We start from the raw sequence: 288,358 nt of genomic DNA on the forward strand, positions 1-288,358 counted from the left end.
AGTTTTACTAGTGACTACCGTGTGTTTGTTTAGTTAAGTTGTTAAGTTAAGTTTAAAGCAGGTAGCACAGATAATTTATTATTATTATTATTTATTTTGGGTTATTCCTCCCCTAGAGGCAACTTCACGTACGTCCACATGACGCACGGTGGGACACAGGTTTACGTCAGGGCGTCATAGCGCGACACCTCCCCCTCCTCCCCCCACAGTCTAGCTGGGAAGAAAAAAAAAAACTTTTTTGTATCGGAGGAATCAACAGCCGCCATCTTGACGCGGCTCAGAATCGGGATTTCGGGGGGAGCATTAATTTTAAAAACCGAACGGAGCTGCCTAGACGGGTCTCAAACGGCTTTTTTCGTGCAGAAAATCGAAGTCTTAGTTCTTCCGACGAGAATTAATGCAAACATGTGAGGGTTACATGGGTTTTTATCGTCTCGAAAGCCCACTGTATATTTGATTTCCCTTTAGAGAGCGCCGCTTCTCGCCGTATCTCCGTCCCGAGACGCTGTATTTACCGGGAGACAGCGACGAGAAAAATAATCCACTTCATAGAAAATATTTTTCGATTTTTGCTCTTTTTATTTAAGCCCAAGATAGATTTTATGGCTGCTCGTTTCGACTGCGAAAAAAATGATTCTGTGCAGACGTGAAACCGGCGATCTGCGGAGAAAGGGATTTGCTGACGCCTTTTGTAATATTTTATGATTGATTTTTATTTATTTTTGAAATAATTTTTGGACGTAATTATTGAGGATAATTATGTGGGTGTTGGGTGTTGGATTATCATGGGGTGATCTTCGGCGGCGAAGCGTGGCGCTGTTGCCTTTCTTTTGAAACCTTTTTCTCCAGGCAGCATTTCGCCAGTCTGCCAGTCAGTCCAGAAAAAAAAAAAAAACTGTTAAATTGCTCCTATACTCGTAACGTTAGGAAAAGTTACCAGTTATTACGAGCCAGAGGCCGACAAGTTGGACTCATCCTGCTGTTAATTTCTTGCATCATCCATTCATAAAATTTGCCGACCAGGATGGCTGACAATCTGCTGGACGTCGGACCCCCCACTGCAAAGCGACCTAAGCTGAATTCACCTCTCTCAGTATCAGATGGCCCAGGTAAGAACAGGGCATGTTTTTTCACATGTAACTTACTGACAGAGAGGATGTGCTAACTTCAATAATATTCATGTCTGTTAACCCCGCACACTGCACAGTCTGGTTCGCTTTTGAGGCAGCATGCATCCACGTTAAAGGAAAAGATACAGCGAAGTAAACCCATCGACCACTTCAGTGATGCTGTGCAAATACACAGGAAAACTGTACATCAAGTGTGTGTTGGATTGTTGGATTCAATCAGCATTTAGTGTTTAAAAAGTGCAAACTCACTGCCTCTTCATCACATGAGAATTAGTCAACAGGGCCAGAACGGTCCCAACTTTTCAGCTTTATAGGGTTAAAAGTTAAGTTTAATAACATGATAGTGCTTTGCTATCAGAACATCTCTGAGATATAAAGGTGAATGACATGTTTTATCTGCAGGGGTCTTATAGTGCTGCTTCCTTTTCCCCCATGACACCTTTTTGGACTGGTGCTGCCTTGAATTTCCTCTTGGCACCTGCACATTCACAGGTCTGACATGATAAAATATTGTGATCTCTTTGGAGGAACTCTTATGCTTGTTGCCCACAGCACACATGAACACGCTGACTCTGTATCCCTGAAGTTGGACTGGGTTTTAATGTCTTGCTCATTGACCCTTCATCTTGCAAGCTCTTGACAGCACTAGCACTTGAACCTGTGTTGTCTGATAGAAAGATAATCTGTCTCACCACTAAGTCAGCCTGCCACTGAAGGTTCAGCCCCCCTTTCATTCAGCAAAATACTTGAATGGTCTGGGTTACCACAAGATTATGTGTGTTTTATACCTACATCCGACTTTTGTGCTGCTACTTTATTTAACATAGACCTAGACTACTAGCTGAGAAAAACTGCTGCTATGACAAGACTCAGTATTAGAAACTAGCCTGAGGGTCTGTGTTATCACAAGTCCAACCTGCAGAGCAACTTTTACTTGGAAGAGTTTTAAAATAAATTACTTTTTGTATTTAAAAAAAAAAAAAAAAAGCTTACACATATTTTGTGGCCAGCACATTGTCTAATTGCTTAAATTGGCTGCTGATAACATGCCACCCTTGTACATTATCAGTTGTGATTATGGTTAGTGGTTGATGAAGAAACAGGCATTCAGAAGTTTGTTTGTTTGATGTGATTAGTGTGAATTTATAAAAGATTTTTTCATTACAAAAAAAGGATACATACGCTTAAAGTTTAGAGTGCCCATTATTTACTCTTGTCATCATCTATTTTGATGGACTAAAGGCTGAATTTTTGCACACTTAAGCCGTAGAATAAACTGTTACCGTTCAACATTTGGTGACATTTCAGAAAATTGCTGTGTTCTGTTTTGAGATGAAACTGTAAAATTTAATATCATAACTACAGTGACCAGTATTATAATGGGCTTGTTCTAAAAATGTTCAAAAAGTACTTAAACACACCCTGCAATCATTTCACCAGGGTTTGTATTGAAATCCTCTCAATGATTTGAAATTGCGTCATGTCCTTTGCATAGTCAGTGTTTTCATTGACACTAAATAAACCCACATTGCTGCGGCGCCTGCTTCTCCGTGACTGTTGCTGAATCTGGTTATTGGTTATCACAATAAGAAAATGTGAAATGATAATACTAAGTCATTGATTCTGTTGTGAAATATCGTTTTCTCTCCTTTGTGGTTATTGGTGAAAGAAAAATGAATCAATATCATAACACTCCCATTCACTAGATTTAAGTGGACAATTAAAAGTTTGATTGTTTAAACTGAGGATATTATGTTTTCAAAAATGTTTGACAGTCACTAAGAAATGGGAGCTGCTCTGAGTGAAGGATAAGATTAACTTAATACAGAATAAACTCAGCACCAGTTTCTCCAAAACTAACAAGCCACTTCTTCAAACTTTTATTACACGGAACTTTTATTAAAGGGATAGTTCACCCAAAATTGAAAATTCAGTCATTGTCTACTCATCTTCATGCCGATTGAGGGTCAGGGTTATGTTGTTAGTCCGCAAAACATGTGGGACTTCAACAGGGCAACAGTGCTGCAGAACCTATAAAGTAATGTAAGTGAATGGTGGTTTTCAAACAGTTTGCAAACAAAAACAAAACATCTCTATACTGCTTGTCTGGCATGATCCAAATCTTCTAAAGATGACATGCCATTTGCACACCATCACAACACACACAACCAGTTCAGACAGTGTGCACATGCACATGGCTCCAATGTAACAATCTACAGTGAAGATTTGGGCTAAAAACATGGTGTAAATCACAATTTTTTTAGTCAACTTGGCATGTTGGGGCTCTAGGAGACTTAAAGTACACCAGACGAGCAGTATGGAGGCATTTTCTGTTTTTATTTAGTTGTTTTTTTAATGTTTGCAAAATGGTCACCATTCATGTTTGGGAGATTCTGCAGCACTGTTTTTTCTGTGAAACTCCAGCAGTATTTTGTGAACTAAAAAACTAAACCAGACCTTCAATCCAGACCTTCAATCGGCATGAGGGTGAGTAGATAATGACTGAATTTTCAGTGAACTGTGCCTTTAATAAGACGGATGACACATTGGCCCAGGCATATCTGTGCCTTAATATAAAACAACACAAATGAATCCACAAAGTTTTAAATGAAACACATAGTAAGTAAGTGGAATTGGCAAACACTATGGAACCACATAAATGAACTTCTTACAAAGGAATTGAATAAATCAATGAAAAAACAAAGCCTTCCACATTGTAGCATAAAGTAAGATAAACTGCTTAAGTCAACAGGCTATTCAGAATGATGCAGAAAGAAAATTAGTTATGGGACTAATGATTATTTTTTATTGTTGATTAATCTTGTCAATTTTCACGACTAATCCAGTAGATGTTTGGTTTGTAAAAATGTCAGAAAATGGTGAAAATGTCAATCGGTGTTTTCCAAAGTCCAAGATGACGTTCTCAAATGTCTTGTTTTGCCTATAACCCAGAATATTCAGTTTACTGTTATAAAGGAGTAAAGAAACTAGAAAATATTTTACATTCAAGAAGCTAATCAGAGAATTTGACTACATTTTTCTTAAAAATGACTCAAACCAATTAATAGATGGCAAGTAATTTAATAATCGATTAATCATCGTTGTTTTACAGAGATTGAAAACTAAATGGGCAGTTGCTGACGGTGCTGTACATGTTCCACATGTTCACCCTCTCTGGTTTAAGATGGGATCTTGAGAAGATGATTATGTTCCACACTGTGATGAACGCCCTCTTAGATGCACGGGTTGTCGCACACGCAAAAATATTTTTTGGCTTCCTTTACCAGCAGGGGAAGCCTCATTTGATTCTGACTCTGCCTGCTTTTTCTTTGTTCCAAACTTGCTTATGTTTTTTTATTTTTTTGGAGCTGCGGCTGGGGCTCAGCGGCAGCTCCCTTTTCCTCTTCATCTCCTCCTCCTCTCACTGGGTTCCGCTCAAAGATGACCACCTCTTCCTTTATCATCATCTTGGCCTGTTCAAATTCGAGTCGTAGTCACCCAGGGTCCATGAATGTTGCCTTGGGCATAAGATCTTGGCTTGCTTCTGGCAGAGGATCATGTTTCTTGTCCAAAATCAATTCAGTGCCAGCTTTCAGGTTGGCTGTCAGTTGCCTGTCTTCATGAATGGGACTAATCATATGTCCTCTTTAAGTTACAGTAGTAAGTGATGTGGCGACATAGTTTGCACCAGACAAAATGTTGGTAAACTCACTCGCTAGCTTCAGCACTTTGTTCACTGAATGCATCACATCAGCCTCATCAGGCTCACATTGGTCAAATGCAAGAACATGATTGATTGCCTGCCTCTGGTCCACCATGCTATCGTCATCTTCTGCTTGGAGTCCCAGCGAGTTGCACAATCCTATTTGGCGAAAATTAATTGACAATTTTACCAACCTCAGTTATTAAAAGAAAAGGGTGTGGCACAGTCAGGGTTCAGCGTTTGTTTTATTTTCTACTTGCTTTAAGTAAATTTTAATTTTCCCCTGTACAAATTGTTTTATTTATTAGCACTTATCAAATAACAATAAACACTTGTTAGTTTTGTTTTTAATCTAGGGCTGCAATGTCTATAAAATGTCCATCTCAGTTTGGTAATGTCTTGAAATGTCTTATTTTGTCTTTCTAAAATCCAAGGATATTCAGTTCAATATCAGTGTTTCTCTTATAGTTTATTTGGGAGGACGCCCCCCCCCCCCCACAAAAAAAAACAAAAGTTGTAAATGGAGGTTCCCCAACCATTCGCCCGGCCAAACAAAAATAACGGCGTTTTTTAAACGAACCGTACGTGGCGAGGCGGGAAGCACAGGTAGCTCTGCGGCCAGTGCTAGCCAAAATGAGAGCATCTCTCCCAGCCCTGACCACAGTGCTTGCCAATCTCCTGCCCCTGTTAACGTCGCCACGACTAGGGCCAAACACACCTGTTCAGCCCTTTCACCAAAGCACGCAGTAAAAAGCTGCAGACGGGTCACCACCGTCAGTCTGGCTTTGATCCAGCATGGCTGTCAGACTGTAGATACTCCGCATGGCTGTACATGAGCAAACTTGGTGAGTGAATTGTTTAATGAAGATGGATGGATGGATGGATGGATGGATGGCAGGCACAGCGCCAGGATTTTAATTTTGGGTGGGTCATTGTAACTTCGGTTGGGTCTTTTAATTACAAAAGTTAACACTGTTTCCAACTGGTAATCTCACTTTAACAAAAATCACTGGTATCATACTGTGGATGGCGACTAGCACTTCCAGTTGATTATGACGCTTTTAAAATCTTTTTAACAGTTTCAATCTGCAGGACAGGGAGAAATGAAGTGATCAGAATAATGGGTGAGCTACAATGACTTTTAACAGGAGAGAGAGCGTGGTGCGATGCGCTGTTCATTCATAAACTTATCTATCTGTGCTGTGAAGATAATCTGAAGACAGTCAAGTCAGGCAGCAACATTCAGCTCTACCTCCTGTATTGTCTACATTTTATAGACGTTCTAGTTTTGATGAAAAATGCATTTGCGAGTGTAAAATAAGACGATGATATGCTTTCCTCAGTACACCGGTCATCACTTCTGCTGAACAACCGCTATAGTGTGCCATGCATGCGCACGAATATATCTGGTGCGACGAATTATGGCCCATTGTGATTGGTCCAGCCCTCACGCGATAATAGCTGAATAAATGTTGTCTTTTTGTCAAATGGAAACTTTTTTGTCTTAAGCGTGTATTAAAATGCTGATTTTTAATAATCAAAAATAAAAGTTAAGAAAATATATGTTCTCCCAGTCATCTAAGGTGGGCCAGTTGTATAAGTGGGTGGGCCCAGGCCCATTAGGCCCACCCATAACGCTGCGCCTGATGGATGGATGGATAGATGCATAAATAAATAAAGTAATGAATAAATGACTAAAAACAGTGTTCCATTGCTAAAATAACAAAATGTGAACACACATCAGTGTTTATTCACGTCCAAATGCTTTCTAATCATGGTAATGGGGTCCTTTGACGAGAGGATCTGAGAGGCGATGCTGAATATATGGATTTTTCTTATTGTAAACTAAAAACCCATCTATTTAGTCTGGCTTTTATGTAGTGTTTTATAATTTGGTGGTTTTGCTATATAACCTAATTATTTTTAATTATCTATTTTTTATTAACATTTTACAGTTTTGTCCACAAAACTCTAGGCTGGTCCCTAATAATAAACTTAATGCCACCAGTGAGTGGTCTGGAAAGCAAGGCTCGACCTGGGCTTTCTGCAGCTCCTGTGTCTTTCTCCAGCAGTGAGAGAACATGCCGTTGATTGCGTGACAAACTGCCAGGGCACGGTCTGTGCACGCTTTCTCCCACTTATCGATGCTAAAGGAAACGGTGCGGGTCAGGCTGTGCCCAAAGCAGCTCACTCAGGGCCAGCCTAAACAGTGCACTCGCTGTCGGGCAAAACTGAGACTGGACACTTCACCATCGCCTAATCCCCATTCTTGCAGAGCCTCTTGCAAAGCATTGGCTACAATGGTGACAAAGGCTGAAAGATTATGAATCTAATTGCAGTTATTTTGACTGATATTGCATATTACATGTTATAGATTTGCAATTTTTGAGGTAATGATGATTTTTACATTATTCTTATTTTGATTGAAAAACGTTAAAATGGTGGGATTTTTGGAGTGGGGAGTTTTGTTTTTTTTTTACGTTGCTGCTGGGCACCACTTTCACTGTGTTTAAAATTTAGTAGTAAAATACTGTTTGTGTCAGCTGTTGAGTCAAGGGTCTATTCAACAACATTACCCTTCTAGACACATCGTAGTATTGTACGTATATACTTATTGTGCACTGAACGTAGCATTGTTGGCTTTCTTTGTGCAGGCTTTAGCATCAAACATTGAAAACACCACCACTGCAGAGACTTATTAACTCTCATCTTCTACAGAATATATAAGCACTGGTGCAGTTGCTCAATTTAAATTGCAGTGAAGATTGGAAACATCTGTCTGTCATGTACAGTATGACATGTGAAGTTCCTTTGTTTGGTCTGTCTTATCTTCAGGGGTGGCTGCATTATCTAGCCGGCTGACAGTCCTCAGTCTCCAGCTCATCTTCTCAGAGGGGTGACAGGAGCTTTTGCTTGGCAATAAAGCAGCCTGACACTGCTTCCCCACTGCTGCCCTTTCTGTTTCACTTGAAACACACACACACACACACACACACACACACACACACACACACACACACACACACACACACACACACACACACACACACACACACACGTATTCAGTAAGACATGGCACAGTGTCTTTTGTAGACCTGCTCTCTTTGAAGTCTTGGATGCAGCTCAGGGTCTTAAGTACACTGAGAAGATTTTAAGTGCCTGGCTGCAGATGAGAAGATAGGCACAGTTTTTTTTTTTTTTTTTTTTTTTTTCGCTTCAGTTGAAAAACCTTCAGTTCTGAGAAAATTTGGGGGAAGATCCGTGAGGAACCTGTAGCTTGCAGCCTTGCTCCATGATAGTACCCTTTTCATATGCACACTTAAATTTACTTGGTTTCTTTGAATTTAAATTATTTTCATTGGCTACTCTGTAGAACATACGTGAATGCGTTTTTTTTAAATTTATTTATTAAAATTTCAAAATTAGGTACTGGCTTCAGTTGCTTCACAGATTTCATTCATTATGGCAATTATTTGCTTCTATATATGTGTTACAAAGGAATACTACCACAGTATAGCCTTATGGGTTTGGCTTACTGAGTCACGTTTATTAGTTAAGCTGTTCCATTATTGGTAGTCTGATAGATAGCAAAGGCGTCTCACTTTGCCACAGATACAGCCGCCGTACACTGAGCTGTCACTAGCAGCCACAGATTAGCAGCCTGTGTTTGATGTTTATGTTAATGTGTGACAGTTTTTATAGTGCTCTGGTCTTGTGTCAGTATGTGTTTGTGCCTCTGGCCACAGGCCAGTGTCAGGCTTGTTTTCATTTGCATGGCTGAGTGGGCGTGTCAGTACTAAAGGTGAGAAAAGGGCAGACTCTCTCCGATCCTGGTGCTCACCTAGCGGGGTTTCCTCCACTGTCTGGCCTGTGTACATGATCACCCAACCCCTGGGTGAACATTATTCAGCTATTTTAGCATTAGCACGAATTTAAATACAGTCATGTGTTAAAATGTTGCCTTTGACCAGCAGAGCAGTGGCAGGTGATACTCTGGATCTGCTGGCTAATGTCTCAGCTGAGGTGGAGCTGATTGAGTTGAGGAGAACAGTGGGCAGCACTGGATGCCAACCAATCAGCCACTTCAAAAAGTCCTGCCCTGCAGCCCTGTTTAAGTCTACCGTTTTCCTCTCTCTGCCGTTAACCTCCGTATCTCACACATTCACAAGATGCTCACATCCTCTGGAACCAGACTGTGAGCTGTTTCATTCATTCAAAATCTCAGTGCCTGTTTGCAAGAGCTAAATAAAACTACTTTTTCGCCCTCTCAGATCGTGTAGTGTTGCCAATTTTTTTTCTTGTCATTTTCTCTAAATGGATGTGGTTTTCCTAAACACTGTGCAGCAAATGACTGCAGCCCCAGCTTTACAAGTGTAGTGTGCCACTAATTTTGCACATCTTGAAGTCATCACAGCTCTTATAAAGGACCATATTAAAGGTTTTACAAATGGACTGCCAATCAAATGTGTGGAAAACACTCCAGTGCTGTACTTGCTCAGTTTTTAGATGTGACATTAAACTTTCTTCATTGTTTTGCAACATCTGCCAATCTGAAGGAATGTATCCAGAATTGACCTGTTCCTAAATACTGAGATGTCACAGTTACACATGATTTTTTAAAAATCTCTTGCAAAGTTTTTTTTTTTTTAAGGTTGTGCAAGTTGAATGGTGGCAAAGCAGTGAACAATGAGGATATGGCTATGCTAAGGTATAAATATAAATACCAACAACATCAAAATGAAATCAACACTGGGTTTTCAGAAAGCCCACTATCCACACTCACAACGCAAAAAAATGAAAAACAGCAAAATGTCATCTTCTTCCATCTTCTGGTTCATGCAACCAAACTTTGCTTAACAGTCATCATCTAGTAAGGAGAGTGAGGACACAGTCCCAGTCTCATCCAGTTACACTAATGACCCCCCCCAAATATACAGGTATAATTAAGTTCTACTCATTGACCTATATGTACTGTGCAAATCCTGTATTCCTGCACTGGGACAGTTAAGTAATCTAGGGATGTTAATGTTTAATTATTATTAATTGCCATGAAGAATTTAACAGATTAATAATGTATTAATGCATTTTACCATTTCTCTGGAGCTCACAGGTTTTCTTACGGTTTTGTTTGGTCCGCCTTGTTAGTCAAAAAATGACAGTAATTGCACCCCATTTGACATTATTAGTTTGGCTAAGACCTTTAATTTTATAATGATAGGTGGACATAAGTAGACATTTAGAATGAGAGCCTTAATATTTAATTATTCTGTTTGCTTAAAGTGTTTGTGCATCATGAATAAATGTTTCACATAACTAATGTTCTGCTAGAATTGCTTAAATAAAACAAAGATGTGTATTTTGTGTCTTGTTGATAACATGTTGAGCTATTTCTCAAGGAAATATGTTACGTTACATTTGTGTTTCCAGACTATTGCCCCTATAATCTTTTCTAAAAAGCGGGTTAAAATTCAGAATTTCCAAAGAAAAGAAAATCATACAAGCTGAGCACTTTTCATGGTGTTTTGGAGCAGGATCAGGTTTTTGAGCAGCGTGTTTTCCATCAAATGAAGGAATTATCATTTTTTACATCTCGTTTTACTGCAGAACCTGTCATATGAGGAAAATTTAGTCTATGCCTCAGCCCCACACTACAACTTTACAGTTTAAAATGTCCAAGAAGAATTTTTTGGCTACCCCCACTGGCTGGCTGGCTACTTCATATCACTGTGGAGTTATGAGTTATACAGTGATGTAGTTATCAGAAAATCCATGGACATGAATTTTACAAGGCTGCACAGATGCTGTGAAAATTACTTTTTCAACTCAATTTATGTATTAAAAATGCTAAAAGATATTAAAGAAGATCAGGAAAATGAGTATAGGTATCACTGATTATTTTACTTCCTTTTTGGGCAGAGATGTCTGGAAGAGGAATGTTGTCAAACTTTTTGTGTAGGATGCAATGGCCACGATGGGTAAATGCAAGTTTTGTCGAAGCCTGGCTTAACAGTGCTCACTGTAAAGCCTGGTTGGGAGGATTCCAAATGGGAATGGGAAGTTAGGTGTCAAATTTGGTCTGAAAAATCTAACAAGAAATCTGCAAATTTTGAATTTTGAAATGGAAAGTTTGTAGGAACCCTGTTACAGGGGCTCTATTCATCTTGGCCTAATAATTTATACATTTTATTTATTATTAATTGTTGTTGTTGTTGAAGATAATTGCAGGTGGCTTTATAGTCGGATTGATTTGAATACCTGTATCACTACCTTATTTGTGTTTCCATTTTGGTGGCTGAACCAACCCTCCACAGTCTACCTTACCTCTCCAGCATATAGACTGCTACTGTGTGTTAAAGGCTGCACAGTAACTACTTTCCCTTCCATATGAATTTAATATGTCCCTTTAGAACTGCCATGATTGTGTAGTGACTCTGCTCCTTCTCTCTTGGGAGAGGTAAGGTGGGGATCTTGCTCTTCAAATCTCCATCCCATTTCTTTCTGACTCTGGTAAGGCAGCAACAGCCTGCCGCACAGCGTGTTATTATCTCCCAGACTGAAGAGTCTAATTGAAGATTTTCATGTGGCTGTTGAAAAGCTTTGGGTGAATTACAGCCGGCAGCAGCAATGTCCTCTTCAGGTGAGAATAGTGTGACTCAAGTGTTGGGATTCTCTGGTTAGTGGATGTGTCCGTTGTCACTACTTGGCATGTGATATCTTGCTGCTGGATATGCTCATCATATCCTTGTTGTATAATGAGCAAATTCAAATCGCACTCTCTGCCTTTTGAAAAGGCTCGCCATGCTGAAGGCGTTTTTTCTCCTTCAGCTAGCTTTTTGCCTTTGCTGTATCCTCTCCCTCTTAAGTTTGTGTGGTCTCGATCTTGTCGCTAAATAGGCCCCAAGCAAGGGACAGGTGCTTGCTCTCAAGTATGCGCTATCCATGTCTCTTGCTGTAACTCTGACACTTGTTGTTTTAATCTTGTGCAATTACAGCTCAGGAATTCCATTTAAAGTCTGTGGCTGTAATATTTAAGCTCCCATTAATTGCCATCATATCTCATGGATAAAACAGGTTGAATTTCTCTCTAGTCTCAGACACGGAGCTGGTGTATGTGTGGGTGTGGCTGTTGTGCTGGTAAAATCTTTATTGGCTGACATAAATGGCGCTCTCACACCCTCACGTGAAGGACCTTGGCATAGACGTGTGATTTGGACTGTAACCTTCATTAATGTTCTGTTTATTTTGTGTGTGTTGAGTGTTCTTGTTTACTTTTTCTGCACAGCCACAACAATTATTGCAGTAACAGCTAAAACTTTTCTTCTTGTCACCAAGAACTGTAAAGTTACAACAGACAAAAGTTGTCATGATAGCAGAATTTTAAACTTAGATACAATACTAGTGTTAAAAAAAACAATACTCCATACCTCTTTTGATATCATGGGGAAAAAAGAGTTCTGGTCACACAAAATAGGATCTTGCTGGTACAGAAAAAGTCACTGACCTCCATCTGGTTTTGTAGGACATGCAGGACAATAAAGACTGAACGAAACTGAGGTCTTGACTGAGCACTTAGATATTTTTTCATAGCTTTGGTGCTTTTGATACACTTGACTGATATTGTATTGTTTAAACATGGGGTATAGAAAAAGTATTGATACCTTTGATAAGCTTACAACAGACTGAGCTGCTTTAGCAAACATGCACGTACCCATGAATGCTCATTCAGGGTTCAGTGTCTTTTTTCAGTGTCTTTTTCTTTTACTTGCCCCTGTACAAATTGTGTTATTGTGTTATTAGCAGTTATCAAATAACAACAAAGACTAAAGATGGGGATACAAGCTCTGTAAACAGTGAAAAATAGACATCCCAGTTTCTCAGAGTCCCAAGTGATGTCTTTAAATGTTTTGTCTTGTCAGTCCAAAACCTGAAGATATTCAGTTTGACATGAAAATGCACAGAGAAAAGCAGGAAATCTCTGTGTTTGAAAGGCTGAAAATATAATTTCTGATATTTCTTCATGAAACATTACTCGATAGTGTTTAATTGATTATAATATAATTTAATTGACCAGATTTTTGTTTTGTAGAAACAGGTCATTTGTTCATTACATTATGGCATGTTTATCTCTCTAAATGCAAACATATGCTTACTTGGTATTGATATAATTAAAAGAGACATGTTGCATCCTTCTACTCAATGGATTTTGGCAGCCACTCGAGAAAATCTTCAAATTTTGAGCTTGGCAATAAAAAGACAAAGGATTCCACCCATTACTCTGTTATTCCTGGTTCTTTTCTCTCTGTAGCCCCAAGTTAATGAACAGGAAACCAAATATGTCATTCAGTGCTCTCAGCATGATGTCCCTCAGTGTGGCAACAACAATTGGTCTTTTGCTTAAAGCCTAGTGCTAGCTCAGGTCTGAGTAATTGGTCCTTTGTCAGATTACTTTGATAACTGATTATTCAGATCATTAAGAAAATCAAATAACATCACACTAAAACTTTTGTTTCTCTGTTTGGTAGATAGCAGCTTGCTCTGTTGTTATTGATTGTAAGAGGTGATGATGGCTAATTCTTATTTCCCATTTCTCCCTTTTTTTTAGATCTTGTGTCTCTGTTTGACCTGGAAAACGACCTTCCAGATGAGCTCATCCCCAATGGAGACTTGGGAATGGGAATGTCCTCCAACGGCGGTCCAAGTGGAGGAGGTCCTGGTCTCAACTCCATCGTCCCTGATGCAGCTGCTAAACACAAGCAGTTGTCTGAGCTCCTGCGACCAGGAAGCTCCTCCATCTTAGGAGGTGGCCCCCAACAGGGAGGCATGGTGGGAAGCCAGCTAGGTGCTGTGCTTGGTAAAAGTCCATTGGGGCAGGGCTCTACTAATCACCAGTCTCCCCAGGCCCAGAAAGGAGGCGGAGCTGCTGGACAAGGCAATGGAAGCACAGGCATGGGCTTCAATCAGGCCATGTTGAACAGTGGGCAGGGTCATGGGGTCATGGGCCAGGCAGGACAAGTGATGAATGGGGCTCTGGGACCGGCAGGCCGGGGTAGACCTGGCATGCAGTACCAGGGCCAAGGCATGCAGGGGGCACAAGGACCTGGTGTTGGAGGCAGTGTGCTGGCAGAGACACTCACACAAGGAGGGCCACAGTTGGGTGCACACAATGCGATGAATGCTCAGCAAGCTGGAAATATGAACAAGGTGAGGTTCAAAATTCAGCTTTAATTGACTTCAGTATAAATGTTCAACTTGCTTTATTGGATGGCATAAAATACATCCACACTAGCCTGTCTGTAGGACATTTAGAGACCAAAGTACTGCCACACCATTAACATCTTTTTACCTTATTTATCCACAGCAAACCTAAAGTTGTTGTCCTTGTCACTATATTTGCCAACACTTGAAGGTTCCTCTGTAGGAGCGCTTGTTATCTCTGTCTGAGCTTATTTACAAAATAATGGCAGTTTAGCAAATGTAACCAACCCTCTTGTGCATTTTCTTTAGGATATGCGCTGTCCTTTACTAAGGAACTGCCATATGAGTGGTTAGAAATGGCTTTGATCCAGCACTGTAATGGGCTGTTCTTGTCAAGCAGTGTACCTTATGTTAAGTTTTTCAGACTTATTTTTTCATCTAATCTTTTTATCCTGAAATGAAACGTACTATTTTTACTGCCTAACCTGATTGCTGGCTTGTTATCAGTTATCTCTCTCACCGTGTGTTGATTTGTTCTTCTTATCGGGTCTCAAGTAGGAAGCAGACAACCAGTTGAGGGGGTTTTCAAGTGCATCAATTTCCAAAACTGAAACAAATGCCATGCAGGACAATAAAGACTGAACGAAACTGCGGTCTCTGCCATCAGAAAAACGTGCTGCCGAAATGTGGAGAGTGACTTGTTGGCTGGTATGGTCAGACCAGGACAAATGTAGCTGGCTTAATATGACTTTGAAAGAAAGATCATACAGTTGATCTGTGTGTTGATGCATATGATACAACACATTAATTTGACTTCAGTTTGACTCCTCCTCACTCCTCAACCTATGCAGTCAGTGAAGGCAATGAGTATTTGTCAATCATAGGCAGTGTAAAGCAGGTCATGACTTTGCCCTCCTAGGGGAAAAAAAAAAATAAATAGCCATAGTTCAGTGGCTAATAAATGCCCTTTTTCAGGATAAAACTACACATTTTATGGTGGCTTTTGTGTGGCCTAGTCTAAGGTACACCTACCAATAATCATGCTCTTTAATCATCATCTCTATATGCCACGCCTGTCAGGTGGATGGATTATTTTGGCAAAGGTGAAAAGCTCACAGGTTTTAAATAATTTGTGAACAAAATTTTAGAGAAATAAAACTCTTTGTGTACACAGTTGAAATTCACAAGAAATGGAGCAAAAACAAAAGTGTTGGGTTTATACTTTTGAGTATAAATGTGCTGCATTTATAAGAGAAATGAAGGACTGTTGGACCAGATTGGACCAAATAAAAGAGATTTGCCCCTTTGGCAGGTTACCACAGGTACCAGAATGATTAATTTCTTGTTCTTCCATGTTTTGTCTTTGCTCATGTTGGCCAAGGTATGTGCTAGGGGTGTGCAAGGGATGTAAGGGTGTAAAGTTTTGGACTTCTAGCCTGAGGAAGTAAGATGTCTTCAGAGTTGGATGATTGTCACTGTTTTGTTTAGGAAGATTTATTGTACATTTAACTACTCATCATGCTTATCATGCAGTATAATCAGTACAAATGAGAATGAGATGATCACTGCAGATATATTTTGTGTTCACACAGAAAGTTAAGCAAATTTTCTGCATGACGCAATTGACATGAATTACATGACACAATATGCAAGTTGAAAATATTCAAGATCAGCGTAAAATTTGCGTGTATTGCGGGACTTTGCCAAATACTGTGTAGGCAGGCAACTGCTCGCCGAAAGATAGCTTCTGAGCACTGGGGAACTCTGGAGGAGAGAGCTGGGGGCCGAGCTGTGGATCCTGGAGGAATTATCACCGGATTCTGCTCTCATCTCAAGCTGTGTACTGGTGGGAGGAGAGTTTTATTTTTAAACTTTTGGGATTAAAAAGTAGATTTATCTTCACTGTTGCTACTCAACCTGTCTGCAGCAGTGATCTGTGATATTGCCAACCTTCACTGTCAGGAAAAGATTCTCCTCTTGATCTTGGCAAGTTAAACCACTGGTCCATCTCCTTCTGCTCTCATGAACATTTTGGCTATATTCAGATGCACAGCAGTGCTGTGTTAGTACACAGTGGCATAGTAGGGTAGTCAACACAGAGGACATCACAAACAGAGAAGTTACCTTCAGTTGCTTTTTGATCCATCAACGTCAGGTTCTCCTGTCACTGTGAGAGAGAATTCACCAGGCTTCTGAATAGAGAACCAGAGCAGGCTTTAGACTGTTGTGAGACAGGTTAGTTTTACCCTGCTGGTGATGTGTTAGTGCAGCCTTGCTCAGTGTTTGCCACAATATAGTGCCATTTAGATGCTATAAACTCTTTGACTGTGCAAATAAGAATTAATTTAGTTATTAAGGGCATCATGATGATCCTACATATGATGGAAATGATGCACAGGTAAATAAGAACCTGATTATTTTCTGGTTTCAGGTGTTTTTGTTTCTCTTGGCGTTCATTTAATGCTGTATTTGCTAGTATTCACTTTTTCCCCCGTCTTTTTCTTCTGTCTCTTTCTCTGGCATATGCCGTCTCTCTCTGGGCCTTTGGCCTTTGATAATGGAGCTGTAAATCATGTTTAGAGGGGCCGGTTTGTGTGTTGTTGTTGGGGTGGGGGAGGCAGTGTAGAGATGGAGGAACAGAAGAGGGCATGCCAAGAGAAGGGAAAACACTGGAGACTTCCTGTGCGACAGTGCTGTCCTCTAGCCTCCTCTGACACTCCTCCGTAATGAGTACAGATCATCAAGCAAGAGAACTTGTGTGGGAGAGGAGGAAGAGGTCGTGCTCATGTGTGAACGGGAGGGAAGCAGCAGGCAAGCATCTGTGTTTCTGTGCAGCGGAGGGGGAGGGGCAGGCAGCAGCAGCGCAGTGCTCTGCTCAGCTGTTGAGCAAGCTGGTCTTTCTCTCTATGTGTCTCCTCCCCTTTCTCTCCACTGGGCTGGGCTTGCTCTGTCTGCCTGAGCACTACCGGCAGTGGGGAAACCTCTGCGAAGCAAAGCAGGCTGCTGCTTTGGCCACTGTGGAGCAAGGCAGGCAAAGGCAGCATACAGATGCCTGCCAATGGCCATCGGAGAGTAAATGGGGATAAATGACTTCTGAAGACTGAACAGGAAAGCTAACTATTCCCTCTCTGTGGCCAATTATGAACTAAAAGTGCAGCATTTCTACACATTTTGGTAGTGACTTCACATTTAATTTTACTTATACTAATCCTGTCAGGCTCAAGATTGAAGAGACATTGGAGCAAACATTAAGTAGTTTAAAGCTCTTTTTGACTGCAGTCCCTAAATATGTTGCCTATGTGTGAACTTGAGGAACCAAATCACCTCAAGGCAGAAGTAATGAATGAAAACGTTTGGGGTAGAAAGCATTGTGTATAGGAATAGAGTTGTGCAACATGTCTGATTTTGAAACATACTGATCCCCACCCAGCTATGTATGCGTTCTCAAAGTTTGAAGCTGTTCTAGGACTGTAACAGTCTGTCTGTGTGTGCTGCACTGTCATGATACGGGTACACGGTCTGATGTACGCTGACTGTGGTTGGGTGATGTCTATAGTGAAATATTGTGATGGACAATGATATCATTGCTGGGTCTAAAGGGGTCTGTTTAGGCACCACTTGTCTGGGACTTAGTTGTATTTAATATGATATATGTTTGGGAACCATTCGGGTTTCAGGTCATTACAACAGTAACACAGAGAGAGTAATAATCATATTCTTATGCAATTGTTCTTTCCCTTGCTAAACTGAACTCTTACTCCTAAACCATTCACACAAAGATCCTCGAAGGTTTCCCCTGGAAAAGTTGTTTGCCTCTCTGTAGTGCATTAATGTTTTAAACAACAGATGTCGCTGGTAAGCTCTCCATCCGAACCGCCCCACTGTAACTTCTTAAAAATACAATAAATAATAAGAAAATGAAATTCCCACATGTTGGCAGTGTATTGGTGGAAATCCTGACTCTCAGTGCAGAGGTAAAAGATTTTTCTATCGTGACGGTATGCTGTGTGATATGCAAATTTTTTGACCACCCTCTCCCCTCGTTGTCCACTATAGATGGGGATGTCAGGAGCTCCATTTGGACAGCAGTACGGTCAGGGTGGGGTGCAGCAGATGGGGCCAGCGGGGGTCAATGCCCAACAACTCCAGAACAAGACAGCCCTTTCTAACAACCTGCCCCAATTCCCTGCTGAGCTGAAGGGAGCTGGGAGTGTGCCAAACATGGTGAGACACACTGTTTACTTATTTATTTTTTTAAAGGTGGATATCTGTCCCACACCCTTTTTAATTGACATTAGAGGAAAACATTAATTAACATTGATCTGTATTCACAATATTATTGTGTTACACCTGGCAGTGAAGAGAAAATAAAAGGGGCACAGGGGCATTAGTACTGCAATAATGTAATACATACTCACAGTGTGCGTGTTCTCCTTTCAACAATATCTGTGCAGTTTTTCCTTAGAAATGGATATGCTTCTTTAGTCTTGCTTAATGCCTCATCTGTTGCTTCACAGTCTCCTCCACAGACATGAGCACACTGTCTGCAACCATTCAAGTATGCATACTAACTTAGCTATTGGCCTTGCACTTTCAGAAGGAGGGAAGTCTTAAAGAAACATTGACATGCTGCCATAAAGGACCCTTTGTCTCCTTTTGTACTGTGTTAAGTGTTGGAAATAAAGCAAACATATCACACATACAGTAGTTTAAACAGACAGCCACATGGTCTTGGTGTAAATACAGTAACAGTTTACACTTTAATTTGCCTTGTGTCATCCTTAGGTACTTAAGGTTTACTATGGTTCCTGCCCAAACTTTGTCTGCACCACCCACACAGTGAAAGCCATTGCAGATCTCCGTCAGTGTCTAGACTGGACCTGTTCAGTCACAGTTCTGCTGTGTGCTCAGAAGTGCAGTACACTTTGTAGTTATGGATATAATTCAGAAAAAAAGAGACTTCAAGTGCATGTAAAGAGTGTGGTTGATGTACACAGCTGTACTGAAAAAAACAACAACTCAATTGTACTGAGCCTAAATCTTTTAATGTAGTAATTTTCACACTGACAGAGATTAAAGTAAATTACCATCCAAGGTAAAATAAGGTGCATAACCAAATAACCTGAAAAGAAGAACCATATTAAGCGTCCCTGTTAAAACACAACATACAGCATTACAGGGATGTTACAGGGCTTGGTAGGGCTGTGACTATCAAAATACTACTACTGCTACAGCTTTTAAACAGCATGTCACCACATTAATGTATTATTATAGGGCTGCAGCTATCGATTATTTTAGTAATCAAGTATTCTACCGACTATTCCGTCAATGGAGTAATCGGATGAAAAATATATTTGTTTTATTAAAGCGCAATAGTAAATATACTAAAGAGAAGACAAGACTCTTATCGTGAATATCTAACTGGTTTCCTTGACTCTAATGCAGCAGCACCATGCAGCAGCAGTTGAATTTAGTCAGTGGTGCTGAACTCTGGGGGATGAGTTACTCGAGGAATCGTTTCAGCCTTTATAGAATACGGCTTATAATCAACATAAGGAAATAACTATGACTAAGATGTTCATATGTATTGCTTATAGGTCATTGTGTTTTAGTAATTTGACTTGCATTATTGTGTGCATGTGAACATAGCACACAAACATTATCTGCATACAGACAATAACATATTGCTACAATATACAGTATTTTGTTAAACAACAAAATGAAAATTGCATTCATCGACTCTGATATTATTGAATTACAGGCTGAGATTCTTTCAAGGCATAAAGTAAACAGAGCACTGTACAATGCAAATCTGTTTGAGGAACAGGAAATACACTTCATTGAGACAGGAAATGTCAGTCCCTCAATTTTTTTTTCTTTTTTTGAAAGTTAATAATGTGTTGTTTTTTTTTAAGATTTTCCTTGTTTACCAGTTCCCTATCATTCTTGGTGGTCTCATTCACATTTCATCATTTTCTTTTTCATTTTCTTCTCCCACATCTCTAAGCCCCTGCATTATATTTATTGTTTTCTTTTTTGTTTTTACTTAAAACTTGAAAGCGTAAAACAAAGAAAGCCTGATATTCTGATCTGTGCCTAACCTGTGTGTGTATTGGCACTCTTGCAGGCCCAGATGCAGCAGCAGGTAGCCTCGGTGGGCATGGTCCCCGGGGCTGGTGGTGTGTCAGCGGGCCCGACGGCCGACCCCGAGAAGCGCAAACTCATTCAGCAGCAGCTGGTCCTGTTGCTCCATGCACACAAGTGCCAGCGGCGGGAGCAGGCCAACGGGGAGGTGAGGGCCTGCACTCTGCCCCACTGCCGCACCATGAAGAACGTCCTCAACCACATGACCCACTGCCAGGCTGGCAAGTCCTGCCAGGGTGAGTGACAGTGATGTCTTTTCAGAGCACTGGATAAAAAATTTGTCTTGAATGCAGTCTGACTGACTTCCTGTTTGAGGACGCACAACTATGCATGTGACCTCAAGGTGTTAAATGGATATGTTGATGTGCTAACTGAAAATTAGCTGCAGCTTTTATGTGACTCTGATGTTACAGGTGAATTGTTTGTCTATTAATCACTATAACCCTTTGTCCAGCAGCAAATAAACAGCCAAACTTTCTGATCAATCTGCAATTTCTTTTCAATATGTGTCAATATGCCTGACCTGTGTTTCCATCAACATGATGTATATGATTGTGGCATAAGCACAGCACTATGTGTGAGTGAGAAAAAAAAAATGAGTGTGAAAAAGAATATGCCGTTGCCTGCACTCAGAGCAGACATGTTGGTGATCAGATCAGGGGCAAGTGTAGCAGTAAGTTTTCTGTTGGCAGTAAATGTACAGTTTGCCCACAGAAACAGAAAGTTCCCATGTGTTGTCTCCCAGCTGCTGCTCAGAGAGCAGACTGAGCTGCTCTCTGATTCTGCACACTCTACACCCCAGTAAAGTTACAAACTGGATAAAATACATTTTCAGTGCCTTTTTAGTGGGCAGCCTTGCATTTACACGCCTATTTGTCAAAAAATAACTCGAATAAGAAATCTAAATAAATCCCTCTGCTTGCGTTTATGCCTCCGGACACAAGTTGCAAGAAGCTGGTGCAGACAGTTGAATAGAATAAAATGAGCATTTCTGTTACATGAGACGTGTGAGTGAAAAATGCGAGACACTTTTATCTGAGACAAGAGGTAAGAATTGAACAAGAATCTCAGCAGGGCCTGTGACATGGGCACACTGCCATTAGCTTTACATATCGTAGGAACAACGCTGTAAAAGATTCTGTTGACTTGTTGTAGTTTCAAGTTCACCCAAACTGCCAAAAGTGCACATAAACCCACTCGCCAATAGTGTCCTTTGCAAAATTGCTTATTGATCTGTGTCTGATGACCAGTTTAGGGAATTTCATAAAATTTGCATCTTTATGTAAAGTTAATCAACCAGATTGCTTTGTTGTTGACCTGCAAGACAGTCAGTGCAAGAGTTATCATTCAACAGCACTCATAACCACAATAAAGACCACAGTAAGATACTGATTTGCTGTGTGTTTTAATCACTTATGTTCCTTTGTCTGTCCACAATGTTAAATAATAAGTTATTTTTTTAATGCTTGAATAGAGCCACTTTACTCCCCTTGACCCACTAATCCCCGGATGCCCCAGTGACTGACAACATTGGCAAACATGAATTTAATCTTTCTTAAAACTGATGTCCTCATGGTTTTACTCCATTTCGTCATCTACCCTGGTGGAAAGTTGTTTCCCTCTTACAGCTGCGAGTAGTAAGGTCACCACAGGTTAATGAACTTTGAACTCTGATATTTATACTGTTAATAGGCTTAAAGTAAATGCAAGGATGCGTTTATGGTTTTACAACATGTTTAATTGCTTTTGCATAGCTATTTGCACATTGTACTGCAGCAGTCAAGAACCTTTTTTGACTGAAACGAAACAATAATTTTGGTGTCTGAGTTCAATGTATTTTCATAGCTTTCTTTAAAATAAAAGCCTTAAATTTCAAATGTCACATGCTGCTGAATTACCTGTCACCATGCCTCAATCTATGCCTCTGTTTCCCTTTTATGTTTCCCCAGTGGCTCACTGTGCATCATCCAGACAGATCATCTCGCACTGGAAGAACTGTACGCGGCACGACTGTCCAGTCTGCTTGCCTTTGAAGAATGCTAGTGACAAAAGGAACCAGCAACGTGAGTAACTTCAGCAGCTCCCCTTCTTTGTCATTCATATAAAAAATATACATGGGCTCAATTAGAAGTTAATACAGAGCAAATAATTCCTGATGGATTTAGAAATATTTATGGTTGTGGTCATTTTGGGGGGAAAAAAAATCTTGTAAGATACCTTGTAAGCTGTTCAGGGAGGTAGTTGACACTCAGCAGCGAGCCTCCAGTTAGTGTGTCTGGTATGAAGTGGTGCCACCTGCAGGTTGTGTGTCCCTGCCACAGCTCTGTGCTGGCTCGCTGACTGAGAGCTCCGACAGTGAGAGGATTCCTCTAGAAAGGCTGGGCCTGTAATGTGACACCCAGGGGAGGGGCTCTGTGGCTCTGCTATGTGTGGGGGCAGGGTCTTGGGACACCGTGCTCTCTGATTGGTTAGAAGGCCCTCTGACAGATTTAAATCCCCCACAGAGGCAGCGTGCTCCCTGTCAGCAGTCAACACAGCAGGGAGCAGTGCAGGGATTTTAGATGGAAGCCTTCTCAAGAACTTGGTATTCATACTGAAAAGTATATCAATGTTTATTATTTGTTTCAAGATTTCAGAATCAGAAATACTTTGTTGATTGTTGCTACAGATACTCCTGTTGAAGAATAGGAAAATATATAAGAAATTGAGAAAATATAAGTATGTAAAAATATGTACATTCTTCTGCAATGTACAACAAAAATAATATAACAGAAATGTCTACATATAAATATGCAAAAAAAAATATCTGCCTTGTTCTTAACACTTTAGCAGCACACACAGTTGTGTAAAGTTGAATTATTATTGAATTCATATATGTTTTGATTTTAGAAAGCATACAGAAACACTAGAAGAAGCAGTGTAATTAGGATGTGGTTCTAACAAAATGCGTCATTTAAAGATACTACAAAGAATTTTAACAGGTCTGAAACAGACTTAATTTATTACTGATGCCAGAACAAATGAAAGAGCCTGTGTTTACATTTACAGGAAAAGTTACTATGGATAGTGTGTTTGTCTGTTAAAAAAGAGGAGATTTTTATTTAGATAGAAATGCCTACTGCTTTTGTCCAGAGGGGCCTCCAAAATCAACAAAATACGAATGTTCCTTGTTGTAGTTTTAATATTGCCAAACCACTTATATATTTCCTTGTCTTCCCCCTCCAGCCATGCTAGGTTCCCCTGGGGCTGGCCTGCAGAACGCCATCAGTACGGTGGGGCCTGGCCAGCCCAGTGCTACAGCCATTAATAGTGCGGCCACGCACATCGACCCCAGCTCCATGCAGAGGGCCTACGCTGCCCTTGGCCTGCCATATGGAAACCAGTCCCCTGCTCAAGTCCAGGGGCAGGGTCCCGCTCAGCAGAACAGCCAGGGCTCCCAGCACCAGCAGCTGCGAAATATGAACCCGCTAGGTACAGAATAGACTTCACTGTCTTTTTTAGAGGATTATATATAAGTGAATACTGTAAATCTGTTGCTAAATCTTTTTCTTGTAACCCATTGTTAATGACGATGTGTGATTTTCAGGCACGAATCAGATGAACCAGATGGCAGGAGGCATGGGGGTCCCTTCTTCAGACCAGACTGGCATGCACTCAGACTCTTCCCTACCATCCACACTCAACAAGTGAGCATTCTCACCATTAGTTGGTAACACAAAACGCGACACCCACTATTTTTAATGCCCTTCACAAGAAATGTATGCTTTTACAATCAGTGCCATCTAAACAATGAGATGATCTTGTGTGATTTAGCTGCTGTTTAATTCATATACTGGAGGACAGTTAGGTTAATGAGTCATGTGGTTTCTTATTTGGTCTTGTTAACCAAATCACTGTCCAGTGGATTTTCTGTAGTCAAATAAGCATCCATGATCTCAGTCTGTCCTTTTTTAGATATTATTGCCCATATTTCCTTATTTTTTCATTATTTTGCTGTGCTTGGGGACACTTCACCAACCCAAAAACATTGTTATTTGACATCCTGGGAATGAGATTTAACAGTCAACTATGTTTCTGGTGCATTGCGAACAGCTCAGACAAATCCTACTGATTCTGCCTTTAAGTAATAGTTTCTTTGCTTCTCTCTTTTACAGTCAGCTGATGCCAGATGGGTCAGTAGCAGGAGGTATGGGAAACCTGCCCACTGCCACCCCTCTCTCTGCTACCGGAGTAAGGAAGGCCTGGCATGAACACGTCACTCAGGACCTGCGCACCCACCTGGTGCACAAACTGTAAGTCCAACAATGAAACGGATGCATTATAAATACTTGAGTTCTGTCATGAAATGAAAGTAGAATAGAACTTGGTGCACCAGGTCATTGCTGAGATTTTGTATTTTTCTGCTGTTTCTCTTCAGTGTACAAGCCATATTCCCCACCCCAGACCCTGCAGCACTGAAGGACCGGCGAATGGAGAACCTGGTGGCATATGCACGCAAGGTTGAGGGTGACATGTACGAGTCCGCTAACAGCAGGGTAACTAATGTGATACACTTCTTCTTTTTTAATAATCACACCAGTATGACCTGTCATCTTAGGTTTTTTGGGTTTAAACTGTCTCTTGTCAGTATGAGAGTAGAGGGAACATATTCATTATTCTTTTTAAAAAGTGTCTTGTCTGGCTTTTGTTTCTTCTCGCTCTCTTATTAGGATGAGTATTACCATTTCCTGGCAGAGAAAATCTACAAAATCCAGAAGGAACTGGAGGAGAAGAGGCGCTCACGGCTCCAGAAACAGCCTAGCATGGTGGGCACAGCTGGCCCTCAGCAACCTGGTATGCCTCAGCCCAATGCCATGGGCCCGGGACAGGCTGTCCGACCTCCCAGTTAGTAACCAAACTTTCTACACTCGGGGTCACAAATTACTAAAGGGGAAAGACAATTTAAGAGTTTGAGTATTGACATCCAGTAACTATTGTATAGTTTGCAGTTGATACAAGTACAAAGCATTTCTGTAACCGATAGCAATTTATAACTGAATGCTGCTATACCCTGTCTTCTCTCAGATGGACCTGTGCCTATGCCCAACATGCCAAATCAGATTATGAACCGTATGCAGGTGCCCCAAGGTACGCATTCACTCTTTGCTTTCTTAGCAGTCATACTACAAAGGAGAGCATTCCATGTGTCCTCTTCAGGCTTACCTTCCTTGTTCTTAAGTTTGCCATTGGATTGATATTTAAATTTTATACAGAAAATTGGCATTTCAGCATTGTTTAACCACTTAAAGTTGAATGCATTTGTCAGAGCTGTGATGTTTAAGTAAGCTGCTTCAGTCAGCCATCCCAGTAGGACATTGAATATTAAATTACAAGTCCCAAATATAATAAACTGATAAACAATTGTGTGTGTGTGTACCTGTTCCCACAGGAATCAATCAGTTTAACCCAATGGCAATGCAGAATGCGCAGATGTCTCAACCACCCATGGGACCTCGAGCTCCCTCCCCCATGAACCATCCACAACAGATCAACATGAGCTCCGTCCCACCGGTTAGATCTTTCTCCTCTGTCTCTTTGATTTTTTTTATCTTTCTTTTGAACAGGTGTTTCTCTGAGCCTGTTTGTTTTTCTTTCTTTTTCTCTCTTAAAGCTCTAGTATGTAACATATCAACATTAAAATGTCTAAAAGCACTAGACATATGTTGTTTTGTTTAGGTCTGTATTATCCCAAATGTTTCCAGCAATGTTTAAACACAGAGAACAGAGATAACTCCCAAGATTCTTTGCTCCTTCACAAGAGAGAGAGAGAGAGAGATTCCTTTTGACTCATTCAATGTTCATTCATCTGATCAATTTATGAATATGAAGTCCTTAGTGTTCCTCCCTGTCTTGAGATCAGTTGCCATGTCATGTTTTTATTTCAGTGCTCAGTTTAGTACACCACAGGCCCTGTAGAAGACTATTGTTCAGTAGCATGCATGTATGCATTCCATTCACTTTGTTTATTTTACTTGGCAGGTATTGAATGCTAGAGGCCTGCTGCCATAATGATTTTTTTTGTTCCATCTCTCTTCTCTTTAACAGATGGGCATGTCCCCGTCAAGGATGCCTCAGACTCAAGGAATGATGGGTAATCATGCTAATAACATGGTAGCTCAGCCAGCCAACCAGGGCCAGTTCCTGCCACAAGGCCAGTTCACTGCACCTGCAGGTGGAGCAATGAATGTGAATGTAGGCTTGGGCCAGCCCATAACACAGGCTGCTGTCACACAGGTGAGGAGACTTATGTTGTACGGAGAGAAAACCTGACATTTTGTATGTTCCTTGTGTTGTCTGTGCTCCTTGTGTTTTTCCTGTCTGAGCATGGGCTTATGGGTGTCATCATCTGGCTTATGAATATGTATTGGTATGCTAACTATGCATCCCTCTTTGTTCCAGCAGCCTCAGAGCTCTAACCTCCCTCTGAATGCGATGGGATCCCTTGGCTCCCAGCTGCCCTGTGGCCCTGCAGCTCAGCCTACCCTGCGTGACACCCCTCCACCCAATGCCTCTGCTAACCTGCAGCCCCAGCAGCAGCAGCAGCAGCAGCAGCAGCAGCAACAGCAGCAGCAGCAGCAGCTGCAGCAGCAGCACCATGCTTCTGCACAGGCCCAGGTGCCACAGCAGCCCTCCACCCCAGCCTCTGCGGGTGGGCCCTCCTCCACCCCAACACACATACCCAGTAGCCTTCCTGGCCCCCCCTCAGCTATGGGGACACCCCCTGACCCGTCCCTGCCACTCACACCCCTGCAGCCCCAGACAGAACCCCCCAGCCAGATGCAGCAGCCCACCTCAGTGCAGGCACAGCACCCCAGCACACCGGTGAGAAATTAGTGCTTACTGAAAAGTTGCTATAGCTCCTGTATTGCTTATGCCTTTGCCAGGCAGCTCTTTGCAAAACTTTTGACCAAACAGTTTTTAAAGAAAGCGATTGAAATGTTTTTTCAAGATCCATAACTTGCTTCTAATATATTATCAGCAAGTCTATTATATATGATGGGAATGTCTCTTCCTCCTCTCTTTTTGAAGTTGTCCCAGGCAGCAGCAAGTATAGACAACAGAGTGCCAACCCCAGCCTCTGTGGCTGAGCAGAGCTCCCAGCAGGCCCTGCCAGACATGAGTGGCACTGAAGCCAAACCTGAAGTAAAAGACGAAGAAGAAGACAGTTCTGCTGGGAAGAAGCAGGCAGATGTAAAAATGGAGGTATGTTCACAATTCACAAGATAGTTATCAGAATGTGAGAAAGGCGTAGTTGAGGCAAGAAATAGAAAGAAGCACCCTTCTGTCCATGGCTGATGCAGGTTGATCCCCTAGATACTATAACAAACACCATCCACCACCAAGAAGTTCTGCTTGTATTTCACATCTAAAAAAATTGACTTGTGGCTTTTCACTCTGCAAAAGAAAAGTGTTATGCTTCCCATTGAATGCATTAAATACTTGGTGGTTTTCTGACTCAGCAACGTAGGATAGCTGTTTGACCATGGTTGTGTCATGTGGCAGGATGATGAAACCAAACCCCCACTGGTGAAAAAGGAGGAGCCAGATGCAGTAGAGCCAAAGCAGGAACCAATGGAAACTGAGGAGAAGAAGCCAGAGATGAAGTCGGAACCCAAAGAAGAGGAGGAAAGTGGGGCCAACAGCACATCAGCAACCTCCACCACTCAGAACCGCAAGAAAAGTAAGAACACAGATCTCGTTAAGTGTTTAACAATATATTGTGGTATAATATTTTTTAAGGTTTGTGAAAAACATGATTCTCTTATATTTTGTGATTCCCGTTTTATGATTCCTGAATTGATTTTCTTAATATCTGAATAGATTTTATATATACATTAATAACAAGCACTTACTCTGTTAGCTAGATGCTAACACACGACAGAAATGCCATTAATGTGCTAATGTAAATTAGCATTGTAATTGCAGTGACAGTATCTTAACAAACAGCCATTTTACTTCACATGCTTGATATAAAAGTCTGTGAGCTCATACTTTCAGGCTAATAGTAGAATACCTCAGTTTACATTTGAAAAAGTAATTTATATGCATTATAATAATGGTGCTGCTGAAATAAAACTCAGACCGATTGACTGACGTGTGATGTGCATTGTTGTTTGGAAATATTTGTCATGATATGCAGTCTCTAGAAGTGTATAATTCAACATTTTCCCATGGTGTAGTGTTAAAAAAAGCAAACAAAAATTGCAATAAATCTGATTATTGAATTGCAGTAAATTCATTTGCAAACACTGGTGTGCTGTTTGCTTTTGATTTCTTATAACATAATTACTGTCTGTCCAGTTTTCAAGCCAGAGGAGCTGAGACAAGCCCTAATGCCGACACTTGAGGCCCTCTACAGGCAAGACCCAGAGTCACTGCCCTTCAGACAACCTGTAGACCCCATGTTACTGGGCATCCCTGTAAGTATCTACAAACATACACATGCATACCTTTCTTCTGATATGACAAAACCCATAGGAAAAAACTTAAAACATGATTTGCTCATTCATGCAAATGTCTCTCTCAGGACTACTTTGACATTGTGAAGAATCCCATTGACTTGTCCACCATCAAGCGCAAGCTGGATACGGGTCAGTACCAGGAGCCATGGCAGTACGTAGACGATGTGTGGCTCATGTTCAACAACGCCTGGTTGTACAACCGTAAAACATCCCGTGTCTACAAGTACTGCACTAAACTGGCAGAAGTGTTCGAGGCAGAAATTGATCCCGTCATGCAGGGCTTGGGCTACTGCTGCGGCAGGAAGGTGAGACATTTCTACCTGTATGTGGCTGTTTGGTTGAATACAACTTTCAAATATCTTTCAAAATGTTTATTCTCCTTTAGCTGAACATCTAACATTACTGCCGTATTAATATATAGGCTATATGTAAATGCTGAAATTCACATATCCCATGCTGTTAACAAATCACATACTGCTTTTGTTTTGTCTGTTTATTGTGGCTGGCAAATAGAAATGAGTACATTCTGTGTAAATCTGCAAATTAATATAAATAAATACATTGTCTTTTACAAAAAATGGAAGGTACTTAAATGATGTAGTCACAAACATCACAATAAAGTAGTTTAAGATCACTGAATTCAACACTTGCAATCAACAATGTTTTTCTGATGTTTCCACAGTATGAGTTCTCACCCCAGACGCTGTGTTGCTACGGCAAACAGTTGTGTACCATTTCCAGGGATGGCACCTACTACAGCTACCAGAACAGGTAAAAATACATGTGAAGGTTAGGAATGAATAAAAAAAAGGTGAAGGAGGGGTGCGTCCTCAAATATGAAACCTGGCCAAAGAGACAACCTCACATGTGGGGCAACAAAACTTCACATGATGCTGATCTTTCATTTATAGGGGTGTCATAGCTGCGAGTTGTGTATTGTGGCCAAGCAGAATGTGCATGATGGGGCCCTGTGTTGTCCTCATGACTCTGTTGTGCCTCAGATCTAGCACCAAAGCTCCCCCTGCTGTATAGAATCTGCTACTGCACCTCAGTGTCACTCCAATGCAACACCATCAAATTATTGCAGATGCTGGTTACTAAATGCTATGAGGGTTAAACAACTTGGGAGGCAAAACGTCCATCAAAAAAGTCAATATTTGTGAAAATTTATGGACTCTTTGAATTGTCCAAGAAGTCCTCAGAGGGTTTTATCATTTGACCAAGTCTTTTGTCTAAATGATTTAAGTATTAGGACTGAATCACCCTTGACTTCAAGAAAACGAATTAAATGATGTAAACAAACAGCTTTCCTACCTGCACATTTGTATTTGCATTATCATTCATTCTGTCTCTCCTGGCATGACCATGTAATTCTTCATCAGCTCATAATGCATGTTACCTTTTTTTTTTAGAAATGATTGTAGTGAAACAGTTTTAATATATCAGCATGCAGTTAGATAGTGGTGCGTCGACATGCAGTAGTTTCTGTTTGAATATTGACTTGTTGTTGACTTTCATTAACATAGCATTTTAGCATGTTTCCCATTTCTGTCCCAGTTTGAGTGAGAATGGCTGGTTCATGACCATTTCAACTGTAACTAACCTGTACCTCTACCTGTGTGTGTATGTATGTGTCCTTCCATCTGTCCACTGCCCGTGCTCTACCCTGTGTTTCCGTGTGCCCCGTTTACTCTGCATTCTGCCACCTGTGCGCCGGTTTGCCTGTGCTGCTACTGTGTGTGCTGGCTGCAGTTCACCCAAATATGGCCTTGTTGCCGACAGGTATCACTTCTGTGAGAAGTGCTTCAACGAGATCCAGGGCAACAGTGTGACCCTGGGGGACGATCCGGCTCAGCCACAGACGTAAGTTACCAAGTCTGGGTGGCCTCCCACCACCCGATGATCATCTAGCGAAATTATCGGGCTGTTTTCTCTCTCTCTTCATTCTGTGGACAGGAGTTTAAATCACAGGAGCCAACGTGAACTTGGTTGTCTTGTTTTTTTTCCATGCAGCATGATATCAAAAGAGCAGTTTGAAAAGAAGAAAAATGACATGTTGGATTCTGAACCGTAAGTACTGTCTGGATGTAACTTTGATTTGATTCTTATTCATGTGACGGTTGTGGAACTTCCTTACTATTCTTTGCAAAGAAATCACACAAAAAGTGAATCTTTGTCATTGCAGGTTTGTTGAATGTAAAGACTGTGGAAGAAAGATGCATCAGATCTGTGTGCTGCACTATGATGTCATTTGGCCATCAGGGTAAGTCTCACTATCAGTGCTTAAAATAAGGATGCCCTGTTGTCCCAGGGACAATAAAAATAGCACCTGGAACACAAGTTGTAGGGTTTGGGACAGTTCTGGGACAATAGAGAAGCTTATTATTACAAAGGAAATTATTATGTTTATGCAACATGGCATACGTATAATTTTATTTGTTAGGTGCTCAAATTTGAAAAATGTGAGTTGGCATACCTTACACATGTGCGTACACACTCATGGTATTTAAAATACGTATTCACCATGAGACATGTTCAAAGTGTGTGTATGCAATTTTCCACCTCTGTATACCAGTCAGAAACAGGTTTGCATTTTCACTACAGTTTGCAGTGATGAATTTATTAATCAAACTGTTAGACTTAAACAAGAAATGGTAACTCAACAATGACTTAGATAATAATGTGGGCCAGAGTGAGTCAAGTTAGTGAAACAAAGTTATTAAACTATATATATAATATAAAAATTTAAAAAAGAACTTCACTTTGGGACATTGGCTTTTAGGTCTGGGATAGTTTAAAGTAGAATTTGGGACAGTTGCAGGACACTAAGGGGAAAAAAAGTTTATTTTGAGCCCTGCTCACCATGGCGGTTAGACAACTATCCAGCTTAGGGAGTCGCAGTGATATCACCGTGTCATTGATACTGGCTGATAAAGGCTTTTAAATGAAATACTGTATTGGTTGGAAACAAACATTTTTCCAGTAAGGGGCCAATATGAGGATGCTTTAATTATGTGCACGCAATGCAAGTATGTCTGCGGTGTGAAGATTTTTTTGATATGTTAGAAAAGTTCAGCGTCAGTCATGTCAAGAACGGACAAATCACTCTACATTCAACAGTATAAGTAAAATAAGTAAAAGTAAAAAATTTTAAGAGCTGTCATCACTCTCATTATGATGAATTTGTGAAGAACACAGAGAAACCGATATCAGAGAAGAAGAAGCTGGTACACTGTAGTTTGTTTTTGCCCAGTGAATGTGTACATTGTGAAAGTTGTTGTATTTAATTTCTGCATCTACCAGTGGGCCATTCCAAAAAGAGTAGGCATACTACTATGTTAATTTCACTAAAGGAGAAAACTGATGTTCTCTGAAAGTAGGTGGAAAAAATACTGTGTGTCCAGGTATCGGCCTCTGCAATCCGGCAAAATGAAGTGGAAAATATCAGCATTTAGGATACTGAAAAAAATAGTGTTGTGCATTGCTCATTCAGCACTTAAAACATAAACATGTTCATGTTTGACCCTAACAGAATTCATTAAACAGGAATTTACTGTATATTGACACTAAACTTAAGCTCGGTCTTTCTTCTTCTAGCTTTATCTGTGACAACTGTCTGAAGAAGTCTGGCAAAACAAGAAAGGAGAACAAGTTTTCAGCCAGAAGTAAGTTACTTGTAGTAGTAAAACAACTTGAACATTTGCTGCTACTAGCGCCTCTGGAGAAAGATAGTTGATTATTGAGTCCCATTCCCTGGTTATCTAATACAGACGCTTTGGGTTGGTGGCTCGACCCTAACCACCGATCCAAAGCATCAGTATATGACGCCCTGGGAGTGAGACTCAACAATGGACTTATCTTTCTCCACAGTTGCTTGTAGCAGTTTTAAATAAACAAAAATCCTTTATTTTATAATGTGAAGGTCTGTTTAAAACTTGAATTAATATGAATTGTTTGTGTTTTGTGAAGGGTTGCAGTCTACAAGGTTGGGGACGTATATTGAGGACAGAGTGAATAAGTACTTGAAAAGGCAGAACCACCCAGAGGCCGGTGAGGTGTTTGTGCGAGTGGTGGCCAGCTCTGACAAAACTGTGGAGATCAAGCCTGGCATGAAGTCTAGGTAAGGTTCTCACCTGCTGATAACGTGTCTCTCTCCTGATTTGCAGTAACATTAGTTAAGTCTTAAATAATATAAATAATCATACAACTATAAATGTGTAAGTAAGCAAACATGCATGAAAAACCAAAGAAAGACCATGTAATGAAAATTACCCAGGAGCAAGTTTTGTTCTAAAAAACAGTACTTCTGTTGCTCCACAGGTTTGTGGACTCAGGCGAGATGGTGGACAGCTTCCCTTACAGAACCAAAGCACTTTTTGCATTTGAGGAAATAGACGGAGTAGACGTTTGTTTCTTCGGCATGCACGTCCAGGAGTACGGCTCAGAGTGCCCTTTTCCAAATACCAGGTAAAACTACAGCAAAAATATAATAATGACATTTGCAGGTTCTCTGTTTATTATGGTAGTTTTTGTATATTGCACCTTGAATAACCCAATATTTCCTTTGCAGACGGGTTTACATATCATACCTCGACAGTATTCACTTCTTCAAACCACGTTTGCTAAGGACTGCAGTGTACCATGAGATCTTAATAGGCTACCTGGAGTATGTGAAGAAACTGGGGTGAGTTAAGACTATTTTTACACGCTGTAGTGCTTTACACCCTTTCAGCTAATTTGTTTGCATCATTCCCGCAAGTGTTAAGTGGTTGACAAGTCTTGTCGTCCTCAGGTATGTGACAGGTCACATCTGGGCCTGCCCACCCAGTGAAGGAGATGACTACATTTTCCACTGCCACCCTCCGGACCAAAAGATCCCCAAGCCCAAGAGGCTCCAAGAATGGTACAGAAAGATGCTGGACAAGGCTTTCGCTGAGAGGATCATACATGATTACAAGGTCAGAAAATGATACGTCTCAACATTTTCTCAGTTATAGTTAGCGATTTTGCCACAAGTTATAACTGTGCAGTGGGAATGTCTGGGTGTCAGTTGTGACTAGGGGTCCGTTTGATGCCGTCCCGTATTGCTGTATTGAAGGATGACACGGAAATCAACGGATTGAGGCCATTAAAACACAAAAAAAGCATAATAGGATGAATGTGTAAATTTAAACCTTTGTTTAAAGTTTTAACTGCTTTACAAAATATACTGATTGTGTTTGTGTTAAGTATTAATTAATTAATTAATTAATTTATAAAATTAAAAGTTACAGGGACAGTGCACATTAACAAATATTTCTGTAAATGTGCCAGTTTGGCTAAATTTGAACTGTAGTCCCTGGACAAGTGTAGTGACAGCTGCAAAAACACAAAATACATTAAAACAGGAGCAACAATATTATATATACAGCAGCAGAGCACAAAAGAAACCAGATTATTAATATGCTTAAAATAATCCTCTCTCTTGCTGACCAGTCAAGTAGTGTTTATCAATCAATGTGTCCACTCCAGAAGGGCAGTGTGGGGGGGCTCCTGACAACAAAAACTACAACTCTAACAATTATTATGCAATATATAGTTAAATCATTTGGGTTCATCTCTTCAGTATGCTCCAGTAGGCCATTTTCCCCATTTTTTAATGTTCATTTCAGTGACAACAAGATCTCTCATTTAAATTTGTCATCTTAAATTTAACTGGGTGAAATGTACATCCATTCCTGTTATGAGCTATGTGACTGTCTTGCCTGATGGAAGTCTTGTGTGTCTGTGTTCAGGACATTTTCAAGCAGGCAACAGAAGACAGGCTGACCAGTGCCTACGAGCTGCCGTACTTTGAGGGCGACTTTTGGCCTAATGTACTGGAGGAGAGCATCAAGGAACTTGAGCAGGAGGAGGAGGAGAGGAAGAAGGAGGAGAACACGGCCTCCTCGGAGACAACAGAGGTGAGTTAAACGGATAGGTGAATTTACCATTTTGAAATGGGTTTTCTGAAAGGGATGCTCCTGTTATGCCAAAATCAACAGCCTGTGTCTCACCCCGGATTTTATCATCCTCAAGTCCTCATTATTTAAAAGCTTCCAGTGGTCACTCAGGCATTGTTTAACCACTCAGCTTAATTGCATAACCTCAACTTGCCTGTTGTGCAATCTCTGCCTCTCTGAATGTTTGTGTCCGTCTATTTCAAGGGAGCCCTCGCTGACAGCAAGAATGCCAAAAAGAAGAATAACAAGAAAACCAACAAAAACAAGAGCAGCGTCAGCAGAGCCAATAAGAAAAAGCCTGGGATGCCGAATGTAGCCAATGATCTGTCCCAGAAGCTCTATGCCACAATGGAGAAGCATAAGGAGGTGGGAAATCCTACCAGCCATAACAGATTTGTCGCAGTGTATTCCTCATAATTAAAAATGCCATTCCATACTAAATTTTCTACATGTGATGGACTGAGAATTTGTAATAGCACACATTGGGTGTCCTTAAAATAACTGATGTGTTTCCCCTCTTTTCTACTATCAGGTGTTTTTTGTCATCCACCTCCATGCCGGCCCAGTCATTAACACCCTGCCACCTATCATGGACCCCGACCCTCTGCTGACCTGTGACCTGATGGACGGCCGTGATGCCTTTCTGACTTTGGCCAGGGACAAGCACTGGGAGTTCAGCTCGCTGAGAAGGTGCAAGTGGAGCACGATGTGCATGTTGGTAGAGCTGCACAACCAGGGACAGGACCGCTTTGTGTACACCTGCAATGAGTGCAAGCACCACGTAGAGACTCGCTGGCACTGCACGGTCTGCGAGGTAGGAAATAGTGGCACTTTTATATGTTTTGAAATCTGGATCAATTTTGAATGCAATTCAAATCTTAACCTTAATCTGGTCTTCCTTATCTGTCTGCAGGACTACGACCTATGCATTAACTGCTACAACGCTAAGGGCCATGAGCACCAGATGGTGAAGTGGGGCCTGGGTATAGACGACGACAGCAACGGTCAGGGTGGAGAGGCTTCCAAGAGCCCTCAGGAGAGCCGACGCCTCAGCATCCAGCGCTGCATCCAGTCCCTGGTCCATGCCTGCCAATGCCGCAATGCCAACTGCTCTTTGCCTTCATGCCAGAAGATGAAGAGGGTGGTTCAACACACCAAGGGCTGCAAGCGCAAGACCAACGGTGGCTGCCCTGTGTGCAAGCAGCTCATCGCTTTATGTTGTTACCACGCCAAGCACTGTCAGGAGAACAAGTGTCCTGTTCCCTTCTGTCTCAACATCAAGCACAAACTCCGTCAGCAGCAGCTGCAGCACAGGCTCCAGCAGGCTCAAATGATGCGCCGCAGAATGGCAACCATGGCTGGCAGGGGTATGCCCATGCCATCTCCACCTACCTCAGCTGCCCCTGACACCCCCAACTCTGTGCAGCAGCCTAATACTCCACAGACCCCCCAGCCCATACCCAACCAGCCCCAACAACAACAACAACAACAGCAGCCACCAAACCCTGCCAGTATGCCCCAAGGGTTCCCCAACAATGGCCGCAGCAGCCAGCCCCCAACACCAGTGCCGCAGGGCAAACCAGGGCCTCAGTCATCCCCTCTCCATCAGCAGCAGTCGCCTCTGCCTAACATGCCACATCAACAGCAGCCTCCGCCTCAGCCACCACAGCAGCAGCAGCAACAGCAACAGCAGCAGCCGCCACTGCTGGCAGCCCTGAAGGTGGCCAGACAGATTGAGATGGTAGCCAAGGCGAAGCAACAACAACAACAACAACAACAACAACAGCAGCAGCAGCAGCAGAATTATGGCATGAATGGGATGCCCATGAACCACCCACGAATGATGGGGCCCATGCAAGGCCAGATGCAGATGATACAGGGGCCACGGGGCCCCCAGGTGATGCCGGCTATGCAGCAGGGCCAGTGGGGTCCAGGAATGCAGAATCCCATGCAGAATCTCCAGGGTCATCAGCCGCAGGTTCCTACTCAACAAGGCCCCATGGCCCCCCAGCAGGCTCAGGGAACCCCCATGCCCCAACAAGGCCAGCTCATGCAGAGGCCAATGATGCCCCAGCAACAAGGTCTCCAAATGCCTGGGGTCATGCCTCCCCAGGGGACCTCGCAGCAGGGCATGACACCACAGCAGCATAACATGCCGCGGGGGATGCCTGGTAACATTCCTCCAAGTGCTCTGCAGGAATTACTGCGCACCCTCAAATCTCCCAGCTCTCCCCAGCAGCAACAGCAGGTCCTCAACATCCTTAAGTCTAACCCCCATCTCATGGCCGCCTTCATCAAACAGAGGACAGCCAAGTACCAGGCCAACCAGCCACAGCAGCAGAACCCGCAGCAGAACCCGCAGGCCATGCTGGGCTCCCAGCAGGGCATGCAGGCCATTGCAGCTATAGCAAACCAGGTTCAGAGGCCAGGGATGGCTCCTCAACAGCAGCCTCCTCAGCAGGCAGGCGCCCAGGGCATGGCAACCATGGGCCCTCAAGGCCAGATGATGAATGCTGCTCAAAACGGCAATCCCCAACTGTACCGCAGACAGCAGATGCTCAGGATGCAGCAGATGCAGCAGCAGCAGCAGGTGCAGCAGCAGCAGGGAGGCATGCCTCAGGGCCACGGTCAGTTCCCCCAGCAGCAGCCAGGGCCGGCAAGCTACTCCCAGCTCCGTATGCAGCAGCAAATGGCTATGCAAGGAGGTGCGGGGCCCATGGGACAGCTCCCTCCCACATCCCAAATGGGCCAACCTGGCATTGGCATGGATGGACCCCAGAACCTCCTCCAGCAGCGCATGCTTCAGCAGCAACAGCAGCAGCAGATGTTAAAGCAGCAGATGGGCTCTCCTGCGCAGGCTAACTCGATGAGTCCACAACCCCACATGCTCCAAGGCCAAGCCCAGGGAGGAGCTCACTTACCTGGCCAGACAATGGCAAACACCCTGGGAAACCAAGTACGCTCCCCAGCTCCAGTGCAATCGCCCCGTCCACCTTCTCAGCAGCCCCCGCATTCCAGTCCCTCCCCACGGATACAACCTCAGCCCTCACCTCAGCACGGCGCCCTCCACTCCAGCTCTCCCCACCCCAGCCTTGGAGGCCCCATGTCAGGCTCCATGGAGCAGGGACACATGGGGACACCAGAGCAGAGTGCCATGCTCCCGCAACTGAACACACCAAACAGAGGGGGGTTGAGTAATGACATGGGTATGGTTGGTGACACGACGGGAGACACGCTGGAGAAATTTGTTGAAGGATTGTAGCATTTTGTGACAGAAGAAAGGCCTTGTTCTGTTTTCAGCTGAGAAATTTTTGTATTTGCTGGTGTAAAAAGCTAAAAGAAATACAAATGAGTCATATGAGGCCTACAGACTGTGAACTTTCCTTAAACCAAGGGACTGCTTTTTCTTCCAAGACACAGAGTGATTTAATAATTGCTGTTGAAAAGAAGACAACAAAGACACAAAGAATATATTTTTGGTTCAGACCAGTCATGCAAGACTTTGCCCTGGTCTTTGTGTTGTTTTAATTTGTTTTTCATTTGTTATGCTCTGGTATTGACTTTTTTAACAAAACTTCTCAAAACAAAAAATATGTCATTTTATTATTCAATTTTTTTTATTTTGTACCTTTGCAAATTAATATCGTATTTGTGTTGAGAAGACTGTAAAATTATTTGTCTGGGAATTTTTTGCCAGGTTTCACCTCTTGCTCAGTTTCTCTGTTCCTGGCTAATTTATTCTAATATGCCATTTTTCAAAAGGACTGCCTTTGGGAAAGCCTTAATTTCTTTCCTGTTTGCAGAGTTTATGGGAGATTAATGTATTTGTATAGATCTAGGAACTATTGCACACACCCAAACACAAAAGGCAGGTGTAAGAGAAACCTGCATTGAAGCTTGTTCATGTTCACAGGTGCCGGAATGTTCTTTTTACTGGCTTGGGCCCAGAAATTGTCTTGCAAATGTTTAAAAATTGCTTTCTCTCCCCCAGTCTAAAGAAATTCTCATTAAATCCTGAACCTCTTTTGCCTGTGGTGGGAAATTAACTTGTTTGACTGCTGATTTGTGTTCAGAGAGAGTTTTCTGCATCATTTTCTCTCTTGCATTAAACTTGAATTGATGATGAACTGTTCTCTAATGTAAATCATGCAGCTAGACAGTACTGTAAATATGCAGAAAATAAGAATGAAATCACTGTACAAACTGGTTCAAATGGCTCATTTCGTACTTATATACCATATTGTTAAATAAACCTGTGTGTCACAGACTCTGCTTCTGCTTCTTTTTTTTTTTGTTTTTTTTTTTTGTCTGTATTAGAAAACATTTATTGTGGTCAGCTTTGGGATTGCAAGTATTATTTTCATTGTTTACTTGCAGATTATGTCCTCAATTATTTGATTAATTGTTTAGTGTTTAAAACACTAGAAAAAAAAGTAAAAATGGTTCATCTCAACTTCTATAGCCCAAGATGTTGTCCTCTTTTGTGCTTTTTTTCCAACAGTCTAAAACAGTAGGTGTTTCTGTGCTCCACAATGCAGGACAAGAAAAAGCTCAAACCTCATGTTAGAAAAGCTTCAATTATCAATCGTTTCTAATTTTTGCTTGAAAAGTGACTCCTACAATTCAATCACAGACTTTATTTGAATGCCACTTTTCATCAATCAAAAAATCAAAATCAATTTTTTAAAAAAAGAAACTCCAAACAGTAGATGAAAAGTAAAAGGTTATGAGCACAAGATAAAAATCTAAGCGTAGATATGTAAATAATAAAACACTAAAACAGGTTATGTTTTGAAATAAAAGGATATACTTATTAGTTAAAATGAGCGAGATAGATCTCGAGTTTGCTTTTAATTTTTTTTTAATATGTCAAAATAGACAATAAATCTGCTTAATTAAATAATCGTGCTTAATTAAATAAACCTGCTCAGCATTAACATGACAAAATCTAAACTGTTTGATTTTATATCGTATTAGATTACTACCGTACAAATTAATGCTTGTTATTGATGTATGATTTAATTCAAAACGTAAAAATAAAAGCTCAAATCGCAAAAAAGAGGGGAAAAAAAATCGACTTCTTATCAGGCAGTTTGATGGACCTCCTGCTGACGTCATTACAAGGCGCACTCGCGGGGTCCTGCCTGTGCCACCGTCGTTCAGCGTGTGTCTCACGGTCAGTCGACCTGACTCTTGTCCTCTGTCATCATGTCCCGCTGCCTGGCTCTGGCTCGGTTCGCTCTCGGTTGCTCTCAGAGGACCAACTCCCGGCTCCTGTCCTCCGCAGCAGGGCTGAGCAGCCGGACTGTCTCCCGCTCCGTCTCCGGAGGTAAGCTGTGTCTGTTAGCGGAATTAGCCTAGCTGCCGGGAGGCTAACTGACAACCATAAGAACACAATCAAGTCATGTAAACTCTGCTGCCAGCCTGCTGGTTTTGGTCACAAACCAGGCCTGTTAGTGTGATAGTTAAACTACATAACTACATAAACCGCTGGTGACTGTAATTTGATGGGTTACTTACAAGACTCACTTATTACATCATTCATTACATCAGACTGAGCCATAGTGGAGTGAACAGGTCAGTGTCAAGTGATTTTATTTTTCATCACATCATGTATTATTTTTGATGCCATTGAATCAAAATAACGGTATAACAATTCCTGTAATAAAGGCCTGTCTTTACATGACGGAGTAATGAAGTTAAACTGTGATGCCACCTGCATGTTGAAGACCAGTCAGTGATTCCCAACTTCCAACATATTCCAACAGAGGCGTGACAAAAATCACAAGGGTTGTCAAAATTAGATTTTTACTAAATACCTCTATTGATATTTGATGATATTGCAACAACTCTGCAGAGATGAATATCTCACAAAATAAATATAACAGTATCAATAATATTGATATATTGCCCAGCCCTTGAAAAAAAGGTTGGGAACCACTGTTGAAGACCACCATCTACTCAAAGATATCAAGCAGGATGTTGAAGAAATTCTACATCACATTATAAACAAGGTGGCCCATATGAGCCTGTCTTTAAACACTTACGACTTCTCATGTATGTTGCCAGAGTTTTTTGTTTCTGTAAAAAATTTTAGTTCCTAACGGGCTGTGAAGAGATTGCTTTTCATTATATGACGCCAATGTCTTGCTCTGTGCAAAAAAGTAATCTTAAGTGCAGCAGTAGCTAATTAACAGTTTTAGCAGTCTGAAACAGACAAATCAAACAGTTATTTTCCAACATTACAGTCTTGTAATGTTCCAGCGTTGTAATAATGTCCCCTCACCTCTGTCAGCTAGGAAACACTGTCTGTATGTATTATTATTCTCTTTAAGCAGAGAACTTTTGCAGTATTGTAATCAGACTTTGATGAATGGAGGATGAATGGAGGTTTCTGGTTAGTATAGCTAACAAAAATGGCAATGTCACCTGTCCTCAGGTTTGCAGGCTGGACAGCAGCAGAGGTGGAGCAGTCGGCCCAGAGTGTGGAGCTCCCAGCGGTCGTGCCTCGGCTTCAGCCAGCAGTCTTACTACAGCACCCAGGAGGCAGAAAAAGAGCCTGAAGAGGAGCCTCTGCACACCATCATCAGTGATACAGAATCCGTACAAGGTGCCGTAACAGCTGCAGACATAATTCTTCTGGAATGATCGACACATATCTCATCATTTGGGAGTTTTAAGATAATCTGAATGTTGTTCCACCCCTGATCCATGCAGGTAGCTTCTCCAAACATGAATTTCAGGCTGAGACGAAAAAACTGCTGGACATTGTTGCCAGGTCCTTGTACTCAGAGAAGGAGGTAAGAGGGAGTGTGTGTGAGTGAGAGAAAGAAGCTACTGTCCAATCCCAGTGTCCAACCTCACAGACACTGAGGCATCATCCTGGTAAGTCCACAAGGGCTTAGGGCTGTCCCACTGGACACTGGACTTCTTGTGCTCTTTATGCACATTTTCTGTCAGCAGACTTTGCCTAAGGGAATTACCAACAGTTCATAGTGTTGTAATGTTACACAGGGGATACACAGATAAGATATACTGATAACAAAATGTGTGCTAGAATGAATCATTTTAAGATATGTTTTCAGATGTGCGTCATTGATATGTCACAAAGTGTTGTCCCAATTCGTTTATATCATTTGGAGCCTTTGCAGCGTCTTGCACTTACAGGTTACCAGGTGACATGAGCTAAGGTCTGTGAGGATTCAGGGTTTAAGGCTTTAGGGAGGACATAGGGATTGGGCATACAACGTAGCTACACCAACATTTCAGTTCATCAACTCAAATTGCTCATCTTCAGCTGATTTGCTGGCTCTTCCACATCCGAACAGGTGTTTATCAGGGAGCTGATCTCCAACGGCAGCGACGCTCTGGAGAAACTGCGCCACAAACTGATGACAGCAGGTGGTGAAACAGCTCAGATGGAGATCCACCTGCAGACTGATAGTGCCAAGGGCACCTTCACCATTCAGGTATACCCAAGTCTGTGTAAGAATATTGTTTCTGACACTTTTGGATGTTGTTTCATGTTGACTTTTGGTCAAACATAGGACATTTTAGCCCTTTTCCTCTGCAGGAACCAAGTCTGATGTGTGATTCTGCTGCTCTTTGCCTCTAGTGCAAAATTAAATTAATTACGGCACTGTTCAGGATGTGATACTAAATGTAAGTTTCAAGTGATTTCAGGGGTTGCAGGCAGTACTGTGATTGGTAACAAAAATGTCACCACATCACTATCAGTGCAACCACAACCACAGTAATCAACGTTTTATTATTGCCTCTGTATCAACCAACTGCTCCTTTAAAAAAGAAGAAGAAGGCAGAATGCTTGTTGGATAAACAAAGATGCTAGAAGTTATAAATGAAAAGGTGGCCTTCTGCCTCTGGCAGAAGTTGGTATATGGGGCACCGAGCGTGTGCCCCATATACAGAGATTGAGTCCTCAGCAGTGTCTGTGGGTTCGTTTCCAGCATGCAACCCTTTGCTGCATGTCGTCCCTCCACTCTCTGTCTCCCTTTCCTGAAGAAATTGGGATAACAGAATGAGGCGTTCAGCACTCTTTATTCTTTATTTGGATCCCTATTGGCTTCCACAGTGTGGTTACTAGGGAGTCAACACAAAATACATACTATCAACAAGACAATAAAATGCAATATAAGCCAAAAAGTAAGTGAAGTGACTACACAACAGCCTATAATAGAAACCGAAACAAAATTGTGCTGTTGAGCTGTTTTGGGGTACTTGTGTCAGTCCCTGCAGTGTCCAGGATTCATTGTAAACATGAAAGAAAACCATAAACCAATATCAGAATTTTCTTTCCACTGATTGTCTCAAAATGACTTCCATCCCTCCCAAACCACACGTCCTTTTTAATCAGCAAACATCCTAGTTTGTAAAATACAGTGGAAATGCGACAAATAACCAGGTAACTGCACTGAGAAAGGGCCTCTGGTGGTCCATTTTAGAAAAACTGCCACAAGCTATGATTTTTTTTAATTCGCTGTACTCTAACAGGATACAGGAATCGGGATGAACCAAGAGGAGCTTGTGGCCAACCTGGGAACCATCGCCCGCTCCGGTTCGAAGGTGACTGTCATATATTTTCATCTGCAGACTCAAGTATTGTGTCCATACGCATTAAACAAGCCAAGTAATTCTCACTTACATTTGTAATGTCTGAGATAATAATCATTGCTTCCTCATGCTGTAGGCATTTTTAGATGCCCTGCAGAACCAAGCGGAGGCCAGCAGCACCATCATTGGTCAGTTCGGTGTGGGATTCTACTCTGCCTTCATGGTGGCTGACCGTGTTGACGTCTATTCCCAGTCCGCCGAGCCTGGAGTGCCGGGATACAAGTGGTCCTCAGACGGGTGAGAGGAAGGAAACAAAGTGAAGAGCAGGAGAAGACAAATTCATTATTCTGCTCCAGAGCAGAACATGTGTCTGTGACATGACGATAACCAAACGTGATCTCTGCCGTTGTCTTCCTCAGCTCTGGAGTGTTTGAGATCGCCGAAGCCGGCGGTGTACAACAGGGAACAAAGATTGTGCTGCACCTCAAGGATGAGTGCAAGGAGTTTTCCTCCGAGGACAGAGTCAAAGGTTCAGTGACTGTACCTATAATGGCAGTAATAAAACACATGAGTGCATCGCTGCATGTGATTACAAGCTGTTGTATCTCTTTCAGAGGTTGTAACAAAATACAGCAACTTTGTCAGCTTCCCCATCTTCCTGAATGGACGGAGGCTCAACACTCTGCAGGTGAGCCTCTCTGATTCTGCTGGTCACTTGTTCTGTATCCAAAAACTCTTGGTGACTGTTTATATGCACAAAACATTCAGTTTTCTGCCTTTATTCCAAAACAGAATTTTTTCGTTGTCTTTATTAATTGCTGTTTAACCTCTATCTCCCATCAGGCTTTGTGGATGATGGAGCCTAAGGAGATCAGTGACTGGCAGCATGAGGAGTTCTACCGTTACGTCGCCCAGTCCTACGACAAGCCCCGCTACACGCTGCACTACCGCGCTGACGCCCCGCTCAACATCCGGAGCATCTTCTATGTCCCTGACGCGGTGAGGAGCTCAGGACTGAGTGTTTTTGGTTTGGGTGTGATGTGTTTTTGTTAGCACACAGCCAGTGTTGACGCTGCAAACATTATTTTAACTGGATTTTCACTGCTGAGCCAATTCATAGGGAAGGTTTAGCCTTTTACATTTCTACTTGCCACTTGTATTAGACAACCTCTTAAATAATCAGCTAATCTGTGCTAAAGATCATGTTCTTTAATTTTGTCCCCTAACAGCATATTTTTTTCAGAGTTAATGAGTAAAACTGAAGTTGTGTTTTACTAAGACTTTATTCATCAACAGAAGCCGAGCATGTTTGACGTGAGCAGGGAGATGGGCTCCAGTGTGGCTCTGTACAGCCGGAAGGTCCTGATCCAGACCAAAGCCACTGATATTCTGCCAAAGTGGCTGCGCTTCCTCCGAGGTCTGCATCCACCTGAGTGCCTCCACCTGCTGCTTGCTTTTACATGCAGTTTTGTATGAAGAAAAAAGTAGCGCTGATTTTTTTTTTCCATTTCTGTCGTGTGTGTGCAGGTGTGGTGGACAGTGAGGACATCCCGCTGAATCTGAGCAGAGAGCTGCTGCAGGAGAGCGCCCTCATCAGGTACAGAACTGCCAAAATCTACATTTTAAGGAATATTTAACATGCATTTACTCATAAACTTCATTTCCTCAGTTGTTTACTTGTTCTCTAAACTGATTAACTTTTGCACCATCACCTCTGGCTGCAGGAAGCTTCGTGACGTTCTGCAGCAGAGGGTAATCCGCTTCCTGCTGGACCAGAGCAAGAAGGAGCATGAGAAGTACAACAAGTTCTTTGAGGACTACGGCCTCTTCATGAGGGAGGGAATCGTCACCACCCAGGAACAAGACGTCAAGGTGACTTGGGGAGGAAAGCTATACAAATGCAAATAATTTTCTGCAGTTTGTTAAAAAACATGTCCTGAACTTTTGGTTTGCATAAGGAACGCTGAGAAATATGGTGTCTTGCTGCTGTCTCTGTACAGGAGGATATTGCAAAGCTGTTGAGGTTCGAATCCTCTGCTCTGCCGGTGGGCCAGCAGACCAATCTGATGGAGTACTCCTCCCGCATGAAGGCTGGCACACGCAACATCTACTACCTGTGCGCCCCCAACCGTCATCTTGCTGAGCACTCCCCCTACTACGAGGCCATGAAACAGAAAGACATGGAGGTGAGATGAAATGATCCAAGCTAATGTGGTGTGTGCTTTGAGGTTGCTTGCATAAGTTTTACCATAGCTACAACTGATGTTGCATAAATCAGAAATGCATGTGCAGATTCAGAACAAGAATATTATAGTTAACTAAAGTTAAAGCTAAACTAAAAACCAGAACCAGCTGTGAAAGAAACATTACAGCTTTCAAACCAGCCTAAATGAACGAAACCGGTAAACGCACTGCAGTTTATGTAAACTGAACCAAACAGTTTGTGATTGCACCCCTGAGGAGCGTACTACAAAGCAAGTTCGACACAGCCAGGCTTTCTCTGCGTTAGCTGGCAAGACAAAACCTAAAACCTCAGAGATAGTAAATGAGTGTCAGGACGGTGGTTTTCAACTTCCTTGTTAATCAATTTTTTTTTCACCAGCATCTGTGCATGTTTCCATAAAGAGGAGGCATTTGGTGTGTCAACAATCACGTTACTGAAGCTTTAGTACATTAACATGGAGTCACAGAAGAAGCATAGACTGACAATGACGTCCAGACCTTATTGCACATTAATGTTGAGGAAGACCCAGCAGTCGCTTTTTCATACGTTCTTTGAGTTTTAGACCACAGTCAAAATGCAGACAACAGGCTGAAGGAACCTTTTAGTTCTTTTAAAAGTAGTTCCTGGAACTAAAAGTTGTGGGAACTATGGGTAGAAACGCAGCTATAGTCAGTTGTCTTTGTCAGATGAGAATAAAAGTCGCTGAGAAGCTGATTTAAAAAAAAAGCAGTGTAAATTTCATGTGCTTCGTTTCCTGTGTGTGCAGGTGCTGTTCTGCTATGAGCAGTTCGATGAGCTGACCCTGCTGCACCTCCGGGAGTTTGACAAGAAGAAGTTGATCTCAGTGGAGACGGACATCGTGGTGGATCACTACAAGGAGGAGAAGTTCGAGGACATCAAGCCAGGTCTGCTCCTCTCCTCTCATATGTCCAGATAAAGCCTGAGCAGTGTAGCAGGACAGCTCTCAGTGTCACACCTGTGTTCCTGTTTATGTACTTTCTTCTGCAGCCTCTGAGCGTCTGACACAGGAGCAGGCCGATGACCTGATTGCCTGGATGAAGAATACTTTGGGCCCCCGAGTCACCAACATCAAGGTAAAGATAAGACCGGTTTCATGATGCTTTCTAGCTCTGCTTGGAGTGAATTTAAATACGTCTGCCATTATTTTTTATATCGGATGTTTTAAAGATGGTCTTATGTTAACTGGCCTGAAAAGCAACTTAAAGTGAAACTGTAATTTTTTCCCAGCTGACTCCTCGGCTGGACACCCACCCAGCTATGATCACCGTGCTGGAGATGGGTGCTGCGCGCCACTTCCTCCGCACCCAGCAGCTGGCTCGCACCGCTGAGGAGAGAGCTCAGATTCTACAGCCCACACTAGAAATCAATGCAGGGTAAGAGAGGTGGGATATTTACTTTAAATGATATGTGTTTGTGTCCAGCTCTCACCATCTTGTACCTTTTTTTTGTTACCATCCGACAGACACGATCTGATCAAGAAGTTGCACGCACTGAAGGACACAAACTCCGACCTGGCTGGGCTGCTTCTAGAACAGGTACTGTGGGTCACATCTGGATATGGAAGCATTATTTTCATCATGTTTTAGTAGGAAGACCTCTTTGTTTGTTGATCTGCCAGGTTTTTAGTTTACTTCCCCGATATTTACAGGTTGTCTTCTTAAATTCAGGATCATGTTTCTACACACCAGGAACGCTGTTTTCATTCCCTTATTATTTCTAGTCGTTTACATTCTGAGTCACTTACTGGCAATGAAACTCATCACTTCCTGCACAGATGTTTCACATTAAAAACATTTGCGCAGCTCACCAGACATAATAGATCAGAGCAGCCCATACACGTACTTTACCTCTGTGTCATGCTCCTGCCCCTTTTTGGGTGAAAAAAGGCCACTCAAATTTTTCTTTGCCATTAGGCAAATCACATTAGGATCCCAAATCCTGTGGGCAGTCAGGTGAACAATCATTCTATGTCTTTGCCAGCCAACTATTAGAGTCATTACATTAAAAAATAAATAGGAGTTGGTGAGTGTCTGCCTCAACCAAAGTGGAAGAATGACCCCACCAAGTGGTTAGAGGCGGTATAGCCTGACAAATATCTTTATTGACTCTCCAGGTGATGAATTTCTGTCACTTTTAAAGACACTATTTTGCTGTTTTAGTAGTCTGTCCATTGTAGAGTTATAGTAATTACATTGCCAAATTTAACATGCATTAAAATGACACTAGTCTTCTCTATTTGGAGCTGGCACTTTAACAGTGCTTGTTTCCACCCAGAATGCAGTGTGGTCGAGGGAAGTGACACGTGGTTGCTCTGATCCATGAATGCCTTCTTAATATCCATACCATTTAGTATGCAAGAAAAAGTTTTAGTGTGTCAAATGCACTACATGCCAAAAATAACAGTAAGTCCTATTGCAGTATGAAAGCCAGCATACTTTTCTGGGTATTCTGACCCACAATCCTCAGCACTGCAGAAAATATGTCACATCCACTGAGCTGCTGAGAGAGCACAGATGATAGAAGCCACAACAACGGCACATTTACCTGTTTTTTTGTTTTTTTTTTAACTTAAAATTTCACACGGCATTGTATTATTGAGTAACAGTCAAAGTTCAAGGTGCAATGTTATAATAAAGCATCATGCAACAGTATGTACTTTGTAAGGCCAGCTGGTGTTGCATAGTGGACTTTAAACTGGCACAAAAAGCAAGTCTTGGCCAATATATCCATTGTCTGGACATCCGCTGGCTGCACCAGAAGCTCTGAAACATTGGCTGTTACCTTCAGACGCTTAATCGTCACCAGATAGCCGATGGGTTCTGAGTGATTGCACCTCCCTTCAATGTTTTTTACCTGTCCTTTATTAACAGTCAGTCTTTATTTATTACTTAAGCCCCAGTCTGTTTGGTCTGTATGCAATCAATGTTTGTGGGATATTATTACCTGAGAGCACAGTTTTATGTTTATTTCTTGTTATTTATATTTTGCAGATCTACGACAACGCCATGATCGCAGCGGGCCTGAACGATGATCCCCGACCGATGATTTCCCGCCTGAACGATCTGCTGACTAAAGCTCTGGAGAAGCACTGAGAGCTCCTCACGGACATGAACAGTTCAGACTGACATGGTTTTGATCACAGTGGCCTGTAGACTGGGGCTGAATGGCCTATAAAGGTGGAGAACGACAGGCCTTTGTCCATCTGAAGCCATAAAATCCCATCTTTTCCCTCTGGAGTACTTCATCCCCCCGTAAGGAGAGCACATAAAGGCTTAAAAAGCTCAGATGGAGTGAAGATGAACTGCTGGAAGCTTGTACACAAACACTTCGATGTCTTTAAACTCTGTGTTCAGCTGTGTTCCACATGGTATGGTGCCATAAAGGGTGGTCATAATGGTTGTGATTTCACGCCTTGCCATGTAAAAGTGGCATTTTTCTGAAATCGCCATCTTTTTTTTGAAGACCAGGTACTGAAAAAATAAATATTGTCCACATTCTGAATAATCTGGATGCAAACCAGCTACAATGCTTCAGGCCAAAAATATGGATTTCTAGAGTCACATTTCAAAATCCTCTTGAAATACCATGTGTAACCACAGCTGAAGATATGTTGAGTTTTATTCTAAAGTGTGCTTTAGAGCTTTGAAGTGGTGGGAGACTGATCATGGTTCAATTTGACAAACAGGTCCTCACTGCTGAATAGAGCTGTTAAGGTTTGCCACTTTCTTTTTTCATGAGCCCCTCCAATTTTTTCATATTATTTTCCATGTTATTTAGTTGTCTTTTATTTTTGTGATTTAGAAGAAGCTGAATATCTGAAATGTGCATCAAATTCAAAATTTGTGTATTGTAGATGCTGCAAACGTAACTTTACAGCAGTCAGTGGTCAAACATGGATTCTCAACAGGTTTCGTTATTAAAGTAACAAAGGACTGAATGTTAAATGCATCTAAAATTCTCATGGATCTGTCAGTTTCCTGTGTGCATTGCCAATAAGTTGAGCAAACAAACCCTTTTTTTGTGACAATTAAAGATGCAAATACAGATCTTCTTGAAAATACAATTTTACTGCATTTCAAAGCAACGTGACATCTCTGCTGTGAATGATAGAAAGATGAAGATGAAGAAACCTCAGCTTCGAGATGTCGTCCTCCAGTGTCCAGTCTGTCGCAGACTGAACATTGACACATGGATGGATTGTTGAGTTCAAGTGAAGTGATTCTCTGTGGTTTCTATGTTAGCGTCCCAGCGCTGTCCATCCATTTGAATCACATTTTGACCCATCGCTCCTCCTGCCCAGGCTTCCTCTCCTCTGTGAGCTGTCCTGCTTCAGGTCTCACCTCCTGACCGTCCGTCAAGATCCACAAATCCCAGAGGAGTGTCAGGATAGCTTGTCTATATTGGCTAGGAAACGCTGGGCCCACCACTCATCCAGATCTATGGGCACAAAATCTAAAGACAAAGGAAATAAAAAGATTAAAACTGCACCACTACATTAAATTCTTGGCTGCCAAACTCATTAATATATCATTTAAATATCTAGTTTAAATAGTACACACTAAAGTGTAACAGTCATCGGTATAATTACAAATAACAGTAAAATCCATCTTGATAACAACTGTCGTTCTGAACTGTAACGGTATATCTATCAAACTAATGGCAATGTGGGCATGAGGAGCACACTACAACTTCCTGTCTGTGCTTTCAAAATTAGGTGAACGAACAAAACAAAAGTAGTAGTATTAGTATCCAGAATAACATTTTCACATCAGTTTGTCACAGCCTGGATCGTTGTGTTCAAAAGATTAAATATGTAGAGAAGGATTCACCGTAGGACACACAGAATAAACATACATTTAAAACATGAGTGGACACAGTCAATATGAATACATTTTACTCTTTTTATTTATCTATATTGTTTCTTCTTACTTTTTGTATTTGCTTAGCAAACATTACAACACCTATATTAGAAATCCCCTGTCTGATCGTTTATTTAACACACGACAGAAATGAAGCAGAAATTATTTATTGGACTAATTTTATTTTGACAGTTTGACTTGAACTGTTTGAGTTCTTTGTCCGCCTTCACCATCGGTAATTGACAGGGGTATTTATAATCATGTGTGTTCACTGCCCTCCTGTGGCCACAGTGAGGAAATGCAACACTATATTAAAGGGATAGATCACCCAAAAATGAAAATTCAGTGACTATCTTCTCACCTTCATGCTGATTGAAGGACGGGTTTTGTTTTTTTGTTCGCAAAACAGCATTGCAGAATCTCCTAAACAGCTGAAGCGAACAGTGACCAGTTTTCAAACAAAAACAACAAAAATGATCAAATGTCTCCATACTGCTCTTCTGGTGTAATCCCAGTCTCCTAAAGCCCTGAAATGCCAGGTTGACTTGAATGATGTCATTTTCATCATCTTTTCAGCCTGAATCTCCACCGTAGAGCTAAAAGCCACATTCCTGTGTGTGTGCACACACCGTCTGAACTGTGGTGTGACGGTGTGTACACACAAGTGAACGACATGTCGGGACTTTACAAGACTTGGACTAAACCACACAAGCAGTATGGAGGTGTTTTATGGGTGTTACTTCAGTTGTTTGGGAGATTCCGCAACAATTTCCCTGTGAAACTCCAGCAGTGTTTTGTAGACAAAAAAAATAAACCCGACTCTCAATCGGCATGAGGAAACTATTCCTTTTAATTATTCCTTTCGTTATTAGTATCTCACTTACATTATTTAACATCAAAATGTAAAACTAATCAGTACAATAACTACAAATAACAGTAACATCAGTGTTGGTAATAATTTAATTGTTTCAGTAAAAGTCTTCCAGTGTGGAAACCACTGAAATCTGCTAGCAATATTTATATTACTTTCAAAGGCAGGCATGTTAGCATGCTAGCACCATCCATATCTTCTTAATTAGTAACCAACCTGAGGCAACCAGAAGCAAACTGATATAAAGCATTAATAATCACTGTGCTCTTTGATCTCTAGTGGAGCCAGTCACAGATTAAAATGTCAGATAATGCAGATATTCATACTTAAAATGAAAGGCTACAAACTCAACATTATTATTACTGTATTATTATTATTATTATTATTATTATTATTATTATTATTATTATTATTATTATTATCATTATTGTCATCATTGTTATCATCATAATCATTATTAATTACTCTTATTTAGTCTTTTTAAAGAAATTTGTTACATCCTAGATCACAGCGTTCAACCAACAGACAGACTGACAATGACACTCCTTTACTTAAAAAAAATACTGAATTAAATAAATAAATGAACAAATGTATGAATGAGTGAAATAAAATTTAGTCACATATACATGTTTGATTTTAGCGCTGGCTGTAGGATGATTTTAGTTATTATCTGCATGTTCAAAACTCTACAATAATCCAAAACTGAACCCTACAGGCAGCATGTAAGTTCCTTCTTGATTCCATGTATATTGTATGTTGTGTTTTTAATCTGGGTTGACAAATCTCTGTCAGCCTGGGCGGTATGAAAATAAAGTATAAAACCTAAATTAGTATTTCTAATTGTGTCAACAGAGTTGGCACATCTCATTTGGGCAGTGGGGAGAGACTGGCCTGTGACCTCTGCCAGCTCCCTTCCAGCTGGAACGATCAGACTAAACGCTCCACTAATCCTTGGTTGGCTTGCCGTCATAAACCAATACAACCTACTGTCCAGGTTACAGCAGTTGCAGGTCTGTGGGCTGTTATCATGAGACCAAAACCACTACAATGACAAGAAGTCACCCTACCTCAAACACTGACTGCCAGACTCCATTAAGATGTTTCACAATTTAACTGTTACAAACATCTACTCCTTCTAAAGGATTATTAATGATTTCTTATGAATCATAAACAAACACTCACCCATTTGGCAAATATTCTTCATTAATTTGATCTCTGATTAACAACAGGCAACACAACAATAACACAAGTTACAGACTGGAATAGACGGGTCAAAGGAGGACGCCGCAGCTGTGGTGTCAGAGGTCAGTTTTTCATCTTAGCATGTTTCTCTGATCTCTGGTGACATTAGGTCGTTTTATGATTAAATATAGTACGTCTTCGGGGCTTTCATCTCCATTTTAAAGGATAAATCTGTGTTTGGGGAGGGTGGAGTAGAGTGGGGAGGACTGTGAGAAGGAGGAGAAGCAATGACTTACTGTCCATGTGTGGGCTGGGAGTGGTTTCTTTATAGTGGACTGCTCCCTGGACCTCCTCTGGTCCCTGCTCCTGCTGCACCACCTCCTGCCAGGCTGAAAAACACAATGACTCAGTCAGACATCTGCTTTTGATACTTTATAAGCTTCGAAATGCAAAAGGGACAGTTCACCTCCAAATCAAAAATGTAATGCTACTTATCCATCTAGACTGTTTTGGTGCGAGTTGGCAAGTCTCAGCTGTAGAGATGGCTGCCTTCTCTCCAATATCATGGAACAGACCTTGTTGTGAGCCATTTCATGTAGGAACTATTTTCTTTTTATAGAACCACACACGCCATCCGTATCACCACTCAGAGGGAAATCTGCATCTAGTTACAGCTCAGCTGAAAAGGACAACATCCTGTGTTGTCACAAACACGAGCCTCTCATCCATGAGTAGATGCAAGCCTCTCGGGTGCGAGGTGGAGCGTTTTCAAGCAAAGTCCAGTTTCCTGCGACCGCTCCTCGCTAATGCCATGACCTGGATGACTGACAGCTAAACACACAGACGCTCTCTCTGCCATCCAGAAACACAGACGCACATGGGTAGAGTCTTTGAGGGACAGATGGGGGAGTTGTACCAGATTGGCCACAACTATCACATGAACAAGCGTTTAACTCTTGTATTTGTGTTGTTGTTCTGCAGGCTCCTTGTAAAGTAAGAAATTGAAAGCAAAATAACAACTAACTCACGATAATCTGAACCCCGGGATATGGTATTAAGAATGCAAGTAGTAAGTAATAACAAATGTTCTTATCTGTCCAAGTCAAAACAGTCCTGCACCCCTGTGTCACACCCACAGTCTCAAACAAAGTCCACAAGGGCAACTGCTTCAAAGGCCTGCCACTCCTGCCAAACGTTTGTATTTCAAATACAGCAGCATGTGCACTCCTCTGTGTGTGTGTGTGTGTGTGTGTGTGTGTGTGTGTGTGTGTGTGTGTGTGTGTGTGTGTGTGTGTGTGTGTGTGTGTGTAGACTACGACTGATTTTATCTGTGGTAGGTGCCTCCAGGTCATGACTTTCAGAAAACTAATGGATACGTTGTGTGTACCATGTACTGAAGTCTTTAGAATGAATCGACTCTAAGCAGCACAGCCTTTCTCAGCACAAAGAAGGGGGTTGGGTTGTCTTTTTGTGTCCTCGTCCACTCAACCACAAGGTCAACTGAAGCTGTTTATGAGCTGCTGGGGCTGAGCTTCAACGCCAGCCACTAACAGGACACAAAGTGAGAACGGCCGAGCCAAATGAGGAGCAAACAAGCCTGTGAATATGTAAAATAGAAACCTGGGGCAAAACCCTTCATCCTGTCAGAAGTTCTTTGTTGCCTTTTTCCTCAAAGCTCAGACAACAAGACTCTTATTCCTCCACACGGCCGGTGGGTGCTAGTCAAAGCCAAAAAATTCCTTTAGTGTGTTATGTGGGTGTGAGAGCATTTTTCTGCTAGGTTCCTATCATGGCTATCAGTATCAGAGCAGCTGTGTGGGTGAGGCCTGAGACGGGTGGGGGAGGAGGAGGAGGAGGAGGAAGCTGGTTTGTAGTTTTTAATTAAGCCCTTGGTAGTAAAACAATGTCATTCACAAAACAGCTAGCTGGTGAGGGGCAGGTGTCTGGATACACTGAGACAATGAGAAGCGCCGTCTCATATTTCCAGTGAGACCAATCATCCATTTCCTTACCGTCATAGACAAACTTGACGTTTTCCTCGTGCGCGGGGGTGAAGCTCTCTTCCTGCTGGGTGTCTGCGGGGAGAGCCGGAGCAGGGTGATGGTACTTCTTACCGTTCAGACGGTTGAAGACGATCTTAGGTGCAGGGAGGCTGATGGGCAGAAGAAGAAAAACAGGGAAAACAGAGAATTTACTTTTGGTCCCTTTGTTCACACGGCAGCCATTTTCCTCTGACGTAGCACTCAAGGTGGGAAGCTCAAATGTCGTACTGCCGTGTTCCAGGTATACATCGTATAAACGTAGAGAATCTGATGAATCGTTCTAATTTCACCACTTCTTGATTGATCAGCAACTGAAAAGACATTAGATAGGAAAAATCTGGAGGCTTTTATCTTCATTTCAAGCTTCATTACATCCAGTGTTTTACTTCCATTCTTAAATAAATGTTTAAATAAATGCAAAATGTATGCCTTCTCTTTTGTATCATTTAACACCGTTAAATAGTTAGCTACAGTAGCTGATGGGTAGTAAAATATTCAGTCTTAGCTTGAAATATGGTACAATGTCCCTGCAGATGTTCATCGACTTTCCAGCTGCAGATCAACTAAGAAGCTGTGAGATGATGATTTGAAAGATTCTCTGTGTTTACATGACACCTGGAACTCAGCAGTACGACATGGGAGCTTCACACCCTGAGTGTGACGTCGGAGGAAAATGGCTGCCGTGTGACTGTCTTGTTGATCATGTGACACGTGTAAAGTTCTCATTAAAGTTTTACATTGCGAATCTTTCAGCTGCCATTATAACAAACACTTTGCACTTTGCTTGACAATATAATGTATTATACATATATATTTCCTTCATAATTATGCAGGCATTGTCCAAGCAATGGAAAAGACACAGATTCAGCAGAATTGTCCAAATCTTGTATATCTCTACTGTGCAAACATCCTGTGCAATTTATCTATTCACACTGTGTGTAGGAGCGATTTGAGGTTAGTATTTGGTTTAATTATTCTACTTATTTGCTTTATTTAGATTGGCTTCCGATAGTATTTTACATTGCTAGTTATTTGTTTAGGCTATTTATTGTTTATTTTCTTGTGTAGCCTATTCAGTTTTTTGTATCTTGTATTTTTGTTTGTGGTTTGGGTTGGCTGTGGGCACCTGATGTTACAAGCAGCAAGGCAGTTTTGACAAAAGGCCACAACACTGCAACTATTATATAAATTTCCTCCTTGTATCCTGTGCAACCAGATCTCCGTGTGTGGGTGCAGGGAGGCTGATGGGTAGAAGAGGAAAAGCAGCATGTCACAGGCAGCCTGATGTTTTTTTTTTTTTAACTCTCAGCTTTTGGGCCTTAACTCCAGCGAGGTTGGCGGTGCACAAGTCAGAGATTGCAACAGCTGAGTGAAGGACCATGTGGCACCTCGCCTTCCCACAAGGTCACGGCTGGTTCAAAGGCATGAAAACACAGCAGCAGGCAGAGTGAGTTTCAGTCAGGCCTGCAAACGTGACCCGTCTCAAGCTGATGACGTCCACTGCTGCCAGAGCGCTCTCATTCAAGATTCAACAACTATAGTTTCATTGTGTGAACACAATAAAACCAACACATTTCATCTTACATGAGTCTAATCTTTGCAAAAAATTTGTGAAATATCTTAGGACTTTTTTTTAAAGGACACACATGAAAAAGCATCACACACACAGTACTGAGAGCTTTGTGGTGGTTTGTCTCTCCAAAAGTTGTACACTTACTCAGGCATACTCCAGGATGTTTGCTTGTGCTTGAAGTCGTTTATTTTGTTGTCAAGCTGCTGAGTAGGCCCTTAAAATAAGAGGAAATTCACATTTTACTTGAATAAAGACACTTGAAAACCCGATGAATGTCTGGTGGAGCTGTAAAAGCGCGTGTGAGTGTGTAATCTCACCTGTGCGTCGCTGGGTGACCAGTTTGCTGGGACCTCTTGTAATTGTGTACATCATGCGCAGGAAAAGTCACCGGTAAACTCTGAGTTCGGCACTTCGCGGTGAAAGTCCAGAAGGAGCGGAAACAGGTGGAGCAGGTCTAACTTTAAAAAGGCACTTTAAGTTCAGCACACTCCTTCAAAAATAGGTGGACGTGATGTGAGATGTGTCAGTCCTCTCCTCAGCTGATCGGCCTGGATTTCACTGACAGGGTGCCAGTTTGAAGCCGACATGTAACCTCTCAAAGAGAAGAACCGTGCGCCGCGCTCCTCTCCGCGTAAAACCAGCAGCCGGGACGCATCTCACCCGGCGATCCGTCCGCCCTTCACCTGCAGTCTCGGTCCAAACAGTCCACAGAGTTTAACGTAAGTCACTTTGCTGCCACAATGTCACATAACCTGTGGAGGCGGCTGTCATTCATAAGACACTGTACGCACACCGTCAAAGCGCACCACTTCTCGACGTCCCTCCACGCCTCCCGAGGCGCTTTAAAGAGACAGTGTCCCGGGACTGGAGGGACTAATAAGGCTGCTGACTGGAGACTGACATGTCCACAACGTGAAACAATTAATCATCGAAATTATCTTGTAAAGTGAACGGGACATTCCGCCGAATTAATTATTATTGTTGTTTCTTAACAGAAGATTATGCATTTTGGAACAGGACTGAGTTTCAGCATCGCTTTAGGAATAACATTAAATGTAAGCACGTGGCATCAATGCTAAGCACCTTCAAAGGTATCTTGAAGAAATTAGAACCTAAGAAATACTTTGGGTAACAGGACTGAACGTTGAGATTGACTCACAGTTACAATATGACCAAAAAAAATACAGAAAACAGAATAAGGGAATTTACCTTCGGTGCTCGCAGGAACTTCAGGAGAGTCAAATGGTGCTGCTTATTTTTTGATCACGTGACTTGTGTAACGTCCCATACCTGCGCCTGCAGCATTTCAGAGGTTTTCATTGGACCGTTTGCAGTCAGATAACCTTACGGCTACAAAAATGCAGATGAAAGGTTTAATTCAGATTGTACTCAGTACTTAACTATGATTTCAAAAGTTACTGAGTAGATTACAGATTGTTACGCATACATGAATATGAGTACAAGTACAGATATATAGAAAATGTTCTCATCAAAGTAAAAGTACCCCAAAAAACTACTTAATTACAATAATTTGAGTATTTGTAATTAGTTGCTTCCACCCCTTCAAATAAAATTCTGTCATTCAATGGGGGTCTTTTGTCTTCTCCTCCACATGGCCCATATCTGCCCAACGTCTCTGTGTTTACAGCAAACACAGGGGAAGGCAGGTCTCACACACACACACACACACGTTCACTAACAGTTTGATTAGATTAAAAGATGGGCTGACAAATACCCAGTTGGACATTAAGAGAATGAATACAAAGAAAACCTGCACATACTAACAGTTTTTAAAAATTTATTAATTTAAGATTTTCACCTAAAAGGCATTATTGACTTACATCAGTTTTGCAAACTGGATTTACATTCTAAGGATTTAGTTTAGCTTGTTTTGATGATTTATTCCCAATTATCCTTACCACTGCAGGGAATGAAAGGAAAGAGAAATGCAAGTAATAAAACACGGTGGTCTTCTTAAGGCTGACTCTTTACTGTCACTTATCTTTAAATGTGATTGTGTTCAGGCATTGCAATTAAGTTCAATTAACATAAAATGATAGGAATTAGTATTTCTCCCTCCAAGTAATATTCCTAGCAGTGTGGAGGATTAAATAAAGCAGTATTAGAGCATTATGTGAGGACATAACATTTACAGAAAATATAACTAAAAAAAAAGTTAAATAACTAAATGCAAAATATTAAATTGTCAGATTTTATGGTATCTAGTCAAACATATGAGGCGGATGGGACTTTGGACTTAAAACTTAAGTATTTCTTATAATTCTGTCTAAAGCCATGAGGACAAACAGAGTTGTCCTTCTCTCATTTTGGCCTTGAATACACACACTGAACACCTACACTGAGGTTCAACGGTGCATTAACTTTCCCTCAAGGATGGTTCCTGTGGGGGAATACAATCTGATATTGTTATCATTGTTACTATCATTATTATCTTAATTATCTTAAAGTTTCTTGTGTATTTGTGCAACTTAACAACAGAAGGCAAGACTCTCCACGGTATCATCTTGTCAGTTTTGTTGAATGTTAACTAAAGATCTTCTAGAGTCCTTTATTAAATAAATATCATGATAGCAGGCATTGATATGATGCCAGTATATCTAACGTTACAGCTATATACACTGATGTCTCTTTAAAGCCTCTGAAAGATCAGCACACAAGGTAGAAAAGATCTTTAAAGTAGCATAATCCTAATCCCTGGTCCAGGAGAGTTGGAGGTATAGCTGCTGGTAGTAGGATAAGGACAAGGAAGTATGCAGTTGAGTCTTCATGGTTGACAGAGATAGTTCAGATGTTCTGAAGTGGATTTTATGAGGTTCTTATCCAGTCAGTGTATTACCTACAGTAGATGGAGATTGACATGACCCCAGTTTGGAGAAGCAGCAGGAGTTTTGGTATAAGAAACTAAGCAATGTCCTGCTGTGGACAGGGACAGCGGCAAAATTAATTTTAGGCACCTGAAAAATTCAGAATCAGCTTAAGTGTACAGTAGATTTTGAATATTTTCACGACTTTACCTTGCTGCTAGATCCAGGAACTGGATATATAGCTTCTAATAATCTCTTTCTTTGGTCAACTCTCACTCCTCATTCTGTCCGTCCTCCATGGTGCCTTCGTTAAATTTTCCCTCCTCTCCAGCTCACAGGTGTGCCCTGATTTATCTCCTCCCTCCCCCTTCCTCGCCTGTTCAGGGGGACAGGTTCATTTTGTGCATTTTTTTTTTCCTTCCTCCTCCTTTCTGCCACAACATAATTATTGAAAAATTATAAATACAACAAAAACAAACTTACTTAACCATAAGTTTATTAGGCGTTTTATGGGGCGCTTAGTAACTTGAGGCCGAAGGCAACTGCAGACCTTTCACCGCCCTGTTTTGCTGCTGACTCTGTCCACAGCAGTGCGCCAGTGGCAACTGCCATCAATGAAGGCAATACACCGACTATATAAGTACCTTATACAACTCTGTTTTAAAAAAAGACTATTTCTTTAATTTGTCTGTAGATTTAAATTACCTGTATGCCAGCTACAGGTAATTGAGTGTTCTTACCTCTACAGTAAATCATATATCAGTTCTATAAAGCTTGGATTGTTAAATTGCCTCTACAGAGCTAGTTAGCACCAAATTTCTAGCTTCCTTCCACCTTATAATTAACTTAATCTACATATTTCTGTGTCTTATGTTCTTTGAAAGGACGAGAGAGTGGGAAATGTAGTAATTATGGTAATCATGTCGTCTTTTCTTTAACAAATCTTATCTTCTATAGGTTGGGAACACTTGAGATTTTAATTATCCCTGTATGTCTTCAAGCCACTGTATGTGTGTGTGTGTGTGTGTGTGATCATTCAGTAGTAAGTATCACAGTCTTCCAGCAGACTGTCGGTGATGTAGCCGATCTTCAGCAGGTTTTGGTAGTAGTCTTTCTCCACAGCGCTGTTAACAGTCCAGCCCACCACCTCCACACCTCGCTCTGCCCAGTACTGCACGTAGTCGCTGAGAGACAGGAGGAGGAAAACGCAATATAGCTCAGTCAAAAATGAACCAGACCCATAACCAGAGAAACATTTTAATTGCAGACAATACGTGATATATCTCGTGAAGCAGAGCCTACTTATGTAGGGTGTTCAAAAGCATATCAGTTCAACTTTTCAGCATGTGGAAGTAACTAAAAGGCTTTGAATCGAAGTTTATCTGGGAGATGTTTTAACATTTGACAACAGACCTAGATAAGTACTTTAAATAGAGCCAGAGGCAGAAACAACAACTGAAAAAACAAACACAAAACAGCATCAAAGTCCCTGGTGTCCACCTTTTAAGACCTTTAAAAATCATCCTCTTTTTGCTCCATCGTTATGCCCAAGTAAAAATGCTTGTAACAGAACTATGAGGCCAAAATGTATGAGGACTCAACTGAATTGCAACCCACTCTACTTTGCAAAAAATGTGCTCATTTAGCATGAGGCTAAAACCAATCAATCATACCAATATATACTACATCAGTTGAAACAAGAAGAAAAATCTATATTTTTTGGTTTTCATCTTCAGTAAGTCATCTCCGAAAAGAGGCCATGCTCAATGTTACAACTATGAACATAACTACACACCTTTAACATCATGTCAACTACATCTGTGTACATTTTTAGACCTGTGGGTCAAACTTTCTGGGAGCTAGTGAGTTTTTACAAACCCCGGTCTGTTGCAACACTGATCTGGTTATACTGACATAAGGCGATAAGCTAGATCATTTCTACAGGGAGTCAGCACTCTGTTGAAGCCTGAAGCCCTGTGCAAGTACAAAAAAGTAATGTGTCTTTTCACTCCTCATGCAGTCTTTGGCTGATCCCAGACAACCAGCTGCACAGAGCATTTAACCAGAGATCAGACAGTGGCAGCCACAGACTGAGGAGAGATAAGAGGTTTGATATGAAGCATAGAGCTGAATGAATTTGGGAACTTTATCAGAGCCCATTGTTAGGGCTGAATAGTATGCAAAAAATCATAATGTGGTTACACTGACAGATATTGCAATAAGAATATTCCCTCACATCTGGAGAATAGGTTTTGCAGGCCAGAACATCTGTGTATTTTTATTTATAATGACATGTTGCGACATATTTTACCTTTTATCAAAAAATGCAGCTCCTGTGATCTGGATATTGCACTTATTGCACCATATTACAATTTCGATAATACTTTGATTCCTGCAACCTGATGGCTCTAATAGCATCAATCTGGTATTGTTTTGCAAAGAAAGAATCTAAATTAGTTGGACCTTGAAAGAGAGCAGAGAAATATGAGATTATATGCATACAAGAAAAATTACCTCAGAAGATCTCGTAAAGCTGGGGTAGGCATTTTGTTTTGGTGTCACTGGGCAAAAGTTCCATAATAACATTCAAGCATAATGTAATTAAAGCGGTTTGAGGGAAATCTAGACCTTTTCTTCTCCTCTTGGCTCTGTTTTTAAGCTTTGGAAAATCTAGCCTGTGACAAGAGACCTTGGCCAACCACAGATCAGTAACACAGTTGATTGTTGAGTCTCATTCCCAGAGCATTAGTACTTCATGACCTGGGAATGAGACTCAACTCCTTCTTCAGAATCAGTTGCTGCACATTTAAACCCTGTGAATTTCACACAGCTTTTTGTGGCTTTGCATCACAATGATAAAACAGACTGAATTTCACCTACAGTGAGATGAAGTCTTTCTGCACCAGGATGGCAGAGACCCCGCAGAGTTTCCACAGTATGTGGTGGTGGGCCCAGTCCAGCAAGACATCCAGAACTGCTGTCCACATCTGACCCCACGTCGACAGGGTCCGGGGGGTGCCGTCGCTAAAGCGGCTCAGTCTCCAGGGCCGGTGTGCGAGAGCCGTGACCACGTTGGGGTCAGTCTGACGCATCTGTGGACCAGACAACAGAGTCAGAAGGAGGTTCTGGATCTTCATTCAAAATTTCACATTCAGTCATATTTATTGTTACCTTGTAGATGACTTTTGGTTCAAAGGATGAAACTATGCTGGAATTGTAAAGGACAGGAAACTTCTTGTACGTGTCATGAAGCACGGATGCAGCCTGGACAAGAGGAAAATGTATTAATATTCCATAAAAACAGGAGAAAACACAAACAGAACTACTATCTGCTCTCTTACTTAACTATCTGATAATAAACAGGCTTATTTAAAAAGAAGTTTAAAAAGTTTATTTTTGCATCCAAATATGCATGTATCAGTATATCAGTAACAAGTCTTTTTGCCCATCAGGTGAGGCCAGTCACTATTTTCAGCACCTTATCAGGTTGACCTTTGACATTAAAAAAGATGGTCAGCTGGTGTCTGATGCATTCCTCCACTGCCTCCTGCAGAGTTGGGACCTTCTCTCCACTGAACTTGTCCCTGTAGACAACACAAACCAAAAGCTACTTCACAGAGTGATTAACTGGTTATGAAAGTCTAAATTTGTCACTGATGCCTCCTCATGACCTAAATAAGTTAAATCACAAGCTTAGATGAGCAAACATTAGTGTTTGGGCGTACTTAAGCCTGTGACGAACAGCAGCATCCAGTCTCCTGAGATGGACAAACTGCACTTTGTTAACTGGTCCAGAGCCGTTGGTGGTGCGGTCCAAAGTCTCATCATGCATCAGTACTGGCACTCCATCGGCTGTGAAACTCAGGTCCAGTTCAACTCCAGTCGCTCCGTTCCTACTGGCCTGAAGCACGAGATCAGAGGTGAGAAGAAAGAAAGAATTTAAAAACACATCTTTCTTTGCAAAAAGGGCATTTACATTCAGGTAGGAAAATGTTTTTGCCTTGGGGCTTTTGAACAGCAGGAGAAAAGGAGTCAACATACGTCAGAAGATGCGACACAGTGAGTCAGTGCAGTTATTTAACAGCGAGGATGTGTTCTCTATTTCTGTGGAAATGTGTGTGTGCTATTTTGCTGCAGACACATGCAAAAATGAAGATGGTAGCGTAAACCAGTGCATTAAACTGAATAAAAGAAACTCATCCAGATAAGAACTGGACAGATGAAAGGGATAAGAATTATTTTTGGGCTGCAACTGACGATTATTTTCTTGATTAATCGATCAGTTGCCTCAGTTTATAAAATGTTAGAAAATGGTGAAATATGTTGATCGGTGTTTCCCAAAGCCCAAGACAATGTCCTCAAATGTTTTGTCCACAACCCAAAGATATTCAGATTACTGTCAGAGAGGAGTAAAGAAACCAAAAAATATTCACATTTCAGAAGCTGCAATCAGAGAATTCTGATTTTTTTTCTTGAAAATATCACTCAAACTGATTATCAAAATAGTCTGTGAATTCAATAACCGATTTGCAAACAATTAATCGATTAATGCTGCAGCTATAAATGGTTGTCCATTGCATAGCTGCATGGGTGATGGTTCTGGGACAGTACAAGCGCAGCTGACTCAGCACCTTTAGTGTGTATTGAAACACAAACAGACAGGAAAGAAAGGATTGTCAGGCTTGTGAGTGACTGGAGACTTCATCATTAAGATGCCATCAATGTAAATAATTCATTTTCAAGACCAAGGAGAACAATAAAGCACTGATGTGATGAAAATCTAACCAGCTTGCTTCTGTGACCATTCACTTCAGTGGCTGTCTGTGGTAATCTGCTTACTCTGCAAAATAACTGGGAAGTCACGACATTTAAAGCTTAACCGGCCTATCATTCAATTTAATTATTATCACACTCATGAAATTGCTCTAATGTCTATTTTAGGACTCATTTGTTCCTACAGAAATGAATTAATTATTTGTGTTGAATATCTGTAGCCTGCATGTAGCACTTTAGTTCTGAATACAGCTGCATTATTTCATCCCAGCAGATGTGTGATGGCTGCACGTCACCTCTCTGATCGCTGACAGGGTGTTCTCCGGAGCGTCGTGGCTCCCTCCGCGGTGCGCCACCGCCGGCACGCCGCCTGACGGAGCCCTGGGCCGGAGGACGCGGCCGGCCTGCTCCGCTGGCACCGGAGGAAACCGGAACATCACCATGAAGACGTAGAGGAATGCGGTGAGAAGGGAGGCCCCCGTGGCGCTCCTCGTCCCTAACATGACCAGCAGGAACAACGCCGAGAAATACACCACCTCATCCCCGATCTGCAGCATGATGGGCGGAGGACGGGGTGTGTGTGTGACACGATCGGAGCGGAGGATGAGAGAGGAATCGGTGCTTAGAAAGATGCCATGGATGGAGCTCTGCTGTCGGAACTCAGGTGGCTACATGGTGGAGGTTCAGACGCGCAAGATCATCAGCGAGAATCAGCTGTTTCCCGTTGTGGTTGTGCAGAGGATGGATGAGAGGGAGGAGGGAGGCAGTGTCGCTGCTACCGTCAGTGTCAAGTTAAAAAAAAAAAAAAGACAGTATTTAGAAACATTCGGTCAGAACATTCAAAATTAAAACTATCCTACGTACAGCCATGTATTTGAATGCAGCATATGGACATGCTATAAGAAGAGAGGAGAAAATACACTTCTAAAAAGGGTACAAATCATATATTTAAGTAATTCTTCACTAATGCATGACTTATGGTGATTTAATGCATGGATTAATTCACGAAATGTTATTAATTCCTGTTGCTCATCGCTAACAAATGATCAGATCACTATGACTTTATCTGACTAACTCACACTTAATAGATAATCAGTTAAGAAAAGGCATTTTAATCGCTGCAGAGTCTTTCTCATATGCGGACTATGTGGTTTCATGGGGCCCCAAAACTACCAGAGGGGCCCAAGCAGTGTGATGTAAGTCCAGAGATCTGTCACACGTCATGTCTCAACGTTATTCATGTGAGAAAACCTTGTGAGAATGCTAAGAGCAAGCTGTTACCATTTTTGTGGTCTAAGATAAGTAACCTGAATAAGTGAAATTGTAAAATTGTAATATAGATGTATTTGTTTTCAAACATCCTCAGACAAAAGTGGTGCTGGGTGTCTTAAGATATGTTTGTTTCAACAACAGCTGGCGGATTGTGCTCATTTGAAAACATAAAAAAAGTAATATAGTGAGATATTTTCATAATAGGGTCGACTTTTTTTTTTTTTAGCATTTTATGCGGTCTGGAAATAGCATGAATAGTAACATTAGGAAGAAATGTGTTCCTAACTTCTAAATAAACATTTCAAGGAAAATACAGCATCTGTCTGGACATCATTGTTGTGCACATTGCAGGTGATTCTTTAAATCCTCTAAGTTTGACAGTTTTTTTTATGTATGTGTGTGTCATATCCATAAGCATTTTCTGGAGGTTAAATTGTAAGGGGTCAACTTGAAATGTTTGATTTGAATTTGAGTCAAAATGCGCTAAAAAGTTTTTCACAGTTCCAGCCTCTTGTCCTCTTGAAGGGCACCAGATCGATGCATCTAAATGTTAAATACATGACTCAGATTGCCATAGAGGATTTGGGATTCCCCCAACACAGCACAACAAAACAGGAGCCCTCAAACAATATTTTGCAAAGGGCCCCCCAAAAGGTAGAAATGTCCCTGTGTAACTGTACTTATGTTTATTATATTAATGTTTGCATCTATTGAACAGTTTAATTAAAACTGTCAACTGCAACAACAAGCATGACTTCAGTGTATAATTTCTACGCTTATTAAGAGGTACCAAACATTTTGAATTTTAGATTTTTTTACAGGCTCTTCCCAGGTGTATTACTTCTATACACAGTTTTCAAACGTGGTTTCATATTTAAATGATTCAGATTTATTTTGATGTTATTTCCATTTACACATCTCAACAGTTGAGTTTTTTTTTTAAAACAAAATAAAAAACACACTTATTTTGAAGACAAAAAACACACGACCCAGGTTCTCTCAGACTCAGTACCATTCGGGGGCAGGAGTGCTGAGAGCTGGTGCAGGAATGTATAATTTTGTTTTCATAAAACCAAACTTCAGAAGCAATACAATAAAAAGGAGCAAATCTGGAAAAGCTGTTTTAACAAATGTTAACAGAGACATTCTGTATTAAAAGGAATATTGAAAAGTTCACCATTTTTTTTTATATTAGTCATCTAATCAGCCCCAGGAAGGTCCAAACTCCACTGAACTTAAGGCAAGAAGCTACAAAATGACTGAGTTTTATTTTAACAAGTCTTTCAGTGAAAAATGCTCAGTGCATGCTGTTAGACGTTTTCATCAATGTCTACTGTACAATTCGAGGTGAGGGGCTCTTAATGTCAGGACGAAGACTTCACATCACTCAGGACACTCGGCTGCGGTCTCTGTGTGCAGTGAGCTGATGTGCTGGAGCAGCTGGTCGCAGTGCAGAGGACTCCGCTGCTTGTCTCTCACTGCCTCCACCTCTCTCTTGAGAAGTGCTGAGTGGACCGAGCTGCCTTTCTTCAGGACCTCTGGACACGAAAAAACAGATACAAAGCCAAACCGAAAAGACACAAAACAGACAGAAGTCAGCACTCGGCGTATGAGATGAAAGAGGACTCAAATAAAATTAGAAATAGCATCACCAAACCATTGTTGGGTGCTGGCAGACATAAAAGTCAGTATTCTGTTGTTCAATACATTACCATGAAGACGTTAGCTGGTGCAAATGTGTCCAAACTTTGGCTAACTTGACTAAATGAAGCTAGTCTTGACAAAGAGCTAACATTACAGCCGGTGTGTAATGTAATGTAATGTCTGTATGTATTTTGCAAACTCTTTTGTTCACATGAGTGACCAGGTGACTGTTGTGTTGTCATGTGTATATAAGATGCCGTCATGCAATGCCACTAGCCAGATGAGGAGCAGTGCTGCTTGAAACTTTAGTTTTTTTGCTTCATTAAATAAGTGGACACTGGAGCCCCACAGTGAGCAGTTAATTGATTATTTCATTTGGGGTATTGATCTTCTCATCTCACTCATAACAAGAAAGCCAATAAGCTTATTTCCCAAAACATCTAACTGTTCCTTTGAGTTAAATTCTTCAAGGGATCGATAAGGTCTACTTAAGCCTGTAAGTATGGAAGCTTCAGTGTATCAAAGGGTTGATGGTCTAATTACGCCTGCTTTGATTGCCTTTTTAATTCTTCTTCAATGTTGGTTTTGACAACCACTCAGATTAATTTTTCTCTCTGATAAATGCAGAGGATAGAGGAGTTTCTCTAAAAGTCAGATGCTCAGGAAAAGTTAGTTCATTCACTTCCATGGCTCTAAAACCCAAGTTCCCTATAGATCTTAAGTTTTTAGTTTGTGACCAGGAGAGGATCCGAGTCAGACAGCAGTCAAGACGCCAGCAGATGGCAATAATGAACTGCACTGCATCAACCCTGCAAATACTGTATGTGCAAGTGCCCTTTCTTTCCACTGGGAGGCGACAATTCTCTGTTCACATCTTTTCCTCCACAGTTCCCACACCTTGTGCTGATTTTCGGAGGTATATTGAATTACTCGAATTGTTGTCAGTGGGTAAATGCTTCGGAAACCACATTGCAAAAGTGCTGCTCCAGTGTTGACATGCTGTCACTCTGGATGAGTTAGCTCATGTAAACTCATCATCTGATACCCGCCTTTGTTCTTCAGAGAGATTGAGGGGATTTTTAGCTTTTGTGTATACTGTGCTTAGCTGGGACGGAGGTGGGGTGGTGGGAATTAAAAGGAGAACAATGATGACTTGTGAGAAGTGAGTTATAGCTGTGCCAACAGTCTGTGTGATTGAGCAGGTAGCAGCCGTGCTGCCAGGATGGTGGGATTATCAGGGTGGAGCACTGGAAGAGTGAGAGAAGGAAGGATGAGGCATGGGGGGGTTGCTGTCCATCATACTGTCAGGACATGCTGCAGACATCAAGCCACTTCACAGATATGCGTTTGAAATCCAAGAAGCGTAAGAATGGGATCAACTATTAAAAGGAACAAAGACAGATAGAGAGGAAGAAAGAGAGCATGGAGGGGAAAAAAAAGAAAGCTTCAAACAGAGCCTGCATGAGAGTGAAGAATGCTTCCACATTTGCGGCGCAGGCGGTTATGGGTGCTGTCAGATACAGATGATCACTCAACACGATGTGAGGTCATCTCATTTCACAGAGACTCCGAGCTGTCTACAAATCTACTGTACTTCATGGGGATCACAGTTTTAAAGGACTGGGCCTGACTTACATTTGTATCTTTACACTGTATGGGATAGATATGCTTACACACTGAGGTTAATAAACACTTACAATGCACTTATGTCATTAGTGATGCATTACTAACTTTTTCAGAATTGACATATAGCACATTAAGAATTTGCTGTAGCCATTTCACAAAGTTTAATCTAAGTTTCAATGAGTCTTAATAAGTACATTTTTAAGGTAGTCTGGGGATACTGCACATAATCATGTAATTGTATTACAGTAAACCAAATAGTGTATTTGCACAACATCAGTTGAGTAGGTGGTCCTTCGATGTGACTCAGGACATGTTTGCATACATTCTGCTAGAAGACTGTAGCTACAAGCTGCCAAGACCACTTCTGAATGTCTGAGCGATCGCTTCTCAAATATGTCTTCAATGTGTCTTGGGTCCATTCACACCTGTATTCAGAGCTGTCCACTTGCGTTCAGATTACCCAAGATGCATGGCGACACCAGGTGTAAACAGGCTCTAAGGTTTAGCCTTGTAACAGCATTTTTGTGAAAGGGTAAGGCAAGCAATATTCTGTATTTTTATGTGAACAAATCCAATGAAAATATCAAAACCATCAATGCATCTTGATTTCCCTCCACCTGACTGTGGCTCCCAGGCCCAAACCCATTTGTTACATCTTTCAAAGTAAAAATAAAAAATGTACCGGATGTTACTAAAAGAGGAGTAAATAGTGCATTTGTTCAGGACTACTTTCAGCTATGAATCTGGTGCTCTATTGAGTATTTACAGCAGCAGTACAGTGTATGTGTGATGGACTCAAAACTAAGTACAGAGCTCATCTTCATCATAATGAAGGAACATGTCACCCAGCACAATGTGGTTCATTAGGTCTTTTTAATTCTCTGTGATTGACAATGGAGGTCTATAGCACAGAGGAATAAGATACATCAGGATTTGGCTAACAGACAACTCTTGTTGGGAGGATCAATTCAGTGTTGATTTTGATATGTTCACGGGACTCGTCAACAATAAGAAAAATATAAAATATCTCCAGACTTATCCATTAACTAGTATCAGTTTTGGTGCACAACTAATTCCCAGAGCATGAGTTAAAGATAAATCACTGTTATCCATCCATCCTACCCAGCATAGGTTGAGACAGCAAAGAAAGCCTCAAAAATGATCCCTTTCATGTTTAAACTGGAACGTACAGAATTACAGTATAGTTTTTCAAAGAGAATCCTGGACTGCAGGAACTACAGACATCCAAGGACTGACTGTACAGTTTGTACAGTATGTGGGCGAAGTCCGGTTCATAAAGTTGATGTACATGTGTTCTGCCTTCTGCATGCAATGTTACAGACACTTGATAACCAATGGCAACAACAAAAATGCTTATTGTCCTTGGAAGGCTTTCAAAAGCCGTCTTGCAGGGCTAGAATTCATGGTATGGAAGCTATTGCTGCATATGGTGAGTGTGTGAATGCCGCCCCCCCCTTTCCTTCCATGTCTAGCCGTATGAAGATGAGAGATCCTGTAGCGAGGCCTCTCGTCGCTGGCTAAGGCATCAGTGCTCACCTGCATCCTGTCAGAAGTAATGACAGCTAACATCCATGAGAGTGGGAGAGAGTGAAAGTCCAGAGGAGCTGAGCCTCGATTACACACTTCAAGAAAAGCCACTCAGACTTTCCACAGATATGTGAATAAAACACAGCCACGGAGCTACGGGCCGTCACAGAAAACACTGTGTATGAGAGGAGGAAGTTAAGACAGGCCAGGCAGATAAAAGATGGAGGGATTAGGCAGGATGGGTGTGAGGACAGATGTGGGAAGGTGGCGAGGAGAAGGGGTGCCCATGTGGTTGTCATTAGGCAGGACTGTTCTGTGATGTGGGGGAGGTCGTGGGGTAAAGAGGCACAGATTTGCCACACAAACAGCACAGTGAACCCCAGGTGTGCTGGCAGTGGGACTTACATACTTGTATAAATAAGGCTTCCAAAAGGATTCTTTCTGAAGGGCTGAGGTTCTACCCAGACCCATTTGCTTCTGAAGAACACTTCTTTGAATAAAGGGTTAGTAAATGGTACAAGACTAAGGTTTTCATTGATAACCCTTTTCATCTAAAGAACTCTTTAGAAGAAAGAGTTATTCAAGCACTGCTGAAATCCTTGAAGAAGGGTGAGATTTTTTTGTATTACATTATAATCTGGTTCTCTGTTGAACCCCCTGGGTGGGTTCTGGATAAACCCCATGTGTGGTCTAGATACAACTGCTGGAATATAAAAAAGGTTAACAGAAGAACCCCCTATATGTGTCCTACATAAAGCTGCTGAAATATAAAAAGCTTCTCTGTAGAACCCAATGGGTGTTTTCTTGTTGGCACCCTTTGAGGGTGGAAAGATTCTGGACAGAGCCTCCAAAGAGGGTTCTGGGTGGAACTATTACACCATAGAAGAGTTCTCATTCATAAGGGGTTCTGAGTGATACCTTTCACAGAGGAATCTAGGTATGAGCCTTAATGTTGGGTTCCGAGTAGAAGGCTCAAACAGGAACCAAATAGGGTTCTCCTATGGGGGGAGGCTGAAGAACCCTCTATGTTTCTAGTAAGCACCTTTATTCCTAAGCCTGTAAAGATATTAGAGCTCTCTGGTGGATGCTTATGCATATCTGGATCTTGTGTTTCAATCTTGAGGGCCTTGGCCAGCCCAGCCTCTGACGGCTTACTTTGGCAGCGGGGAATTGCTCAAGAGTTGTGATGGACTGTGTGGAAAAGAAGGATAACAGAGCTTTTGAAATAAAGGACAGGTTTGTGTGTGTGTGTGTGGGGGGGGGGGGGGATCTGCTGGCAGCGTGCCAGACAACAATCTACTGTCTGATAGAAGATACCCCCTAATTTGTCTCATCTCTCTGCGAGTGCCTCAGACACAGCAGGCTGGTCTGCAGATCATCACAGCTGAACTCTGTTTTCATCATCATCTCACATGTGCCATCATCATCATCATCATCACTATCAGCTGAATATGTTTATCAGCTAATCAAGGTTGTTAGGTCCTTATCACATAATCAGTTTAAGTCAAATACACATGAGGGTGTTTCATATCTAGCCCATAATGTTATCTTCAGAATCCCTCTTATCAGCACAGGTGTCAAGGACTGTAGACAATGCATTAAATGCCAGCTATAAAAAAGTTTACATGATATTGTCAAAAGTTACGGTTATGATTGATAGTCAGCATTGATAAAGAGTCAAGGGTAAAACTATAGTAGTTTCCACATGCAGTAAATCTTTGAATGGTAATATTTCTTTCTTGTTGCTTGTGTCCAGACTATTTAATCATTTTTGAACCCACCTTGAACAAAGCATTATCAGGACGTGTGCATATGTGACTTTTTTAAAGCCCTCACCGTCAACAAGCTATCAACACACCATCCTCATCTCTGAGGCTGCAGGTTCAGACGCCCCCACCCAGACTCACCGAGCACTTGCTCCTGCACCAAGCTGTCGGGGTCGTCAAGGTGCAGGAGGAGCTGCTGGAAGAGGAACTGCAGATGGGAAGCGCAGAGCTCAGTGTTGTAGTCTTTGGTCAGGCTGGACAGCCACAGCCCGATAGCCTGAAGGGCGACGCCACGCACCTCCTCGCTGCCATCATCCAGACGCTTCAGCAGCTCTGTGGAGAAAAGACAGCCGCATACAAAACACTGATTTACAGGATTAGAAGACGAAAATCTTTGTGTTAACTTTGCTGTTGAGTGAGTCAGTTAACTTTTTAGACTGGAGTGTGTTACTGTGTATTTCAGCTAATTTGTGGATTGAAATTAACTTACTTGACAATGTTTCCTGTCAGTGCAAGCAGACATTACAAATTAAGACAATATTTCTCCAACAGCCAGTATGCCATTATTATTCAGTTATCTTATCCACATAATTGATGTGCAGTTACACAGAATTAATTCTGAACAAACTAGTGAAAATGTAGTGCATCAATTTGCATAAGAGTGTTAGTCATATACCGGGGTAGATCTTGTTGAGGGCCTCAGGGTGCAAACTGGTTCCTATGAGTTTGAGTATGGTGGAAAGAGAACGACAAGCCATCAGTCTGCCCATCTGAGAGTCTTCTTCCAGAGCTGAAAACACCAGGGGACTCAGCTTCTCCTCTAGACACAGCAGCTGCACACAGGACAGAAATGTTAAATGGCAGGCTTACGTGTTTACTATGATTTAATATGAACTTGTATAATTCAAACTCATTAAAGGAGACACTTGTCTGCAGCTTCTGCCTGTGGCCACAAAAAGTTAGCCGGCAAATATTCCTCGTAGCTGGTCCCTTGTGGCCACCAAGTTTTATCCCAGAGAAGTCCAGATCATTTTTCAGAAAAAATGTCTTCAGAAAACACCACATTACAATTAAGGGGGGATGTGTAAAATTGCATTAAGTTGTCTTTTCTGTATCGTTTGTACATAAGATTGCATTTGGGTCACCAAAAATGTACCAAATGTAGGTGCTTTGTGCCCCATGGGGTCACTTAAAAATATTAGCGTCTTTCCCACAGTTTAAAAATAAAAAAATGTTCCTCATGTAGATTTCAACAATAGTAAAATATCACCTGAAGCATGACAGATTCACATCAGGTCTGGATCAGTTTGTACAGACATACGGGAATGGAGCCCAACTTCGACGTCCAGTGAAGACCAATGTTTTCATCACACCAACAGATGAGAAACAGAGGAAATGGACAAACAAGGTGAGCCTGAGTGCGCTGAGCCACAGGCCAAGAGGTGATGGCTAAAACCTCTGTCACGCTGTCTGTTTGCTATCGAAACCGCGCAGGAGAAACAATAAAAAAAAAAAGAGTGAGTGAAGTGGGAGGGAAGGAGACAGAAAGAGGAGGAAAATTTGGCAGAGAAGTAATCCGGCATTACATCAGTGACAATCTGAGGGTGCCAAGTGTAACTGGAGCTGTTAATTGTTTTCACAGGGAGTCAAGAGGAAACAATGTCCTTCTAAATGAAAGGTTGTTTGAGTTGCCCGTGGAAATACACACATAACCCCCTGTTGTTATACCCGTCAAGACATGTTGTTTACTTCATCTCAACTGCAACCTAATTTTGAACCCAAACTGAAAGAGTAACACGGTCCTATTAAGTCACCACATTTCCAGGTTTTCTACTCTTGTGAGGCCGTTTGGGCGTCATTAGATAGTAAAAGTTTGATCACACACACCCACTCCCACACTCACATTGTCCCCCAGCTGTTTGCTTTGCCTTGTAGTTAAAGATGTGTGAATAGAAGAGGTGTGTGAGCCGGTTTCAGCTGGTCACTCTGCACACGCGAGGGCAAACACAGCCAGATGTGCATGTGTGTGAGCACACATACTGTAGCTGGGCACATGCTCCGACAGGCAGGTGCAAGGGCATGTCCCGGTGATAGTTCCTACCTATAACAAGGGCTCGGAACAGTGGAGGCTTTGTTCCTCAGGGACAAAGGTATGTGAACCCGCTTGCCCCCACGTACACCTGCTACCTGACGTGGCCAACTCTTTCAGCCAAGGAGAGAAAGATGGCGGATGATAAATTTTCCTAAATGGCCAAGAGGGGCCTTCTATTTTGATGTGAAATGGACAAAACAGAGAATTTGAAGTAAATGTCAACTCCTGGTGGAGTTTAAGAATGCACTACCAAATCTTTTCCTTTACAGCTGAGTCAATAAGAAGCGTTTCTGCAGATTGGAGATCAGGAGTTCTTACTACTGGAGACCTCTAATATCCGGTGCTCGCATCCAATGGTTATGAGTCCCTTTGCACAGGTGGAATAAGAGTAGATGTAACCACTGTGTGTTATACATGCCTTTGTGCAGGCAGATGAATTTGTAGATGTCGCCTCTGCAATATTTATGTATGTGTGTGGGTGTACCTGTCCAGGTGTGATGGCCCCTCCATGCAGCAGGGCCAGCAGACAGCTGAGGGCTGCAGTGCGGACGGCAGCAGCAGTGCGGCCTGCACGCCACACCAGGTTGGGCAGCAAGATGTCGCACAGGAACTTCTCTGACTCGTCACGGAAATGCCTGGAAAGAGGCAGAGAATAACTAGAATTACCTAATGGTTTAATAAAGTACACTTGAATATTGTGACTTTATGTTTTGTGATACTGTATCAATTTTCGAAACACTTTATCGAAATAAGCAAAGATTTGTGGTAGTGGTTCATTCCGTGTTGTGTTTAAACCCCTGACCACTAGACAGCAGTCTTGTTATCCATCCTCACTGTCTTGCTTGTTCTTGAACAACAGACTGTTTTTAAATCAAATTTTATGCATATAGAGGGGTGTTCTTTATGACAGTTTTTCCAAAATCAGACAAAAAATTGCAATATATCACCTTGCTTACAGTATTGCAATATATTGCAATATACTGAACTGTAACCACTGTACTATGATATGAATCACATCACAAGATTTTTGCCAATACGCAAAACGAATTACAGCCTCATGGGTGTATCCCTCCACCAACCAGTGACATTGCGGTTTACATCCATGTTTGTCCAATATATAATATATATATAATATATGTTGGATTCCAGTGAATAATTTCCAGTGAGAAACACGCATAATGTCACAGTGAAGTTGACCTTTAGCTTCTGAATTTTTGAGTTATGTTGGAAAACATGCTCTGCGAGGTAAAGGTGACTTTGACATTGGAACTCCAACTTCTAATTGGCTCATCCTTGAGTCCAAGTGGATGTTTGTACCAATTTTAAATAAATTCTGTCCAGGTATTCCTGAGATATTGCATTAACAAGAATAGGGCTGGGCATGAGATCACAGTCACCTTTGACCCTAAACCACCAAGATCTAATCAGTTCATCCTTGACTAAAAGTGAATATTTGTGCCACAGAACAGGAAATTCCCTCAATAGGTTCTTGAAATTTCACACTCAAAGAATGGGACGGACATACAGGAAAAAAGGGCAATAAAATACAGTATAATAAAAATATGGAAACAGAATGGGGCAGAGAAAGACACTTTGTAAAGGAGGCCATTTGTATATTTCATTACAACTAGCAAACATAGCATTCATTTTGAAGACAAGTGAATGATCATGGCTGTTGGGAATTTAACTGCAACCAAAAGCTATAATGCAGTCATTTTCCCACACTTGTTCTAAGACAGAAGGGGTGGAATTGGGGGCAGTGGAGGAGATGCAGGAGGCGAGGAGTGCAACATCTGGGTGTCCTCCTTTCCCTTCTTGCACGCTTTTCCACGCTGGCTTAGGCCCTCTGACATCCTCTCACACACTACCAGAGTCTGTACTGCCCAGCTCCAGCAGCTCTGGTAGCTGCCTCCAGCCTCTGGCTGCTCAGCTGGTGTCACAACAAACTTGTCATGACTTTATTTCATGAAGTGTGCTGTGACGTTTCAGTGCCAGTAGGGGGAGACTGCGTGCCACTCAAACAGCAAGGACTGTGCTGCTGTCTTAGCTCTGTCTCTTTGTCTTGACAGGTGTTGACAGGTCGTCATGAATGACGCCAGAAGATGGAAAGACATATTTCCACATGACAGGGATGATGTCCAAAGGAAAGAAGAGCTTGACTTTAACCTTCACTTGTATTTCTGTGCAGATTGATGCACACATGTTGCCAGGGAATTTTGACTGTACATCTCATGGGTCTCTACACAGTGGAGCTGTCTGTGTTTCCACAATGATCACAAAGCAGCTGCAGAGCAAACAAAACTGTCTCTCACGCCACAACACAGCACAAATTTTACGTCTTAACAAGTAATGGAGTTTGTCATCAAGCAAGACTGGGAAGGAATTCAATAACATCGATTATCAGGTTTCAGCAAAATGGTTATATAATCTTATTTTGTACTTTATTCTGTACTATGTTCTACAAACCTCTAAATCACTGATTGTTATTTAAATTTGTGCATTCAAAGAATCAGTCCTTCCAAGATTTTGCAGGCTTTTTTGGGGGGATTGTTGCAGACTAAAATGCTTGATTTCACAGCAGCTTTTCTGAAAAATTGTGACACGTTTCATGACATGAGGTGTTTGCAATTTGAATGCTCATCGCTAGATGCCACTAAATCCTACACAGTGATCCTTTAAAGAATCTGTCAATATGTTAGAGTGATGTCTTTCCTAGAATATGTTACTGAATACAGGGTCCTTTTAGATATATCAGTTTTGTCCTCTTTCATGTTATAGAACATCTTTTATCTAGAAATTTACTGACACAAGGAAAAGCACATTTGAAATAAGAGGAAGTTCTCACTCAAATAGTTTGCAGTGCAATTTTTTTTGTTTTATGTCTTGAAAGCTGACATTAAGACCAAAGACAGACGCTGCTTGCATCTCCCTTGTTAAGTGGCACGTGATTTCGGCCTGCCACATCCAGGGAAAAAAGGATAAACTTTCATCTCTCACACATCACCTTCTACTTAAATTTCACATCCAGCTTTTTAATCACAGCATACAAATCCACATGAAACAAAAATTGTGTGTATGTGTGTGAGGATGAAAGGCAGTTGCATGTACACAAACTTACTTTCCCTTTCTGCTTGTTCTATGGCGGAGCTGTCATTATGTCATTTTGGTTGTAGAACAAAGAGCAGAGGTTTTCTCTATGACTATCATTGTCCTCTTGATGACATATAGCGTGTGCGTGTGGGCTACAATCTGCTGAGCAAAGATCAGGCCATAAATCATGAATGGAGGGATAAGATGAATGGAAATATTATGGCATACCGCACAGCCCCACATACTGTAAGTTAAGCATTTGGTTTGAAACCTTTTGAAGGTGTAACATGATTTCTGTCTCCTGATGGTCCTATGATTACCGCAGATACAGCTGAGGAATGAGAGAAGCAGTTAGCAGCACAGGTGGCTGCACTGGGAGTGGGGAAGAGACAGAGGCGTCTTTTGTCTAATATGCACATTTATGGATAAAATAATCTGATGAAAGCTGAAAGCAGAGTTCCAGTTTCCACGTTTCTGGCAAAAGGTGGCGGAATGTTTTGGCTTAAGAACACTTTTTCAGCTATATAGGATGTTACTTCATCTTGCGTTCTCTACACTGCTGCCAGGCCCATGTTGAGGTACAACCCCACATTCCTAAAAAGTTAGGACACTGTGTAGAACATAAATAAACACAATATATGATTTGCAAAACTTTTTGACCTATATTCAATTGAATACAATGGAAAGACAAGATATTTTATATTCCAACTGATTAACTTTTTTTGTAAACATACACTTATTCTGAATTTGATGTCTGCAACATGTTCCAAAGAATTGGGACAAGGGCATGTTCACCACTGTGTCACTAATTGTTAAAAGTTTAAAAAGTTTTCAGAGGTTTTCAAAGTGAAATTCTTTATCATTCTTGCTTGATATACGACTTCACTTGCTCAGCAGTCTAGGGTTTGTTGCCACACTTTGCACTTCATAATGTGTCACGCATTTTCAATTGGTGACAGGTGTGGACTGCAGACAGGTCAGTCTGGTACACTTACTAATTATTTTACTACAAAGCCATGCTGCTGTAACACATGCAGAATCTGTCTTGGAATTGTCTTGCTGAAAAAGGCAAGGAAGTCTCTAAAAAAGATGCCGTCATATGGCAACATAATGTTACTCTGTGTGTGCCTCCAGCATCAATAGTGCCTTCACAGATGTGATAGTTAGCCACTTGTATTTAATTAAATACAAGCCAAGAATGATTTGCAAATCATTGCATTCTGTCATTCTGTCTATTTAAACAACGTGCCAACTTTTTTGGAATTGGCATTGTACTTTCAACTTCTCAGCACACAAAGATTACCCGTCTATCCCTCACATTAACCAATGGAAACACCTTCCAACCCTCGTGGTCATTTTGGCTATAGGGCTAGGGTTAGTTACATGCTGCACAGACGTCTCTATGGCAACCCCATGGACACGGTTTGTCTTTCTGATCGACAGCAGCAGCTGCTGTGATTGCTGGGACCCAGAGAGGGCCTCAAGCTTAATGCATTCCCTCAGATTAGAGGTCTGAGCCCGGCCCGAAGCCTGCACAGCTGAGGGCTTGAAAAGTGGACCCTGGAGGGTGAGGGGGACCGCAGAGTGTAAGCACCCACAAACAGGAGCTCCTCGCTGGGTGTCAAACATCACTCCTATCCTTCCTCATTGGGAAGTAATTAACTAATTTGAGTTGGTCTCTTTGGGAGTATCAGCGAGACTATTTTGATTCAAATGGAACTCCTTGTGGCGAGTTTGTAATGGGGTTTATTATTTCTCAAGTATGATAAACTGTATCACACCTGGAATATATCCCTATTATCTATCACATGACTCTACCCGAATCTTCTGCAAGCCCTACAAAAGCTGATAGGGTGCTGGTGACCTCATGGAAATACACTATTGCATTTTTATGTGTGTGTATTTCTAGTTATGGTCCCTTGTGGGTGTGGTGCTAATTTGCAGATTAACGTGAAGCAAAGTCTAAGAATATAATCTGTGCTAATATCAATGACTTGGAAAAACTCAGACTAGACATACTCAGACAACTGGCTGAGTTAAAAGCTCAAAGTAACATCATGCGGTGATGAAATGTGTGATGAAAAGTAACCTGCAATTTAGCTGCTGTGTGCTTTAACTATCTGTGCGTGCATCTGTGTGTGTGTGTGTGTGTGTGTGTGCATGTGTCCCTCTCACCCCCGGGAATCCAGTGTGTTGGCTGCATCCAATAGCAACTTAGCAAGCATTGTGAAGATGCTCATTCTCATCTCTGGGTCTTTGTCTGGTTGGAGGGAGCAGCGAAGCAGAGGCATCAACTGGTTCACAAACTCTCCGATCACTGGACCTATTAACACACACAATTTTGCATCACTATTGACTTTTCTTAAAAGAGTATTTGGCATTTTGTGTCGTTATTGGATACTTTAGAGTGTAGACATAGACCATGGTCCCACCCATCTTACCTTTTTTATTATTGAGTAAACTGACAAACCATGGCTAATATTTTATGGATATTTCATATTATATTGAATGCAAAACACAGAACAACTGATATTCTGTACAATTAATCCAAATAGTTAATGTACAAACTGCATAAACTTTGTGTAAAACAAATTATGGGATAAATTTTGAGCAGATTACTTCAGGTGAATATTGCATCATTATGTATTTTATTTAATAGGCTTCTTTTTCAATAAATTCAGTGTTTTCTTCTCCCAAGCTCTCGGTAATTGTTCTGTCAGCTGTGTGGTTATTTTAACTGTGTACTTTTCTGATTCAGCACAATACCGTTTAGCAGAGAGTGAAGGCTCTGTCAATATAGCTTATGATCAGGCCTCCAATGTGCCCTTATCCTGTTAGATTTTTTTTAAGTGTGAGAATCAGTCGGATTTGTCCAAGCTGTTCATAAACACATCAGACAGACAGCCGATTGTTGAGTGTCACTGTCAGACGTCAAATACAGATGTTTTGAAGTTTCAGATATTTCAGTTGGTAAACACAGCAAAAATAATGACAAAATAAGGAAATAAAAAGACTTCAACAATAAATTACAGTGATATAGAAAACAAATATGGGGAGAAAAGGGGGAATTACATGCAACAAAGGTCCCCAGCTTGAGTCAAACTGGGAATGCTGCGGGGGCATGTGTCTTAACTCGTGCACCAGATGCCCCTGCTATTGCAATATGATTATGATGTGATTGAACCTCATGTGTTCAAGCTTTGGATCTTCACATCTGCAGTACTTCAACCTGGATTCTTTGTTAGAAGTCTTTCTAACTGTCACGTTGCTGGGTCTACAGTTAAATTCATTCTGTAACCACTCATTTTCAGTCTAACCACTAAACAATAAACCTACCCTTAAAAACAACAGTGAGAGAGCATTTTTATTTATACATTTTCTTAATTTTTCTTTTTCAGGGCTGACAGTCAAAAGTCAAACAAGAAAAAACCTTTGCAGACTTTTTTTTTAAGTTTAGCAATGACCAGAGGGCTTGAGTTATTGAGACCTCAATGGACTGGTGAGACAGTGACACAGAGCTCAAGAGGAAATGAGACATAAAAAAGGTCTTTGTGTGACAGAGTGTTTCTATACAAGAGTCTATTACAGGAAAAATGAGAAACTCACAGTGCAAGTATTCCCAGTTACACTCATGCCCACATACACACACTCACACACCCACCAACAGTCTGACTGCATGTTTACAGAGCTATATATAGTGATCTGCATGTGTAATGAATGATAAGTGTCCATGCCCTGTTTGGACGGTTTGAATTGTACAGACGTGAGAGGAGACAGAGGAAATCCTGAGACTGCCCGAGGGTGGCGGCCAGCATCATGAAGAGATATGAGAAAACAGACACAGAGAGACCTATTTCATCCAACCGGAATGTGTGAATCAAAGGGTGTGTCATTTTAACCAGAGGTGTTAGAGGACACGTCTGCAGGTCGCCGCACAATGACCACAGATCTAACAAGCTGGAGGAAATTTCACTACACTAATAGAGACATTTTCATGCCAGCTGAAGAACAAAAGGCTGTCAGGAGGATATGAGAGGGCAATAATTATTCCTGTCTCCAACAAACACAGATGGAGCGCTCGAAAGGATGATGATCAAGCGAAAAGACCAATTCTCAGTTGTCAAATTAACTACCGTCAGTTGTTCAGCAGAGGGCCAATTTCCCTGAATCATGTGCACATCAAACAAAGCAGCCACATGCTGCCTGTTCGTCTGCCCATCATAAAGTCCTTGGGTCCTGTTAACAGACCAAAGATAAACCTAGGGAAGCTTAGAGCAGCATTCAACATGGCCAAATACCACACACACAGACACACACACACAAAGCTTCAAAGTGGCCTTGATCTAGGGGAAGGTCAAGAGCAGGCTGCTGTGCAGCTGTTTGATGTAGTGACCTGCATGGGGATCACTGAGTGGACTTAGAATGGACTGGTCAGTTAGCTGTGGGAGTGTGTGTGTGTGTGTGCGTTGGTGAGGCGGGGGGGATTAGAGGGGTACCCAGCTTCCCTGTCAATTACAAAGAGAGGGGAGGGAGGGTGAAAGAGATGGAGATGAAAGTGCGGCACACTGAGTTGCTGATGATGGAGGATTATATGGTATAGAGAGAAGTAAAGTGAAGTCTCAACACCAAAGACAGGGTCACAGCTTTTTAACCCGCTGCACCACACACACACACACATTAGCATGGACTAACCCCTCTGAACAAGTCTGAGACACACTGGCTACCTGACAAACAGAGAGAAAGACTGGGATTTACAAAAGTCAGCGAGCCAACTGGTGCTAATGACAGTCTTTTTCTGTGTGGGTGTGTTAAACCATGAGCTTCTCTGCTTGAATAACAGAATATAATAAAAAATTATTCCACTACATTTCTGAATGAGGGTCACTGATGGATCATCCATTTTTAACAACAACAATGGACTGGAAGCATACATCCATTGGGGCGTCAAGCAGTAAATCATATTGATTTCAACCTCAAACTGTGCATCATTTGACAGCCCGCCTATCTATCAAGTGGTGCTGACATTTACCCTGACCACCCCTGAAACATACATGTCCAACTTTTGATGCCTGCACAGCTTTCAGGAGCAATGTCGCAACTAGGATGTTTTTTGTTCCTTATACATGTGCAGGTACTAGAGAATACACTATGTTGTTGAGTTACAAAACTGAGTTGCTGCATGAGAGATTCACAATTCAACAGCCAAACAAAAACCTTCAACCAAGGCCTGTAAAGGTGCTGCCACTCACTCAAAACCTCTTGCAGGGATCATCTGTGCTTCTGCTTTGACAGCTGCTGTGTTTGATGTTCCGCCTTGATGACGGATTATGTGTGAACAGGACAAACAGCTTGTTGCCTAAAATATAACATCTGCCTACACATGTTGGGGAAAGAATGGCTTCACAAACATGAAGTAATGTTTAATAAAACATGATAGAGATTGTACAGTCTCACCCACTTGCTGGTGTGAAATGGACCCAAACAGCATGTTCACACTGATGACTGATGTAGTGATTATCTCATCATTAATAGGCCATTTGATTTCTCAAACCTTACTTTATTTCTTTGACCGTTACTATGTCTCTATACGTGCTAACTTCAGCACCTGCTGTATAATTTGGCAATGTCTTGTGCACATTCAGGCTTCACTTCTCACCTGATTGCATGACTATGATATGCAGTTGGAGTCTCTGTGGGGAGTAACTGGACCAGGTGTTGACAGAGGCAGCCAGCCAGTCCAGCAGCTGGCCCATATGCAGTTTATAGAGCTCCATCACCGAGTCCAGGCCCTGCACCTTACACAAGAACTGTGTACTCTCCAAGGCCTGTGGGAAAGGGAGGGATAGGTGGAACAAAATGTTGATACATGTTTAACTTGCTGTCTTTTTAATGATTTAGTCAAAAAACAACACAGAGATGGAGACAATCAGGTGGGATGAAGGCTAAATGAACGGTGGATGAGAAAAAAGTGATAACAGAGCAAAGAGTATTGTGCTGAAGTTAAAGAATTAATTTGAGGAATTCTTCAGGTCACGCTCACACAGGAGGAACAAAACACATCATGTGAAACCATGGGAAGAACAACAGTGCAGACATGACAAGGTCCTACACATTAAACCACTCTGACAGATACACAGGATGTCACAAAGGCACAGGAACCGACAGAAACACACACACACACACACACACACACACACACACACACACACACACACACACACACACACACACACACACACACACACACACACACACCCCAATAAAGCTGAGTTGGGAGGAAAAGGCAGGGATGAGAGATAGGAGAGCAAATAATTAGCTGACTCTTTAGGGCAGGGGAACTGACCTTAAGGGCACTTCATAGTTCCCTTCATAGTCCCTTAGGGATGGACAGGGACAGAGACAATATCTGAGTCACAGACCGGACCCCTCAGCAGAGAGCTAGACAACTCTGAGCTGTCCACTGATGGGAAAGACGTGCCCCTTTTCTGGGAAAACAAGAAATGCGTTTCCTCTGGATCCGGGAATGCCCGAGGCCATTCTCACCCTCCCTCTCTGCTTCTTAATCCATTCCTTCTCATCTCCTCTCTAACATTGCTCCCTGTCTGGACGTATGCTCAGATTCAGACAGACAGACATAAACACACACACACACACACGCGCGCACACACACACACACACACACACACACACACACACACACACACACACACACACACACACACACACACACACACACACACACACACACACACACACACATTGGTGGCCCATGTGGTGTCTGGTAAGCGTTGGTGCCAATTCCTTCCCGCTCCTCTCCCTGTCATTAGCCTCCTACGGCGACGAGCAGTTTGGCGACACGTTGGCCTCAGACACTGTTGGCTTGTCACTGTTCCTGTTTGTACCGTTGCATTTGGAGGATGACCACAACATGGAAGCTTGTTACTTGCACATCATTTTGTGACCTGAGGAGGTGTTATGGAGCCACAGATGGGGCTGGGCCGATGACACACACACCTGCTAAGAAACACAACTCATCTCTCCCTATTTGCTTTTTTTTCTCCTCCATTTCTGTCTGTCCCTCTTTATCTCCACCTTTCACCCACCTCCTTTCACCCAGGACTGGATTTAAAGTTCCACTCCAAAGGTGCAATTTCAGCTCCCCTGTCTGTAAGTGGGTAATTATACTGTTGGCCATGCCCACTTTGAACTCCTACAAATGCTTGCATACCTCAAATAGCTCTCTTGCTTCATAAAACCTGCTTACCTTTCTAATAAAAAAGCATGGAAAAATGAAAACTGAAAGGGGAGGGGAAGATTTTACTACTCAACCTTTATTCAACTGAATACAGTACAAAGACAAGCTATTTAATGTTCAAACTGATTAACTTTTAAAAAAAACAAAAAAAAACACACTTATTCTGAATTTGATGCCTGCAACTCATTCCAAAGAAGTTGTGATGGGAGCATGTTTACCATTGTGTTACATCACATTTTCTCAGTAAGTGTGTTTGGGATGTGAGGACACTAATTGTTGAGAGAATGTATCTGGGGTTGCATCTTCATACTTGCACTTATTTTCTCACCTTTTTGCTGAGATGTGGCTCAGTGGAGAGGCTCTGGACAGTGACCAGCACCTGCAGCAGCTGCAGGCTAACTGAGCCACAGTCTGACTCACACTGACGCAGCAGCATGTCCACGCAGGCCAACAACTGCTCCAAGTACATAACCTGGGAAAGAGGGAGAAGTATTGTAAGATTGTCTTGTCTGGTTTACAGCAAATGTGAACCCTGTGAGAAGGATTTGACTTGAATGTTCACCCCGATGAACCCAATCGCAACTTAAGTCCTTGTGATGTCCTCTTTCTGCCCTTCTCTCAGTCTCTCTCCACTTTCTACACAACATCCACAGAGTGAACACTTTCCATAACCAGACACGAGTGTGTGTGTGTGTGTGTGTGTGTGTGTGTGTGTGTGTGTGTGTGTGTGTGTGTGTGTGTGTGAGATTGCTGTCACTTGTCAGCCAGTGTTGTGGTGAGCTCATGTTTAGACAAAGACCTGCGGTTCAGTCTAATTTCTATGCCATCACTGGGATCATGGCCTCTTTTCCTGTTTTCTCGCAGCCTGTCATTAGGGCTGGATGGAGGAGGAGGGGGTTGAGGGGGTAGATGGAAGGTGTAAGTGTGTGTGAGAGAGAGTGTGCATTTTTGTATGTGAGGGACTAAGAGCAGGCAAAGCACCCTCCAGGTGTTTGCTTTGGTCTGCTGATGAGGAGTTGGATGGTGAGGGGGGACTCAAGTGTGTGCAAGAAAGAAACACTCAGTGCAACCTCCTCATATGCTCCCTCGCTCAAAACACACACCCACTCACTGAGCTTGTGTGACAAATACCAGAACTCGTTCACTAGGGGGCGTACTCTCTTTTCTAAACTTTGAGGAACTATTGTACAGCACAGATTGCCATTAATCTGGAAAGAAAACAAGTGTTAAGCCAAGTAAAGATGCTGAGAGCGTAAAAAAAAGCCAAGGCTTGTGAGTAGGAAGGAGAGCTCAGGGACTTCCAGTCTGCGCAAATGTTTTTATTTTGCAATGTGTTGAACACACACTGGAAAAAAGCTTGTTGTACGCATCTCAAGTCCAGGGTGTTAGTTAAGTGTGTAAACACATTTTTTTGAGGCTAAACTAAACTTCCATGCAACCCTGAAAAACCACAACCTGCCCCCATTTCTTCAGCTGACTTGACTCAAAAATATGTTAACACTTTGTGACATCCATCATTACTAAACGGTAAATTGATAGTTAATAAAACTTTAGTTATTAGTTATTTTACTGTTAATAAATATTCAAATAATGTTAATATATGCTCTATAAACCATGTATTTTAGCAATTGGCAAGTTTTAGAAACATAACTTGTAACTTTATAATGGCCAGCAAAATAATGTTTATAGATGTTTTACAAATCACTTATTAATCAGATGAAACTAATGTTAAAATAACACAAATTAAAGCATCACTAATAATTAGTTAACATAGTTAATTATCATTTCATTGTTAACAGTGAAATAAATATTATTTGAAGTTTAATTACCTATCAATTCACCATTTATTATTGATGGTTATTATAAAGTGTTACCAGAAACACTTAAAATAGCTTGCCTATTGCACTGTGTGCTCTTGTTTGAAAGTGTTCACACACTCATTGATGGGGGAAATCCCTGCCTGTGACCGAGCCATTAGCTAGCACATAAACACAGCAGGAGCTCCAGGGAGGCAGTAGTGGAAATACCGTGACAAACGGTGGCAGACACACACACACATTAGCGTACACATACGTGGACATGGATATTATACATGCCCAGAAAACAGCCATTAGAGCTGGTTGAGGGAGAGAAAGAGAGAGAGCGGAAAAAGTGGTGCGGTGTAATGACTAGGTGGACACCTGGAGCAGGGTGAGATACACCTGGTTTCATTGGCCTGGGCACGCTCCAGAGGCCTCGTTACACAGTGTGTGTGCATCTGTCCACCACTGGATACATCAATTACACACACACACACACACACAAACACACACACACACACACACATACACACACACACACACACACACACACACACACACACACACACACACACGACTCCCAGCCGTACCAGGCGATGGATTCCTATCCAGTGGGGAGCCCACCCCCTGCAGCTACTGATGTTGCTATGGCAATGGGAAAACAAACACTGGCAGTGCCTAGGATGCCGACCCCTTGCAACTCAGGTAAAATTTGCTCTCCCGCCTGTCTTCTCCGCTCTTCATCTGTCGTTTGGTGGAGCGAGGAGCAGTATGTGGCTGTCAGTCATGACAGACGGCAGGCATGCAGGAAACACGCCGATGTATGGCGGTGCGTTTGCGTGTTCACCAGAATACTGGTCATTGTGACGCAAGTGCACAGACAAGATGAAAAGACACAGAGCCGTCTTTTCTCCCCGCTCTCCTGCTGATCTGTTCCTCTGTTTTCACCACGACAACAAAGTCACTGTTAACAAGCCTGGCTGTGAATATGCCTGTTAAGTCACTGTCATATGCCTTTCTTCCTCTCTGTTGGAACTGTCCTTACCAATGTACTCCAGCCCTGCAGATGTTGTGAAGCCCCTGTCACCATGGCAAACCTCAACACAGTGATACTCAGCTGTGTAAGGTGTGTGTGACAGTGGGGATCTACTAATGCTCTATGGAATGCCCCTTTAAAAAGACATCCGTATGTGATTCATCAGCAAAAACTGTTTAAGCTACACAGGGTACCTCAGAACACGGTGGCCTCTCTAACCACTGGCTCGCCTTTCATTTTCCCTCAAACCCATGACATCATCTTCAGTTTATGACCAATATTTTTATTTTTCACCGAGCATCTGCCATTTATTTTTGTAAGCTGTCTTTTTCCCTTACTGAAATAAAGAAAAGAAAACAGGGACTTGAAAGAGTCGGCGAGGTTAAGTTGTGCTGAAGTATCATATATCAGTTTCCAGATCTTCAGCATGTTCCCCAAACTCCCCATGGGGCCCTGCAGCTCCCCCTGCCTCTCTTCACTTTGAAGATTATTTATATTTCATTTCTTAACAGGGTTCATTTTGTCCAAGTCAAACTTTTTCCTCTCTCTCTGCCTTTGGTTCAAGTGGCACATAACTCTCCCAAGTTGGATCCAAACGTACATATCTTTAGAGTTATTAAGATGCCTCATTTTAAAAAAGGAAAATAAAATATGAGCCTGCAATTTAGTCTTTGTTGTTTGTGTGTCTGCAGGCATTTAAACCATTACTAAAAACAAGTAAGTCAGTCCCATATGAAGGATCTGAGGGCTTATTAACACTTTGGATTGAGCTAATGTTTGGTATATTCCAGGTGAGGGTTTCAGCACAGGGAGAAAGAAGGATGCAGGTGCTCCTGTCTCCAGTGGTGTTATTTACAGCCACACAGTGATCCAGCCCTGCTCCCTCCTATGAACCCTGCCTGTTGTTGAAGAATGCTGCAGGTGCTTTATCTGGGTGAGCTCCTGAATCACAACGCTACGTGCTTTACCCTCAGACACTGAGACACAGTGAATGACAGAGGGAGATAGATGGAGAAACAGACAGAGAGGAAGCAGAGGTCTGCCTCCATCTGTGCGACAATGTGTGACCGTCCCGTCCTGTTAGTTCTCTTTCTGGTTGACCCCTGTTGGATAGCGATGACGGAGGACAGAAGGGGGTCAGTTTCCCTCTCCATTTATCACCGGCCTTGACCAGGCAGGCTTTGAAATTTCATGGATGCTTTTAATGGTGTGGCTGAACTATGGACCTTACACATGGCCATAAAAAAAACAAAGGCTATGCGCTGCCTTGTCTGTTCAGAGAGGTCAGAGTGGCCACGCAGGGGTCACGTGAAATTAGTCAATTTTTGTTATTATTATCCCAGGGAGGAAATTCTTGCAGGCCTCACAGGGAGGGGGATGGGGTCATGGGTATAGGTGAGTCAGTAGTGTGGCAGGATCAGAAAATAGCTCTCTACCAGACAACTGTTTTTTTTTTATTCTGAAAGGGAAACATTTGGTGCAAGAGGAAAGGAAGCAGGGAAGAGTCTGCTCCAGACTTGATGGGATTTTTCCACTTGTGGACTGTTATTTGCGGAGAAACCCAAAAGGCATTTTTATCATTTCTACTACATGAAAAAATAAAAAATCTTGCAGCATTGTGGGTGCACATTTCATGGAGTTGTTTTGATCGTAAACGTGAAATGTAAGATTTAAAAAACACCACGAGGCCGGACCATCACTTTAGCAGGGTCTGCATTTTAGAGAATTACTCAACAGCGAACCCACTGAACTCTCCGTGTACAGTAGACCTATTGAAAAGTCTTGAAGACTCTTCAACTAAAGCCCCTTCAAGAGATGTGGCATCTTATCACGAAACCTATTTCCATAAGGGACAAATTAGGCAAGAAATATACAGTGTGACTGCTGCACTGTCACTGCCAAAAATAAGAGTCTTAAGGTACACAAGGAGAGGAGAAAATGACCTTCTATGACACTGCCAAGATCACCTAACAAGACTGGAAAAGAAAAACAGCTGGGGCACACAGATCAGGAAGGAAAATCAAGACATGGCAACTTATGAGGGCAGAGAAAACCTGGCAAAGCTGTCATCAAAACAAGTCAGACTTTAATGTTTTAATTTAAACAGCAACTCTTTCCCCTTCAGAGGTGCTGCTACTCTAAGCTACTGGAGCTACTCTATTAACAACAGTAGAAGGATGTGGTTGTACTGGGTGTGAACAGATGGCATTACTGGCAAAAAGCAGTCATTCTCAGGTAAATAAGTTAAAAACAGGTCAACCACAACCAAATCCAAGCATCTCCCTGCTGACCTGTTGATATTCCTGGCAGACGTCAGACCTGGCCAGTGTGTTGGCGATCTGTTCAAGATGTGGTTTAAGGAGGGGTTTGGGACAGCCTCCCAGCACCGCGGCCAGCACCTCGAGAGGGGCCCATGGGTGAGATGAAGAGGAGGGGGCCGTCACATGATCCAGCAGCAGCTTGAGGAAGACGGCAGGAGGTACAAAGGTCCCCAACAGTTTAGCAGCTGCCAGGCACTACATGTGGGTACAGAGAGACACAAAGGCGTGAGGGAGCATAAAGGAGGATCAGAACAGGAAATATTCTTTTTTTAATCTGCCAGCCATCAAAGACCAGCAGAATCCGCCAATGTAAACAGGCGCATCCCAAGTCCTTGATCCTCTAGACTGAGAACGGTCACTACAAACACTGACTGAAAGCTCAACAGATGCGTCCTGGAGTGATTATGTCAAGTAACAACTGAAACAAAAGAATTCTACTGTGTCAGACAACCCACCTGGTCCAAAAATGGGAAATACAGTATGACAACATCCTGCTAATCTGATGACTAAGCTCTCTGGGACTCACATTGTTGACCACGTCCCTCTCTGTGTCGGTGCAGGCCCGGTAGAGAGTGGCCAGGAGAGGCTGCAGATGCTGGGTGCTGTGGTCCTCGGCGTGGAGCAGCAGCACAGACAGCAGCTGAGACGTCCTGACGCGTGTGGGCACCAGCCAGTCAGTCACGTCGTGGGTAATGGCCGGCACAAGCCTGCCCAGGTTTCTCACCACCAGCTCTCTGCAGCCCAACCCTGGACGCTCCACTGAAGGGGAAAAAGAACATTCGCCTTTGTTTACTCTTCTCCTGTTAGAAATCAGTTTCTGATGTTCTGAAAGTCATTTTCTCTCAGCCTGCCTAGCAAACACCTGGCACCTTGTTTATAAAAGGTAAAACTGAATATTGTCTGTTTGGATTTTTTTATGATAACTTCTGGAATTTTGTAATCTACAGCCCCAATTCCAAAAAAGTTGGGATACTGTGTAAAATGTATCTGACTTGCATTCAAGTTGTGACGTCCATGATTTCTACATTTTAAATTCAGCACCCCTCTGTCCTCCGCCCCACCTTATTCTCCTTCTCCTATAGAGACACTAATGAGAGAGGAAGAGAGGACTGAAGGAATACAGAGATAAATCAGAGAAACACACCAGGACAAGACAAAACAAGCCCCCTCTCTGGTCGTCTTTCACTGTCTGACAGTGACCTCTTCACACTGGGAGGCCCGGCAGATTTATGATGGCAAGAAAGAGAAAGACAAAGAGGGAAACAGAGCCTCTTCCTTTCCTTTCCTGTCCCCAGGCAGAGCCCATATTCATCCACCTTGTCACATGTGTAGCTGTGGAGCATGTATAGGAGCTTTAACGAAGTAGTGGCAGTGCTAAAGAACTGTACCACCTCACACTGACACACATACACACACAATGAACTGAACCTGGCCCTATAGGCAAGCCATGGTGACCATGTTCAGGTTCACACTCATTCCCGACCCCGAGGCAGACACTGATCTTTCCAAGCTGGTGCCTGCCCTGAAACTAGGCTGTCATACACAACATCAGTTCAACTGTATGTTATAAGCTTGGACAGTTGTAATAAATAGGGATGATTTAATGCAGCAAGTGATTACATTCACGTTCGAAATTTACATTTGACCGGTGGCAGGGATTTTATTATACAAGGGGAGAGACCAGTGAAGCCAGTGCACCTGGAAACTGGAATTCAGACACCCATTCCTTGGATTTCACCTGAATTAATCCTTCAAGAAGATAAGCCAATAAGATAATCTTACAGGATGTAAGAAAGTCTGCACCGATAGCCTGAGCTTAAGATGGATCCTGCCAAGTTTATTTCACCAGGAAAACATCAGGTCTGTCTAGACAGTCTAGTCCTCCCATCACTCAGTTCTACACAAAGTTTCTTCCTCACTGTTTTGTTGAAAAGTAGCAACAATGGATGCTAATAAGAGCTTTGGGTGGGTGCAGTAATAGTATCTCTCAATGCTATCACCTTATCCTGCAGTCTGTAGGCTCTCCTAAATGTGTGTGTCACAGCTGCAGATGTTGATCCTGAACAGCCAGAGACGGTTGACTTTTGTAGGATTTGTGTATGTTGCTCAGGTACGTCGCTCTGCTTCAAACTTGCACTTTAAATGTCATAAAACTGAACTATGACTGTTCTTCACTGATTCACCAACAATGAAAGTTCTTCTCTTTGCATCTCAGCTCCTAATAATTAGGACACTGCCTTGCATGGTAGCTTGATGTTCTCTGTGTGTGATTGAGAGGCAAGTTATAAAGCAGTTTGGATAAAAGCGCTATTTAAATACAGACTACAGGTGAGTAGTAAGTTCAGATAATGACAACATTATATCATAGGCTGGCAGTCCTCTGTAGCAGCCACTGGTTTGACTCCACCTGCATCCCATTTGCTGTGTGTCATCCCCTCTCTCTACACCTTTCCTGTTAGATATTCACCTGTCCCTATCAAATAAAGGCAAAAATGCCCCAAAAATAATCTTAGCATTGCACTACATCTTACTGATGTGTTTGTTTTGTTTTCAAAAACTAAGTTAAGGACATGTGACCAAGCAGCATATAATATTCAATAGTAATTTAATGTCCCCACCATCTTTTTCAGTTTCCTTGAGTCGGGTTTGATAGCACCGATTCCAGAAACTCACACAGTATATTAACTGCACTTCTCTTTGAAACTGACCCACTTGATACTGTGATAACTAAATCTAATAACTGGGGAGAATAAACCAAGCCAACTGTGACTGACCTCCTGGTGGGTAGAAGGGAGGAGGGGAGAGGAGAAAGTCCATCTTGTCCTTAATGTCGTCCTCATTCTCCTTCTCCCACTGGGCCCCTGCCTGCTTCCATAAATCAGCTGCTAGAACGCTACAGAAGAATGGCATTATTATTACAATATTATGATTGTATTTTACAATTATACACTGTAGATATTTAGGTAATGTTTCCTTGTATCATTTAACTCACCCATGTGATATCTGTAAAATATTACCATACAAACTTAGAGAATTTATTGGGTTACATTGCATTATAAAGCAAAGAGCAAAGTGTGTCAGTTTCCACTTTTACCTTATTTCTGGGATCTCATCACTGATGCTGCTCAGTAAGAGTGGGATGAGTTTGTGGAAATAAGAGTATCTGTCTCTCAGGTGAAGTAGCCAATCACCAACAACTACAGTCACAGCTTTTCTCACCTGGAACAGAGGAGAGCAAGATAGAGAAAGCAGAATTGAGCATGATTTTCTCAAGAGGTCAAGTCTTGATGTCTTGAACCCAAAGGGAACACGCTTTCATTCTGAAGACAAACGTAGGTCCTGGGAGCTCTGGAATAACTCACAGTAATAAGCGGGACATGTACTGAAAGAGCGAGAGATCTAACAGTGCTTTAAACTGAACCTGTGGTGAGTCGTCGAACAGCCTCTGTGCCAGGTGAGAGAGTACATCGTCCACGTTTTTCCCAGTGCCGTGCTGAATGACAGCCCCGGTGGCTTCGATGACAGACACTCGTACCCGGGAGTGCTGATGAGGAATGGTCTGCATGAGAGGCTTGACCAGACTCTCAGCCTGCATGTGAAAGTGCTCTGAAGAAAAAGAGGTGAAATGCACTTGAGTCCATTCAATCTGGTTACAATAGAGATGGATGATAACACTGATGTAATATCAAGACTTGGATACAAAACTGGATACAACCTGGGATTTTGGTTACTATAACATTATATAAACAAAATGTATAAATTACTGCGGTCCAGTAACATAATTAGTTGACTGAAAGAAAAGTAATTACTAAACCAGTGGTTCAGTCCATCTTAGGGGTTGCAACAATTCCTTTTTTTTTTTTTACTTTTGTATGACTGGAAAGATTTTACCTGATCAGGCATCTGAATTCAGATAAGACAAGGAAATACAAAATTGCAGACTTGACTTTAACTGACAGATTAATTGATCATATTAGTTGTAGCCCTGATTGAGACAGGCAATGCAAGTCAAGTACAGTAATTGGAATTAAAAAACTGCAACTTTTTAGGGACATTAATGATTAATGAAATGCAATTCTCACTTTACCAGAATTTTTAATTTTGTGACAATACTAGTGTTAAAAATACCTTTTTTTGATACTGTGGTAAAAAAGAAAAATGTCCTAGGTACACAAAATGAGATGTGTAAACTGCACACAGTCCTGGTACAGACAAGGTTAGATTATTTTTCATAATTTTGGTACTTTCAATATCATAATGAACAGATACTGTATAATTTAAGCATGTGGTGTTTAAGTATCATTTCTTTGACAACCTTACACTGTAATGCAATCAAATACAACAGCTCTGCCATAAACTCTGCCTTAACAAAGACAATAATGTTCAGTTAGAGCAGACAGGCAGAGCAGTCGTATTGGATCACATTAGACTGTACAAGTGCACCTACTGAAGTGGCCAGTGCGTGTAGTTCAGCCACTGTGTGTAAGTGAGGGTCAGGCAGCTGCGCAGGACAGGAAAGAGAGCTTTTTCCATAGTAAACATGTCTGCGTGCGTCGAAACCATGGCAACAGACTTCACCAACAGCAAAAAAATTAACGAACCTGGCACACTCTTCGCAAAGTTTATAGTGCATTTGCAGCTTTCTCTTTTGACATCTGGGAAAGGGTCGACGATGGTTTTCTGCAATATACTGATCATTTCGTTGAGATACGGCGCTAAATGCTTCCCGCACACCTCCACAGTCAAAGTCAACATCTCCACGGCCGACAGCCGAAGCTCTTCCGCCGGCTCCAGAATCTCTTTCTCCCCGAGCCTCTGCGCCAGACAGGGCATGAGATAAGGCAGCGACTCCTCCGGTTTAGGCACACAACGAATAAACTCTGTTAAAATCGCTATCGCCGTTTCTCGGCATCTTTCCATCGGGTCTGACAGACATTTGAGGAGAGGCTTGAGGAGGGCGGAGAAAAGCTCCTGTAGGACTCCACTGGAAAGTCCTTTATCTACAGTCTCCCTCTTAATTAACTCCAGAGCCCTCTTTCTTGTCGACTTATTGTCTTCATTTAGACAGTTTAAATGTCTAGCGAGTCCTCGCAAAACTTCAGAAGCAGCATGCTCGTCTCCGGCCGCCATCGCTGCCATCTTGACCGTCGTTATGGCAACCTGTAGCTGCACGACAAACAAACGACTGCTTTACGATAGCTTCCGATTCAAAATCTAAAACTTTATTCGCACTCACAACACACACTCTTATTTCAAGCTCTCTCCTCTTTCAAGTCAAAATGTTCACATTTGTGTCGACAAAACTGAATGAAAACGACATAAAAATACGAAATGAATTGTTTCATATAACGCCAAATTGCAATTACAATTTAAATGACAATATAAATTTTTAAAGGGAGCAAGATAGACACAAGCAAGATATTCAGATGCCTGTCATTTGTATTCGTATGCATATGTATCTGTATCGCTGTGGTAGGGAATAAGGGTATTTCACAGTATAGTCATTATTCCAGGACATAATCAAGACATCAAGACTTGACACTGTCAACACGTGGCACTTGGGTCAGTCCATTGACCTTAAAATAGTGTGTAAATCTGTGGGTTTAGGTTGATTGAATGAATATTAATTGAGATTTTTCTGCCTTATTTGAAAGAAGGGCTAACAGATGTGTATTGGAAACATTATAATATCTCACTCACCCATTATTAATAGGGATATTGGGACATCAGAAAAATCCAAATCCCACTGTTCCAATCAGCTGCAACTGTACCTGTGTGGAAATATCCATAGTGTCAAAGTTTATTCCACCTTTGCTTTCTTGTGCCAGGAGCGCAGGGATATCCTGCCCAGTCCCGCCCCACAGCAGGACTCGCCTATCAGCTGCGTCCAAGTACTGGACCTTCATTAAATCACCGGCGAGTTCAGGCGTTGGCAGAATGACAGCGGATTTACCAGGAGGACACACAGGAGACACTTAAAGCGGGTCGTCTCTAAAGCAGCGTCATGCAAATAGTTTATTTTACATTAAAACTTGCAAAAAGTAATACAATGATGTATATGAATACAACATGAACAGTTAATGACGTGCAGATATGTAACTGGTTATGATTTACACTGAAACACCTTTGTATGTCATAGATCATATTTGTTTAATCTTCTATTTTCTGGATTCTAATAAACACGCACTACAGCTGCTCCAGCTGTCATGCTGACTGATCTGTTAAAGACGATCTGAAAGCTGTGATCCCGCCCCATGCACACTTTACAGGTCTATTGAGATTTATTATGAATTATAATTATATTAATAATTCCTTATTCATGATTATATATATATACACACACACGCTGTTTAACATAAATGAAAGGTTTTTAACTTTAATATTTACACTTTATTGCTGATCTAAAATATGTTCAAAGGACAATTTGCTAATTAACATTCCTGTGTGGGGAAGACTTAACATAAACGATGGTGTTTTCTGATTGTGGAGATGTGTGTGCTTAGGCCAAACACACCTGATGGTATCTTGTGCAGACAGACTGACTGCAACTTGTTTCAGGTTTTCATTTTTTTCCCAGCCTGCAGATGTGGCAAAAATGGCAACTGCACCAGTGTAAAATAGATTAACCCAGACTACTTGTTTAATACAACTGAAATACACCCACTTCATCCTCAGTGTTTTTTGGTTTTTTTAGAGTGGATGTTTCCTTTAAATATGTTTTACCTGCAAATGGGCCGGCGCGTGCTCGCTGCTGCTGGCCTCGAGAGAGCGCCGCTGCGGTCGAGAAGATGACAGATTGACGTCATCGGGACTGACGCAGAGAGAGCAGAGAGGCAGAGCAGCAGCAGCAGCAGCAGCAGCAGCATCCCATCCGACAAACGGCACCTCACCAATCCGCCGCCACCAGCGAGGTGTTTTCTCACTGAGCATCCTACAAAAACAACGGTAGGGACACCAGCGCCAGCATCGACCCGGGCCGTGTTTTTATGAACACGGTTTAACGGTGCAGACCAGGCCCTCGATAGCGTTTACGCCGCAGTATTTCCCCCCTTCGTTGTGGTTTGGTTGTCATTGTAAGGTTAGCAAAGCTAGCTGGGTTAGCTGTCTGTTAAACAGGTGCTGAGTTTCATCACTAGATCAACAGTAAACATGGTAAAAATTATCATATGTGGGCACTGCTTTGCTGTTTGCTGTGAGGGAAGTGCACTCGGTAGATGTCATGTCCTGAAGTCATGACCGATTTTGATTTATTATGTAGTAAAAAGCCACATCGTAGACGTGATTTCCCTTTGAGGAAGTGGTACGGAGTAGTTAAAAGCTACACCTGCTCAGCTTCCTGGCTTGCTATGAGACACATACTGCTGTTATTTGACAACACTATAGCCTGACATAATCATAACTGTTGTCAGATCGCTGTATAATTTGCTTCGCCTCCACCTGCTTAAGTGTTTACTTTTACAAATGACATTATAACCATTAAAGCCCTAGTATTGAAAAGGTTCATGCTCAGTTCATGCCCATTTTCATCCACAAAGCATATCTGGTCATGCACTTGTAATGCATCAATTGTGCATGAGGAGTGCACCCTTAGTAAATGTAAGCAAGTGTAATGTCCTCCTTATGTCACCTGCATTGGACTGGGCAATATGGTTATAAATAACATTGTGATGTGTGATATATATGTTGGCTTATGCATTTTCCTTAACATAAAATATCGTAAATCCTCCAATAATGATGATCTTACAATATATGATGCATTGCTGTAGATTAAACTACTCAGCTGTATATAGGCGTAAAAGTAGTGCTGGGCAATATGGACAAAATCAAATATGACAATATTTTAGAGGGTTTTAAAAATATTAACACAGTGAGATGTTTGATAAATAATCAGTCTGGTAGGTTTAGGAAATTGCATCACATTACTGTAATGCAGCCTTTAAAACCAGGAAAAAACAACACCTACGCCATGCGAAACATCATGTCTATTTTGGCTAACCAGCCAATATAATACCTCACAAATCAAGGTACTGCATTTAATCACATCAGTGCAAAAATCCTAAAAATTCAGGGCATTTCTGCAGCACTACAGTACTTCAGTCTAATGCTGTTTTGTCACACAATTTTCCCTCATCAGAAAATCGGAGCGGATATTGCATTTGGCCATGTTATGATTTCAGTAATATTTCAATTTATTAGGCAGTCCTAGTGTAAACACAATATCTCTGTTAGCATTTGACCAATTTATCGTCTCATGGTGTGTATTGTCATGTATAACTCATGTACCAACTTTATTATTGGTATTTACAAAGTGATCTTTTCTAACTAAGGAAGGGAACATACACATGCAGAAATTATCCCCATCATACACTGTCTGCTTAGTGCACAGACAAGAGTTCATGTCATGAGGTCCTTGATAGGAAACATAAACAACAGGGTGTGAATTATTCACTCACCTCCTTCCCACGATCCATTTTTCCTCCATTCTTTCCTCTTATCATACTGTATGCACTGCATTTTGCCCCCCGTCCTTTCTGTTTTCCTCAACCCTCTCCCCTCCCCTGCTACCCTCTACCCCCTTCTTCAACTCTGCTTTCCCTCCCCTCCTCTCATGGTCGACCCTGTTTTCTCCCACTGCCACAGAGATAAAAGATAAGATGGCCACCTCCTCCTCCACTCTGGAAGAAGACGAGAGTTTGAAGGGCTGTGAAATTTTTGTGCAGAAGCACAACATCCAGCAGATCCTCAAAGAGTGCATTGTGAACCTCTGCATCGCTAAGCCTGAGCGTCCTATGAAGTTCCTGCGGGAGCATTTTGAAAAGCTGGAGAAGGTTGGTGATATCAAAGTTTTGTGTTCATATGACTTTCTGGTTTGGTTTGTTAGTGTGAGCCTCTCTATTTGTACTGTGAAGTTCTGTGTTGCCTGAAATCTTTTGTAGCGAGCTTGAAGTTGTAAATTGTAATGCACTTTTAATCTGAGATGTGACCTGAATATTCATTCCAGTGTGTGCTATTTATCAAGTAGTGATTCTTGAGATTTCTCCTCTGTTAACATTTTTTCACTATGCATCATAATACAGCCAATGCAAATGATTGATATGAGTTTTTATGACAAGGTGGAAGTGATTTAATGTTGTGGATACACATGTCACACAAGTATGTTGTAATTTCATGTGTACAGTACATTGTACACAAAAGATTTTTTAAAAATAACTTGTATCTTTTTATTATATTGTATCGTCATCACATATGAACAAACATCCCAGTTAGCTACTGTGCTAAAAAAAAGTGTTCTCAAACTGTAGAGCTTTCATTTTTCATCCTATAATGGGAGAATCCATCTGGGAATTTGAGAGGAGCACCCATAAAAGGCCAGTGTCCTCTTTGCAGGATCAGGGAACAGACTGTCTGTATCTGCCTGTCTGTCTATCTGTCTGTCTGTCTTTTAGCAGAGAGACAAAAGAGGTGACACATCCATTAAAAGATAACAGGTACAGAGAGGAAAGTAGGTTTTGTGAGAAGAAGGAAAAGAAAGATCATAACTAGAAAACAGGTTAAAACAGGGGTAACCTCGGTAGTGCATTCCCAATGCCCAATTCTCAAACAACTTGACTACTCGGAGAGTGTCTGTGTTTTTTGCATCTGTCTCTTTTCACCTCATGTCTTGGCTCAGGCTGGCGCTGCCACAGTGGCTCGATTCTTTTTACTGCAATATTTATTAGCTGCTTTTAGAGCTAATTAACCTGGAATCCACTAGGATGCACACCATACTGTGGAATTAAGGACATAAGCAAACGCAACTAAGATCGTCAGAGTTTTCAGCCTTTTATGAAGAATCGTAGGATGAACAGATAAATTGTTATTGTGCTTAATATGCAAGTTAAGTTGCCTCCGAAATAGGTTTCCTAGAATTTAGCCTAAACGGATGTTCTTTCCCAATGTTTGACTTTGATCAAACAGAGACGCAGATGGATAGTTTGCTCATGAGTGGATCATAAGATTTGCTTGTTCAAACAATGGGCTCTACTCTTAAACTTCTGTTACAAATAGGTCATAAAGGTGTATGAGTTGGAGCTGTAGGCTGTCAGCGATGGCCTGAGGAGAGTTTAGGCTTTGGTAAGAAGTCTCAAACAAGAGAAGTGATTGTGTGATCGATATCAGATGCAGCAGCGCTGAAGTTCACCATCTAGATGCCCAGAGGAGGGTCTCCATCCATGCTGCAGTGATGTGTGTGAGTGTGTGTGTGTGTGTGTTAGCATGTGAGAGTCATCTGATCAGGTTTTAACATGACAAGTGCTATTTTCCACAATATTTGTTTCTCTCAAAAATCAAAGGCTTCATATTGTTAAAGGAATAAAGGCAATATGTAGCAACTGCACGTGCAAAGATTAGTCAGTTAATGTTAAGTTTGTAAGTTTGAGCCACAGACTGTATAATATATAGGCTGAAATCCTATTTAATATACAGTCTATGGGTGAAGCAAGTTGTTTCCCCCTTAATAAATTCAGTTCAATTCAATATTCTTTATTAGCATTGTTGATTGTTTTGCAAATAATATTGCCAAAGTGTCAATGATACAATAAAAATGTATCAAATTAATTATAAAATCTGTTAATGAATAAATAATTAATTCCATTATTGCAGTTTGCTTAATCTCTGATGGCATATCATGGTCATTTTCTGATTTATGTTTACAAGTAAATGTATGATAGATTCTCCTTTAAAACAAGGTATTCTTTGCCTGTGTGTTCACATAAGTTATGTTTATTCAGGCATCATGCATTACCCTGGTATTTATTCATCCAGAGAGACTAGTAAAACAAGCAACATTTTGCACGTACAACAAGTCGAGGTTGTAGGACAAAACATACAAGAAGTTTAAGGTCAGGCTATTCTTTTTGTGCTAATATGCCCTCCACACTTCATTCATGTGTTTGCATCTATCTGCTGTCAGAATCTGGAGCAGTGCTCCTCACAGAGCTCTGTGCTCAAGCACACAGAGCATCAACATGAGCGCAGAATTCATAGTGGAGCTACTGCTGCTGTTTGCGGAGACTGTGATGCTGCATTGTGAGAGAGGCAGTATGAATACTAATGGATGTGATAGTGCTCAGCAGAAGCATACAGTAGCAAGGTGCAAGTGATTCATCATTACCCCTGTAAAAGACACACTGCACACTTTTCCTATGTGAAACAAATGAGCCTCAAAGGTTTCCTGTTGTGACTGAAAACCTTTCATGCTAGGAAAATTTATTGTACATCGATGAAAAGTAGCTGTAAACTTTACGATATTCATGTGCTGGTATTCTGATTTAGAAGGGAGCATGGAAGAGAATTTATATAGGAGGATTTATTACATTATCTAAATAGCTAGCATGGATAAGACTGGGCTCTAGTGTCGAGCTGCACCACTGCAATCTGTGTAAGTGGCTGGGAAAGGAAAAAGTCATCGTTACTGGTGAAATACAGTATTGCATGTGACAAGTTCCACTCTCTGCAGCACTTATCTGTCACAACTTGTGCAATAGGTCAATTTATATAGAAAGAGATGAAGGCCATTCCCTTCTGGTATCCCTGATTGGACCTTACTTTGGTAGTCAATGGAGAGAGATAAATACATTTTTGCTCCTGTTAGAATTGTGTCTTGAATTACACATATGATTGAGTTTATTTTTGTGTGAAACCACTCAGTTACCTTCACCTCTTGTATATCTCTTGCACAATATACAACATCCACACCAACATCTCTACTGAAAAGTTATCTTACCTGAAGTACTTTATCCAGCAGCTACTGGTCTTTTTATCAGCCCGGATGCAAAAGCACGAGCAACACCTTCACAGTCTGATACTTAAATAGTTTTGGAAGAAAGAACAACATTCTTGATTTGTAAAATTCTTGTTTGAATTGACAAATATTTGTGTAATTCATTGCATAATTCAGATGGGATCAAAACATTATTTGCCACTGACTACTGTTCATATTTGTATTTTCTGAAGTAAGGTCTCAGAAGTGCAGACTTTGGCTCCCTATTTAAACTCTATTGCTGCTGCAGCTACACTTTTCTTTACACTATTTTAACTGCTGCTGCTTACATTAGTATTTAATCAGCCCTTTCTCCACCCCTGCATCCATCTGTTGGCTCTGATTATAGTGTCCTCCCAGTGGGATGAAAAATTGTGTTGGTCAACCCACTCCATCTCATTCTACAGGCCAAATAATCAGGCTGAAATTTAATTTGAAATCTTATAGCACACTATTTGTCACTGCCAGTCAACCCCCAGTCAAAAACTTTAACTATCGTTAAACACGATAACATGCAAGCTGGGTTGCGGCTGCGACAAAATAAGCAAAATCAACTCACCAAATGTCATGTAAGGAAATATCCTCACACCTATTTTCTTGCCTTGTACTCTGTGAAACACACTTCATTTAAAATCGACAGACAGAAACAGAATAAAACTCACCAAAACTGCCAGTCTTTCCACTGCTATAACAATCATCAACTCTGGTCTTGTTGAAATGGATCCATATTCGCCTTGATAGATGTCAAAACAGTCTACAGTCTGTTGTCCTCTGGCTTGTCCTCCTGACTCGGTGCACTGTCCTCCAGCCGAGTGTACCATCCTGATCCAGAGCAGTGCTTGTCCCTTGTGCAAACCACTAAGTTAGCAAAATAAAATGACAAAAATCACCACCAAAAACACATCCGGCCATGATCCGGCAATATATTCATCCACTCCCCGTCCAACCCTGTGCCAATTGTTGAAAATCAATCTGGTCCTGTTGGTTAATGTGAACATTTTCAAAACTTGCAGTCCAGACTGATTGGCTGTACATATTCAGAAAAACTTCAGCCATTGTTAAGAAAAAAGCCAACAAAACTTGGTAGCAAGTGTTAACTGTTAGTGTGCTAATTTGTTTAGGGAATAGTTTCCCCTCTACCTAAGATCTGCCCACAAAAAAGTCATAATGTTTACCAGAAAAAAGGGTTCTATAAACTTTGAATACCAATGAATTGTGTAGACAAGCACACAATTTTTATACCTGTTTTGCCAATATTTATATAGCCTGGTAACTGGTGTACCATTTTTGATTAATTAACGTAAATTATACAATGAATGTGTGCACGTATTGACACTACAATATGCATTTGATTCTGCAGGCCTTCAGCTCTTTAAGGTGCACAGTTGCCCAACGCTATTTCAGTCAAGCCCTCTAAATCCGCGCTTGTGTTGTGAGGTCAGTCATTCATGGAATTGAAACAGGCCGTGTACTGTATGTTTTTGTGGTGTCCCAGTTATTTAAGAGGCTTACCGTGCTCCTTTCCCCCTGCGCAGGGTACCTTTAAGGACAATATTTGGTTCAACAAGCCATGTCCATTTAATCTGGATTTAATTCTCTATCTTATTTTCTAAATTTTGCATTGTTACTCTTAAGCTTTATCTGTGTTATATTGCCCAAAATATCCATCTTAATGTATTAAAATCTTTTGTCTCTGAGTCTAAAAACGTCCAGCAGAGGAGGACAAATTTTAAATGCAAAACACCGTACTGAAGCATTTTGTTGAATTAAGGTGTCAGGTTTTGTCTCTTGACTCCAGCAGTCTCACAGGACAGGAAGATCTCGCTCTCAACACAAAGAGATAAAAAGAGAAAATACACTTTTGTCATCACATTTTCTTCTGTACTTCTCCCTCCATGTTTGTCTGTGTTTCTCTTTCTTCTCGCTCAGCCATTTTCGTCAGCACTCGTCGCCCACTAGAGGCGGTAACCTAGGCAACAGTAGAGGATAGATAGACTGTAGTCTATCCTCTGTTCAATGAGCCCTTTATTCACAAAGTTTATTCCATCTCTCTTGTCATGTGTTCAGGTTTTGCGAATTAGATCACCGGGATATTCTTTCTCCCCATTTGCCAGACCTAACCTCATCTCATATCTGCACAGGATCGCTTTCATACGGCACTCACAACCTTATCTGGAAAATGTCTTGTCTCTTCATCATCCGCTGACACAGGCTTATTCTTTGATATTGTGTTTTTTCCCCCACTTTCTTTCTTTCTTTCTGTCTGTCTTTCTTTCTTTCTTTCTCACACATCTCCGACACACACACACACAGACACATGCACACTTGAGAGCACACTAAATCATCAGTCTGACTAGTTTGTTTTTAACTTTTGTTTCGATATAATAACACGTCTTTGGTCCTCAGCTGACGTTGTGAATGGGAAAATAACAGGCGTCTCACTAGCTTTCATCCTGCCTATTTATGCACGGTAATGATGCCTTTGATCTCTACAACAGTAGCTTCAGATGGGTGTTCTCATCTCCCCGTCTCTATCAGCTCAGCTCAGTTTGCAATTGCGAAAGGGAACTTCAATTTTTGGCACACTACAAGGTAAAAAGACAACATTTCTGTCACAACCCAGCTGAGTTTGTTAAGTATTCGAACTGAACTGTCTTCTAACAGATGTTTCCTATTTGTTTGTGTGTTTGACACTATTATTTGCTGCAGGTTTGTGGCATAACCGTTTAGTGAGTTTGTTTTGTATTAATACAAAAGGTTGTTGGAGGAGATTACAGCTCATGAACAGCAGATACAGCGATGAACAAAGAATGACTTTCTAATACACAAGGTTTATTGTTGCAGTCCTTTTGCCACGTGCCATCATGTGCACAAATGAAGATGAAGATGGTCAAATGAATGCTGCACTAAACCATAACTAGTGACTTTTTCTTATCAGCTTTGTATCTTCACAGATCTGTCCAACTGGCAGCACCAGCTAAAAGTGTCAGGACTGAATGTGTGAGTGTGGATATGTCACTCAGTGTATCAAGTGGGCAGCTGCCACCGCAGATGTTTTATTGCATTAGGCACGTTGCATTTTCCCAAGGCTCAGAAGTGTTTGCCGGCAGCTGAGATCACTGGGTTTGTATGGCCAGATAAAAGTCAAATCACTTCTCAGATTTTATATCTGCTTCATTTTGGGGCACTTTGTTTCTTTATCTTACTTTCTGTGAGAACATTTCTGATGACTTCAGATGCATCTGTCTCCTACTGCAATTTTGACAGCACACAACACTTTGATCTGTACATACCACCTGCACTGGGAACCAAATGTTCGTGACAGCCGTCACTCCTCAACTCCATCTGTATGCGTATGGTGTTTGGACGTGAGCACCAGGTTTGGGTGACTACATGCCTTTGCACTGTTCTGTGATCTCAATTCAAGACTCAGTTGAATCGATTGCAAATGGTGCTTTGTCGTATTTTGTGATGCTGTTGTTATTGAGTTCTGTGGAGGTCTTCAGTTATTTAGCATCACAAACAAAATTCCAGTCTTTATATTATTTTGATCGGGGAAGCTTTTCACAGGAAACAATCTCAAAACTTTGCCAACTAAAACCAAAACACAAAACTCTCCATAGCAACCATTAGTATGTTAGTGGGAAAATATATTTTGAGCGATCTCTACTGATCCTTAAATCCTTAAATATCTGCATTCACAAGTTGCTGAACAGTTTCTGCATCCTCTGTGTATGTGTATATCTATTTGTGGTTGTGTTTGTGCGTTGGTATGTGTTGCTACGATTAGCAGAATGCTCCCTGTGTTCTTCATGCTCACAGGGCTGTCATAAGTTTGTGTCTCATGCTTCACTCCTGGCTTTATATAATTTCTCCCTTATCCCTCTTGTCACCATATCCTTTCCCCTCTCTTGTTCTTCAGCAGCCATGTTCACGCAAGTCTCATCCATTTTCACTTCACTTCATCTGTTTTATTCACTAGTATCCTGTCCCATCCTTTCAGTCTTTCATGGTTTCCATACTTCACTGTGTCCATTTCTTCATCCCAAACCAGAACTAAAGAAAACAGAATCCATTTGTTGCCTTTAGAATGCATTCAAACATGGTTGTATTGTTTAAGGCTGTTAAATCAATTAGCTATAAACTATATTTACGAACTCTTATATAGATTATATGTACAAATGCGCACCTTTGGGGCATCAGAAATAGCTTAACTCTCAGTTCTGAATCTGAAGTAGCCTCCAACAGGAGTCCTAGGATCAAGACTCCACTCAGAGTATTTTAAATGTCAATTAAAAGCCTCTTTTCGGTGGGCATTTATTTGATGTGCATTATATCTTATAGGTTTGTATCTAATCATGATTTGTGTTCTGTTTTGTGTAACCAAAATCTAAAGATATTTAGTTTGCCATCACATAAAACAAAGGAAAGCAGAAAATTTACTTATAATGTACTTATTGCACTTTTCTAAGCACTCTGTAAAGACCTTAAGAAGAGTGGTATGTAAAGGTACAGTGTGCAGGATTCATTGATGGCTGCTTGTAAACACATCATTCAAAGTTGGCTCCTCTTCCCTGACTGAACGAATGAGAGGGAGAATGACAGCAGCATTGGTCGAGCGAGCAGGAAAGTGAATTAAGAGAGAGAGCGGCGTTGGCTAGAAGAAAGCATTAAATTAAATAAAACATCCTGCACAACACTCTGCACAAAGCCGTATTTTGTGTGAATGCAGCCAAAGCAAACCTTCATTTTGTTGCGATGTTGTGTGTCATCAGTCAGCTCTGACGCGGTGTGTGTGTGTGTGTGTGTCTTGCTGCAGCTCTCACAGACAGCGAGCAGAGAAGAGCGCCATAGACAGCGCTGTAGCTGTTTTGTAGCTATGTTTTTTTTAGAGTCCCGACGTGACACTGTGTGCTGCTACTGGCCTGGAGCTACACAGCATTGCCCAAAGGCAGATGCCCAGAAACATCCCAAACACAGCAAAATAATGAGAAAATAAAAGAAAATACCAGTAGAGGGTAGGGTTTTTGCAGAAGCAGACAACACCGCACACGTCTCGCGGCTCATAAGTGATTATTGAGAGGGATTATTTGTATGTGAGTTTTTTATTTTAGTTTTTTAGTAAAATTCTGCATAGTATGCCTTTAAATAGAATCACTATTTCCAAACCCCTTTAACCTTAGTCTTTTCCTCTATCTTTTGTTTTCAGTGTAACAACAGAGCTTCAGGAAGGATATATCCCTGACAGAAAGAGTATGTAGGCCAGTGTTGAATTGATCATATACTGTTGTCTAGTTTCCCATAATATCATAAAGCATGTTGAGCAAAACAAATGCAATGTCTGCTGCATCGACTCTTTTTGTGAAAGATCACATCACTTTGCATGATGGGAGAGTACCTCAGACTCTCCGTCTGTCAGTCTATCAGTCAATCAGCCACTCTCTCCCCGTCCCCTGTAAGAAGAGAAGCCTTTCTGTGCTGCCAACCACTCAGCTGTCAGCAGGACCTATCATAACAAATCCACCAGTCCCTTTAAGGGCCTCTGATTGACAATTTGTCATGAGGGTTTGATTGTTTGTTGAGTCTGCTGAAAGCATTAAAGGAGAATTAGTTGAAAGTTTGGATCTCCCCCATCCTCTTCTATCCAACCTTTCTTTTACTTGTCCCTGTCTTCCTCGTGTTCTATTTTATGACTATTTAGATTAACCCACTCGTGTGCCAGTGATGTGTGTCGGCATAGAGCAAGTTTTGTAACAGTGTAATTAGTGTCTCCAGCCTCTGTTTGTCATCACCACCATGTTGGGAGCAGGGTATTCTGTCAAATCAGCTCAGGGTGCACGCAGTGACCCGAGCCTAAACCTCCTCCATGGCCCACCCTGGGGCTCTCCCAGGTAAATTGGACCCCCAGCCCCTCTTTCCCTGGTGGTCCTTCTTTGTCCTCTCTCATCTGCCCGTTGCATCCCTCCTCCCTCACTAACTAATCTGTGATCATTGTGAGAGAAAGAGAGAAGGTGTCAGGTGTACAGCACTAAGATGTAAAGCTCTGAGATGGAGAGTTATACAGACATGTAAAGAGGCTACACAGGATTTAAGCAAAAGATGTTTGCCCAAGCAGATATTTTGGTTACATCCAGACACAGCATTAGTATAGCAGCTTCATTTGTTATTACTAGTAGACTGCATAAAAATTCTAGGGCTGCATCAAGTCTTTCCATTGCTCAGAACATTATTTTCTTGATTAGTCAGCAAATTGTGTAAGATTTATTGGGATCTATTGGCAGAATATGGCAGAAATGGCATATAATATTCAAAATTATGTTTTCATTGGTGGATAATCACCTGAAGATAGAAATTGTTGTGTTTTCGTTACCTTACAATGAGCCATTAATATCCACAGAGGGAACGAGTCCTCTTCCATGTAGCCTGTTTTTTGCATCACCATGTTCCCACAGTAGCGGAAAACCAGGGCTATCGCAGGGCCACTTGCTTTTCTGAGAATGTTTCTTTTTTCATGTCAGGTTCTGTGACTTGGGTGAATCGAGGGAAAAGAAAAGAGAAAAGAGGGAAAGAGAAAAAGAGAGCACTGGGAAAAACCTGCCCTTCACTCGATTTTTATTATCCCTGCTAGGGGGATCATACAATTGCTTCTGTGTGTGCATGCGAAAGTGAGTGTGTGCGTGAGTTATAAACAGACCTAAAGCTTGTCCGCAGCAAATCGAATCAAACTGTATCACTCAGTCTAATTTTTGTGCACATTCATGACTCTGCGATTCTCAATTTTAGAAAAACCTTGGAAAACATTATCGTCAGACATTATGTTTTCAGGTTATCCCATTCTTGTGAATGTGATATCTCAGGAGCGCCTTGAGGGAATTTCTTCAAACTTGGTATAAATGATCACGAATGAAGGATGAACTGATTAGATTTTGGTGGTCAAAGGTCAAGGTCACTGTGACCTCATGTCTGTTCTGTTCTTGTGAAGGCAATATCTCAGAAATGCTTGGAGGGAATTTCAATGTCTTCATACATTATGTGAGTTCAGACACGGATGGATGTTAACTGTAACTTGGCTGGTTGGTGAAGACATACAACTGTGAAGCAGTAATTCTGTTTTCTGACTGCTCTGATGACCACTGACAGATGACTTCTCACTCTTCTTAACTGACCGCAAGGGGCCTCAAGTGATCATCAGCTGCTTCGGTTTTAAAATCTTGTTTCAGCTCAGAACAACGCATGCAGAGATAATTTTAATGTTGATGGAACTTTGCAAATCTCTGTTGGCAGTTGTGGTGACATTGCAGCAGGTGCTTCACCATCTGTTGCCTACGGGGATCTGCACTCTACTTAGTGCACTCTTCTAATTTTATGACTGTAAATTAAAATTTGGTTGTAGTGAAAATATAGACTTGCTGTTTGATAACAGTTAAATTTTTTGCAGGTAGATTTGAGGGTTAAAATTAGAGAACTGATGTTGCCAATGGGGAGTTAGAATAGCGAGGGAAATTTTTGTGTGGTTGCAACCATGAAGAGAGTGACTGTCATTTCATAGCCAAGAGGTCAGCACTCCCCATAGACACAGCGAACCTTCTGTCCATTGTGGTGCTGTAATGGTGTGGAACAAAGTGATGAGTAGACTGTTAGCTCTGCTGGTGGATCATTTCTCCATGCTTCATTACCTGTGTGTGTGTATGTGCACGCATGTGTCTGTGCAGCACCTTGTTGTTTTTGGTTCGCTCACATGCTTTCAGCCCTGGCAGTGGAGAGTGAAATTGTCTGCATCACCCGATGAGGGCTACCTAAGGTAACCACTTGTGGATATTACCTTTTCTCTAACTAATATCACAAATGAACTTCATGGAAAAAAAAAGATATTTTGATGGATTCGTGTTGCAAGCCCACTGATCCCCTCTGATGGGTTCAGTACTTTAGTGCTGAGCATGATGGGTGGTTGGGCTGATTAATATTGGTTAGTCATAGCTATTAGGATGAGAGTTAGTCATAACTTTTGTTCATATCTACTTGGTGCAAATTGGTTCAGGGAGTGAACAAAATAGGAGAGACCCATTTTAATATGACTCATCATCCATTAATGAATGGAAATTGGTTTAATAACAGTGGCTTTCAATTGAGTGAGCGTGCAGGGGATTGCATGTGTGTCTTCTTTTGTCTGCGTCATCATTCTTTGTCTGATAATCTCTGACCCACAGTCCCTCTGTGGGGCTCTAATGGAAAGCCCACTTTTTCACAGAGCTTTTGTGTCCTGGTTTCGCTTGTGTCCTCTGTCTCCTCTCCTGTCCTCTCTCTTTGGCATCCAGCCGCCAACGATGATGCAGGGAGAGCAGAGGAGAGAAGGAGGGAAAGAAGGGCAAGAGACTCCGACAAAGGGTAATAGCACTCATTACAGAGTAGAAAATATATCTGTAAATAAATAGAAGCAATGGCAGGACTTTTGGACTGCTTTTGGAAAGATATTTAATGTCGTTTCAAATAGAAATGACCTCAGACTGAGACAGGATAGCGCAGAGGTAAAACAGTTGCAAAAGCCAACTGCAGATGTGTTTTGTTTGGCTACTGTACATAGCCATGGGAATAATAAACAGCACTGCAAACTGCCTGCCCTGTGTGTTGTTACAGAAAAGCGAAAGCACGAAAAGGTTTTCCTCTGCTGTAGATGCTTCAGCTTACCTTGGACTAATGAAGCCTCATTTTTACATTTACACAAGCTGGAGAGCTTGGCATGTGTGGTATACACAGTGCACTTAAACGACAAAATCAATCATATTTTATACCAAGATGCAACAAAAAGATAAAATACAAAGATTTTTGCCAACATGTAAACACTCGCTGGCAGGTTGCATAATATTTCTCTGCACACTTTACTCACCTGGCTCTGTTTTTTGATAAAAATGAAAGAGCACAGAACATCATGAGAAAGTGAAGACAAGAATGATGGAGGGAAAGAGCTTTCCTATGTGGCCAGTGAACAGTTGGGTCAAAATGTGCTGTTTTGTTGAAAAAATTATTTATATAAAATAGAAAAAGCACTAAAATCCAATATGAATAGGTGTGTCTTATTTGTAAGTAAATAATTACACATTAGCAAACAAAATAGGTGTGCTACATGAGACCAATTCTCAATTATAATTCTTTAAATCATATTTTTCACTAATGTGGGAAAGTAAGCGCAAAGCTTTGGCGTAAAAAAAGTCTTTGCATTTTCCCCAGAATTTCAACAAAGGCGGCGGCCAATAATACAAAGGTGTCCCCCCTTTGAGTTAGATAGGTAGGGGAAACCCTGTTATATGCCATCAAAAGTCCTACTGTGCGTGTTTCCTGGGTCCCAGAACAATATGAGGACTTGTTGGAGCCAGACACAAAGTCCTCACTTGATGCTTGACCCTCTGACCTAAGAGGAAAGTGTGTGGGTGGGGCAGGAGATCAGTAGGGAGTGAGAAAGACACTGCATGGTACAGACCAGTGTCTGGCACACACAAGGAATGTATGGGATGACGATGGATCCCTGGGAACGTCTGGAGCCATTCGCTGGTGCAAAACACACGCACACACACGCCATTTGGTCAGAACAGAAGTCTGTATTGAGGCAAGTGACGTTTTCCCTTCTGTGAAATGAATCACTGTAGATGTGTGAGTGCGAGAGAAGGACGGAGAGACAATCTGTCAACAGGCGTCACAACTGGTGTGTGTGTGCGTGGATGTAGGTGTGCGAGCCACCGTTGCTTCCTGCTCAGACTCACCGTCAACTATTCAGGATGCTCACGGTGCCCAGTTGTCATAGTGACAGGGGGGAAGCGAGAGGAGCCCGCTCGTTGCGCCACCTGATTGTGAGTGTGTGTGTGCGCATGAGAGAGAGAGAGAGAGAGAGAGAGCGGTGGGAGAGAGGGAGAGAGGGAGGGAGGGAGGGAGGGAGAGAGGCTGGAGAGCAGAGACAGAGAGTTGCGCAGGAGCGATGGAGAGACAGGCTTTTTGCTGTGATCAGTGTTTTCATCAGTAGTCTTGTTCTTTAGCTGCTGTGTCGTGGGGATTGCAGACATTTTGCCACTCGCACTCTCTCGCTTTCTCTATCTCACTCACACACACACACACACACACCACACACACACACACACAGCACATACACACAGCGGTTGCTGTGCTGGTATGGCAAGATGCTGCTGCGCTGTGACATGTGTGTCAGGTGTGTATGAGATGGGGATCCATGTGTGTTGATTCCCATGCACACTTTGACACACTCACACTTTGACTTGATGCCTGGTGCCTCTGACAGGCAGAGGGACGCTCAGCAGGCCTGGCCAGGGGACCTCCATGCCATGGTAAATACCTTTGCTAACAAACTGCCTGTAGTTAGCCTCCCAGAGCTAACCGGCACATTCACATAGAGGCAGGAATGAGCACGATGTAACATGTTGTTTGTTGTCAAAGCATGTAAAGTTTTGTTGCAATGTAAGGATGCTGTGTGTGAGAATTTAAGTGACCATTAGTAACTGTTCTACAGAGCAGCATGTTAACAGTGTCTCCTTTGTTGCTGTGTCTTTTTTGGAGAAAGAATATGTATTTTTTAGTGCTTGAAAGACAGTAAAGTGTTGTTTTGTTGTCTTTAGAGATTGTAGTATGTTACCTGATTGCAGACTCTGCCACCTTAATTAAGCTTGAGCGTGTGAGTCCTCCTCTCCCCCTGCAGTCTGCCCCTGCATGTGTTTGTGAGATTGTGTGTGTATGTGTGAGTTGACGCTGCTCTCTGGCTCCCCTCCTCTCCTCCTGCTGGCTATGTTCCCTCAGGCAGTGACTCTGCGTAAGCAAGAAGCGCGTGTATGTGTGTGATCTGCATTATCACGTTGTTTTACACAGAGCATCACAGTAACCTCAGGACGTAATGAGCCGGAGAGACACAAAGTCAGACAGAGGGAAGAAAGACTGTGACAAAGAGAGTGTAAGATAAAAGGACACCAACTCAAAGTGAGTGAATGCAAGCTGATGAATGCCTTTTAGACGACAGTGTAGCTGGCTGCTGTTTTGTATCCCATCCTCATTACATTCTGCTGCCGGGATGATTGAGACAGTTAGCTGAGAAAGAACGTGCAGAGTAGTGCTGAGTTGTGAGGTCCGCACCTGACAGTTCAGTTTGTCTCCGTTTTCAGGTAATATGACATTATGTCTCCTCACTGTTTCCACCTCTCCGTGTGTCTTTGCGATCTCTCTGTCACAGGTGGTCTCTCTTGCTCTCCCTGTCAGTATATGAGCAGAGAGAAGTGGCAGCAATTTCTGCTCCCTGCTCAAGGCACTCAGTAATGACTCTGCTCACAGCTGCTCCAGGTCTCAGTTTTTTTTTCCCCGTTTTCTCTCTCCTGTTTTGCAAAGAAAAAAGTTTCTTCACTACATTTCATAGAAAATTGTGGTACTTGAATTACACAATGTGCTACAAACCTCAGTAGTGACCTGATGGTGTGAACAAGGACTTTCTTTAATGAAATGCTGTCCTTGTTACTGATCGATTGATCAAATAAGTAAAGGTTAGTCCTGGAATACAAAATGCTTTAAACAATTTACAAGAGGTACTGTCTTAGAACAACCAAAATAAATTAGTCAGATGAATCATAAGCTAATAAAACCTAAGTAAACTGTTTTTTTCCTCATAAATAGGAGCAATCAAAAATGAAAAAAGACTGAACTTGGCTGCAGCTAATGATTATTAACATTATCGGTTAATCTGCTGATTGTTTTGGTCTATGAAATGTCAGAAAATTGTGGAAAAAGTATCAGAAAAATCAAGAAATCTTCACACTTGAGAAGACTGAACCAGGGATTGGTTGTCCAGCTGACCAACTAAGCAACTAAAAGATTGCACTCAGTAGGGTGCAGATCTCCACCAGGCAACTTTAAAACAATATTTGGATGTTTAACTCCTTTGCAGTCACCAACATTATGAGTAGTAACTGTAATTTATTTACAGATTTGCGCACTGCGAGTATCCAATTTGACATTTGTGTGAAATATTGTCATAACTAGCACATGAATTCTTTAGTTCTAGCCGAAAACATATTTTGTGAGGTCACAGTGCCCTTTGACCTTTGTCAACCAAAATTTAAGCAGTTCATCCTTGAGTCCATGAGGGTGTTTGTACCAGATTTGAACAAATATCCTTTCCTGAGATATCTGGTTCACGACAGTGAGATGGAGGCGAGGTGACATTGACATTTGAGTTTTGACCAATCTAATCCGGTCATCCTTGAGACCAAATGGTCATTTTTGCGAAGTTAGCTGAAATTCTGTCAATGCATTCGTAAAATATCAAGATGAAAAATAACATAGGCGGTCCTGATCTTCTGACAACATAGTCCAGTCTTACTGACTTAATTATGTGAGCATTCCTCCTTGGTTAGGAAAGAGGGTCCTTAGTGCAGTCGATTAAACTTATTAATCATCAGTTATGTATGATATCCATCTCAGTCTTTGCATAACTTCTCTCTGTTTTTGTTTATGTCTGTCTGTCTGGTGTTTCAGTACTTCATTTATTTCTGACGACACACAGTAGCAATCCAGTGAAGCAGCAAACCACTGAAACTTCTACTGTCCCAAAAAATGTGGTGGTGAATAGTACTGTTACCAACTCAATCCCCACTGTGCTATTAGACACACTAATGCACTCAAATAAAGGAATAAAGACACAGTGCCAGCAGGTGCACACCAGTCATTAGACTTAAAGCAGTGGCTGCTGGCTACCTTTGCTCAAACTGTTACCACATTGCCCTCGTCTCACAGCGCTCTCTTGTATTAACAACCCTGCAGTGGTTTTATTGTGTACTTATGCTAATGTGTTAATCAAGTGTGCAATCAATAATTCATCACCTGCAGAGCGCTCTGTGGTTGAAACAACAGCCAGCCAGAGGCATCCCGTCTCCCCTTTGATGTCTTTATTCCTTGTTGTTCATCATCTGAGAGGAGGAGAGTACCTGCCTCTGCCTTCTTCTCTCTGCATGTTCAGGCCTGCACATATTAATATTTGATGGCTTTCACTTCATAGCATAGCAGCCAGATGTCCAGACAGTGTGCAGTCAGGACTAGGACATGTCCACTGTACTTTGTCTGAGGTTTTTACAATTCTGTTATATTTTTTTGACTTGGATAAGAATCCACAGTTTGCTCGGAGAGGTTTGTCAGCTCGTCTTCATGTGATGTTTGTTGTCCTCACATTATCTTGCCTGAAGCTACAGTAGTAGTTGCATCTGTTTTTAAAGAGTTTGAAAACAGGTGTGCTGTTTTGATAGACCGTCTGCTTATTTACATTTTAACCGGTGAATACCTTTTCTCTCTCCCTCTCTGTGTCCCTCTCTCGAGGCTTGTCCTTCTAACAGTCTCGTCCCTGCTCTTGCTTTTACAGGAAGAATGCAAGCAGATCATGGCACGGCAGAAATCTAACAGCCAGTCGGACTCACATGATGATGAGGTGTCTCCCCCGCCGCCCAACCCTGTCGTCAAGGCCCGGCGCCGCAGGGGAGGGGTCAGCGCCGAGGTCTACACTGAAGAGGACGCTGTCAGCTACGTGCGCAAGGTCAGCCTTGGAAGAGGGGCGCATATGTAAAAACATTTATTCACAGACACATACTGGCACACACAGCCAGTACATACCTGCGCGCAAATGCTTGTATACACAAACGTATAAATACAGATAGATACACATAGATGCAGTGCATACATGTACAATAACACAGCTTAAAGATAGTATCAGTAGCATTTAGTTAATTGTTGAGTCAGCAAAATAATGACAAAATACAGGCAGTGGCCAGCGTCTGTGCTGATACAGCCACCACCAAACACATCTAGTGGGTCGCAAGTGGTGATTAAAAGGAATTGTGCTCGTATGAGTCTATATATTCTTTTTAATCTTGCAAAATCTTGCATATTAGGCATTTAATTCAAAGCTATTGCTTATTTACATACTTGCCAAACATGTGACCCAAGAAATAGGGAGGATTTCAAAAGCAAAGTAGGGTGAAAATATAGTTTCAGAGACTTTTGGTGCCTTTTAAACAATGGACAAAATAATGAGTATATTGCAACAGCATTTTAGTAATTTTACTTTTAATTCTCATTAGTTTCATTCATTTTTTTGCCCCTGCCCCTGAGAGATTTTTTAAAATGCATGTCCCTTTCAAACTCTCCAAAAGAAACTGGAACTCTTCTTTCCAGATTTGCTTAAGTATTTTTTCTCTGAGTACTCCTGAATTATCTCTCCATCTCCAGGAGGAGGGTGCAGCTCTGTTTTGCATGATGTCCACGCCAAGAAGCGACCTTTGGTTCAGCAGTATTGTTGTCTGGATAGAAAGAGTAGACTTTTTGCAGGGATTATACAAGCTGCACTGTGTCTGAGACAAGTTGTGATATTAAACAAAATGGATAAAAGGTGTGAAAACATGTCAGAAATCCAGAGAAATATGTGAGTGTGACCCTGGGAGGAAACCAGGAGAGGACGATAAAAACTGCGAGCCTCCCAAGAAAATCGAGAGGGTTGGCAAGTATTTCCACAAATAAAACATCATAGTAAGAAACAGAATTAAACATCATAGTAAGAAACAGAATTAATATGTGCATAGGTGATAAAAAAAAAGGGTTTATCCAAGGCCTTCCTCCTGATCAGAAATGTAAAATACAGTTCGGTGTAATCAAAAACATCAAGGCATCGAGGTTGGTTGTTTATTTGTTGGACACAGAGCTGTTGTTCCGTTAGCACCCACTTAAGAGCATGAATGTAAACACATTCATCAGAACAACGTGACAGTGGAGGTGAGTGGTGTAAATTTATGAGGCAATTAATGAACAGACTTAAACACATCGGTGAATTTGTTTGCAGCAAAATACACAGTTTGTGAGTCAGCTGCTGAACTGCTGTTCAGCACAGATGCTGCGATTTGACTGATATCTGATTGACTGTGATAGACTCCTGTTCAGGTTTTTGCAGATATTTAACCCCAGTGAAAGTTTAAGATGTTTTAACAGCAACTGTTCTGATTCATAATCATGATCCCAGGCATTGTCTGATAGGAGGCCCACAGTCTCAGACCCTTGCATTAAATAGACGCCCCCATTTAGGGTACTCTGAATACACTGACATGTTTTTCCTGGGAGATGTGTCCATCCTCTGTCGCTCCTCCTGAGATTTCTTCCATTTTTTTCTCTGGTCCTTGAAGTGGATCATTTTGAATATGAGGATGCATCTCTACTTGCCATTATTTTTCTTGTCATCTTCCTGCCTTGCAGTATTTTCCCTCCCTGAATTTGTCATGCACATGCTCATTTGCAAGAGGCTGATTAGAAACCTGGTTACATGTGTACATGGAGAAGAAATCTGCTTTCTCCAGAAGAATTCTAGCTGGAAAACACTGTTTTTCTAATCCCTAATCCTGATTACAGGCACTGGGTATCTTGTTGTCATGCTTTTTTTTCAAATCAGGTTATTCCAGAAAACTGTGCACACAAATCTGATGATAGATTTACCATCAGATTTACTTTGTATTAATGTTTTTTAAGATGGTATGACAGAATGTAAAAGGGAACGAGAATCTAAAATCATTTCTTTTGTAAACAAACTTTGTGGATTCTCATTGTGGACAGAGACGCGGCCGTTAGAGTTATCTGTCATCTTGCAACCTGCCGTGGGTCCATTCTATAATTTAATTGAGCCATGGCAAAGGGTGCTCATTTGTCAGAAACTATAACTCACCTTAACACACTTAGACGTGCACATACACACACCCTAGTCGTTATATCATTACCCTGCTTGTTCAATTGTAATTAACTTGACATGCCATTAATTGCTGGGTAATGACATAACTGCATGAGCCCCCATCACCACACTGCAATTGCATGGCCACTGGAGCATGCAGTGTGTGTGTGTGAGTGTGTCAGGTGTGTGCACACACCCACGTGCATTTGTGTTTCTCTGAGGCCTCTGTCAGACAGACAGCCACATTTTCCCCAGTGTCCCTCACTGTCTCACAAACTGATAAACAGGGTTGGCAGAGTTATTTTAAATATGTATTCTGATACAATTTTTAATTATTACAGGTTAAACAATATAGGCAGTAATCTAATCCAACTTAATTTTAGATGGCCTCAATACCAAATATGGAGATACTCTTTCGCCTAATATAATATTTTATGTTTGTTCTTAGGTTTAATTATTTGTCCAGCGAGTTCTTTTGTTGTTACACAAAAATGTATGTTTAAATTAAAAGTATTTTGTTAAATATGATATACAAACTTAAAGTAAACTGTGTTAAACTTATTCCGGTCTGCGTTTTCACCCACACATCCTGGACACCAGCATCACCACCAACAGTCCCAAAATATTTTTCAGTAGTAGCAGTCATACTGTAGTGCTGACTAGATTTCTGTGAAGCTAACTTTAGTGGTTAGTCTTACCTGCAAACCACAAAACAAAGGTAAAATTTCCACATAGCGAAAGCATTTTTCAGGCTATGATAATTAATTGTAATGAACTGTAATGGAACACAGTTTTCACATCCTTATTACATAACTCTGTTACATGTAATTCATTATTCCCCAAGCATGCCGATGAATGCACACGGGCGCATAAGAAAAAAAATTAATTCATGTGATTACCCAACACAACAGACCATCATAGTGAATTAAGATTGAATTAGAACATGAAAGCACATTATTGCATCCCTGTGAGAGAGGATTTTTCTGGCCTTTGATGTACACAGAGTTAACACTCACACACACACACACAGACACAGACACACACACAGACACACACACAGACACACACACAGACACACACACACACACACACACACACACACACACACACACACACACACACAAACACCAACGTCATCTTCCTGCATTATAATTTCCATTAATGACTCAGCTGTTTATCAGAACAGAATCAATCAGCTCATCTGATTAAAAACAGCTTTTCTGTGAAGTACTATGAGTAAATTGTGAGGCCTGTCGTTTAGGCCCCATTAACAGAATGAATTGTCGGGCTGGCATTAGATTGACAGGAACTCTTGCATGATGGGAACAAAACATGTATATTGCAGATGGGGGCAAATACTTGGCTTGTCACTAGCCTAACTTTACTTTTACTATACTAACAGAATTTGAAGGGCTTCTCCTAAATGTTTGGAGGCATATAAATAAAACTTTTCCCAGGTAGATATACCCCAACTTTTTTTTCCCAATTGGCTAGAGAAGACTGTCATAAGATTTATTTGATTTAATTTATTTATCCCCTCATTGACAATACTGGAGCTGGATCTTATGGAGGATAATTAGGCAGCTGACCGAAAATCTGAGTCTGTTAATAACTTCTATCATTGACAGGGCTGTGATGGTATGTATTTTTTCTGACTGTGATGAAAAAGCAACATACTTTCATGGCACTGCACGTTGCTACGGCTGCCTTTATTTGACCTTATTGTATTGTATGTTGTTCCTTCATCCTGACGTTAAAATGATCACTCTCACAAGATCTTCCCTTCAAGACTCTGCCATCAGTTTCTCCCTCTACTGCTTGTGTCACTTCCACACGCTTGCATCCTCACATACAGCTCTTATCTCATTGGTTGCGCACAAGGTCGAAGTTCAAGTAATTTGAAGTTTGAGCGCAGCGGTTGTTAGTGTCCATGTAGTATCCCATGATGCCTTGGGGTGAGTCTATTGTCCAGTCAGAGGCTGTGTTCCTGACGTTTTGTGTTTGTTGCTCTAATCTCAAACGCTGTTTCAGTCGAATAATATGAGATTGACCCTTCAAAATAAAATTTGCGGCGATGACGGCATCACATGCCCACAGTATTGTGGTAATGCATATTGTCACAGCTCTAATCACTGAGTGGACGTGTCCTCCTCCAACCCAGTTTCCTTGCCAGACCAGCCTTTTTCTCATTCTGTCCACTGTTGCCAGAAGCTAGGCCTGAGTCCAGCAGATAGATAAAAAAATGTGGTACTTTATTATTTTATATGTGATGTGGTTGCGTGTGTCTCTGTGTCCACGTTGTGCACAGTGCTGCGTGGTCGTCTTCATGTGGAGACATCTGTTGCTTTAACGTAATTACAGCCTATCCCCTCATCTCCCCCACCACTAGAGACAAAACACATACACACACAAACACACTCTTCTCCCTCTTCAAGATATTCTGTATTAAGAAGGGTTTAGTTTAGTCTTCTTACTCTTTCTCATTCTTTCTTTTTGTCTTTCTCACCCTTTAGTGAAAGGAGCTTAAGTTCTCTTCTAGGGTGCCTCTTTATAAAAACAGACTTTTGTGGCTTTGTTGTGGCTACAGACTTTGCCATTCCCTTTCCGTGTACACACACACACACACACACACGCACACACACACTCACACCACATGTGCACACACCACAGAGTCTGGGACATGAAAATGCATGTTTTATGAATGAGTTCAGGCCTCTTGTGAATTTTTAAGGGCTGTGTGACATTTTCAGTGTAATCCCTGAACAGATGGGCTTTCCCAAAAATACACAGACACACGTGTGGGATATTCCTTTTAGAGTTTGCCAATATGCTGCTCTTTAATTACTCAATTTAGTCTGCTTTTGAAGTCGGGCCTATTATGTGTTAGTGCTGGTTTGTTTCATGTGTCCACCTGCATAGTGTTGTTGCAGTCTACTTTACTGTAATGGATATTGCTGCTTTGTCTACACAGGTGATCCCAAAGGACTACAAGACCATGACTGCGTTGGCTAAAGCCATCTCCAAGAATGTGCTATTTGCTCACCTGGACGACACTGAGAGAAGGTATATCCAAATGTGACACACACAATGTGATCCAAATGTGTGTGTGTGAACTATGAGTGCATGTGTGTAAGCTGATAAAATCATGAACAGGCCATTGTTCCAGTGGAGTGCATTGCCCTCGTGGCCACTGTGTGCCAGTGTTGCCTGCTTTGGGAGCATCTCAAGTCTGTAGAGACACCGGCAGAGCGAGAAGGAGGGGTGAACATGGACAGATGTGGTTATGCAGTGAAGGGTGGGTAAGGGGGCAACTGGATGTGTCTGTGTCTGTGTTGTTGGTTGTTATGGTAACCTGTCTGTATGTCAGTATCATGTTGTGTATTCAGATATGGGCGGTGGTGTTCAGAAATCAACGATTCTTCATAGACGTCTTGGAAAGAGAGGGATGCCAGTTTCCCTCGGTCTCTCCCTTTCTCTTACCATCTGCTCCTATTCATTGTTCTTTCGCATTCCTCCTCTCTTCAACCATCCTCTCTCCATCCCTCCATCTGTCCCAGATCTCCAGTGATGCCTGGGTCTGGCTCTGTCAGGGGAGGGGGGGTGTTGTGGGAAAGGCTCTCAGGTGGCTGGCTGTCCCGCCCGCCAGCCGGAATAGTGTTTCATTGGCGGGGAGAATCCATTATGCCCCATGGAGAGGAAAACACCGGAGCTTTCCTGTTGGCTAAAGCCTCCACAGACCAAACCCAAAACACACTCTTTCCAGTCTTTCGTCAGCTGACAATTTACCGTGCTCCCTTGGCACAGGCACGCAGGCCTCTGATTGCACGTCAATGCCTCTGAAGCAGCCCCGTGCAGAGTGCAACATGTGATAGATCCGGACAGTCCGAAAAACCATGTACTTGGGTGGCTGATGTGGCAGATTAGAGTTACACCACAAAAATATATGGCAGTGGACCATAAACCATCAGGTTTTAATGTACTCAAGGCCTCTTGGCATGCCAACCTATGTAATGGCGTCATTGTCAGCTCTTGAAACCATGCATGATGTAAAATTTATTCGACTGGCTGTCATGTCTGCTGTCTTGCTACACACTGTTAGCATCAACGTTTAATGCTGTGCACTCAGGAGTTCGTTGTTGTGGGATTTGCAGGCAGACATGCAGCTAGCAATGCTCTTAGCCGATGAAAACCTTGTCTGATTTGCTAGATTGTGCAGGGACACGGCAGATTGTTGGCTATGGGTTTCTTTAACTCTCTATTCGTCTCACTCTGTCACAGTCTTCCTCACTCTCTTCTGTTCTTCCTCACTCTTCACTTCCAGCTGATGATGCTGGACGGCTGGCTGGCTGGTGGCTCGGCTGCATTGCGGTTATGTTGCGGTCGTCGCGCCTGAAGCCCCTACCGACAGAAGTGTATTGATGTATGGCCAATGTGGTTCTCCAGCATTAATGAAAAACTGCACACAACAAGCAGCCGGCATTTGCACATGGCTTGTTTTACTTAGAGTGCACTATGAGCCCATAATGGTATGGTTTGGCACAAAACCTTGCCTGAAAACCCTCATCAGTGATATCTGCTCATCTGAGATATTGCTCAATATCCTCTACAGTAGTGTATGACCCTTCTACTACTCACAAATGAAGCCAAAGTCAATAATCATTTTCATTTCATAATCATTTCACAGAATAATCATTTTTGCTTGTTGATGCCTTCTGTCGTTGGCACTGATGAAGTCATGGTATGAAGCACATTGGCTTCTTTAGATGTGCCAGGACTGTCAAGGACTGACGCACATTAACAGATGGAGTCTCCTCTCTGTCTCTCACTGCCTGTCTGTTTTATCACTCTGCTCTCGTTTTGCAAACAGCTGGCCATTTGGGTTATCAGACGTTCATGCACATGTGGTCTCATTGGGTGAGAAGGTGGTGGCAATTGAACATTTTGCCTGATATGGGCCTGTGCTTGACATCGTGGGGATGGAGCACTGCATGGTTACGTGCAAAAGTGGCTTCTGATGAGTTGTTCTTGACTCTTGGTTAGCATCAGCATTTTTTTTTTTTGTGTATCGTGCAGCAAATGAGAGATAGAACGAGAAAAAAGCAGCGGGCTGATAAGTGTGTGTGTGTCAAGGAAACATCTTGTGTGATTAGTCACTCGGCAGTTATGTAAGCTGAACACCACACGATTTGTTCCCCCATTAGCACTATATTATGCTATCATCCCCTTCAGTAATGAGCAAGATCGAAAACAATGAAGCCCTCTTTGTTTCTCTGCTCTCTCCAGTGCTCCCCTTTATCTCTCATCACTTTTTTCTTTATAGCCCTTTTTTTGCTTGTTATCTTACTCTCTCTCACCCTGACTTCATAATCTATCTCATCTTCTTAAGTTACTTTATCTTTACCAGGAATCCAGGGAAAGTGCACTGGCTCTAGAAACAGTACATTTTTACTGAGCTTAATAGCAGACACTGGCTGACAAGGCTGCTTTTTCCTCTACTTTCTACTTTCTGTTGTCAGATTTCCAAATTATAAATTGTTCTGTGATTTTGTACGTCTGTGTGCAGTATTGTGTAGTATTTTATTGTGTAGTTTTAAAGGATAAATGTGTAATATATCTACTGTACTAACTCATAAAATTACCATGATATGTTGCCAGAGATTAAGGAATTACTGGATTCTCTGGTAACAATGCTATAGCAGCGGTATGCTCCTGTGAAATTTCTATTCTGGCCAATAACTTGTGTTATTGTTTGCCTGTTTCATGTTAATTAGACTTCAAATTAATACTGAAAGTTCCTTGTATGAGTGAGTCACAAATCATTAATAATCTCTTAAAAGTCAAAAGGCAGGAAGTCACTGAGCTCAAACTCCAGAGTGTGTATTTTCAGAGTAGTGTGCTTTTGTTTTCAGGATAACAGGCTGAGTTTTTACACTGACAAACAACTGACTGTTATAAGTGACTGATCAGCAGTTCCTGCAGCCTGCCTAAGGTACAAAATCAGCAAAATCTTTAATTCTCTGTATGGATCATGATTATATGCATAGATGCTCATTTTCAAAATGTTTATATTTGTTGTCAGTACCCATATATCCACTCATATATGCCACTCATCTTCTTGCTCTACTTAAATACAGGACTGCAAATGTTGACTGTGTGTGTTGACTTGGTGTCCATGTGTCCACAGCTGAAACTGCACGATTAAGTTTGGTTCCTGGTTTATATGAATCTGTCAGAATGGATAATGTCTGATATGTGCAAAATAGACAGTTACCCACTTTTGCATAGGTCATTAGATTAGACGAGTTTCCAGTAATTCTAGCATTTAAATCAGTCTGAAACAACCATATGTACAGTATACATGTGTTTCTAGAGGAAATATCTGAGCAGTGAGGCTGTCCTATCAGTCCCCAGTTGAGACTGAAATGACTATGTTTATAATTACTGGAATGGGGCAGGCAGGAGAAAAATGATCCAGGAAGGCATCTTAGGACAAGCAGAATATGACTTAAACTAAACCAGAGCCAGCTAGCTCTCTGCACTTTGATCATATCCTGTTTGGTAAATGCTTGCTTGGTTTCCATTGTCAGGAATGTAAAGATGTCAGTGTGTGTGTGTGTGTGTGTGTGTGTGTGTGTGTGTGTGTGTGTGTGTGTGTGTGTGTGTGTGTGTGTGTGTGTGTCTGAGTGTGTTCTGTAGAGAGAATGAAAACAGAGGATATGGAGGGCCATTCAGTTGAAGAGGCAAGTGAAAAAGCATTTGGTTTCCTTACACACTTTAAAAAAAAATCTTCTTAAGAGCTGTTCTACCTGAGCTCAGGTAAAGGTGAGAGACAGAGAAGGTAAAACAAAATAGAGAAATAAAAAGAAGGTTAAAAAAGGTATGGCATCGCCTATCTTTCTCTTACTTTGCTTGCTTACTTTGGCAGCTTTCTCTAAGGTGATTACTTTATATGAAGCAAATAACATTTTGTAAAAATACATTAGCCCAAAATGTGGAATCCTTCCCATAAACTATATGAACTGCAGTTTTGATGGAGATTAAAAGACCAGAGTTGTGTTGATTTGTACTGGTACAGGGATGAAGCAAACACACATGTGCAAAAACCAAGCACACAAATACCACCGTCACTACAAAGGATGACAGGGGATTACATTATCATGAGAAACACACACACGACATTCTCAAGAATGCATGTCAGACTGTGTTCCCAGTGAGGCTGCTCCAGCTGGGAGCGTGGAGTCTTTGATTAACACACCATTCCATATGTCAAACTTTATGGCCTCAAAGTTTCTGAGCCCCACCAGCCCTGTGTGTGTAGTCAGCTGCCTGGAAGTGAAACCTCAACACGTTTCGCCTTCCAGATTTCAGCTGAGCACTGTTTTAGTTATTAGAAGGCAGTTTGGCATGCTGAAGAGGTCACAGGAATAAAGAGATCAAAGCACATACTTTTTACCGCACTTACATTACATACATATATATTATTCATATTTATCTTTCAAGACAGACATATATTTAATAGTCATACATTGCACAAGTGTAAATACAATGCAAATTTTGTTTTGCCGACCAAAAAGGGCATGGTTTGTTGGGAATACACACTATGAGAGAATATGATATAGTGTACCATCCGAGGACAGTATATCTGTCTGCTTATCTCTTTGACCTTGGCTGGTCTCTAAACTGATGTCTGAAACTCTGCCACAGTGTCGCTCCCAGCAGGCCACTGGGTGGACCCTTCTATTTGCTGCCATTAGCTGCCATAATGACCTCATTATGATATGCTCACACAAATAGACACACAAGTACGCGAGATAAGCTGGGAACAGGTGTTTGATTTCACATTGTGCTGAGCCTGCTTTGCTAACACCCAACTCAGCCTGCAGCCACCTGTCTCAATACTGTAACTGTACAGTAGTTGTTATCACATCGACTGAGACTATTATCTCGTCTTACCATCTGGATGTCTGATTATTCTGTTTCGGTTTCAGCGACCTAACAGCACTTAGATGATTCAGATTAAAGCTTTTGATAAGCAAATGTTGGGATTGATAACAGAAAGAATCAGGTCATGCTGTTTTCCACCAATTTGGGTATCAGGCCTCAGGTACATTGTCAAGTTTACAGGCTTGCGTGTGTGTATATGTATGTGCACGTGTTCATGCACGCTGACTGTTTATCCAGGTGCACCTCAGATGAGATTTGCCAGCCTATCTCCCCACTACTTCCCCTGTTAAATACCCACTCAGAATCAGTCTTTTAATGTGGTCAACTGAAGTGCTATCGCCTGTTTAAACACACATTCTTTCAGTTCCTACTGTAACAGTGTTTCTTATCTAACTTCCTACTGAAGTGATATCAAGTGAGACTTCTGATAGCAATAGACCATGATTGTGTTGGCCTGTTTTGTCAGTTTTTATGCACACCTGGACGAATGACCTTGATGATCTCCTGCTTTGTTAAAGAAGCAATATATAGCAATTGCACAAACAAAAATGAGCACAGCAGTTGGAACTATAAACTGTATATTAAATAGGTTGAAATGGTAAATGGTCCATGGTTAAAGTGAGCTGTTTCCCCAGCTCCTTCCTCTCTAGATTCGGGGAAGCTCAGACAGGTTGCAGGACTACTGCAGGAGCGCAAGACAAACGCAGCATCACAAATTGACAAAAACAAGTGATGAGGGAGTCTTACACTGTAAATTGATCAATGTCAGTAAGTATCAGTTATCCGTCAATGTAAAGTTAAGCCCATTACTCTGAAAACAAAAGCCCACTGCTCTGAAAATACACATTATGAACTTAAATTAAGTCACTGTCTCACTGTCTGCCAGACTCCATTAACATGTTGCTTAATTTAACTGTTATAAACATCTACACCCCTGACAAGATAATTAATGAATTCTTACAACTCATAAACAAACTGTTACTCATTCAGCACACATTCTGCATTAATTTGAATTACAATGACCATGACATGGGCAAACAAAAACAGTTATTCTGGCGCAGAATAGAAATTTCAAAGGGGGACAAAGCTGTAGTGCTGTTATCAGAGAAGGGAGTATTTCAACTTAGCATGTTTCCTCAATCTCATAAGTGGTCCTTTTATGATTTTTTACAGTAAATATGTTACAGATTTCTCTGTTAATGTATGAGTGCAACGATGGAGAGAAGGCAAGAAAGGGTCAGACACAGGAACAATTCTTCGAGAGGGATTAATTACAGAAGAAAAGGCATGTGGGAAATCTCTCCCTCGACACAAACAAAACACACACAAATAGACACATATATGTGCTCATCAGGTTCTCTTCTCCTGTCCGCCTGCATTAGTTTAATGCCCTCATACCACAAAACACTCTCCTGGGGACAGTTCAGGCACGAGAAGCACTGCTCTCCGTATAACCACATAAATAGTCTGGCAGACATGAGGAAACCCTGTTTATCCAATTCCTTGAGCCGTCTTGGCAGAGTCTGCAATATTCTAAAATAACATAGCCATCTGGTAACAGGAGTTGTTAAATCTTGTCAGGTCAGCACCGGATTGTAAATCAAGCAAATTCAGTGCTTTATCTTCGATATGTAGTGAATCAGAAAAAAACTGCGGAGGTAAACCAATTTCATAGTATTCCATAAGACGCACAATCAATACAACAATCCAAATGCAGATCTGCAGTGAAAATGTTATAGCAAAGGTTGCAGTGGGTGAAAGGATTGCAAAGAGGTGGTGCTTACCTCATCCTGCCTGCTTTAATCCTCTAATTAACAAGCAGAGTAATGAGTTGATGAAGTGACCGATTAGTTGCCCTCTGACCCCTAAACCCTGACCTCTGCACCTTCCCCACTAGCCCCTGCTGATGGACAGGGAACATCTTTAGTGTACTGGCTCTCTTTGTGTGTGTGTGTGTGTGTGTGTGTGTGTGTGCTTAAAGAGGTGCAAAAACAATAATAAATAAATCAATGTGTGACAGAAAACTTAAATAAACAAACAATAGAAAGACACTAAAACTGCCCAAGAGAGATGCGTCTTGTCTCGTGTTGCAGCGGAAGTTTATATAAGGCCTGTGAGAAGAGACAACACAACAAAGAGGATGCAATGTGAGATAGTGTGTTGTGTAGCCATATCAGATGAGGATAGCTCTCATCATTTTATCTGGTAGCTCACTCATTTGAATCTGGCTCCGTATCAAAGGATGTGGAACTTTAGCTCTGTGCTCCGGTAAATGGGTTCATATTTGAAACAGAGATAAAGCAGCTTCTAAAAGTAACTACAGGCTAATTTTTGGTTTTGTTAAACTATGACAAAATGCACAGCTGAAGCCACACAGTAGCTACACCTCCATCCACATCCAGTCATACTCAAAGTGTGTTGTTACCACACAGCAGCCCCTAGGGGGTGTTTTCGTCACACACAGATAATATAGATATTAACTTTCTCTTGAGTCATTGCTTCTGCTATTCAGGCACACTTGTTCTTGTACTGTAAATATAAGCATACAAACAGAAATATGAAGTAACTAAGTACAAATACTTTACTACTTTAAGTAGAGTTTTCAGGTACCTTTACTTGAATACTTTCTTCTGACAATTTTTTATTTTTACTCCCTACATTTCAACACAAATATCCTTACATTTTCAAAACAGCCTGGTTACAGTGCATTTGAGGGGAATTATTGATTACTTTTATTTTGCATCACTGCACGCTGCCTTCCCAACATCAAGCCTGATTTCAGCCTAAATGGATGGGACAATAACAGATGATTCATTTGTGCATCCATGAGTGCATATCACGCACAACAGACACACAACAAAAATGGTGTAAAAGAAACAGCCAATAGAAAAGCCCTTCAGAGGGCTCCTTTTTTACATTTAAACCCTGTACTTTTTTGAATCAGTACTTCTAATTTTTTCTTCTAAGTCTTTTTTACACAAGTATCTGTACTTTTACTTGAATACAGTATTTGTGCCACCTTTGCATACAGACAACTACATATGTCCAAGAGTATTGTGTCTGTCTGTGGTCATACATGCTTGGACACTTGTTTTAGGTGACCCCTGCAGACTGTCCTTCCTGGCAGTATTTAGCACAGGGGAAACAGGATGTAGTGGTACTGAATGGCAGTGGATGGGTTTGTCTCTTTTTCTCGTGATTTTGGAATGACTGGAATTGAAGAAGTATCCCGAAGTCTCTGTACTGTGTGTGTTGGCTTTTCCCATCATTGAGAAGGAACCTCTTTCTCTGTGTATTCTGGTAGAAGACTAGTGAGGGTGTTTGACTGCATCTGTGGGATTTGTATTTTATGGTGGGCTATGCAATAACAGCATGAACAAATTAGCAGGTTTCTGTTGTGTGTTGTTTAGTCTGTTTGTTTGCGTGTGTGTTTGTGCTTCCTGTCTTACTGACTCCCTCAGTGACTCTCTGTGTGTTCTCATCCCTGTTCTTCCTGTGAGCCTGGTGGTCCTCTTTCCACCCTTTTCAGAATTCACTTCTTTTTCTCTCACTTTTTTCTCTTCCTGTCTTTCTCCCTCTCTCAGTCATGCAGGCTCATTCACATCTACATCCATGCTCCCATCCACTCCCTCCCCCACATTCATGTGTAGTCTTCTCTCTCTGTCCCCTGCATGGCTTTGTGCTTCTGCCACAATGCCAGGGGCCAGGCGATGAGGTCACTCTCCACGGGAGAGCTGCAGGCCTGACTGAACCTCGACCATCCCCACCGCCATCCAGCGCACAGAGGGCTAACCTCCCCCAGCACATGACATCTTCTCCTCAACTCAGACGACTTCACCTCTACGCCCATGCACGGAAACATATGATTTGTAGGGAAGTTCATATTAGCTGCAGATAAACGCACTCATACATGCACATCAACGAGTGCACACATGTGTACACAGTTACACACAACTGCACAGTTAGCTGGAAACTTTTGTCCTCTCTCATACCCTCTGCTGTGTTTCAACCTGTCCCCTGCTGCCTCTTCCGCCCCCTGTCATCTTTCTCCATCCTTCACTCCATCCATTCCTCCATGCAATTCTTTAGAAACTGGTGAGTCATGTAGTAGTGTTTGTGTCTGGAGTCCTTTTTGAATATTGTATCCCCTCCAAAATGTACCCCAGAGTCTGTGCAGGACAGTTTCCCAGCTTGCTATGATTCATCCCTGCCTTTTCAGCTGCTTATACCATCACGTCGAGTGTGAGCGAATTTGCATGTGTGAATGTGTTTGTATGTGCGTAGAAAGAAGTTTCACCGTTCATGTATGTGCGTGCAGGTACATATTTGCAAGACCGATGCTGAGTGCTTAAAAAGTGTGAATGTGTGTTTGTGTACATGTGTGCATGTGCAGCGCATGTGCATGTTTGTCTTGCAGTAAACAGGAAAAGGGAGAGAAACTTGCTGCTGAGTTGGATCTGAACAGCAGCTGGATGAAATGTCCACGGTTGGAGAAGTAGTGAATCACCTTAATCTCACCTCAGTCGTTCATAACAAAATGGTTCTCAGAAACAGTTTATTGCTGAGTGAGTAAAAGTTAAGAGATGCAAGTTTAGTAAAAGAGAGACAGTAGAAATGGGACAGATTCGATTCATTATTGATACTGAGGCATAATACTGACACAGGACATTCATCGTGTATGGGGCTCATGTCACTAATATGCATTCCTATCTAAATTCTACAACACCACATATTTTCTGTTTGTTAATACTATGCTACGCTGTGCAACCTGAGAGCTGAACAGCACTTTTTCATGTCTATTCTGCGTTTGTATGCAATACAAGAGAAACCTGCTCCAAACTGCTGCAGCACGATACAGCTGGAGTGAAGAAATGCACTAGCCACACACTAGTGGTGTTATAATAAACAGCACAAAAATTACAATTTTGACAATCAACGTAAACCACCATGTTCTCAGCAGATGCATTACAAACGCATGGCAAATACACTGCAAAAATTAAAAGTAACGTTTGCATTTTGGAACATAAAATAGCAATGCATGTTGGGACATTATGCAAATGAGGGCCACCTCTCAGCCTATCAGCCGCACATGAGAATGTCACAAGCCAGAATCCTACAGCGCCCCTTAATGGTTGAAGAACTCCATTACATTGTATGACACAAACTACACAAACCTGTAATCTTATTACTACTACTTTCACAACTACTACTGATGATAAAAATACTACTACTGCTAATGATAATAATAATAACAATATTGATGATGATGATGATAAAAAAAGGTGGCTTAGTACATAAAAGCATATTAAAATCACTGTGAACACTTTTAACTTGAGACATATGTGCTCTGGGATCGTGGACAGGGTCACGTTTCATTTCATGTGAATGAATATGTAGGGTAAATGATGTGCGCGTGTGCATGACAGTGACTTCCTAGCCAGTGTCTGCCCCTGCTGTGAGGACATGGTGTTCCTGCAACCCTTCAGTGCCTTTATAGCTCAGGCAGGCCCAAAATACAACCCCGCACACTGACCACCACACATTAGCCAAGGACAGAGCAGGCCAGCGCCCTACAGAATGGCCCGGGTCAGCCCACGGCCCCCTATTGTATACATCCCGTCTGCTTTGTCTATGCTACCGTGATAGGTTCCAGTGCACAGGCACGGACAACGGTCTTGTTATAGCACGTTAATTCTCCCATGACCTCCTTGTTGGTTTGTGGGTGTCATTCTGGTTGAGTTTTATTTAGATTAGAGGTGCTCAGCCTATTTCCATGCTTGATAAGTTTGAATGTGTGATGAGCTTGTGTTAGAGAATCGAGGCCAACTTTGGCTTTTTTAGCTGGTAGTTTGTCACAGACTTATCTTCTACTCTAGGAATTTACACTACATACAGTGACTTACCTGTTAAGTGGGCTGCCAGGAAATAGTCAAAAATGTCCATCCTAGTTTCTGAAAGTCCAAGGTTATGTCCTGAAATGTCTTGTCTGGTCAGTCCAAAACCCCAAAGATATTCAGTTCAAAATGTTATAAAGCAGAGAAAAGCACAGCCAGGCAAAGCAGTTGCAGAATTTCAAAGCATTTTACTTGCCCGGGAAAGCAGGCAGTCCTTATTACTGAGCCCTGATCTCTGCTGTATTTAGTTGCATGTTAGCAGGGAAATCTGTTGCATCTCACCAAACAGTAACCACGCAACAGCAGAAACTAAAACAAATTCAATGTGGATGAGAGCTTAAAACAGTAAAAAAACACACATACAACCATAAAGGAGGGTTTTTCGTTTAACAGATTCGTGAAGAAAGGCGACATTTCAGTTATGATAAAAATGTAAGACCACTTAATTTCTGGATAATTTTCAGTGGTTTTGTTTGCAACTAATGGACTGACAAATCAGCTCTACAACCTTTATTGATTTCAGTATCTTTACTTCGTCATGTTTGGTTTTCTCAGAAAGTAGAATCTCCATGTGAAAAGGGTGTTTTGACACTATCGGCTCCCAGTTTTTCATGATTTCAGCATGTTTAAAGCCAAAACAAGGAGCTTTGTTGTTCTTTGTTTGTGGTGTTCTCTTTTGCCTTCTGTGATAGAGTGATGCCATGCCAAAGAAGTCTAATTTATTGCAGCTTAACAGCTTACATCAGTGAGGAAACAGTCCCATTGTAGTCCCGGTGTAGGAATATGCTCCAGACCTCACTTCTGTGAGTTTGTTGAAATCGTGATGCAAAAACTCCAAAAAGCCACTGTGGTGATCAGGTAGTTTCAGCACGAGTCTTATGTAGTGCACACAATCCCTGAAAATCTCTTAATACTGGGCTCACACTGCTGGAGTTTTGGACCGATATACCTCAGATTCACCCTTCTTGACAACTGGGGAAGGAATCTCGGCTGGACCTTGATCGGTATCAAAATTTGGCTGAGATAATGTGATAATGTGAGGGGTGTACCGATTTCATTTTAATCCCCCCAACTGCTCCTAGACGCCTTGATAAATTTCAGATATGTTTATTTATGACTTTATGACAGAATAGAAATGCCATGCTGACCACATCTCATCATTTTCTCCCCCCATACTGATTTATCCTAGCTACTACAGGAACACCTGTAGATGCCACTGAATTCTACACATTGCTCACTGAAAGTATTTAAAAAATTACAAATGGTTTCTCTAAGAATCATGAATGTCCAGTCAAATGAAGTCGGCAGTTAGCAAGTTGCTAACATTAGCGCATTCCATGGTGTGAGCGCATTAAACACGAGGTGCTAGCTGGTTGCTCAACACTGTCCAGGTCCGCAGGCTGCGTGTCTGATGAAGCTGTCTGCTTACCGCAGGGATAGCCTTACGTCAGTCAGATGTCAGCTATTGAATGTCAACAATTTCTCCCCTCTCCATGCACCCAGTGCACCTCTTACCTCACTGCCCAGAGCATTGGTTGATGAGGTTTATATACACACACACACACAGTGTACAGTTATAGCCTTAAGCATTTCTACATTGGATACCTCGTCCGTCACTTTGCTCCACCTAATCATCCACTCATCATCCTTGCCCTCTTCCTCAGCCCTCAGAGCATTTTCAGACTTTCCTCGCTGTCTCAGTTTCAGCGTATACACCTATGTGTTTGAGCATGCACGTACCATGCGCCCTGTTGTGTAAACACCTCTCAGGTTTTAAGACAATTTGTGTCCTGATGTGCTTCTCAAATGCTTATCTTGTTCTAGCGCTTGTCTTCTGCGAGGTGGGAAAGAGGGAGGGAGGTGAGGGTGGAGGAGAGAGGAAAGGAAAAGACATGCCCGCGGGACAGCGGCATGCCTTGTGATGTTTAGCGACGTGTCAAGATGTGTGTTTGTGTGTGTGTGTGTGTGTGTGTGTGTGTGTGTGTGTGTGTGTGTGTGTGTGTGTGTGTGTGTGTGTGTGTGTGTGAGAGAGAGAGAGAGAGAGAGAGAGAGAGAAAGAGAGAGTTAGAAAGAGAAGGAGGCACAACTCTTGGCACCTGTACACAATGTATAGGGTTTATCTGTGTATAATACTTGTGTGCATTCGGAGGAATTACTTCAGAGGTGCCAAAAATACACACATCCTGTACTTAAGTAGAAGTACAGACACATGTGTAAAACAGACCTTGGTAAAAGTAGAAGTACAAATTCAACTTCTTTACTTTAAGTAAAGGTGAACAAGTACAGAATCTGAAATATACTCGAAGTATAAAAAGTAAAAAGTTGTCCTCTGAAGGACATTTTTACTGGCTGTTTGTTTCAGCTTGTAACGTCTTTCTTTTTGATATGTCATTTTCATCTTGCTTCTTCTTTTAAATCATTTTTCGTGTTGTTACATCTGTTTTATTTTGTTAGTTTACTGACTTGTTACATCGTTTTTGGTCTTGTTACATCTTTTAAAATAATTAATGATTCCCCTCAAAGGCATTAAAACTAAAGTAACAAGCCTGGTTTTAAAATTGAAGTAGTAGAAAGTACAATTCAAATTGTTCAAATGTGGGTAACAAAAGTAAGTTGTCATTGAGAAAAAGTAAAAAGTTGTTGCTGAAACATAAATACTAAAGTGCAGATACCTGAAAACTCTACTTAAGTACAGTAACAAGCTATTTGTACTTAGTTACTTCCCATCTCTGAATGACTCCTTTTTTTTAATCTCTGTACGCCGGGTAAGGAAGACAATATCTGTTGGTTTTTCCTCTGTCTCCTTCCCTCATTCCAGTGACACATCGCCTGTAGACACATCAGAGAGGTAGAGGCTTAGTCCTGTCAGCGCCTGATTCAACCTGACCCTTCTTCCTTCTAAGTGGAGGAAGAACTCGCTTTTTCCTGCCCTGGGGCAACAAACAATCTAAACTGTTGGCATTAGGAAAGTGTGAAAATGCACGAGTACAGCAGAGGTTTAGTAAAGTTGGTCAACAGCATAGTAGCTTAATTCAAGAGGGGAAAAGGAAAGAAAGGGAGAGGAAAACAGAGGAGAGACTGCAAGGTTGGACATGTTTGTGATATTTCGAGGCTGACATCATGGCTGCATCAGCAGGTGGTGTGTGTTGGATCATCAGGTAGGCCTGTAAAACAGCCTTGTCACGCTGAAGGCGAACAGTAGTCTGAAAAGAGGGGCACAGGGAACCTTTATCCATGACCACCAGAAGATTAAGCTCAATGCGTGAGTCAGAGTTTCTTTTTATCACTCTTCTTTAACAGTACAGGAGTGAAGGAGGAAACACATCAGGTATGCCAGTTGTTCTGTATTACCGGCACTTTCCCTGGAAAAAAAATATTCAGCCATTCCCTGCAGTAATATACACATAATCCCATGATTTTGAACATCAAAGATTCTGATGCAGCTCATATTTACAGTCAAGATACCGTCACACAGTTTGATGTTTGTTCTCCGCCTTGTGGCACATCCTCCTTTCTCCTCACATCCTCCTATCAACCGCTCCCTCTTTCTCAAACTTTTCCTCCTCCTTTCTTCCATTGCCATCACCTCCCTAATGCCAACCTGAATGTGTGTAGCTGTGTGTGTGTGTGTTGGATGGGTATGTTCCAAGCAGTAGTCATAGCAGAGGAATGAGGTTTGGTGTATGAGCTCTGCATCATTATCACTGCCACTGTTAAAACTGATGGCAGATGTTGTAAATATCCTTTTTAAAGCTTGTATACGTGAGTGAGACTGCGTGTGTTTGCTAGTTTATGTAGAAGCGAGTGTGAACAAGGTGTTCATTAAGCTCGGCCTGGTAGAAGGTCTAAGCTTTCTGGTATTCATTGCATCAGCTGGCTGCTTCTCAACAGCATTGTGCGCTTCCCAGTTAAATCTCTCTCTTTCTACTTCTGTTCCTCTGGCTTTCTCTTTGTTTCTATTTTTCCTCCCCCTCTAAATGATAATTAGTGGAGGGAGCATTCATGATGTCCCCCCATAGGTTTGTGAAGAGCCATTTTCAAGCTCACAGTGTGGTTGATCTGGCCATCGCCATCTTGGCGGTGTCTGACTTGGCTAACTCCTGGCTAATCCTAAACGGGGAAAAGAGGTGAAGTGTGAGCAGAGCTGCGGTGGCTGAATGAAGGAGCTAACCATCTGTCCCACCTGTCACTCAAAGTTGACATGTCCCTAATTTAGAGCTGTGTCGATTATGGCAACAACGCGGTCATGTGATGCCTACCGCTGGGTTGAACATCACCACCGCAAATTTTATTTTGAATGGTCATGACAGTATACTTAGTACATAGCTTAGTCCAATAAAACATAATTATTAAAGCAGTTATGAAAAAATGTCAGTGTCAGTCAACATTGCTTCACCTCTATGCAGTTGTTATGAATGGGAAATTAGCCATAGAGACCAAAACCATTTTTTGTTTTATTTCTTAAAGTTGGGAATGTAATTTGCGATTCTATAGCCTCTTGTTCCAGGTCTGCATTGCTTTACTTTCAGACCCAAAGGTTGCCGCTTGCTCCATACCAGCACTTAAAAGCCTGTCCTTCCCATTGCCATGCCAACGACAGGACAGTGTGAGGAAAACAGCGGTGTTAGGTACTGGGCACGGTGCGGAGGTGATAAGGGCAGATTGCACTCTCATGAAGTTGGCATTGGCAAGCTAGCAGGGTCCAAGGTGCCAGTGCCAGTTCAGTGTTAGTTCAGTCTGATATTTTATCTTAGGACTACTGCTTCAATTAGGCTCAAAGGTTTCAGGAAAGCTACTGTGTCAGTTAGTCTTTCCTCCACATCCCTCCCTGCAAAGTGTTTGTTTGTTTGTTTGAATCATTGACAGTGTTTGTTTGTGTTGCAAGCTCAGCGGTAAAGTATAGTTCACAAACGTCTTTCGATAGAGCGTTACTGTTGCCAGTGTTTACAATGGAGCAGTCACAACAACAAGTAACGTGCTCCTGGATTTATTTGTTTACTTGGCGATTCTGCCACTGCTAGTCAGATATTAGCCAAAAATAAGGGGAGTGATATCTCATAGGGAACCTAAAATGGTCTAGGGAGACCATGTTATTTGACAGTTCTTTCCTTCAGTTCTTCCTGCTATATTTAATTGGACAAATGCGCCGCTTTCTCTGCAACCTTTGATTCTGATGTTCAAACTGGAAAAACTTAAACTTTGAGCCATGCCATGCCATGGAATGAAGAATGCTTCACAACAGCTACTCTATTTTAAATAGGTGTTAATAAAAGGTTTTGGGGTTTATAGACATGGTATCATCAGCTAAACATTTCCCATAGTTTCCTGACTGGTCCAGTATGTATTTGACCAGGCCAGCGTGTAGTCTGCTTTTACAAGGTCAGAAAATCTTGCATCTCATCACAGCATTAATGCTTAATGCAACTACAAGGAGTTTTTAACTGGTTATGAAACACCCTCCTTGACATTAGGTGAAACAAGCCTGTGTTTATATTTTCACAGGAAAAGTTACAGTATGTTGCTTAATACTACACAAGGGAAAAGGGAAAAACAGCCTAGCTTAGCAATTCAGGCTAATCTATAGCTACATGGTTCACATGGTATTCACATGTATACACATATACCTGGATAGATTTGCTTTGACATAACAGTCATTATACCTGATAGGCAGAAAATTTGATTTGACAAGCAAAAAAATATTTTTTGAGTAAATAAATACTTTCCACTTCTCCCATGTGCTTCTTGCCATCCTATTAGAAATAATGGGCACTTCCTGAATGTCACATGACAACTAAAGTGCCCTGTTTTGTTTTGTTTTTCCTTTTTTTCCTTCTTTTTTTCACAGTTTTGTTTACTGAGAAAATAATAGCAACAATAATAATAGCAGAAATAATATAAATTTTAATAATGCTAATAATGCTTATAAATAAATGAATCAAAATTGAAAAAATAAAAGAAATAGATGAAATAAATAACATCTTAAGCATTGTAGAGGCAATAAAAACACTTTTATGATCTTAAAGCAGTACATTGATTACTCATAGGTGTCCAGAGCAACCCAGTTTAGACCATTTCTTGGCTGATACAGAGGCATAAAGCAGTGACTATGTATGACAGGGCACATGTTATTCATTTTAAATCAGCTCACTGCTTTCACACAGGAACATCTGAGGCAACTATTTTTCAAATACTTGCATTTACAAAGTCCAGTACAGTCTTACATGCACAGTTTTCTACAAACAGGGGGTGGGTCAACTTTCCCACTAGCTAATCTTACATCACTTTCCCCTATCCATGATTCATATGTAACATGTCAGACAGAAATTGGAAAAATGAGGAAAAATATGCACCCCACTGAACCTGGAACTGGGAATTTGAGATAGATTGATAGGGGAAAAAAATCTAAAACTTCTAGCTCTCTTTCTCTTCACCTTCTTCTCTTTCTCTCAGGTGGTCTGATCACTGCAGTGCATATAAACGACACCATTTGCTCCAGCAGGTTTTAGCAGCACTGTACAGGTCACACAGATCACCAGGTCTGGCCCTCGGGTGCTTTGGTACTGCAAAGCATACACATTGAGAAACACGTCTACATTTTGAGGCCACAGGATGCGTGCAGGTTTATACCCCTTATAAACCCACCAGGTCCAGGTGTGTGGTTTAACACGGTATGCTCCCTGCACTCTGTTGGTTTAAATACAACTTCCAACATTTAATCACACATCTTACCCTAACTAGACCTTTTTAGACCTCCACATATGCGAACATTAGCCAAATTAGAGCTTTGAGACAGAAATATCGGACCAAGGAGCTCTTAAACTCTATTAAGGATTTAAAAAGTGTTCAGTGTGCAGTAGGCCATTGCAAAGTTTAAGAACACCAAGTGTGTTTTGGAGCTTATAATGTTTTTCGGACCTGGAGGTTGAGAGAAATGGGGACCAAAGCCAAGGGCAGATTTAGGTAAGGGGCCAGCTGAGGTTTTAGAAAAGTGAGGGTATACTTTCTCCTCGCCTGGCCTTGGCCTCCTCTCTCCTCCCACATTGTTGACCATCTTTAAGTGGTCATTGCCACCAGCCGTAAACTGTTATGTCCACCTGTAAACCTCCAGGACCACCTCTGTGCTGCATGGTTGCCTGTATACTCAGTGTAGGCCAACAGCCCGACAAATAGTAGGACTTTGTAAAAATCATTCAAAAATAAGCTCAACCTCACATATTTTAAGAGAGGAGCAGAGGGGACATATTCAGCAGTGTGCACATAAATAACAGCCCGTAGCTTTTTCCTTTCTGTTCCCTCTCTCTTGGGAGTTTTCAATATTATGCATCTGCCAATAAGACTATATGGTGTGCAACATGAACAAACAATCATCAACTTGCCTTGTAGTCCTGTGATATATGAATGCACATAACACTGATTATTTTCTCAGAGGTATACCTGGTTAAATCATTAAAATCTCAAAGATAGTTCTAAACAAATGAAATTAAAATAAATGTTCTCTTCATTTGGTGTCTGCTGAAATCATTCTGTTGCAGATACTTACAGATACTTGTGTGTAAAAAGGTTAAAAAAAAAAAGTACTGATTCAAGTGCAGGTTCTAAAATGTATTCAGAATATAAAAGTAAAAAGTAACCCTATGAAGGACATTTCTATCAGCTGTTTTTTGTTACCTTTTTTTGTCTTGTTATGTCTTTTTATGTTGTTTTTGACTTGTTTTATATGTAGTATATGATATACACTAATAGAAAGACCAGGGAATTGTCTTTTCTGTGTGTTATTGTCCCATCCATTGAGGCTGAAATTGGTTGAAATTAGATTGAAGGAGGCGGGCTATGGTGCAAAATAAAAATAACGGACTAGAAAGTACCGATTTTTGTGTTAAAATGTTGGGAGTGAAAGTAACAAGTTGTCAGAAACACTCAAGTAAAGGACAGATACCCGAAAACTCTACTTAATCACAGTACCAAAGTATTTTATACTTAGTTACTTCCCACCTCTGCCTAGCTCTATTCAACATCACCCCTGTACTGCAGTTTCAAAATTGGAATAAGGTTGTGATTTGTTGGTTGAGGGAGGGGATCTTTGTGGTGCGTCTTGGCCAGGCAAGATATAACACACACTGCCGCTGGAGTTTGGAGGCCAGTTGAAAGAAGTGGGCAGCAGCTGGCATGGCCTGGTCCCTCCATTTTTCGCCAGGTCTCTAGGGAGAGACAGAGCGTGTGCCAAGAGCTTTCATGTCATAAATATCCTCTCTAAATGCCTCAGTGCTTTATAATTATACCTCCTTCATCTCCCCCTTTTTTCTCTCTTTTACTCACTCTCTCTCACTGTCTGCTGCCTATTGTCAGTGATGTGTCTGTCTGTACATGAGTGGATCATTGTGTGCATGTGCCTATATGTACATAGAAAACAAATTTCATTGTGTCCCCACTAACAGCTCTGTGGGGTGAGATGGTTGTTCCATGTGAGTAACTTTGGCTGGTTGTGCTCAAGTTTAAACCCAGACAATAAACTGTACATCACCTAGTTAGCCTCATAAAGCTGTTTTCCGTCTTACTGTGATATACCACAATGAGTCACATGTCAAGCTTGTTGGCTTGTAAACCTCAATCACCAGAGAAAAAATCTTAGTATGTTTTCATGCTTTTTTCTAAGTTTTCTTGTTATGCTGACTAATCACAACTTTTCACTGGCAGCCAAACAAAAAAAAGAAGAAAAAGCATAAAAAAAGCAGCACTGCTATAGATGATATTCATAGCAACCTCCCACGTCAGTTAAACTTTCTAGTGCACAGTGCAACTTTGCAGTCCTCCAAGACTTTTTAATTCTAGGTGGACTATAGTAAGTATGCAGCATAAGGCTACTCAGGTGCCAGCTGAACGTCTTAAAACTTAAATTCAACCACATTTCTGTCTTATGGCATAATCATTATTATAACAGCATCTTAGTAACTGCAAGATGATAACATCATAATGTAAATTAGGGACAAAACATTTCCCAGACACTCATTTTTATGATTCCCAGTTCCCAGTTAGTTTTTTTTTTTTTTTATCTATTTTTACCATAATTTAACCAGAAAGTCCCATTGAGATTGAAAGTCTTTTTTTACAAGAGAGACCTGGCCAAGATAGCAACTGTAAAATCACACCATATTAAAATGCAACAAATACAACACACAAATCCATAAAAAAACAACAGCTATTCAAACATAGAGAACTCTCACGAAAAACAAGCATTTCTTGGGCTTTTTTATGATGCCCTTAACGTGGAAGTGTATCTAATTTTAGATCTTTTTGTAAATTGTTCCATGTCCATGTTTCACAGTAGGAAAATGCACTTTTCCCTAGATCTGTGATAAACAGGGGTTTATTAAAAAACTCTCTTTACAGATAAAAAATATACCAGTGCTGTTGTCTGCGAGTGGTCAATGACTTCCAACCCACCAAATCATAGAAGATGCAGTGGTGAATTATGATTCAATATTAGTACATTAGTAGTAGTTGCATCACAATTTTTGTTTTCTGTTTTGTGAGACATTTTATTATAATAAAAAAGCTTCTGTGATTTGGACATTCCACTTGGCCATATTGCAGTTTTGATAATATTAAATTAAATTAATTAATTGTGCAGCCCTAATGACTAATGATGTCACCCTGCTACTGTTGTTAGCAAAGAAAACTTTCACGTTATACAAACTGAGTGTACATTTTGTGTCCTCTGGCCATTGCTTATATCATGGGTTTGTGTAGACTTGCAACACAAAGACTATTGTTCTGATTTGCCAGAATCAACAATCTGAATTACTATCAACTGTGGCAGTGAAAATGAATCCTCCAAGCACTTACAACATGAGCGCTGTGCCAGCCAAACCAGTGGCACATCGCTGCCAAGCTGAGACACAACTTGGAGAGCTGGGAAGTTCCCGTATGCGGTGTAGTTGTTGATTGTTTTGGATATTGCAAAACCTCTTCCACCCAGACGAGTGAGCATTCTGGATGGGTTCCCCATTAAGGGCTTGTGTAACTCAACATTCTGCGGCCCATTAAGAAACACAAAGACATGGCGGCACGCCGCGCTGTTAAAGAGCCCTTTGGTGTTAATGGCATAATGGTAGTGGTAGTGTGTTGAGCTTGTAATGTAAGAGATAAGGCGTCTGCTGCTGAACAAATAAACAGCTGTGTTGTTGGACAGATTAAGAAGAAGGAGGGAAGATGTGAGCGAGAAGAGCCATCAAATGCCAACTAGGATGAACAGCAACAAACAATCCAGCTAAAACAAGCAGGCCTGATTTTGTTTCATTAATGACAGAAATCCCCTGAGCTCACCACATTTTTATGGGTGTATGAGAACAATAGTGGGCTGTTGCTGCATTGTCGTGTGCGTGTGTGAGAGAGAGTGAAGGTGCACATAAACTTTTCCACACAAACATGCACATACATGCATGTATTCAGACTCTTACAACTTGCAACCTGAGGTGGCAGCTACATTTAAGAGTGGCTTGGCTGATCTGACTTGCAGACAGTTCCACCATGAGCACAACACAATGTAATGCAGGGCGTTACATAAAGGTGGCTTTCTTCTCTCTAATTGTATCCATCCTGATGTTAATTCTAACCCTGACTGCACTTTTGATATCTTCAGATTCTCCCCTGACCTTCAAAGTGCCATTATCTTGCCGCTGATGTCATCTGGACAGAGACCGAGTGTGTGTGCATGAGATTGGAACTTTTAAATAAGCTAAGAGTGATGTCAGCAAGGAGTGTATGAAAGTAATTAATAATTGGACCCTTACATGGATGCATTTTTGTTGTCATGTCATCACCTGTGTGTGTGTGTGTGTGATCAACAGAAATCCAGTTTGTCTACAGCTAGTCTTGAATACTACTGGATACATCAGCCTAACATTTTGTGCACATCCATGTCTGTATGCTGAAGGACCTCTATGATTCACGATTTTTGAAAAACCCTGAAAAACCTTTTTTTATGGCTCCATGCCGACGACAGCTGTGGCCACGAGCATTATGTTTTAAGGTCATCTCGTTCTTGTGAACACAATATCTTAAGAATGTCTTGATTTTATTTCTTCAAATTTGGCACAAATGACCTCTTGGACTCAAGGATGACCTGATTAGATGTTGGTGGTCAAAGGCCATTGTCACGGTGACCTCACTAAACATATTTTTGGCAAAATTACACACAAATATCTAATGGAATAAATTGATGAGGTGATGACAGTTTATGTCCAAAATGTAAAAGGTTAACTTCACTGTGACATCATAATGTTCAGCTCTCTGTCAGTCCTTTGTACTTCTCAGTAGTGAAGACTAGGGCTGTACAATCAATCAAAACTTTATCGAAATCACAATATGGCTTTCAGCAATTTTCAAATCGCAAGAGGGGCAAAATGCATGGCAAAAAAGAGTGTGATTCTCACTGGAAATTATTTACTGGACTCATACATGTATAGTGATGACTTTCATTTTGCCAGAAAACACACTTACACAATTACCTTTTATTAAATTCCTTCAAAGTTACAGGTCAATATAGTGATAAGTTCCATGTTAAATTCCTTCGGTGTCTTAGCAATATACCTTATATGAATCTGGACAGACATGAATGTAACCAGACTTGACTGGTCACAGTCAGTTCCTTCTGAACCGGTCATGTTAGTGTTGGCTGATTTTTGCAAATCTCTGCTGGTTGCATCTGGCAGTTGTGGTGGCATTGCAGTAGGTGCTTCACCATCCGTTGCCTGGCAGGGATCTGCACTCTACTGAGTTCACTCTTCTAGTTTTAGTATGTGTTTTTTACATGCTTGCTTGCTAGTAAGAATATATGTGTGAGGGTGCATGCACATGTGTTGCAGGGAAGTATCTTCACATATCTCAACCATGACAGAAGCTTTGTCTCCCTCCCTAGGGTGGAGGTGAACTTCCCAGCCCCTTCAGAGTCTGCGGGGTCTCTTCGTCTCTGTCTCTTTTTGTCTGCCTCTGTCAGAACAGCACGTCCATTGTTAGGGTGGGAGGGTGAGGGGGCGCTCTGCCTTTTCATAAGGTCAGAGGGGCTACAGGTAGCGGAAAGGACAAGATTAATCACTTCATCTAGGACAGGCAGGGAGGGGGCGATAGACCGAGAGATGAGAGAAATAGGTGGAGCAGCGGGAAGAATTAGAGGGAAGAAAGGGGTAATTGAGAGGGGAGAGGAAGAGAAAAAGTTATCGAGAACAGACAGGGAGGAAGTTGGGGATGAAGAAAGGGAAAGAGAGACAGGTAGAGACAAGGGGAAGCAATTACCTGCATAAGTGTCTTTGTTGCGCTCAGCGATGCATTCAGTGAGAGGCAGGACATGGAAAGAGAGAAGTGGTCAAGGGTAATTACCTAAACGCAGGTTTGCTTGCCTTTGATCCTCTTGCTATGACTATGTCCCTCAGTCTTGAGCATCCAACTTAGCTGCATGATGCATCATCACCATCATTAACTCATTATCCTCACCACTAGAAAATGGTTCATACAAAAGTACAATCTGTCTTGAGTTAGAAAGTATTGAAATATATTTTGATATAATTTTAGTATAATTTAAGATATGATATAAAAGTTAATGACTTGTGTGTTCCTGTAGTGTTTTTACCCTACACCTCTATCTTCTGTTGCTGATCGCAAATAAAGGATACTACATAGGTTAGGGAAGACTGGAAAACTGTTGTCAGTAAACATAGTTTGTTGCTTCATCTACCAGAAAAAGTAAGCTGTTGCCTGATGACTCCACATTTCAAATTGTTAAATCATTGTGTCCACTGGGCTAAAGAGGAAAAGGACCATCTAGATTTCCACCCCTTTATTCAAAAGCCAGCATCAGTACTGTATCGAATATGAGTTGAAAAGTTTTTGAAAATCATTGCAATCTGTTTTTATTTACGGTTTACGCACTGTCCCAACCTTTTTGGAATTAGGTTTTGTATTTTCATGAACCAAACATTACTAGTTTATCTGACCTGAAACCGACTGCTCTGAAACTGCTCGACTCCATGCCGAGTGCAGGTGGTCACAGACGTGAGGAGAGTTGAGGGCACTCCTGCAGATGTTGCTCTGACTAATCACCATCAAAGCATTTTAGTTTAAGTGTCATATGTGACAGTGTTAGTATGCGTGTTTTCAAGTGCTTAAGTGTGTGTGTTTGTGTGTTGACCTGCAGAAATGAGTGTACCAGTTGCATGCATAGTACCATGTGTATATATGGAAGCTGCGTTGTATATGAGAGTGTGTCTGTGCATCTTTTAGCCCGTGCTTTTACACTTCAGAGAGGGACTATGTTTTTGTGCACTTGTGTGTGTGTCTGCACTGTGTGTCCTGGAGTATGTGTGAGTCAGTGGCCAGCTGCATCGCATAGGGCCTACCTGTGGGTGTAGTTGGCCCAAATCCACCTTCTTAAGTCTGCTTTTTATTCAGTGTCACATAAACAAATACCAGCAGGGTCCGTTCACTTCCAAACCACTCAATAATATCCTCAGATCTCTCCCCAACATCTGTTGACCTACAGTTTTTTTTTTTTTTACCAGGGAGTTTCACGTAAAACAGCACTTTTATGTTTGTAGTGTGCAGCAAGGTGTGTATGGGTACGTAAACCTTTTCATTTCTAAGTGCTGCATAGTCAAGTGCACTGTCATGAACACAGACATACTCAACACCCACACATTATTTTGTAGAAACCTGCATGTTTTCATAGGCAATATATACTCAAAACGCAGACAGACTGGTGCAAACACACTCATTCAGTGACATGCACACATAACCTGGAGCGGGCTCGAACTTGCCCCACATTCACTCAGCAGGTCTTGTATGTCTTTGATATGCCTGACCCTCTTTTATTGTTTTTTCTATATTTCTCTATAAGACGGGTGGTATGTAACTGATTAGATAGATAAATATACCCTGAAGGTGAGAGATGGGCAGAGAGGACGAGGAAGAGACGAAAGATACTGAGTTTTCTCTTGTCCCAACACATCTCAGCGGAGGAACTTTAATCTGCTGAGGCTTCATGCATTTAAACGGCCCGATTAGGAACAGTCTAACAGGCACTTTCCCTGCCGGGCTGAAACAGAAATTAAGTGCTTAGGCACAGCCATCGTTTTGTTTGTTTTCTCAGCACCTCTTTCCAAAGATACACTCAGAGATAAAGGCTTTGATCATGTCCTGAAACAACAAAAAGTCTGTGTGCATTACTGATAAGATGTAAAGATGCTGAGACGGTGACTGAAGTTTTGTTATGATGATTTATCTGAGGATGATATTCTATTATGTTCAGTATTTGCATTCAGGCTGAACACCTGTAGTAATAAACAAGTAGTTATAATGTCACTGTCAAAAAAATACATTCAATTGATGTTTTTGAGGCTTATGATGATGAATGAAACTGTGGTGGATTTGTTAAACTATGTTCTTATTGGCATATGTGTGTGTTTTTTTGTGATGCTTTTAACTGAGGAGAGTGGGTGTTTGTTTGGACGTGGATGATGATGAAGAAATCAGTTGTATACACATTCAGGTGGGTGTTTTCTGTGTGTGCTGGGGTCATCCAGAATTCTCTCTGTGATACCTGCTGATAGCGTTGACATTGTGTTGCTCTGTCTTTTCCATCATGCCGCTCTTCCGTGGAAACAAACTCTTTTGTGTTCTGCATGTTTGTGTGTGCGAGTGAGTGAGTAAACAGTTGGGAAGTACTGTGAGTAATGCAACATAATAGTAGGTATGTTGGTAATGACTGTGTTCTCCGTCTCTCTTGCCCTCTCCCTTCTTCCTCTTTCTCCTTCAGTGACATCTTTGATGCCATGTTCCCAGTCACCCACATTGCAGGGGAAACGGTTATCCAGCAAGGTATGTATGAATGTGTGTTTTGATGTATTTATGTTGTCACAATCAAGGATGTGTAAACTGTGAAGTGAATCAGAATTTAGGTTTCATTAATTAATTTTTTTTTTCTGTAATAAATCATAAAATTACCATGATTTCTCATCAGAGAGCAAGGAAACATGCAAACTTTACATCACAGACAACCGACAGTTACAGACAAACTTACAGTTGTGCTCGTCTTGTGCTCCTGTTCCTTGCTTGAACCATAGACTGTAAATTACATAAGGATTAAATATTTGATCTGCAGCACCAATTTTTGAACACTAGGATCTTTCATATTTCTTGTTTAATTGATAGGATTAATCCTTAAAAACTTATATGAGAGTTGATAATCATATTTATATGATTGCAGAATAAATAAACTGGAAAGTGCAAATGCCCAACATTTAAAGTTATGTGTTGCTAAGTAAGGACATAGATAATGAAGAGATGTTACAGATTTTGATATCGATAGATATAGAAGGTGATGTTCCAGCCAATTAAGTGCAAGGAAAATATGCCATTCTCACTGATTATCTAGGATGGCTTTGGGCTCTTTCCTGCAAAGGCAAAGTGGCACAGGCTTGGGAGATATAGCTGGTGAGTCTTTCCTATCGATGGATATTGATAATTATCAATTGTGACTGAGGACATGGTGTGTACTTTATGTGGCTGAGGCGATGAAAGCAGTTTGTTGTTGTTACTGGTTTCAGCACTCTCAGCCAGTCGCATCACTGGTCTCATATCTTCGAAACAGCTGCATCTGTCACGGGAAAGCATTACAACATTTGCTCAACAAATGGAAATCATATTGTTGTCTGGACGGTAATGAGCAGCACAACATGAGTACACAGGGTTGGAGTGCTGCCTGCGCTGGTCGTTGCATCACTACAAAAACAGGGCTTGTTATCTCAAAGAATGCATCTACTGCACTGCCACTACTAACGTTTATTTTGTCCTAGTGTTCCCTTGTTCCCTCCAGTCAGACATTCCCCCACTCTACACCAGATGTCAGTTCCCTCTCCTCTGCCTAACCACAGTCGTCAAAGTCACTCTAGACATCCCTGGACTTTGAAGCAACACAGAGCTTAACAGGGCCAGACTGTATTTTTCCAGTGCCCCCATCCCACCCGACACTCAAGCTCCTATCAAACACAGACTCAGCCGCGTTAAATCACATATTTAGAACACTCAAAACACACATTCTCACAGACAAATGCCCACTTTCAGATAATACTGTGTTTCTAGCTCACACTTGTGGAGCGGGCCATACAAGCACACATTCTCTTAGACATTAAGTGGGAGCTTTCAGACACACACCGGATCACACGCACAGTCGCTCAGTCACTCCCGCCTCCTCTAAGACAGCATCCAGGAGTCTATCAGTCCTAATTTGGTGATAATAAGTATAGCTAACTTTGCAGGGCCCCCAGTCCCAGACAGCCCATTGTTATATACACTATAGAGTATGGTATACAGTATGTACAGTGCTGATGTCATTGCTAATGTCTGGACTACTGTACAGCTTAAAAAAACACCTCTGCTCCTGGCCTATCACACACTATTTAGACACAGTTAGAAATTATCGACTCTGGCTTGAGTGGTATTTAAACAAAGGCAGAATTTACTCTATCATAACATGCAGAATGAAGTGTAGAGGAGTTTTTATTTTACTCTATTGTCTAATGCAATATATCAAGTTAATTTAATCTGCTGTTCCTGACATACAGTATATGCAGTTCTGCATATTAATTTAAAAGATGGACACGTTGAGCTTAACAGGTACAAATCTGAGGCCAAAGATGTTACCTAGGGCTGTGACGGTATGTTTTTTTCTTATAGCCGTGACAAAGCAACATCTTCCCACAGGATGGTGGTTTACCGTGACTGCCTTAACAAATATGTTTTATTGGTCTTTATTGAAGCATGCTGTCATGAGCATAACAGCTAATTTAAGGAATATGGTTGTACATTAATGTGTGCAAGTGAAAGAGAGAGCGACAGACTGAGTGATGGTGTTGCTCACAGCAGAGTAGTAACTTTAGCATTAAGTTTTAAGTCTGGCAGTAAATGTACAGTACATATCACAGTGTGTCTGTTGATAAATCCTGGAGCCTCTAAAGACCAAGAAAAATCTTATCTGTTTTTTCCCAACTGCTGGAAAAGGTGACAGGGCTAGCCCCAATGTAAGCTGAGCAGGAAAGGCTAACGTTACGCTAATGCTGACGTTAGTGTAATACCATTACAACATCGTATCCCTTTCAGAAGCTTTGCAGGCTTGAACTGCAGTATCTTTTTTGGAGATGTAGTAAAGTAAATCATGCATGCTTTTCTATTTTTCTGTGTTGAAAACAGTTGTGGTTGTTGTTAGTCGTCCGCTGGCAGTGCCAAGATGCCTTGGGTTGAGTCTTTTGACCAGTTAGAGGCTGTTTCCTTGACTTGTGTGTTACAGCGCTGATCCTTATCTGTATTAATAGATCAATGCACTGATTTCAGCATGAGATTGACCTTTCAAAACAAAATTTGCAGCGATGACGGTAATGAGCTCAGCCCCACAGTAGGAACCACACAATCCACAGAACTGCAGTAATGCGGTTATCATCACAGCCCTAATTTTACCCCTGTTTTTCTTCTGAGCAAAGCCAAAGAACCTTAACAGTGTGTGCGACAATTAGTGTGTGTTGAAACGAGGCCACACTGAGTACACCAGCCTGCCCGTGTGTGTATGTGTTTGTGCACGTTCTGGTCAAATATTTGCTTGCGCTCGCAGGCACAGGGGGATTGGAAGCCCTCAAAACAAAGACTTGAGCACCAAAGTGATAAAAGACAGGAAGAGTAAAAGAAAAGAAAGACAGAGTGAGAGGGAATTGAAAGAGAGATAAATGAGATGAAAGAGAGGGAGGCAGAGACAGAGAGAGGGAGATAGGAAAGGAAAGGGCCAGGTTGCAGCAGGTTATGTGTGTGTGTGTGTGTGTGTGTGTGTGTGTGTGTGTGTGTGTGTCTGTGTCTCTGCGGTCTCCAGTGGGACAAACTGTCAGACAGACAAGGAGCGTTTTGTGTGACAAATAGAGCTATATGATTAACGAGCACTCTCCACTCAGTATTAATTAGCCGTGTGAACTCCTGTGAACTTTACACACAAAGCGCTCTCAGCCTTTCAACTCTTCAGGTGAACGTTCACACACGAACACACACACACAGCCACACAGTCGTACACACCCTCATTTGGTACCTACAAAATGCACACGCATGCATACTTGTGTCATGTATACTTATGCATCATCACCCACTTGTACCTATGAGTGGAGTTGCATTTATATCTTATTGTAAGCAGTAGCTGCGGGGAGAGCTTCACAGTGCTCATGCATGTGGCTGTCAATCCTCTTAAATAATTTCCCTTGAGCCCTATGTAACGGATAGCATAATTAAAGGAACACTTCACCATTTTTCAGCCTTATCTCCAGACTAGATGCTTTTAGCAGATGTCAACCAACCAGATCCCATGGCTCGCTTCAAGGTTTAGGGTTCACTCTGAAAGCACAGCGTGCACATATTATAACTGACCAATTATCAATTAGTTGCACCTGATATAGGAAAAACATCACTGTAAATAAGATATAATGTATTCTTAGTAAAATTGTAGCCACAGTTGCTGCATCTGTCTTTTCTTGGGCAAACAGACATTATGAAACACCCTTCACTTGCAAGAGGCATTAAAATTTGCAGAGTCATGGCAAGCTGCATCTTTCCAGACACATTGAGTCTGAGATTTTCTAAAATGCCCACCCTCAACAGAGTAATCCCTTTCTGATTTAGGCAGCAACACGTATTTTCTGCTGGTGCAACCCTCGGGCCAAACTTAAAGGAATGGTTTTACATTTTGAGAGGTGTCACCAGGCAACTGGCGGAGATTCCAGGAAGTTTCTGCTGCTCGTCAAGATATTCTCCAGCATAATTTACACTTCATATTTTGCACAGATTTAACAAACATAACATGTTAATCAGAAAGATTAACATGATTATGCCTCTGTGCTGGCTGGAGGCTGACTGTGGCTGGAAGCCATTCATCTGTCCCATTTTTGTGAACACAACATCTTAGGAATACCTTGAAGAAGTTTCTTCAAACTTGGCACAAATGTTCACTTTGACTGAAGGTTGAAGTGAGTAGATTTTGGTGGTCAAAGGTCAATGTCATTGTGACCTCACGTCTGTCCCATTCTTGTGAATCCAATATCTCAATAACTTTGATGGAATTTCTGCAAATTTGGCACGAACGTCCAACTGGACTCACAGATGAACTGATTTGATTTCCGAGGTCAAAGGTCAAGTTCACCTCACATCTGGCCCCATTCTTGTGAATTCGGCACAAACATCTACTACAACTCAAGGATGAACAAATAAGAATTTCAAGGTCAGAGGTCAAGATCACTCATGACCTCATAAAATATGTTTTTGTCCATGACTCAACAATTCATATGCTGATTAAGACAAAATTTCACACAAATGTCTAATTGGATAAAATGATGAAATGATGACATAATTTGTACCACTGAAAAAATAATCTCCAAGTCAAGACAGCACCGGAAATTATTCTCTGGAATCATTCATCAATATCAATCAACTACTTCCTCATAGAAATGCATGTCTGTGCCCATTTTCTGTGTAGACCAGCGATGTCTGGAACAAAATAAATGGAGCTTACGTCTGTAGTTGTATACGATGAATCTGTACTGAGGTGTTGTAGCTGTGCATGCTCAGGCACCTCTGTTTCAGAGTTTCCACTATTAAGCTACCCAAGCATCAGTAATGAGCACCGCTGTTGCTGCAACTTTCTGCTGGCAAGAACCCCATTTCACAGAGATATTGGCAGGCCCGGTAAAATATGCATTCTGGAGGAGGTAGTCAGCATCTCTGACGCTGGGTCTGCCCTGAAGCTTTTCGAGGCCCTCAACTTATAAAGACCCGACAAGAAAAATGATAGCAAGACACATAATCAACAGTTGTTCTTTTAAGGAGAAGGAATGGAAGTTAACAGACATAAGGACTGTGAGAAAATGCGTGTTTATGTAGAAGTTTCAAGATCGACAAAGCCCAACAATATCTCAATGTATTTTTGTTCTCCCCTCGTAAAAGTAGTATTCCAAGAGTCTGACAAATGAGTTTAATCTCTTAATGCACCCGTTTTGGTTTAATGGTTTAAGAATCAACCTTTGAGAACTTAAGCAGCAGGTGGTATTAATAGGAAAAGTAAGCTTTCCTGTTGGCTCCAGCTACTTTTCCTGCTTTTTTTCCCCCTTCTCTCTCACAAACTCCTGTGTTTCTCCTCTTTTCTTCCCTCCAGGCGATGAAGGAGACAACTTCTATGTGATCGACCAAGGTGAAGTGGACGTAAGTGCCCGATTTGCACACACACACAAAAACACTCAGTCATTTTCTCTTTGGAGTAATTTCTTTCATTGTGAGGTAAATTAACTATAGCAAGCCATTAAAATAAAGGGGATTCCAGTATGCAGTGTGACTCAGTGGGAAAACCCTGCCTTCTCCACTCATGTTGAGACAATGTTTCCCGCTAACAATGGGCAGGTTGTATTGGATTGCCCCCATGTTTTGTTCTCTTCAAAGCTGGTTTCCACTCTGATGACAATCTGAACATGGCGCTATAGAGTCCAGCGCACTGTGAAGGCAACCAAACTGAGGACGTCTTTCGTCTTAGCAAGCCTGACAGAGAGCGATAGAGTTAAGTGGAGAGATAAAACAGGAGCTGATGGAAAGTTAAACAGGAAATTACCTTATCGACTTAAAGCGGTGAGCACAGAGATGGTGGGTAAGAGGAGAGAAGCAGGTTGGTAAGCTTGGCCGAGCGTGCCGATGTAGACGACCCACCTGAGAGAAGGAAGTATATAAATACTGAGATGGTGCCTCGATAAAAAGACTGCGTAACTCTTACTCAACGTTGCAATGACTGGCATTGTTTCCGGTGTTGTCCTGTTAAATGTGATTAGATAAGTTATGATGCCTATTTCTACATTCTGCTGAAACAGTAATGGGCCATGATTGTTTCCCACAGAACAGTACAAGATAGGAAATTTAGTGAAGAAAAAAGCAGAGAATAACTGCACAACTTTATTAGACTGAACAGGCCACATTTCAAACTTGAAATGCAAAGTTTTTCAGGCCTGATGAAACATTACCTGTTATCAAAATGTGCGGATGTTCTCTTGTTCCTTATGTGATTTTTTTTTTCTCTTTTTCTCCGTCATCGCCAGTGTTAGGTAGTCTTGTGTAAGATCTGATATTCACTGTATGATAATCTAACTCTCACAATAGAGGCTTTTTAGTGGGAAACGTTTTTGTTTTCACTGCTAATCTTACAGTCTGTGGCTTTTACCTTTTTCGTTTGGGTGTAAAGAGCAGCCAGTCCTTTTTACCACAAGTGGGTCGTCACAACTCTCTCTTAGCTGTGTAACCTTACTGGAAAAAATCCAATATGACAGTAACCAAATACCTCAATATTGATATTGCAAAAATACTATAGGGATTACCATAAATGCTTTCACAAAATGTTAACACAATAAAGTTGATAAATAATCATTAATAATGTTGATGTAATGACTAAGGGAATAAAGGCAAATAAAAGAACAAGGAAGCAAGGATAGTCTGGTAACAACAGAAATTTACATAACTCTACCATAATAAAGCCTTTATAACCAAGAAAAGACAACACATATGCCATATCACAACATAACGATCCAAAATCTAAGACAATATCTAGTCTCAGATCACAGTATTGATATAAGATCGATACATTGCCCAGCTCTAACTCAGACAGTAATTATTTTTTTCATTTGCTGCTTCTGGCTCAACTTTTAGATTATTAGATTCACAGTTGCTCTGGTGCTCAGTCCAGCAGCTACAGCATCACTTTGTGTCTTTATCATCTGGCCTGTTCAGGGCTGTGACTTCAGCCTCACTCTGTCTGCCATCGATGAAGCTTAGACATCTGCTCCCACAGCAAGCATCCTATCATTCTGCATCCAAGTTGGGGGAAGACCCCTATCCTTGGCTTAACCCCCACGCTCATATGTGTCTCCTTCACCTCACCCCTCCGTCTCTGCAGACAGCTGCTGCCTTCCACAGCTCAGGCTCTAAACTACTTCAAGCTCAGTGCCGAGGTTATTAAAGTGTGGAGATGTCTCTCATTAGAGAGGGGTGTAAATCTGCTGGCATCCCATAAACTGCCTGAAAGCTGACAGCCACTGCCACTGATGCAAACACCCCTCCATGTCTGCACACAAGTGTATTCACTTACAGATATTGGCCTATGTTTATAAGGGTGCACCACAAAGTAAATTAAAGCTTTCATTCCAAAATACAAGATAATCTCGTTGCAAAAAAAATGCCATTTTAATTAAATATTCAGTATCTGGTAACACTTTACTGTAAATCTCCCAATTTAGCATCTATAAGCAGTATACAGTCATTTAATAAATGTTTTATTTCACACTATAATGTACTGGGCACCCATAGCTGTCGACTGGCGTATTAACAGATGACATAAATGACAGTACAGTAAAACACAGTTGTAATTGTATAAACTAGTCTGTCTTCATAGGAGAAAATTTGATTGTAGACAAATCCTGTACATTAATAAACACTTAAAATGTGCTGATATCTGCTTACAACATGTAGTGTGTTATATGTTTGTTACACGTTTGCATACTGCTTTTAAAACTGAACTAGAGGGGCAAGTAAAGAGAGAAGGCTTATTTTCTTATCGTTGTTAGAATAGATACGGCGAAGATCTCATTACAGCTTGGGGGGTTGTGGCGTAGACCAGTTAACTCCTGTGAGGTAAAATTACTGGTTCTGGTTTTCTGGTGGCTTTGACGAGTGTGATATAACAGCTGTTTCTGGTTAAATAAAAAGCATAATGTTTTCAGTGTTGTCAGACACTTAGAATAACAGTCTGAGCCTGTCAGTGGCAAAAACAAGAACTTTTAGTGGTCGTACAGTCGCCTCCAAGGATTACGTTACAGCCATTGCAGCCTGTTTCATGGCTGCTGGCTTAGGTGATCTACTGGAAGATTTCCTAATCTTTTTGTACCTATTAGTCATTTAGATCCCTAAATATGGAAAAATAGGGCCCAGTCTTAGAAATACCAGATTTACCCTTTAAGTATCTGGTTGGGGGGGACTGGGCTGCTTCATGTTTTTCAGAAGTTGGGGGACCTTTGCCCAAAATGGTATTTGGGAGTGAAATTAAATAATTTCTGCCAAATACACAATAAATACAGACACTCTCTCACACACACTTAGACAGCTCATGGCCATGCGCAGAGAACCACACTCTAAGTAACTACAAACAGAAATACACAGCAACAATGTCTGCCCATCCACCTTCCAGTACTTTTGATTTGTTGCCTCTTAATTACCACCAGGCACACACAGTCTGCTGTAGACATTCACACACCGAAAATTTAGTGACAGCTGTGCGACAGGATACATTGTTCAAGACTTGAATTGCTGCAGTCTTTTTCATCGTGAACTCCATTTTACCTTCTGCACAGCGCTGACTCAGTGAAATACAGTCGTTTCCAATGTCAGTGTTTATGGACCGCCTTAATGCTAGTTTTTGCTCCGGTTGCACTCGTGCATAGCCGTTCTGATTAGGATGTAGTGTTGCTTGTTTGACCATTTGAAAGAGCTCTACCTGACCAGGAGCTGCATGAAAGTGTGTGTCAAACCCTATGGTGATCAGATGCACAGCAACGAAGAAGCAACGCAGTGAAGAACACTATAACCTGTATGCTCTGATGCAACACATATGATTGTACTTCTAATCTAATCTAATCTAATCTAAACCATAGCCAGCACTCTGCATCTCTTTGAAGCCATCCCAGTTTATAGTGAAGAATGACTCCCCTGTGGTCTACTCTGAGATTTGGATAATGGCTTGCAACAATTCTGGCAATTCACAGCCACCAGAGGGATAAACCCCTCCCTCCCTCTCTCTCCTCCTTTCTCTTGGTGTTATTAAGTCAATGAGATAGTGGATAGTGTGTCGACAGGTGAAACCGTAACGGCCCCAGAGACAGCCTGAATGAGTCTCAATGAGGTTGCATTGTCTGTAGAGCTATAGTGGCTGGCCTAAATAGGGCTGTGCATGTGTGTAAAGGTGAACAAGCATGTGAGTGCCTCTGTATATGTGTTTTAGATCTGGGGGGGTGGACCCACAGAGTCGATCACAGCTTTCTGTCCTCCATCACTCCTGAATCAGAAGGAAGGTCTTAACAAGACAAGACAGAGGAAAATAAAAGGGATGGAGGGAGAGATAGGAGGGATAGAGGGCCTTTTAGAGGGTCTCATTTGAGGGCTTAGTGGGGATCAAATACTTAGGAACCAGCCTAGTGAGCATATCAAACAGCCCGGAAACTGAGAGGAGGGAGAGAGGCAGGAGAAGGGTTGGGGAAGGTGTCTCGGGATGAAATTCCTCACAGTCTACCCAGCAATGATTGACATTCTTCAGAAGCAGTTAAGCTTATATAACAACCTGTCCATCACTCTGTTTCTTGTTCTGCCTGCAGGTGTATGTGAACGGGGAGTGGGTGACCAGTATTGGAGAAGGAGGTAGCTTCGGAGAGCTGGCCCTGATCTATGGGACTCCTAGAGCTGCCACCGTCAAGGCCAAGACTGACCTTAAACTGTGGGGCATTGACCGAGACAGCTACCGGCGCATCCTCATGGTACAAACTTCAACACACTGATTAATGCTACTTCAGTATACACTTTGAGTTAATTTCAGGCTTGCACATAGTTGTACTATAGAACACATAAATACTCTGATAGCCATCATGTCAAGTTACATAAAAGGTGCCCTGTGGAATTTTACTGTAGACAAACAGAAGTTTTGTTTGCATTCAGTGTTACTCACTATATGCTTGAGGTCCATGTCAAGTACAAAGTAGAGGTGTAACATTGATTCAGTGACCAGCGATCCAATGCTTTAACTGACTTTAACAGACGAATAAGAAACAATAATTAATAATTTTTAAAAAAGCAATCTATGATGACAAAAACTTTGACACTTTTTGCCAAAGAATAAAAATGAGACAAAAGTGTTAGGTAAGGACAAATAGGCAAGAGATTTAATCTCCAAGTAGGCACAGAGGGTGGTTATTTCCCTCTCTTATTCATCTCTCCTCTTACCCCTCTCTTACCCTCCTTCTTACCGACTCACACTGGAAAATTAGGGAACGCAACAGTGCCCATAATGAACATAATGTCCCCGGCAGAAAAAAGTGACTGGTTTGTTGCACTAATGTTTTAGTGGAAATGACCTAATGGCAAATTATGGTTAATACATAACATATTAACATTTGACCCAATAAATATAACCATAGATGAGCAATTTACAAATGAAACAAATGTAACAAACAGAATGCAAGTTTGAAAAAAATGTAGTACACTCAATGTTAATGTTAATAACAGTTTAATAGATGTTTCCTCCAAGAGAATGAGTTTGTAAAGTCTAGAGAAACTTTGCAGTACATTTCAGTCGACTAAATATCCTGTAGATTAAGATGACTAAAACCTTATGATATTTAGGGGATTAAAAATAAACTACAACTGAAACAATTCAGACTAAAATATTACTTCAACTAAATGACATTTTAGCCAAAAGAAATGTATTTCAGGAAAAAAAAAGCATAATAATGTTTGTATTGATGGATAATTGTCAACCAGGCAGCTGAGAGAGAGTTTCACAGAAACAGCCCTGTTGGACTGCTGGGAACTGACTGAGTGACTTTCATTGTCTCCTCCCTCCTCTCCCTGACTGCTACCATTCAAAACCTTTTACTGGCCGCTCATATTTGTGACAGTTGAGACAGATGTTACACCCGGCAATCCCATGTAATCATCATGTAACCGATTGTGTTAGAAGGGCATATGATATTGTCTCATAAAAGCAGGCCCCTGAATTGAATCAAATCTAAATCATATGGCAGATATAACAGTATTAGTCATGTGTTAAAAAGGCTTTCTTGCTGCATCAGATACAGCTGCTAAAGGGTATTTTGCGCTTCAGTATGAGGCGCAGAGTCTTGTACCAGCATATCTTCAACATGTGATGAGTTGGGATGAGAACGCACTGGACAATCCGTACCCTTCCCATTATTCAGCAGAAAACATGCTGTAACTCTTATCATTTGTGGTCCTCCACTTACCCAATATTTTCTCCCACTCAACTACTTAAGACTCCGTAAACACTTAAAAACGGGCACTTTCATTTTTAACATTCAAAATATACACACATTTGCCAGTCGCACACAAAAAAACACCTCTTCCTCCGGTGTATCCTACCCGTCTAACGTCTCTCTAGATCTGTTGCAAGGCAAAGAAAGGAGAAAGATGGAAAAGGGAAGAGCTGTGGAGGGGAGACAGAGGGTCAACACTAATGCCTCTACACACACTTCCCGCTCCAGGAGCTTATCTAGCAGGAATGTCTAAATGTTTAAACTGGAAACACAGGGTGCTCGGCCCTAGCTGTCATACTAATTCACACACACACATTTTGGGTGCTGTTCCCGTGTGTGCATGTGAGTCTCCGTGCCCCAAGAAGTACTTCCTCAAATGTTCCTATCAGCTTACTTCAAATAAATTAGATGACTCCAATTAACCTTCCAAACACCCGTGTGCATCCAAGTCTTCATCAGCATGAAGATTCTGCTCTGTGTCAAACAGTCTGAGCCCACAGAGACGGAAGAAGGTCTGTGTTTGGACATTTCAGCTCGGAGTAAAGTTGGCACTGGCCTGCCCAGCACTCATGTCACCTCTTAAGCACATAGTTTAAGTGAGGGCACAGTCTGCCCTGGTAACCTTTCTTTGAGAGGATTCTGTCTCTCTCTCCCTCTCTCTCTCTCTCTCTCCGGCTCTCATTCCTCCATTCCTTCCAGCAGCGGCAGCAGGAGGGGAGTCGGGGTGAAGCAGAATTCAATTATGCAAACCTGTAGTTAATTATTGCTGTCAATGATTTGTAAAGCTGTTTTCATAAAGTGTGGTATTCTGGCAACATCTTAGGCCAAAACAATGAGCATTCTCTGTGTGTCTAAGTATGTGAGTCTAAGTGTGTGTGTGCGTGTGTGTGCTTCACAGTAAAATTATGCTGAGTGCCTGTGTCTGCAGCTAGTTAGTTAGGAGCTTGGGAAGGTGTGCAGCAGCTACCATCAGTTTCACTGTTTGCACATCTGCTCCTCTCCTGTTCTTCTCCTCTGTCCTGATCTCCAAAGTTTTACATTGAAGTACATTTACAATCAAGTTAGGCCTGGGCGATATAGCTAAAAAGTCCAGCACGAAAGTGAGGTTTCATATTGGTCGATATCCATAATTATTGATCATGTAGCTCGTAACTGACAATATGTTGTATACTCCCCAGCGTGGAAGCAGCTAAAGTTATAAAATAAGTTTGCTGTATTACAAGTCTTGGTCGGGAAGGTATTCCTGCACCATTTACACATAGTTATCTGTCCATCCACACATCCGTCCATCCATCCATCCAGGCTGAAGGCACCACGCCAAGCATGACGTTCCTCTCCACAGCAACGCTTCCCAGCTCCTCTACCTTATCTGCCTCCTTTTGATCCAAAGGAGAAGTGATTCTACTCTGAGCTCCCTCCAAATGCCCAAGCACCTCGACCTCTGATAGTTGTCCAAACAACAAAAAACTACCAAACAGGCAAGCTGACCTGTCTTTCTGCACTCATTTTGTCAACCTGGTTGTTGTCTCAGATTTTGCAAATATATTAGTTCTTATTCTCAGGTGATTATACACTAATGAAAACATAGTTGTGACGATATATTATAATCTATCTATAATCTATCTGTATTTTCCTAAAAATACCCTGTAAACCTTACACAGGACTTTTCATGTTTTTTAGTAATATGAATAAACAAAAACAGCAGCTTCATATGAAGATTTCCTGCCTTTCTGTATTTTATATCATAGTTAATTGAACATGTGTGGGTTTTGGACAGCTGACATCTGAAAGGCTCTCAGAACCACAATTTTTTTTTACATCATTGAGCTATTTATCAGTTGTTTAGTGCATAAAATTTCACAAAAGGTGGAAAATTTTCATCACTGATACCCAAAGCATGGGATGATGTCCTCAACACGTTGTACTTTACCCACAGCCCAAAGATCTTCAGTTAACTGCCATAAAGGAGTAAAGAAACCAAAAAATGTTCACATTTAAGAAGCTGAAGCTGACAGATTAGTGGATAATGAAAATAAAAGTTCCTTTCAGCCCTGTTTTAGAGCACCTACATATTTGTACGTGCCTTTGAAGACACCCTCTTTAGATGAATCTCCCTTTTAGACCGTAACTTACGCCACCACCCATTGGCAAAACATGACACATACTCGTACCATAGTCATGCCGATGACACAATGTCAGTTATCTTGTCATTTAAAATCAGTGCCAAGGCTGCTCTTCCAAACCACCACCACCCCCCCCACCTGCTCCTTGTTCAGGAGTGCATTTTGTAAACAGTGTAATACCATTCCCTGTGATAAATACACTCCCTGCATTGTGTTGTCACCAGTCAAACAATACCCACCTTGTAGTGTCATCTTGGTATTTAAACACGCACAGCTATATACAAAGCCATTTTCAAACTAACAGACCACTGTCAACAAACAGAACACAAGACGAAAGGAAACAAGGGGAAATAATACTAAGATATGAGGAGGCATGTGGGGGGCGGGGGGTGTGTGTGTGTGTTTTGCGTTGGACAGAGATGAAGGTGATGGGGTGTGAGGTACAGTTGGTTTAGTCTGGCTTCGCTCCACACCTCAAATCTTTGATGATTCTACCTCAAAGACAGCGAGCAGACAGAGAGGCTGGTTCATCCTTAACCACGGGAGGAGCGAACACACTGGGGCCAACAGGAGTAGGGGAGTTTTGTGCATGAAACATGTGCTCAGGCCCTCCCAAGTTGACTGATGCAGATAAAAAAGAATGCATGGAGAAAAAAAAGGCTGTGCACCAACAAAATAAATGATAACTTGAAATTTTAGAATCAGAAATTTTAGAAAAGTATCATTTTCATTCCATCCTACCCAGTAAACCCCTATATTGGTGACATTACTCTGGCCCGCCCAGCCAGTCTTACACCAGTGGCATAAATCAGACCTGCTGTGTAACGCAACGTTATGTACGCATGGTAAGCCTTTAAGCTCAGCAAGCCTGTCGTAGGAGATCTATGGGGAGACTATGAAATCAACATCTCTGTGGAAGCTGGAGTGTGTGTGTGTTTGTGGCTGTGTGTGAGATTGTGTTAGAGCTAGAGTATACAAGTGTGAGAGTTTGTATTTGCTTGCTTAATGAGCATGAAGTTTCGTCTCTGCAGAGACAGCAACGGAACATAAGTGGCAGAACTAAAAACAGGCTGCAGGCTCCGCACACACACACACACTCATGTGCACACACACCCTCGAATCATTTATCCAGGAGGGAGGCGATGCAGGCTAGAATTCCTTTAATCAAGTTGTTTACGATTTTGAGTTTGACGTTGGCTCACTTGGGAACGTTTTCTCCCCTTTTAAGACAAAATGTGAAATTATATGAAATTAGAGGCAGCAGCGGGACTCAGGCACTTATGCACTAAAGACACCCCAAGCCTCAATATATCATTTCCATATGCAGAGGCAGACACGGGGTGGACAAGATCGTCTCTCCTCACTCTCTCTGTTTCTCTTTATGTTCCCGCTCCGTCTCTGAGTGGTTCTGTGCAATGAATAGGGGGGAAAAAAGGAGAAATTCCGTATAGGGAAGGGGGTCCTCTGGGTCCAGGCTTGTCAGGAAGCACCTGATGTTCATGGCAGAGGCAGAGGGGGGAAAGTCCCCTGCCTGGTGGGTGGGGTGGGGCGGGGTGGGCCACACACACAGACACGCACACATATGCAATGAGCATTACCACAGAAGTCATACACACCTCTGTAAGTATGACCCCATGAACTAATGGAGGTATGTGTGTGTCTACACAATTAATTACAGGTTATCCTGCAGTGCAGAATTAATTTTAATGTTTCCATATTTTATAATCCTGAAATATGACAGTAGCGATATTTATGAACTTCTGAGCCTCAAAAACCTAAGGGGTGCGCTATGAAGTGAGAATAATAGGTCGAAATTATAATTTCACGAAGGTGGCTCCCTTTTAAACTGGCAAGATCACCATGGTAACTGATGCTTAACTCATAAACTGGTCCAGAGCAGGTTTCTGTTCAGAGTTTCAGATTAAATCATCTGTAATAAGCTCTGTCTTTTAACTGGTTCTTGTCCTGAAGATGCTCTTTATGAACAATTCTCAGTTGAGGGAAGACAGTTTATATATAAACCTGTTGAGCTGTATGTTAGTTATGTCACTGAATGATGCTGTGTAACATAATTACAGCAGCACAAACTGTTTTTATTACAGTGCCATGAGAACCAATGTGCAATCAGCTGGTGATGAGAATTTTTTTTATTTTTTTCCCCACTTGTTTCAGGTCATATTAACAGCAGTCTTTATTATCTAAAGAGCCACTTTTTAAATTCTCTATTTTCCTCTGAGACTTTTCTTTTTTGGATTTGGTATTCAGAGCTAACCAAGGCAAACTCAAGACTAGGCACCAGCAAAATTGAGAGGAAAAGGCACCAGGCTGTGGGGAAACTATTATTCATTTCCATATCATTTTTGTCAGAGCAAAGGAAGCCACTGGAGGGAGGCAAAAGAGCCGTATGTGGCTCCAGAGCTGCAAGTTGCTGACCTCTGATCCATACGCTAAAAAGATGATGAAGCAACTAATGACACTGTATGATATTTTTATGTTTGCTCCTGATTTGCTGCCAAGTCCATGTTGCACTGCTGGTATTGCGGCTCAGAAAACAGATCAGAAAAACAATCAGTATGTTGGTATTTATCATGTTTAATATTCATTCAGTAAAAATCATTTCATTCTGATTTGTCCAAAAACTAAGGTGATTTCCACGTGTCCTTCATGGCCAGCATTTTCATTTTTTTGCTATAGCAGTGTTGCGTTTTTAAAATATTTTTCATAGGTATCTATAATATCAATGTGTTCATCTTGACTGAAGTAGACACTGTGCAATGGGTCCATTTTGTACTGGACAAGAGTCAAATGACACACCAAATGTCCCTTTTTGTGCGAATGTGCACAGAGAAGAGAAGAAAGCCTGGTTAACCAAGAAAGTTGATAACCACCGTCTTGATATTATTTATCTCTGCCTGTGGTTTTAGGTTTTGTTGAGCCAGCTCAGGCAAAGAAAGCCTGACAATATTGAACTTCCTTCATAGTACAGCCTTCAGTTGTGGCATAAAAGTGATTCTGTTATGTGTGAATGAGTAACTCGCACCCATGTCAGAAAAACAAAAGTTACAGTTAAATGAAACGAGCGAAAAACAAAGAGAGAGACTGTATATATAGTAAAACATAATAACAGGAAAAATGCAATAAATCCTCTTAATAGTGTGAAAACAGTGTTTCAGTTCCAAAACACGGATCACTGCTCCTAATTTTAACTCTCTGACAACAAACAAGTACAGTTTTTTCAAGGCCCTGTCTTAGTAGCACCCCTTCCAAAATAGTAATTACTTGAATTTTTTTAGTATAGAGGCACTGTAGGACCTTTTGCTGCTACTACTTTTATGATGTTTTTTATTGATAGTGAGAAAACTGTTCTGTTACTTCAACCAAGACATTATGATCACAGTAATTTGCAGAATAATCACAAGGATTATTTTTGAATGTGTTAAATGTGGAGCACTGTGATACAATTTTAGAGAGAGTGTGTCTAATGGTGGATGTCTCTCCTTCATTTGACTTACAGGGCAGCACACTGAGGAAGAGAAAGATGTATGAAGAGTTCCTTAGCAAGGTCTCCATCCTCGGTAAGTCTGCGTGTCAAAGTGTGTCACATAATGAGGATGTTCAAAGGCGGTCCTTTGAGTTTTACCATTCGTTTCTGCATTTATGAAAGCAGCGCGCTGTCGAGCGTGTTTGCACGTGTATGCCATGTTAAGCATTCGTCTTAAACACCAGGTCAGAGAGTCCAGAGTGCAGGCAGTTAAATCTGTAACATAGTGCAACATATACTGTAGATTAGTCCACATAAACACAGGCGCACGTTGTCACACAAGGCCCATAGTGTTAGGTTTGTGTGTACAGTCCTAATCTTCTCGCACTGTTCATACTAAAGCCAGTCACACAGCCTCTGTCTCTGTGCGGACAATTAAAGAATAGGGAGTTAAGCTAAGCCTCTCTTTTCCTACAGGAATCTGGATAACACCAGCCTACACAGGCCATTGAGTTTGGAGGAACGAATGAGATTCATTCAGACTTTTAAAATGAGTTGCAATTGGAACTGACATCTCATCCCCTTCCACTTGATCGTGTGTGTGTGGTGTGTAGAGTAAGGCCATGCCCCCTGTACAGAGTTATTAGCTGGCTGAGTAAACACATACACTCAATTCAGGTCTTAGGAGAACATCCCTGCGAGATCCACTCTCTTTTCATTCACCTCCTTTCTTCCGCGCCTCCCTTTTTGACAGCCTTGTCCAGGCCTGTATTCAACACCCGCCTCCCTCCTCGAAGTGCTTTTCCTCTCCTCATTCCTTTTTCTGTCGCTCTACTTCTCTGCTCTGCCTCTTTCAATTGGAGGAGGGGTAGGAGGCGGGAGTGATTTTGTTTGTCTTTGATTTTTGAGATAGCCACAAAATTGGGTACAAGCCCTTGATGTCAAGGAGTGAAGGGGGGAAAAAACAACATGTTCTTTGTGGCATGTACACAGAGGCTTCAACATCCCAGTGGCTGATTCCCTGTGTGTGTGTAGCAAGGTGATCCAAGTGGGTGCAGGCCCTGCGAAGCGTGAAATGTAGGTTCTTTAGTCAGTACATTTGTGTATCGTGTTACGTGCCGGGCTGTTAAGGATCACTACTATAGGTCCCGCTGCCTTTAGCTCACAGCCAGACAGAGGACATTCATCTGGGGCCAGCAGACACCACGGCCCCACCAGAGAGGACACTGGACACCTCCAACCGACCAGACTTCACCTTAGTTAATCCTAAATACATACACATTTACACACACACACACACAAATAGACACACACGGGGATCAGTTACTGAGCACATCGGGAGACAATAGTCTCAGACAAAGAGATTCTGCTGCAGTTTTACGCCTCTAACTCATGTCTTAGTCAAATCAAAACACTGAATCACCCTTTCATCTAGACAAAGCTAAAGATGAGGAGTGTTTTCGCTGCAGATAAGTCACATTCCACACCAGGATGTATAGACTACTAAGATTAGGCAACAATAATCTGCTGAATCCTCAAAGATGGGATGAGGTCATTTGTCGAATCTCCTGTGCGGAGGTATTTAGGTGTCACTAGGTCCTCTTTCTATAAATATCAGTAGTTCTAAGTTACTCAAAACTCCTTTGGTTGGAACATTTTTCCCAGTGAGGATGTGTGACCGTCTGTGTTTTTGGTTTCTGTGTGAATACCAACAGCTTCTAGAAATATCCCGGGCTAACCACGTCACTGTACGTGTGGTTGGACAGTCGGAAAGACAGCTGTCGCCACCGGCTCTCAGGATCAACAAAAAACTGAAAAAGATAGATCCTATCACAGGTTTTGGCAGGACTCCTTCACAAATGGTCATTTTTTGTATACACAAGGGATTTTTTTTAAAGTATTTAGAAATAAATATCCTCTCCATGGTTTCATATTTGCTTATCAGTGAATCTAAATTAGTTTTAATGTTATAGTGGATTTAATTTAACTTGATTTAATCTTAACTTTTTTATTATTACAGATTCATACCATTAAGTCTTGTCTATGTAATGTAACATTTCACAGTAACAGTGACGTATTACAGTAAATATTAAGTTTGAGAATAGCATTGTTAGATCCTCCAAACTGTTTAGGGTGGTGACCCAAATTGGATCATGGACCTGTTTTTATTAGGTCACCGTTCAGAGTATGGAACACACACCAACACATGCATCTACTTCTGTCTTGTGCATCTACTGTTGCATTCATCAGTGTAAATAACAGTGCTCTTACTGATCCGTGTGCATTTTGCATTCACAGAGTCTTTGGATAAGTGGGAACGTCTGACGGTGGCCGATGCTCTAGAGCCCGTTCAGTTTGAGGATGGAGAGAAGATAGTGGTGCAAGGGGAACCTGGTGATGACTTCTTCATTATTACAGAGGTGAGGTCTGTGGGAGGGCCTACAGTATGTGTGTGTGTGTGTGTGTGCTTGTGAGAAGCTGTGCTGTGTAGAAAAAGTAGCAGTAGCACGAGTAGGATGTGTGGAAACTTTCTTTTACTGTCACATTTCCTGTACACGCTGACATATGGGGCCCAAGACCGAGTAATGTGTCATCACGCGGGCACTCAGGTGGCTGATGTACTTGTCATCATGCAGGGACGTTGGTGGGCTTTTTGCTCTGGTCAGAACTGATCCCAGTTTATTGCCACCAGCAGATGGACTCCCTGGTGGTGTTCCCCAGCCCCTGGCCCACATCCACAATCCCCCCCCCTCACACTGCAGGCTTTGTGGAGCTAGGGCCCCTGGCGCAGCTTCATGAAGGGCCCCCTGCCTGTCATCCTAACACACTTTTGATTAAGTCCATACTTACACAGCTTTCACCAGGGTCAAGTCAAGAGGGCCCTGTCTAGAGGGGGTGGAGTCGTTTTGTCCGTGCCTCCTACTTTACCCTCCGATTCTCAGACTTACTAAAGGTAGTCATAATGAGCACTGCATTGGTTACAGTGCGTGGGAGTGGTTAGGTGCAGTTCAGCCAGAGGAGGGTTTTATCAAAGTTGCGGAGTGATGTATTGCTCCTTATCCCTCTTTTGGCTCGCTCTCATTCTCTCACTCCACCTGTGCCCCTCCACCGTAACACTCATCCTGTCCACCCTTCTTTCACCCATTTTCTCACTCCATAATTATTCTTAAACATTGGGACAAAACTGTATTACCCTTCAGTAATACTGAAAAAATTAATGTATAACCGTCAGATCACAGTCAACTCCATCAGATGGAAAATGTGAGGGAGTTGACATCTTTCAGAATGTTGCATACTTTCATTTGACAGCGTAGTCATAGTGAGTAACCATTTTATTTTTTTTAAAGTTGCTAAGAGCCTTCTTAATGCTAATCAAAACACATTTTTGAACCATAATTCCTATTTGATCCTGATTTAAAAGGGTTAGGGAGTTGACGTGTTATGCTTGAGACACATCTGATAGCAATATTATTAATAAATTGGAAGTGAAAGTGAGATGGGATGCTTAGGGTATAGCTAACTCTTTTCATGCCTGATTGTATTAAGTTTTTGCAAAAATCTGATGGGACTGATGAAATCTTGGACACACTTTTACACCAGACATGATTATAACAACACATTTTATCTTCTATCTTCTATCTTTTATCTTCTGCAATCTACATTTTAGTGAATTGCAGAGATTGTGGTATCAAATATCTGTAATGTAAATGTGGTAATTTCTGATTCTAAATGTCATATAAGCTCACTGACTAGTGGATCCATGCTTTATAAGCAAACCAATAGCATGATGTAGCGAGCTAGATGGCTTTGCTCATTGGACAAATTTTTGAACACTGCCACTGAGTTGAAACACTTGAAAAGTGTTAATATGTGATTACTTGTTTTGGCTTCTGTTTACAACTTCAACTTAAACTCATCATTTTGAAACCTGTGAAGCACCAATAGTGGTGCACCCAGTCAGCAAACAGTGGCAGCTCCCGAGGAGGTTACTGTGAGAGCATCAGTTTTATCAGAACTGAATAATATTTCTCCATTGAATGAAGAGCAAATAAAGGCATTGAAGGCTTTTCCCAATGAAAAAGATGTTTTTACTCTTCTCCTGACCAGCTTTGGCAAGAGTTTGATCTGATTGGTTGGAGTCAGCCTGTGTTAAACGTGACAGACAGATGGTCCAAGTGTTTTTTGAAAGCGTCTGCCCTTTTCCAAATGGTTTCTAAGGATGTCTTCTTGGATGGCTCTGTGTAACAAACCATCTGGTGTGTCTGCTTAAGTAAGTCATTGATTGCAAAGAATTTTATATAAATATTTGTATAAAAATGGCAAAATCCTCCACATTGATGAGCTCATGTGTCTGTTTGGACTCTCAATAACTCATATTAGACTCTTACTAAAGTGACACTATGTGACTTTTGCTGTGTGGCCTCCAGTGTGGCCAGACACAGAGTAACAGTAGTACAAGTAGAGAAGAGTGAACTGACTCTGTAAAGTCAGTTATACAGAAACATCTATCTACATTTCACTAACATTAGCCAACATGCATTGGCCCTTGAGGGATGAATGAAGTATTTTGAATTGCCACTGGTCATACCAGACCATGTAAGGTTGTAGCAGTTTTTTTGCTCTTGAAATCAGCTTTTTTATGATATAAGAAGAAAAATGTTTTATTTCTTTTTTTTTTTTTTTTTTGAAAGTAACAGATTTAAAGCTGAAATGTGGCAGTTCAATATCAAAGACTATTTTACAAAGCCAAACAAAAAAATATTTATAGACTACACTGTATATATTTTATGCTCACCTCACATTATCCGACCAGTGTTGGTAAATTTGAAGCCTCCAATTGAAGCCTCCTGAATCTCCCGAAATCCTTTAAAAGCCACTTTGACTATGCAGAAGATGAACCCAAGTGGGGTGTAGGACACAAACATAGCAGTTATTGTAGAAATGCATGACTCATCAATCTGAGACTTGTGGATCCCAGAGAAGAGAAAGGCAAAACATGCAGAGGAATCTGGGGGATTATAGGATGGAGAGACGGAGCAGGAAGAGAGGAAGGAAGCTCATTCCAGTTTGTCGCCTAGGTCCATATGAGTCTCACACCAGACGCTATAGCTGTGTTTCCGTCAGCATATTTGTGAAGTATTGCATTAGAGAACGCTGATGGAAATGCAGAATTTAAGTTTTCACAAAACTCTTTTTTACCCGTGCTCGAGGTGTGCTAAAGGAGAAATATGTAGCAGGTTTGTGTCCAGCAATGTGAACAGCAGTCCAAACAGCGAGCTGTAAACATAGGCTGTATATTAAATATTCTGGATCTCTATTTGATTTATGTTCTATGGTTGAAACGTGCTGTTTCCTCCCAGCCCCTCCTCCTCAGACTTGAAGAAGCTCAGGCAGGTTGCAGGAACACTGCAGGAGCGCAAGACATTATAGTTTGACAATAACAAGCAGCAACCAATCCTCCATTGTAAGTTGATCACCTGTTTATAACTGACAGTTGTCTATCAATGTAAAGCTAAGCCTGTTTATCCTGGTAACAGAAGTCCACTGCTCTACACTCTGGAGTTGGGGTTCAATGACTTGCTGCATTACTCATAAACAAACACTTATTCATTTGATGATTATTCTGCAGTAATTTTAACTCTTACCACTGTGAAACTGGCATATAATCACACAAGTTACAGGCTGGAATAGAATTGTCAAAGGAGGACACCACAGCTGCAACGCTGTCAGTGAAGCCAGCATTTCAACTTTGCATGTTTCATAAATCTCTGATGACATATCATGGTCTTTTTATGATTTATTACAGTAAATATATTTTGTGTTTCTCTAATGTGTGTCATAAGAGATGGAAACGTCTTTTTTCACAGAAGTTCTGATGTAGGGATGCGGGGTTTCCACTCTGAGAGCAGAAGAAGCTGCTTCCGCTGTCAGCATTGACTGTCCCATGAAAGAATAATTACAACTTGCCCAATTAAAGAAAATTCCTGAAGACCTTTTTAGATGTTTTTTTCTCACAGATGGCCAGAGCGACTGGTTTTGTGTCTTTATTTTTTTTCTTCTTCATCGAGTTTTACTGGCAGTTGGAAAACAACTGTTTTGTTTTCCAGTGTGTGATGTGTGCTTCTTCTTATCTTTTCATTAACACACTCGGCATCTCAAAAGTTTGCTTGAAATAAGATTGCCAGTAAGATGGAAAGCTGTGAACATTATCGCAGTTTTTAAGTCAGGTTGCATGCACTCATCGTCACTTTTTTTCACCTCACTGCTGCTTCGTCTTTAATTCCATCACCCACTATTAGTGTTCGTCTCTTTCTTTAATCCCTTTCTCCTGTCTATCTACCATTTTCCTCTAAGCTTTCTCTCAGTCCCTCCCTTCCTCTCCGTCTCTCATGCGGCAGGGCCTGACTTTCCCAGAGCAGGGTGGACTGTGGTGGAATGTGTGTTGCTGACTTTCACACGGGGTCAGGAGACCCAGCCTCCCGGGAGGGAGACGAGAGAGAGAGAGAGAAAGAGAGTGGAGGATGAGTCAAAGAGGGTAGGGAGGGACATGTAGGGAGAGAGACGTTGATTCGAAAAGGACCACAAGTAAGATCAGTCTCGCCACAACTTTCCTCCGTCTCCTTCCTGTCTTTTTCTTAGTGTGCATACCTTTATTTCTTTTGATTGAACCATGTTGAGATGTCAGTGCTCTGTTCAGTCAAAACTTTCCCATTTCTCTCCTCCTCGCTCCCCCCGCCTCCTTCCTCCTCCGTCTCTTCTCACTCTTTTTGTTGTTTCTGCGGTTTTGGAGCATCAACCAAAGACAAACCCCACAATCACTAATTACATGCTGCTGATGGGGAGGATTAACAAAAGGGGAGTATAGAGACATCACTTTCTTTAGCTACCAGGGGGAATGTGGCCCTAATCAAAAGTGACATGTTTACATTTTTTTTTCTCACACTGTACAAACAAGCTTTTACAGAACTCTGGGGCCATGAAGACTCAGCCTCACCTTCCCTCGCATCCTCTCCTCCTCCCTCACGCTCCTCCATTTCCTCCCTTCTTCAGGGCTTGTGACCCCTCGTGCCCAGCATGCACGCTCTTTCTCCCTCATGCTCATACACTCAGCACCCTGTCATCTGTGGTCTCACCACCGCCACCTAAAATGATGCATATGAAAAGAGGGAGGAGCACAGACGAGGGCACTTGTTGAACATCAGAGAGGCAGATGTCAGTGAGAGTTCTGAAACATAGCGTTGAAAATAAAAAAAGCACATTGGATATGCTGCTTCTTACTATGTACATGCTTTTGGTTTAGATTTGACAGTGTAATCTTTTGCAAGTTAGAGCTAATTAATCCATGATGAATTTATTTTTATTTTTTAATTAATTAGCAACTATTTTGATAATCAATTGATTGGTTTGATTTATTTTTTTAAGAAAAAGGGAACAGTTCTCTGATTCCATCTTCTTTAAATGTGAATATTATTTGTTTCTTTACTTCTTCTTCATTTTCTGAAGGCACAGATCTGAAGTGAGTGTCATTAGGTAAATAAATAAAACAATATATAAAACAACTAAATCAGCTAAATTCAGGTGAGGGTTGCTTGTCATCTCTGCTAATACATGCATTCTTGTCTCCTCCCATCATACATCTAAACAACAACTCTAAGTGTTATCTCATATTTGCCCTTTGACCTTACATAAAAGTAATCACACTGAGGGGATCTGAAGGGTTCCTGTGGGTCACACAGACGAGAAATCCTCTGTGGGTTGTCTCCAGTATATCGACCGTTACACTTACATGTGTGCGCTGAAATGCAATTTCGTTAATGGAGCTTAAAACTGCTTTTATAGACTGAAGATCAATGCAGTTAATTCATGAAGTCATTTTTGTTTGCGAGCAAACAGACACAAGGACAGAGGTAAAGATTAACAGGTCTAAATTGAGTGAAACCATTTTTTGAGCCGTTTCCTCTTTGAAAAGCAGTCCTTAGGCTGTTGCATGTTCTCAAGAGTGCAATCTTTTTCTGTGTGTATGTGTGTGTGTGTGTGTGTGTGTTTGAATGAGAAGGTGCAGACACTGCTGGTGCTGGGTGGCCTCGTGAATGGGCTGCTCAGGATATCATCTTTCTTCCTCCATCTCTACTTGTGCCCCTCTGTATCACTCAGTCCTTGTGCCTGTTGTTGATTCACCGTGTGTGTGGTATGTGTGTTTATGTGTATGCGTGGGTGTGTGTCTGTTTGTCAGCATGATTATGGAAAAACTACCGCCCTGATATTCATGAAACTAGGTGGAAGGGTGTAGCATTGGGTTAAGGAAGAACACACAAAATTTTGGAGCAGATCCAAATCACTGGGCGGATACAGAAATTATTTTTCACTTTAACACTGCAAGATGCACGAGGTCAACTGTAAGGCCGGTGTCCCTGAAAGTGAACTGAGTTCATTGAAGATACGTGAAGTTGGGGGTGGGAATCTCTTGGCACCTCATGATTCCAATTCAGAGGGCTGTGATTCAGTTATCAAACGATTATCAATGCTTCTTGTTGCATCAAATCCTTAAGCTTTAAATGTAGGGATTTCTGGTTGGATTGTATCAATCTGCAGTTGCACACATGCCAAAACTCAAGACGAAACTTAATTTAGAATGTAAACATGAAACTATTACATTTTACTATCCAACTGATTTAGCCATAAGGAACATACAGCCTGTCTTATGAAATTGTTATAGGCAATCATAATGTTGAGAATTGTGTTTTAAATGTTCAGTTATTTACTTTTCTGCAATTGATTCATAATCTTTCAAGAGAGAATGCATTGATGTATCTAAGAATGGATTATTTCCCTCACCCCTACTTGAGCCTGTCATAATTACAGTGACCAGCATGCTACGACTAGGGCCGGATATCAGCACTCAGTACCTTTTAAGGTACCGACTGGAATAAGCCATTACCAAGTAGTACTGAAACTTCTCTAGTCAAACAATATATGCAATCAAATCTTTTTGGTCCCAGAGCTAGTAAAAAATGAGTATTTGTATGGTTTTGCTCACAGCCAATCACTGCAAATGTTACAACATTACTGCAGCTACACACAGTAGTCTGGGGTGGCGAAGTCAAGCGTGGTGTATTTGATGGAGCTGGCAGTTCAGCTCAGTGAGATGCCACCAATTAAACATAAAACATCATCCAAATGATCCTTATTGGGGTTTTTTTGTTTTGTTTTCCAAGTCAACCAAAATAAAGGTTATTGTGGGTTAGCATAGCATGCGTATAATTGTTTCTTAAAATACATTAGCTTTAACAATTATACATTCTGACTTACTTGTTTATTTCAGTCTTAACATTTGATATTTTGCACATGATAAAGTGTTTTCTGCTTTTCACAGCTGTATTTTAAGTAAGTAGAGAATAAATGCACAGCTGAGATGAAGAGGCGTTAGCTGGACACAACCATATTTTGACATGATTCCAATAGTTTTGGAAATACATCCAGAATATATTCTAGTATTTAAGATTGCAGATTTGCATATCGTATCATATGTTGGCCTTGGCTCCTCCATGTGCCCTTCTCTTTCATTCATACTTCGTGTTTGTTTTTTCTTACTCTTGCCATCGCCTGTCCCTCGCACCCTGTGTCGAGCTGCACGGCGAGGAGGATCTTCAGTGTTTATAAAGGAAATATCTGTGGAACAGAGCGCTGTCCCTCGGGTGGTACAGTATGTGATGGTTATCTGGACCACACCGGGTGAAGCCTGTTCACGAATGAACTACTGTACTTGACAGTGCTGCACTGTCTCACTTTCTTTGTTTGGACATGAAGAGAAAAGAGAGGTTGTAAACACAGGAGCTTCGAAGTCCCATCTCATCCATCTCTCCTCATTCACATCTCTTTCTCTGTGTTATACCACGTTTGCACTCAAACCACGTTTGGTGCGGTGTACTGAAGTTCAGTAAACGTGGTCGCTTCGGTGATTAGACGTGAGATTAAACATGGGAGACGGTGCAGACGAAGTGGAGTAATTTTATGGGGTTTCCTTTCTTTGGTCACTAGTGCTGCAACTAATGATTATTTCCATTATTGATTAATCTGTCGTTAAATTTCTCTATAAATTGATTAGTTATTAGGTCTATAAAATGTCAGAAAATGGTGAAAAATGTTGATCAGTGTTTCCCAAAGCCCAAGCTGATGTCCTACAATGTCTCGTTTTGACTAAAGATATTCAGTTTACTGTCATAAAAGAGTAAAGAAACAAGAATCACTCAAACCAATTAATCAATTATCAAAATAGTTGGCGATTAATTTAATAATTGATAAATAATCGATCAATTGTTGCAGCTCTATTGGTCAACTTCTGTATGTTTCCGTTCGTGCATGTGTAGCATTCATTTTTGAAGACATGCAGCAAGTATATCTCTGGTCTAACTGTATTTCCATCATCTTGTCTTTGGGGGCATTTTAAATTTGTGGAAATTATGGAAAATTGAAAAAAAATTATCCTGTAGTTTGAACAGTAAATAAACAAAGACAGTGGAGTTACTTGTCACTTAAGGTTCTACATCACCGGAGAGATAAAAAATGAGATGTGTGGACTGAAGAATTATTGATACCACCTGTTTATCTGGATGTGATCATCTCCTAATATTTGCATAACGGTAGTGGATGTACATGCATATTGATTTGCGTTTTCTTTTGCAAATTTTTCTGGAAAATCTGTTAAAGCTTCTGCTACATTTGAATGGAGACCTGAAGAGTAGAGTGTTTTTTTTTATTTTTTGTAATATTTTTATGTCTTATTGGAAAGATGAAGTGTAACTAAGGCTGGAAACACACCAGAGACGCTGCAGCACACAGTTGACACCTTAACTCATAGGTCAGCAAGGTGCCCTAAGAAAAGTATGATGTTGAATGGGAGAAGGAGAGATCAATGTGAATTTGCCCCGTGTGTTTGAATCAGTCTGATGGGATAAAAGTGTTTGCTATCCTCTGTCTCCTTGTGATGTAGACTTCGCTGCAGTCTAGTAACGCTCCTCATGCTGTGTTCACATTGTGGCTTAAATGCCACACCATATGCAACGAAAACCCTCACTGGTCAGCATAGCAGCATCTGAGTCAACCACAAAAGGGAACTGTGAAACACCAGCCTGTTTTCTTCTGCTGCTGCCGCGTGTGTATAAGGAGTTAGGCGGTAGTCTGGAGCAGTATTAGGACCCAGAGCAGCAGACGCAAGGAGCTACATGCGTGCCTTCAGCCTTGTGCTCGGGGCTGTTCACATAAATGTCCTCAGTGATCAGTTCAGCTTCTCAGACTGGCTAATCTTTAATCGCCTGGCCTAATCAGACAAATTTCATACAGTAGACAAGTGATTGTGATTGTTACTGTCAGCTCAAGCTAAAACCTGCTAAAACCACACACATATACATACAGTTTCCAAGTAACACTCACCGCTAACTTACCTTAATAGTGTGCACATATGCCTTGTATATATCTCTAAAAAGTCCAACTGAAAGTCTTACAGGCTATTTCTTTGGGTGCAGTTAATTTTCAGTGTGTTAGAATTATCTTGTTCAAAAATACAAACCTCTCATCCACGTCATGGGTGATGGAAACTGGTACAGGATTGTATGGTGGGCAGTTTTCTGCTTTGGTCAGTCACTGTCACTGACACTGTCACTGCCCCTCGCCACAGCTGAATTCACCCTGCTGTATTGTGTGTGTGGTGGTCATGGCAGTTTGGCAAAGGTCATCCCTCACACACGTCACGCCCCACTTACTCGAGCGGTATCCCCCACTTCTTCACAGCTCATTTTAAGCACAAACTCAACACAGTCACACACATATTCCTTTCACTGAAATACAGTCTCACCTTTGTATGCCAGCAGTAAAGAGCTGGCAGTTTTGGGGTTCTCATTAAAGCTCATTATATTCATATTTAGCATTATTAGCCTGGTCAGCAGAAGGAGCCGAGAGAGCAGAGACGGATTAGAGACGGTGAGAGAGTACTGGAATGGTCAAGTCTGTTTTACGGATGCGGTCCAAGACAAGCTGGGAAGTTCCCCTGCTGATTTTTTTTTTTAATCTGCTACTAACTGCAGCTGAATACATGTAAATGTCTAGACGTTAATAACACGTATTCTACCGCTGTCTAAACACGCCAAACATTTGCTCCATCACACACTAACAGCCAAGCTTATGAGAAAGTTCATATGCAAAGATAAATATTAAAAATGTGCTCATTCACACACAAAGTTTGTCAACAGCTGCAAGATAGAACATGAACTGTTATCATCTGCTGGGCAGAGTGAACGGAAATCAGATTTCCTCCGTTATACTTTTTAGATGACTCTCTCACACACACACACACAACAACCAGCGGGTGTTGGTAATATGCGTGACGTGGCTGGTCATAGAGTCCAGTCAGTCTGTCCAGCAGACATCAGCTGTTGATTTTCTCACTGTATGTGTGTACGTGCATTTTCATGCGAGTTTTCAGTCTGCATCCATCTGTGTCTCTGTTCCTTAGCGTTGCCTGGCTCTGTGAGTGCGTGTTTGCACAATAGATTATGTGGGTTAGCGACATACTAAGTGTTGGGGTGTGTACATGAAAGTGTGTTAGTGTTTTGGGGATCATTTAGGGACATTACATTGGATCTGGAGTCCTGGACAATACAGTTGTTTCCATTTTGTGGGTGATTACTGATAAAGGGGATTATGGGATGGAGACACTGAGATTCAGTTCAGCCTCTAACGGGCTTAGATGTTTGTATTTATTACACTCTGGAGGAAATAAAGCAGAACCAATCAGATTTTGTTTCACGTACCCCGCTGGAATATCTGAGTATGTGTCGTTTTGTGTTTCTGCTCGTACACGTCCCACAGAGCAGGTGTCCGTCCCAGAGAAAAGTGGGCTAAATCCTGTGCACCTGTGCTCTTATGAAGCAAAGGAATTTCTCCTCGGCTTAATCCTCCTGACAGTTTTCAGCCCCTCGCTAAATAACTCCTCCTTTTCTCTCCCTTTCCCTTCTTCCCCGTCACCCCTTCCTTGTTTTATTCCTCCCCCCTCATCCTATTCTTCCTCTCGTCTCTGTCTTTCTTTCTTTCCCTCCATCTCTCTATATTTTTGTGTCTGTCTCCAGGGAATAGCCTCTGTTCTGCAGCGCAGGTCTGACAATGAGGAATATGTGGAGGTTGGACGCCTCGGACCCTCTGACTACTTTGGTGAGTGGCTCTTGGCTGATTCCCTTCCCAGTTTGGCACCACACACAAAAAGCTATTGGTCAAAGCAGTAACTGTTTTTTATATTATAGCTATTATTTAGCATTAGCGATATAAATTGTGCAAGGAGAAACACAAAAATAGTAACTCTGGCATGTCAAAAAGCTGAGAAAGGTCAAAGGTTGGTTCACTTATGGTGCAGTATGAATAGTTTCACTTAATACTGTGCTATTTTTTCCTGAATCCCATACAGTTTGCTATATTGGTATATAACAGTTAATGTAGTAGGATAAAAATATGAAAAATTGTCACAAAAGTGTTGAAACAGCTGGATTCTAGAAGAAAGTAAATAGTGTGACTATGAAAAAGGTGGTGTAAAATTATATAATGTCCTCAGAAGCAAATTACTAAAGAAATAAATCAATAAAAGGCAAAAAATGTAACAAAAACATTATCATTATCAATTAATGTGTGGATTGCTTTCTTGATAAATGATTGATCATATATTAAAGGTACTATTTTAAACTGTTCACTGCCAACAGTGTGCTATACGAGCTAACGCTGACTTAAAAAATGAGTCTGCTAATGTCAATAAACGATTGGCACCCACACTGTACGCTCTTGAATAATTTCTGATTCTTTCCGTTCTCACTTTGTTTCCCTCTCTCCATGCCTCCATACAACTTTTTAATATCTATTTAGTGTAATTGCACTTCTTGTATGCATATGTACAGATGTCCCGTTGTACAGTTGTAGTCACAGACTCTCATAAATAATTGATAAAATTACCAGTTGACTTATATAACTATTATTATTTTCAAATTTTCCCTATAAAATTATTTTGGCCATGATAATATTGTAGCAAAAAAAATGATATTGTGTACCCTGTTTCCAAATATATGACATTTCCATTTATTTTTCAAAATTTAAGTAAAATTGTTTTAGCATCACTCCCCAAAATGGAAAAAAAATGGTGAAAATATAGGCCTCTCCAAAAGGGACAGTGTCCGTGCCTCATGACATGTATCTCTGGAAATAATTATCATAAATGTCACGTCAAGCCAAAAATTTCATCAAAACTTTTGTTTATCTTTTAAAGGTATAATCTAAAAGGTGGAATTGGAATATGAGATATAAATAAGTGATTAAAATAATATAGAAACATATATGTAAATATATATGTATGTTTATGTATGTTATTAAAATAAGGGAACCATCTCACAAAAATATACGGAGAGAATGACTCAAACTATAGATAAAGACAAAAAATTATATACATTTAATGTAAACAGATATGTAGGTTAGTTATCAGTTGTGAAATGCTTGCACAGTATTTATTGTCCATACATAAATCTTAGACTTTAGGACATTTTTTACAGATGCTCAAACTGTGCAGATTTGGAATATTCATCCACATCCCAGCTGATTGTCCTGTCCTCCTCCTCTTCCTCCTCCTCCAGGTGAAATCGCCCTGTTGTTGAACCGCCCCAGGGCAGCCACAGTAGTCGCTCGCGGTCCGCTCAAGTGTGTGAAGCTGGACAGGCCCCGCTTTGAGCGTGTGCTGGGGCCGTGCTCAGAGATCCTCAAGAGGAACATCCAGAGATACAACAGCTTCATCTCCCTCACCGTGTGACAGGTCGGCCCCTCTGGGCCCCACCAGCAGGGGTGGGTAGCATCAGCATCAGAGTTTTGGTCCGTGGGTGGGAAGTGGTGAGGATGCGGGGTAAAGGACCTGGGTTTTACATCCACAATGACAGGGCGCTCATTTCCTGCCTTTTCTTTTTTTCTCCTTTTTGCGCATTTCTTTCTTTTCTTTGATCTTGTGCACTTTGACTTGACCTGTGCTGTCACGTAGCTTTATGTCAAAAACAACATGCAGGAGTGTAAAAATCAGAGCGGGGACAGATATCATTTGACTGTAAATGGGTCGTGTTTACGGTGTGTCAACTGTATGATGCATGCTTCTAGACAGACCAAGAATGGCGTTTGCACTTTCATGAATTTATGGAAGACACAGATGAATTCAGGAAATAAGAAGGAAGGAAAGTCATGTTTACGTACAGCGGGAGGAAGTGAGTACACATTTCTTTGCTCGCTGGTTGTGGTTTGCCTTTTTTTTTTTTTTTTTTTTTTTTCACTTGTGGGTGTGCGTGGTGCCATTTCTAAGTCAAATCAGACCCGCACTACACAGACCTCTGTTCCCTAAAGCGTAGCTGTAGAGGTATGAAGAAAAATAAAGTTTTGGCTGTTTAATTTTTAGTGCTTTTTAAATGTGTTTTTGCTGCTGTTATCAGTTAGGGGTTTGTGATATGTTGCATTATGATTTGATGTGGCGTGTGCCAGCCAAATTAACCGACAAGTTGCTTTTTTTTTTTTTTTTCTCAAGAAATCTGTTCTTTGTTCTGATATTCCCTGAAGCAGTTCAGCCTGATCTATGAGCTGTGGTATTCCAAAGGCGCAGTAGTGTTATCAGTCCAGTCTACATACACACAAACAGAGTCTGAAACACACAACCATACTGTATATGCTTACACCGTCTCAGGACTATGTGAATCTTCAGCACACACACAGACACAGACACACACACAAGTCTTACCTGATGCTTTTTTAACCTGATTTTGTTCTATGTTACATTACTAGACGAAAGCTTTTGCACCACGTTAGAGTTTGTACCGTTGGGTCAAAACAGACGTTTGATTTAGCTGTTTTTAAGACATGACTTGTATGTTATAAATATATAAAAGAAAGAGGTAGAAAATATACTTGTGTTGCTTTTCCTTTGATCTACTGTAATATGTCCAAGTTGCACAACTTGACCCAGCGACTGCTGTTGTATAAAATGGGACCTTCAGAAAAGAATCTTTCTCTGTATCTCTTTCTTTCAACTATCAAACCATCTTGAGCAAATAAAGATAAGCTTCTGAAATCCTCTTGATTCGAGTCGTTATTTTCTCTTGATCAGCCCCTCCTTGTGTGTGAGAATGTGACTATTTTTCACATTTTTTCCCCTTCGTTTATCCCAACTTCTGGCATCCGCTCCTCCTCTCCTGACTGGAAGCCTCTCTCTTTCCCTTTATCTCATCTCATGCCCACATCCCAACCTCCCCTAATTGCTAAATCTCTATTAATCTCCTGTTTCTTTCTCCAAAGTGCAAACTGTCCTCTTCAATCACACTTTTCACAATTCTTCCCACAGGTACCTCCTCTCTGTCCCGGCCTCCGTCCACTCTCCTCTGCTCTCCATCCTTCTCACATTAAGCCAAGTGTCAGTCATCTGTCAGCCGGAGCTGTCAGAAAGCCTCACAGCTCCTCCCAGCCAGTTTGCACCACAGTGGACTAAAACCTCTGCAGCTTTGACACATTCCTCTTCATCTTAATGCCCACTAAATCAACTAAGGAATGTGCCCCCAACTCGCCAACATTGAGTTTAGTACCCCTCCCCACACATACACACAGACTAACACTTACAACTTCATCACTTTGACACACAAACACACATGAATTCACAAACACACAAGTTTGGTTTGTAGCTCAGTGAAACAAGAACTGCTCTTCTATCTGCAAGGCTTAATGGTTTGATATGTCCACTCCACAGGTGGAAAGTAATGAAGTACAAATACTTTGTTACTGTACTTAAGTAGAGTTTTCAGGTATCTGTACCTTACTCCAGTATTTATTTTCCTGACAACTTTTTACCTGTTTTTATTTTATGTCATTGCATGCCTCCTTCCCAACATCAAGACTGATTTGTTCAACCTAAATGGATGGGAAAATAACACAGAAAGATGATTGCTTCATGTATCCATCAGTGGATATCACGCAAAGACGAAAACAACAGAAAAGTGAAACAAAGTAAATGATGTAACAAGACAAAAGAGGCGTAAGAAGACAAAATGCAGCAGACCCACGGCCACTGCAGAGGATTCACAGGCTCATTACATGGGGCGAGCGCTCTACCAACTGAGCTACCAAGTGACCATGTAGTTGTGACCAAAATCTGTCTACAACTTTGTAGTTAACCTCTGAAGTTTGAAATAAAGTTAGCTAGCTAGCTATACTGCGGGAGCTATGAACACAACAGTGTAAATAACAACAGCACAATTGGAAGAAACACACAAACAGCAGGCTGCAGAAAAGAAACACTGCTGCCACCAATGCAACTGAGCACCTAAACGGGCAGGTTTAATAAGAAAATAATGAACAGGACACAGAGAGAGATTAGTGCAGTGACCAACAGCAACAGCTTCTTTTTGTTTTGTCTCCCACATGTCAAAAATGGAGCAAAACTCCTGCCTAAGGGCAACTATGAGGGGACACACTATTTCAAATACAGAGAGCTTTTACAATGGTGGAGAGCTCAGTGGTCGATGGATGATGGCATTGGCACAACCCTAGTTGGAAGTTCTGTAAAAAGCTAGTAAGTGGACTCTGAGGTTAGTTTAATTTAGTTTTATTTGACAAAAGTTTAAATTGCATCATACAAAAAAGTACCAGGTCATTTCCCCACTCTCTCATCCTCTTTCCTGTCATATCGTCAGTTGTTATATGAAAAAAAAGTCAGTGTTTTAGACATTATAAGGGCTAATACAATAAAGTCCAGGACGTATTTACATCGTTATCCCTGATGTGCCATCAGACTGTCCTCACTACAACAAGATGGAGCCCGCGGGGACGTGCAATTACTTCGTGCCACATCAAAATACAATCCACTTACAAACAAATATGCCAATAAAAGAATAATTATAGGCAGCACATTGCTTCTTCAGCTGTTGAAGTGCCTCATTTGTGATCTCTGTCAGCTTTATTGCCCACCACAGCATCCAGATGTAGAAACAGCAAAAGCATGGACCACAAGATGAGGTGACATTTGTTTTTTTTAAAAACCCAATTACAATGTATTAAGTTGCAAGGTCAAGAGTGAACTTTCAGGCTTTTTTTTGTCCAACAGAGATGTTCTTAAGGTGCTTTGGGTACTGAGGTCAACAGAAATCTCCATGACAACTGAGTGTCATCAGAAAAAGCTAGTAAGTGGACCTTGAGTTGGGATTGTTTTGTCCGACAACCACCATGTTTGTGTCTCCCAAAGACAGCCTTTTTGATAACACTAGTACCCAACCCACTAAAAACTCAACCTGAGCTGACCTGGGGTTTGTGTGTGTGTGTGTGTGTGTGTGTGTGTGTGTGTGTGTGTGTGTTTGTGTGTGCAGAGCACCTGATCAGGCAGGACCATTCCTGGGCCATCCTGGGTGGGCCAGTTGAGGACAAAACTTGGCACTGTCGCCTGAGCAGTAAGATAAAGCCTTGATACCATGGCACCGCGCCAGTGTTAGAATACACACACACACCAACTTTTAATTTCGGTCACTAAGTTCAGTGTTTGGGTCCTTTATGCTTTCATAGTCCCGTAATCCGTCAATGCAGCTCCTGTGGTCCCACTGTGCTTGTAACACTGAGACCAAAAACATTTCACCAGCTAAATTAACATCAGTTCAGGTATACTGCACTTGAAAGCAACAGGTCAGGGGAGGCCCAGCCATCAACACTCAGAGAGTCAGCAAAGTCTAATTAAAGGTCCAGTCTGTGGGATTTACGGGAATTTATTGGCAGAATAGGGCAGAAATGGAATGTAATATTCATATGTATGTTTTCATTAGTGATTGAAGAATCGTTGTGCTTTTGTTGCCTGAGAATGAGAGTCTGTCATGTTTCTACAGTAGCCCAGGATGGACAAACCACACCCTGGTTTGAGATTTGGCCTTTCACAGGTTTGGTAGCCATTTATGCTCTCCTACATGCTAGGAAGGAGAGGGTGAGTTAATATGTTTGCAGTCTGAAAGCTCATTAGGTGCCAGTAAATCCTACACACTGGTCCTTTAAACACAGACTTGAAGCACTGTAAAAATGTTGCCTGAACAATATCCAGTGTTAATGGTAATACGTGTAGTAATTTTAATTCTACTATGCATACATTTTTGTTAAATGTTCTGTTGTTTATTGAGCTGATCTTTTTGTTTGGCTGTTCACACTCCTTTAAAAATCAGAATTGGATTCTAGTGTGAACTGGTCATGGTCCTGGAGTGACCCACATGGGCTAAATAACAATAACAAAGACTTTGTACGCAGCACGCTTTTGTACGAAAGTAAGTATGGAGGGCACTGAAGTCAGCATTTACTGTTTCATTTATAAGTTGATGTGCAGTGGAGGTCAGCCATTTGTTATCTGTTCAATTCTTGAACAGAAAACTTTAGGATGTCAAGGCACTACTTTTAACTACTACTGTCAGCATGTCTCCACAAAAGTCTCACAGCAAAAGGCACAAAATTAGACCTGTATCTGATTCAGGACCACATATGAAAGAGGCCCAAATCAGAATGGGAAAAAACAGATTCCAGGTGACTTCTGTTCATAGTGGCATGAAATCAGGAAAAAAAAACCAAGTGAACTACAGAACTTAACAAGCTGAAGGCTGCATTAAGGGGCTGGCTCAAGGTTACATGTCGTGATATATTGTGGTAAGGTTTTTGAACACAACCTTTTCTAGTTGTTGTTATGAGTGCAGTTTTTTCCATGTTTTGTTCACAGCCAGCTTGTAACTCATGAAATCATAAAAGACTTGCTTTCCATGGCATATGCCATCCATCTGACCAGTTTTAACTTAGCGCCTTTTTACGCTCTCGTTCAGTGAAAAACAGAAGTGGTCCATGAGAGGTGAAAATAGCAGTAGCACAGACTCTGGAGGATAAATGACCCCAACTGCATCACCATCCCCTTGGCTCTTTCCATCCCTTTTTAGCTGCTGCAGCTTGGCTCTACTACAACTCCCAGCTGTTCTGTGTGAGACTCCTGTGCATTTTGTTGGCCAAACAAACAAGAGGCCAGACTGTGAGCTGGTGGATAGGAGTGAAAGGAGGAGGAGACGGAAAGGATGCAGAGGATAAAGACGGAGGAGGAGGCGGAGGAGGGAACGGACACGCAGGAAGAGGAAGAGGTTGTTAAGTGCACTCCTGTGTGGTGTGAAGTCCACTGAGATAAATTTTAAAGAATTTATCCCAGCATGGGAACATTTTGCCTTCTCATTTATGGGATGGCTTCTTAAGTGCATCCCTCCAAATTCCAAGTTTTATATAACGATTGCCAAAAAATTTACAAGATAAGATGGCTGGGAGTAATTTGGGATTTGTGTGTCTGCATGCTTTAGCTGCATCCCATAAGCAGACATAGCCACCCATGGTCTCATGAGAGGATGTTTTATTTGGTGCTGCATATTTAGATCTGGCACAGTGAGTGTAGCCCGTGGGCGTGTGACCCTCACCCCCTCTTTCTCTTTTGTTTCCTGTCCTCTTCTCCTGCTTTCTGTGTTCCCATAGTCACCATCTCTGCGCCCCTCCATCCCCTTGTCTGGGGAGATCCCGGCTAATTAAAATGCCTGCCAACACTAAGCTACAACCTCCATCTATTCTCTCTGCCTTCTCCCTCCTCCATGATCCCCACACCCTGGTGGAAAAAATCAACCCCCAGCTGCCTGCACTAATGATCAGAGCCTTTGATATGCAGCTATTCTCTTGTCTAGGTATATTGGGTGTGGCGACCTGACTCTCGGTCTCAGTCTTGGGGCATCTCATCTCTGCCTGGTCCCCACTTCTGCCGCTCTAATTCCCAGCTCTAATCGTGACCTTCTTGGGTCAAAGGTCTCTACCCAGGCCTGGTCACAGGTGATTGAGCAATAGTGAGGCTGATGGGATTGAAAGGTTAGGGATGAGAGGGGGTGCTGAGCTGAGGTTGGGGGGTGGATAGAAAGAGGGTCAAAAATTGGGTCAGGAGATCATCACAAGGTCCAGCTCAGTTAAACAGCAGCCCCTCTGCGTGATGACCAAGTCACTTGATGGTCAGTTAGGGTTTTACTAGAGCAAAGAAGTGCCCTAAATGTCCAGTATGTGGGATTTATGGCAGATATGGGATATAATATCCATAAGTACTTTGTCAGTAGTGCATAATCACCCACAAGTAAAAATCATTGTGTCTTCTTACCTTACAATGAGCTGTTTCTTTCTGCAGAGGGAAACATTCAGAAACATTGCTTGCAGACCCCTGGGGGGTGATACCATCCCCACTGAAATAACATTATACTGGGGTGACCATATTTTCAAACCTCCAAAACGGGACCCTTAAGTGAACTCCTCATTCATGCATGCACACATGAATGTTCTTATGCATGCACCATAGGCATGTTCATTAGGATGGGGGACAATTATTATCACAGTGCTTAAAACACCCACCAAGTGCACCTTTCAACACCATGGGTGCCATGAATTAAACATTTTCCAAGTGGCAGGTACTTCTGAGCCAGGGCTCAAAATTACCTTTTTACTCAGTGTCATACAACTGAACTAGTTTCTATTTCAACTATCCCAGACTTAACAACTACCGAACCCAAATTGAATTTCTCTTTTTATTGAACATAATAACTATAGTCTAATAACTATGCTTCAGTAACTTGCATCACTTAAGTGATTTATTTTGGTCCACCACAGAAGTTCTGCTAGTTGTTCCTGGTACATAAAACATTGAAATCATTTGGCCACAATCAGATTTCATTATTCTTTTAATTTCTATTCATTTAGGTTTATTTAATTTTGATTCATTTAAAAGAAATGCATCACTGTAAACTGCAGTGCAAATGCAAACCTGTTTCTGACTGATATACGCCATGTACACATTTACCCACTTGAAGATATCTCATTGTAAACATTTCTTTTTTTCACACTGTGTAAGTGTGTGTATGTGTGGATATTTCATTCATGCCACCTTACAAAGTTAGAATATTTCATGATGATTAAACATAATAATTTAATTTAGAACTGAAGGCATAAAATCAATGCAGATCCTCCTCCACAAGGCTACTTTCATTCTTGTATAAATAACAGTCATGAGCCAACTCTAAGTAAGTGAACTGATTTACTTTGAAATTATGTCTCCTTCCTGCCACTGTCCTTTGCTGTTTGTCCACAGAAGGACACGGCCGGCTGCCTCCGAGAAAAGGAACGAAAAGGAGTGAAAGCAAGAAATGAACAAGGAGACGATGAGATACCATCTGTTTGTTTTTCTGCTTTTCTTTCCCAAGCTTGTTATCGTTCCTCATTTCCTGCAGGACGACAAGTAAATAATTCACATGTATACATTTACCAACACTGAGATCAGGCCTCCCTGACTCGCCTCAGTTTTGGCCTCAGTTTCAAAGCTATTCCCAGCCAGCAGAGCCTTGGTGACTTGCCTCCAAACGATGTGTAGAAAAAACAAACAAAAGCCTGAAATGTTCTCCCAGTATTCGGAAAAAAATGTGTCAGTAGCATTTTTCTGAGTGAGATATTCCATCATGCGCATGACTCTGCAGTCTCCTGCCCACGTTGATCCCGACCCAGCACAATCCATCTCTTCACTTCAAATCTGACTTCACTCCCTGGGGAGTCAGCTCAGCAATTGCCTCAATTGTTCCTTCTTTTCAGTGCCTCCTACTCTCGGAGGAATCGTTAGGGCTTTGAGTGCAGATCATAAAAGTAGTCGAGCTCTGTTCTAATCAAATTAGGAAGATGAAGGAATGCAATGAGCGAAAAATCCCTGTTGGACTGTTTGGGAAAAGGTCTCAAAGGCTTACTCAGATAATGCTGATAGATCTTTGGCTTCGAGACATTTTAGATGGATGATCTGCTCCAGACTCTGAAGATTCCTGCACTTGAAACGTCTCATGTTTCTAATTCAATTGTCAGCTTTTGAGATGTGACACTCCAAATTAGACTGGGTGTATTCTGACATTCTTCAATATCTGGATAAGATTTGGCATCTTCTCCGGGAATGAACATGTTGTCAGGGTCTATTAGATGTGATTCTACCCTAAATCTCATCCCCCAAAACACATCCACTCACTGCAGGTGTGCAAAGTCACAAGGCAAGGGCTGTCAAGTGTCACCTGATTATTAGGCCACCCTAGACATCCACAACCCTCCAGCCCTTCTTCAAGGACCCCCCAAATCCCTTCAACATCCCAGATGGACCCTGAGCGATGCCCCTGGGCTGAGGCAGTGGCTCGGGAGCAGAGTCCCCAGGAGTGACCCAGCTCTCCCTAAACCCTGCAGGAATGTGTGGATTTGAGTGAGTGCTGTAACCAGAGAGCACTCTCTCCTATCTTTAAGCCCATAATGGAGCCACTTCCTGTTGATAATCAGTTTGTTGTGATCTCCCTCTGCCTTGGGATTTTGACACTTCATCTTGAGTCCTCGGAGAGGAGGAGTTAGCAGAGGTGTTATTATGGTTCTGGTCTGTGTACCATAACGACAGTGTGGGCTGGCATCAAAGACTGAGAGACTAAAAAAAAAAGTTATTTTTCTAATTTGAGTCAGAGATCCCACAACAAATCTCTGTGTAAGCACATTTGCATACACACCACATGCATGCAACCAGTGGCTTTAGGTAGGTAGGCCCCAGTGCATGCTAGTTACTAGTTATGAAAACACACACACACACGCACACACAAGCCATTAGGCCTATATTGTATATTTTACTTACAATTTGTTGGATTTTACAGTTGAATGAGTTACTGAGGCTATTGTATTGAGAAAGTAGAGAGAAAGTTATCAGAACCATGGATAGCGCTCTGGCGGTCAAAGTAGTCACATGATCAAATAGAGACTTGACTTTGAACAGCATCAACATACATATGTATAATATATGACAAAGACACAGTGGGACAAACAAGTTAAAAATACATTTATCAATAATATAAATATACATAAATATTATATAAATAATTTATATGAGATTATAAACAAGTTATAACACAACTTTCAAAAAGATGTGGGCTCACTATTTGGCAGAATCCAGTTATTCCTTCCTACTAATTAATCTTACTAATGAGTTATTAACATTTATAACTGTTAAAGAGAGCCTTATTACAAAGTATAAACTGGTGCATGATGAAAATGTCAACATAAACAATCTGGCCAAAGCCTCAGCTGTAAATGCTGCTGATGGAGAAGACAAAGTAAGCTAAGTAAGAAATGAGATCTGAAGCCCAATAGTACAGATAAATGTAGGCCGACTATTGCTCATCTTATCTAATGTGTTCTAACAGCATATTATAGATTTATAAAGTATTTGCAACCTAATTCATAACCTAATTATGAACCATTTATGAGGGTTATGAGCCATTTATTTTCGTTTCTGATGAGCGCTCCACAGTGCCCAATGTGTGGATACAGAGTATAGACTGCTTGCATCAAACAAGTGTCTCAAGGCTTCCTTGAAGGCACGCAGACTGTGATCTGTGCCACGTGGGGGTGACATCACGAGTTCAGCTCTGGCACGGATGGTTTCTCCTTTTTGCAAATAAAAGCAAAAATACGAGTAGAAAAAGGAACTTTATCTTTCCTTCTCATTTTTTCCCCCTCTTTCTCTTCCTCTCTCTCATTTGTTGACATACATCCCAGTGCTGGATCTGGATCTAGTACTGTTTTTTTATGGCCTCCAATAATAACAACAGTAAAAGTGCCAAAAACCTGCTGTAATTATTTTTTAAAAGCAGCTATAGTGCTGCTTCCAGAGGAGCTAGCTGGGAGCTCGCTGGGGTAGGGGGCTCACATTAACAACTGTTAATCGTTACCACGATGCGTGCGAAACAGCATCACGGTACGGCCCATAAACTGGGTAGCGCTTCTCTCCTGGAGGTTAAGTGCTTTCATGGCTCAGAAAGGTGTGGTTGCTATAGGAATGCCACTGTGTGGAGGAAAATCTCAAATACATTTTAAGGCCCTGCTCCGTCATAGTTTACCTCAAGCCGTACTGGGCCCCGGGGCTGATGGGACATGGTAAAGTAGTGAGTGACCAGGTGCACCAAAGTGGGTTCTCTAACTGATCTTAATCACCCTTTAATCCAGGGGTTTTCTTTTAGTGGTATCTCTTCCTTCAAACCATACAACCCTTCCTTGACTCCTCACACCCTCTCTCCTCCTCCTCGTCCTTCCATCTAAGTCGAGGATAGCTAATGTCGGTCAAGTCAAGCAGGGAAATCTCTCCTTAATCCCTCTGATACATAACCCTGCCCCCTCCCACTTGCACATCAGCACCACCATCATGGCCACCACTAGTTCTCCCATCTCACAGTCCTCTACACCATCAGTGGGGCGGCCAGTGAGTAGTGAAAGACAAGGGGAGACGGAAGGGTAAATAATGAAGTGAAAGCCCCATCTGACATACCAATTGGTGTAATTATGGGCTTATAGGCTTCTAATACATTTCTGAGGACAGCTTTGTGCGCCCCCTCTGAGAGCTGAGCTTGTCTGTCATGTATGGACATAAAGACAACTTGACATTGGCCTGTGAATGATACATTTTGCTTATGATATGCTTTTAAATTACAACCATAATTCCATAAAAGTAGGGACATTTTGTAAAATCTAACGAAAACAGAATCCAATGATTTGCAAAAACTTTTTGACTTATATTCAATTGAATACAGTACAAAGACAAGATATGTAATGTTCAAACTGATAAAAGTAATTGTTTTTTTTTTTTTAAATATACACTCATTCTGGATTTGATGCCTGCACTGGGACAGGAGCAACAAAAGACAAGGAAAGTTGAGGAAGGCTAAAAAAACACCTGTTTGGAACATTTAACAGGTAAACAGGTTAATTAATAACAGGTGATAGCATCATGACTGTGTATTAAAGGGGCATTCTTGAAAGGCTGAGTCGTTCACAGACATGGGGATGGGCTGAGATTCACCACTGGGTGAACAGTCCACCAGTTTCTCAACACAAAACCGTAAGAAATTTAGTGATTTCACCATCTACAATCCATTAACAGATTCAGAGAATCTATAGAAATCTCTGCACATAAGGGACAAGGCTGAAAACCAACACTCAATACCTGTGACCTTTGACCCCTCAGGTGGCACTGCATCAAAAACCCACGTAATTGTATAAAGCAGTGGTTCCCAACCTTTTTCCTTAAGAGGCCCTCCTACTTCAATCTATGAAAAGCTGAGCCCCCCCCCCAACTTGCGCACATGCGTACATACAGCAAAAAAATACGTGATTATTTCCAAGCTTTAACATTCACTCATAATTGTTTCCATGTCTTCAACTTTTACCTTTGGTAAATGTCTCTTTTCTAACATTTTTTTCGTTTAACAACCCAACAGAGTAAACTCATACCCAGTCATAATGATTCATTATCACAGAGTTTGAGAGGTCAAAGAGGTGTGGCCAACTAAGTAGCCTATTATTTTTGATTGAGGACAAAAAAAATCATTAATAAGTAATATATAGTTTTGTATACAGACATTTGTATTGGAAGTGTTTTGCAAATCATTGAATTCTGTTTTTATTTATGTTTTACACAACATCCCAACTTTTGGACTAAGGTTGTAGCTTTCATATAAGGCGCTCTCATGGACAGCATATCTGATTTTTTACTCTTGATATTAGTTTCTTGCTGTTTGTTTGGATGACTTTTTAGTGCTCGTCAAAGCCATTTCTTTCCGCTTACCACTGATGCTTAATCCTATAAACTCTCATATGTTTATTATGAGTATGTCCCTGTATATGTTTCACTCTTTTTATTTCTGGGCCGGATTCATGTAAGGCAATACTAGTCAGCTATTTTCCCACTGGCACCAACAGAAAGCTTACATTGGTGCCACTACAATGTCTGGGTTCAACACGTGGAACCAGAATTTTCCTCTGTCCCCTTGGGACCGCAGGGCAGCCCCGTCTCCCCTTGTTCTTTCCACGTCTTCCTCTTCCACCTTTGATGTCCCCCTGCCAAGAGTGTGATTTGTGGGTTAGGCACGTCCTCTCCTCCTAGCCTCGAAACCGCAGAACATGGGGACACAGTGGGAGTTCCCAGAGTTTTAGGGGGAGCTGTGGAGGAGAAAGGACGGGGGTGGTTGGGTCAGACCACCACAGAGCTGGGGAGACCCCTGTCTTCCTCCTTACTGGTTCCCACTGCTCCCAACACGGCACACACATGTTGTAAAGGTCAGGTCTTGATAGACAACAGAGCACCGGCAATTACGCTGCTATTTCTCAGTGGCTGGAAGTCCCCTGTTTTCTGTGTGAGTGTGTGTGTGCAGAAAGAGAGAGTGTTTTTTTTGTTCACAGAGAATAAAGAGGCAGTGTTTTAAGGGGAAAAGGAGCTGGGACAGGGGGAACAGGGAACTGCATGTAAGGACTTGTGCCCGAATTGCTTCATGTCTGTCTATCTGTCCATTTGTGGAAATTGGAGAGAGTGCAGGTGTGTAAGTGTTAGCGCACAAGTTTGTCTATTCGGTGTAGATTTCCACATATACAGTCTACTGTATGTGCAAGTGTGGGTCTTTTCATACCTGAGCTACAAGTCTGAGTTTGTGTTTCTGCTTCTCTGGGATTTCCTTTCAACACCTGGAGTAGAGGCTTTCTGTTTACTGCTTCCTCCACACTGTTGTGGTCGAAGACTGTGGTCAGAAGTCCATGTTTGACCTAAACAATGGGGTCAGACAGTGGAACTTGCAGGAACTGGATGCTGAGGCTGCACGGAGCGTGCAAAAACACCCACACACATACAAACACACACACTCAGATTTCTTTCAGCGTGTTCCCAATAGAGGTGGGAGTAAGTCACACATGTGCCAGTCACAGACAAGTCTCAAGTCTTAGCCTTCAAGGCTCAAGCAAGTCTCAAGCCACTGTGGTGAGAATCCAGCGAGTCAAGCAAGTCCCAAGTCGAGTCACACAAAATTCAGATCATCTACCCCAATTTCCACAATTAACCAGTTAAAATAGTGGTCATGACAAGTAAAGTTTTTTTTTTCAACATTAAAGAGGAACTGCACACTTATACATGTTTTTGAGCTGTAAACTAAAATATATTACTGTACTGTAATGAAACACATCAATGCTGGTATTAATATTCACAAAAATCTGCATTCCATGGAATTCAACCTGCCACCTAGTGTTTTAAATCATCCTGAGCTTTGCAAAGGCTACTGCTGAGATAAAGCTGACTGGTTAAGACTTATCTGTATGGTCCCTGAATCTGTCCCGATTGTCTGTTACATGAACAATATGTCTTCTTAATAAAATGCATAATCAATTAAAGTCAAGATAACATTAGCTATGTTAGACAGCCATTCTCTTCTTTTTACTACTGTCATCAACAACATGATTTTTTAATCCAAATGTATTATTTTTGGGCAAACAAGCTCCATGATAGCTGCCTCGTGCACTGGTCTCTGCTGATGCTAGTAGATGCCAGGTTTGAGTGCATTGTACTACAAATTACTACAAAACGTGACTTCTCAATATCCATAAAAATGCAAATATTTAAATGTACAATATGTAATGTCTGCTGCTAAGGGGCTCTCTCACATTGAAACAATATCACAAGATGTTGTTTGATGACTTCTTAAAAATGATAAATGACTGATTTCTCTGGATTTGGCCAAAATATTTGGGGTGATGTAAGTAAAAAGCTTATTAAAAAAAAAACTCAAGAACTTTCGAGTCATCTGTCTCAAATCTAAGTCAAGACATGAATAGCAAGTCAAAGTCAAGTTGAGTCAAATAAGTCTTAAGTCCTCACCGAGCACCTACTTCTAGCTTTCTAAGGACGGCTTTCATGCAGAAGTACAGAGTGAAAAAGTCAAGGCAGAGTTATGACAAGAACAGACCGCAGTTTGACAGATCTGGAGATCACACGGCGAGGATGCCGCGGTCCCTTAACAACTGAAGTGCGCTGCTGTAATGTATAATGTGTTGCAGCTGGAGGTTTTCCTTGCATACCTTGTACCACCAGCTTTGTGCATTTATACGTGCATGTGGGGTAATATTTGATCCCAGAGGCAGACTCGACTACACAGTTGAGACTCATGAAAGAGCGGTTGGGCATTGTGCCCTGTGAATGCTTGCACACCTATAGTGCCTTAAAGGAAAAGGGGTCCAGAGGGGTTCTGAGAGGCCCCACAGAGCACTTCATTCAGGTTGCTGCGCACGTTAGCGAGATGAAGGCCTGTAAATGGCTGCCAGTAATCTTCCCTATAAAAGAGCAGCTGCGTTTAGGATCAGTTGTAAGTTGTTAGTATGGCTGCTGTACTTGGCCCCCCTCCACTGCTTAATATTCAAACGAACAAGCAGTAAGTGTGTCTGTTTGTGCTTGAGTCTTTCTCAGGGTGACTGTCTGTATGTGTGCTGTGCGGCTGCTTGTTTATGTGTGAGGAGGTTGCCCTGGATATGCACTCTGCTCTGGATAATTTCCAAGTCCAATCTATATCGCTACCAGCCTCTGGAATGTACCTTTGCTCCTGGGAAATTTCACCTGAATTACTTACCCTTGTGTGTGTGTGCGTGTGTGCTTACACGAGTAACCAAACCATAAATGTTACTGCTGTTTCTAATGGGCCTATTACAAGACACAAGCTCGTGTCAAATAACACACAGTTCCACACTAAAAACCTCAACACACAACCCACTAATGGAATTGACTTTGTCATCATAGACACTGATGAGCTGGTTCGGGCTTTAGTTAGCCCAGCCTAATTCTACCCTGAGGAGGAGGGAGGAGATCACTCAGTAGTCTGCAAAGGACCTGCTCCTTGTGTCCGTGACTCATGCATGCTCATGATATGGCTGGGTGGTGCTCGGGGAGACACCAGGTTCAGATCTGTGTTTGTTTCTCTGTTGCAAGGCAATCCACATTATGAGGTGTCATAGAATGGGGATGCCCAGTGGAAAATATGCAATAGCTTTTCACTGGAATGGAAATATAACAGTTCCAGGTATCGTAACTGTCGTGAATATGTGGCTATCAGTATATTGAGTTTCTATTGTCAGCTCTGCAATCTTTTTATGGCTCCCCGCACACTGAAGTGTGAGATTCTTTGCTTTCTTTGCAGGCTCAGAGTTCAGCTGCACTGGGATCAAGGTGAAATTGAGTTATGGATGATAATGTGTGTGTGTTATAACACTTACTGTAGGTAGATACCAGGTCTTTTGCTCTGAGACCTAAAAGGACTATAGCATACCAGGGCTATAGCTACCATTCAGGACACTGTGATTTCTTCTGGAAATTTAGGTGTTTCAGGAACCTGGATGAAGTTTGTATTCTTCATTGATAAATATTTTACAGACTGATTAGTAACTCTTTAGGCATAATACATCAAATTTGATTATTTTTAGCCCAATAAAAATGAGTGATTATGTACCAATTATAATATTCTTGGCATGGGCATAGTCAGTGTCAACTTATTTATGGGTTGAGACAATTATCCAATGACTGTGTTTGAATAATCAATTAAAAAGCCACTGAATTATCGTAAAAATGATTGTCACAATGCTGAATGGAGAGAGACATGTTAGGAAATGACATGTACTGTAGAAAAGGCCCCATTAAACTGGACAGTTAAATGTGTTATAAATATATTAAAAAAAATAGAATCCAAACCATAAAAGAACTGAGATGTAATTAATGATTAGATCAGTGATCATTATTTTTAATCCCAGGCTACGACCCTGTATCACACTATGTATAGCAGAAGAACATTACAGAAAAGGGACAAGTAAAAGTCCTGCACTGAAAACCTTACATAAGTGAAAGTATGTAAGTGTAATCTCTAAAATCTATTTAAAATGTCAAAATTAAAAATAATCATTAAAACAACTTGCTGTCGGTTTTATACTATTATATATGATCAAAGTGTATAGTGGTTTTAATAATTAGCTTAACAAGTAGGTGGTTTTTCCCAGCCACCTTGGTAAAAGGTGGCTAAGGTAAAAAAAAAATGTATATCCGTTTATGCTATATTTACCTTTTTAATTGGGTCACTGCCGTTACATAAGCCAAATATGACTCTCTCCAAAGGCACCATCTCCTTTGGCAAAGAACATTTTACCTCACAGAACACAGGATTTCTGGCTTACCGCTGCCTCAATCTGTTAGTTTGTTTGTGTTACTGTGTAACTTCAGTGTTTCACATTGGAAAAGTCTGGCTGCCATCTACTGAAGGTTATGCACTGACTTTAAATAAGTACCTCATACAATCCCACTTCAAAAAGACTGAATTATCCCTTTAAGGCCTGTATTTTCTTTGGTCATATTGATAGTTCAAAACACATGCTTTCCTTAACTTTCCTCATTTTCTTGCTCCTCGATATCCATCTTCATTAGTTTATTCTGATTATAAAACAGTTTTGAAATGTTCAACCGCAACTTACCCAAAAGTAAAACCCTCGCGTCCCAACTTAAAGATATCTGGGTAAGGTCAAGACCCCCCAAAAGGATCACTCTGTCTTACCATGGAAGACAGACTTCATCAGACACTCTAATCCCCCAAAGGCAATGCAACTCATATCCACCACATTCTTAGAAAATTTGCCCCGTTTTTCCTACACTGCTCTCACTGGGAACTATGTGTGGCCCGGGGGTGGGGGGGGGGGACGGGAGTCATCACCTCACTCAGAGAACGTCCTCTCCGCAGCTTCTTTATGGCTAGATTTACTGTGCACCAGCATCTATAAAACCATTTAATGGGGTTAATGTTGTTAGGTACACAGACCTCAGTTGCCAGTAAACATGTTGCCTAATAGCTCACACAGAAAAGAAGGAGGGAGAGAGAATGATTTCACGTCTTGTTGTTTTAATTTCTTCTCCTCCCCCTAAAATGTGTAATGATCCTTTTCTCTCTTCTGCTTGGATCATTTAGTCTTTTCATCTTATATTTTAGGCAGCACTGGGGCTCAGTTACTGTCGCCTGAACAGCAAGAAGATTTGATTCCTGGCTGGGGCAGGGCCTGTGTTGAGTTTGCATGTTCTTCCCATGTTTGTGTAGGTAATCCCTCTTTTTGAATAGCGTTGTATTTTATTTTGAAAAGCAATGGGTTTTATGCCTGCTTCTGGCAGTGGGCCATCACAATAAGAGCAGGTAGAATAAAATGTTAATTCACTAGAGACAATCAGCCAAAATGACCAGGAAAATATCTGCAAATTGGTACTGGCAAAAATCCAGTATGGTGCATAAATATTACATAATATTCTCTATAATAATCTAGTTTAAAGTAATCATTATGAACACACTCATCAAAACAGAAAAACATGGTAATTGAATGCAAGAAAAAGGGGAAGATGACAACTCATCATCCTCACCTACGAGTTTTTCCTTTCTTCACAATAAAAACAGTCACTCTCTCCAAATGCGGGGCCTGATCTCTCACCTCCTCCTCTGGGTCCCACTTTCTCACCATGATGCAAAGTGCACACCTACAGGAAACATGATTCATGCACCTCAGTGAGGGTGCACATGCAGGCAGGGAGGCTGACCTCTGACGTAACCGTGACGACACAGTGGGACTGTTGCACACTGTGAACCTGATGATGAACCTGTCTGTCACTGGCCAGTCTTAGTCATCACATACTTAATGCACACGGTTACTCATGCAGCGTTGAACTGAGGACAGAACGATTACTGCTGTGCATTACATTTTTAAAAAGAGGCAACGTGTCTGCTCTAGCAGAGGGACATTTCTTATAAAAATATGACTTTTTACAGTGCTGGTATCATCCTAAAATGAACTTCATAGGTCTATTAAAATATGTACATTAATTACTCCACCAGCTGCTGCAGCGCTTTCTCCACAGTGCCCTCAGGCTGGTCTTGTGCTGCTTTGCGATGCAGTTGAATGGACAAGGTGGAGGGCAGACCACCTGGTTGGCTGACCTATGGCTCCCTGCTGATTGTCACCTCTGGCTGATAATGTGTGTGCGCGCTTGTCTGCGTCTCTGCTCCTGCAGGTATGTCTCGTTTGTCAGGCCCTCAAGCTCTTCTCCCAGACCTCCCAGCACAGTACCGCACAGCCTCCAGTTTCCTCACAACAAGTTAAAACCAGTCTGTTGTTAACCTGCTGTAAAGTAGCTGCTTCCTGTGTCCCAAAATCATGTCCACACAGAAGGGTGTTAAATAGTTAACATCACTGACATATCATGACATGGGTCATTGTCATCATCCTTGTCGTCATCCTTACCATTTCGCTTGCTCTGTAATAAAATGACAGACATTTCTTTTACATATTTCTTTGTGCTAATAATAATATAGATGATGGATAGATGGCTAAATAGTACTACAGGCCAGAGGAAAAAAAGGATTTGGTATGAACTATTCCTTTAAACTCAAATGCACAAAGAGGGTTTGTGTTATTATCTCATCATGAGACATTATGAATCACCGGCATCATCACTGCTATGATAAGAATCATCAGCATCTGTCTACTTTGTCCAGATTTTATTACATCCTGAGTGATGTGATATGCCATAAATAACTTGACTTCTTTTATGCTATAATTTGTCATTCAATCACTGCCCTGATTGTTAAAGAGACAGTTCACCCCACAAATTAAAAATACATGTTTATTCTCCAGTGCTGTTTCTCATCCAACCTCTTGTCCATGAGTAGATGCATGCTTACTTACTGTGAGTGCAGTTTGTAGAAAGAAAATATTTACTACATGAAACTTCTCACAACAAGATCTGTAGATTATTTTGAGCAACTGGGTCATGATTTCTGGAAACAGATAGTGGTATTGACTTTTTAAAATGTATTTTTGGTGCTGTGAGCACCACAAGTCAAAGGCTACCTAGTATAGCTGATATGATCAACTCAGAAACTCACACAACAATTAGGATGAATAAATGATATCTATCACTATAAGAGGATGTTTAACATTGGGGTGAACTGTCCCTTTAAGACAAAATAACCCATTATGTCTAAACATCTGCTTATTAGCCCCAAAAATCTGTTTTAAAAATCTGTAAATTTATCATAGAGCAAACAAAATAGTAAGAATGATGACACAGATGATGACAATAACCCAGTGCTGTCTTAACCATTTAACATCCTCGTGTGTGGACATGCTTTATGTATGATATTTTAGGGGTGAAGTGTTCCTTCAACAATGAGGACTCATTCCCATCAGCATCTTCGGGATGTCCGCAATTGTTGGTCAGTTTTGCATCCTTTCCAATCAGTGATAATCAATATCGATGACAGCTTGAATCTCTGAATGGGCTATCTGGTGAAGGGCACACACACATACAGAGAGACAGACAGACACACACTCACGGGCTGAGGGGGGATGGGGACATGCTCTTGAGTCTTAAGTCATCCAACCAGCCAACCAGCTCCCCTCGCTGAATAGATGCACGATCACCGAAACGCGAGGGGAGGCGCAACGGGCACGGAGCTGCTGGCTCTATATCCAGCGGCTCAGAGGCGCTCTGACTCCATTCACTTCAGAGTCCTCCTCAGCTAAGGACCTGTGTACACTGCTGCAAGACAGGCTCTGTCTGGATAGCACGACACGGACAACTTTCTCCCTGTGGTGATTTTCTGAGAGGATCTTCTCGTTTGGATTATAATCTTTTAGGACTATTAAATCCTATCATAGAAAAATAGCTCAGTGTCATTCTAACAGCTGCGGTTCTTGTTTGATATTTCAGTTAAACTGGGCTGAAGTTTGAAGCCTATTAGTTAGAGGGTGAAGGACAAGTGCAATGCGCGTCAGACTTGTCTCCTGGGATTGTCCCACTTGCGCCTAAGGAGCTATGCCGAGCTGCAGAGGACGCAGTCCAATGTGAATAACAAGAGTCAACTTCCAGCCTCTTCAGCTTCTCATTACAAGCAAGTGCAGCACGGAGTCTGACAGAGCCCTGCCCGCTGAGCAGCTCTCACACACCGCTTTCTCTCCCCGAGGGGATGGTTGTGGATCCTGCGGGGCCAGGAGCGATTCTGCGGCTCCTACAACACAACACATTTTTCTTGTACGGGCTTAAATCTAAATTAAAGGGAGATGAAAGCCGCACTTTGTTACTTCCTGCTGTGGACGACGTACCTGCTGCTGGCCAGCTCTGAGGTAAAGTTACCGGGACTCCGCACACAGCCAGAGAGCTGCGGGGCTGGACAGACTGTGTCCCTCTGCTCCCAGGTCTTATTCCTGCAAGGGTGCAAAGTTCCCACAGAGCGCGCATTTCTCCAACATGTACACCATACACCACAACTTAATGCCCAGAGACAGAAAACTACAGAGCTAAGTTTTGATTTAAAGCCTGTAATTAGACCAGAAGATAAGATTATAAGCAAGCCTACATAATTTAAAGTATTTTTCTTTTGAATGAACCCTTAACGGATCCAAATGATCTATTACAAAAAATAAACAGGATAGTTTAATCTAAGAGGCTATTTTAAGAACAGTGTGAATTCATTTTTCGAGCGTATTAAAGTCCAGTCACCATGAGGGCCAGTGACTACGCGCTTTTGAGCACCATCATCGCGCCTGCACTTGGACGAATATCGCAGTTATTTTTGGCTTTTGTGCCAAATCAGTTTGTAGCTTGAGCCAACTGGGCAAACGTTTTGGTTGGGCTAAGCGCTTTCATGGGAACCGCTCGGGCGATATAAATAGCCACTGTTCCTGTAAGGCTGCTCAACTTGAGGTGCTGCTTGCAAGACCGCAACAAGTGCAGAGTGTGGCGAGGTGCCGTTCACACGGACACACGTCTCCCCGCGTCGTAGTTCCAAATTCCTTAGGAAAACAGACGGTTTAATGTTGTTTCGTCTATCCGTAGATTTCTAAGATTGTAAGTCAACAATTAAAGTCGTTTGGGGACTCATTATGATTTATTTATTAATTCGGCATAACATTAATAGTCTATTCAATAGTTGTATGAGCACAATTTCATTTTTAATGATGGGTTTCCCACAATCAGCGCCCAACTTGCCTCGTACAGGCATTTTTGAAATCTCTCTTTTACATTGAAATAGTGTTTATTCTAGAATTATCTGGGTGCCGAACCAACCAGCAGATCCTAACAAAAATGTCTGCTGTATTATCCCCCAGGCGTGCAACTTAGCTCCTTTGCAAAGAATAGTCTTCTTAAATTGCATAATTTCTCAAGGAGGTTCGGAACGACCTTCTTTGCATGTGTGAGCGGAGCGTGCATTATGGTCTAGCTGTCTTTGGCACATAGTTGCAAAATTGATCTTCCTGTTAGTTGTTTGAAGCCAGCACGTTTACTTATACAGACAAACACTTCCACAAACGTTTTGCCACTGACCCGACTCATCTCCTTCATGTCTTGTTTGATTTCTTTGCCCCCCCCTCCCCCGCCCCCTGAAGGAAGTGGAGTTTCCCCAGGAGCTGATAGACAGACTGTCCCACAGTGAAATCCACAGCATCAGCGACCTCCAGCGGCTACTGGACATTGACTCCGTAGGTAAATTCTGCCTCTTGCTACTTTTACCATCAGAGTTACGTTTTTAATCCTGATCCTATAGTTGTTGTTCGCATGAGAGACTGCTGCTATTTTTGATGTAACAACACGTAGTAAAGGATGATGCAAAAAGCAGCTGCACTGTGGTTACATCAACAGCCATTATTAGCTGTAAAATGATGCTCTATTGTGAAATTATCTCTAAAAATAGCCTGCTTGGCTGTCTCCTGAATATTACCTGGTATTTTTGCCTCTGTGAGCCATGTGATGGTGTAAGGATTAATAAATAACCATATGATACTGCAATTATATAAATTAATTTAAAAGTCATAACTGAAACAATAATGATTGGGAAGCCTTCAGGCCTTGTGGTCCCGTAATGAATGCAATATGTTCTGTATTTTTGCTAAATGGATAGATGAAAAGACCTTTTTCACAGTATTTTGACATGACATAGTAAACACAGGTATTACCAATTATACTAACTAGTTCAGGTCCTGTTCCATTCAGGTCAAACAGAGTTGGGGTGCCGGTACCGTGTATGTTGTGCTTACAGGAAAGGCTCTGCTACACTAAATGGAACTGGCCCACCTGTGTTTACCCTACTATTACATATCCATAAAAAATATCTATTTTGTGTCATAATTAATAACAGAAACTACTTATGCTATTCATCACTCACTTTCCTAACAGCTGAAATATGCTGATGTTTGAGTGATATTTGATTAAAGAAAAAATCTGTAGAATATTTAAAGTAATAAATCATAAAACGACCATGATATGTCATTAGAGAGTACAGAGACATACTAAATTGAAATAGTCACTGCTCTGACACTACAGCTGTGCTGTCCTCCTTTGAAATTTCCATCCCAGACCACAATGACTGTTTTTGTTTACCTGTTTCACATTAGAGTAGAAATTAGTGCTGGATATTTTTCAAATAAGTAAGTGTCTGTTTGTGAGTCATAATAAATCATTTTTGAATCGTTAAGAAGGAGTAGATGTTTGTAAGCAATATTTTAATGGAGTCTGGCAGGGAGAAGGCAGGCAGTGACTGAACTCCACCCCCAGAGTGTGTATTTTCAGAGCAGCAGGCTTATCTTTTACATTGACAGACAATTGACTGTTGTAAATAGCTGATCAGCTTAGAGTGGAGGACTTGTTGCTTGTTATTGTCAAATTATAATGTTGCCATCCTTGCACTCCTGCAGTGTTCCTGCAGCCTGCCTGAGTTTCCTTGAATCTGCAGTGGGAAACAGCTTGCTTCAACCATAGATCTAATATTATTGAAATAGGATTTCGATGTATTTAATATACAGTCTTTGGCTCCAACTCAGTAATCTGGACTACAGTACTCACTTTTGAATGTGCAATTGTTACATATTGCTCCTTTAAATAAAATGTAGAGGTGTTGCCAATCCAGCTGGTTCAGTGGGTTTAGTGAATAAACATGAAAACCTGTCTTTTTGGCACTTTTCTGAAAATGATATTCAGCAGGACATCAGTAAAGTTATGGCTCCTGAAATCAAGCTCAAAAGACATGTCAATGACCACAGCACTGTACAGGAAATTTCCGAAGGATTAGTGCAGCCTGGTGTGCGTGATAACGCTGTAACCATCATAGGTGCGTCTACTGTACACATGTGACAAAGATGGACTTTCACTGGCAGACATTTATTTGTGCAAATTCTTTCAGCTGCTGCAATAAACCGGTTTACAGCAGCCAGACTGCCACATATGTTGTCCTGTAAACAGAGACAGCAGCTCACAGGTCAGGTGGGTTTCTTCAGGTTCAGGTTCTTCGAGCTGCTTCTTCTTCTGTGGCGAGGGACCTGTGGCCTGTCTCAGACTGTCTTAGATTAAGTTACAGGGGTGCTCTGGAAGAAGCTGTTTGCCTTCACATGAGCCTCTATTTACACAGGCTGTGGTCATATATCAAATTCAGGGCTCCCCTCTAAAGTTTTGTTGATGGAAATAGGTAATTACTAAATTCGCTTTAACAGTCGCAAATGATATAAGTTACCTCATCGGTCATAGCTCATTAGTAACCTCAAAAGTTATATTCAGCAAAGCAACATGAGGACCGGTCTTTCACTCAAGTCTCAAGTATAACCACACAGTTAGTTTCCTGATGGACGTATCAATTAGGACTAATAGCTACACATCATTAGCGTGTTTAATTTATTAATTCGCAATCAAACCAACCTGTTCTCCACATCAGTGTTCACCCCACATTACACACGGATCCAGAATAGATCCCTGGAGCACCTCTAGCATGAGAAGAGGTGTTTATAATTGAATTAACATGTCTTTCTTCAAACAGAGGAATGTTGTGCAGGGTAACAGTAGTAGGCTGATTATTATTACGAGAACATAAATCTGTCTGAGGGCCAGCTTGGCGGCCCAGGCCAGCCCATTAAAAGACCTTTGACGCCAGCCAGAAGGATATTTTCAGAGCTTTTGTTGCGGATGGTCAGGACAGTAAAGCTACCAGTATAGGTTGAACTGTACATGGCAGAGCAAGTCAACCGGGGAAGGTGAAAGGAAGGCCTGATATGAGGTGTTTGTTTAAACCTTTACACATAATCACTTGAAAGATCTAATAAGGACTGATGTGTGGTGAAGGGCACACCCAGGAAATCCTTCATTATTTTGTTTTTGGACAGAGATTATTTTTGTGGTGTTATTTTACCCCTGTGTAGCACTTGGTTGTCACTGGAAGATGACTGAATAATTCATCCTGCGAGGACGTATCTGTCAGGATCACTGGGAAGGCCTGCGGGGCTTATCTAGCGGCTGTGTGTTTCATTTAGTGCTGCTTTGCTCAGTGCCGGCTCGCGTTTGTTTTCGTGTGTCTCCGTGCACACACGTCCTGCGAGGATGGTGTCTTCAGCTCTGACTGACAGATGTGATGACCCCGCTGAAGTCTGCAGATGGCTGTCTGGCCCCTGAGGTGCTCCTCTCCTCGCTTTTCCTCGTCTCTATCCACGTCTCCCTCCTCAGGCGGCCCCCCGGCCTCCCGGCTCTTATCTCTGTCAGTGAAGGACTTTGACAGAAAAGGGAACCTGACTCTTGGCATGGGGCAGAGGTGGAGGAGGGAGAAGGAGGATTCTGGAGGTTGTATTCCTGCTACACTTCACTCAGGAAGGCCACGAGTTGTTTTGCAGTCTGCTTTGTTTCCAACATACTGGCAGTGTGAACAGTTGGCAGCACTTCCTGTGAACCTGCAGTACCTCAAAAACATACACTCTCAGACATAAGGGTTCCAAAAGGGTTGTTTCTAGGTGTTTCTCTGAGGTTCTACCTACAACCATTTACTTCTGAAGAAACCTTTTTTGAAGAAAGGCTTTGTCGAGGGCTCATTGTAAGACTGAGAGTTCAATTAAGAACCCTTTTCATCCTTGATGAGAGAGTTCTTCAAGGATGGTTGAAATCCTTAAAGACATCTTTCATCTATGGTTTTGGAATATTAAAAGGTTCTGAGTAGAACCTCTGATAAAACTGCTGAAGAACCCTTTATGGTTGTAGTAATTGTGCTTCCTACCTGCTTCGCAGCTACAGAGACGACCTTTTGACCAGCTGACCTGAACTAACACTCTGTCAACTCAGCCATGTAACTGTTGACAATAAAAAGACAAGGAGGAGAGACAGAGGGAGAGAATTATGGAGGCACTTGCTTATTACAACAAGTCAACAACATGTTGGCTATTTGTACAAGTAGAGGGAGCAAGAAAGAGAGGAGGAGGAGTGAAGGGAGGGAGACGAGGCCCTCAGTTAATGGAGGGAGTAATTTGCGAGTCATGAAAGCCTGATTCATGGGGAGACTGTCTCCTGTCCTCTTTTCTCTTGTCTCAGTTTGACAATGCTGTGGGCATGTTGTTACTTCTTAGTCACCTGGAACCAACAGAGGAGCAAACCCCTCACTCTAGTTTTCCGTGGTCTCCACCTTCCTCGTGAACACACTTTCTTATCCTGCCTCTCTTTATTTCTCTCATCTTAGCTCATTTTTTCCTGCATCTATCTGCTGGGTCACTGCTGATTGCCTATTTTCCTTGTGTCTCCTTTCAGTGTAAAGGAAAAAAAACAAAAACACAAAGGTCTTTTTATTGTGCAGAAAGGAGGACTGCAGTTATAAAGGACTTCTTTATGTCCTCCTTCCCTTTCTCCTGTTAGCTTTGACACAGACTGTCTCCGGGTGGCCTCTGCTGTGACACCCATCCTCCTCTGACAGAGTGAGGTGAGGAGAAGGATAGGGATGGTGGAGTGAGAGGAGGCACAGTGGGAGTTCTGTCAGTGACCTGCAGTGTTAAAAGGTTGTTCGGTAGAAAAATCAGTCAGCTGTCACAGTGAGTCCACCTGACAGTGCAGACAGAGTAGGTATGTGTTTCCGCCTATATGTCATGCACAGCAGAGTGTGTGTCTCTGGGATTTATTTACAGAATATGGCAGGGATAGAATATAATATTCATAAGTGTGTTGTGTGTTTGTTGCCTTAGAATGAGCTGTTTATATCTACAGAGGATACGGGTCCTCTTCTCTATAGGCTGCCATGTTGATTCGGCATGTTTCTTAAAGTAGCTCAGAGGACAAACCAAACACTGTCTCTAGATGTGGCATTTAGTGTTTTGCACAAATTTCGTGGCCACCATTGGTTCTCCTGCAAAATAAGAGAGGGAGAGTGAGATGAAGTCCTTGCAATCTGCAAGCTCACCTCTTGGCGCCAGTAAATACTACACACTGGTCTTTTAAAGGGAAAATTCTTCACTTTTTATGCAGATGTCCAGTCAGTGTTGATGGTAAATATAGTAAATTGAGGAAATAAATTCCTCATTGTGGGTAGTGGTGTAAGGGATCATCTGTGGTCCGTATGGATTTTTTTTGTAACTTGGATGATATATATGACTCAAAACTGTGATATGATCAGAATCTTGAGTTCTGTGTTCTGTTACGCCCTTAGCTATATTGACCAAGAAAGCTGAGTTCGGAGCCATGCCAACAGTCCCTACATATACCAGGATGCATTGCGCAAGCCCAGGTTGCTGCCACCAATGACATCAATGTGACCTCACTGGGTGCAGGAAGAACAGATTTTGCAGCAGGAGAACTCAGCTTGATCTAGCACACACTGAGGAATTTATGGCTTCAACTGATTACATTTACCGTCAACACTGACTTGGCATTCACATGAAAAGTGCTAATTTTTTCCTTAAACAGCAGGTAACACTTCCCTTCTGTGGACCTTTGGTTCTGGGTCACTGGCTGTCTGACTGACTGCATCTAAGGCATCCAAAAGCAAATAAACAACCAATCCCAGAGGAGGACCATGTATAGGTGGAGGAAATCCCTTCAGATGACTCTGGTCGGGGCACAAAGGAGTCGGAGGAGTGGAATGTGTTTGCCTGTGGCTAAGCTTTGTTATACCGGTGTACATTAGGTTTTAGCATGTTATGGAGGATAATGAGAGGAGTTTGTGTGGTTGTGAGTCGTGTGTTTATGTTCAGTGCACAGGTGTAGGATTGTATTAGCCAGGTGGGTCGGTATGCTGTACCTGCAGACAGGTGGACCCACCCTCTTAGCAAACACCGTCAGACTCTGCTCTTTGGGAAAGGGCAGTATCCTGCGAACAAGCTTTATCATTTTATTGCTGCTCTGGCACTCTTCTGTAATCCGCCTCATATTCTGGGTGGGGACCAAAACAAGCAAGCTTTATCAGATGACCATGACTGTGAATAAGCTGAGCTGGCTATATTAGACCGGAGTTTAAGAAGCTACGACTGCAGCATAACAAAACCTGTACTTTTCCAAGCCACCGAATGATTGAAAAAGCAAACATTTTCAAGTAAATGAGACACACGAAACCACTAATTAGGCGCAGGGATAATGGCGGCTGAGTACCACCTGTCAAATGACCACTTTAGTGCCCTGTGTGCTTGTGAAAGCTGCTTGTTTTTGAAGGAGCATGCTGACTCACCTGCGTCTAGATACTTTATTCCTGCTGGGAAAGTTCAGCCAAATGAGTGAGTAAGGCTGACACACAAAGCACGCAATTACACAGAGTTCTGTGTAAAACTGTGTCTGCTGCCTGTACCCTGTGTACTCTGGACTGTTTACCTCAATTTGTGTCATCGTCAGAAGTCACCCTTGGCTGCCCACCTGCCAGCCAGCACATCGAAGGGAACCCCAAGCCTTTAAGGGAATCAAAGCATCTGTTATGTACACTCTTAGAAACAAAAGTGCTAACTTGAAACATATAGGGTTCTTTGGCTTGTCACCATAGGAGAACCCCTTTTGGCTCCCGGTAGAACCTTTTTTAAAAGTTCCACAGCAGAGGGTCTGCTGAGAAACAAACATGAGGTCTGGTTCTTGAATTGGTTCCATTCAACCTTGGAACCAGCCTGCATTTTGACCAGTTCTGAGTGGAACCGTTGTAATTAAGGATGTCATCATCAGAGGGTGCTGCAGAATGCACAACAACCTGTAGAATATGACACGTCCAGTTTGGTTCCAGCTGGGAACCAACCTCAGGTTTTGAACCAATTTATTTTTGGTAGAAATGCGATCAACAGTTCAAAATTAGGTGCTTGAACTGGAATGTTTGATGGAAAAGGGAAAAGGCTTATCTGAGAGGTTCTGCAGAGAACCCTTCTATGATGAAATGATTTCACCCAGAACTGTCCCTGGTGGTTCTATCCAGAACCTTTCCGCTTTCTAAGGGTGCTGACAGGAACCTATCCAGGATGTTGTACCAATAACCCTTTTATATTCCAGTGGTTTAGTCTAGAACCACACCAAGGGCTTCTACCAAGAACTTTATATATTCCAAAGGTTTAATCTAGAACCCATCCAGGGGGTTCTACCAAGAAACCTTTTATATACCAAAGGTTTCATCCAGAATCCACCCAGGGTGTTCTATGGAGATTCCTTTACATTTCAGTTGCTTCTTGTAGAACCCAACAGGCTGATCTAAAAAATCTATTTCATTTGCAGCTATACCCATCTTGTCTTGAGAGGGTTCTATGAAGAACCATATTGTATTCTACAGATCCCATAGGCTGTATATTGTGGTCATCCATCATTCTGTTTACACTGAGAAAACATCTTTTAACACTCATGCTTCCAACAACAATCCTTGAAGAACTCTTTCTTCCAAGAAGGGTCATTGGATGAGCAGGGTTCTTAATGGAACCCCTTGTCTTACAAAGAACTCTTTGTGAACCCTGTCTTCAAAAAAGGGTTCTTCAGAGGCCAGTGGTTCTGGGTGGAACCTCAGCCCTTCAGAAGGAACCCTTTGGAACTCTTATTTCTAAGAATGTACTGTGCAGCCCAAGACCCAGTAGGAAGTCACCATCTCATTATGGTCGTGCGACTAACCAACGCATAGTTTGTTGTGGACGGGGAAAATAAAGCATCAATAGCGTATCACATGCAGCCTGCTTGTGAAGCCACCCACCAGTCACTCAACACTGTTAAAGCTGCAGCGGTGGTTAACACACTCATAGCTGGTTTATTGGTTGAATAAGCTTTTTTTGTATTTTCTCTGTGTGACATTATTAATGTGGCTGGCTTCTGTTTTGACGAGGTACGGGAAATGATGTCATCGAGGAGCCCAAGCACCACAAGCACCACAACCACCATAAGAACTACTCCCGTCATCCTGGTTACTACAGTGACCTGAAGAGCTCCCAGCTCCACAGTCGACGCAAGAGGAGCATTGGTAAGACTGAATGAGTACTGTATGCTTCACTGTTGCAACATGATTACATCTGTCACTATATACATCACAACTTGGCACTACTTTCGACAGTGTCATGATGCCCTAAAAACAACCTCTAATCTTAAATATAAGTTGCCAGGAGATGAAACCGATCACTTTACACTAATTTCAAACAAAGCTAATAGTTAGTGGCTTTTATACTGCCTTTTGTGTATAGAAGGAACCCTAATGAAGACATCTACCCAGTATTTATGGCAATCAAGGAATCATGAGAAACGAGACTGGTGTGTGAGGTTGACGAGGCCGTCTGACATGAAGCGTTTTAATTGGCCAGAGGCTTGCAGATCTAAGACACACGCGTCAGGAGAGAAATATATCCTTGAGCGTGGAAATTCCAGGCATTCATGGCTCAAGTTGCAGCTCGCCTGGGCTCTCAGTCAGATTTCTTCATAAAACGCCACGCGGTACGATATCTGATCGAGGCGTGGAGTATACCATGTAGTGTACATATGTGTGTGTGTGTGTTAGGACTGGCTATATCTCTCCAAGCAGCGGCAGCACAGTGTTTAAAGCAACTCAGGATGAAGTGGCTGGTTGTATTTCATGTATGTGCGTTGTATCATAAGTGTATGATATAGTAGACCATTTTGGCAGCTGTCCACAAAAGCCGTCACGTTCTGTACATGATGCACATATCATCTTTATGACATAATGGTATCTTACTGTACACTCTCTGTCTGTCACATGTTTAGGTTTGAATGCCTCTCAGAGCATTAAATCTGCAGTGAATGCTTACCGCCTTCCTCTTTTCATTACGCCGGTGGGGTCAAAGGCCATTATTAGATTTCCCACTGGCGGACATAAAGGTTTTCTGGCCTAGTCACGCTGCATTAACCCCACTGAGGGCTCTGAACAAAAGAGCAGTTTCTCTCTGTCTTGATCCCAAAGCTCTTTAGCTGATATGAGATCACCTTTTTGGACAGCTTGTCTTCTTAACAGCCTTAAAGGAGGCTGGGTGTGATCTGAGGTAAGACGAACAGCTCCCACATCAAGTGAGTCATCAAATAATGAGCGGCGAAGGAATGCGTGAAGCAGCCACGAGGGGAAAAGGGACGGATTACAACAATACATCAGCACGCGCTCGCATTCGGAAAATGTGTCACTGAACACTCATGCAGACCATTAACTCGACTCCTCCCTCTCCACTGTCCTTCTTCTTCCAGTAGAGGAGGCGGTCCCGGCGGTGTGTAAGACGCGGACGGTGATCTATGAGATCCCCAGGAGCCAGGTGGATCCCACGTCTGCCAACTTCCTGATATGGCCGCCCTGTGTGGAGGTGAAGCGCTGCACGGGCTGCTGCAACACAAGCAACATGCGTTGTCACCCTTCCCGCAAGCACCACCGCACCGTTAAGGTAAGACAAACACACACACACACACACACACACACACACACACACACACACACACACACACACACACACACACACACACACACACACTCTTACCATAAAGGTTGTCTGCAAGCTTGTTGACTTGCTAGAAAGCATTTTAACTGGTTATGTAACAGTCTTAATTTAATACTGATGCCTCTATGTGACCTACAAAAGCAAATGAGACCAGTGACTATTTCTGTATAGTTATTCTAATTGTCTGCCAGGTCAGATTCTTCGTGAAATCAGATGAAATAAGCCTGCTTACCCAGCCAATGTTATACTGAGTTGTATGTTAGCCACAAAAGAGATTTTGGGCCTCCAAAGTCAACACAATATGAACATTCCTTGTAGTAGCTTTAGAAAAGTTAATGTGGGGGCTGCCAATGTGAGACAAGCTGAGGTAATTTTTGCAATGATTCAAAACAAACAAACTTTATTTCTGTTGTACTTGAGAAAACATGAGTGTAGTGTTTTCGTTATTGTGAAAACATGCACCCATGCATGCAGCAAGTTTTCATCATATATGTTTTCTTCAAACTATGAAAAATAAGGGTCTCAGGAGCATTTGAACTTTCAAACAATGCATGCTGGGAGGTCCGCTAAAATGCTGTTAGAAACTTGGAGTTACTACAAGGAACTTTCATATCTGATTTTGGAGGCCCCTGTGGACAAAAGCAGTAGCGTTCCCACCATAATAACCACAAAATATAATGCCAAAGGTAAAATCTAAAGACAAATCACCTCCTTTGTCTTTTCAACTGACCGATGTACTACTTACGGTAACTTTGCCTGAGAAAATGTTAACACAGGCTTGTTTCATCTGGTTTCGTGGAGAATCTGGTGGTAGGCATTAAGTGCAATATCCAAAATATCCAAAATCCAAATATCCAAATTGCAGAAGCTGCAAATATTCAACAGACAAAATTGTGTGACTAAACAGCATTATCATGAAGTAATTTAGTGCTGCAGAGATGATGCAAAAATCATCATTCCCTCTGATCGTGAATCATACTGCAACATCTCAAAATAATTGCAATATCATTATTGCATCAGAAGGTTAAACAAACAATATATCATAATCACCTCATTTATTGCACAAACACACCCACTTCCACACACAAATCTCCACACTTTCCTTTCACCAGGTAAGTAAATCATATGTTAGGTGAAGTTGGATAAAACTTACTTCCTTCATGCTCCCTTCCTACCTTACTCCCTCTTACCTCTGCAGCTCCTCTTCATTTCAAACCACCTCCTCTCCTCTGAGCCTCCTTGGCCAGTACCCAGATAGTGGCCACCTTAGCTCCGATGCCCCCCCCCCCCTCCCCTCTCGTCTTCCATTACAGCCGGTCACCACCCTCTCTCCTCATCACTCTATCCCATGTTTGGCTAGAGGCCAGGGTGGCTGTGCCAGGGACGGAGGAAGAGAAGGAGAGAGAGGACAGGGACGGAGGGAGGGAGGGATGTTGGCACCTTCAGCCAGGACATCTGTTGAAGGGTTGTCCAGAGGGGGATGCTCTTGCCAGATACAAGACAGAGGGAGAAAGAAACAGTCTCCTGTACCTTGAGAATGTCTGAGTGTCACTGGCTACTGCACAACCATTTCTCCACTCTCTGTTTGTTTGGCCCTTTGTCTGTTCTGGAAGCAGGGAGCCTGGAGGAGACGAGGTGACAAAGACAAAGAGAGGGGGATTAAATGGGGGTTGCACTGTTCTCAAAGGCTTGTTGGCATCGATGGCTCGAAAACATGTCCTTCTGTTCAGGATCAGAGGAGACACCGTGGCTGGAGCTGAGTCGTATTTCTGCTGTATTTACACTACAGACTGTTAGCCGGTGCATGGTTCTGTTTGGAGGTATGGGAGTTATGTGCTCTGTTCTGTAAGAGTAAGAGACAAGCAGGGGATAAACAGGATAGCCTGGAACACGCTGACTGTGTTTGTGTTCCTCTGCGAGTCTATCTCTGCACTCTGTTGTCTCTTCTCTTTAATGAAGTCTAGTCAATTTATTGTATAGTGCAGTTTTAAAACAACCCGCGGTTGACCAAAGTGCTTTACACAGTAAAAAAAAGACATAATAACAAAGTCACATATTGACTTACATAGAACACATTAGAAGTGTTTTTTAGCCTGGATTGGACGGATTCAATTAGCGGTAGCTGATCTGAACTTGAGGGCCTGACTTTGGGCCTGGTTACAAACAAAGCATGGTCACCCTTATGCCTTGAACATCTATCTGGGACAGAAAGTCAGTAATTTAACAACCAGTCCTGTATGTACACATGTAAACATTATATTCTGGTCACATAAAGTCATATCATGGTTTTGAGGAAAGTATCCTGGTTTCTACTCGAGTAGAAACCAGGATACTATGGTATGTAAAAACCTTATGCTCGTTTCTGAAGATTCTTGGCTGGTACAGAGCAGAGTGGTTGAGAGGGTGAGAGATCAAGATACATCTGCACACTGATGATCAGAAAACTGGATACTGCTAGAATCATGTATACAGGGATATGAATAACCAGGTTTCTCATGGATAAGGCTGATGCACATTTAAACATTGTGAGCTTGCCTGTCCATGGGCGCTGGGACTTTGCTTTCTCTCGTGCTTCTCATGCAGGCTTTTAAAGATGCTGCCTCAACAGACCCGCACAGTAATAAAGCAAAAGCCCAAAAGAAAAGCCATGCCTGCTGCTGCCTCCACACTGGCACAGGTCAGGGAATTTTCAGTATGGACAGGAGGATATCCTCTCCGACCTCCTCTTTTAGTCATAGAATAGGGACAGTCGCACTGAGACGGCCATTGTAGGGCACAGAGCACTGCATCCAGAGCACTGGGTTTATGGTCAGAAATGCTGACTCATAGTGCGGTAGGAGAGTCAAGCTCTGATATACAGCGCAACTTTGTGTGTCCGTCTGTCTGTCTGCATGCAAGCTTGTCTGTCTCTCCGACAGCCAGACAGTCGGTGGCTATCATCCTCAATAGGAGCCCTGTCTGCGATCACAGTGATGAGGATGGATGGAGAGACATTGACGACGGTGGAGAGGCCATCATACGGCTTGATTAAGCTATTCCTGGAATGTCGTGATCGGTGTGACTTTGTCTGTGTCCCCCTCATGACACTGTGGACAAAATGAACACAGACTGAAAGGGGACCTTCAGGCATGGTGGGCAGGGTTTCATTGGGGGCCGTTTTTCCATGTGGTTGCAGCCGCGGGCAAAGGGGGGGCTAAGAGGCGTTGCGTCCCTGGAAAGGTCATCTGTCAGGGCTCTCTCCGGTCAGGAGACATTCACCACATTGTGTGTGAGAAACATTGTCTCATGCCAAGTTTTTTTTTCTGTCTGTCCTCTCAGCAGTTAGTCTGAATAGGGGTTCAGTTTGTGCTTCTCCCTCCGTTTATTAGAAAGCTAAAAATGTTGCCCGTCTACCCTGGGCCTGACTTGTTTTCCTTCTACTGGCCAAGGATGGGAAAAGAACACATTGGCTGTGTTTCTTTCCATCTCATGCCACTACGCATTTGTCCCAGTGCACCTTTATTTATGTATTCCCTCTGTTCTGTTTCTCTCCCTCTTTCCTTTTTCATGCTATTGACCCAAAAAAAGAGAACAGGTCTGTGCAGGCCCTGTACTGTACAAGCCTGTCCTATTCAGTAGCAGGTAGTAAAAAAAGGTAACTTTAAATGGGATTAGCCTGAAGGAAGAGAAGAAGCAGATCTTTCTTTTTCTTAAATGCTAACTAAGCCATAACCAAACAAAAGAATAAGAGACAAAAGACATTCACCAAACCTAAGTTCCTAAGCTAAAACAAAAAACAGGAGAAAACTGGCAAGAATCTCAATACAGTTATGCAAAACTAGGAGGACAAGGAGAACTGTAGCACTGCCGTCAACCAGCAACTCTCAGCATCCCTTTGAAAACCCGGAAGCTAACTAGACCGACTTCACTCTGCACTGAAGAAGGCACCTGTCAAGTGGCGCAAATCCTGACACAGAGAAAGAGCTTTCACTCTCCACCAAAAATAATTAATGCAAAAACACACAGAAAAATATAGTTCATACTGCTGGGGACCATAACAGGAGAACCGAAAGAGGAGAGAGGCAAACAGCACTCTTAATGAGTTTTTATGTATTCAGACTATCATCCCAGGATTCCTGTAACTCCTCCCTCACCCCTAAGCCACCTCCTTTTGCACTTTCAATGACACCATATTCACTCCCCTCTATCCCAACATCTTGGCTGTTCCCCTTCTTTTCCATTGAAGTGATTCCTCCACATTTTCATCCCATTTTGGTTTTCCTTTTGGTGTTTTATCGCAAAAGGCTGGCGGAACATTTTGTCTGTGTTTCTGTGTCACAGCGTTCTTAGATTTGTTACAATCACGATATGACATGAAAATAAATGTCAAAATGAGGATATCATTGGCATTTTGATGGCACAAGACAAATTTTCTCAAACTTCCTTTGTCTTTATTGGTTCTTTCGTCGCCCCTCTTTCATACTGTCTATTTTCACCTCATTCTCTTCACCTCTCCTGTAATAATTGCTGCTGACGGCTGCAGCTGTGTTCAGCTTTCCTGATGGTTTTCTCAGTGCTTTTGGCTCCAAGGCTTTCTAGACAAACTCGCTCATAAAACAACTAGTGATTTTGGACAGGCAGGACTGAAGAGACTACAGTGTGCGGGGTATGCGTGGGTTGGACGAGAGTTAGACAGTGATCTGGATGTGCATGTGCTCTTTTACATTCTTTTAGTCTCTCTGCGTATGAATGTGTGTGAATCTAAATGCCTCTCTGTTTGTTCTTCCTATGGGGCTGATTAAACAGCCCACGACATAGGCAAATAATGGAGCTGTCACTCATCCTCTCACTTATTAACTCTTCAGGCTTCTGCAGGCATCTAAGTCCATTATATTTGCCTTCTTTTACAAACACACAAAAGTGGATACAAAAATGACTACACATGATATTTGTAATTACATGTGTGAAGATCCAGGAAACATATTCTTGCGTTTTCTGCTGTGTAAATATACAGTTGACAGTCAAAAAGATCCTCCTCTTGCATTAAAGGGATAGGTCACCCCAAAATGAAAAACACATGTTTTTACTCTCACTTGTAGTGCTGTTTGCCCCTCCAGATAGTTTTGGTGTGACTTGCCAAGTTTCAGCAATATCAGCCGTAGAGATGTTTGCCTTCTCTCTAATATCATGGAACTAAATTGTGCTCAGCATGTGGCTCTTAAAGTGCCAAAAAACACATTTGAAAAACACAACAGCAATATGTCTTTATGTTGGAGAGAAAGCAGACATCTCTACAATCGGTATCTCAGAAATTCAGCAACTCACACCAAAACTACCGAATGCAGGGAGGGCAGGGATCTCAAACTGCTGCCCCGGGGGAGATTTCAGAAATTTTGCTTATGGCCCTGTGGCCCTCCATATACTGCAGTATTTTTCTAAAAAATAAGTATAGACTCATTTAACTTTTTAATCTTCTCTTATGATCCACTAGAAGTGTGTGGTGGTGTCTGTATCTACAGAGGTGCTACCCTCTGCCTGTATCTATTTATTTTATTTTGCTGTGATTGTGATGCTTTATCAACACAAAACATCTGTATATGATGTCATGGGAATGAGCCTACCTTTAAGGACAGCTCAGACAGTGCTTCACATTAGAAAAAGTGAAAAGAAAAAAAGGGATAAAGCAAAAATGAGCTGCTAATTATACCCTTGAGTCTGACAAAGTAAGTCAAGAAATGGCTAAATTATAGTACATGTGCTGTAAATGGTATTCACATTTTCTAATTTTCAAAATTAACACAATTAAACAAAAATAGAAGCAAAACATGAGAACTAACGCTTTGCTGTCACGAGATGCCTTAATCAAATCAGTATGGTGAAATCTGCCAACAAAAAAAGTTCAGTTTCTCTCATTTGGTTTGGTTTAGTAGCTGGAAACTTTTGATGGTCCTTGAAGCATATGTACAAGAATTTACTCGAGGTCGAGGAGGGTCGTCAGCGCACATCTGTGTAAACCCAAGAATGGGATTGTTTGTGTGTGTGTGTGTGTGAGAGAGAGAGAGAGCGCTCAGTCCAATGCTGCGTAAACTCCCCGACCACAGTGCAGTGACAAGGCCATTTGTGTGAAGCGGCAGCAGGAGGAAGACGGGCCGCAGAGTAATGAAGTGTTGATGGCTGCTGGATCAAAGCGGAGGCTGACAGAGGCCAGGCGGATATAGCCACAGTGCTGAGTGTGGGGGTCCACACATCTCCCTGCACTGGCCCTGGCCCCGACCCCATCTCACACACACACACACACCCACTGACAGTTACCTCAGCGACAGTGGGTCAGATCCGGGTGTTGGGGGAAGCAGTAGCTGTAGCCCTGCGGTTGTGTGGGACCTTGACTTACGGGGTGTTTCATAAATAAAAGACAGTGTGACGGTGATACAGTGAGCATGATTTATGATCGTCTGAGGGGTCCTGTGGATTACGTGAGGGGGGGGAATGGGATGGGAATGAGGGGCCTCCCTGTTTGAAGTCCTGTGCAGCTGTGAATTATTTTCCCTTTGATTCACTCAGCTCTTCGACTAGATGAGGAAGGGCGAGGGAGTTTGTGTGTGTATGTACAAATGTGTGTGTGGCGTGCACGATGGGGGCTGCGGGGCAGGTCAGAGACCATGGGAGCGTCCTGACCAAGCCAGAAGCCGGAGAGTTTGGCTACTGCCACACCGGCTGGAATGCATCAGTGCGAGCAGGAAAAGTAGCAGCCGTATTTTAATCATATTTTACTTCATTTCTGTATTTTCCTTCACTCCTCCTCTCCTGTCCTCCCTTTCGCTCTTCCCCTCTGACTTCATCCTCCCCCTCCGTCTCTCTTCTTCCTCAGTCTTGGAGTCTGATTGTCTGTTATGTGAAATAGTTGTTCACTCCCTCCTCACTCTCTCTGTCTCCTCTCCCACTCTCTAATTTTACCCCTCTGTCAGTCTCTGCCATTTACTCTATCTTTTTTGCGCTCTCTCATTAAACTCTTATTTACTTTCCCCTCTTTTAAGTGCTTGGTAATGTCTTTCTCATCTGCAGTTCTGTGTTCTGACATGGGAAGGAGAGGAGAAATAAATGGAAAGATCACATCTTTGATATCTGATATTGCATGGTAGTTGGGTAGGGAAAGGGAAACGCACGATGTGGTGAGGGCCAGATAGATGTTCACATCTGGAGATACATTAATGGGTGTGTGTTAGAAAGAGTAGTGGGCCATGGTTTGTGAGCAACGTGATAAATGCTCTCCTTGCTTCCTCTCTTCTCCACACATGGCCTGCGATAACCCCCTCCACCCAACGCCCTGACAATGTGTGTGTCGCGTGGGGTTGAAGCAGAGGGCAGCAGCAGGTTGTCTTCGTCTGATGTTCAGTCTGCGTCTTCTGCGGTTTGCCGTCTCCCTCAGATCATCACAGATTATCTTGCCTTTCTTCTGGGTGTCATTTTTTCCCTTTCTTTCTCATCAATGAGACAGACAGATGGAGATACAGAATAGCTGTTTATGTTCCTCCGCGGCTGAACTTTGTCCATCTCTTCTCCAATTGCTCACAGGTGTAGCATCTCAACTAAGGCTGGGCAATATAATTATTGATCATTTGTAACAGAGCAAGCTACAGGATCTTTTCTCTCCCACCAATATGTGGGATGCTAAGGACATACTCGATTTCCATGACTTCAAAGTTACTTTAATGGGAAGTTTTTTCAGTAAAAGCAAATATTGGACACAGCACATTCAATATAAATGTAGTTTTTCATTGAATTTGGACAAAGAATATTCAACGAAATAGCAACAAGCCTAATGCAGTTCACCACAAATACTTCCTTCACATGCAAAGGTGAAATACTTCAGCACTGGACAGCGCCCAGCAGTGCCCTGGTAATAATATTTCAGATAAAATGGCTATTATAGCATCAGAAATTAAATTAATAATATCCAAAGTGCAGCCAGAACAAGAAGTGCAATGCATTTAGCCTATGTCCAAACGCCATGCAACACCAGTAACCTCTACTATCGTGGCAAGCCTATGGGCACAAGCTCTGAGTCTCCCTTGCCTAATTTCCATCCTGATAAATGAATTGCCACGCCTGACTCTTTCCATCCCACCGTTCTCCAAACACACACACACATTCTTGTTTATTTTTGCTCAGTTCTGTCACTGTTCCAGTTCACGACGGCCTGTGGTGCACATCCACAACCCTGTTGTGTTTTCCTTGGAAGGCTGGAGTAAAACTTTCCCCTCCATCATGCTCTCATCAGTGCTTTGTGCTCAGGGAATTCCCAATTAGCCCGACCGGGACAATCGGCTTCACACAGAGGGCCGCAGAGACGCCGAGGACAAACCAAGGGGGTGCCCTTCCCAGAGCCCCCTGCCTCACCCCAACCCTCTGGATCGGATATCATTCCACAGCCACTCGGGGGACTCTTTCTCAGGGCCCCGGCTTTCTAGGGAGTTTGGAGCAGTTTGATTTATACAAAGAGAGTGTGGGGGCCCCTCGTCGTAGCACGGGGGTCTCTTTCTGATGTCTGTTTTATGTGGGAAGTCATTGACTCTGTGCCGGATCGGAAGTCGGTGTTCTTTGTACAGAAGTGAAGAAGTGGCTAAAAATGTAGGATGGGGGAATTAAATGTGGACGTCAAGCTGATTTCTGGTAAAACCGGAAACAATACAGAAAGAGAGTGTTAACAATGTGGGCAGAGCAGAGGCTGATTGAGAAGTGTTATAGCACAGTTATAAACATTCACACAGCATATGAAAGTAAGTGTGTGTGTGTGTGTGTGTAACTCCTGCAGGAAGTGTTTTTAATCCTACTGTGTGAGGGGCAAGGAGACAAGCCTACCACTGGGCCTCTCATCAAGGGGGCCCATCGCTTTATACCTCTGTCAATGGCTGTTTGTTTGGCCAGAGGAGTTTGGGTTTGTTTGTGTATGTGTGTGTGTGTGTGTGTGTGTGTGTGTGTGTGTGTGTGTGTGTGTGTGTGTGTGTGTGTGTGTGTGTATGCGTGTGTGTTAGTCATACGGATCAGCCTCAGCAGTAAGTGGCCGACATGGCTACTTCTGAACCGCCCTCAGTTTTGAGATTCCAATAACCAGTAGCAGCAGCTGCTGCAGGTACAGCTACACAGATACAGCTGCTGCATCTTTCTTTCTACCCACCCTGTTTTCAGTATGATACTTCGATCAAATATTGGCAGTGGATTTCTGGGAACTGTATGTCAGTCTGTGATACTGTCTGCCAGAGGCGTCATAACTTGAGTGAAGTGAGTCACGATTTTAGGCTGGACATGACAAAAGGAAGAAAGACTTGCAACTCTATTTGGACCAATGACTTGTGACCACAAGTGGGCATGGAAATACTCTCCAAAACCCAAAGATTTAAAAGTCTGTTTTAAAAAATATTCCATGAATCAATTCATTTCCTAAATCACCTATCGTTAACACTATTCACTCCCAGCAAGCTGACACTCAATTCCCCAGATTGACTTTGTTGGAACCAATCCGACAAACAGTCAAATTGCAGTGTTACATTTGCTGAAGACTTGCTTAAGATTTTTAAATCAAAGTTTAGGACTTGACTGTCTTGAGACTTGAGTGCAAAGACTCCAGACTTACTTGTGACTTGGAAAACAATGACTTGGTCCCGCCTCTGCTGTCTGCACTTCTGTTACGTAGCAATAGAGCTCAACACTGACTGCCCACTTTTTAAACAGCTCTGGTTCCTGAAGTGAATTTTTCATTCAGTCATTCCACTGACGTATCAGAAAATCCTATAAAGAGTTTTAAGCCGGGAACCAAGCCAACCAACTTCGACATGAATCGTGACTATAAAACATTTGCTTCAGAGCAAAAGAAGCTTAGAAAACATACAAAGGCAAAGGTACAAAACTGCACATAATTATTTGAAGAGTGATAACAGTGTTGTAATGTATTATGATATCTGTCGTGTGTACAATCAGTCGACTCATGTTAGCTAATGTTTGTCTTAAAACAAGGTCAGTATCATACAGACTTGTAGCTTCTACAGGAACATATACCATCGTTTCACAATCTCAATGTTTGCGGTCAGTCTACTGGATGGTTACCACATTGTGACTAAAAATTTAAATCTTATATTCAGAATATGGAAGCTGGACCCTCACTGTTGAGCTCTAAAAACTGATAACTGATAACTTCTGTCCTGTCAGTGTTAGTGTAAAGAATCTCTCAGTAGGTAACCCAGAAACTGAATGTTAATAGGTAACACATGAATACCATCTTTTGCTAGTCATGATCATAGTCAGTCCCTCCTCCCCCCTCCTTAAATAACCCCCTCTGTTTGCACACACACACACACACACACACACCCTCGTGTTCCCTAATGAGAGTGATGGTCCACCTTCCTGCTGCTCTGGCCCTTTCACCCACTCTCTGTCTCTCTGTCAGGGCCGATAACACCAAATACACCAGCGCTAACCCAGACACTATTGTCCTCTGTTTGCTCACTGCATACCTCCTCTGCTTGCTTACCCTCTTTTCACTCCCTCTCTTCTTTCTCTTCTCTGCATGGAAAGAAACTGTTGCAAAGGAGCGGCCGGTGAAAGCGCTGGTCCCTGACTTCAGTTTTGGCCCCACCAGATGACCCTCCAGCCATTGTCGTAGCACTGACATGAGGCAGCCCAAGCTGTGTGAATGTCAACATTATACTTTGTTTTATCAGACAGGGATTGGTATGTTCATTTGTCTGCATGACTAATTCGCCACTGAGAACCAGCCTTGGCACTATGCCATCACAGGATAGAGGAAGAAAGCCTCTCATCAGTTTTGGCCCTCTGTCTGTGCGTGTGTGCCTCATGCTGACTGCAAAACCGCGTTGTTCATAACACCAGAGAGCGCTGGGAGATTGTCGGCCAATATCCTCTCTCGTGCAGTGACCAGGAAGATGGGTGAAGCAGGGAGATATTATTTCCATGTGGCCCCTGGGCCCCTCAGTGGTGGATGAGGAGGTTACCTGCCCTTGGCACTCAGATCAGAGAAAGGAAAAGCATGTAGCCACCTCCCCTGAGTTACACAACAAGATCATCATAACCTCCATGCAACCTTCTCTTTTCAGCTTTCATCTAAGCTTTAATCAACATAGCCTATTCATAACCTGCCGAGGATTGGTCCTTTTCATTACTGGCTGTTGGGTGGGAAGTGGAGGTCATGCCTGTTGTGTTAAACTGAGAGGGTGTTAGCCGGACTGGAGGGCACAAATTCCTGTATTGCTTTGTTTTCAGGTTGTCTGTCCGTCTATCCCATTCTTGTGAACATATTTCAACAATCCCTTGATGGAAATTCTTCACATTTGGCGCAAATATCCACTTATCCTCAAGGATGAAAAAGTATTGAAACGTATTTAAAAGTGCTACAAACTTTTTTAGTTTTTTTAGTTTCCTGAAAAGTAGCAATTTTGCACATACAAGGTTTCCACCCAACAGTGATGATATATGATATGATTATATGACTGTGAGGCAGTAATTCTGCTTTTCATTTGGGCTGTTTTCTTGGGTTCTACTGCTTAGATTAGACCATGTAAACTGTAGGTCTTGCATGCACATGTTAAGCAACACTTTTCCTAAGCCATGAAGAAGTATTAATATGGTTTTAAACCAGCCAGCAAGTTGGAACAAGGCGAAGGAGTTTAGGTGTGTGTCTGTCTGGATGTAGATGCTCCAGGCCTGGAGCAGGGAGGGGGTCTCCCAGTCTCTCTTCTCCTGCCAGGGTAAACCTTCCCTGGGCCTTAGGGCGTGTACCGCTCGCCCCTACCCGCTATCTCTCCTCTTCCATTGTTTGAGCTTGCTTTGACAGGGTCATACACTCCATTCAGTATTTACACACCTGATCAACAGCCCACAGAGCACACCATGAGCAGAACTCGGTGCACCAGCCTCTGAGGAATGCTGCCGTCACACTTCAAACAGCGAGGCAAAGTAATGGCTGGTGTTTTTTATGAATTGGTTTATGAAAGAGTCATCAGTCACGGCGCTACGCCTCTTGACGTTAGCGGATGGGTAAAGAGTGCGTGCATTCATCAACGACACTTGCAAGGCGAAGAGTAATGATGCCGTGGGAGCTGGCTCTGTAGCTAACCTTTTCTGTCTTCCTCTCTTCAGGTAGCAAAGGTGGAGTACGTCAGGAGGAGACCCAAGCTGAAAGAGGTCTTTGTACGGTTAGAAGACCACCTGGAGTGTGTGTGCACGTCACAACATCATGTGGTGGAGCACTCAGATGCAGAAACAGGTAAATCTGAACCTCAAAGTTATTATAAATCATTCCTTTTTTTGCAGTTTTATTTCTGCATCCCGTTCTCATTCCAACAACATCATGCATCATCATGCCCTCCTGCTGTCCCCTGTCCCTCTAATATTCCCTCTTTGGCTTTGCACTGGATGACCTTTTTCTATCAATGCTCCTAAACAGACAGACACACCTGTGCATTGGCCGGTATTGCAAAACTGTAAAGCTTGTATGTTTGTGCCTTGTTAGGCGATGATGTGTGTGTGTGTGTGTGTGTGTGTGTGTGTGTGTGTGTGTGTGTGTGTGTGTGTGTCTGTGTGTGTGTGTGAAAGTGTACGCTAGTCTGTGTGTTAAGGGAGGGTGTCCAAAGGCTGCTTGGCATGACGGCAGGTAAATCCGCCAGTGCCTTGATCTAAAGCCTTTCTCTCCCTCGGAGCAGATAAGCGCTGTGATGTGTGCTGATAAGGCATCTGAAGTATTTATAGTGTCATATCTTTGCACTCTCTGCTTCTGTCCCAGGGCTGTTGTGCCCCTTTCTGTGTAATAAACCCTGCTTCTTGCTTTTAACCCTCCTTCCTATCCCGACTTTGTGTTTTCAGGCCACCGTAGGGCTAAAGGTAAAAAAAGGAAACCTAAAAAGCTAAGGCCCAGCAAGGATTTATTGGCAACATAATAAAGTTGCACTCATTACCCAAAGTCCGCTGGAGAGCTGTGAAGGTAACAGGTAGGACTTTAGCACCACGGCGTCTGCTCACCTTTGGGCACTGCACTGGTCCAATCAGGGCACAAATACAGCCTGCCAATCACCTTCACCAATCATGGCCAATCAGTGTGAGAGGAGGGAGGGCCAAGGAGTAACATGCTTGTGGCCCAACGCTGCATGCTGATTTTGTGGCCTGCTGAGCATGCACACTACACACATCTGCTTTGTGTCACATTGTCGTACTTGCGTGTGGTTGTGTGCACTGTTTTTGTTGTGTTATGCAGTAAGACAACACCAACTGTGTCACTGTTTGTTTCACTGCTTAAAAGACACCCATCTTTCCTTTTTTTTTGCCTTTGTTCTGCCTCACATTATCATCTTGTTATCACAGTATTTATACTGTGTCATGCTTTATTTTACAGTACGCCAATAAGATTTAACAGGTCATACTTTATGTCACATTAGAAAAAAACTGGAGATAATACATTCTCCATTAGACAGCATTTGACCTTTTACTGTAAACTAAAATGTATTAATTCCCACTGTTAGACCCTTATTAGACTTTCTTAGAGGGTAATTAGGGACTATCTACAACAGAACTGTATTTCACTTTACTTTACGTTACTTTGATCAAATCACATTGTCAGTCTACAGTATTGCAGTAAGTCTGTGCAGTCACCCAGAGACAAAATATTCCTCTACCTGTTTAATTTTGCCCATACTTGAAAGATCTGAGCACAAATGGAAAAAATAGCATATATGTGAATTTGTATTAGTTTACACTACACTTCTGTTGTAATATAATGTAAAGTACAGCTTGTTATATCTTATTAGTGTACTGTAAAATAAAGTGTGACCAGAAATTGTACCGCAAAAGTTTTTGTCCACCTCTCTGTCTTTTACTTTGGGCACACACATTTTTGACTGGACATAATGATGCCTGGAAAAATATGATTCAGAACATCGTGGGCCTTGTGTGTGTTGTGTTAGCTTGTTTGAAATGCATGAACCAATCGATGCAATTGGGAATAAAATGCAAATATCTAATTGAATTTTTTTTTTATTGTGAAACCCATATTTCGTGTATGTAAAAGTATGATACTAATCTCAGCTTCGTCTCTTTCTTTCTCCTACAGTGGATGTAAGGTGAGACCAATCAGAACAAGGGACTTCAGCGTGGGAGGGACCCAAATAGAGGATGCCACCAACAGGAGACCTGCTTTGTCCTCTTCCCCACTGCCATGTGACCTTCGTTTTAAAAAAAAACTTTTCTGTAAAGACGAGAGACTGAAAAAAGAGAAAAATAAACAAGATGCCAAAGGTGCTTTTTCTTAAAAACAGTAACCAGCAATGATGACTTCCTCTGTGGTACACCACCTGCCCACACAACTGAACCCTGCCACAGATTAAGAAGAAAGGAGAAAGATGCCATAGAGCTGCAGAAAGAGTCTGGAGGGAGACGACGAAAAGGGATTTGTGTCGAACATTTTGACAGACTTTTGTTTGAACAAGACGCACAACAGAAATGGCTTTGAAACAGTTGGATCATGGGAATCTGGTGTTCAGACTCCAAAACAATGGTGGATGACCTCCAGCTGGGCAACATAAAAGTGCCCTGCCCTATTTGAATGACTCTTGCATACACAGGAAGAAAGAAAGAGAGATATAGGAAAAGCAATGGAAAGAATGGACAAATTGAGTTTTTTTTTTTTTTTTTCAAAAGACTCTGTGGAGTTTTTGGATGTTTGCTCTGAGTAAAGAGGAAATGTTCCGCGAGGCCTCTGCTGGTCTGTGACTTTGCCCACTTGCTATGTACAGTTCATTTTGAGAAGGAAGATGCGCCGCTACTTACAAACTATTTATACGTGTGGACGTTTGCTTTCTGTCTCTTCCAGTACAAAAGAAAGGAAGAACAAAAAAAGATGTTGTAATGATTTTGGAGAAATGCAAAAGTTCTGTGTGGTTCAGTTTGTAACCATCAGCATCACAATCTCAATGTCATTTTTTTTAGTCAATGTTATTCTTGTCATCCATGTTTCTTATTATATTACAGTATATCTGAATGATGTCAAGTCTTGTATATGGTTTGGATATATGTGTGCAAGGACGAGATGTGAGAGTCAGTACAGGAAGATGCTTTATTTTTGTTATGAAATATATTAAGCTTACTTATATCCAAGCAGGAATTATGTTTTTTTTTCTTTTGTTGTGGTTGAATGTCTGTATTTAATCCATTGGAAAAGCAAAAAATGTGGGCAGGGAGGTGGCATACATGAGAGAGAAAAGGCTACCAGTGCTTGCATGAGTGCGTCAGAGCTGTGAAGAGGGTGATAAAGTGGCTCAAACATGGCAACTTCATAGAAAGTGTCCATACTGCATCTTATACTTCAGCCATGATGATCACTGCCCAGTCCTTCATGTTTCCCGTATTAGACGAGGTATACAGTGTGTGTGTGCGCTCACAGTATGATTTCTCTCCTATATGAGGCTATTTTTTCACCCATATCGTACTAACATTGATAAGGAGGATGGGCGCCCACTCTGCTTCACAAGAACACGTTGTGCCTGCAGAGAGCAAAGTCCAATTTAAAGGGTGAATGAATGAGCAAAGCAAATCAACAAATGCATGAATGGGCTCCTTGTTTAGCCAGGCTTTACTCCTCTGATGACAGGAGAACAAATCTCCGATCACTCCACCCTGTGAAGGCGCTCACACCTTACGCAGCCACATACCTTTGGGACAGATGATGATGAGTGCTCCGAGGTGGCCTGAAAACAGTGCAGCTCTGGCCTGACCCTGAAGAATTACTTCCTTAGCGGTTCCTGTAACAGTGATGAATGTGTAACCAGGCCAACAGAGTACGAAAACAACAATCGTCTTCCACCCCGTGTTCAAATGAGGAAGTTTGACGCAGGTTTTTCATAATAGTCAAAGGCAAAAGACTGAGTCACTGCACTGTGAAGTGAGTCAAGTGAAAGTCAAACGAGGAAAAGTTTGATTGAAACATGGCTGTATTGGCTACTGCACGCACGCACACACACACACACACACACACACACACACACACACACACACACACACACACAGCCCACCTGTGAGCCATCAGTTGACTGGTGCTATATTTATAAGGCTGATATTTCATCACTGTTCACATTCACATTTACACTTCATTGTAAGATAAGTGGGACCACAGGGACCACACTTAGAGCGATTCGATTAAAGAAAATGCCATTACACCATCACTAAGCATTTTATATTTTTCTTTTGGGCTTCCATTGGATAAAGACAGCAATAATCATAATTTATATATTTATGTTTTCAACAATAAATATATTTCTGCTTATGAAAATGTTCACTGAATGTTGAGTCCCATGATTTGTTTGCATTTTCTTAACAATGGTATTTTAGAGCATCTAGGGCTGTCACAATATTGTATTTTCACATGATTATTATAGCCAAAAGAATGGATTACACTCAAAATATGAGTACAGGGAGGTGGAGAGAGTCTATAACCATAACTGTAACTGATTTAAGAGCATGCAGTGTGTTTAAGAGGTGCTGGATTATTTACACAATATTATCACATACGTATTATTAACATGATGTTAATATTTCATTTTTAAATACCACAGTTGTAAGCATTGTTAGTTGCACACTTTAAAAGTCATATGCCTCAGCTGCAGAGTCCTCTCGTCCTGGGCACATCCCATGCCAGGATGCTTTCAATTGCTCCTCTCTACAAGTTAACAAGAACGTGGCACAGGACTTTCTGAAGTGCCCTGGGGGTCTCCGGTGTTGAGCACTAGAGTGGAGGAAGTGACAGCGCCAATTTGAAGTGTCTGTTTCTGAGGAAGTCCAATATTAACTTGTATCAGTTCAGAGTCCTATCATGGCTCAAAGGTTAAATGGCATTCATGTCTTGCTTAGGCCCAGTTTTGTTTTGTTTTGTTGTCCCTGCCATCCATACTCAATCTTATGCCAGGTACAGACAAACCAAACACTGGCTCTACACAGATCCACTTTGGGAAGTGTGTGGTGGTCTCTGTATCTGCAGAGACCCGGCCCTCTGCCTGTATTTCCTTATTCTCTCGTTATTTTTCTACCATCCCAAATCATCAGTATTTGATGGCCTGGTGAGAGTGAGACTCAACAATCAACTATCTCTCTGCTGATTCTTCCTTTAATTAAATGAGCAATACCAAGCTGGACAGTTAAGTCGAGGGAAGAGGAAAAGAAACCTAGAGTAAAGAGGGACCACCCAGCACCAGAAAAACCTTACCCACTCCCTCGTTAGTAACAGGCTTTCTGGTAAGTTTTATCTAAATAACTGTGTAATACGTAGAAATGTAAAAGATATATAGATTATGTGAGCTCAAAAGAGGGAAGTCCACATATGTTGGAGGTGCTGCAGGAGGCTGGACAGGACCTGGATGTGAGGTTGGTGGTGGATACAGGAAATGTGAGCTTTTCCCGGCTTGCAAGCTGAGCAGGGGCTGGGCTTTATTCCAGGATCCGCCAGCAGCAGACGGTAGGTGCTGGGGGCTTTATTACTTTTCCCCGAGCAGCTCACCCTAATCCCAGAGCTAAGGGACATGAAAGTCTCTCTCCTCTGCACTTCCCGGGCCATACACCCGGCTTATTACCTCAGGAGGGAGCCAGATAAAGAAAGGCAAAACATGAAAGAGAGGAAGGATCAGAGAGACAGCAGCTCTGCAAGCCAGTGGAACAGAGGATAAAGTGAATAAAGTAAAGATAAAAGGAAGAGCAGAGGCTTGATTGATTTTATTGTTTTTATCTGACATGCACAGCTTCATTCATGAGGAAGGAGGGAGGGCTGCAGCGAGGTTTGAACAGTCAGAATAGCATGTGGTGTGTATTCACCATGAAGGAAGAAGGGAGCAGTATGTCATGGTCAGGCTTCGAGAGTAATGGATTACATGTAACAGGATTACAGAATGATGCAAAAAGATAACTGTACTGCTTTACAGTTACATGAAAAAAGATGTGATAAGATTACAGATACATTCAGTAAAAATTGGGATTATTAGCGGGATTCAAATGTTAGAATTTATTTGAAAATAAAGAATGATATACTACCATGAGCAGCACACACAAATTCACTTCACAACAGCAAGGTAAGAGAAAGTAATTGTATTGGAATACATTTTTAAAGTAACCCTCTCAGCCCTGGTCATAGCTGGGAAAGAGGGAGGAGGATGGAGCACAGGAGAGAGGGGTGAGAATTCCCTGAGGAGTGAGAGTGCAAGGGAATGTATGGAGAGGGAAGAGATGAAGAAAAGAGGGAATGTAGCAAACTCAGGATGTGGGTAATCGGCACCACGGCAAGAGGGGGCAGACAGGGCAGCACTAAGTGGACATGCTTTCATAAACAATGCCAGAGGGGGACGAGGGGGCAGACAAGGTGTGAAGAGGGCTGCTGAATTGGCTCTGTGTGTGCATGTGTGTGTGTGCGTGACTGTGTGTGCATTTGGACTATACAAAGGAGGTCTCCCAGTGTGAAACATGGACCACTGGAATTTCGGGCTCTTGCGGAGGGCAAACTGTGATTTGACTAACCACAATGCACAGGGTCAGAGTTCAGAGTTCAGGACTCATATGGGGGATGCTGCTGGTGGTGTGAAGTAGCTGATGCAAGCTTTAATCATCTCCCCCCATGTCTGTGTTTACTGTCAATGAAATTTATTTTTCAAATGTATGTTTTTACATTCAATTTTACTTGTAAAGTACCAAATCTTAATAAAGTTATCTCAGGGCACTTTTCAAATAAAGCAGATCTAGACTGTACTTTACTTTATACTGGCACTGGGGTGACTGTGGCAAGGAAAAACGTCCTTATAACTTCCTACATTATTGGATATAAAACTTAATTTACTCCTACTTGATTTGATTTCAGGGCTGAACCATTAAGAAAAAAATATTATGATTATTATGACTGATTATGACTGAAACTCCTGTTGATAGTGGGGATGCAACCGCATGTGAATATTTGGGAAAGCACAAAAAAAATGCAATGGAAATGGATATTTCTTCTATCTGAAGTTACTCATCATTATTCAGAAAAAGTCAGTTCTATGATAATCTCAGCATAATTTAAAAAAAAAGTTGCATCTGCTTAAATCAGTTATTGATTTAATGCACCAAGATTATTCAACTAAAGGGTATTTTTTATATTCCTGTATTTGTTTATGTTTCTACTTCCAAGACAATAAGACATTTGCCCACTTTAATGTGACTTCCAGTACAATACGGCACCCATTTTTGGTCTTCTATCCAGAGACAGACAAGAGACTGATAATTTTGTTACAGCTACAGATACATAATGATGTCTCTGTGCACCTCCATCTCCTCAGAGTCACCCTCAACTATTTCCTTCCCAGATCACAGATCTTGTAACCTTTTCTTCATGACTTAAACCCCTCTCTTCCCTCCCTCCGTCCTCCCCTTTCCTCTTTCCCCCGTGTCGCTCTGTTATGTTTCTCCTCTCTGCCCCAACCTGTGGCCTCTGGGTTTTGAGGAAAGGCAGAGGTGGCCTTTGAAGATGGCGACAGCCAAGTCTGTCCGGGGCCACAGCCATGAATGCACGCCTTTGTCCACCTCTCTCTCACGTCTTCATATCCTGCCCTCCTCATCCTCCCTATGCCCCCCACAAACTCACACAGACACGCTCATGCCCTCGCTGGGGCCCCCATTGCACAAATGACCCCGCTAATTATGTATTTAAGGTATTTGGCTCCTGCGAAAACAGCTTTGGGTTAGCGGTGGAAGGTGGTGGGGGCAGTTGGGGAACCGAGGGTGTGTAGGGACGTGGGGTGGTCCATGGTCTCATGGCTATCATTACTGCCCAGCATTTTATGTAAACACTGGATTAGGGCAGCAAGGGTTGATTGAGGAGAAAGGTGGTGGAGGTGGTGGTGGGGTTTGGCACAGGGGTAGGTAAGCGGGTTGCCTGTTCTTCTGAGTTCTGGTCTCTGGTTTCACCCCTGGGTGGCAGTCACTCAGAACCTTTTTTTTTCTCATGCACACACATCCCACCTCACACAGGTAATGGTTTATCAGCACAGGAGAGATGATACAGCACATAAATATTCACCAATCTCCTCTCCTCATGATGCAGTTTCCTCCTCATATTCCCAAGAGTGAAGTTTTCAGTCTTTCTGGGGTCAATTAAAAATTATTACTTCCTTATAGGTAAACAAAAACATACCTGAAGTCACAATTTAAAAGAGAAATCTGTATTGTACTAAATCATAAAATGACCTCAACATCACGACATCAACAGACGACTGACAGTTATATACAGCTGATCAACTTGTTTGTGTCAAATTACTCATTGATTTATAGCTGTTTAATGTACCATCTATGGATCCAACTCGCTAATGGGACTGTAGTACTCGTTTTGGATTCACAATCTTTACATATTGCTCCTTTAATGGTGACGACCCATGAAACATGATGGTCAAAGTTCGCCCCTCTTCATTTTATTTTTGTGAAAATGCTACGTCATAGTCTTTGGCCACAATGAAGCATGGGGCCATCCTGTCATGAGAACCTCCAAAAAAAAAAAAAAAAAAAATGCTCTGAAACCAGATCTTTATGTTTTGGATCCCCCAGAGGAAGGGGCTGACTGATGCCACTGATAAACCTGAGATGGACAGCAGCCTGCTCGACCCCTCAGTGGGAACCTACTGAAACAGAACGTCTCTCTGCACTTCAGCACCAGTGCTTGTTGATAGTCTGTGTATAAACCAAAGTAGATGCCAGTTGGCACCCCCTCAGTTAAAAAACATACATATAAAAAAAATACATTTAAAAATATTTTAACCAATGTAAAAAAGAAAACTCCAGTGTTTTGCAAGGTAATGTTGCTTAGTTCACCAGACAGTGATATTTGGCTTATGTAATGGTGGTTTCCCATTGATACAGGCTGCCTGGCAGCACAGCACAAACAATATTATACTTAAACCAAAAATTTGATTTTTTTCAGGTGGCCATTTTTTTTAAGTGAATAAAGTGCGTTTTGATGTTGACCATGTCCACTGCAGCAGGACATTGCTTAGCTTTTCATGCTGAAACTCTAGTTGCTTCTCCAAACAGGGGACGTGCTGATCACCATCTACTGTGGGTAGGTGTCTTATACAACCCCAATTTGAATCGTCTGAAATATCCGTTTAACCTCACCAAGGGTATTCAGTTTTTAGTTCGGTAAAAGACAAGGAATAACACTCTCACATGTGGCAAATTTTATTCACCAAAGTTGGCAAAAACAGTCAGCAAACACGCTAATCCATTCAGCCCTGTGCACACAGGGTTTACTGGTAGGCTTTTGGAATTGGTTTCCACTTCCTCTTTGCCAAATATGACTGTATCTCTTTTAATTGACTGTCTCTGTGGAGGCTGAAAGAAAGCAACCTGGAAATCCTCACTGACTGATCCATAAATACTCCACTTGTTGTTTCTCTGAAGACTATGTGACTGAAGTGAACCTGCCAGGGCCTCTGTCAGGTCTTGTTAAATGGAGGGAGAGAAGAAGCAAAAGAAGTAGGAGTGAAGGAGGGCGTGGCAGAGGAACTACTGAGAGTAGAGGTCTCTGGAGGGAGATAAGTCAGGTTCTAATGGGAGTTGAAGTTTGTATGTGTTCTAATTACAAAGGGAGATGCATTGAGTCATTGCCTTTATCCTACTGTATGTGTTTGTGTGTGTGAGAGAGAGGTACAGTGTGTGAGCATGCATGTTTTCCGATGGGAGCGCGGCTAAGGAAGCCAGTTTCCCTTTGCACATCAAATAAATCAAAAGTCTACAATTAGAAAGAAGGAGTGAGCAGTGTTTGGTTTGTGGGAAGAGAGGAAGAAAGCTTGGAATGTGTCACTGCTATTGAGGAATGAGGAGTGTGTGTATGTGTGCGTGCACGCACGTTTGTGTGAGCACAATTATACGTGTGAGGTCGGGAGTAGCCGGCCCAGCCAACATTCTTGGGCAGCAGTATTATTAACTGTGGTGGAACCATTATCAGTGTTTACTTTGATCCAACCACCATCAGAGGAGTAATGGACTCAGCTGAACCCTGCCTCTTTTTCTTTTTCCTCTCAGCCAGTCTTGTCTTTATCAAGGGGTGATGATGATGTTCAGGATGTTCTCAACCTCATTATTTTCAACACAAGATGGACTGGCCAGCTAAGAGGAGGTTTCGTTAAGATGCTGACTAAGTGATGTGCGTGTGTGTGTGTGTGTGTGTGTGTGTGTGTGTATGTGTGTGTGCATCTAACAGAGACCATCCGAGTCTCTGATTCTTTGGATCAAAGCTGTTGAACTTTCTCTGTAGTGAGCCAAACACAGAGGGCTTAGTGCTTTCCTACGTCCCATTATTCAGCTGTGTGATAAGACCACCTAGTTTTACAACCTTACTATAAGACTTGTGAGGAAGCACACACACATGCATGCACGCACGCACACACACACACACACACACACTGCTCTCTTATCTTTAAAGCAACACTATTGTCAACACACAGGACAGACACACACAGACACACAAAGACTGTCTTGTGCTGACAGAAAGAGAAAAAAATGACACAAACTACATTAGGACTCTGGACACAGTGTGTGTGTGTGTGTGTGTGTGTGTGTGTGTGTGTGTGTGTGTGTGTGTTCATGCAGTTTACATTCAGAGTGTGGGAAAGATTGAAGAAGCAGCCACACACCTCTCTGTCTGATGGGGGTATGATGAGAGCATCACAGAACAGACCTCACACTGTTCACACCGGCTGGCAGGTGGCAGACGCACCTGGGACTGAACACACACACACACACACACACACACACACACACACACACACACACACACACACACACACACTGAAAACAAAGACTAATAATGTAGGCATACTGTACGGTGGTTATTGTTAAGCTGGTGCTATAGAGCTTTGCACAGGTGTGACTAATACCATTAATTAAGGCTCTGTTCAGTTTAAAGGACCAGTGTGTACTATTTAATACCATCTCAGCAGTGAACTTGCAGATTGCAACCAACTCAGCTCACCCTCTCCTTCCAAGTGTAAAGGAGAAACAAGAGTGGACAAGAGGACCTGCTCCCTCTATACCTATAAATGGCTCATTCTAAAATAACAAAGACACAACAGTTCTTATTTTCAGGTGATTATGCACTAATGCAAACCTACTAATGAATATAATATTCAATTGCTGCCATTGTTTACTACTGCAGTAAGGTATGCCAGGCAGCAGCCATGTACCAGGAGCATTAAAACTGGCATTTCCAATTGGTACACTAACAATGAAATTAAATTTAGAAACATATATAAGCTTACAGAAATGCACAGGATAACTTTTTATTGAGAAATTATTAGCATAGGTACTCATACATTTTAACACAAACGCCAATCTTTTACTTAACCTGCTGTTATGGCACTACATAGATCTACAATAAGGCTACATAGAACCAATTACACAGTCCTGACAAGACTACATAAACATACATAAACTACACAAGACTACATATGAAGAGACTGTGTGGTCAACACAATGAATCTCTCCACTTTCCAGGAATGACACGCAAAATTCACATTTTATTATTTTTCAAAATAATCCTGAAGGTTCAGGGAGGCTACAGAGCTTCTGTTATCAGCGTGTTAACCATCCCTGAGAGAAAACCTCACTGAACTACTGGCTGCAAACTTCATGCTGTTAAAGGCCATGTGTGTGTGTGTTTCTGTGGAGGCTTTTTGTCTGTCGAAACTCCACGCACGAGTATCTTTGATGCGAGGTGAGGCTGAGAGGCAGGAGTCAGAGTGGAAGCTGGTTTGACGGAGTGACTTCTGAGTGAGGGTCACAGCAGTGGGTGAGGAGGAGGGACGGTGGGGGAGAGGAAAGACTCTGTGAAGGGATCTCTGGCAGCCTGTTAACGTCGCCGGCTCTCAGACTTCACAGCACCCCGTTTGTTCTCTTTGTCACCTCTGGAAAAAGAACAAATCCATTTTTTGTTTCTTTAAAAACCCTCTCATCTTCTCTTTTCCTTTTATCTTTCTTTGTATACAACATGAGGGTTTCGCTATATATGTCCTATTCTACCTTTATGTTTTGTTGCATTTCTAGTCACGTTCTCACCATCTTGCTTGTTTTCTACTTCTCTTGAGTATAAAATAAAAACCATTAACACAGTGATGTGCAGTCAGGCAAGCACTGAAATGACCTTTTAGCTGTATCTATTGTTTTATTTATTTAGTCATAATTTTTCTCAGAATTACACATACACATTTTTTAGTATAGTATGCTCTTTTTGCCACAGTTTGCTGCTCTAAATGACCTTTTCTTAAAGTTGAGACAGGTGCTATCAGTGTCTCTGTCTGCCCAAAGGCCAACGTTTTCATAGGTTTGAGCGTGTGCAGTTGTTTCTCACAGTGTTGAATGACCAGCACTGAAGAGCAGACCGACCCTGCCTCACCTCTGCAGTCACTGGTTGTTCTGAGTCACATGACATCCACTCCTTCTCGCTCCAGATTACACCCTTCTCTACCAAGCTAGTGGTGCTCCTATTACAGACGTGTGAATGAGCATCAGCCATGGGTTACTCAACTGGTCCGTTTATTTACATGTCATGTAGCGATGGAGACCAGCAGCATCAATTTAAAGGACATACCGGTAAAACTTTTTCTAAGCTTGTTTCAAACTTAAGAGTTTGAGTTCAAACTCAAAAATCTATTGCAGTGAAATTTTGAGTTGTCTCGGCTTTTTTTTTTTTTTTTTTAAAACAGTTCAATAGCTTCACTTTGCAGGTTGCCGTAGACATATTTGTTTATTTACAGCCTAACTAATGTAGACTATATTTTGTCTATCCATGCCTTGTATGAACTTGCGGCTGCTGCGCTAATTGAATGCTGATATATGTGACATGGTTAGGTCACTGCCTGTCCAGTCAAAGACTTCACTGCACATTACTGCATTAAACTGATTTTGCAGTAATTTGAAATCTTCTCAGTTTGTCTGTGTTCAGCTGCGCACAGTTTTTCACGTTTCTCTTTGCTCAGTAGGATGATGTCATTGCAGAATGTGTACAGACAGAAGAGCGAACACGCTCACACACACACACACACATGCGTGCACAGTTCCCCACTAACCCCAGTGCTTTATATTCAGTGGTTTTCGGCTGACCTGAATATCTCTGACATGACTTTCACCAAAGCTAATAACAGCAACAGGATAACTGCTACCAGTGCTGCTGGAAGCTGCCTGGCAAAGTTATTGTCGCAGGATGAGAAACAGGCCCAGCAGTGGTCGTCGGGAAACTCAGTGACCTGCATGCCAGTTTGACTGCACCATTTATGAGTTTAATTCAGGTTCAGCCATACCCCCTTCTCCTTCCCCTCACACACACCCCTCTGTCTCTCTCTCTTTAACTCGCTTTCCATGAGCTAAGCAGCATGTGAACACCTGCTATTTTAAATGACATATTCATTGTCGTGCAGAGCTGGAGGTGTAAATCATTGTGGGCCGCTGCTGCACGTACACTTGAACATAAAGGACTGACACCTCCGACCAGCTAACGGAGAATGGAGGGCAAAACAGAACATGTGCTCAGCGTCCAGGAATTCATCTTTCACTCCCCCTTCCTTATTTATGCTCTGCCCAGCAGCAGATACACACTGCTATCAAACTCTTTGTAGATTGTTCAGTAGCTACTCAGGGTCGCCTGTGCTATGCTGCAGCAGCGTGTCCTGTCCTGCTGTAAGATGTCTACAGCCAGGCGGGTTGTTCTGTGAGGCAGCGTGGGGCCTATAGTCTCAGTTTTCTTTAAAATGCATAGAGTAGTGTAACATTATTGTTATCAAGGATTTTGGTTTCACCCAAGTCTGGGGCAGCAACCTGCAGCTCTGTAGCCAAATGCAGCTCTTTGGCCCCTCTCCAGTGACAAAATAGGATATTGAAATGAATGATGTAATTGTCTGAAAAACATTTTTTAAATTTTAATTTAGCATTGTTGTAGGCCTAAGGTGGTGCTTACATTCTCCAGTTGTAAAAATGTGTTAAAAGTGTTTTAATATTTCAGCAACTGAAATGTGCATCATAGTCTATGGCTGCATACGTTTCGTGCCTTTTTCTCTACATTTTACTGGTGGTTTCTCTTGAGTCTCCCTAGGTCAGCTATGGATGCCAAATCCAAAAAAAGAAAAGTCTCAGAGGAAAATATAGAATGAATTAGTTGTGGCTCCAGCCAGATTTTTTCTTTTTTTAGGTCAAAGATGGCTCTTCAGAGAGTTGCAGGCCCACGACCTAACCATATGAAGTTAATTAAGAAACAATAGATGGATGATAAGTCTAATCTTCTCAGTTTAAACATTGAATTAGAGAAACAGGCAAAAGCTGAAATTCTGTAAATTAATCATTTACACTTAATGCTTCCAATTCATTAATGCCCACTGGAAGTTTAATGTTTTGACATAGAGCTGATAAGATCAACTCTGGTAACTGAATTTAAGTCTAAAATGTAACCAATTTCATGTTCAGGTTTCAAAAAATGGTTGCATTACAATGAAATGGTTACAATGGGGACTACCATCATCACAAATGAATGTGATTGGTCTCATTGAATCCAGCTTTCCATTCATACTATATTTATGTAATTCCAGTATTGTTTAGGATCCCCAGTGTGATGGAATCCACCAATAAGCAAAATAACACATTTTTACTGCATATTCATTACTGCATGGCTTTTGACCCAGATTGCATGGTTTTATCTGTAAAGGGGAGACTCTTGGACATCCATTGAACCCATTTTCATTCAGACGTCAAAGGACCGCTTTGAACTGGTCATGCAGGTTTTCCCTTGTCAAAGTTTAGCCTAACTTTGAAGTGTTAATTAGCCCCCTTCCCAACAAGCTGAAAATGTTGGTATGGATGCCTTGGCATAAAATAGAATTACTTTACTTTTACATTAACTGTAAAATGTAAAGCCAGGAAAAAAAACAATTATGAATTCCTTTTTCAAAATGAGAATCCAATTCTGGTTGTGAACATTACTATACAGCATTAATGGGAAAACAGACTCCTCTAGATTTTATTAAGAGAGAAAAACTTTGAAAAATAAAGTGCACAAATACAAAAAAGTCAAATGACTCGACACTTCCTGATTCTTAAAACACTGTGCATCACAGATGCCGATCCAATGTTTTGAAACAACTTCAGAGAAAAAATGAAATGTTCTTCAAAAGTGCACAGTTAAACTATTCAATCACAGAAGCTGTTGTAAATATCAATAATTCTTCAATTCTCAATTTTGATGATGCACTATAGGAGGTACATGACTGAGTGTTTGAGTAGATGTGTGCATGTGACTGTATGTGTAAGTGCATTGTGTGATGCTGTGAACATGTGATGAGCAGCAGGGGTTAGGGGGGTCTGCAGGGCCATGGAGGGAACTGGTCTTTATAAAGAGTTCAGTAATCCCTGGTTGTGCAGCAGGGGGCCAAGGCGATAACTCTAAGATGAGAACCCCGAGACCGGAGCCTTCTTTAGCCCTCTATTCTCTCGTTGTAGCCATGGACACTCACACACAGGGAGGCACAGTGAAAAACACAATGTTTTGTCATCATTTTCTATTGTTTCACTCTTAATCACCTCTCTACTTTTCTCAGCTGTGCCTCCTCTTTAAGGCCTGCAATTCAGATGGAGCTTTAGATGGAACTTCCTTAATCTAAATGGAGGCAGTGTATTCAGTGCTGGGCAGTGACACATTTTAGTAACATGTTGAGTCAGTTCAGGTCAAAGATTTGCAATGATACTGGTCAAACTTGCAACAACTTGTAAAGCGCCATTATGCAAGGTTCTGAAAACCCGCCACTTTTCACCAATGTGATTAGACAGGACAGAGTCATCTTCATCACAACTCTAACTGCCAGCTGTTCAGGCTTTTTTGTAGCTGGGTATAATTTGTTGCATCTTAAAATATGAGTGAGCACTTTGAGAGATAGTTGCTTGCTACACTTGCATTTCTAATATTGATTAAATGACAGAAACATAAAAGTTGTGTGCATAAGGAGTGTGGGTGAGCAGCTGTGGGGAATCAAGGTACAATCTGGTTAAGATGAAGGACATTAGCCACAGGTAAGCTACCATTCAGGAACAGCACTTCCCACTAGGGATGTCAATAAACAAAAACTCTTCTGAGGTTCAAGGACAAAAGACTTAGGGGGATAATTACTAAGTCTGACACAAATCACTGTCAGGGGAGTAGGTTGCCTATATCTGGAAAGTAATGCACAAGTGTAAAAGTGATATGGGCGTCAATGACCCGTCAATGACCCGCCAATGACCCGTTACCCGCCAATGTACCCGATTACTTTTGGCTGTTACTTTGCCATAGCACAGTAATGCATTTTTTCTGTCAGTAGTTATGTGATGAGCTATTAATCAAAATGTTCAAGCAACTTATGGCTGCAGCAGTATTGTGGTGCAATAATGTTGTCACATACCGTATGTTAAGAAGAAAATACAATGAGAATCTGGAGAACCCAGGTGTGAAAAATATCTGTTACATCCTAAAGTTTGCAAATGACACAACACCAACAGTCTCACTAGGTAAAATGATGAATCAGTAATAATGAGAGGTATTGTGTCTAAATGAGGAAAAAAGGAAATAATACAGTTTTCAGGAGGATCTGAAGGACTTTCTATTGTGTATCAATGACTTTAGTGGCATGCACATTACAGAGGACCTTATCTGGAGTCTTCACACCACCTGGGTGAGGGACGACACACATTTAGCAACAAACTAACACACTAGGAAATGTGCATTCTTATAAAATGCTTTCTACTTTATATATGTATATATGATGCACTATATGTGCAAATTTAAGCGAATTAATTTATTTTGCCCCATTTTGATAAGACTGAATCAGAGCTGCAGTAAAAGTTAGCACAACAACGGGACTTAAGTGTGACTGTAGTGAAAGAAATACCCCGGGGTGTGTTCTGAGTAGTGTGAAACCGTTGATAATGTTGTTCTTTTTTTTCTATGTTCCTCCTGATCTAATCATGCCATTTTTCTTTTTATTACCAAGCCTCTAATGAGATCACTCTGCACCACAAGTAAAAGCAGTGGCTTTGTCTCTGTGCGTAACTATTCAAAGTCCCATTAAAAACAGATTGTGTTGTTGCTCGGCCCGACTCCTGAATCCCATTAAAAACACCCCACAGAAGTGAAACAGTCATTAGTGAGTGAAGCGGCTTTAGTAATTAACTCTCTCTCCCACTGCCAGCCATTGTGTTTATAGTCCTCTGCAAAAAAAAAAGCCCTCCAGGGCCCAAAGTGGCGAGACGCGAGTTCCTCACTGACGTAATGTTTTGGTTTACCTGCAGTCCCGCGGGCAGGAAGTGAGAAAGAGCATTTAGATGATGCGTGATAGGAAAACAGGAAGCTGAAGTAAAATAAACAGAATTTGGGGTAGATAGCTACATTTCCTCAAGCCCAAACAGGTCTAACAAGGGACTTCATTATAGCTGAGGCTTTCTGATTAAACAAAGAAGTTCCCAATTTAGGATTACTTTAGTGATTATTGTGCCTGTGTGGTAAACTGTAAATGTGTTTATTTAACCTCCATTAGCTGAAAATGTAAATGTTGAACATCAAACAGAAGCAAAATAATGATATACTGCAAATATTTACTCACCTGACAAGAACTTAACCAACTTATTTTGTCCCCTGTAAGCCGAGCCCCAACAGACATGATACCAAGGTGGGTCAAAAACCGCTTTCTGTCCGCTTGTAAGACTTTTATTACTCCAGTGTGTTTTATTCCTCCTATCATCCTCAAAGTTCAACATTTTTAATGGAGCTGTAACTAAATAATGCTCCCTTTTAACACTCAAGTTTTCTTTTCCCCACCACCCGTATCAAAGAGCTGGCCTGATTCTGTCGGCGCTGTCAGTGCTTCAAAGGCTGTTTTTCAGAGTGGGGCTCTATGACGTCCAGTGGCAGTGTTTCAAATCACCTCTGGTGCAGTAGATATAAAGATAGCATTCATCTATTGACTGCTTTATGTTCCCACTGTGGCACAGATAACTACCTTACTGTCCCAGGACAACAGGGCCTGTGTAGACCTTTGTTGCTCTTACGCCAGTGGCACAAGTGTGCATTTCAGCTCTTAGTTCATCCGAGACATTGAATGCTGAAGGGCTCGTGTGTATATGAGAGTCAGAGAATGACAATGATAGTATGTTTGCACTGAGGAAACCAACACCGGAGCAGGAAAATATTAATGCATTTGATAATTTGATGATATTATAGACTTGAGCCATCAGAGCAAATTAGGACAGTGACTCTTTTTTTAATGACAGAGTTTGTCACCGAGCCTCCAATGTAAACGTCTAGTGATATGTAAGAGGAGAGCAGACCGGGATGAGATAGAGGTTAAGTGTGAGAGCGTGAGAGAGAGAAAGCGGAGGAGTGGAGGAAGAGAGCTGGAGGTTTAGCTGAGTCTTCTGTAAAAAACAAAAAGAGGGTGAAGAAGTTGATGAGGAAAAGAGGGCAGCAGGAGGCAACTGGCATGTACTGTATTTCAGACATGCAGTTTAATAAGGCTGCCCCTTTCAACCAGATCAATTAGGAATCAAGCAGTTTGTAAAGATACAGTACGAATGATTTTACATTCGGGTTACAGCCCATCATATCCTCCATGTAGCTCATGTTAGCTAGCTGCTGAAGCAGTCCACTGTACAGTAAAATGCTTTGTGCATTAATCTGCTGCCACAAAAACCTCTCTCCCCAAAGTGTATAAATTCCAGCCAGTGGGCCAAAAACGACAGTATTCTGGTGGAAGTGTGAAAAGGATTGAATTATCACAGACACACCATTGTGCCATACTTTTGCTAACAAAACAATAACTGATTAGCCTTAGCTCTCCACCGCTAGAGGAAGCGAAGACTGATTGACAGGCGGATGCCGTGGTATTATTGATGAAATTGGTTGGTTCTATAGCTCACCTGTCATATTTTGCTTTACAGGAAGAGAAAAGGAACATAATTTCCATGATTTTGATCTAAATGTTTATATGTTTTTTGTATTTTGGGGCAAATATTTTTAACTAGGTGCCCATAGGACTCTGGAAATTATCTAAAAGGGTTAAAAAGGGATTTTTTGTTTCATCTCGACTTTAAAGAAAACAAGTGATCCTTGTGAAGTGATCCTTCTCTCTCTCCTGTAAGATGTTCATGACGTGTGTGTGTGTGTGTGTTTGAAGATTTTGCCGCAGCTTTGGTTCAGTGGAAAGCTGTCCTCCTATTGTTGGGTGAGTTGCTGAGGAGTTGATGGAGAAGAGAGATACACAAGCAAACAGCAGGCATGCCCACACTGCTCTCTTTCTCTCATTTCTCTCTTTTCTCTTTTTTTTTTCTCTCGCCCCTCTCTCCATGTCGATCTCCGCCTTGCGATAACACACAAAGATGCGATATCAAATCCCTGCCTTACTGGCAGCAGTGGCAACATTCAGTTCTTTCTTTCTGTCATCTGTCTCCTTTCATCTCTTGTTCCCAGACTGAGAACAAATGGTCTCATCAGGCCCTGGTGAGGCACAAGCATCTGGTTGTGGGTGCCAGGCTTAAGTATGGGTGGCATGCTCTTTATGAACAGCTGCGGTTGATGCTACAAGGTGGCATCGCGTGGTCTAATGTGTAGAGATGTCACGGAAGTCTTCTGGTTAACCTCGGAGCTCCTACACAAAGGGGTCCCTGCACTGACTACTGCCTGCTGGTATGTGGGAATTTATGACACTGGAGATTCTACTTCAAAGTATACTCAAAAAACAACAATAAACTAAGTATCAGGTTACATTTGTGACCTAAAAAATACATTTGATCACAGGTTGGCTTCTTTAGGAGGGTTTTAGCTTCAAAGAATTCAGTCCAACATCATAAATGTTGGTTAAAACCAATGTTTCATGTCTGCTTCACATTTGTGAGTGCCTGTGTTTCAATCTAATTGTCAAGCGATTTTGAAATGAAATTTTGAAACGTCGCAAAAGACATTGAACTGGTTTGGAGTGAATAAACTAGGTTATGGAAAGCATAGCTTTATCAGAAATAGGTGTAATATATCAATCTAGATAGGGCATTCCTGGTCAGCCTTGCCTCCAGTTCTTCCCAGAGGCCACTTGTTTTATTGCAATGAAATTGTGGCCCAATTAACATTTTCCTCGTAAGTCACCATTATAAAAGAAATGTCAGTAAAATTGTTGACAGGACACCTCGAACTGCAACAGTTAATTACGACTCTTCCTCTGATGATCTGTGGAGTTTTTTCAGGATATCTGTAAAATGTTCCTACTGCTGAGAAAAACAATTTAAAAATGTGGTTGCCGTATATCCGTAAGCAAGAAAGCAAGCTTAAAAACATTTTTTTCTGAAAATTTCAAAATGTGCATAAAAATACAGTAATGGAAATGCAGCTAGTGAGGCTTTGTGTGATATCAATTATCTGGTGTGTTCTCTCAAGAAGATTCATGTGCATCTAATGAGGGATAACCGCCACGGTGGAAAGAGCCTGGAAGATTAAGGAGTTAACAGATGGGGAGCTTGAAGGAGAGAAGGTCAACAATTTGGGGGGCAGAGACAGACAGAGAGTCAGATAATGTTGTTGAACACCTGTTTGTTTAGCAGGTCACAGCTCTGTAAAATATAGCCTCTCTGACCTGTTCTGGGCAACAGAGATCTTTTTTTGTCGCTGTCGTTACTCAGTCTGTCTTTTTCATTTGTATGCCTGTTTTACTTTATTATTACTTTTTGAAAAGATGCATTCAGTGGGTGGAAATAAAAACTGAAGCTTCCCCCACTGAAAATAGCTCTTGACAACAAAACCAAAAACAAGACAGAGAAAGCAGACGCCAGATAGTCCAAGGAAGATGTAAGGTTTTTCTTATTTTTATTCTGGAGCGTGACTTCGCGTGATGAGAGATCAAAAGCAAACTTCTGCAGGCTCACTGGAGTTACAGAGGTGCCATTGTGCTAGTGCGTGGCCCTAAGAGTGGACGTTTGGTGCCGAGGGCCCGGGGGCAGCCAGTGTTGCCTTTGTGTTACCATATGAAACAAATCTCGCTGTGACAAGCCGGAGCCCAGGAATTCACTGCTGCTGTGAAATCTCAAGCACCAGAGACGGCACCACCACCATCAACCATCACCCCTCCTGCTGTAACCCAGCCAGTGACCTCTCTGGTGTCTGTCATAATCACAAAATCTCCCATTTCCAACATTTCAAGCATTAACTTCCTTGTTCTTAATTGTAACAACATTGCCAAGAGTTTCAGGGTGTCTTCACGGCGTCAGCATTGTGATTCATATCCCGTCACAACGGAATGCACCCATGACTCTGCTTTGTGGTCATTTCTCATTCTGCTTTTCACCGAGGTAGCAAAGTGACTGCATGTCTTCAGTGTCTGTTTCAGCTCCCCAGGAGCTTAATGAGTTATAGCTCAAGTGTTTTCTCACCATTGATTTAAAATCTAAATCAGCAATTTGACTTGCATCTAAAAACTTCCCACAGGATGAGGTCACAGCCTTTTGTTTTCATGTCGGAGCTGTGACGTGTCGGGCCAGTTCACTCCATATCTCCCAACAATCCCAGTGTCACCTCATTGACCTCTCACCTTTGACCCCTGCAAAATAGTGGGGTCACTGTGCGACTGACAGCAGCTCCTGTTGCTACAAACAAGGCAACAAGACCACTGTGGCATACAGCTCACTACCATTCATATAGATACACAACTGTGCAGTTGCACAGGGCTTTCCCACTGACACACATACACAAAATCACTTCACAATACCTGACATAGCTGCTTAATCGCTTATGCTCTGCAGGGGCATAGCAGAGTTTCTCTTTGAGAAGTGAGAAGGAGCTGTTGAAAGCTCGTCTGGCATGTTATTTTATAAGGTCATTTGCTTAGATTCCATTCCTGAGCGGTGCGTTTTTATGTCTCTGATATCCAGGTGATGGCCACTCAGAATAGCTGCCAGTTGCCCCAGAGTTTCATTGTGTAAAGGCAAAAGTTTCTGTTTACAGTGTAAGGGGGAGAAGAGAAGGAAGCTCAGAAAAAAAAACACAGAAAAAAGGAACATTCAGGATGAGGTAATGAAAGAGAAAAGGGAACTGAGCACTGCTTTGTGCATGCTGTTACTTATATCCTTTGTGTGTGTGTGTGTGTTCCCTGTCTCTGATTGTGATGTCCCCTCTGTTGTCATTACGTTTTTATCCTCAGTGGTGTACCTGCTTCTGGTCAGGCTAAATCGATTAAATGCATTTCCTATGCTCAGTGGTAGATGGTGCAAATTGATAAACCATGCTAGCTATTTTAAAAACATGTTATGTATAGTCCTGAGTGGACCAAGTCGTGAGTGAAACTCTCATAGGTTACAAAGGTAATGATGACTGCAGCTTACACTTGGACAAAACATGATAAAGTCTCCTCTATAGTGCCATTCTACTGGACAAAATATGATAAAGTGCCCTCTAGAGTGGCCAATCATCATGACTTTCAGCATGCTGGTGTACGACCACATTGGCTACAGCAAGTGACCTTTTTATTTTTTTTTTGCCCCTGCCCCTCAGACAGGCTGAATCCGTCACTGTATAGAACTAATGGGTCACAGTGAGGGAGGAGTATCATGCTAACGAGAAGTGTGAAATAACTTCTCCATCTTCTGTTTCTCTCACCTCTTCTGATCCCCTCTGCCTCTTTGCTTTCAGCCAATCGAATATCTTCTCTGTTTGTTTCCTCCCTCATATCATCTGATGGCCTCAATCTTTCCTCCCTGTTTTCATTTTCTTGCTGTATTTCATTTTGTCCTCCTTTCCCTCTCTTTTGAGTAACTTGAATTCTCTATCAACCTGTTGCCTCACAGATCTGTCACTCTTTTCATCCTCTCTTTGTCTTGTTTTCTTTAGCTCTTAAATAGAGCAGGGAGGAGAAACGAACAGTATTAGACAAGAGTCTGCTCGGAGGAATTTCTCTCATTCTTTTTCTCTCTTTCAGTCCCCTTTTTTCCTCCTGCTGTTGGCTGCTGTCCAGCAAATTTTAACACCCATCATGGCATGCTGGGCATCATCCAACAGATGCCCTTGAGGAGGACATTCCTGTCTGGCACAACTCCTCTTTTCACGCTATTTATACTCAAATATCTGAGCCCTTCAGTGATACCAGCGAACCACTGTTCTCTGTGAAAATAAAAGGAAACACTCTTCTCACATGGTAACATTATAGGAACTCAGTGAATGATAAAAACTCTCTGCACATTGTTGTGTAAATGCACAAGAAATTTGTGGCACAATGTTAATATTTGCGATTCTTAAAAAAAAAAAAAGATTTATCCAGTTAAGGTGCACAGATTCTTTCTATACTGTCCTTTTGTTAACTTGCAATTTTATCGGCATTAGTTATGAGTTGATGTTTTGAGAGGAGCTTTGCATAGTCACAACTTAGCTTTTCATTCATCCTACAGAGGAGGAATGAACCACTTCTGGGTAATAAGGACAGAATGTACCATTATTGTAAAGTGGAGAGGAAAGTCATGGGAGGGTATTCTGAGAAGTGCTCATTGAAAAAAAAAAATCCATTAAGGGAACACTGGAGCTATTTCTTTCATATAAAGAGCCCCATCAGACTGCCTCTTTTGAAATTCAGTCACTGTGCAGCTCTCCTGCTTTGAGAAACTCCAGTGAAAAGAAAAGAGACAGCGGGAGGAGGGAGGGAGGGAGAGAAGACACTGTGTCAGAGCTGACTGAAAGACAATTTGTTTGGCTGGTTTCAGCTAATTCAAGCACATCTCGCACGGATTTTAGCCTCATCAAACACTACAGTGTTAGAGGTCCACTAAATATCATTCACAACATAAATGTAGACTTACAGAAAGTTTTTCTACTCAGCCTAAAAGTAGCCTGCTCATATATACCAAGTGTATATTAGTTCATCAGCTGGCCCTTGGAAAAACATAGACATAGTGCGCTTGTATGTTTGTCTTTGGTTTGAGCATGCTTACTTTTCAATCCATACCTCATGACCATGATCAGGTTTAAAAGTGACTACTTCACAGGTATAAAATTAACACCTGTGTGGTGCAGAATGCCACCACTATTGCTACATATCAACAGGATCAAGGCAAACAGGGAGCTGCACTTACAAGGGCTACACTTAGGAACACTTAATACTGTCATCATTGCTGCAGCTGGGGTTGGATGGTCTCACTGCGACGCTGTGTGAGTGGTACTGGACAGACGGAGTGGTGTGGAGTGGTTAGTTGAGGACTGTGCATGGGCCAGAAAGCTCAGCACATGTTGGGAAACGGTTCCCCTAAAAAACTGATGGTCGGCCTCCTGTGCACGCCTGCCCACAATGTATTTGCACATTTACGCAATAATAAATCACTCTTCGGCAGTCTTATTTTACATGGATGGAAGACTTCATTTACACTGCAACACAGTGATCCTGTATACTGTATGTTCTGTATATTTTTTGGACATTTTTTGATCCTCATCTGGAATTAAACCAGGGACGGTGCATTCACGAATCATTTGGATTTTAAAGGCTGATTTATCCAAATTACAAAGAACGTTTCAGTCAGGGAAACTTGAAGGTTGCTGTTTGTAAATGCACCGTTCTCTCTGATGAAACAAATGAGGAAGAAAGAGAGAGGGCAGCAGTCATTGAGAGAACTAGAGTGAATGACGAGTGAATGAGTCTGCAGCTCTCACAGAGAGACAGCGGAGGAGAGAGACAGACGTAGAGTGATATCATGACTGTTATCATGAGTGATGATTTACAGGATTATGTTGATATGAGTCTATGATTTTTTTAAAGGAAAATCCTGCATAGTAGCATTTTGAAGGAAATCATCTGTGCAAAATTACATGGAAATCCATCTAATAGTTGTCAAGACATGTGACTGAAAAACAAGAAGTGGCACAAGCAGGAAATCAAGTGTGATGCTGACATGATACAGATTTTAATGCCGCCTCAGGCTATACATAAGCAAAATTTGACTTGACTTCCTGGTTCGTTTTCTCTGTAACTTGCTAATTAGCCACAAATATGATCCATATGATATTCAACACATGATATATGTTATATTCTTTGGACAGGTGTGGTGTGCATGAGCTGCTCCGTGTGACCCAGTGAGACCAATAAAAGGATCCTTCCTGTGAGGTCATTCCCAAAAGCAAGTGTTAACTATATTCAGAGTGACCTAGACAAATGAGCTCAGAGAGATGACTAATAAAGTATTCCTAAAGTAATCCAAAGTATTTAGGATACATTACTTGATCTGAGTAATCTAATGGGATATGTTACGAATTAAATTTCAGGGCATGTTATCAGTAATCTGTAGTGGAATATTTTTTAGAACTAACCCAACATCCAACACTGGTTACATCTGCCTATTCTCAACTATAGCATTCATCCTTCTCCTAAAGCATTCATGGCTGAGCTTTCAGCTTCAGTCCAGGCCAGATTTTCTCTCAGTTTATACAGCAAGCGGTGAAAGTCGATGGCTTTTGGGTTTATCCAAGGCAGCAGTTAAAGTACAGGACCACAGGCGTAAAGCTGTCAACATGTGGACACGGTCGTGGAACACAGCCTTGCCTGTCCCCACAGCAACTTTATAGGAATGTTTAATGCCCCCCACCACCTAAACATATCTGTCCTCTGTATCGTATTTTCCCCTTGCCGGGCTGCTTAATATGCAGGCTGCGATTCCCCCCCGACATTCCACCAGATAAATCTCCACCAAGGATCTTTCTAGAACAAAGCCGTTAAGACTTGTTGGGGAAATCTCTCACTTTCATCTAGATGCTTGCCCACCTATGTGTGGCGTTTTAAGTTGTTCCTACTGATATCAGTTTACCCACTGAGGGATTTTTTCGTGCTGTTGATATGAGCCACTTAAATTGTCTGTGTGTGTCGGTTTATGTCTAGAGTCGAAGTGAGAGGTACTTGTGTGACAGTGTGTCCGCGTGTGAGATTTTTCCACCTCTTTGAAGTATACATGATGGGACGGGCGAGCCTGTCGGCATGACAATGATGAGTCTTTGATGTGTGATTAAAGGAATGATGTACACCTTTATGTAATCAGCCCCAACATTTGACAACCCGTGTCCCACAATGCACCACTTGTTAGAGAAGATCAGAGTTTTAGAACATTATTATTATCCTGCCCTTGCTTTTTGATCATCTGTTGATAACCTCCTCATGGGCTTGAAATGAAGATACATAGTTACAGAACACGACGTATAAGTGTGTCTTTGTCAAACAAATTACTCTGTCAGCTTTGCAGGATTAGACAGGTGAGAGATACAGAGGGATGTCTGAGTTGGCTGGAGGTGAATCAAATACAGTTTTTGCAGCCAAACTAGCGTGTAATGCTTTTTTAAAAAATGTGTGTAAACTCACTAAATTAGATGATTGACCCTTTTCCAATTGCCAGTAGACTGAATTGGTCTGGAAAGCCAAGACTCAGCTCATATCTGTGCAGCACAGCAGAGAAAAAGAAATTTTAAAAGTATCTGTGTGTTCGGCTCTCTGTACATTTGTAGCTTCTAATTGAATCTCTGTGGTTTGAAGTTTAGTTTCTCTATTGTGTCGTTGTTTGTACTTTTAGCTATCTGCTTTATTTTACAGTTTCATGTTTGCTTTCAGCTGTAGAAGAGTTGCGCTGAGTTACTGCTGATGAAAACCTTAAATTTCTGGATGTTGCTGCTTCATAATAAAAGCTTTTAGATAACAAAATCTTGGAGGACTTTTATTTTTAAGAATTTATAGAAAATAAGATGTTTTTGCACCATTCAGATGCTCGACAAGACAAGACAAGCAGTCATCAATAAATTAATACCTTCAATTGGTCGTAATCTTCGCTGTGCTGCACTGACACACTGAGCAGGCCAAACAGCACATGTGTATAATAAATGTGCAAAAGAGGTGACAAGTCTTAATTGCCTCCACTGAAAAGGGGCGAAAATAGCATGTCCACCTGGCAGTCATGTTTATATCACTGCCTATTGGAGCTAGAGCTGGCAAATACCTGTGGCTACTGCAGTCATTTGACCCGGGACTGAATACCGCTTGTACCCTTTTCCACTGAAGATAAAAGCCACATGTTAGTGGGTGTTAGTGTTTTTTTGCCCAGTATAAAAGGGGCTAAAGAGAAGACAGAAAATGAACAAGAGCAGGAGGGTTAGACTGAGGGTGAGTCAAACAAACAATCTTCACTTTAGTGGCCACACGCTAATCTTTTTGGGCTTTCCAAATGATTATTCAGTGAGGGATAGGAAATACAAGAGTGCTGCCTCACACACTGTGCAGCATAATCAAAGCAACAATCATAACCCTGGCAGTCTAATAGCACAGCGATAGCATGTGATAGCATCAAAGACGGCTTTTTTGAAACCTTAGCGTCCTCCCAGCCTGGTCCTAAGCCTCGCTATCAACATGGACATCAGCCAGAACCCGGCTATGCAGCCACGCCAATTTTGTTTTACTTTGTTCTGCTGCTACTTTCTCTATCCCGTATTTATTTTCCTGCTTGATACTCTCACTTTAAAGTGGACTGACACACAAGCTGGGTTTTCCAGCACATGTTTCCTGTGTTTGGAAGAGGGGGGGCAGGGATATAAAAACAGAGAAAGGGGTGAGAAGGTCAGACGGAAAGAGGGAAAAAGAGGTAGGAAAACGTGGAGGTTAATTGAGAAGTAAATCTGAGAACAGACCTCTTTATTCTGACATTTAAAGGAGCAATATGTAGCAAGTACTGCAGCCCAAATAGCAATCTGGAGCCATAAATAAGTTTAAATCCTATTAATATAAAATCTATGTTGTTTCCCCCTGCCCCCTCCACCCCAGACTTAAGGAAACTTAGACAGGTTGCAGGAACATTGCAGGAGCGCAAGATGAGTGCAAGATTATAATTTGGCAATAACAGCGAGTGCTACACTGTAAGCAGATCAACTGATTATAGCTGTCAATTGTCCGTCAATGTAAAACTAAGCTGGTGATGCTGAAAACAAAAGCCCGGTTCTTTGAAAATATAAACTCTGGAGTTTGAGTTCAGTGATTGATTGCCTTTTGTCTGCCAGACACCATTAACATATTACTCATTTTAACTGTTATAAAGATCTACTCCCTCTAGAAGACTCTGAATCAATAAACATTGAATCATCAATGAACACATTAATTTGAACTCTAATAAAGTGAAACTGGCAAACAAATGGGCTGGAATAAAAATTTTGTCACTGCACTGTTGTCAGAGCGAGTATTTCAATTTAGCACTTTTCCTTCGTCTCTGATGACATATCATGGTCATTTTATGATTTATTACAATGAATATATATTTGTCATTAAAGAGCAGCCCAGGAAGAGTAGAGTCGATTATGATGATATGACTGTGTACTGAATAAAATAAACAAACTGTTAAATGAAAATTCATGAAGCAAAACCTTTCTTGCGGCTGGGCTCAGAGAGGAGAAATGTAATGGCTGGGTGAGCTGTAACGTGACCCCGAAATAACAAGTCAGTTCAGCCATGAAGTCACACTCTATCACCTATCCCAAAGACTATACAAACAAGACACTACCCGGTTTATCTCCTAAACATGACCACAACAGAGACGTCGTCAGGCAACAACCACAGCAACCGTATCTGAGAGATGGTACCGGACTCCAAGACATTATCAGCTCTAGATGAATGATATCACACTCGGCAGAGAGATTGTAGCCACCTGGATTGTGGATTAGCCTTAAGGTGTTACAGCCTGTTTAAGGAGGAGAACAAAAGGCATCTTTGTGTGCTACAAAATGGCAGAGATTAGGAATACGGTGTTGTCCAATACCAACAGCTGTAAAGACGGGAGACAATCCCTTAACCTCTGTCAATCCTTGAAAACATAATGAAAACATGAATACCACAAATTAAATGGGGAATGATTGAATGAAATTCTTAGGAAAGTATGTATTGTGGTTCAAGCTTGGATCAACTAAATACCAGCACTCTTAAGGCTTTCCTTACAAGAAAAAAAGAGAGCATCTGTTATTTGTCGAAAAGATAATACAGATGATACAACCTGACAAAGATGCCCAGCTGCCATGTGATTTACGACTCTAGTCTGTAAAGAGCATCAATGGAAGTAGCGTGACATTGTCAGCAAACCCGGGGAAGGATGGGTCAACAAAGCATGTGACCTTCACATGGGAACCTGCTGTCTCTTGTCCCATTTCCAAAGTAACAGTAATTTAATTTCCTATTTTTTTCTTGGTCACTAACAGATTACAATTACATGTATTTTGTAATATAAGTACATGAAACTGGTCACATGTAAGTAGTGGTATGTTAGTAGCGTTCTTGAGATATCATGTTCATGACAGTGGGACGATCTGAAAATATAATGTCTCTGGTCACACAGAGACATAAAAGAAAGGATTATCAAAGTTTTTCAAAAACTGTGAATCACAATCAGCGTTTAGCATACAGTCATGCAATCACATGATCCTCCCGAGACTTACACCTGCCAGAGATAACTATGACAAAATTTCACAAAAATGTTCTATAATAGGATATTATATAAGCAGTGCTGGAGAGTGACTACTTACATGTAACTAGTTACGTGACAAAAAGTGTAATTGTAATCCATTATTGTTACTGAGAAAAAAAATCTGTAATTAAATTATAGTTACATACAAATATTTTATTTTGGTTGCCTGGCAGAGATCTGAGTGCATTCTTCTAGTTAGTAATGGGAACTTACATGCCAGTCTGAATGACAATGACAAGTATATGCTCACCCCTGGACAAGTGTGCAAAAAAAAAAAAAAGACATAAAGAGCTTGGGTGCAAGGGAGCAGTGTTAATTTCGTTGACTAATAATTTTCGTCATAGTTTTCATTGACATTTTTTTACTGACGTAAACAAGAGGATAACTAAATAAAAAGTCATTTTTGATGAAAAATACTGATCTATTGACAATTTCATCAGCAATTAAAAACGAGACAAAAATGTAAGGAAGGGACAAGCAGAATTTGATATGACCTGCAGAGGTTATTCCTCCAGAATAACCTCCAGGTCTGTCTCCAGCTCTCTGTAGCTGTCTGTTGGTGAGTGGTGAGTCGACGTTTTTGCTGAATAACTCATGCTTTCAACTTTATGTCGCCAGCAATACTGTATTAAGCTACAATTATTTTGGTGGTTTTATAGATTAATAGCATAGGGTTACTAGCACTAGCTACATGTCAGTTCTAAACTACGGTGGCTCTGTAGTGCCCCACTCTCACTGTATATCTAAGGAACATAGCAGTGCCCATAGTGGACACAATGCTCCAGTTAAAAAGACTATGCGATTGGGTTGCTGTAGTTATGTTTTAGTGTAAATGGCATATTGGTATAATCACAGTTTGTTGTTTTGGAACTTTTAATAGAATAATACATGGACATTGTGCAGAGCAGGTCTGTAATGCATAATGTATGAATATTTGACCCAGTAAATATAACCAGAGATTAGCAAAGATATTTGAAAATTAAATGTATAAATAATGCTTTCACTCTTTAACTAAAACTGTTAGATTTTAGTTAGCAAAAATCTTAGATTTAGTTGACTAATACTAGACTAAAAGTAAAATGCTTCAGATTAGTAAAATATGACTAAAACTAAATGGCATTTTAATCAAAAGACTGTCTAAAACTAAATCACGAAAGATGGAGAGGAGCATGAACAAAAGCACAAACAAAGGAGTGAAAACATGTGACAGAGAAAGCTGCAGTCAAACTTCACTCTGCACTTATCTAATGTAATTCTGTGGCCTAGTGAATATGCAAAACTACAGTTGCAGACTTGAGTCTGCGTCAAGTCCAGACAGCAACCTGTGACAAAAGTCAAATATGAGTGGGTTGAGTTGTATGTGCATTCCCAGATATACAGGTCTCTCTGAAGGTCATTCAGGGTTACACTCAAAGCAGCACACATTATTGATGATGCGGGTGGTTGCATATGTTTTTCCCATTCCCATTCCATCGCTCTCCATCCACCCACAGTTTACTCATCCAAATTATGCAGACAGCATTTCCTCTGAGGTACAAATTTATGTCGATCTGTCTGTCTCTTATTTGAACCTTATTTGGACTCGGGCTGCACCATGGAGTTGTTTTTCTTACCTTCATATGCAGGAGGACATAACAGAGGAACAAAGTATAAATGAACCATTTCTAAAGATATTTGTGGTTATAATCTGTATAAATAGCTGTGTCATCATGGGAAGGTGATGCCTCTGCACCCTTTATTTATGTCTAGTAATAGGCCTAATAATTGTCTGGCTTTTTGTTGGTATGAAACTATTCCAATAGTCTTCAAATGTCAAAACACAGAGAGAGTATAACATTACCGTCTACAACATCCACAAGCAGAGCAGCCATACTCACACCCTCTCTTCTCTTCTCATGCCCCTGCTTCCTCCCACACTCCCTCCGTTTATCACTTTACCAGTCACATTACATGATCTGCTCTCCCTCCCTCACTTGTTCTTTGCTGCCCGGCCACACACTACTTTTATAAAACATTTCTCCATTCATTTCTATGTGCTGTGATTATTGAAAATGGTCCCAGTCAGGAACTACTGTTCTGTAACAAAACCCAACACTGGTTCAACTTGCACTCTCATAAATATAATACATCCTCCACACTGCAGTCATTGTTTTCCAAGTAGCCAAACAAGAGTATTTTCTTCCTCCTCTTTAGAATGACAAATGCACACAATATTCAGGAGTCTCTCTTTCTCTTTCTTACTCATGTCCACAGGGCAGCTGCTGGCCATTTGGGTGCCTGAAGCGTAACCACCCCATCATAAATCTGTAACAAACACTGTGCTTTCTTCAGGTGTCTCTTCGAATTTTGAAAATTTAGAGAGTACAGGGGTTTTGAACATTATAAGGAAGTATATTATGGCCATTCCAGTGCTCAGTTATTTGTGGGTGTGAGGTTTCATGAGGCTCACTACAATGAAATGCCTACCATGGGAGCAAACATCATCACACATTAATAAAATTGGCCTCTTTGAAGCCACAAGAGTTTAAGGTTTATAGTTATACCAAATTTACACAATTCCAACATTGTTTAGGGACCACATTATGCAGAAGTATTCAAACAGAATAGAACAAAAGACACTTTTGCGTGCAAAAAAATTGCACAGGATTAGCATACAGTGGGCATATCTATAAAGGGGAGACTCTTGCATCACCATAGAGCTCATTTTCATGCAGGTTTCTTGAGGTGAGAGGTTAAGAGACCATGTCTGTTTTTCCTTCTGCAAACATTACCGTAACTTTGGAGTGTTAATTAGCCCTCTTGACAAGCTAGCATGACTTGGCTTGGTGCCAGTGGATGCATTAGGTCTTCAAATTTTATATGAAACCAAAATTGAGCACATGACCCTCAGAAAGAGAGTAATGTGAAGACATGGGGTGACCCCGCAGACTTTCTTAAAGGAGCAATATGTAGCAATTGCTTGTCCAAAAGTTGGTACCGCAGTTGAAATATCAAGTAAAAGCCATAGACGGAAGTAGGTTGAATCCCTATTTAATGTACCATCTATGGTTGAAAAGACACGGAGTAACTCAGGCAGGCTGCAGGAACACTATAGGAGTGAAAGAGGAGCCTAACATTGCAAATTGACAATGTTAAGTAACGACGAGTCCTACATACAGTGTAAGCTGATCAGCGTTTATAACTGTCAGTCCTCTGTCAATGTAAAGCTCAGCCTGTTATCCTGAAACCAACCCACTGCTCTGAAAATACACAATTTGAGTTTAGTTCAGTGTTTGCATGCCTTGCTTCCTGCCAGACTCATTACCATATTGCTCAGTTTAACCATGATAAAAATCTACCCCCTCTAAAAGATCATTAATGATTTCTTATGACTCATAAACAGACACTTGCTCATTTGGAGAACATTTGGCATTAATTTGAACTCTGATTAACATGAAGGGCAAACAAAAGCATGAAACAAATTTCAAAGAAGGACACAGCACAGCATGTTTACTTAATCTATGATGACATTTTATGATAAATTACAGCAAATATATCACAGATTTCTCCTTCAGTGCAACTGCTAGAGTTGTGAGAGGCTGTTTTGGTGCTCCCTCTGGTATTTCATGCCCTAAGCACAGTGCATCCACCTTTGTTTAGTAGTTTGTGAGGAAAGGAAGGGGGAAAAAAATACCGTGAAGAGAACGTGCTGACCTGCTCTGAACAAAACTATAAAAAAGTGTAAGACACAAGGGGAAAACAGACTCACTGAGGAATGTCATTACAGTGCAGAAACCTGCTAACATACCCTGATCAGCTCCAAGATATAGTCAACACCTATCAATTGCAAGTACACACATACTGTACAGATGGGCCTGCGAACACACAGGGTTGAAGAGGACATATCCATAAATTAGTCATTAGAAAGGTCTGGGGAGGAAGTATTAATTTTGTCTGAATTACTGATTGACTTCAGATGGCAGACATGTGCAGACACAGTGTTGGTTAAGCTGTCTGCTAACAGACATAAACATTGTGCTTTGCATGCCAAGAGCTTAACTAATAGAAGAAAGGTGTTGTCCCTCATGTGTTTGTTTGGAAGATCATCCAAGAAAACCTTTGATGATAGTCAACACATAATTAGTAGAAAAGTGAGTTTTGTGTGTCATGACTCACTTGAAATATATGGCTTTTGGAACAAGGAAGTCCTCCAAGAAACACAAGACATGACCAAACTTTGGGGTCTATTTTGATGGATAGGCTTGGCAGAGCTCCCTCGGTATGTTCCCATTTTGGATGCAGCCAGCCATGAGACTGCTGTGACAGGCTTTTGACAGTTTCCAATGCACCTAATAGCCTGCAATCAAATTAAACAGATGCATAAAGCAAACACATACCCGCTTAGGCAGAAGCTTGAGAATTAGAGTTCATTCGAAAATTAAAAACCTATTCAGTTTCTTGCCAACATCTGGGAATGGATGAGATGGTCTTTTTTCACCAAAGAGATGGCAGCGACAGAGGTATGATGGGAGTGCGTGTGATGGAGTGGCAGTGAGCCATGACGAACACAGAAAGACAAGCTGAAAAAGAAGAAAGATGAGAAGAAGAGGGAATGTGATAGGTGCGATAACATCAACGGCGGGGACAAGATCCATAAGTGTGTAACAAGCTGAGAGAAAGGGAGAAGGATGAAGATGACCAAGAGAGCAAGAGAGGAAGAGGATAGAGGGCAGAAGAAAAGAGAAATATTGACTAAATCAATAAAACAAATGCAAGTATGAGCAGAGAAGGGAGACAGATGACATGTGCATCTGGCACATTTTTTGATGGCGTTGTTGTATGTTTTAGTTTACAATCAGCATGTTCCAGTGTCTCAGCCAGTCTGTTCTCAGTAAGAATTGTTTACAGCTGTCCAGATAACATCAGCAAAACACATCTCTGGACTCACGCTACAGCCTTGAGCCACCTCTCTACTCATGGTTGTTGTCCCCCCCCCCCCTCTCTCTCTGTCATCACACAAGTACAAAAGTGCTGCTGTAGACATTACATAAGCCATGCATCATACTCCAAAAATGAGATTGATGTTGTTTGGTGATGACAGCACAGCAGAAGCTAAAGTGTCTTTTTGTCATTATCAATACTTTCCAATGATGGAATGTAGCTAAATACATTTACTTAAGTATTATAGTAAAATACAAACCGTAATTCACTCTGTAAAACCTAAATAAAAACATAATGCAATGATTTGTTCAAACTGATAAATTTGACGCCTGCAAAAAAGTTGGGACAGGGGCAACAAAAGACTGGGAAAGTTGTGATTGTTTCCAGCAATGACTTCAAAAGCCAGCATCTGTAATGGTCTGGGAGTGTGTTAGTACCCAGGACATGGTTAACTGGAGGATCTGTGAAGGCCCCATTAATGCTGAAAGGTATATACAGGTGTTGAAGAAACATGCTGCCAACCAGACAATGTCTTTTTCAGGGACGGCCCTGCTTATTACAGCAAGACAACGCTAAGGCACATTCGGCATGTGTTACAACAGCATGACTTTGTTGTAAAAGAGATCAGGTATTAGATTTACCTGTTGGCAGTCCAGACCTGTCTCCCACTGAAAATATGTGGTGCATTATGAAGCGAGAAAGACAACAATATAGACCCCGGACATCTGAAGTCATATATCGAGCAAAGATGGGAAAGAATTTTGTTTGTTTGTGTTCTTAAAAGAAAAGGTGATGTAACACAGTGGTAAACATGCCCCTGTCCCAACTGAACATAAAGTTAATCAATTTGAACATTAAAATATTTTGTTTGTTTGTGTTATTAAAAGAAAAAGTGATGTAACACAGTGGTAAACATGCCCTTTTTTATGTTTTTTGCCCCTGTCCCTCAGACAGCCTCAGTCTGCCAGTGTGGCTCAGTGTGCTCCAGTAGCAGTTGTTTATGTCTTTATGAGTACAGGGAGCATATAAAGAAACTTGAGGCATGCCCTCTTTTACAGTACCTTGTCATTTCTTCTTCAGATTTAAACCATTTGTTTTCCTCTATATCAGGACAGATTGATGTGCTCATTCATCTTGAATAAACCCCAGGCTTTCCTAACCGATATGTTCTGCTGTCATAGGTCATGCTTTTTTCATTTTCTCCTCATCCTGTCTCCACTCGCTTTCCATCCAGGTACGACATCTTCGCAGGCTCTATATCTGTCTGCACGCTGTCTGCAGGCTGAAGATGACTTGGGGAACTACCCCTCCACACTTTTATTACCTGAACAATTTTCATGTGTGCTGGCTGTTTCTTCAGAGCCACAGATGAAAGAGACCTGGAGAGAGGCACTAGGTGTGTGGGATCAGCATGCAGCTTAGGTGTGTGTTTTTCATTTGGTTTGGATATGATCCAGGTGTGTCTTCTGTCATCATTGTCTTCTCTTTTTGCTGTGTTTGATATGTTAGTCAGCCTGTATTTCTATTCCATATCTCCTCTGCTGTCTCTCATATCTTACTTTTATTGGTCCCTCGCTTTCTCATCTCTGCGGCTGTCTGTCTTTATCCCTATTCTCCTTTTTTCCTGGTCATAATCAGTTGTGGGTGTTCCTCCTTGCTTTTCTCTGGACTACACTTCCAGAACTATAATAGCTTTGTTGTGCTGCAATTTCTCCTGATTTCTCCCTCAACCTTTCAACCTGTTTTCATTTTCACACCCCCACTTCTGCCCTGCATCATATTTTCTGCCCACAGTTCCTTGTTTCTGTCCTCCCACCTTCAGATCAGCGCAGTATCACTCCTCTCCCTCTCCCTCTCTCTTGTCTTTGTCTTCCTCCCTCTATATTTTCCTCTGTGTCTTCATGAGCTGTAATGATTATCTGTTGGTAGGGCTGAGCCCTGGGCCTGGGCAGAGAGAAAAGCAGGCCAGAGGCGGTAAAGCCTGTTATTCTTTCCTCCCCTCTGTCTGGCATGTGTGGAAAATGTAGAGAGATTTGGAGCCTGCGATGTTGTAATTTCAGCCCTCACATCTGAGTCGGTCAATGGAGGTGGGAAGGTGAGCCTGTTTCGGTGATAAGGAGAAGGATAGGGGTGAGAAGCTTACAGACCACCTCTCTAATCCTCAATTTCACTCCACCCTGCCGAAACCCACAGAATGTAGTTTGCCCAGAGGAAAGCATGAAAAATGGGTGCTGAGTGTGCAGAGCACATCAGGTGTGGCTCCATGTTTCCATGCATTCATGCAGCACTGACATTATTCTTCATTTGTGTATGCGTTATTATACAGCACATACAAACTCTACAATATTTTTATCATGCTTTGGCGTGTGTGTATGTGTGCGAGGTCAATGGATCTTACAGCTTATCCACAGCTAATCTCGCATTCCACTGGATTGATTAGCCTAATGTTTGTACATTTTCATGACTATACGCTGAAGGACCTCTGTGTTTTGAAAAACCTTGAAAAACCTCAAGAACACCTTGAGGTAATTTCTTCAAACTTGGTACAAATGTCCACTTGGACTCAGCGATGAACCGATTACATTTTCATTTGTTTATGGCTTTGTTTCTACTGTCGAACATTTTCTTCTCCATGGTCTAATTTCTTAATTCTAACTTTTACTCTTTAGCCTCTCAGTCATTGATGACACACTTCTTCCACACAGTTTGTGCTAAAACCATAGTCTGTGTAAAACATGGAAGTAGCCTGAGGCAGCTGAATAAAGCCACTACCAAGTGAGTAGCCACCTGTGATGGCACCCACCTGTCACTCAGACCAGCCAGGCCTGTATTTCTGCATAACTTAAGCTTGATTATTTATGCTGTTAAGTTGGGGATTTTAATATTGAGGCCTATGGGAATTAACTTGCTTTTGGAGCCAGCTTGAAGTGGCGATTTGAGGAACTGTTTTAGGCATTTCTGAGTTGGCTTCACTTTTCAGACCCAGGCGTTGCATAAACCCACATTGCATAATGTTTTCCTCCCATGATTAATGAAGTTTTAAACCAGAGGGCCAATGTTCTACTTATTGTTCAGCATGTACTGGATTTTCTTGAGGTCATTCTGAAATGTAATACTGTAGTATCAGACATTTGTCAAAGCACTTGCACTCTTGAATTGCACTTTTCAAAAGAAGAAAGAGTAAGGTGCAACCAACCAAAATGAATAGTTCCATTTGATAGAAAAAATGCCGGCAAACTGACGGAAAAAGGCATATGATGCATTTATTGCACTGATTCCGAAACTGTGACAGAAAGATTCAAAGGACCTTTGTCAGTAATTATCAACTAGGAGATCTGACTGTATCAGACACCTCACTTACACCTGCTATTAAAACAGGATCTGTATCTGGATACGCTATCCAGATTCATGTACAGATTGCATACACCTACATAACACAATGCATTCAAGTCTACCTCCAGATGTGTTCTGACAGATTTGATCAAATTCAGATCATGAAGCATTTACGCCTTGCATTAATGTGCATCTTTCTTTATCTGGATAACATATCCGAACACAGGTTATCTGGTTATAATAACAAGAGAATTCCTCATCAAGGCCACGGATGCAATGCTCTCATACTGAAAATCCACTTGGATTCTGAATGATTTTTGTCAACCTTTTGTAATCTTGGATGACTGATGTCTTTAAAATGGCTTGTAGCAGAAGACGTCATATCAGTTCTGCATATGGCATACTGACAAAAAAAAGGTGGATCGGAGAACAGTATTTTACAAATAGGTAGAGAACTCCGATGCTTAAAAAAAAACTTTTCTTGATGTCCTTAATGAAAGGAGAGTATGTGGTGGCATATACACAAACCACTCTTTCGTGGATCTGTGGTTATTCAAGCTGCCTAACCATGCATGGTCAAAGCTGCTTCAAAACGAAAGACGATATGTTTTATTCCTGACATTTTGTCAGTTATGGTGTCATAAATCCAAATCAAGTCCAACTTCAGTCTTTAGGAAACTTAAGTGCAGTGAGGTCACAACATGATTGCATAGTATATTCATGTATGTGAATGCATGTGCATGTGTACATTTGTGTTTAACCATTAGTGCAGCTGTGTGTTTTGTGTGCAGCGCCTGAATGTGAGAGAAAACCTCAGATTTTGTTGGATCAAACAGCAGAACAACTCTGGGGTTCCTGGGGTTCAGACTGGCAGCCGAGAGAGGCCCAGACCCAAGCACAGGTGTGTGTACTCTGAGGAGAGGGGCTGTGTGTGTGACTGGTGGTGGTGGTGGTGGAGGCGGTGGGGGTTAGCCTTTGGATGGTTGCCAGGTTCCCCCGCCAATCCCCCACCTGGGCCTGGATTCCTCCAGTCAACAGCAGGGTTTGCATGCAAGGAGGGAATCTGCATGCTGCAGACAGCAGAGAGAGATCGCATGTTGCAGAATAGACCGGATTTACTGTACTGAACACAAGGACACTTGTGTGTGGCAGGGACTGATCAAAGATAGTTGTAAAGTTAAATTGAGGGTGAGGGAATGACAAACCTTTGTGTTGCTACATAAATCAGGGACTCATTTGCAGTGTTGGGGGTACTGTAATTCCACTACTTTTGGCAACTAGACATGTAACTTATTACTTTTCTCAAGTTAATAATGCAATTCTAATTACTGACATTTAAAGGGGATATTTGTTACTCATTAATTTTGTTATACCTGAAAATAGTGGACAACTGCAGAGGACAGCAGACGAACGCAGCCTATACCCCGATTTATGATCTAATGTCACCTCACACTGACGTGAGACAGTTCAGGCGATATGAACTAGCTTTTCATCACAGTTTAGTATAAACTGTTCATGATAAAATGTACAATGATTAAAACATCAAGTAATGCTACAGACTCCTCTGGGGGCTGAGTCCTCTTAGATGGACTGACACAAAGTGTGAAAGTGTGCTGTGGCCTCATGAGTCCACACTGTTTTCAGAAATCATGGATGTTGTGTCCTCTGGGATACAGAGGACAATGACCATCCAGATTGTTATGAACTTCAAAAGCCAGCATCTGTGATGATATGGGGATGTGTTGGTGCCCATGGCATCTTGGGTAACTGTCACATGTGTGAAGGCTCCATTAATGCTGCCATCCAGATGATATCTTTTTCAGAGACGTTCCAGTTTATTTTAGCAAGACAGTTTAGACAGTTCAGGGCACATTCAGCATATAAGACTGACTGGCCCGCCTGTAGGCCAGTCCTGTCTCCCATTGAAAATGTGTGGCGCATTATGAGGCATATGACCACAGAGACCCCAGTGGTAAACATGTTCCTATCCATACTTTTTTGGAGCAGGCATCAAATTCAGCATGAGTGCATATTTACAAAAGAAATAACGTTAATCAGATTAAACATTAAACATGTAGTCCTTGCATTGTATTTTAATGAATATAGGTAGAAAAGCTTTTGCAAATCATTGCATTCTGCTTTTATTTGCATTTTACACAGTGTCCAATCTTTTTTGGGATTGGAGTTACATTTCAGAAACTTTCCCAACACCGGTCATTTGGTATGCAAGAAGAAAATCTTACGATTTATACTTTAAAATGTTTATACTATTGTACACTCATTAAACCAGGTTCTGTAGGAACTGATTTACATTTCTCAGGTCTGTGAAAAGACCCGACACTGCATCTGCAGGACCTGGAATGCATGTTTGGCAGGGTGCCTGAATTCAGGAAAACATCAAAAAGCTGCTTCAGGGTGATCAGCCTGTCCATCTTCTCATCACACTAGCTGAGCTGTCGAGGGTCTTCATCATTAGAAAATGAAACAAAGCCTAGCAGCCATTTTAAGTGCTGCCCCGACAAGTACAGCTCTGCTCCCTGCAACACCTAACTGATCCGTCCTCCGTTTACTTTTCCAGTTTTAAAAAAGTAGTACAAAGTTACATAGGCATACACCGAGAGGTATTGTAAGGCAATACCAAGCTGGGTTTTCCCCTTTTCACAAGTACTGCGGTGGAACATTTAAAAAAAAGTACAGACAACACACCCCTGGCAAAAAAAAAAATGTGTTTAAAAAGAGCAGCTGAAAGGTGCATTGTGTAAAGTATTCTTCAGGGAGTTCAGTCTAATAATCATGGGGTTGGGTGGGTTTATTTTCTAAATAAGACATCAAGGAGCCGTGTATTAATCACCTATGTAAGCCTGTCGCACTTCCCCCCAGTGGAAAAACATCAGTGTGGTCAGAAAGAGTTTTATCCCACCACGTCCGGCTCTCATGTCTCAGGACCCCCGGCTCGCCCCCCTGATGCATATATACCCATGTATACGTACATGCATGAACACATAAACACATGCTTATACATTTAGTGCGTACTCAGAGAGCAGCAGAGTACAGTAGACACAGGTAGTGCTGTTCTGTGTTACCTAATGGCTGGATATGTGCTGCTGTGAAAGGAGCTTTGTGAGGATGTTCTTTAGCCCTCGTAGTGCTTTAGTACTCAGCTCGTTATACATGCCGTCATCTCTTACACTCTTAGAAACAAGGGTTCTAAAAGGGTTCTTCCTGAAGGGCTGAGGTTCTCCCCAGAACCATCTTCCTCGGAAGAAGGGTTCGTCAACGACAAGTAAAAACCCTTTTCATCTAAAGGACCCTTTTTGGAAGAAAAAGTTCTTCAAAGATTCCTGAGATCCTTGAGTATCCTCTCTCGTCAAGGGTTTTTATCAAAAGATTTCTCAGTGGAACCCCCTGGGTGAGTTCTTGATGAAACCCTTGAAATATAAAAGGGTGCTGGGTAGAACCTCTTGGATGGGTTTTAGATAAAACCCTTGGAATATCAAAAGGTTCTAAATAGAACTCCCTGCGTGGGTTCTTGTTGGCACCTTTAGAGGGTGGAAAGATTCTGAATAGAACCCTTAGAGAAGGGTCTGGGTGGAACCATTCCACCATAGAAGGGTTCTCCTTTAAAAGCTATCATAGGGTTTTCTGGATGAAACATTTCTCAGATGGTTCTAGGTATAACCCTTTTCGTTGGGTTCTAGCTAAAACTCTCTTTAGGGGTTCCAAGTAGAACCTTTATATAAATATACCAGGAACAAAAAAGGGTTCTCCCTCGGGGACAAGCCAAACAACCCTTTAGGGTTCAATTTAGCACCTTCATTTCTAAGAGTGTAGTCAGAGGGGATTTCTAGTGTAGGTGTTGGAACTACACTGGCTTCCTATCAGTGCGATGATCCTGCACTGGAAGGTTATAAACAGCTGAATTTCTCAGAATTGCAATTGCAAATGAATGAAGCAATAACTGTTTTTCTTTTGTGTGGTTCCACTCAGATTCGACCAAGGCATGACGCTGTATCACGCTGAATTGAGGCCTCTTGACTTTGTTTATTGTTAAGCCATGACGTTTCCTCAGTGCTGCAGCCAGACATCTCAGCTTGGCCAGGGCCCGGCTTGCCACAGGCTCCACTGCTGGACAAGAGGCCTGCAATTATAGCTCACTTCAAAGATGCCAGTCAGTCAAAGACGGCATTCATGCATTTATTTTGGCAAACCCTGGTCCACTCCCCCTTTCTTGCCTCCTCACCTTTCCACCTCCCGCCCCCTTGCCCTTCTTCCTCCTTTCCCACCAACCCTCAAGCTTGTTTAGATGAGCGATTAAGGAGAGAAACAAGTGCAAATGGAGTTTGGTTTGGCACCGGTCATTATTGACACACAGTTTACTGAAATATCTCTCTGCATAGTTTTCCCCTCACCTAAATTTGGATAAGGTGGATGTCGGCAAAGATGAGGGGAGGAGTGGGTCTCATGTGCCCAAACAGGGAGGCTTCAGTCCTGGGCACAGAGAGCGTCCTCTGCCCCCTTCTCACCCCACCTCCTCCAGCTGATCCAGAAATAAAACCCAAAGAGAGGGGGCAGGACATGTTTCACCTTAGGCCATCTGCTCAACGCGAGCTATTAGATGTTCAATTAACATGGTAAACTGATAGTTTGCCATGTCAACAGACTGCTGTATCACCAAGCATCAAGTTCTGTCCCCCCATATCCAACCCCCCCCTGTAAACCACAAAGTAGGCCAACTATAACAGTCAATGACACATTTAGAGAAATGTTTATTCACTGGCCATTTCATTTTCTGCCAAGGTTTATTTGATCATGAGAATGCTGTGTATGTAAGGGACTAATAATACTACTTCCTAAAACTTGTTATTGCACGGGGGCTTTAAAGTGGCCTGACCAGGGATGTGAATGGAGAGGAACAGCTGGTATATTCTCTCCATATATTTCACTTTATTAGAAGGGCATCATCTAGCATATAAGTGATCACATTTCAAAAAAATCCAGTTGTCTACCATCTGCTGCTCTTGTAAACTGCGATCCTGATCCAGTCTGAGAGCCAGGTTGGCCGTGATTGGCCCTGTAACTTCATCACAGTTACAGTTACAAGGCACTGGAGTCCTGGGTGTTGAGGTGCATGTGTTGTGTGCAGTGTTGGGAATTCCACTACTTGTGGCAGTAACTAGACATGTAACTAATTACTTTTCTCAATCACACAGTTACAATAACTGAAATCTTAAATGGGCTCATTAATTGTAACTTTTGTCTTACCTGAAACTGCAGAGGAGAGCAGATGTAGCAATCAAAATCTGTGATGTATATCACTTGACTTAGCAGTGGCGCAAGACAGTTCGAGGGACGTGTGTGATTTGCATCATACTGTAAAATGCTTGGTTATATACTAATTATATGCAGGCTTCGGTGGGTCTTCTACTAAATCCTACTGTCTAAAACGGAGGCAATAAAAATATAGCTTATAGGTAGATGCTAATAGTTGCTGCCCTCTGGTGGTTGGCAGTATTAATAACCCCTATTATTGATAATGGGTACAATGATAGATAAAAACCTGACATTTGTCACTAAAATAAAATTGCTACACTAAAAAATATATCAACACTAAAATAATACAGCTACAATGAACTACTAAAATAAAACAGTAGACATGGAGTAGACATTTAAAAGTAACAGAGAAGTTACTGTACCAAGTAACTAATTACTTTTATAATGCAATAAGTGGTAAAGCAATTCAATTACTTTTTGAGTGAAGAAATTTGTAACTGTAACTACTAAATTTCAGTAACTTGTCCCACAGTGGTTGTGTGCATGCTTGCATGTGTGAAAGTGTGTGTTAATCTGCTCATCTGTCTGTTTTTGGGTTTGTGTATGAGGATTGTAGGGCACTCGGTGGTATGTGCAGGAGTGTCTGTAAATGTTTGTTGTTAAAGCAAACCAGACACCTCAGCCCAAGCGGGCCGGAGCTCCACCATCACACCCCCTGGAATCTGAAACCCGATGCTGGAAGTTGGGCAGCCAGAGTGATTAGGGGGACCCACCACGCTGGCGGTGTTACAGTTTGGCTCAGGTGTCCCATTCGTCACACCATAGACCGGCCCCAGCCTGCACCAGCCTGGACCGACACCCCGGCCGTGGCACCGTCTCTGGGGTGGAGTCAGGAGGCCCGGGGACCTTTCTATAGGAGCCTGTATGGCTCCCATGGGTCCAACTTATCCATCCGTCTGCACAGGCTCCTCTGACTTGTTAAAAGGCACAGACCTGCGGTGCTAAATCATCAGGCTGTCACACACATCATACACACCTGGTGGGACTTGTATCCCTGCAGAACAATAACTGTCACATGCTGGATATTGTGTGGACACTGAGAAGTGTAGTGAACATTTTAGGCTGGAGAACAGAGAGAGATCAAATCAGATATACCACACCACATGCCAAATACACACAAACACATGCACACTCCATCTTAGTCAGACAGCAGAGGTAGTTACGGGTCAAAACCACAGTGAGTGGGTCCACATAAAGGCAGCTTTGTTAAGATGCACTGTGCTCCGAATACCATCCAGCTCAGCCACAGAACTTTACAGGAGAGAGAAGACATGGCGAGGAGGCAGAGGACTAAGGTATGATCAGAGCTGGTACAAACTAGGGTTCTTCTTAAAGGGCTGAGGTTCAACTATTTGTTTCTGCAGACCCGCTTTTTGAAGAAAGTGTTTGTGAAAGGTTGTTTGTAAGAATAAGGGTTCCATTAAGAAGCCTTTTCATCCAAAGAACCCTTTTTTAAAGAGAGGGTTGTTGAAATCCTTGAGGAACTCTTGTCAGATGTTTGTCATAAGATGAAAGGGTTCTTAGTAGAACACCCTAACCCTAACCCCCTGGATGGCTTCTAGTTAAAATCCTTGGAATATAAAAAGATACTCAACAGAACCCCCTGACTGGGTTCTTATCAGCACCCCTAGATGGCAGAAAGGTCCATAATAGGGTTCTAGTTTAAACCATTACACCATAGAACTTCTCTCTGGGTGGAACCTTTCACCGATGGTCCTGGGTATTGGGTAGAACTTTCTGAAAGGGTTCCTGGTGGAACATTTAACAAAGGTTCTATCCATCCATCCATCCATCCATTGTCCATAACCGCTTATCCTGACAGGTCGCGGGGGTGCTACAGCTATCCCAGCTGACATTGGGCGAGAGGTGAGGTACACCCCGGACACGTCGCTAGTTCATCGCAGAGCTGAGAAAAAGTTCTACCACGAATCAAAAAGTGTTCTCCTATGGGGACAAACAGAAGAACCCTCTATGGTTCTAGTTAGCACCTTTATTCCTAAAAGTGTAGGTGGGACCTTGGTGCTGCTGTTTACCAGGGAGGGAAGTTTGTAACAGTTACATGTGTATTCAAAGAGCTGTGTACTCACATTCACACATTCTGTGTACACACTCACACAAACACACACAGGCAAACAGTCCCTCAGGGCCTTCGGTGCTTGGCAAGTCGCCTCATTCTCATCAAAGTGTGATCATGAAGTTCTCTTTCATTTCTGTCCCTTGGCCAATGCCATACCTGACAACTTGCAGAAAGGTGCAGATCATAACTCTCACACACAAATACAATCGCTCACAGTCTTGTCATTGTCTTCTCCCCACAGTTTTGGCTGCCGTCCACGCAGGGCTCAGGATGAAATAGGTCTACAATTTACAGTTTGCTGTCCTTGACTCCACTCTGTTTATATAACGAAGGATAATGTTTTGTCACAGCAGATCTTGTTTCTTCACTCCTATTGTCCTCAGGGGTGGGTGTAGAAACTTTTAACTGGTTCTAAAGTAGGGAGACACATTTGTAAAATAAGTAAAAAATGTCTTAAGACTAAGACATATGAGGCACTTGTTCTAATGAACTGTACATTATTAATAGTTAGACTATTTATTCAGTGTAATAATAATATTGTAGTCCAAATAGTGATCTGGAGCCATAAATCCTATATTAAATGCGTTAAATCCCTATTTAATGTTCAGTCTATATTTGAAGGTGTTTCTCTCTGTCCCCTCTTCCTCAGATACAAAGCTCAGGCAGGTTTCACACTGAAGGGAGTGCAAGATGAGTGCAACTTTATATTTTGTTAATGATAAATGACAAAGAGTCCTCAACTGTAAATTCATCAGCTGTCTGTCAGCATTGACTGTCAATCGTCTGTCAAAAGAAAAGCTAAAGCTAAGACCGTTATCCTGAAAACAAAAGCACTCTGCTCTGAAAATACACACTCTGGAGTTTGCCCTCTGTGACTGCCTGCCTTACCGCCTACCAAAACCCTGTTATCATATTGCTCAATTTAAGGTTATTAACGATTTTTTGGAACAGCATTTTTTTGGAAACCTGGGACTGAAGCTGCTCATTTACAGAAAATGGAAGATAAATGCCACAACAATGCAAGGCTTTCATTCACTAAACGTAGAACTGTTTTACTTGAGAAAATGGTGAGGAAAATATGTCTATAAGAGAACAAGACAGGACCAGAGTTGTCCTAACACACAGCTCTCCAAAAGAAGTGTGTCCCGCAGCTTCTCTGTGCCAAACACCAGCATGAAGAGAAAACCAGAGTGGAAAGAAAAAGAGAAAAAATAGCAAAGAAATAACGACCAGATACTAACAACAACAATCATAATAATAAACTTTTCTGTGAAGCTCCTCTGGGTCAAGAAGAAAACAAATGAGTTTGCCTCTGCAGCAGATGACCTTTAACCCTCTCACACCCTCCCGTCATGGTCGTGCCTCGAGGCGGCATTGTTAATGACTCTCTCCGCTGGTATGCAGAGAGCGTGAGCAGAACAGAGATGATCCTGCCAACACAGCATGAAAAAAAAACCCTGGCCCCTGTGTGCATTAGGCCCTGCAAGCACCTAGGTGGTCCTAGTAAAGATGGGAAGAGCGGGAGACAGAGAGACACAGGAGTACACGGGAGGACAGGAGTTATGTGGGAGGGAGACTGTCAGGTTGTCTGTGTCAACAATAAGGAAATAATTGGCCTGTGTAGCCCATGGGCTTCGCTGCGACGGCCTGGGGGCCCCGCTAGGGTTGGGTGGGGCATGGCCCTGGCATTACACACAATTAGGCCAACAAGAGGGTCAAACAGGGAGGCAGGGGAGGTCCCAGCCCTGTCATTCATGAGAGGGATGTCTTTGTGCCCCCAGCTAAGCCAAGGCAAGCCCCGGGTCACAGGGAAAGGCCCAGAACTAGGACTCTGTCTGAAGATGAAAGCTTCACGCGAGTGTCCTGCTGAAGCGAGACCAGGCTGGTGATGCAGATTATAGAGGAAGAGTTGAACAGTGGTGGACTGAGGATCATGATGAGGTCAAAAGATAGGTGTAAATAGGTGTGTGGTGCACCAGTGGACAGAAAAACTGGAACCACTTCGTGGTGGAAAATCAAGAAGTTTCTTCTTTCTTTTCTTCATCTGCTTGTCCTTCTAAACCAAGACTCTTCAACTTCAATGGCACATGGGCCAAATATGAAAATCAGTCATGGGCCACACAGAATACTTTGTCAATTAATGATTACAGATAATTCTTATAGTATAAAAAAGTTAAAAAGTTTACTTTTTATCCAATCAGAACAGTGAAGATAGATAACAACACTGCTATCTAGTATCACAGTGTCACAAAACATAATATTAAAATACTAAATTGTATATGATATATTTTCTTACACCCCTATTATTTAGCTTCATGAGAGACATTTTGAAACTTGTTGTTAGCTTAGCTAACTTAAGTTTTTTTGCAGTTTGACTGACTGTAATCCTGTTGCAGCCAATCACAGCACGGTCATACAGTTGATATAGATGTCTCTAAGTAACTGAGATGTGCACTTTAGTTTTATTTATCACACACACATGCCAGCCTGATGTGCAGGTAGCCTCTTGCTGGTCAAAGATAAATTCAAAAGGGCCACAAGTTGAATTAAATTCAATTCTAAAACTTCATCTTTTTTTCCAGCCTCAATCAATCACAAACATGTTCTCCCTCTGTACCAGTGGAATCTGCTAAACAACAGGTTTTCGTGTCTGTCTGTGTCTCTGGACAGTATCATAAGGCAGACTGCTGGGTGGCAGCCCACTCGCCTCTCTCTGACTTGACTCCCTCCTTGACCTCTCCCTAATGTGATAAACATTCCCAATCAATGGAGGAAACAGGGTGGAAGTGGCCGGGGCCGTGAACATGACCTCCTGGTTGGCTTCAAACAGCCAGTGATTCTCTGTTTACACCTAATCCTCACCTTGTTCTTCTGATGGGGTAACCTCAGCCAGAGATGGAGGTAGGTCAACTGGTTCAAGCCTGACAACGCTGCAAAACACGTCCATTTTGTTACATCTTTTTCTCAAAACTGCCAGAAAAATCTGCCAGTTGGCTGAGATTAATTTGCTTCTTATCAATGCAACTTGCTTACTGTTTAAGGAAATTAAAAAAGAACTGTAACCCTTTTTAAAAAACAGTTTAACACTGAGACAAAGCTGGTAGTTCTTTTTAATACTTTTCACTGGTTAAATATTTGTAAAACCCACAGACAGATTTATTCATGAACTTTTACATGAATCAATACTATTGTCCCATTGATTCATGAAAAAAGAGTAAAATACAGAGATTTATTGCCAAGGAACTATCATATCAGCATATTAATTCAACTGTATAGTCTTGTCTTATGTAATTCTCAGAGCTGCTTTAATTACACAAAGTTATTTTTCAGTTTACATGTTTTATTTTTACCTTAAATTAACTAATGATTTTTCATTTTTGACAAGTTTAACCTTTTCTTTTCTCAATTGATTATACAAAATGACAGAAAATTGTAAAAAGCCAAAGTTGATGCAGTCAACTGCTTATTTTCCGCGACCAACAATCCAGAACAAAACATATTTCAATATTGAATAGGACAAAGAAAAACTGTGTGAATGGTTGTATCTGAAAGGAATACATCTTTGAATATTGGATCCATTGGAATGCAGCAATGTGCCTGATTGCATTGTTTCAAGATTATGTGGATTGGAAAAAAAAAAACAATAAACTACATGTTTTCAGTGTTTTTTTGTTTTTTTTTTATTCATTATAATAATTCAGAATAAGTAGGAGTCCATTCATACAAACTAGAAGTAGACTCCCAGTAGAGTGCAGATCTCTGCCAGGCAACCCAAAAAGAATATTTGGATGTAATCATCAACTGAAATTTAGTTATATTTTTGTCTCAGTTACTATAAGAGATTAGAATCACATTTAATTTGTAATTTATTTACATGTAACTCGTTACATGTAAGTAGTTATGGTTCATCACTGCTTGTATTGTATTAGATATTTTGTCATAATTAGCATATGAGTTCTTGAGTTATGGCTAAAAATGTGTTTTGTGAAGTCATAGTGACCTTTGACTTCTGACCACCTAAATGTAATCAGTTCATCCTTGAGCATCACAGAGGTCACTCAGCATACGGTCGTGTTGGATGTTGAATGTAATATGTTATTTTGATGTACTTATTTTTAAAAACAATTTTTCAGCACATGTAAGCAAAGACAAAAGGTAGACAAAGTATTTTCTATTTCTATTTCTAACCTAACTAAACAAATGAAATAAAATCTCTATGATAGCTGCACTCACTACAGATATTATTAATGAAACAGGCGTGGACAGATTTGTTGATACAATCAAAGGAGAAAAAAATGTTTGGTGACAGATTTTGTTGCTAAATCATGACAGTGATTAATGCATATGAGGAAATCGAGCAACTGAGGTAAATTCTTTCTTGCATAGACTGATTGTCAGTTTGTATAAATAAAATATGTTACATAATACAGGTTTCCTTTATGCCTGCAGAGCCAGACCTGAAGACCCTTCATTGGCTTCCATTCAGATCTTCACCTGCATGCAGAAACACAGAGCACTAATTCTTTGGTCCACCCACAGATGATTTTTTACAACTTTTCTCAGCTTTGTATATTTATAAGCAGCATCTCACATTTTCTCCACGGAGAGCAGAGGGGTTTGAGAGCTCTCTCACGTTCCATGTGGATGACTTCATGTAACGAGAGACGAGAAGGGCTGAGAGAGTAAGTGATCTGTGCTCAGTGCCGGGGTCCATGTAACATGTTCTGCTCTTCTTGTTGACTCTCTTCTACAAGAGGAAGTGTTACAACCACCTAACGTCACAACAAACAATAAAGCATAACCTGTCTACTTCCTTTTTTCATCCTTTCTTCCTGCACTGATCCAGTTGTCTGTGCGTAACAGTATCTGTGACAAGCCATTTGTGAGTTTAACAGCCTGTTTTGGTCTAAGGAGCTGGTCCCCCATGAAACTCTATCTGCGACAGTTCATGCTGCATTACTTTACCTCTACAGTACCTCCACCCACTAGACTCACTCCATCTTACCCTCTCCCAGTAACACCATGCTGTCCTCTAGCTGATGGACACACAAACAGTAATGCTGCATGCGCCCCTGCAGGAATTCACGGCTGGATGTAACAAAATATATGTCAGAGCTCTCCGTTTACTGAGGCCTTTTGCTGCTTCCTCTTACAGTGTAGGACGTGATCAAACAAGACAGGACAGGAAAGTGGGAAAGCATTTAGGCGTAAGTGATTTGGGGGCAGTCTAAGTGTGTGTGTGTGCGTCTCTGGGGATGAGAAGGGGATGGGGGATTGTATCTGTATCGTTGTGCCCCCTCCCCACCCTCCTCCTCCCCCTCCTGGCCCCCGGGGAGCAGGCAAGGCTGCTGCTGAGACCAAGTAGGGCTCAAGTTTTGTCAACGTGCATCAATCTCTCTTGTCTGTCAGCCCTATAACTCCCAACCTCTGACCCTGCCCCACCCTCTCATGGCCTGGGTTACAAAGCTTCCCGGATGGGGATTGGTTGTCAGAGAGGTCCAGCTGAGAGACAGTGGAGACAGTAATCTGGCCTGTGATGCCGCTGTGTCTCAGGAGGATGCAGCTCCTATTGCTCTGGCCTGGACTTAATGCATTCAAATTTATGTTGGATCTTCTCTGCTCCCCTCTCTTCTCTCTTCTATCTGTTCTGATGTTTTCCCTTATCCCTGTTCTTTAACGCCAATATATCCCCTTCTACAAACCCCAATTCCAAGTTGGGATGCCGCACTCTTTCACTACAAAGACACTGTAGTAGCACATGCAGAATGCATTGAGGAATTGTCTTGCTGAAATAAGCAGGGACGTCCCTGAAAAAAACCTAATTTGGGTGGCAGCATGTGTTGCTCCAAAACCTGTATGTATCTTTCAGCATTAATGGGGACTTCACAGATGTGACAGTTACCCATGATGCCATGAGCACTAACACACCTAGATACCATCACAGGGTCTGACTTTTTAACTTTGCACTGGTAACAATCTGGATAGTGAAATAATTAAGGAAGAGGCACCTCATACAGTACTTCAAGCACCGGTAACATTATTTGAAGGGATGTGCATTGGACTGACATGATGCCAACAAAACCATGTCAAGACACCCATCATGAATATGAAGCAGTCTTTATAAATGTATATAACTGTTGCAATTAAGTGTCATTCGGTCAATTACAACAACACAAATGCTGGCTTATGAAGCTGGTAACAGTCTGGAAGGTCCTTGTCCTTTTTAGTACAGATAACACAATGTCCATGATTTCCAAAAACAAAAAACACAAAAACATGTGCACATTTTTCCACTTTGTGACAGTTCTTCTCATACGAGCTCGGGGGAAGTTGGCTGTGTTTCTTGGAGTTGTTGATATACGGCTTTTGTTTTGCATGGTGGAGTCTTAACTTGAATTTGTAGGTGCAGCAGGACTGTGTTGACCAGCAAAGGTTTTGCAAGGTTTTCCTAAGCCCTGTGTGGTAATATCTTTTATATAATCATGTTTAAGTTGTCATGGTCTAAGGTCATAGGCATTCAATGGTGGTTTTCGCCCTTGCCCCCCACACGCAGAGATTTCTCTGGATTCTCTGAATCTTTTATGATTTTATGGATTGTAGATGGTGAAATACTTAAATTCCTTGCAACTGTGTGTTGAAAAACATTGTTCTTGAACTGTTGGACTATTTGCCCATGCAGATCTTGACAAAGCTGTGAACTTTGCCTGATCCATGCTTGTGAACAACTGAGACTTTCAAGGATGCGCCTTGGATACCCAGTCATGATACTATCAACCGAATAAAAAAAAAAGAATAATCAAAATCATTGCACTCTACACAACATCACTAGTTTTGAGGAATTGGGGTTTGTACTATCTGCTATCTCCTGTTCTTATCAGTCCATTTCCCCTCCCTCTCTCTTCAAGGTACAAAGTGTCTTCATCCATCTCTCTTTTAGTGACTGAACAGTCTGTCAGTGAGCTACCTCTGGAGTGAAGGACGATCGTGTCACTGAACAAAGAGGCTCACTTGTTCTCTACACATGCACTGAGTCTGGTTTTAAGAGCTCGGAGTCTGGGATCCTGGAGTCAGGACTAATGTGTGTGTGTGTGTGTGTGTGTGTGGTGAGGGGGGATAAAGATATGGTGGGAGCACTGAGAGAAACTGTAGAGAGAACATGACAAACCACTTGTGGCATGGTTGTCTCATTGCATCTCCCTGAACTATTAATTCTTGCACGACCCCATTTGACTGCTGTCCTCTCTCAAGGCCTCTCTGTCAGTGAACAGCCGAGGTCAACAATTCACGGAGCTCCCCCCTACACTTCTGCATTCATCTTTTTCTTTCCACCGGTATATTTTGCGGTGTTAGTCAGGAGACAGTGACATTTTTTTTCTGGGGGTGGGGTATGAGGGCAAACAGAAGGCAAGCAGGGGTTATTGGGGTGACGGGTAGGGGCTGTTGAGGTACTCCAGCTGTAGTGTTCCTCAAGCTTCTCTCCTTTGTCTTTGTCACTCCTTGCCTCCCCTCTCCCCATCACCCTCCATCACTCACTGTCCCTTGTCCATCAGCGTCCTGCAGGTTCCTGATTAAAGAGAATATCTCTTTAATGCCCCCTCCAACCAGCAATCCCCCTCTCTTCCCCTCTTACTCCATCTTCTTCTGTCCTCTCTTTCATATCTCCTCCCCTCCCGTGTGAGGCGACCTGGCTCACTTCCATCAGCTTGTCTTTGGAATCTGCGAGCTGAGCCCCGGTATGCAGCCGGCGTGCTCAAACTAAATGCTTTTCCATTCTTCTTTATTTCTTTTCTCTCTTTATCCCCCCTTGGATTTGAGAACTCTTGTCTTGAACATTACTTTCCCACGAAACAGGTGGCAAGCTACTATAGTCATGTGGGTTTTTGAGTTTAGTTCACTGAAAGAAAAAAGGAAACCAGCTTTATATTCTTTCTGCTTTTATCTACAGCTCTTCTGTTCTTCAGTAAAATTTCAACCAGAATCCCCAGTCAGCTCTTGCCTGTGTTTGCCATTAAAATCAGGACAATACACCTGCTTAACCCACCCCTTTGTCCCTGCTGACCAATGATCAGCGAGATGCAGCTGACATCGGCGCCGCTATGGCACTTAACGAAAGACTCAAATCAAAGGCAGGCTGAACCTGTATGATGGTGCTTTTCGCTCACAAACAGCTCTCTGAAGCAGGAGGCCCTACCCTTATGCAGGGACCCTCAGTCATCATCAAATCATCAGTGGCGGCTTTGATGCTCCATTCAGTTGATGGCCCATTGTTGCTGCTCCCTATTCACCGGCACCTGGGCAGGCTGGCACAGTTAAACCTTTCTGCTGTGTTATCAAAACAAATGTATGACCCCACTCAGAGGTTCGGACTGGAGTCAGCAATGGGTTAAGAGACTGTGTTTGAGAGAGCAGTAAAGTGAACAGTGATGGCCTCTCTCTCGGCAACAGTGCGGAACGTGGGAGAGCTCAGACAGAACCAAATCCTGAAACCATAGTCTGGTTGCAGAGGGGGAGGCCAGTTTTTTTGTATTTTTATTTTCTGAATGTGCTGACGTACAGAAGATACCTCTGGCATCACCTTTTTAATTGCTTTTCCTAAAACCAGCTCAAGGGATGACTTTATGAAGAGTAAAAATTGCAAAGCAGTTAATAATTCCAAAACCTTTGGAAATGGTAAAATGGTTAACACAAATGGTTTGTAAGGCAGGGGATAACCCTCATCCTCAGGAGCTTCCACTTTAGTTGGTGTTGTGTGCTGATGCCAGAATTAATACAAGAGTGCAAATGTATGGAAAATTAAAAGAAGTCCTAGATTTCGACAAGTTTGAATAATAAAAATGTAAAGAATTGTAGATTTTGTAAAGTAAGTGTAAAATACATAAATGTTTTGTGCATTTGCAGATCTACTGTGATCTTTATGTTGTGATGCAAATATAATGACAGCAGACTTACTGAATGGGATGAAAAAATGGGAGCTGTTGAATATGGTAGAGGCACAGAGAAGTTTTTATCTGTCTTTATCTGTTCACCCAACAAAATGACATCTCTGTATCTGAATTTGGATAGAAGACCAGAAGTGGTCGTGGTATATACCAGAAGTTATAAAAATGTTTTATTTTGGCATTGCAATTGTTGAGCTTACAAAGCATCATTAAATACAGGATTTTTTTCACTATGCTGAGGTTACCATGGAGCTGTTTTCTTTATAATAATGAGCAACTTTGGATAAAAGAAATATCTGTTTCCATTGCATTATTTGTGCTTTCCTGAATGACATGTTTGGATTCAGGTGCACCCCTACTGCATGGCTTCAAAAGTGTGGGAACCGCTGTCCTACATCAATGCAACAAGGTTGGGTCCAGATTTGCAGAGACCGCAGTCCTGACATGAACAGATAAAGATGGGAAATGCTGACCTGACTATACTGTAGTGGTTGTGGAGCACTTCACAGCTGAGCAGAGTAGCTGTGGGCAGCAGCGGGCAAGACAGCCTGGCACCATCACCTTGAGAGCAGCCAGCTCCGGTCTTGTCAGCTGTGTGAATGTGGCCTCAGACGCCAGCCAGAGTGTCCCCTGGGTGCCTCCTCACCTCTGTGGCCATGGGTGGGGGTGTGGGGGACAGAGTCCTCCTTCATCACCTCAATGTGGGGATGGGACCAGCGCCCAGAGTGGCCATGCCCAGCCAAGTCCATCCCTAGCTGAGCCACAGCACTGGGCAGAGCAGCCAGGGGGCTTTGGACCCACTGGCTACAGTAAGACTGACAGAATATGACTCTCCATGAGCTAAACCAGAAAGGGTAAACACATGGAGATCTATGAAAAGGTGTGTGCTGCTTGACAAAACACACATGCAAGTGCCTGTGCATGTGCATGCATACACATCATACACCAGCGTCCCTAAATTTGTTTTGGCCTGGAAAATTGCTGTTTGGAAATGATAACAACAATAATGGAGGCTTTGCTGTTTGCCCTCATGTTGGTCTTTCTGAAAATAGGATATGAGTGTGAGAGGCGGAGAGGAGCGGAGACAAGGCTGGTGGTTCAACTTGATGTCTTTGATGCACCGTTGTTCAGCTGGCAGCCCTCCTCTCTGTGTAGCCCCGCGGTTTGGCCTTGGCTCCACGACCCTCTTCACAGCCCTCTGGTCCAACTCCACCACCGCAGGCGCACTTCTTTAGCACGTGTCAATATTAGTTCAGGATTATTTCTAGAAGTCCAGAAGGGTAAAATCCTTTTAGAGATTACAGAGCTGACACAAAATAATGAGGAAGAATCTGAGGAACTGTGGAAGAACCATTAATGAATATTTATTATTTGCAGAACACACACAGATGATTTAACTCAGGCATACTGTGGGCAGCTAAATTTGGGTGAAGCCACATGGTGTCCTGGGTAACCTCAGCCCAGAATAGCTTGCGATGAAGACAGGAGTCACAGTGGTGCGTTAGGCTCCTCTGCTTACACATGAGGATGGGAGGGACGAAAACAGAGTGAATAGAATTAAGTCCTTCCACCCAGGGTTGATCCTCGATAAAAAGTTGTCATGTCTGGGTCAGCAGTAACAGCCAACTGGTATTTGGCATCCCTTTTCTGGAGAGAATGAACTGGGGAACCTGGGTGCTGACTGGGTGGCCAGGTCACTCACACGTGTCAAAGCCAAAAGATTTTACTCCTTCTCCTTATGCTGTTTAATAGTGGATGACATCTGTAAAGGGGAGATGTAAAATATGCTGTGTTTAAAAGGATGAGCTGTATTTCCGTGATCTCTGAATGATTCCCAGGTGGGATCTCCTGCTGGCAGGCCACAGGCTTGAGCAAGAGTTTCTGATTGTTTGAAGGAGTCAGCGATTAGTCACGCAGTTCTTAAATATGGTTGAAGCATTACAGCCGTGTCATCTTCAGGGATCTGAACTATATCTTCTTTTTTTCACTTGAATAGATGGGGTTATTCACCCCTTCCTCGGCCAGGCTGAATTGGATTAGACTGGGGCCTACCGAAGTAATTAAGGTTGAAATAAGTCCCTTTAGCCAAAGAACTACTTCAGCTCAAAGATATGTGACCCTTTAGAGTGTTATAGCTCCCTGTAGTTTTCTAAAGAAATACTGTTTTTACCTGCAGTGAAGGGGATTTCCCCTTCTCTCTCTCTCTCTCTCTCTCTCTCTCTCTCTCTCTCTCTCTGTGTGTGTGTGTGTGTGTGTGTGTGTGTGTACAATGACAATAAACTAAGGCTCTACAGTGCTTATTTTCTATCAATATTTATCTATTAATTTAAACCATACTTTAACCATTTGTACACTGCTATTAGCCAACTATTACAACCCTTTATGTGTGTTTTTATTCGGTAAGTCTTTCACCTCTTTATCCAATACAATTAGATATCAATTTAGCCTTTTATCCATCACTGTTAGCCCACTCTTTATCATTACTTTTAGTTTTCAACAGTTTATCCATTACTTAAAGGTGGTGTAAGCATCATTTACTGCCACCAGACATTGCAGTAGAACATATGTAAGTCAAGTTTATTCACAGAAACAAAACCACTAAGTGCTTTACACTGATAGAATTAAATAAATAAACTATTACACAAAAACAAAGACAAAGAACAGCACAGGGTTGTCAGTTAAAATACACCACATACTGTTTTGTAAAAAAAAAAAAAAACTTGAACGTACAAGCTGGCTGACATGACTGTCATAAGTTCTGCTTCATGTTTGGAATCAGCAATTGTAAGTCCTTTTAGCGTTTAACTGAAGGCAATTGCAAGCCCCCCAAATATTGATAGCATCCAAACATTCATCTAAAGCAGCATCTGCTGATCAAATATACGAAGATTATGTTGCTACATTGCCTATTTCTCCCCTAAAATGCTTTGCAGAAGCATTATTCAGTTTGTCATTCAGCTGTTATAGAAACACCATAAGCGGACTGCTGCCATTTTGTACCTGTTGGAAACAGAGCCTCCTAAAACTCAGATTAAACTGTCAAACAATGTTACTAAATTGCTTATTTCTTGCCTAAAATGTTTTCAGAAACATACTTTGGTTCACTGTTTAGCTATAAAATCATAAACTTTTTTTTTTTTACCTCAGACAAAGAAAAACCCACCAACATCTGGCTTTTGACTTTAGGGGGAAAGGGTAAAATCGGAAATGACTTATCGGCTGCAGCTCCGATCAGCAGTGATGTAAACATCACACCTGGGTCAACACATATTTTCGATGAAGGCAATGAAGGCTTGTCGCCTCCACTGGAAACTTATGTGATTCTTTTGCTCCTTTTTCATCCACATGTGCTGCTTGGTTTGACTCAGTTTGACTCACTTTATGTCAGTCCAGCAAAGAAGAGAGTTTGGACCAGCTTGACGGCGTGTATTTACTGATGAAACACTCATCTTCAGTCAAGCAGCTGAACGGTTGATAAACATTTTTCTTCCTATAAATTCTTCACAATAAAAGTCCCCTGTTTTTTTGTTATCTATCAGCTTTCATCATGAAGCAGCAACATCTGGAAATGTTTGTTTTTCTTCAACAGTAACAAGTACAAACAGGGACACAGGAGAAAAACTAAACTTAAAACCACAGAGATTCAGTTAGAAGCTACAAATGTACTGAGAGCTGAACACACATACACTTTTGTCAAGTCTGGTCCCCTGTACACACACGAGTTGAGTCTTGGTCTTCCAGCACACTGCACACTCTAATCACAATATCACAGTCTTCAGCTGTTACAAAAGATGCAATATGTGGACATAAATTTAAAACCAAATCGGGAATTTTATTTTTTCAAATTGGTTGAGATTCTCAATTTTTCCACGTATTCTGTTGGGTACACAAAGCTCCTGTTGGGAATCATTATTATAGAGGACATGTCCCATCAACCATACAATCTCACACACAAGTAGGTGCAACTGCCCAGGATTTAGCAGGGGCAGAAGAGAGGCAACTGTCATATTTCACAGACAAACCTTGTTTAACTTTGTGTTAACTTTGGCAGGGATTCATTCATTAATATCATGTTATCACTGTGATCAGTTTACCCATTTCCTGTACACCACACACAATATCACAGTTCACACTTTATCTTCATGTTTGTGTTGGAAGTATATAACATGCATTATTGGTAAATGTCTGATCCTTTGAAGTCTTGGCTGTGGATATCAAAGAGTTGAAATCGCTTGTGAGGCACTCTGTTTGTCAAGCTAATAAATGAATGAGGCAATCCAAGGAACGTTTCCAGGTAAGGTGTTGCAGGTAAAGAATCTATCACTCCGGGGCTCTGCAAGTTCAAAAGTTCAAGTCCCACATGACTCCTGAACTGGTTGACCTGCAGAGCCGCAGCATTGTCTGTTGATTTAACTGCTAATGTCTTGTAATCGCCATATATTGGTCTGTTCACATCAACAGTGACGTTATGTAACCTTTACAAAAGAATTGCATGCGCTTTTGTCTGTACCACAGGGTGTGTAACATGATGACAAACTGCTCAGGGCACATTTAACTTTGATTAGATAAATAATTCAGGTGATCATTGTGTCTGAGTCTGGCACGGTGGGAGTGAGTCACCTGGAGAAGCTGATTTTAATGCACAGAGTGTGTTTCAGTTTTTGTGTTATTAAAGAACTCTGTTCTCTCCACTCTGCCTTTACTTTCCTCCTCTGCTGTTCAGGAGAAGAGTGGAAAGTCCATATGCAGAAGTTGGAAACTACAACCACAACCAGCCAATGCACAGGACACTTATTCATAGACTTGCACACACACACACACACTTGGGGTGGGGAACAAGAGCAGCAGCAGTGGCAGTAGCAGTAAATTGGTACAGACATCCGTCAGAAGCCCCATGAGTCACCCACTGGAAAGCATACAGCTCTCCAAAGCCAGAGTAGATATCCATCAAAAGTGATTGCGGCTGGTGCGAGCTCCTGCAAAAACACAGTTAGATATATACACACAATTATGTCCATATACACACAAACATGTGCTTACTCGCACACGTAGCAACACATCCTAAGTACATACCCATGCATGCACCGCACACACACGGAGCTGGGATTTTTGTGGTGTTGATGGTAAGGCAGCAGAGGGATAACGAGTGGTATGTTGTCCGGAGGAGAGACAGCAAGCCTAGGGGAGCCATACGTAACCACTGCGGCACTTTCATGAGGCTTTTAATTGCAACCAACTTTACTTGTGAGGTCACCTGACAATATAAACACTGACTCAAGAGAGTCAACCTCAAATCAATCTCCTATTCTTTGATTTTTTTTTTTTTTTTTTTTGTGAGCGCAGACAACTGATTCAGAGTCTAAGCACTGCCACCTATAGAAATCATAGGTGTGGAGCATGGTGCAGGGTAAAACAGATACAATAGATGCCATAAATCCCACCCCTTTTTTCTCTGTGCTCCAATAGTGGTTGAGCAAGCTTGGTGCATCGGTTAGCGTTCGCCTTCCCTGTTTCATGTACTTAGATATGCTATGTGCTGAGCTTGTCTTTTGGAAAGAGGACTAAATTTTGAAGATGGTTGAAAGATGCTATTTGAACTGTGAAAGCGACACAAATACTGTATGCAAAATCATATACCAAGTGCTACGTGCACGGCACCCATACCACTGCTTGATTTGTGTCCCTGTTCACGGGGCCACTGGCAAGGTGACCCTTGTGTTTCACAATGAAGGTGGCAACACTTGCACTTTGCTTACTGTTAATGTCATACTTTTTAGGGTGCAGCCATGGTTCTCTCTCAAGTTAGCTAATGTTAGCAAAATTTGAGCTACTCTGCTAGCCAATATAGATCAATCATTGGCTAGCTAGTTAGCTTGCATTTTGGTGGCATTAGCTTACTTAAGATGTGACCCTACATGTCGCTTTCAAAAGAAAAGCAGAAAGTTGACAGGAATGAGGCATGAGGTACAGCACAATGTTTGCTCTGCTTATATAGGAAGGATCAGTCGATCCAATAGGTTACCGCTGGTCTACATCGACCACACACAAGGGCGTGAGATCTCTCTAACCAGCCTCTGCCAGAAAACAGAGGACAGTCTGATATTTATATATTTGAAAAAAAGAGTCAGGAGAGCAGGGGTTAGTATTAGCATTAGCATTGTCTTTTCCTGAGTGAATCCTTCACTTCTTTTCTGATCAACTCTCCTCATTCCTCTGAACTGCATATCAAATCTCCCACATGGCTGTCATGTATTGCACACATGTGCTACACACATTACACTTGCATCCGAATTGTCTGGAACATGAGAGAACATAAGGAGAGGCCCATGTCGAGCTGTTCGTCGGAGGATCTAAATAGCTTGGTATGGTACTGAAGCTGCTGTCTATGTTTTGGGGAATTTTTTTCCCCTCTTGCAATAAATCATGTTTATGTTGTTCCTGCTGCTACCCAGCCTGCTGTGTGTAAGCTCTGCCCCTCCAGCTATATCTAATAACTTTGATATAAAATATATGCAGTTATGAATATGTAGAAAAGTCCCAAATAATGCTCTAGGCAAAGATATTTATCAATATTTAAGATAAGATAAGATAAGGTTCAGTCATGGCTGTGAATTAACTTATTTGCAGATATATATAGTCAACATAGATATTTATAGTCAAAAGCACAGTATTATTGAGGGATTAGAGGACTACAATTGAGACTGATAAGAGACAGACACACAGCACACAACAGCCCACTGAAGAGTCAAACGTGCTATGATGGCGTATTATGCACCCATGTGAGTTAGTCCTTCTCCCTTTACTCTGTCTTTGCCTGCTTTCTTGTCCAACTGCTGTGTTGTTCTGCGTGGTCAGGCAGAGCGGCGCTGCACAGATTCCTGAGACGTCAGACATTCTGGTGTTGGTGGGGCCAGCGGCTGCAGCCTGCGCCTCACACATGACCTCCTGAAGGTCAACAGGTCAGATCCTGTGATAATCCTGTCCACATAGCAGCATGGCGTGCACACGTTTGTCCTCTCCTTAAAGCAGAGAGGTTGAACTTGTGTGTGTGTTTGCACACCTGTGTGTGTTTTCATGTTTGTGAGTTTTTGCTGTTATGGATGCAGGGCTCAACAATAAGGATTGCCCACTTTCCAGCAGCAAATAAAATGGCATGTTGGGCGAGTAAATCTAGCAAACTGGTTGCACTACTGGGAAAAAATTATTAGAGTATTAAACTTTTTTGATAATAAATTAATGGTTAAAGTTATTTTGAATGCAAAGTACCAGAAAAAGCTGTTTTCAGCCTCTGAAATATGAAGGTTTTTTTTTTGCTATTCTCCGTTTACTTTCATTAAACCGAATATCTTTGGGTTTTGGATTGACAAAACAAGATATTTCAAGACATCATGTTGGGCTTTTAGAAACCTTTTAGTTTTTGTTGTTATTTGATGACTGCTAATAAGTTGCCCCTGTGAAAATATGAATGTATGTACAAGGGCAACTATAAACTGACTTCAGGCAAGGAGATTTCTCCCCCACTTGTCCGACCTGGCAATTAAAAAACAAACAAACAAACAAAAATGAGTACTGCAGTCCAAATAGCGAATTGGAGCCATAGACAGTATATTTGATACATACAATCCCTATTTAATATAAAATCTGTGTAAGTAACTAGTAACCAGTAACTATATTACAGATTTCTCCTTTAATGTCGAACCGTGGGATGGTTGCTTAGTTTGCCACCTGATAATTAACAATGGTGTTTTCAGGTTTTGACCAAGAGGATGGAAAACACACCACATGCTTTATTTGGCAGATGGCTTCCTATCTCATTTCCACGCTTGTGCAGTATATGCACGTGCTAGATCCTTTATGTGAACGTTTTAGCATGTACATGTCTGTGCCCGCATTTACACTCACATCATAGTGTCTGTGTGTGTGTGTGTGTGTGTGTGTGTGTGTGTGCACAATGTGCAATTTGTCCCAGAGGGGGTCAGAAGGGCCACACCTGCAGGAGATCTGCAGAGAGCATCACTGTCATCTGGAGAAGCAAGAACAGAGAGATGAAACAGAGAACAGAGGGCTCTCACTCCGCCCCCAGACATTGTTATTTCAAGCTTTTCTCATCATATTGAGGAAGAAGGGAACAATACATAGCACACACACTCAGTGAGAGCAGCACAGTCAGCTCTTTCAGCAAGCAGAAGAAAAGAGAAAAATCAAAGAGCAGAGAGGCGAGGAAAAGGAGGGACGGGGTGAAAGATATAGACAGCAGGGGAGATAAAGTACCTTATCCACAGAGGCTTTACTCTTCACAACTCCTCTGCTACTTTAACACGAGTGTGATGCAAAACATGCATGAACACGGCCTGAGCTAGAGGCAGCTTTAGCTTTTCAACTGTTTTTTTCCCTCCTACATGTGCCAGCTATGTTTCACAGAGTCTGAGAGAAGTGAGATTGGGAAAGGAATGAGCAAACTGAAAAAGGACATCTTTACATGAAAATAATCAGATAGAAGAAATTATTTTCATTCTGTCAGTTACTCTCAGTCGCACTAACTTTGCTTATTTGCCTAGGGTGAAAATATATACCTTTTCAAATGTATTAGACTTGAGACATGACATTTTTCCCCTCATGTCTCAATCCCCCCCCTCACACACCCACATCAGCCCCTTCTCCAGTTGTTAGGAAGGAATGCCACTCCTGTAGATCTAATGGCAGTTAGGATGATTGATCAGGTGGCAAAGAGACTAGAGTCATGATAGAGTCTACAGTCTGTGTGAGCGTGTATACATTTGTGCATGCATGTCACACACATGTGTGTGTACCACCGACATTTGTGTATATGCCTGCCTGTTGGCGCGTGTAAATTCCTTGTACATACATGTGTGTGTTAGTGTGGCTTTACAGCGATGGAGACACCAGGACACTTGGCACCACACTGACGTGACCCAACACTCGACCCTGCAGGACGCCAGTGACAGTCTGACATGAAAGATGAGTCACAGAAGAGAACATCAGCAGGCAGTGAGAAAACTAAACCCGCTTTAGCTTTTTGCTTCCATCACAACCAGCAGTACTGAGACTTTCTGGGGGGCAGGGGGGAAAAATACACCAGTGCACCAAGAGCTGTGATGCATTTATCATGAAACAGTTTCAGTCCCTGGTTTAGATAAAAATTGCTTTATTATGTTACTTAAAGTGCAGTAATCACTGCATCTCTGCAACAAAAACAAACAAGTAAACCATTAACTCTTTAGCCATTTAGAAACATACATAGGCCAACTAATATTCTAACATGTAGAGTAGCATTGAATATCACTGCATCCTGTTTACGCCACTAAAAGAGCACCTTAGTTTGAACTTCATAACGTTTTGCTGGCTAGGACATTCTAGAGGGGACTTTTTCATGGTTTGCCTTCTGAAAGGGCATCCTCAAGGGCTATTCATCACATTTTGTCCACCAGAAGAGCACCCCAGAGGGTATTTTTTCACACCTTGCCCACTGAAAAGGCACCATATCACATTGTCTTGGACTCTGTGGGACATTTTATCATGTTTCATCTTCCATAGGAGCATCAAAAAGGGCACTCTTTTTTCAAACATGGGGGCACCAGAGGGGGCAATAGACCCCCCCTTTGAGTCCAGCGGTGCTTAAAACTCTGTCTGCATTCTTGTTTTTACTCTGAAAAAACAGCCAATCTAATATAAAGACACAGTCCAAACAGGTAGCATGCTGCTGCGCACAGATTCATTTTTACAGTCAATGAAGCGTACACTGTAGATGTGCTGGTGCTTCACAAAACCGACCTCTTTGAACCTTGATAAACTTCATGCAGAGAAGGGCAAAACAGCTTAAGACAACTTCAGGCACTTGCGTAACAAACTACAAGAAGAAACATATCTGTGAGCATTTCCCTCTTGGGAACTGTCCAATACTGAGGCATTTTGATGCTTCTGCTGTTATTGGCTGCTTCTGTGTGCATAGTGCTTCTCCACTGGCAAGCCCCTGCTTCTGTCTTTCTACTTTTTTCTCCTGAGTTTTTTTCTCAAAGAAATATTTGTTGGCATGGTTGAATTAGAGCTTGAATAATCTTCAATAGGGTTGGGATTTTGGCATGAAGCCACCGGGCTCATCTAGTGCTGGCATTTAACCCCCTCTACAGGAGAGCAAGATCACCAGCTTTTCAAGACTTTCATTCAGATGTTATCTGTCCAACAAGCACATGATTGTGTTTGAGTTACAAGAACTGCAGCACACTCATGATATATTCAGAAACTGCTGGCCCACAAAGTCAAAAAGTTTTTTTTTTTTTTTTTTTTTTTTTTTACTTTTAGAACATGGAAAAGTTCCCTTTTATCATACTAGCTGTGAATCCCCCTGAGGCTATGTGGTGGTGACACTGGGGGGTTGAGTAGGGTATACGGGATAAATACTTTGAAGCTTGTCCTGCTGTGTGTACCTGCCCTCCCTCTTTCTCTTTATTGTACAATTGCTACATTCAACCTTGTTTTTTCTGATCCCTTGGGCAGTGCAGTTGGGCCAGCTAGCCAATCTAACAGCCGATCAGCTGAAGGGCTGATAGTTACAGAGCAAAGCCTTATGACTCAGGTGCATCCCACCTACAAACACACCTGATGAGAGGCCATGGCTTCGGCTTGCCTGGGTGGGAGACCATTAAGAGTTTTGCCTTCGGGGCATCATGACAAGCCAGCAGTTTAAGACACATCAGATCGGGATGAACCCAGTTTGATTTTGGCTGGTGACGTTTGTTGCATGTCAGCCTTCTCCTGGTCTCCAATGTTTCCTGCCAGACTCTGAGCCAGTGGTGGACTGTGTCTGTCTGAAAGGCAGGGCCAAAAAAAAAAACAAAAGGTGGGCATTAGCTGTATGTGGTGGGGCACCAGCAAGCTGAAAGTTATGAAGCATTTCTAGGAAAACTGTATTAAATTGTTTTATTATGTGACATTAAGTATAATCACTAAACTTCTGTAATAAAACATGCAAGGAACTATTAACTATTTAATTAATTAGAGGCACATGGAGGCTAACTAATTCTCTAGCATATAAGTCTAGCATCATGTTTTTTCAGCTGAGGACCATCATAGGCCACAGTATCATGTTGGACATTGGACCATCCTAGAATTGTCTTCATGTTTTCTTCAATGGAAGTGTACCCTTGAGGAATTTATACTACGTCTTCTCCACTGGAAGAGCACCTTAAAGGGCATTTTAATATGTTTTCTCCACTGGGAGGGCACCCAAGATGTACTTAATTATGTTTTGTCTACTGGAAGAGCACCTTACGGCACTTTATCACATTGTTTTGGACAGTGGGACACATAGGTTTTTTTCTAACATGGGGCAGCAGGGGGTCGGGGGCAGGGTGGGGTAATCACCCCTCATGCCAACCTCCCACCCAATGACTCCCCCTTGAGTCCACCTTTGCTGTCAGCTGTCTTGTAGAGGCATAGGATTCTGTCTTCAAATCTGAGCCTATAAGAGAAAGGAGGGGACCTCGGGGAAGGAGGAAGCTAGCATTGTACAATACAAATATGAAACAACGTGGCCAAGATGTAAGATTTATGGCTCTGAAATCCTGTTTTGGTGTATTGGTTAACAGTCTGCTGCGAATATGGTTTTCCATCACATCGCACATGGAAACCTTCAAGATAGTAAAAAATGATAGAAGGGAGAAAAATCTTGGCGCGTCTTCCTGCCAAAAAGTTTGACATTGTGCAGGTTAGTATTCCTGTGTGGCATGTTCACCTGTCATGGCTCACATGCTAGCCAATATCCATCAAATGTTAAAGATAGCAGGGCCCGGGCTGGGGTGAGCAGTCTGGCAGGCAGGCGGGCAGGCGAGCAGTCAGGTGGAGGGAGGCAGCTCACTCACACAATAACAGGGAGGGAGGCCTGCACTGGTACAGCAAATATTGATACTGACCTGTGGGCGTTCTGGTGTGTTTTCAGGACATTGAGTGGTAAGATTTGGGACAGGGAGGGTGAGGGATTTCTACACGGGTGCAACTATTGAGGAGTCTTAAATGCCTGCCAACCCCTCATCCCCAACCCTCCGCCATTCAACTGTGCCATACTTCCCTCTGGCGCTGTCATGTTTAGTTTTCCAGTCAGCTCCCTGTGCTCCTCCTGACTTCCCCTGACTGACTCCCTCCAGCAAAGGGATGTGTGGAAACTGAATCAATCAGCTGCTCTTCCTCGAGGTTTCCTTCTGTTTGTGGAGGAACCGGGAGGAGGATCCCAGTGAAGCCAGTCAGGCCTCCGCTAACACTGCAGCTGTATAGTCAAGAGAGGAGCTCCCACAGTCAGATATAGCTTTAATATGTTTACACAGGACAGATAAAAATCATTTGGCAGTCGCTGACGGCCGTATGTATAGAGTATAGAGAGATGTGGGCAGTCTAGTCTACTGTATGATCAGTGTGTATAATTATATTCAGGGGCTACAGAAACATGGTACAGTGCACTTTAGTTGTCTGTAAGACTGCAACTAATGATTATTTTCATAATCAATTATTCTGCTGGTTATTTTCTTGATTAACTGACTAATGGTTTGGTAATGCAATGTCCCTGATGATCTGATCTAGAGCAAAAAATATTTGGAAAATCAGCAAATACTTATCTTTGTGAATCTATAAGCTGTATTTGTGACACTTCTGTTTAATAAAATGATTTAGCCTATTAATAAAAATAGTTGACAATGAATCAATCAACTAATCAGTTAATTGACTTATTGTTTCAGGTCTAATTTTCAGGTAATCTGTCACACTTTAACCATCATTAATAAATGGAAAATTGATAGTTAATTCAACTTTTATTAATCATAATTTAATTGTAAAGAAACACTGAAATGACTAATGACTAATTAGTTTTCTTAGTTCATGAAATATGAAACTAATAAAAATTAGTAAGCTAACAGTTTATTGTTGAACAAATTTTACATCCTATATATAAAGTATTTGTAATGATTATCAAATTATTAGTAAATCACTCAGACACTTTTCATTCATTCAATTCATTTTTAAACTGTAATATAATACCTTATGTAACTGATGTTACATCAGTTACATTATGTTACGTTGAATTATTTTATGTTACATTACATTATGTGAATTTGCATCAACATTATTTTAGTCCAAAGCATGAGTATTTTTCTTTGTCTGTATAGTTTAAAGTGCAGGACCGCTGCCACATTGTTAATTATAAACATTATGTGGATTGTTGTTATCATAAAGTTGCAACTAATGATTGTAAAACTTTTTAAACTGCTTGATAAATGGTTTATGAAGAATATATAAACATTATTTAATGTTTGTTGACAATAAAATAACTACACCAAACTTAAACTAAACTATCAATCTAACTATCAATTCTAACATTAAAACTTAAAAAGTGTTACCAGGTAATCTTCCTGCTGCACCCATATGTGCTTGAGATCAATAAGCGAATGTGCATGAAAGTGTGAAAGGCTATTATATGGCAGGAGTAATAGGGTCAATGTTTTTCTCTCTGTGAGTCAGCTTCCCTCACAGACGCTGTAATAGGAGCAACACACACACGCACACACACATGCAGATACACACAAACACAAACTCAGGAGTCACACATTCAGTCCAACTTGGGTCAAAGCAGAGAAATCAGGCTATGACTGGTTATCTTGCGCCATCTGTAGGTTATAGTAACTTGTGCACACACACAGAACCAAACTTGGCACAGTTACTCCTCTATCACCTCTGCACCAGTGGGAAGAAGCACTAAGGATATTGCCTGTGAATGCGTGCAAATATATGTAGGTGTATGTAGTGTGTGTGTGTCTGTCTTTCCATTTGTCTGTCAATATTGTGTGTACAAGTGTGAAACAGCATTCACACTGGGTTTTCCTGGCCTTTGCACCACTCCCACCCTCAATAGTTAGCAGCTTCACAGCGAGATTTATTTTTTCCTAAAACATTTACCAGGCAGATTGGAAAGTTTTAAATAAACCCAAATGAATACAAACAGTCTTGCCTATAAAACAAGGATTTCTCTGAGAACGCAGAAGCCAACACTTTGTCTTTTGTGTGCTCCATTCAGCAGTAAAGTTCCATATGCCTACATTTATGCTTTCCCACTCTGAATAATTTTGGATTTGTTTTCTGTGTTAACGACAGCAGGGAGGGGATGACAAGAGAGACGTAGGAGAAAAGGTCAGGGTATGAATGGGCTCCTTAACTACTTTGCTTAGCTACATTTCTAATATTAAAACTTGTTCTCTTGCCCTAAAAAGTATGTTTTCACATTGGTTGATTTACGTCTTTTAATGGCGCTTCATAATGTGTCATATTCAGGCTGTTCACAAGGAAAAACTGGATCCTTACCTCTCTCCATTTTGGTATTCCTTC

General features: G+C 41.8%; 7 protein-coding genes across 15 annotated transcripts; 4 read left to right on the forward strand and 3 right to left on the reverse strand.

Annotated features, from left to right (window-relative positions):
- The first annotated feature begins 239 nt into the window (after positions 1-239).
- On the forward strand, positions 240-38,921 carry crebbpb (CREB binding lysine acetyltransferase b). Of its 5 annotated transcripts, none has more exons than XM_084744599.1 (31): positions 240-1,109; positions 13,436-14,034; positions 18,085-18,252; positions 20,156-20,408; positions 22,122-22,235; positions 23,398-23,643; positions 23,759-23,858; positions 24,327-24,464; positions 24,590-24,707; positions 24,882-25,056; positions 25,237-25,299; positions 25,601-25,722; positions 26,257-26,445; positions 26,611-27,033; positions 27,241-27,414; positions 27,715-27,892; positions 28,513-28,631; positions 28,739-28,978; positions 29,356-29,444; positions 30,426-30,536; positions 30,687-30,743; positions 30,859-30,936; positions 32,271-32,338; positions 32,643-32,793; positions 32,994-33,140; positions 33,244-33,357; positions 33,466-33,631; positions 34,448-34,615; positions 34,859-35,020; positions 35,187-35,468; positions 35,568-38,921. In XM_084744599.1, exons 1-31 carry the CDS (start codon positions 1,025-1,027, stop codon positions 37,914-37,916), a joined length of 7,446 nt encoding a protein of 2,481 aa, XP_084600725.1. In that variant the 5' UTR covers positions 240-1,024; the 3' UTR covers positions 37,917-38,921. The 5 variants fall into 5 exon arrangements, with proteins under 5 accessions (XP_084600725.1, XP_084600728.1, XP_084600727.1 ...); XM_084744602.1 differs by having other exon boundaries at positions 30,456-30,536; XM_084744601.1 differs by having other exon boundaries at positions 26,614-27,033.
- An 862-nt stretch (positions 38,922-39,783) lies between these two features.
- On the forward strand, positions 39,784-49,516 carry trap1 (TNF receptor-associated protein 1). The gene is made up of 18 exons (XM_084743588.1): positions 39,784-39,983; positions 41,094-41,264; positions 41,372-41,454; positions 41,983-42,123; positions 43,166-43,237; positions 43,362-43,522; positions 43,645-43,754; positions 43,840-43,913; positions 44,069-44,224; positions 44,522-44,642; positions 44,753-44,822; positions 44,950-45,097; positions 45,226-45,411; positions 46,216-46,354; positions 46,458-46,543; positions 46,698-46,843; positions 46,933-47,005; positions 48,461-49,516. The coding sequence occupies exons 1-18, from the start codon at positions 39,863-39,865 to the stop codon at positions 48,560-48,562; spliced, it is 2,160 nt and encodes a 719-aa protein (XP_084599714.1). The 5' UTR covers positions 39,784-39,862; the 3' UTR covers positions 48,563-49,516.
- Positions 49,517-49,751: 235 nt separating this feature from the next.
- Positions 49,752-56,890, reverse strand: LOC146309523 (MAPK regulated corepressor interacting protein 2-like). The gene is made up of 5 exons (XM_084743589.1): positions 56,315-56,890; positions 56,142-56,211; positions 54,395-54,534; positions 52,679-52,771; positions 49,752-49,922 (listed from the first exon to the last, which is right to left on the reverse strand). Exons 1-5 carry the CDS (start codon positions 56,367-56,369, stop codon positions 49,852-49,854), a joined length of 429 nt encoding a protein of 142 aa, XP_084599715.1. The 5' UTR covers positions 56,370-56,890; the 3' UTR covers positions 49,752-49,851.
- Positions 56,891-59,526: 2,636 nt separating this feature from the next.
- Positions 59,527-64,318, reverse strand: LOC146309524 (glycerophosphodiester phosphodiesterase 1-like). Its single transcript, XM_084744279.1, has 6 exons — positions 63,892-64,318; positions 62,548-62,723; positions 62,301-62,406; positions 61,994-62,086; positions 61,703-61,914; positions 59,527-60,006 (listed from the first exon to the last, which is right to left on the reverse strand). The coding sequence occupies exons 1-6, from the start codon at positions 64,150-64,152 to the stop codon at positions 59,859-59,861; spliced, it is 996 nt and encodes a 331-aa protein (XP_084600405.1). The 5' UTR covers positions 64,153-64,318; the 3' UTR covers positions 59,527-59,858.
- A 1,416-nt stretch (positions 64,319-65,734) lies between these two features.
- On the reverse strand, positions 65,735-94,193 carry dnaaf5 (dynein axonemal assembly factor 5). The gene is made up of 13 exons (XM_084744890.1): positions 93,646-94,193; positions 92,466-92,650; positions 92,139-92,263; positions 91,819-91,937; positions 89,571-89,803; positions 89,015-89,239; positions 84,217-84,360; positions 82,290-82,458; positions 78,809-78,956; positions 74,028-74,178; positions 72,128-72,284; positions 71,593-71,784; positions 65,735-66,405 (listed from the first exon to the last, which is right to left on the reverse strand). Exons 1-13 carry the CDS (start codon positions 94,181-94,183, stop codon positions 66,251-66,253), a joined length of 2,541 nt encoding a protein of 846 aa, XP_084601016.1. The 5' UTR covers positions 94,184-94,193; the 3' UTR covers positions 65,735-66,250.
- A 1,534-nt stretch (positions 94,194-95,727) lies between these two features.
- Positions 95,728-178,289, forward strand: prkar1b (protein kinase, cAMP-dependent, regulatory, type I, beta). Of its 2 annotated transcripts, XM_084744458.1 has the most exons (11): positions 95,728-95,989; positions 97,685-97,872; positions 114,241-114,411; positions 119,555-119,646; positions 145,228-145,289; positions 150,646-150,692; positions 154,889-155,047; positions 162,197-162,257; positions 164,462-164,583; positions 175,285-175,366; positions 176,824-178,289. In XM_084744458.1, the coding sequence occupies exons 2-11, from the start codon at positions 97,699-97,701 to the stop codon at positions 176,994-176,996; spliced, it is 1,143 nt and encodes a 380-aa protein (XP_084600584.1). In that variant the 5' UTR covers positions 95,728-95,989; positions 97,685-97,698; the 3' UTR covers positions 176,997-178,289. The 2 variants fall into 2 exon arrangements, with proteins under 2 accessions (XP_084600584.1, XP_084600585.1); XM_084744459.1 differs by lacking the exons at positions 95,728-95,989; positions 97,685-97,872 and adding an exon at positions 110,998-111,175.
- An 18,362-nt stretch (positions 178,290-196,651) lies between these two features.
- Positions 196,652-222,967, forward strand: pdgfab (platelet-derived growth factor alpha polypeptide b). 4 transcript variants are annotated; one of them, XR_014772405.1, is made up of 7 exons: positions 196,654-197,293; positions 198,557-198,653; positions 206,230-206,364; positions 207,591-207,778; positions 219,962-220,088; positions 220,685-220,809; positions 221,925-222,967. XR_014772405.1 is itself a non-coding variant. In XM_084743734.1 (6 exons), exons 1-6 carry the CDS (start codon positions 197,231-197,233, stop codon positions 221,936-221,938), a joined length of 627 nt encoding a protein of 208 aa, XP_084599860.1. In that variant the 5' UTR covers positions 196,662-197,230; the 3' UTR covers positions 221,939-222,967. The 4 variants fall into 4 exon arrangements, 1 of the variants encoding a protein (XP_084599860.1); XR_014772404.1 differs by having other exon boundaries at positions 196,658-197,293; positions 207,588-207,778; XR_014772406.1 differs by lacking the exon at positions 206,230-206,364 and having other exon boundaries at positions 196,652-197,293; positions 207,588-207,778.
- The last annotated feature ends 65,391 nt before the right edge of the window (positions 222,968-288,358 follow it).

The sequence above is a fragment of the Lutjanus erythropterus genome, chromosome 19, assembly GCF_056507025.1.
Source record: "Lutjanus erythropterus isolate fLutEry1 chromosome 19, fLutEry1.hap2, whole genome shotgun sequence".
In the NCBI taxonomy this organism is placed as follows: domain Eukaryota; kingdom Metazoa; phylum Chordata; class Actinopteri; order Lutjaniformes; family Lutjanidae; genus Lutjanus; species Lutjanus erythropterus.

What these genes read in the sequence shown, in the direction of transcription:
- pdgfab (XM_084743734.1), top strand. Translation starts at nt 197,231, where the DNA reads ATGAAAGCCGCACTTTGTTACTTCCTGCTGTGGACGACGTACCTGCTG. An exon ending in TGCTGCTGGCCAGCTCTGAG is followed by an intron (nt 197,294 to 198,556) that starts GTAAAGTTACCG and finishes CGCCCCCTGAAG; the next exon opens with GAAGTGGAGTTTCCCCAGGA. An exon ending in ACTGGACATTGACTCCGTAG is followed by an intron (nt 198,654 to 206,229) that starts GTAAATTCTGCC and finishes TGTTTTGACGAG; the next exon opens with GTACGGGAAATGATGTCATC.
- prkar1b (XM_084744458.1), top strand. Translation starts at nt 97,699, where the DNA reads ATGGCCACCTCCTCCTCCACTCTGGAAGAAGACGAGAGTTTGAAGGGC. An exon ending in CTGTCAGCTACGTGCGCAAG is followed by an intron (nt 114,412 to 119,554) that starts GTCAGCCTTGGA and finishes TTGTCTACACAG; the next exon opens with GTGATCCCAAAGGACTACAA. An exon ending in ACTTCTTCATTATTACAGAG is followed by an intron (nt 164,584 to 175,284) that starts GTGAGGTCTGTG and finishes GTCTGTCTCCAG; the next exon opens with GGAATAGCCTCTGTTCTGCA.
- LOC146309524 (XM_084744279.1), bottom strand. Translation starts at nt 64,152, where the DNA reads ATGCTGCAGATCGGGGATGAGGTGGTGTATTTCTCGGCGTTGTTCCTG. An exon ending in CCCTGTCAGCGATCAGAGAG is followed by an intron (nt 62,724 to 63,891) that starts GTGACGTGCAGC and finishes CTCGTGCTTCAG; the next exon opens with GCCAGTAGGAACGGAGCGAC. An exon ending in AACCAAAAGTCATCTACAAG is followed by an intron (nt 61,915 to 61,993) that starts GTAACAATAAAT and finishes TCTGGTCCACAG; the next exon opens with ATGCGTCAGACTGACCCCAA.
- LOC146309523 (XM_084743589.1), bottom strand. Translation starts at nt 56,369, where the DNA reads ATGATGTACACAATTACAAGAGGTCCCAGCAAACTGGTCACCCAGCGA. An exon ending in CGTCAAGTTTGTCTATGACG is followed by an intron (nt 52,772 to 54,394) that starts GTAAGGAAATGG and finishes TGTGTTTTTCAG; the next exon opens with CCTGGCAGGAGGTGGTGCAG. An exon ending in TCCCAGCCCACACATGGACA is followed by an intron (nt 49,923 to 52,678) that starts GTAAGTCATTGC and finishes CTTTGTCTTTAG; the next exon opens with ATTTTGTGCCCATAGATCTG.
- crebbpb (XM_084744599.1), top strand. Translation starts at nt 1,025, where the DNA reads ATGGCTGACAATCTGCTGGACGTCGGACCCCCCACTGCAAAGCGACCT. An exon ending in CACTCAGAACCGCAAGAAAA is followed by an intron (nt 27,893 to 28,512) that starts GTAAGAACACAG and finishes CTGTCTGTCCAG; the next exon opens with TTTTCAAGCCAGAGGAGCTG. An exon ending in GATGTCATTTGGCCATCAGG is followed by an intron (nt 30,937 to 32,270) that starts GTAAGTCTCACT and finishes TTCTTCTTCTAG; the next exon opens with CTTTATCTGTGACAACTGTC.
- dnaaf5 (XM_084744890.1), bottom strand. Translation starts at nt 94,183, where the DNA reads ATGGCAGCGATGGCGGCCGGAGACGAGCATGCTGCTTCTGAAGTTTTG. An exon ending in GATGAGATCCCAGAAATAAG is followed by an intron (nt 91,938 to 92,138) that starts GTAAAAGTGGAA and finishes ATTCTTCTGTAG; the next exon opens with CGTTCTAGCAGCTGATTTAT. An exon ending in GGTGCAGGAGCAAGTGCTCG is followed by an intron (nt 66,406 to 71,592) that starts GTGAGTCTGGGT and finishes TTTCGTGTCCAG; the next exon opens with AGGTCCTGAAGAAAGGCAGC.
- trap1 (XM_084743588.1), top strand. Translation starts at nt 39,863, where the DNA reads ATGTCCCGCTGCCTGGCTCTGGCTCGGTTCGCTCTCGGTTGCTCTCAG. An exon ending in CTCCCGCTCCGTCTCCGGAG is followed by an intron (nt 39,984 to 41,093) that starts GTAAGCTGTGTC and finishes ACCTGTCCTCAG; the next exon opens with GTTTGCAGGCTGGACAGCAG. An exon ending in GGAGGCTCAACACTCTGCAG is followed by an intron (nt 43,914 to 44,068) that starts GTGAGCCTCTCT and finishes ATCTCCCATCAG; the next exon opens with GCTTTGTGGATGATGGAGCC.